At 51.4% G+C, this 287575-nt stretch overlaps 1 protein-coding gene and 1 long non-coding RNA gene across 12 annotated transcripts; both read right to left on the bottom strand.

The window, feature by feature from the left end:
• Positions 1 to 71135: 71135 nt before the first annotated feature.
• ARAP1 (ArfGAP with RhoGAP domain, ankyrin repeat and PH domain 1) lies at positions 71136 to 266150 on the bottom strand. 11 transcript variants are annotated; one of them, XM_030556485.1, is made up of 36 exons: positions 266084 to 266150; positions 265701 to 265843; positions 213237 to 214043; positions 174199 to 174347; positions 169043 to 169113; positions 166903 to 167006; positions 148280 to 148444; positions 141106 to 141175; positions 140046 to 140166; positions 138992 to 139197; positions 133537 to 133643; positions 133218 to 133417; positions 131963 to 132048; positions 127427 to 127609; positions 123467 to 123641; positions 117976 to 118110; positions 117213 to 117348; positions 113745 to 113847; positions 112322 to 112517; positions 111512 to 111551; positions 110705 to 110868; positions 109308 to 109520; positions 107035 to 107140; positions 104773 to 104920; positions 103580 to 103666; positions 102579 to 102647; positions 102169 to 102286; positions 97061 to 97174; positions 92201 to 92343; positions 90514 to 90546; positions 84476 to 84558; positions 80288 to 80338; positions 78656 to 78719; positions 77668 to 77823; positions 73208 to 73246; positions 71136 to 72304 (listed from the first exon to the last, which is right to left on the bottom strand). In XM_030556485.1, the coding sequence occupies exons 3-35, from the start codon at positions 213971 to 213973 to the stop codon at positions 73229 to 73231; spliced, it is 4551 nt and encodes a 1516-aa protein (XP_030412345.1). In that variant the 5' UTR covers positions 213974 to 214043; positions 265701 to 265843; positions 266084 to 266150; the 3' UTR covers positions 71136 to 72304; positions 73208 to 73228. The 11 variants fall into 11 exon arrangements, with proteins under 11 accessions (XP_030412345.1, XP_030412355.1, XP_030412336.1 ...); XM_030556495.1 differs by lacking the exon at positions 265701 to 265843 and having other exon boundaries at positions 266084 to 266103; XM_030556476.1 differs by lacking the exon at positions 266084 to 266150 and having other exon boundaries at positions 265701 to 266030.
• On the bottom strand, positions 183236 to 186182 carry LOC115648645. Its single transcript, XR_003999634.1, has 3 exons — positions 184445 to 186182; positions 183954 to 184194; positions 183236 to 183351 (listed from the first exon to the last, which is right to left on the bottom strand). It is a non-coding gene; the product is annotated as an uncharacterized LOC115648645 (long non-coding RNA).
• Positions 266151 to 287575: the final 21425 nt, after the last annotated feature.

Raw genomic sequence — 287575 nt, 5'->3', positions numbered from 1 at the left:
ATCAGGGTTGTTCAGTCTTTGGATGGAAGACTCTGCTAGAGCAGGTGTGTGCTGTGGGAAGAGAGGCTTTGGCTAGTGGCCCCTTTTCCCTCTCTGTATGGGACTAAACCACTGCCCCAGCAATATAGGGTGTGATATGCTGCTGGACAGGCCATTTCTTTGAAGGCATGCATGGTTGAGGAGAGGTAGCTATAGCTGCACACAAGAGTTTTGAATGCCCTCTAGTGGTAGATCTGAGTAAAGTATTACTTAGTACAGGAAATGCCTCTTGGACAGCATTACCCAGACCCCTCTTCCTGCTGTCCACAGGAAGTGAACCAATACACACATTGACAAAAAGATGTGATTCCCTCTTCTGGGCTCCCAGAACATCATGTCGTTTCTCTCTTTGTCTTTTAAACAGTGAGTATAACCTGTGCCATCAGATTCTGTGTGACATCCTCTTCTGGCCACTGGTCCGCTACAGGATAACAGCCTACTACACCTGCCACTTAGTGGAGGTTATCCTTTAGCTCATGATATCTGCCCTATGAAGGCCCCTGCTTCAAACCTTGCTGATGATTTAGGCTACGATTTAGTCATGGGTATTTTTAGTAAAAGTCATGGACAGGTCACAGGCAATTAACAAAAATTCATGGCCCGTGACCTGTCCATGACATATACTAAAAATACCTGTGCTGTGATTAAATCTTTTGTGGGGGACACTGGAGGTTGCTGCTGTGGGGCAGGTTCCCAGGGTCAGTAGCTCCCGCTGCTGGGGGCCGCAAACTGTGGCTACTCCGACCGGCTGCTTGGGGACCACTGCCTGAGGCCATGGACCTCGGCTGCTCTGGCCACCCTAGGATCGCTGCCGGGGGGCGCTGGAGCAGCGGCTGGTGTGGCTGTCCCGGGGGCCACCTGAGCAGCTGGCCCTGGAGCCAGCTGCTTGGGCAGCTCTGGGGTCAGCCACACTGCCCCGTGCAGAAGTCACAGAGGTTGTGAAAAGTCACAGAATCCTGACTTCCGCAACCTCTGTGACAGACACGGAGCCCTCCTGATGATGCACTCAGAGAATGTGGTGAGATTCGTGGAGCCAGGGCTGTTCACATTTTGGGTTTCATACGTAGTTGGGCTTATTGCTCAATACATAGTAATTATGGCTCCATAGTTTCGACACAGCCAGGGTTAATACTTAACAAGATGCTGGGTGTTCAGAGAATGGAAAGTGATGCACAGTGGATCCATGGAAACCTCAAGGTCTCTGGGGTTTTTTCCTTATTGTCCCCGTCTCCAACGGGCCCCGTCATTGTAAGGCAGAGCAGAAGGTGAATCACTAGGGAGTAGTTTGCAAAGGAAAGTTATAACCCCAAAGAAAGAGAAAGAAGAGCCGTGCTCATCACGACAGGGTTGCAGAACAGAAGGAAGACAAGGAAGGGGTTGGCGCACTGGCTAATTGCTATTGATGTGTGTAACCCTTCTGCTAGGCCGAACTGATAGCAGCAAGGGCCGGGTTCAATACATAGAGGTCCCTTCCCTACAATGTAATGCAAAACCAGCTCGAGCCCCCACCCAGAGACCTGGGAAAATCGTACACGCACCCCTGGGTGCCTCGAAGAGGCAATACTTCCCCTCTCGCAAGCACAGAGTCTCGGTGTAGCAGAAAAGGTTTAATACATGAGATAAACAACAAGCATTAAATTGGGAAAACACCTCAACTAGAGTTCATAGACCAAACCATGAGCAAAGACCCACCCCAGGAAATTAGGCCGTGTCCTTTTCCCTGGGCTCTTGAGTCCAGCAACCCCCAAATCACCCCAAGACTCCAAAGTCCAATACCCCAAATGTCCCTAGAGTCCAGCAACCCAAAGATCACCCACAGTCCCAAAAGTCCCACAATCCAAAAGTCTCTGTGCCAGGTCAGTGCAGCCTCAGAGTTCGAGAGTCTATCTGCAGAGGTCCCCCCCGCCAGCCTGAGTAAAATGGGGCACCTTACGTGGTCCAGGGCCAACTGCCCTGCCTCTCCGTGGGGTTCTGCTTCCACCTTCTCCATGAACCGCTCTGCTCTACCAGCCACTCCACTCTGCTCCTCCAGCCATCCTCACAAACTGCTCCGCTCTGCTCCACCAGCTGCTCTGCTCCACCAGCCATCCCGTGATCCACTCCAGCCATCCCCAGAAACTGCTCAGCTCCACTCAGTCCGTGGGCCACTTCACCCATCCCAGAGCTGCTCCGCTCTGCCATCTGCTCTGCTCCACCAGCTGTCCCATGATCCGCTCCAGCCATCCCCACAAAGTGCTCAGCTCCACTCCACCCAGCTGCTCTGCTCCACAGTATAGCTTCAGGCTCCTCCACTAGCTAGCACAGTACTCTAGTGCTCTCAGCTCAGCAATTCCAGCTCACAGTAGAGGAGCCCCAATGCTAATGCACCATTAGCCCATAGTGAGTTCAGCTCAGTAACCTGTATCTAGAGTCTTAAGGGAATCAAAAATCAACTCTGATATTCCACAGTGGAAAGAGACATGGGCAGAACTTGTGCTTCTGACTCACAACAAGAACACAAACATCCCCTATCTCTCAATTCACTGGGTTTTGGAACCCATGTCCCTTGTCTAGCAAGTGCTATTCAGTTGATAGTGAAACATTTTATCATAAGACAGTTTCATAGTTCCTCATTTACTTAATCAGGATGACAATGCTTTATTCCTCCTTCCCCAATAACAAATAAATTGGGGATCCCACAGCTGTGAAAGTAACCATTTTAGGCTGCCATGGACTATGCTAGGCAGAGTGGGTGTGCCTATGCAAACACGATCAGCCTCTGAAATTCTTTTCCACACTGGTCATAATTTACCACCAGATGTCAGGGTAGAGCTCATCCTGACTCTGCTTACATGTGTTGGTCTCAGCAATGGGACCCCAAGCATGAAGAACTTCATAGCAGCAGCTAAAGCCAAAGAACTATTCAGGGCCAATGCCCTGATGATTGCAGGGTGCTCCAGTCTGGCCGCTGTCCAGGTCAGAAAGATAATGATATCGCTTCTATGTCCTTAAAGTGGCTCTGTGAGTCTGGAACGTGTCTAAAAAAGGTGCCCTGGGACAGATTTCTTCAGAAGCTGCAGAGCAATTCAGGCCAGAAAAAGGGAGCAGAGAAAGGTCTGATTCTCCCAGTTGCATGAGAAATAATGTTAGGTCTCTTCTCTTCTCTGCAGGTGGATTAGTTCTTTATACCACGCCCACCACTGTAGCTCCCGACCCGTGCACAGAAACGACAAACAACAGCTTATCTCCACAAGCACCACTTCCTTTCCGTCTGTCCGTCTTCCAAGGACCTTGGAACGCAGCCTGAGGCACTTGCACAGGTGCTAGTATTGGATAGGCAGCCCGGCATACCGGTCAGACCGTCACGGTGATGAGTTGCTGCCCACCTGTGTTGCTTTGCAAGCACAGTTGGGTGAGTTGAAGATAGCGAGATACGCGGTTGTAAAACTGGGATTCCTTCTCTGAAGTCAATGGAGTTATTCCAGACAGGAACCTGTGAGTCAGCACTCAGCTAGGCACATGGGAGCAGCCAATCACTGAGCGGAGCCTGGATCAGGTGACCCCAGACTCAGGTATTCTCACAGTCCCAGGAGAGCTGCAGATCAGTCTGAGCAAGAGTGCTACCCAGCCAGGAACCCTCCTCCTGCCTCGCAGTGCACCAGGCTCCAGAAACTCCCAGCCTGCTCCTGCATCCGTACCTGCTCCTCAGCCTTGCCTGAGCCCTACCCTTGTCCTGATTCCTACCCTCCTAAAACCCTCGGACTCTGACTGTCTGGTTTTTGACCTTTGGCACATATCTGGACTCTGACTTCAGTATCAGTTTGGCTTGTCTTTGACACACAGCTTCGACCTCTGGCTTGTGCCTGGACTCTGGCTATGGTTCTGATCTTGGTTTGTCTTGACTCTGCTCTCGGCATTGACCCCGGCCTGTCCCCAGATCTCGATCCCAGGTCCACCCTTGGCTCAGGCCCAGTCCTACATATAAGCAGCGCTGAATGAGAGCTCCCCTGACATCAGGTGATGAGTGACGGAAGAGGACTTCAGGAGCCGACCTTGTTTGAATGGACACACCCACCCCGCCTAGGCGAGCAGCATGATGGGGCTGCTTTGCCCAAATGATCACTTTTGGCGGGTGTTGGATTGCAAGTCACTTTGTTATTGGGTGTTGGGGTAATTAAGGGTTGTAATCCTTGTTCTGTTAATCAAGGGCAGCAGAACTGTGCTTGGCACATCCTGACTGAGGGACTCATCCTCAGCTGAACTATTCTTGCTAAGCAGCGGGTAGGGGTTCCAAAGCCTAGTAGAGAAAATGGGAACAGGTGTTTGTTCCTGGGGATGTGGGTTCTGCTTGAGGGTCCTAGATGACATTTGATCCTCTCTACTGTGTCATGATAAAACTAATTAAGATCCCTTTGGGAGTCTTTTATTACAGATCAATAGAGTTGAAATCTCTGATAGATGGACCTAAGCATTAGACCTGCTTTGGGACCATGTCTCTAATGAGAGCTACTGCTCAGCCTACACTAGCAATGAGGGTCCCCCACTGACAGCTGAAGTCACTGAGAGCTGTGTTAAGAGATGGGACCTCAAGTCATCCCAGAGGTTGTGGTGGCGCGAGCAGAGTGAGCGGCCAATGGCAGAGTGGGGCGAGCAGCTGATGCTAGAGCAGGGTGAGAGGTTGACAGCTATATGCCTGAATGTTCCAGGGAATTGCACCCATTTCTTTCAGGAGGAATTCTCTGGGTCCATATCAGAGCCCTGAGGCTCACCCTGTGAGACCCACACACCATGCAGCCACCATCAGTGCGTGGGTCCCAGCTCCCTAGGGGAGAGTCAGCACATTGGGCTGGAGGCATGAGTGCCAGGGGGCAGAGGTCGCACTCACTTTGCAGCAGAGAAGCTCGTGGGTCAGACCTCCTGTACATAATAAAGAGACAGACAGGAGACAGCCTGTGTCAGAGCCTATTCTTCTGAAAGCTGCAGCACAGAGGATGGAAGGCTTCAGAGGCCTTGACGCTGCTGCGTCTCTTTCAGCCTGACTGACCGTCTCAGAAACATGAAGCTCTTTTCTGGCCTGACTCTGTTGTTCTCCTGCGGTGGCATCGGGGGGGGAGGGGGTGACTGCATTAACATCTGCCTGGGCTCCCCCTTCCTCCTCCCTGGATCTGTAGGGGGGCATCCGTGTCTATCAGAAGACATGTTCCTGGAGGTGCATGCAGCAGCTCGGCCTCTGAGGCATACAGCGTTGTCTTCGGCCGCACGTCACAGGCCTAACGTGAAAGCATCTTGGAGCGACTCAAGGAGGATGAGGTACAGATGAATTCACCTCAGGACAGTGTAAGCCCACTACCACCACCATCCTTCTCCAGGCAGACACCCGTCCAGCTCAGTCTTTTCTCTAGCAATGAGATATACAGTGTGTAACTACCATCGACCTGATGTTGTAGTTTCCAGTCAGCTCACCGCGCTTGCAGCCAGAAAAACATCAGGACTTTGAAGAAGGATCCACTCTCTCCAGTGCTGGAGCAAATCACCTCCCTTGCGTTTCTGGGCCTGCAGGGCCAGCTTCTGTTCTCTTCTCCACTGTGGGAGTGACCCGGCCCCAGTCCCCTCGGTCTCCCCCTCCCCAACCCCATTCCACCCCTTCCCCAAGTCCCCACCCCTTTCCGGCTTCCGCCCCCTCGCCTGAGCAATGCCAGGAGCCGGCAGGGTGGGCTGGGGCCGGGTCACTCACTGCTGCCAGCAGTAGGCCCCCCACTAGCCTCCCAGGCTGCCCTGTGCCCCATGTCCCCCTGAAGTGCTGGGCCCCCCAAAGTGTGGGGCCCAGGGCCGTTGCCCCAGTCAGTCCTATGGACAGGACAGCTCTTCCTGGACCCCCACATCCGCCTGAAGCATCCTTCTGAAGCATGGGGCCCCCCAGAGCATGGGGCCCAGTCCGGTTGCCCCGGCCCATCATATGGATGGGACAGCTCTGCTCGGACCTGTTCTGGGCACCACCAAAAATTATACAAACCTGGCACCCCTGCCCATGCCACCTCTTCCCCCGAGTCCCTGCCCTCGTACTGCCTTTTCCCCCCAAAACCATGACCCCCCACTCACTCCGCTCCATCCACTCACGCAATCGCTTGCCTTCACAGCTGGTAAAAAGTGAGGGGGCCATGGCCCCTGGCCCCTCTGTTCCAGTGCCCTTGCTGTGGTCTCTTGGATTGTGACTCAGGAGATCATGGTCCTATCTCAACCGCTGTATGAGCTGGAGTGAGGTCCTTGGACTCCGTTTTCCTGTCTTTGTCTCTTTAGATTGTAAGGGCGTCACAAAAGGACTATCCCTTCCTAGGTGTCTGTGCAGCAGCTACGTTTGGGGCCTTCCCCATGCTCCTGTAATACAGTTGATGAACATTAACTGCGGGGGCCCAACTCCGCCGAGCGTGTTGGCCCTAGATCAGGCGTGATTGTGACAAGCTAGTCACCGAACGCTAGTGCACTTCCAGTGCAGGTGTCCCCGAGAGTCATCACAAGCCGCTCCGTGTCCACCGTGCGAGGAGGAGCCAGGCCTCCCTCCAGTGACCCTGCCTGGCAGGAGTTAGTCGCTATCTCAGCAGGAACCAGATGGCGGGGTGGAGAGCACGTTTCCACCCGCAGAGGGAGTCAGTCCAGGTCAGGGTAAGGCATACCAGCAGCAGGCAAGGCCGTGTACGTGCTATTTCTGCTCCGGGGATAAATAGAGCTGTCACTCTGGCACCTTTCACCAGCACTAAATTCAATTTGCATTTCTTAAAGAATAAAACTGACATGTGGGCGGCTAATGGAGAAGGAGAAAAGAGAATGGCGCGGGGCGGGGGGAGAAGACAGGAATCGTGCCTGTGGGTTCCTAGCAGACGCTGATGCAAGGTGCTTGCTCTTAAAAGCTTCCAAGTGGCTTTTATTCCCCTGTAAACATTCCCATTGTGATCCCCACCCACTTTGCTTTAATGATGCTTGAAATTAACAGTTCTGGAGTCTCGGTTTCCAGCCTGCAGCCATAGGCCCCTGTGCTGGGCTTCCCTGTGGTTCTTGCAAACGAAGCAGCATTCGGCAAGTGGATAAGAGACCTGCTAGGGGCCTGTAGCTGCTCTAGGGAGCTGATGCTTGCAGAACAGAAGTAGATGCTTTCTCTGGGCTTTCCTACAACGTTACCATGGCCCTATCTGCAGGAGCAGCAGTTCGCCATAGTTTCCTGAACAACTTCCAACCAGCCAGCTCCCTACATCCCACATGTGGTTTCAATCGGATCCAATATTCCCCTTCATGTCCTGTCCTAGACTATGCTGTGGCGTTGCTGGGTGCCGTGACCAAGTCCATAGGTTTTCCCTGCCTGCAGGGCTGGAAGGATTTTCCCAGAACGGCGTGTGAAGTGTGTAACTTTAACGCCCTCGTGGCCAAGATGGAGTGTGCTCTGCAGGCAGCTCTGGCCAAGAGGAGGCGTGCGCAGGAATGCAGCAGGAGAGATCCCTTCTACCCCAGGGGTGCCTGTCCCAACCCCCCCAGAGTGAACACACCCACACACAGGAAAAGTACAATGGGTATAACAAAGGGAGGTATTTATTTACAGAGGGATGAGAGGAGAAATACAACAAGGGGAAATATAGGGGGAGCAGTAGAACAGGGCTGCATCCAAACCAAGGCCCCACAGGCCCAGTGGTAGCACAGTCTGGAAGGGCAGACACTGAGTAATGTGTCTGCACACAGAGTTCAGGAGTCCTGAGCAAAGTTCCAGTCCAGTGGTGAGTCTTGGGTGCTCCTGGTTATCTTTGGCGGCAAGGAACTCCCCCCAGCAAACCCCTCCAGTGCCTCTTCTGCCGCTTTCTGCAAAGCCGCACAGAGCGACCACCTCCCCACTTAACTCTCTAGCAGCCTCCCTCCTTGTTCCCAATGCAGAGTCACAAGCCCCAGTACTCCCAGCCCCATGCAGCTCTGGGAAGCCGTGATACTGGGTCTAGCTCCAGCCTGCCCTTCTCGGGCGATTCCCCCTGGCACAGTGCTCCTCCGGGCTCCTGTCCTGGGCTGTCCCCGATCGGGCCTGTCCTCCTCTGGCCTCTGGCAGGTTCTCCCTGCTTCACTCTTCCAGGACCTGCGGGCTGCCCCCTCCCTCCCTGGAGCTCCAGCCCCCGCCCCCAGGAGTTTCCCTCCTTCTTCTTACTCTCCCCCTCACCCCCAGGAAAAAAATTTAAAGGGGCCATGCTCTCTAGACCCCAAAGGGGTTACAAGTGAATGGCGTGAATTCTACCCCTGCTTTCCAGGGCTGTTAGGAGACTGACCTTGGAGAGCCACCGCTGAGGTGCAAAGTGCTTGTTCTTTATTGCTGTTGTGTTTGCGTCTGCACATGTGCCCAAGCACCCTCCGGGAGGTGAGCTCTGGGAAGGAGGTCCACTCGTCGCTTAATTTCATCATGGCACACCCCGAAGGGAAGTGGTCTTCTTGCCAATCAAACACCACCAAGACCCGTCTCTAGCTCGGTCCTTAAAGGGGGCTGGCAGGGTGCTCAGTCTACGTCCGCAACTGGCGACCTAGTCGTGCCACCAATGCTTTTGGTGCCCACATGATCGCCTGCCGTGTCACGGCATCCTTGGTAAATACTCTTTGGAATTCATTGGTCGGCCACCCTGATAATAAGTCCCTACCAAAAAAGGCACTAGCTGAGGCCAAAAACAGTGCTGATGGCAGCAGTTTCTGGCTTTGGCTATGAATAGGGCCCTACTAAATTCACAGCTATTGTCATAAAGAGATAGTTAAGGGTTAATGTCTCTTTTACCTGTAAAGGGTTAAGAAGCTCAGTAAACCTGGCCAACACCTAACCAGAGGACCAAAAGGAGGACAAGATACTTTCAAATCTTGGTGGAGGGAAGTCTTTGTTTGTGCTTTTTGTTTTGTTTGTTGTTCGCTCTCGGGACTGAGAGGGACGGGACATCATTCCAGGCTCTCCAAATCTTTCTGAATCAGTCTCTCATGTTTCAAAATTGTAAGTAATAGCCAGGCAAGGCGGATTAGTCTTATGTTTGTTTTCCCAACTTGTAAATGTTTCTTTTTGCTGGAAGGATTTTTACCTCTGTTTGCTGTAACTCTGAACCTGAGGCTAGAGGGGGTTTCCTCTGGGCTATATAAATCTAAGTACCCTGTAAAGCATTTTTCATCCTGATTTTACAGAGATAATTTATACTTTTTTCTTTCTTTAATGAAAAGCTTTTTTTAAAAAAACCTGATTGATTTTTCCTTGTTTTAAGATCCAAAGGGTTGGATCTGGGTTCCCCAGGGAAGGTTTTGGGGGAACAGCAAGTGTGCCAGACACTAAATTCTGGCTGGTGGCAGCGTACCAGATATAAGCTAGTAATTAAGCTTAGAAGTGTTCGTGCAGGTTCCCACTTTTTGTACTCTAAAGTTCAAAGTGGGAAAAAACCTTGACAGCTATGAAAAACACATCATGGACTGTGCAGTCTGGTCTTTTGTGTATTTTTACTCTGTTGTCATAAACAGATAAGTAAGAGTTAATAGAACAAAAGTACTTCATATCTCTTTTGCCTGTAAAGGGTTAAGTTCAGTGAGTCTGGCTGTCACCTGACCAGAGGACCAATCAGGGGACAGGATACTTTCAAATCTTGAAGGAGGGAAGTTTTTGTGTGTGCTGTTAGATTTTGGTTGTTGTTCACTCTGGGGGCTCAGAGGGACCAGATGTGCAACCAGGTTTCTCTCCAATCTCTCCGATACAGGCTCTTATAAGTCCAGAATAGTGAGTACTAGGTAGATAAGGTGAGTTAGGCTTATGTTTGTTTTCTTTATTTGCAAATGTGTATTTGGCTGGAAGGAGTTCAAATTGGTATTTTGCTGAAAAGATTTTAATTTGTACTTGTATACTTAGGCTGGGAGGGTATTCCCAGTGTCTATAGCTGAAAGACCCTGTAATATATTGCATCTTAAATTTACAAAGATAATTTTTACTGTTTTTTTCTTTATTTAATTAAAAGCTTTTCTTGTTTAAGAACCTGATTGTTTTTTTATTCTGGTGAGACCCCAGGGGACTGGATCTGGATTCACCAGGGAATTGGTGGGGAGAAAGGAGGGAAGGGGGAGAGAAAGGTTATTTTCTCTCTGTGTTAGGATTACTTTCTCTCTCAGGGAGAGTCTGGGAGGGGGAGAGAGAAGGAGGGGGGAAGGTGGATTTTCCTCTCTGTTTTGAGATTCAAGGAGTTTGAATCACACAGTGATCTTCCAGGGTAACCCAGGGAGGGGAAGCCTGGGAGAGGCACCGGTGAGGGAAAGGGTTTACTTTCCTTGTGTTAAGATCCAGAGGGTCTGGGTCTTGGGGGTCCCCAGACAAGGTTTTGGGGGGGACCAGAGTGTACCAGGCACTGGAATTCCTGGTTGGTGGCAGCGATACAGGTTCTAAGCTGGCAATTGAGCTTAGAGGAATTCATGCTGGTACCCCATCTTTTTGGACACTAAGGTTCAGAGTGGGGAATTATACCATGACACCTGTACTATACAGATTTCACGGGGGAGACCAGCGTTTCCCAAACTGGGGTCCCAACCCAAAAGCAGGTCATGAGGGGGTTGCAAGGTTATTGTAGGGGGGATCATGGTATTGCCACCCTTGCTTCTGCACTGCCTTCGGAGCTGGGTCACCAGAGAGCAGCAGCTGCTGGCCAGGAGCCCATCTCTGAAGGCAGCAGCGCAGAAGTAAGGATGGCGGGTATGGTATTGCCACCCTTGCTTCTGCACTGCCTTCAGAGCTGGGTAGCCAGAGAGCCGCGGCTGCTGACCTGATGCCCAGCTCTGAAGGCAGCGCCCTGTCAGCAGCAGCACAGAAGTAAGGGTGGCAATACCATACCCGCCATCCTTACTTTTGCGCTGCTGCCTTCAGAGATGGGCTCCTGGCCAGCAGCTGCTGCTCTCTGGTGACCCAGCTCTGAAGGCAGTGCAGAAGCAAGGGTGGCAATACCATGATCCCCCCTACAATACCCTTGCAACCCCCTCATAGCCTCCTTTTGGATCAGGACCCCAAAAGTTACAACACCGTGAAAGTTCAGATTTAAATATCTGAAATCATGAAATTTACAATTTCTAAAATCCTATGGCCATAAAGTTGACCAAACTGGAGCATGAATTTGGGAGGGTCCTAGCTATGAATAGTCACATTTCTGATCTCGGCCTGCCACTTACTATGAAGCAGCTGACACAGACGCCAGGAATCAAAAAGGCCAGTCCAGCGCTCACTCTGCAGCGTTCCTGAGCACCTGCTGCCGTACAACAGATCTGGTGCAGCTGTGTTTCTGTAAATCCTCTATGTCAGTCAGCTCGGCTGGTCCTGGCTGCAGAGGCATGCGGCAGAACTGAATTTGGCCTGCTGCTCACCCATTGCTGCAGCTGCTCGGCAGAGCTAACAGGGGTGTGTAGGTAACGTCATGAGCAGGTGCCACCCAAGGGCACACCGGGAGCAGCTCTGGAGTGTCGGAAGGAGGCATTTTGAGCCCTGCTTCTCTGGCCATGACTGGGCTACAGACTCACAGAATGAGGCCACGGAGTTGTAGGGAAAAGGAAATCAGCAACGCTGTCTCATGAGTGCAGCTATGGACTGGGATGCAAAAACCCAGTTAGCTAGATGGATGGGGCAGTAAGCCTATGGACATTATATAATGGGATTATAGTGCACGGTTAATGGCATCTACAAACACTCCTAATTCTCAGACAATCCCTGCTTCCATTTCGGATGATGGGAGCTTTTTGAGGTGGCTCTAAGCCACCGTGTTTGTGCAGGTTGTATTTATCTATTTGATAGCAATTATATATTGTGTCCTGTGTATACTGCATCTTTACACGGCTAAGGACGCAGCTGCCTGCAGAGACAAGCAGACATTTTGTGTTCGGGTCCATGCAGACTGTTGGAGGAGATACACCCACTGCACTCTCTCCTGGAGACTTTGCATGTGCTTTTTCTGAGTGTATTGTCCTTTTAATCTAAAAGACATCTAGATTCAAAATATACTATTTGTTTATGGAGAAACCTAATAACAGAGGGAGGGGAAGAGAACCAATCTGCAGCTTGTCAGGCTGGAAGGTTTCAAGTTTAACTGTAGTTGGTAGCACAGATTGGGTTCAAGATGGAAACATTTGGATTTGGAATGACCTGGTTTTGGTGGCACTTGGATCCGGGGCTTTTGTTCAACTCACCATAAAAGATGGATGAAATTATATGTTTAATTGCAGTATACGATTCAGCCACCTGATTTCTCTGTGTGTTGAGTTGGAAGTCTAGATAGAGTGTGGTCCATGGTAAACAAAGGAAGCAAAGTTGGAACTCAAGCTGTGTGGAAACTTGTTTGTATCTATAGCATGTGGCTGTTTTAGATGGACTTTGATTCCATAGAGTATGACTATAGAGACCATATGCAAAATGTGGAGCTGGAACAGGGTTCAGATTTCAAATATTCCCACAGGTAATGGTCTAGGCCTATCTCTAGCCAAAAGGAATCAAGAGTTGCTTTATAAAATCAGACACACTCATGTCAGCAGCTGCATCTCCATCTAGAGGGATGTTTGCGGCCAAGTCATGGCTCACAGAAAGAGCTCGCTGGTTTCTCTGCAGGAAGTTTCTCACATGTGCTCACGATCTTACCAGGGAGAAAAGACGGCAATGAGCTTTGTACAGAGACCAAAGAACACTGGATCCATGCATCACACAGAAGATAACAGACTGAGACCTGGAGGGGAATGTATGAGAGACGGGAGAAACCTCTTGGGCCCTGCTGCACCAGGACTAGAAGTCTCAGGAGAACAGGGGAGATTCTGAGTGTTTCTGGACAGGCCAGAAACACACAAGACCAGTTACCTAGTGTGACTGGGGTCCCAAGGGGCCACGCTAAGATTGCCCAATTGGGACAAACTGCAAAGAACGGGGCAGACTGGTAGCTATTCCAATGCTTTGATTCACCACAGCAGCAACAAAGCAGCTTCTACAATAGCTCACTGCTTACCCAGAAGCCAAAACCACAGCTCCCTTAAAGCAACCCAGCCTTAGACTCCCATCTAGACGGCCAAGTCAAATATGAGGAGGATTAATGAAAATCTTGTTCATCATATAAAAAGTTCTACCAGTCCCAAAGGATCGGACGCATTTACCTCCCAGGTCACTGAATAGCCGAGCTCTTACCCAAATACACGCTACAGCCAATTCTCATTAACTAAACTAAAAGGTATTAAAAAAGCAAAGCGAGAGCGTACTGGTTAAAAGCTCAGAACACACGCAGATGTGAACAGAGTTCTTAGCTCAGTTTCATAGTGGACATGGTGAGCTGTTGAGGTGCAAAAGTTCTTTGCAGCATCAGTTTATCATCCAATGTCCAACTATCCAACATCAGGGCGATCCAGAACGGAACTGGAGACATCAGGCTTGAGACTCAAACGTCCCCTGATAAAGCTTAAGCAGATCGGAGATGAAAGGATCAGGGCCCAAGAGTTCTTTATGGAGGTCACTGGCAGATGATGCTCGCCTCTTGCCAGCAGGTGTTCCTTGGGTGAAGAATGGTAGCTTCAAAATAGAATTACCTATTTCCTATGTATACACAGGTAACTAGTTGCATACATCAGCATAAAGTAATTATCCACTAAGCAGTTCATAGAAAGTTTACTATGAACTTCCAAGAGACATATAGACAATGACATTATTATATTCAAGGTTCATCTAAATGTTAATATTCCCTTTTGATCTCTGAATCAACAGGTATAGTAACAGACAGGAACCATCTGTTTACATGGCTAACATCTAATAAGATATAAGTAAACACATACAATTAGTATTCTCTTTAATTCGCTAACAATACAGGTTTGCCTTTCACAGCTCTAGTCGATTAAATGTGGCTATGTTGCTATTTATAAGGAATAGCCCTACTCCATTTATATACTTCTCTAATATGTCTTTTAAAGGCTGAATTTGGGTCATTTAGCCTGCAAGTTGCTAAACCCTTTCTGGCCCGGTGGCACACCTAGCCCCAGTAAAGAGTCATGAGCTGCATACTACTATATGGATCCCCTGACCCCTCCAGTTCTGTTAGCAGAGAGGCGCAGGAGTGACCGTACTGGGGCAAGGAGGCTCCATGGCATTCTGCCTCCCAAGCGCCTAGCGTCCCCTCCTCCAACACTTTCCCAGGTTTGGACTCAGGACGGAGCACACCTTCATTATGATTATTTATTATTTGCTTATCTGTAGCACCTGGGAGCCCCAGCCTTGTGCCTGGCCCCCCATGTGCTAGGTGCTGTACAAACACTGCTTTGCAGAGAAGCATAAAGTTCTGCTCAGGTCTGGGCAGAGAAGCACCTGACTCCACATTGAGCTGCAGCTCCAGATGGTCTCTGCAAGAACATGATGGGGGCGAGGCAAGGGAGTGAGCGGTGCCTGGGAAGCCACCGCGGCACGCTGCCAAATAGCATCGTAAATGGGGCCAGTGCACAAGGGCACTGCTGCTCTCTACAGGACAGATTTGGAACTGTTTGACAGTGTGTCATATACCCTAGACTGCTAATAATCCAGGGCAACTGCCGCTTCTTTTTCCTTGTCAGGGGCTACTTCGCTACCTCTCTATAGAGCTTTAGGAGTGGCTGGAGTGCTGCCGTAATAGTCCTAAGCTTATTACTGCAGGTAGGTGAGTGTTATCTCCATTTTACAGATGGGGAAACTGAGGCAGGGTGTTTGTGTGTGTGTGTGTGTGTTGGAGGGACTTGACTTCTCCAAGTCCCCATAGGACATCAGCCTGAGGAATCCTGATGTCTGTGCTAACCACTAGGCCATGCTCTGCCAACAGCTTCCCACTGCAAACGATCCAATCAGACAGTAGTTTGGCACATCCAGCCAGAACAGAACCCCAGACGCGGAGTGACATGCTCGCGCCAGTTCTGGGGGCGTGGCGTAGGTGGCATGGTGCTTCATGCCTTCGCTCTGTAGCATCGCTGCCTGTGAGAATAAACTGTGATGGGAAAAACAGCTGCCCAAGCACATGACGGTTTAATGGGGCTGCTGATGAAATAATGACTGTTTTAAAGTCTGCCAGAGTGCAGCTGTGCGTCTATTAAATCGAGGTAGCTAGTAATCTGCTGAGTTTATTACCATGTTGCAGGGGGAGGATAGCAGCTTCACCTAGGGCATGTATATATTTTTTCCCATGGATGAACGTGATTGAAGAGGGCTAAGGTAGCCATTAGCTCGGCTGAGTGCCAAACCTCCAGGCTGCTGGCAATCTGTAACTTTAACATGGCCCTTCTCTGGCAGGTGTTTAAAAGTAGATTCAACATCTGGGTGGAGGAGGGGTGATTTGAGCCTCCTTTTTTAGGTGGTGGGGGGAGGCCATGGGAGCTGGCACAGCCCCTGGGGTGCAGACTTAGAATCACAGAATATCAGGGTTGAAAGGGACCTCAGGAGATATCTAGTCCAACCCCCTGCTCAAAGCAGGACCAATCCCCAGACAGATTTTTGCCCCAGATCCCTAAATGGCTCCCTCAAGGATTGAACTTACAATGCTGGGTTTAGCAGGCCAATGCTCAAACTACTGACTTATCCCTCCCCAAGCACAAGCTTGCCTCGGCCCTATCCCCTCCCTTCTATGCCCCATCCAGCCTCAGAACACTCCTATGTTCCTACAGATGTCCTGCCTTGGGGGAGTTCCCTGGCCTGTCCTACGGCTCCTTGACGCCAGCCTGGCTGACATACAGGGGCTGCAGAGATATTCAAGAGGGCAATGTTAATCTTTGGGCCTGATTCTCCCACTCCCTGGCACCCCATATTGTCATGTGCCAAGGGGAGCAACACCCCATGGGCTGAAGGAGAGTGAACCCCCAGCTTCCTTAGGTGGGAGCAAGGTTTTTAAGAGCAGGTTGGACAAACACCTGTCAGGGATGGACTAGTTAATACTTAGCCCAGTCTCAGCATAGGGGATTGGAGTAGATGACCTATCAAGGTCTCTTTCAGATCTACATTTCTATGATTCTATAATACAGAAAAGGCAGAGTTTTATAAATAAATTAATACATATTATAAATAATAAATATTATTAAATATTTCTGTTCTCTATTTGGGGGGGAAATACAGTTGATACAGTCTCATCATATGATGATGAAAAGACTCTTTCCATTCCACTAGTATCCCTGGAGGATGTTAAACGGAAGCTACAAAAGTTAGACATTTTGAAATCAGCAAGTTCGGATAATTTGCATCCAAGAGTTTGAAATGAATTGGCTGAGGAGTTTGCTGGACCATTAATATTGATTTTTCAATAAGCCTTGGAACACTGGGGAAGTTCCCGAACACTGGAAGACAGCTAATGTTGTGCCAAGTTTTAAAAGTGTAAACAGGATGGTCCAGGTAATTATGGATCTGTCAGCCTACCATTGATCCTGGGCAAAATAATGGTACTCAATTAATAAAGAATTAAAGGAGCACAATGTAATTAATACAAATCAACATGGGGTTTTGGAAAACAGATCCTGCCAAACTAACAAGATATCTTTTTCTGATGAGTTTACAAGTTTAGTTGATAAAGGTAATATAGTGTTGCCATAATATACCTAGGCTTCTGTAAGGCTTTTGACTGGATACAACACAATATTTTGATTAAAAAACTAGATTGCTATAAAATTAAGATGCACATGTTAAATGGCTTAAAAACTGGCTAACTGATAGGTCTCAAAATGTAATTGTAAATAAGGAATCATCATCAAGCAGGTGTGCTTCTAGTGGGGTCCAGCAAGTTCTTGCCCCTATGCTAGTCAACATTTTTATCAATGACTTGGAAGAAAACATAAAATCAGAAGAGGACAAATCGCTGAGTCAGAATGACCAGTATCACTTAGTACACTGGGTGCAAGCAAATGTAACCCTTCTGCCCCTCCGAGTTGGCAGCAACAAGGGCCGGGTTCAGTATCCAGGGGTTCCGTTTCAATAACCCAATGCCAAACCAGCTCGAGCCCCCACCCAGTGACCTGGGAAAATCTTACGCACACCCCTAGGCGCTTCAAAGAGGCAATGCTTCCCCTCTCGCAAGCACAAAGTCTCGGTGTAGCAGAAAAGGTTTAATACATGAGATAAACAACAAACACTAAATTGGGAAAACACCTCAACTAGAGTTCATAGACCAAACCGTGAGCAAAGACCCACCCCAAGAAATTGGGCCGTGTCCTTTTCCCTGGGCTCTTGAGTCCAGCAACCCATGTCCCTTGTCTAGCAAGTACCACCCAACTGAGGTTGAGTCATTTGTCACAAAGCAGTCCCACAGCTCGGCAGCCTGGGATGGGGTAGGCGTGCCTATACAAATACACTCAGGCGTGCCTATGCAAATACACTCTCTGAAATTCTTTCCACCAGATGTCAGGGTAGAGCTTATCCTGACTCTGCTTACATCCTCCCCCCAGCCGAGAATTTGTCATCCTGACAAATCACATTCTCTACTACTACACATTCTCTACTACTATTGGTCCCCTCCAAAGGGCATTAGATAGCCCACTTTAACTTTCACAAACCTGTGTGCTAAATGTATGGGCTCCTCACTAATCACCCCAGGTGCATCGTAAGTTAACCGTTTCACTGGTTTTATTACCCTGTCTCGCCTATTGAGAATCTCTGTTGCTATGGTAGGGGGGGACATTCTCTTGAGTGGCGGATGGGGAGGTTTCCTGTGAGTTCCCCTTGGATACTGGCATAGGCCCCTGCATTTCTAGTTCTAACAGTGGAGGGTCACAGGTGCTCTGGACATCCTCCATCTGTATGTCGCCACTGTCCAATAGCCTGTGTATGTCATTACACGGGGGTCCCACCAGTGGCTCAGGAGTGTCAGGAATGGGCCTAAATACTTCTGCATGGGGTTTAGGGTGGAAGAGGACGTGCCCTCTTTTGATTCAGCGGATTGAGACTGAAATCTTGTTTTCATCCCAGGATACACCATGGTTGTGTCTTCCTCCTCAGACTCACTCTCATATGTGCTGAGTAGGGGTAGGTTAGCTGCAGGGAGCCGGCTGTCCACGTTGGAAGGCGGCTTTGGTACAGCACCTTCGTTCTGCCCAGTTGCCCGGTTGTGGCCCATCTCATAAGGGCTGCCTACCAATTCACCTACAGGGAGCAAAAGGTTTCTGTGCACGGTCTTTGTCTGCCCTGTACCCTCTTCAGGTTTGATCTTATAAACCGGCAGGTCTCCTAGCTTTTCCGTCACCAATTAAGGTATTGCCTTCCATCTGTCAGCTATCTTGTGTTTGCCAGCAATACCCAAATTTCGTAGCAGGACTCTGTCCCCTGGCTGGAGCTCTTGCAGACGTACCCTAGCATCATATCGATGTTTGTTGCGGCCTGCATTCTTCCGAGCTGCAGATGTAGCTAAGTGTTAAGCATCCCACAGCTTTTCTCGTAGTCGGGATAGATATTGCTGGTGAGTTTCATAGCAATCTCCATCCTCGGATACACCAAAGCACAGGTCTATGGGTAATCTTGGTTCTCGCCCAAACATTAAGAGATATGGGGTGACTCCCGTAGCGTCGTTCTTTGTGGCGTTGTAGGCGTGCACTAGAAATGCGACATGTTGGCTCCAGGTTGCCTTCTACTCTGGCCGCAAAGTCCCTAACATATCTAACAGGGTTCAGTTGAACCTCTCTGGCTGAGGATCACCTTGTGGGTGATAAGGTGTTGTCCTTGACTTTTTATTTCCTGCTATCCTCAGCACCTCCTTCAGAAGGTGACTCTCAAAGTCTTGTCCCTGATCCGAGTGTATCCGGGCTGGGAATCCATAAACTGAGAAATATTTTTCCCACAGTACTCGAGCGACAATGGTGGCCTTCTGATCACGTGTGGGGTATGCCTGCGTATATCGCGTATAATGGTCGGTCACTACTAGAATGTTCCCAATATTCCTCTTGTCTACTTCTAAGGACAAGAAATCAATGCAAACCAGCTCCAGAGGTTTGTTGCTGGTGATGTTCTTCAGATACGCGGCCCTTGTGGGCAGAGTTTTCCTTTGAACACATCGAGAGCAAGTGTCACATTTTCTGCGAACATCTTCGGCCATCCGAGGCCAATAGAACCTACTGCAGATAAGTTCCAGGGTCCTCTCCATCCCTAAATGTCCAAAGTCATCATGCAGGGCCCTCATGGCCAGGGCTCTGTACTCTTTTGGCAGCACTAGTTGATTCCGTTGCTTTTGTAAAGGGTCTGTGGTCATGCGGTGTAGCACTCCCTGAATCAGTTTTAGTTTGGTCCATTCTCTCAACAGTAGTTTGCCCTCTGGGGTAGGTGGGACAACCGCAGCTGGGCCTCGCCCCTCTCTTTTGGCAAGTAGTGTATCACGAATGTCAATATCTTGCAGCTGGGCTTCCTGCCAGTCAGCCGCATTGAGCATGGGCAAGGGAGATTGGTCCAAAGCGATATAATTCACTGAAGTAGAAGGCACGCATTCAGGGGGCAGGCCCAAAGCTTCAGCAACACATCCTTGAAGGCTCTCATGGGCCTCCGGCTCTCGGCGACTCACACTGTGAATAGCTCTCACGCCATCCGTGGGTATCACAGCAACGTCAGGTGCCTGCAGACGTCTGGACAAGGCATCTGCATCTACTTTGCTTCTCCCTGATCAGTATTGAATGCTGAACTCATAGCTAGCCAAGGCGGCCACCCATCTCTGCCCTGTAGCATCCAACTTAGCACTTGTTAACACATAGGTCAGTGGGTTGTTGTCTGTCCACACCTGGAACTGAGCACCGTACAAGTAGTCTCGAAATTTCTCAGTGATGGCCCATTTCAAGGCCAAGAACTCCAGCTTGTGGATGGGGTAGCGAATTTCACTGTCGGACAGTCCTCGGCTGGCAAAGGCTACCGGTTTGCGTTTGCCTTCCACTTCCTGATACAGTACTGCTCCCAGACCCTCCAAACTGGCATCAGTATGCAGGATAAATGGTTTGCTTGGGTCAGCAAAGACTAGGATGGGAGCATGAGTTAGGCGAGTAATGATTTCCCGAAAAGCCCTCTCACATCTTTCATCCCACCGCGGCCCAAACGGTTCGAAGGGGCCATAGTGTCTCTGCAAAGGAGGCTTTGGAGGCCTCCGCTTATTCTGGGTCTTAGATTTGTTCTTGTTGGACTGGTATCCCCTGATAAGATCATTCAGAGGTTTTACAATCGTAGCATAGTTCTTCACAAATCTGCGGTAGTAGCCACTAAATCCAAGAAACGTCTTGAGTTCTCTGTAGTTAATGGGACGTGGCCAGGTAGTGAGTGCTTCTATTTTATCGGGATCAGTACTCACACCCTCTTGGGACACGATGTGACCTACATACTTCACTGAGGTTTGGCAGAACTGGCATTTGTCAATTGAAAGCTTCAAACCGTATGCCTCCAACCTATCGAGCACTTTAAGAAGTCTTTCTTCATGTTCCTCCAGGGTTCTTCCAAACACAATCAGGTCATCCAAGTAAACTAACACCTGCAGTAAATTCATGTCTCCCACGACTTTTTCCATAAGTCGTTGAAATGTGGCAGAGGCCCCAGAAATCCCTTGTGGCATGCGTTCGAACTGGTAGACACTCTACTAGTCGCCTTCTCTTTTCAGCCTCAGGCACTGCCCACTCCTGCAGCATCTCCGTGGTGTGCTCCAGCCAGAGTTCAAATGCTTCCTCCCCAGGTATTGGGGTGGGACCCCCAGAAAACAACCTCAGTTTACGATAGGGGCTTGACTTGAGGTGGGGTGGCATGACCTTCCCTAATGCTTGCCCCAAAGCCTTCACCCACTCATCAGGTGAAGGAGCAGTCTCCTGTTGTGGGGCTCTCGGCTTAAGGCCCAACAGACCTGGCATATCAGCCAAAGTTTTTCCCTCTTTCCCCCAACAGTCCGACATTTTCTTTAAAAACTCTACATCAGGGGTAGGGGCTGGTGAGGGCTGACTCCCAGTGGTTATTACCTTCCACTCACTATCATCCACTGCTATCGTGCCTGGAACCTGTAGAGGGTCCACAGCCGAGGGCAGCTCACACAATACAGCAAAAGCCCCCTCTTCCCTCACAAAAATGCGCCCACACATTTGGCACTTACACAGGTACTCAGTGAATGACCTTAAGATAGGCTCTATTGAGCCCTCATTGACTGCCTCCAGCACCCCCGTTACCAGAAGACAGTTCCTGGGGTCAATATTCATCCCCTAGCACCAATCCTCTAACAAGTGTAGGGCCATTATACAAACTCTAATTTTTCCCAATACAACAGATAAAAACAACAAGGTAATTAGGGGTTTTCCCAATTCAATGGATCACTCAAAATGTGCTTGTGAGGGGTACTGACCCAGGATATCCTAGACGAGCCCCCAAAATGTAACCCTTCTGCCCCTCCGAGTTGGCAGCAACAAGGGCCGGGTTCAGTATCCAGGGGTTCCGTTTCAATAACCCAATGCAAAACCAGCTCGAGCCCCCACCCAGTGACCTGGGAAAATCTTACACACACACCTAGGCGCCTCAAAGAGGCAATGCTTCCCCTCTCACAAGCACAGAGTCTCGAGGTAGCAGAAAAGGTTTAATACATGAGATAAACAACAAACACTAAATTGGGAAAACACCTCAACTAGAGTTCATAGACCAAACCGTGAGCAAAGACCCACCCCAGGAAATTGGGCTGTGTCCTCTTTCCTGGGCTCTTGAGTCCAGCAACCCCCCAAATCACCCACAGTCCCAAAAGTCCCACAATCCAAAAGTCTCTGTCCTGGGTCAATGCAGCCCCAAAGTTCGAGAGTCTATCTGCAGAGGTCCCTACCCCCAGCCTGGGTAGAAAGGGGCACCTTACGTGGTCCGGGGCCAACTGCCCTGTCTCTCCGTGGGTTCTGCTCCCGCCTTCTCCACGAACTGCTCCGCTTTACCAGCCGCTCCACTCTGCTCCTCCAGCCGTCCTCACAAACTGCTCCGCTCCACCAGCTGCTCTGCTTCACCAGCTGTCCCGTGAGCTGCTCCAGTTGTCCCTGCAAACTGCGCGGCTCCGCTCACTCTGTGGGCCGCTCCACCCGTCCCACAGCTACTCCGTTCTGCCAGCCGCTCTGCTCCACCAGCTGTCCCGTGATCCACTCCAGCCATCCCCACAAACTGCTCCACTCCGCCAGCTGCTCTGTTCCACAGTATAGCTTCAGGCTCCCCACTAGTTAGCACAGTACTCAGTAATTTCAGCTCTTTATGATTTCAGCTCATAGTAGGGGAGCCCCAGTGCTAGTGCACCATTAGCCAAAAGTGAGTTCAGCTCAGTAACCTGTATCTGGATTCTTAAGGGAATAAAAAATCAACTCTGACATTCCACAGTGGAGAGAGGAGGGGGTGGAACTGGTGCTTCTGGCTCCACAAGGAGACTGCACCACCAGACACAGATACCCATCCCCAGCCTCTCTCTCTCAATTCACTGGGTTTTGGAACCCATGTCCCTTGTCTAGCAAGTACCACCCAACTGAGGTTGAGTCATTTGTCACAAAGCAGTCCCACAACTCGGCAGCCTGGGATGGGGTAGGCGTGCCTATGCAAATACACTCAGGCGTGCCTATACAAATACACTCTCTGAAATTTTTTCCACCAGATGTCAGGGTAGAGCTTATCCTGACTCTGCTTACAGAAACATTATGAGTTTTAATACGACTAAATGTAACTGTCTACATCTAGGAACAAAACATGCCGGCCATACTTACAGACTGGGGGACTCTATCCTGGGAAGCTGTGAGTCTGACCAAGATTTGAGGGTTTGTTGTGGATAATCAGCTGAATATGAGCGAATGCGATCCTGGGATGCATCAACAGGGAATCTCAAGTACGAATAAACAGGTTACTTTACCTCTATATTTGGCAGTGGTGTGACTGCTGCTGGAATCCCGTGTCCAGTTCTGGTGTCCACCATTCAAGAAAGATGTTGATACATTGGAGAGGATTCACAGAAGAGCCGTGAGAATGATTAAAGGATTAGAAAACCTGCCTTCTAGTGATAGTCTCAAATAGCTCAACCTATTTATCTTAACAAAGAGAAGATTAAGGGGTGACTTAACTAGAGTCTGTCAGTATCTACAATTTATCGGACAAAGGTCTAACAGGCTCCAATGGCTGGAAGTTGAAGCTAGAGAAATTCAGGCTGGAAATAAGATGAACATTTCGAGCAGTGAGAGTAATTAACCACCGGAACAATTTACCAAGGATTGTGGTAGCTTCTCTATCACCGACCATTTTTAAATCCAGGCTGGCTGTTTTTCTAAAACCTCTGCTCTAGGGATTATGTTGGGGACATTCTCTGGCCTGTGTTATACAGGAGGTCAGACTAGCTGATCACAATGGTCCCTTCTGGCCTTCGCATCTAGGAATCTATCACTTTTTTTAAAATATCCCTGTTTTGTTTCCCCTGGATATTTATGGCTAACTACACATGGAACACCCAGGGAAGCAAGCAAGCTTTAGGTGTGTCATTGTTTATCCCCGGGAACATGGTGCGGTATTGCCTGAATAAAGAGACCTCGCCATTCGGCCCCATCACTAGCTGCAGAACAAGCCCCCTGAGGGCACTGCACTGACTCCAGCACCATTGCAAGCAGCTGATTGCAATGTTATTGTGCACAGAGAAGTCCTTAGTTCACTGGTGCCGTTTTTACACTCAGGCCAGCACAGTCTATGGTGTTTCATTCAAATGTGTGATCCTTACAGTCCCTCACTTTTTTCACCCATAGATTTCAAAATGCTTTACACAGGTGGCCAGTATCATTATCGCCATTTTACAGATGGGGAAACGGAGGCACAGAGGGGGAACTTGACTTTCCTATGGTCACTCAGCATGCCAGTGGCAGATCCAGGACTAGCACCCAGGTCTTCTGAGTCCTGGCCCAGTGCTCTAGTCACTAGGCTATTACTTAGATCAGGTTGTTTATCCAGGTTCCCTCTCCCAACCTCAGTTTCCCCAGCTATAAAATAGAAGTCATAATGCCTACCTTCAGGCTGGCAAGGTTTAACCACTTTGAAGATCCCCAGATGAAAGACACTGTAGAGGGGACCATATAATGAGGTCAGCCCAATACTCAAAGGCTTGTGGGGAACAAAAGCTCTCTGGCACCTCCTATGGGGGAAAAGGGGGAAATTGAAAATGTGGCTACCCACTGACAGGTTTAATGTGCATAATGATCACTTGCTTCAAAGCAGTTCCAAGAAGTGTTTCAGGCCATGTAATTAGGAGTTTCTTTATGCTTTGTGCATAGCCATGGCTGTTAAATTTTTCTGTAACTCGGCACACGAAGGGGTATACGGACACCCAAGTATAGTAATCAGTGGGCTCAGACTGGGTAGGAACTTTAATGAGAAGCTTGGTTTGGGTTCCTACTCTGATAAGAGAGAGAGACTATCTTATAGTATTGGAGGATATTAGAGACCTAATTTCAACATCTTCTCTGAGCTGAAAGCATCATAGCCAGATAGGTGACTGTTAATTATATTTAATTATGTATCATTATTATTATAAGGGGGAGCAGGTACTGCACAAGCTGGCTTGGTTACTATGGCATTTGTAATCCCTGCTATCATGATCACTGAGGGGCACTTACCAAGTGTTCATATTTGCTTCTTTTTTTCCATCCAGCTCGGTCTCACACCACTTGACTGTCACAGCAAATCCAGGGGGTCTGATTCTATTCTGTTCTAACCTAGTGTAGCCCAGTCCATTGACTTCACTGCAGCTACTGATTTACACCAGAGTACAGGTGGGGCCACAGTGCTGCTCCAGTCTCATCCTGTAACTTAAGCAGCAAACAACATACCAAATCTGGACCATCCAGATCTGGCTCCAGTGATCCTGGAACAACGCTTGCTAGTTCTTCACTTTCCATTCTTCGACTCAATGGCAAGGGGCCGTCAGCTTCCAAGCACTTGGTACCAGTAAAGCACTCACAGCTTGTTGGGGGGCGGGGGGTGTCAATGTCATTCATTTCCAGGAAATGCACTGTTTGGCTGCCAGTAACCAGGGCCGGCGCTTCCATTTAGGCGACCTAGGTGGTCGCCTAAGGCATCAGGATTTGGGAGGGCGGCATTTTGCGGCCCTCGGTGGCAATTCGGCGGCGGGGGGTCCTTCCGCGCTCCGGGTCTTCGGCGGCAATTCTGCAGCAGGTCCTTCACTCGCTCCGGGACCCACGCTGAAGTGCCCCGAAGACCGGGAGCGCGGAAGGACCCCCCCGCCGCAGAATTGCCGCCGACCGGGAGTGTGGAAGGACTCCTGCCTAGGGCGCCAAAAACCCTGGCGTCGCTCCTGCCAGTAACCTTGTAACTTACAACCGCGATGGACAATGTGGCAGAGCCCTTTAGATGAAAGCTGATCCAGAGGCCTGGTCAATTACTTTGCCTCACTGGGACGTTGTAAGGGTTGGTTCATTTAAAGGTACAACTGTTTACAAACCTCTTGATGAAGCCTGGACCACCCCACCTTGCCCAACCCCCGTCCATCTGGGATGTTGATTTCAATAGCCCCCAAACCTCATGGGGCTACTGATAATCTGACAAAAATGGACTGGATCTCCTAGAAGCTGGAGATGCCAGTTTTCCCAGGAAAATCGCTAGATCTCTTTATTTCTCCAGAGATTTACAAGGTAAGAGGCATTGCTCTGAGCTTCCAGATGCCATATAAAACTGAAACTCAACCTCCACATTGTCCTCAGCACCGTCAAAAAACAAAAAAAAAGCCATCAGCAGCCACGCACCATAGCTAATTTATTTTATCCAGGCCCACGTGAGTGACATCAGTGTGTGCCTCCCCACCTGCACAAGGACAACAATGACGATTCCCTACCAGGGAAAGAGAAGGACTGAGGATTAATTCGCTTTGGGGATGGGAAGTTCTAGGGAAATGGGGTTGTAACTCAGCCCAAGAGGAATCCACCAACACAGTGACACCGAACAGGGAAGCCCAGCAATTTGTTTGTGGGCGATGGTGGTTTAATAAAGCCCTCTTGCTTAGACATGAGGAAAAGGCTCAGCTGAACTCCGATTCCCAAATAGCAGCACCTCTCCCTGTGTAATCCACACACCTGGGTGTGGGGTGCTGTCCCATCTAGTGGCACCAAGACCACTTAGAGATAAAATGAGTCTGCTACAGCCAGTTGGCTTTTACCTCATGCAGTAGAGGCTCATGCACTATGCTCTAGAGGTCCACGGTTCAATTCCGACCGACGACCGAGGTCTGTTGGCGTTACACCTGCTTTCAGGCTGTGGGGCAGAATCCCCCGCCCTTTGCTAGAATGAAGATCAGCTTTAAAACATTGGATCAATCCATCCAGACATGGGCATGGAGGGAGCCGGTGGCTAAAACCTGTGCCTCTCTGATTCTGCAGAGCAGGCTATGAGCAGGGTGTGATGGAGTAGGGGCTGTCTGTGTGGGGAATGGGAGAGCAGGGGAGGACTTTAGGGGATGGATAATACCGGAGCCTGTAACCTGAGCTAGGTAAGGGAGGGGAAAGGTCAACACCTTTGCCCGGGAAGAGGGACAAAGGAAGGGAGTGGCAGGAGGGAAGCAGTTTGAGTTTTGGCTTGGGGCTGTGTGGGCGGAATTCAGGGTATCCTAGCTAGGATCCAAGCACCCTGAAAGCCCAGAAGGACTCGGTGGAGGGGTCCTGACTGTGCCTGCAAGCTCTGCTGTGACCGGTGTTCCTGTTGTCCAATAAACCTTCTGTTTTACTGGCTGGCTGAGAGTCTCTGTGGGTCCCAGGAAAAGGGGTGCAGGACCGGACTCCCCCACACTCCATGACACAAGGCAATCACCGCAGATGAGTTATGATTTCAGGACACCGTCATCCCCTCAGTCAGCAGCTTATCATTAAAGCTCTCACGGCTGGAGCCTGCATCCAGCATTAGGAGCTCGATCCCTGACCCAGTGTTCCTTTTGGTTGGTCTAATTGCAGGGAGAAGCGAGCTGCAAGGACGTGGAGGGGGATCGCTGGCTGCTGGCATGATTAAAGGCGAGGGACTGCAGCGCCGAGCAAAGGACCGGCTGTCCTGCTCGCTCTTTGAAGAGGATGAAGTGCAGAACAAGGCAGCATCTGTGCTGATGAGCAAATTAAACTGGCATAATCAGGCTGCGGGGTGGGGAACCCCAGCGCAAACCTTCCGTGGGGAGGCACCGCCAGCACAGCTGCTGCATGTTGTGCGTGCAGGGCTCATTAACGCAACAGCTGCTGGCATAGGCTCACAGTGCTCAGAGAGAGGAAGGAGCTGTTGGGTCATGTGAGGCCATTCCAGGCTCCTTCCCTACAGGTCACAGTCCAGGCTACCATAATACAGCCTGTTCCTCCCCACCTGCCGGGTCTTCAAGCACCCTGGAGACATCAGTGAATTTACCACCCCATGGTGCCCCTAGGAGATGGATAAGGATTGTTATTCCCATGGTCAGGATGGGGAAACTGAAGCACGGGGTGAGGAAAGTGACTCACCCAAGGTCACCCAGCAGGGCAGTGGCAGAGCTAGGAACAGCCTCTAAGTCCCTGGTTAAGAGTTACGTTCAATTACGTTTTGTATCTTAACAGTATTTGTTTCCTTACCATTACAGCTCCGCCCATCTGTGGATCTCAAAGCACTGTGCAAACTCAATTCAGCCTCAGAGCCCCTCAGTGAGGGGAAGGCAGTATGATTAACCCTCCTTTTACCAGTGAGGAAATGGAGGCACAGAGCAGTACAACCACTTACCAATACAGAAAGCCAGCAGCAGAGCCGGCAATGGGTCTGGGAAGACTTAACTTTCTGTTCCTCTGCTCTAACCACTAGACAGCGCTGCCTTCCCTTTTCGCTAACAGCCTGTTCAACGAGAAAAGAATGCCTGGGCCTTGACCCAAAACCCACTGAAGCTTGCGGCAAGATTTCAGTGGATCCCTCTGTCATTTTTAGTGGCTGGTACTAAGTAATACAATTACTTGTGTTTGCTTTACATTACCTTGAAAATTAATGGATATTTCTTGGCATTTACTTAGTACATTTAATCAATGAACAAAAGTATTAATACCAACAAGACAGTAGTTCTCTAGCGCCTGGCATCAAAAGGATCCTCATATTCCCCCGGCCTAGCCACTAATTCCCTGCGGTTCCCCCCATGCATGAGATCAATCTCCCAGCTCCAGCAGGGATTCGAGGGTAACACCGAGCTTTGAAGCCAGCCATGGCATTTTGATACCCTGAAAAGCCAGCACTAGAGCTTGCTAGAGACGTTTCCACTCCAGACTGGGTTTGTTTGGTTTTAAAACTAAAGCTGGTGAGGGGTTAGGAAGGTCAAAAGAAGCCCCAGGGGAAATGGATTGGTGGGAAGGTGATGCGCTCACATGGGTACGTGCTAAAATGCACAGGGATGTGATATGTTTGCTTATTACACGCCTGTGCGACTGATCGCTCATCTGTGCAATGTATCACACGGAGATCACCCCTGTATCTGTATGTACACACACCGAGAGAGAAGTGGGGGGGGGGGGTAAATCCATCTACCCAGGCTTTGCCCATGGCCCCTGACAGCACAGGGCCCAGTCCCAGCAAGGTCATGGCAGCTGAACCGAGCGAAACCAAGCCAAACTCAGCGGCTTTGGGGCATTTCGCCTTGAGGGTGGGTTGAACCCGAATGAAAGAGATTGTGAACAATGGATGTGAACATGAAGAACAGTGCTAATGAAACCCTGGAAACTGCATCTGCTGAGTGATAGGCAGCTCTGAACTGTCGGTTATTCCCCCGCCCACCCCCCATGTATGCATCGAACTTGGCCCTACAGTTTCTGGTGCTCTGGGTGTAGGCAAAATTGGGGGGAGGGTACCCAGGTTTCTGCGCCTCTCCCCCCATACCTCTGCACACTCTCTCTGCACCCTCTACCTCTTAACAGTGATTCCCCCCTGCCAATATCTCTTTATAAGGCTCTATGGTTGACCTCCACCTCCATGGACCCAGGAACCAGAGAGACATATGAGCAAGTCATTCTCAGCTGGAGTCAGACAGGCCTGCAGACCGGCCGTAGCCCGAGTGGGACACACATATCCCGAGGATCTGTTTGAACTGGGCTTAGGATGCTGCTGGCTGGCCAGAGGGGGCGTAGCTCAAGAGCCCTGCAAGGCCAACCCGAGCCTCTCCGACAGGGCCGCCAGTGAAAGGGGAGATTAGTTTCCAGGGCCAAGTTGGCCCCCCTGCGGAGACAGCCAAGCAGAGGGCCAGTCAGGCCCATTTTGATAGCCCCCTTCCAAGGAGGACACCCCCTTCTGCCCTCAATGGGCCCTGATGGTACAAAGCAGAGGTCAAACTGGGACAGGGAGATGGTGCTGCTCTTCCAAGCTCTGCCCATATAATAAGCTCCGCCCATTCAAAATGAAACTCGGTGTAGGTGGTACCAGCATTCAAATCTGACCATGCAGCTCTCTGGATGCCCTGAGCCATGGCTCCCCCGTGGCAGCCCATGTGCATACAGCCTTGAGCTCCGCGGGGGGGGGGGGGAGGTGGGCTTGGCACCTGGATGGAGGGCAAGCTAAGAAGCGGCACAGAGCTGATGCAGCCGGTTGCCCTGCAATAGCGTCCTCCAATGTATAAACATGTAGGCTGGGCTCAGAGGAGCCGATGGTGCCAAGAGTGACAAAGCATTCCCCACAGACATCAGCGCCTTCCTCCTCGCCCATCGACCTGGCTGGGAAGCAGAGAGCAGCTGGCACATTAAACGCACAGCAGCCTATAGAGATGCTAAGCCCATTGGTGCCAGCAGCCCCCAGTGGCTGCCTCTGCAGGCATATTTATTTCCTGGAAGGCTGGGGCAGGGAGACAATGCTGGTGCTGAAGGGGAGAAATCCATGGTACACCCACATCTTGAATACTGCGTACAGATGTGGTCTCTTCATCTCAAAAAAGGTATACTGGCCTTAGAAAAGTTCAGAGAAGGGCAACTAAAATGATTAGGGGTTTGGAGAGGGTCCCATATGAGGAGAGATTAAAGAGGCTAGGACTTTTCAGCTTGAAAAAGAGGAGACTAAGGGGCGATATGATAGAGGTATATAAAATCATGAGTGATGTGGAGAAAGTGAATAAGGAAAAGTTATTTACTTATTCACATAATACAAGAACTAGGGGGATCATCAAATGAAATTAATGGGCAGCAGGTTTAAAACAAATAAAAGGAAGTTCTTCACACAGCACAGTCAACTTGTGGAACTCCTTGCCTGAGGAGGTTGTGAAGGCTGGGACTATAACAGGGTTTAGAAGAGAACTAGATAAATTCATGGAGGCTAGGTCCATTCATGGCTATTAGCCAGGATGGGTAAGGAATGGTGTCCCTAGCCTCTGTTTGTCACGGGGTGGTGATGGATGGCAGGAGAGAGATCACTGTTAGGTTCACTCCCTCTGGGACACCTAGCAGACAGGATACTGGGCTAAATGGACCTTTGGTCTGACCCAGTATGGCCGTTATGTTATGTTCTTATGAGAACCTCTCCCATTGGCGTAGGCATGTCTTCACTGCAGCACTACAGGGATGGGGTCTCAGCGTTGACAAGCCCTTATCAGAGGGTAACAGTTGGTGCATTTATCAAAGCAGAAGCAGAAGGGTTATGCTGGGCATCAGGGGGCTGTCGCCTTGAGCAACTCAACCACGGCTTGAGTCAATCAGCCTGGCTTTGGGGGTGTCCAGGGTAGACACGAAGCCCGAAGCAAGCAACCCCAAACCCGAGGGACGGACTTTCACAACAGTGCCCCAGCTTGGACATCACAGGGCTGGGCGGCAATGTGAGCACACGGGAGATGGCTCACTGGAATGGGCCGGCCCAAAGCCCCAGAGCCAAATCGCCCCGAAAGTTTTGTCTGGGTCGAAAGGCGCAGGGAGACTTCTAATTAGTGAATGAGTGGACCCCGCACAAGGGGGCAGATATGCAGGGCTTGTGGGTGGGGGGACACCCACGCGGGGTTGAGGTAACCCAGAGTAGAGGTTTTGTGTATGTGGGGAGGTTACCCATGCTAGGGGTTGTGTGTGGAGGGTGTGTGCTGTGTGTAAGCCACGCTAGAAGCTGTGTGTGTGCATGGGGTTGTGTGGGTGTGGGCATTTGCTATGTATCTGTGTGTAGCCCACACTAGGGGTGGTATGCATGGAGTATGCTGTGTGTCTGTGCCTAGGGAGTTCCCTAGCTTGTGGTTTTCTGTCATGTTAGATCATGATTCCTACAGAGGGCAGTGCGCTTACTCACCAGATCAGTGGTCATGGGTCACCAGTGTGGTTAGATGTTGAGAGATGTTTGGCTGTGTGTGTGTGTGTTTCTTTTCTGTGCTGCCCCAGCCCTGCACAGAGAGCTGGCATGGCAGACCTTGAGCAAACCGTCCAATGACCACGAGATCTGTTAAGGGATGAAGGCACCCGGCCAGGTTTATTGTCAACAAAGCACGGTACTAGTATCCCGCAGACTTTACTGGCCCACTAATACATGTATGCCCGTAACAATGAACTAGCTCAGTGAACGGCGAGACTTTCCGTTCCTCCCTAGGCCAGACAAAGATACTCCCTCTGCATCTTTATACCCCAAGACAAACTAGTTAGTATTGCCGCTCTGACATAGTTACTGCCTCCAGCCATGACTAGTTATCACTCATCACCTTGTACATGCTGGTTCTATCAAAACATTTCTATTACCTACTGTCATCCTGACCTTATCTTTCAGGAGGGTCAGTGTGTTCCCGTTATCCTTGAGGAATGTTTTTGTACCATCCTTGATATCGGGACATTCTGGTACCACTTGATATCGGGATGTGTTTGCGCGAGTTCTCTATGCCTAGCACGTCTTAGGAATGTGTATTTCTGCAACAGCCGCCCTGTTCTCGCCAGATTCTGTGAGCAGGTCCTGCCTCATACCAGGCCTCTGATACAAGGGCTTATGTCTCAGGATCTCTTCCTATTACATCCTACACCAGCGGCACCAGCGCTGCCTATCCAGCATCTGCCACAGCCATTAACCACGCTGCACCAAGCTGAAATGGGTGAGGCACATGTAAACGAGAAACGCGCTGGACAAAGAGGGAGGGTTAAGAAGAGGGCAGAGATGCTGACCCCAGACCTGCCACTCTGCCCCATGCCTGCCCCCCCAAAGCTGCAGCGTGCTGCCAAGTACTGCCCAGTCCTGAGCACTCGGGCAGGCGGCACCTGCTGGAGACATTTGTGAGGGGGTGGCTGTGACTCTGAATGGCAGGATCTCCTCAGAAAGCCCAGAATGCCAGGACAGGGAGTCACTCAGGCACGTTGCAGGGACCTGAGAGGAAGACGGCGCACGGGGAACATGGCCGCTGATCTGCAGTCAGAGATGGCTCTGGCACGAGAGTGAATCAGCCAGGTGCAAAGACCAGAGAGACCCGAGGGGAAAGGATCTAGAGGAGGGCTGTGGCTGATCAGGATTCAGCTGGGCAACAAAGGCCCAAGGACCAGGGAAGAAGAGGAAGGTAGTTGGACTCTGTTGGGCATTGAGAAGAAGCGATCGAGGAGCTTTCTGGTCCTATCCTGCTCCATGCATCTTTTGCTCATTACACAATGAGGAAACCCCCCAGGGCTCAGCTGGGTCCCAGATCCCACATTTTGTAATGACACCCCAACACCTCAGACCTAGTTCCATACACACTGCATCTCTGGCTGGCTTTTGAAACACAAAACACAGTGAGCACTGCTGGAGGATCACCAAGGTTTTAAAGTGCCCCTACCCTGTTCCTATACAATACCATAGGCTTGAGGCCAGGATCCATCCCATTGCCCTGATGAACTCGCTGTTCTCTAAGCTGGAAAGGGATGGACCAAACTCCCCAGTAAGTGGAAACAGCGAATGAGAGCAGCTGCGTCCCTCAGCTTTGACTTATTTGGGTTCTTAGGGCACGTCATTTTTGACGATCCCCATCCCTTGTACGTTGGCCAGTGAAGGCATCCAGAGGACTCAGACTTCATTATTCTAGCCACACTCACGCCTTACATGCTGGCGGGTGGGCTCCACTAATTGCATAGACATGTCAAGAGAGTGGCAGCGGTTCACGAAGGCACTTTTCCACTTGCTTGCAGTAATTAAATAATAGGGCTGTGTGTGTATTGATTGGCGCTGAATGCTGGGTTTTTTCCCTTTCCTGGAGTGGCCAGCTGACAAGGATGATCAAAGTATTTTATTTTCTGGGCTCAGCCCCCTCCCTTTTTGGCTGCCTGCTTGGAATCGCTTTAGCTTTGATTAACGGCCAGTTAGTGCTTTAACAGCAGTTGTTTGTCCTTGGGGTCCTTGCCTACACATGGCAGCCAGCCCGGCTTGTGGGACAGCCTGAGCCCCAGACTTGGGAGGTGGTGCTTTCATGGGGTCATGGGTCACACACTGTGGGTAGCACCTGTCAGTTTTCTCAGGGGACATAAGCACATAAGAAAGGCCAGATTGGGTCAGATCAATGGTCCAGCTAGCCCAGCGCCCTGTTGTCTGACAGTGGCCAATGCCAGGTGCTTCAGAGGGAATGAACAGAACGGGGAATCATCAAGTGATCAGCTACCTGTCAATCCACTCCCAGCTTTTGGCAAGCAGAGGCTAGGGACACTCAGAGCACGGGGTTGCATCCCAGACCATCTTGGCTAATAGCCATTGATGGACCTATCCTCCATGAATTTATCTAATTCTTTTTTGATCCCCATTATAGTTTTGGCCTTCACAACATCCCCTGGCAATGAGTTCCACAGGTTGACGGTGCGTTGTGTGAAGAAATACTTCCTTTGGTTTGTTCTAAACCTGCTGCCTGTTCATTTCATTTGGCAACCCCTAGTTCATGTGTTATGAGAAGGAGTAAATAACACTTCCCTATTCATGTTCTCCACATCAGTCATGATTTTATAGACCTCTATCATATCCCCTTTTAGTCGTCTCTTTTCCCAGCTGAAAAGCCCCAGTCTTTTTAATCTCTCCTCATACGGAAGCCGTTCCAGACCCCTCATCATTTTTGTTATCCTTCTCTGCACCTTTTCCAGTTCTGATAGATCTGTTTTGAGATGGGGTGACCACATCTGCACGCAGTATTCAAGGTGTGGGCGTACCATGGATTTATATAGAAGCATTATGGTATTTCCTGTCTTATTATCTATCCCTTTCCTAATGGTTCCTAACATTCTGTTTGCTTTTTTAACTGCCGCTGCACATCGAGTGGGTGTTTTCAGAGAAGTGTCCACAATGACTCCAACATCTTTCTTGAGTGGGAACAACTCATTTAGGCCCCATCATTTGATATCATTTTTATTGGGCTCAATGGCCCAGCAGGTCTTTTCCAATCCTGTGACCCTAACTCCCATCACCAAATACACCCCCCCAACCCCCGTCCCGCAAGGAATGCACAGAAAGATTCCTAGTTAGGAAGACCAGAAGAGGACCCCTGATCATCCAGTCGGGCTTCCTGCATAGCCCAGGCCAGATAATTCACCCAGTGATTCTTGGATCGAGAGATCTTTCAGGAAGACATGCTCCTGCAATGGGATGGGAGGGTGCTCAGCCTATTGCAGGGTCTGACCTGGTCTTGGTGTCTTGTATTCTGCACCCCGGGGCACGCTGGTGGTATCCAGTTCTTTCCCATTCTTCAGGCCAGAATCGGAGTGTCTGAAGAGGCATGTCACTGAAAGCCTAGCCAGTTGGGGGCTGGAGAAGCAATGGTGCTGAACATGTCTGGCTTCTGGAATGAGGCAAGTGAATCAATGATGTGGCCGGATGGTTGGTTGGGCAGAGAGGAGAGGTCGTGGCCTCGCAGGGCATGGGCTGGCACTGAAGGACTCTGCCCTGGGGCTGGGAACAGCTGAACTGGTTGGCTGGATTAGCGAGTCCTATGCCCTGCAGCGCAGTGAAATCTGCCGATAAGGCAACATGGGCCAGGGCAGTGTGGCCGCAGTCAGAACCCAGCCAAGGCCCGAGAACAGCTGATATGGATGTTTATAAGCCCACCCACACCTCTAATGCTACAGAACACATCTGAGCAGAGGAAGCAGGACCCCGGGGGAGCACGGGATCTCCCGGGAGACTGTCAGGCAGGTAGGAACCGGTGGGCAGGCACAGGGGGAGCTAGGAAAGCAAGAGGGAGCAGTTTGCCAAGTCTCCATTCATGGGAACCCCAGCTCAATTTACAGCCTTGCTTCAGCCCAGCAAACGGATCTGAAACGCAGCCCTCTCAAAAGCCGGCTGTAGGGATCACGCCTGCCTGGGGTGACCCAGTGTATTACCTCTCCCATCTCGAGCAGCCCTGATTCATCTTCCTTGGCTATGAAATCTTCCCTCGTTGCTAAGCTCTCGCTGATTAAATTTCCAGCGCTTCCTAGGCAAATCCAAGGCCCTTGTCAGGTTTCCCTGGTTATTAGACTGATTGGCAGCACTGCTCCCACTCATGACTCATCCCCAAGCCCTTTTCGAGGAGGGAGCGACTCGTAAGGGATCTGTCCGCAGTCTCTGCAGCGAGAAGGGAGGAGGCAGAGGGGGAAGGTCGGTGGGCTATGGGAAAAGGTAGCCAGAATTTTCTTCTAACAGTGAAATAGATTCATGGATTCCATGACCAGCAGGGACTGCTGGGATCCTCTGATCTGCTTTCCCAGGTTCAACATGCCACAGAACTAATCGAGTGTGGTGTGACCTCCCTGAGAGATGTTTAATATGGAAACACGGCCTGGCACCTCTGGTCCTGTAGTTCACGGCCCCGGCACCTCTGGTCCTGGCAGTTCACGGCCCTGGCACCTCTGGGCCTGGCAGTTCACAGAGCCGGCACCTCTGGGCCTGGCAGTTCACGGCCCTGGCACCTCTGGGCCTGGCAGTTCAGAGCCCTGGCACCTCCGGGCCTGGCAGTTCAAAGCCTCGGCACCTCCAGGCCTGGCAGTTCACGGCCCCGGCACCTCCAGGCCTGGCAGTTCAGAGCCATCACCTCCAGGCCTGGCAGTTCACGGCCCCGGCACCTCCGAGTCTGGCAGTTGAGAGTCTCAGTACCTCCGAGTCTGGCAGTTCATGGCCCCGGCACCTCTGGGCCTGGCAGTTCAGAGCCCCGGCACCTCTGGGCCTGGCAGTTCACAGCCCCGGCACCTCCAGGCCTGGCAGTTCAGAGCCATCACCTCCGGGCCTGGCAGTTCACAGCCTCGGCACCTCTGAGTCTGGCAGTTCAGAGCCCCGGCACCTCTGAGTCTGGCAGTTCAGAGCCCCGGCACCTCCGAGTCTGGCAGTTCATGGCCCCGGCACCTCTGGGCCTGGCAGTTCATGGCCCCGGCACCTCTGGGCCTGGCAGTTCACGGCCCCGGCATCTCTGGGCCTGGCAGTTCAGAGCCCTGGCATCTCGGCCTGGCAGTTCAGAGCCCCGGCACCTCTGGGCCTGGCAGTTCACGGCCCCGGCACCTCTGGGCCTGGCAGTTCACGGCCCCGGCACCTCTGGGCCTGGCAGTTCAGAGCCCCGGCACCTCCGGCCCTGGCAGTTCATAGTCCGGCACTTGGGCCAGTCAGTCCCTAGCCCCGGCACCTCTGGGCCTGGCTTAGCAGCAGAGCTCTCCATAATGCAGAAGTAAGGTCTCCTCCACCCTTGCCCAGTACTCTCTAACATCATGCTCTGTGTTTGTGCTGGACAGGATCAAATCTTTGCAAGGAAAAACCTCTACAGAGAAGGAGAGTGAGAAGCCCCCATCCCAAGCAGGGACCCGCAAATCATAGCTGGGGATAAAGGTGGCTGCTGAAATTGACACATGAAAGCCATTTCTCCCTGGATTGTTATTAATGCCCTTGTTTTCTGTCATCAGCTATAAATTGGTTGGGGCATATCGTGGGAGGGAGGGGAAAGACACAATAAATCAGACACCAGCTCAGCTGCCCTGGTATTCAGTGAAATAAACAGAAAGCACGGAAATCAAATTAAAAACGAAGAGCCCAATCAAGAGAAGAAAATTGGAAATACCGAATTAAACAGGGGCATTGTCATCTGCTTTTCATTCCTGGCCACGTTTGCTAGGTCAGAAGCTGCTCTCGGTTGATTTGCAGGCTGAATCTTGTACCAGGTGGATTTCAGAGCTCACCAACAAGTGTTAGGAACCAAGCGCCCAGGGCAACACCATTGAAAGAAGTTACGCTGGTGTGTGCTGCACGCTGTGAACTCAAACGGAACGCAAGGCTGCCTGAGCTGAATTCCTTGTTTCCCCGGCACAGAGACCTGACCCGTCCCACAGCCCTGAAACATCTTGACATCCACACCAATTTGGGGGGGCGTTATAAAATTCAGACAAATCTTCCTCCAGTAGAACTGGCTGAAAATTAATTTCTAAAAATGACTCTAGCAGAGAAAGGCCCAGCAGGCCCCAGCAGCTGGCATCAGAACGTGGACACATTCGAACATGAAATAAGGCACAAGTTTCCATGGGTGAAGGTGATTGACTGTTGGAACAAATGATCAAGGGCAGCGAGAGCGTCTCCATCTTTAGACTGGCTGCCTTTCTGGAAAACATGCTTAAGCCAAACACAAGTTTTGGGGTCCAGCACAGGGTAACGGGAGGAAACGTAATGGCATGTGATATAGAGGAGATCAGATAGGTGATCGAGGGGTCCTTGCTGGTCTAAAAAATCTATGAATCTGTGACAAATGATTTTATGAACAATTTCAAATTGGTTTCCATTACACAGGGGTTAAAATGGATGAATTTTCTGGTATTTGTGACATTTCAGTGGACTTTTTGGCGAGATCAGCTTTGTGTACCGATAACTGCATTTGTTTCAACTGCCAACCACGGTTTTGATAAAAGGAAAATGTCTGGACCAATTTTTCAATACAATTTTCTGTTAAAAATATCTCAGAACATAATGTGAAAAGCAGAAACCATTGTAAGTGTTGACAAATGAGGGTGCAAAGTTTCATTTTTTAAAAAAGACCATATTTGGGCAAAAAATACACCCTCTTTTTGTGATTGGCAATTTGCCAGTAGCGCTGCCCTTTTCAACTGATCTTGATTCCAAGAGGAAGGTTCTCATCTGCTCACACTGAACCCAAAAGCATTTAGTCATTAGTCCCCATGCCTCCAGACTTCCGACCTTGTGTTGTCAGTTACACATGTGCAAAATGGCTGTGAAACACGAAAAGAGTGTTATTCATATCACTCCAGCAGCCAGAGGCTCCAGCTGAGATCAGCATTCCATTGTGTCAGGCGCTGCACATACACATAGGGCCAGTCCCAGCCCCGAAGAGCTAAGACAAGCAAGGGTGGGAGGGGAAACTGAGGCACAGGCAGATGACGTGACTTAACAGCAGTTGCACAGGCAGTCAGTGGCAGAGCCGGGACTTGCCCCCAGGTTCTTTGGCTCCATGCACTACCCACTAGCTCATGCTGGCTCAGAATGGCAGTGTGCCATGAGCACTTTGCACAGGTGCGAATGATGACAAAGCCACTGTGACGCAAGGACGACAGACCCATAGCAGCTAATGATGGGCCAGTCCTGTCTCTTCAATCAGCCCAGCTCCCTACAAGCACAAGATCATTGATTATATTACAGCAGCAGCCAGCAGACCCAACTGAGATTAAGGATACACCCCCCATACCCTACACACAGAGAGACAGTCCGTGCCCTGAAGAGTTTAAACAGCCAAGACAGGGGGCAGAAACGTATTAATCAATCCATGCCTCCGTTTCCTCCCTATAAAACAGGGGCAATGATCCTGCCTTTCTTCTACCGTTAGTCTTGTCTGGCTAGGGCATGGGTGTCATTTGTAAAGTTGAACTGTCTATGAACGTAAAACGTGGCCAGTAACAGCCTGGGAAACCCAGCGACAATTCAACCTGGAGCTTCGCTGAACAAAAAGAGCTCTCAGCTGTGCCTATAGCCTGTTTCCATCCCTTCACACAGGCTCAACAGATGTTCCAGGCTTTGGCATGAGCCACAGACAGGTGACAAGCCTGGGAGCTTATTACTTAGATTAAACTCACTGCAGCCGCACCGGAGGCTGATGGCGTTAATTTCCGCGCTGCTGGGAGAGGTTCCCAGCTGGCAGAACCGACTACGCCACCGGCATGGCTGAAAAAAGCCTGGAGGAGAGATTGTTCCCCAGCCTCCAGCAGAGAAAGCCGGGGCGCAGCCAGCAGTGTGCTTGATTCCCTGCTCACTCCCCCTGGTGGAACGCTGGAGTGACCCTCATCAGTGCCGTGGGTGGGGTGGGGCCCCACTCAGAACAAGAGGAGAAAGCGGCTCGGTGACTCTGCAGATGCTGGAAGGGGTTTAAGTGACCTGCCTTCCCCTTAATGACAGCGGGAACATTCTCTGGGCTGTCATAGCCCACACGGCTGGGGACAGTCAGCCCTGGAGTTCAGCGAGAAGAAAAGCTCCCCCGGTGCTCCTGAGTCTGATTTTATGAGGATGTCATCCTAGAGCAGCTTGCTCAGGGCTCACTGGTCCAATCCTGCAGGCAGAGAGTCCAGTCAGTTTATGCGTCCATTGCAGTACACGAGCCTGATTTACACCGGCCTTTTTTAGCCCCAGCTGGTGTCAGTCAGCACCAAGCCAGGGCATTCACCGGAGCTACACTGCTGGCCACCCACTAAGGCTTTGTCTCTCGGAGCACTGAATGTCTGTCTTTCACGTGCCAGCGTGAGCAGCATTGAACTGAACTGGCCGCAGACTGGCTTAGCTGTGTGTCCTAGGCCCTCAGCTGCATCATGCTGCTGCCAAGGGATGGAGGCCTGGATTTGCAGCAGGTGCTGGGCTCTCCCCACTGCCAGGCTGATGTTCTGAGTGGCCGCCCCATTCAGCAGCGTGCCAGTGCCCGCGAGCTAAGTGGGCCAGTGTCTGTGTGCTACAAACACGGTGTGTTCCTAACACCTGGGCCGTAGGGGCACGTCCCTTTGACCACTGCCCAAGCGAAGCAGCCGAGCCTGCGAGATCTCTCCGTAGGGCTGAAGCTCACCCCAGCGCAAGGTCTAAACAACATCAAGCTCCCTTAGGTTGTGTAACTTCTGGCGGGACCCAACTGAGAGTGCCAATTCAGGACAAATCGCTTAAAGCAGGGCAGTTACAGCCCAAGGCTGGCGGTTTTCCACCTCTAAGGCAAACCAAACCAGCCAGACTAAGAGGACTTTGGTCTCACCCCACTGGCTAACCACAAGTCACACAAGCAATTCCCTTAGACACTCGAGTTTCCCAGTATCACCACCAGTGCCACTCATCATGGGGACAAATCATTATGAAAACCAATATCCCAGTAAAAGAAAAAAGGTTCTTCTGATTCCAAAGTACCAAGCCCCAGACCCAGGTCAATATACAAATCAGATCTTACCCACAAATCACGCTGTTGCCAATCCTTTAGAATCTAAAATCTAAAGGTTTATTCATAAAAGGAAAAAGGTAGAGATGAGAGCTAGACTTGGTTAAATGGAATCAATTACATACAGTAATGGCAAAGTTCTTAGTTCAGGCTTGTAGCAGTGATAAACTGCAGGTTCAAATCAAGTCTCTGGAACATCCCCAGCTGGGACGGGTCATTCAGTCCTTTGTGCAAAGCTTCTGTTTGTAGCAAAGTCCCTCTAGAGGTAAGAAGCAGGATTGAAGACAGGATGGAGATGAGGCATCAGCCTTTTATAGTCTTTTCCCAGGTATAAGAACCTCTTTGTCCTTACTGTAGAAAATTACAGCAAAATGAAGTCTGGAGTCACATGGGCAAGTCCCTGCATACTTTGCTGAGTTACAAGGCGTATCTGCCTTCTCTCAACAGGTCAATTGTATAGCTGATGGTTCTTAATGGGCCATCAAGCAGGCTAAGCAGAGCTAACACCATCTTGTCTGGGATGTTTCCCAGAAGCACAGCACAAGTTTGAAATACAGACAGTATAGAACCAATATTCATAACTTCAACTGCAAAGTTGATACACACATATATGTAGCGCCCCCCTCTACCTGATTACCTCCTTTAAGGGCAATCCGCTTACAGGTTTTGATGGACAGGTCTGGGTTCTTTTGGATCCCGCCACCCACTCAGCTGGGTGAATCTTTTTTCTTTTTTGCTATGAAATTATTTGGCGGTGCCTCCACCCCCCTCGCTCCTTCCTGGCAGGGTCACCAGGGAAGCTTGGGCGGAAAATTCTAACTACAGAGTAATCCCATTTACCTGCCAGATAGCTGGAGACTTCCAAGAAATAACTCAACACATAAAAATATATTCAACATAATAATTATATTAAACAGGCAACATATACAACATAACAGGGTGAAACACTATTTTTAGGGTCACCTAAAATACCCATGACTTGATGTAACATGTGTACAATTAGTGTCCTGTTGGTACGCGTACTTTGCTGGAGCCCTTGATGACATAAAATTCTCTGCAGTGGTTTAGCAGTGCGGCTGACTGGGTTCAGTACAGCCCAAAGGACTGACAAGTGGGAGGAGGTGGTGAATCCCTCCCCAGGTGTAACAAGCAGCAGGTAATAAAATCCTCAAACCCTTACTCACTGGTTTGAAGACACAGTTCAGGGAGTAGGGGATCCCCAAAAACAAATTCCCTGACTAACTAACTAAAAGCTGGTGCACTCACGAACTCCATGCATGACCTTCAGGTTGGAAGATGACGCTGGACTCCTCAGTCACTGCAGAGGGGCTGCTGTCTGCTGACAGGGATCCTCCTCAGGCAGGATTCAGGCTGCGTTGGTCCCAGGATCTCCCCTCACCACAAAGGGGTGCAGGGCTCAAGGTGTAGGTTATACAACTACCCTAACATCCAAACTGTAGCCTCCTAGCCCAGCCTCCAGTCACACACTCCGCAGGCAGCAGCCCTGGACTAGCGGCGCTGACCATGTGGGGACTGGCTCACCAGGGGAGGTGGAGGTGAACCCAGCCTGGCTGGGGAAATTTCTCAGCAATCGTAACAATTGGGAATCATCCGTGGGGAAGGAAAACCCAGCTGAGGGATCTGCGGTCAGGTCCCTAGAGGCCAGTTCTCAGGGGGAACCCTGCTTGCAGGCCTGGGACTTACCAACTCCTCACACAGGCAGTCTGGCCCTTGCCCTGGCTGGCTCCAGCCTCTCCTCAAAATGGCTTCTTTCCTCTCCTGAACTCCCTGGGAGGGGCATCTCCACTCCCTATTCATTGCCGGGCAGACTCTTGAGTTTGCCTTGGCTCCTCGTCCCTGAGCTGCCAGCAGATAGAGCTCCAGGAATCTATGTAATCTCCTTGGGGGTTACATACAGACAGTATAATCATAACCAGAAAACCATAACCTTGTCTTAAACACCTCATTTCACCCCCTTTGTACAAGATTTGGTGACACTACAGGACCTTGGCTGCAATCATGTTCTATATGATTCCAGTTCAAGTCAATAATGTGACAGGATGATCCTCAACATCGGTGTATAATTCACCCCAGGGAGAGGGCTCCCATTGACTCAGATGGCAGGGCCTGTGTAAAAGAGCTACAAAATAGCCCAAGGTTGGGGGGCCGGTCTGGGGCTCAGGAGCTGAGGCTTCAAGGCCCTGCTCTACAGATTCCCTGGGTGACACTGGGTCAGTCACATAATGCCTCAGTTCCTCATCTGTACAATGGGGCTAAGGAGCTGCTAGAGGGTTGTGATGTTATTGATATAAACTGGGACCATATAGAACATGGTTTGCAACCAAGGTCCTGTAGTGGCACCAAATCTTACGTAAAGGGGGTCATAGAAGGTGTCTAAGACCAGGTTATGGGTTGCTGGTTATGATTATGCTGTCTGTATGTCTGTATCATTTTGTAGTTGAAGTTATAAGTATTGGCTATATACTGTCTGTATTTCAAATTGGTGCTGTAGTTCTGGATGACACCCCAGACAAGCTGGTGTTAGTTCTGCTTAGCCTGCTTGATGACCCATTAAGGACCATCAGCTACACAACTGACCCATTGAGAGGAGGCAGATATGCTTTGTAACTCAGCAGGTTGTGCAGGAACTGGCCCATGTGACTGCAAACTCCATTTTGCTGTAATTTTCCACAGTAAGAACAAAGAAGTATTCTTACACCTGGAAAAGACTATATAAGGCTGATGCCTCATCTACATCTTGTCTTCAATCCTGCTTCCTACCTCTGGAGGGACTTTGCTACAAACTGAAACTCTACACAAGGGACTGATGACCCATCCCAGCAGGGGATGAACTCCAAAGACTTGATTTGAACCTGCAGTTCTTCTTCGAGTGATTGCTCATATCCATTCCAGTTAGGTGTACACGCCGCGCGTGCACATTCGTCGGAAAACTTTTACCCTAGCAACTCAGTGGGCCGGCAGGTCGCCCCCTAGAGTGGCGCCACCATGGCGCTCCATATATACTCCTGCCGGCCCACCCGCTCCTCAGTTCCTTCTTACCGCCCGTGTCGGTCGTTGGAACAGTGGAGCGCGGCTTAGCTGACCTCCACTTCCCTAGCTACTCGTTTTCTCGTATATAATTATGCAGTTATAACACTTTTATATATATATTTGTATGGTTATACGTGTTTTCTTTGCTAACATGGTTAGTTTAGTTAGCGGGGTTCAGGAAGTAGCCCCTTCCATGAGCCCAGTGCCGGAGCCATGCATGGCTCACCGGGTTTTAAAAGGGGCCCGGCTTGCCAGAAGCCGCGGCCGAAGAGAGATCTACATGACTCCTGTTTGAAGTGCCTCAGGGAATCACACTTGACAGATAAGTGCCCCATTTGCAAGGCTTTTAAGCCGAGAACAAAAAGGTGCGGGACTTTCACTTACCCCTCCACCTTGAGCGCCGAGCGATGTTCAAGCGGCGGGCAGAAGCGCCTCCTCGGCACCGGACCCCGCCGGTACCACCAAGGCCTTTCGGCACCGACCGTCGCCGGCACCGATGTCGACTCGGCACCGCTCCCTTCTTCCGAGGTCGAGAGAGTCTACGATTCCTGCTGGTGCCTGGCGGCTCCCCAGCACGCGCCGTGGTTGAGCCCCCTGCTCCCGCTGCTCCCGTGCCACCTGCATCGCAGCCAGAGAGCTCGCCTAACTTGCGTTATCCGGCACCGTCACCTGCAGAGGCACCGATGACTTCGGCTCCGTCGATTCCAGTCCCCCAGGACCATGGAATCCGGTGCCTGGCAGCTCCCCGGCTCGCGCCGTGGTAGAGCTTACTGCTCCTGCTGCTTCTGTGCCAGCTGCACCACAGCTAGACAGCTCGTCTAAGATGGCTCGCCCGGCACCAACGACGTCGGCACCGTTGATCCCGGACCCACGAGGGCCGTAGAATCCGGTGCCTGACGGCTCCCCGGCACGCGCCGTGGTTGAGCGTATTGCTCCTGCTGCTTCCGTGCCAGCGGCACCGCAGCCAGAGAGCTCGTCTAAGTCGGATCGCCCGGCGCCGACACCTGCTACGGCACCGATGACGTCGTCACCGTCGATCCCGGTCCCACAAGGGCCGTAGAATCCGGTGCCTGACGGCTCCCCGGCACGCGCCGTGGTTGAGCGTATTGCTCCTGCTGCTTCTGTGCCAGCGGCACCGCAGCCAGAGGGCTCGTCTACGTCGGATCGCCGGCACCGACACCTGCTGCGGCACCGATGGCGTCGGCACCGTCGATCCCGGTCCCACAAGGGCCGTAGAATCCGGTGCCTGACGGCTCCCCGGCACGCGCCGTGGTTGAGCGTATTGCTCCTGCTGCTCCGTGCCAGCGGCACCGCAGCCAGAGGGCTCGTCTACGTCGGATCACCCGGCACCGACACCTGCTGCGGCACCGATGGCGTCGGCACCGTCGATCCCGGTCCCACAAGGGCCGTAGAATCCGGTGCCTGACGGCTCCCCGGCACGCGCCGTGGTTGAGCGTATTGCTCCTGCTGCTTCCGTGCCAACGGCACCGCAGCCAGAGAGCTCGTCTACGTCAGATCGCCCGGCACCGACACCTGCCGCGGCACCGATGACGTCGGCACCGTCGATCCCGGTCCCGCAAGGGCCGTAGTATCCGGTGCCTGACGGCTCCCCGGCACGCGCCGTGGTCGAGCTAATGCTCCGGCTGCTTCCGTGCCAACGGCACCGCGGCCAGAGGGCTAGTCTAAGTCGGATCGCCCGGCACCGACACCTGCTGCGGCACCGATGACGTCGGCACCGTCGATCCCGGTCCCGCAAGGGCCGTAGAATCCGGTGCCTGACGGCTCCCTGGCACGCGCCGTGGTTGAGCTCCTGCTCCGGCTGCTTCCATGCCAACCGAAGCCTCTGAGGCACCGACAACATCGGCACCGTCGATTCCAGTCCCACAAGGGCTATCGAATCCGGTGCCCGACGGCTCCCCGGCACGCGCCGTGGTTGAGCGTATTACTCCCGCTGCTTCAGTGCTGACGGAACCGCAGCCAGACAGCTTATCTAACTCGGTTCGCCCGGCACCGGCACCTACCGAAGCTCTGATGACCTCGGTACCGTGGATCCCGGCCCCACAAGGGCCGTCGAATCCGGTGCCTGACAGCTCCCCAGTACGCACTGTGGTTGAGCCTGCTGCTCCCTGAACGCCGGAGATGTTACCAACGGCGAGGGCTCTCAGTGCCATGACAGAGTCAGTGCTGCCTGACCCGGGCTCCGCCGGTACGGGTAATACAGTCTCTTCAAGGGACTGTCCCCTGTCAGTACAGCAGAGCGGCACCGTTCATGATCACGGTCCCGCAGGCACTCCAAGTCCTGTCGGCACGCCGGACACCACTGGCAGTCCCGGTGCTGTTTTCCTCGGTACTGGTCACACTCGCTGCACCGGTCGGTATCCCGTTCGCCGACCCGCTATCGGCACCGTTCCGACATCTGGCACCGGGGCAGGTACCTTGACTCCTGTAGCTCTTCTCCGAGCCTCGAGATCTCGGTCGACCTCCCGACACCGTTCTGGTTGCGGGTCTGGATCTCGTTCCAGGTACCGATACGTCTCCCGATGCCGGTCCCCGGTGCCGAGTTGGGCAAGGTCCGAGTGAGTCAGAGACTCGGCCCGTGCCTTCTTTTAGTACCTCCATGGCCGTCCGGACACGCATCCGTGTCATCCCATATGCGCAGATTTTATGCTCAGGACCACGATCCTGACATGATGGCCAGCGGGCGCCAGCCCCGAAGCAGAAAGAGCCTTGGCGAATGCAAGGTGTACTCTGCAGGGGCCCTGCACCTCTGGGTAGCAAAGCAACAAGCCTTGCTTACCTGCGATAATTATAGCACCTGGGTGGAGGAGTTTCTCCCTCGAACCTCCCACCTGGAGTTCGCTGCCGTCTTGGAGGACGGGGGAAAGAATTTACCCTTTGTTGGTAACGGCATCTTCGCGGCAGAGACAGCCCCAGACTGCGAAGCCTGCTGGACAATAGGGTCCTAATGCGTCTCAGCATGTATACGCCAGCGACCAAACGCAGGCCTTTATGGCCCCAGCCGCCATACTCTGTGCCTAGCCAGAGGCAGAACTCTGGAAAACGGCAAGGCCAAGGTGGTCGCAGACAAACGTCAGGCCCCCTAAAAAGCCAAAGTCAAGGTCCCTCGCAATTACCACTGGGACCAAAGACGGACCTTCCAAGGTTCGCCGGAGGGCGGTGTACCAGTCGCAGGACGGGATCCTGATCCCGCTTTCTCCTGGCATGGCCCCAGTTACTTTTAGATCGCTGGGTCCTGCGCACGATGGAGCATAGGTACCACCTTTAAATTGCTCCAGCCCTGTCCCCCTTCAGCGGACGAAAGGGGCTAAGGGTTTTACTCCCGTTATGCCCTAGTCCCCCACTCGAACACAGGTCTCAGACCTCCCTGGTCCTGCATGGACTCAACCGGTTTAGGATAAGGTTGGAGTTCTGCATGGTATCCCTGGGAACCATTATTCCATCCTTGCCTCCTGGGGGCTACTATGCCGCCCTGGATAGGAAGGACGAGTACTTTCGCAATGCCATCTTCCCTCCGCACGGGAGATGCCTCCGCTTTATAGCCAGCGGTGAATACTCCCGGTTTACGGCCATAGTCGCCGCCTACCGTAGCTATGTCGGATATGCGTTTTTCCGTATTGGGACGATTCGCTTATCCGAGGAGACTCTGAGACACAAACCACTCAGCCCGTGGGCATCGTCACGGTCTTATTCACAGATCAAGGCCTGATGATTACTATAGAGCAATCCACTCTGGTTCCCACGCAGAGGTTGGGCTTCCTAGGGGCTATCTTGGTCTCCTACCTAGCCGGAGCCTGCTTATCACAACTGCGGTTTTAGGCGATGGCATCAATCATCTGAGGTCTGAAGGCTTTCCCAACGACCTCAGCTCGTTCTTGTCTCAGTCTCCTGGGTCCATGGTTGCCCGCAAGTTTGTAACCAAACACGCCAAGCTCCGCCTCCGTCCTCTCCAAGTCCGGCCCACCTCGGCGTACCGCTTGGACAGGGAGCCAGTGGTCATGGTAGTCACCGTTCCCTCGAACGCCTTAGGCTCCCTAGAGTGGTGGCTAACTCCCTCCTTGGTGTGGACAGGGATGCGGTTTCATCCGCCCCAGCCCTCACTGCCCCTGACGGCGGACGCATCATCTCTCTGCTCGAGTGCTCATGGTCACCTCCGAGCTTAAGGCCTTCAGTCTTCTAGAGAGCTGGCATTCCTCATTAATGCCCCAAAAATGAGAGTAGTCCGCCTGGCATGCCAGGGGTTCCAGCGGCAGCTGCGAGGCCGTTGTATCTCGGTGTTTACAGCCAACACAATGGCCAGGTGCTTCATAAGTCTTCAGGGGGGACATAGTCCTTCCCCCTTTTTTTGTCAGGAGGCCATCCATTTCCGGGTCTTTTGCATGGCCCACTCAATGGAGCTGGCGACGTCCTTTCTCCCAGGCGCTCGGAACGTCTTAACTCTTTGACTCAGCAGGTTTTTCCTGTCTTACGAGTGATCACTCTGCCCCATGTGAGGCGTCCCGCTTTCCGGAAGTGGAGATGGTTCCTCACACAGACCTGTTTGCTCACCGCGAGAACAGGGAATGCCAGGTGTTCTGCTCCTTCCAAGGTCTCTCCTCGGAATCGATCTTGGACGCATTCCTGATGCCGTGGAACGGCCAACTGCATTATGCCTTCCCACTGTTCCCACTGGTTCGTTACGTCCTGCTCAAACTCCGCAGGGGCAGAGCGTGCATCATCATGATCACTCCAGAGTGGTCCAGGCAGCACTGACATACCACGTTGCTCGGCCTGTCAGCCCAGACCTCATCACTCAGGGCAATGACAGGCTTCGTCACTCGGACCTGCAGCCTCTTCGCCTCATGGTGGCTCCTGCGTACCTGAGTCGGGGTGACAGGCAGCCTTCCACCTGGTCAACGTACCGAGCCAGGTGGAAGTGTTTCCTTACAGCTGCAGTACGCTCGATCTTGCTCCTGCTGAGGTCTCGATCCCCTCTGTTTGGCCTGCCTCTGGCCTTCAGCGGCAGGATCTGGCGGTATCATCGCTGAGGATTCTCTCAGCAGCCATCCCTACCTTCCAGCAGGCTAAGATGGACGTTCAGTGTCCCACGCTCTATGGGTTCGAGGTCCCTCAAGGGCTTGGAGCGCTTGCACCCTCGGGTGCGCCGCCCAGCCCCGCCCTGGGACCTCAACCTAGTCTTGGCCAGACGGGTCTCTGAGATCAGAGCTCTTACGAAGGTTCCACAAAGACAAGGTGCAGTTATGACCGCACCCGGCTTTCCTCCCTAAGGTGTTTTGGCCTTTCATGTTACCCACAGCTCAACGCAATGGGCATAACCGTTGCACTCCTTGGACATCTGTGGAGTGCTCGCATTATATTGTGCTGACAGAATCATTTCCTAAGGTGCCCCAGCTCTGCCCCGGTAGCGGGCCAAAGGGAGGGCTTGCTTGTTTTCCTCTCAGAGGATCTCATCTTGGGTGATGGCGGACATCCCCACTTGTTATGATTTGGCTCATATTTTCCTAAGCCACATCACCGTGCATTCTACCAGGGCTCAGGCTTCATCTGCCGCCTTGCTGGCTCGTGTTTCTACCCACGAGACCTGTCGCGAAGCTCCATTGGTCCTCGGTCCTTACCTTTGCTTCGCAGTATGCCCTGGTTCAGCAGTCAAGAGAGGCTGTAGCCTCTGGCTCAGCAGTTTTATTCTGCCACATTTCACTCCGACCCCACCGCCTTTTTACGGCTTGGGATTCACCTAACTGGAATGGATATGAGCAATCACTCGAAGAAGAAAAGACGGTTACTCACCTTTGTAACTGTTGTTCTTCGAGATGTGTTGCTCATATCCATTCCGCACCCGCCCTCCTTCCCCACTGTCGGAGTAGCCGGCAAGAAGGAACTGAGGAGCGGGTGGGCCGGCAGGAGTATATATGGAGCGCCATGGTGGCGCCACTCTAGGGGGCGACCTGCCGGCCCACTGAGTTGCTAGGGTAAAAGTTTTCCGACGAATGTGCACGCGCGGCGCGTACACCTAACTGGAATGGATATGAGCAACACATCTCGAAGAACAACAGTTACAAAGGTGAGTAACCGTCTTTTTACTCCATCACTGCTACAAGCCTGAACTAAGAACTTTGTCATTACTGTATGTAATTGATTCCATTTAACCAATTCTAGCTCTCATCTCTATATTTTTCCCTTTATGAATAAACCTTTAGATTTTAGATTCTAAGGATTGGCAACAGCGTGATTTGTGGGTAAGATCTGATGTGTATATTGACCTGGGTCTGGGGCTTGGTCCTTTGGGATCGAGAGAACCTTTTTCTTTTATTGGGGTGTTGGTTTTCATAACCATTCATCCCCAGGATGAGTGGCACTGGTGGTGATACTGGGAGACTGGAGTATCTAAGAAAATTGCTTGTGTGACTTGTGGTTAGCCAGTGGGGTGAAACCGAAGTCATTTTTATCTGGCTGGTTTGGTTTGCCTTAGAGGTGGAAAAACCCCAGCCTAGGGCTGTAACTGCCCTGTTTAAGCAATTGGTCCTGAATTGGCACTCTCAGTTGGGTCCCACCAGAACCGCATTGTCACAGTATGCCACTGGGATGGGTCATCAGTCCCTTGTGTAGAGCTTCAGTTTGTAGCAAAGTCCCTCCAGAGGTAGGCATATCTGCCTCCTCTCAATGGGTCAGTTGTGTAGCTGATGGTCCTTAATGGGCCATCAAGCAGGCTAGGCAGAACTAACACCAACTTGTCTGGGGTGTCACCCAGAACCACAGCACCAATTTGAAATACAGACAGTATACAGCCAATACTTATAACTTCAACTACAAAATGATACAGGCATACAGACAGCATAATCATAATCAGCAACCCATAACCTGGTCTTAGACACCTTCTATGACCCCCTTTACATAAGATTTGGTGCCACTGCAGGACCTTGGTTGCAAACCATGTTCTATATGGTCCCAGTTTATATCAATAACGTCACAAGGGTTAAATACACTAAGTATTGTGAGAGGCGACAATACCAGTGCCAGGGGCCACGTAAGTCCCCGGGATAGATGAGAGGCCCAAAGTGAGAGTCACTCCCCTCCTCTGTGCATGTCTCCTTCCAGGCCAGACGGCTGCACTCCTGGTCCGGATTCAGCTCTCCCTCACCGCGGTGGGAACTGGGAGTGGCTCCTTAGAAATCCGTCGCGTTTTGCTGGTGTAAAACCAGCACGAGCGCAGAATCAGGTCAGCTTTGCCCTACAACATGAGGAAAAGGATAATGAGCCTTAAATTTCAAATATCTATTCTCCCAGCTGCCTCCGTATCTGGGAAGATAACCCCTCTGAGACCTTCCACCATGTGCTTCCTTCCCATTTGCTTTTGTGTTTCTTCATAAATGTTTAATAGACCTTTAAAAAAAGAAGCCCTGAGATGCGTTGGCAGAGCTGTGCGTGGGGAGCCCAGGGCTGGGCTAGAGGGGGCTGCGGGTTGGGATTGAGGGGCAATGGCAGAGCTTTGCAGGGAGCCCAGGAGTGGGGTGGCAGGGGACCGCAGGTTGGGATTGAGTGGCACCAGCAGGGCTGTGCAAAGGGAGCCCAGAGGTGGGATAGCAGGGGGCTGCAGATTGGGATTGAGGGGCACCAGCAGGGCTGTGTGAGGGGAGCCCAGAGGTGGGATAGCAGGGGGCTGCAGGTTGGGATTGAGTGGCACCAGCAGGGCTGTGTGAGGGAAACCTAGAGGTGGGATAGCAGGGGGCTGCAGATTGGGATTGAGGGGCACCAGCAGAGTTGTGCGAGGGGAGCCCAGAGGTGAGATAGCAGGGGGCTGCAGGTTGGGATTGAGTGGCACCAGCAGGGCTGTGTGAGGGAAGCCCAGAGGTGGGATAGCAGGGGGCTGCAGATTGGGATTGAGGGGCACCAGCAGGGCTGTGTGAGGGGAGCCCAGAGGTGGGATAGCAGGGGGCTGCAGGTTGGGATTGAGTGGCACCAGCAGGGCTGTGTGAGGGAAGCCCAGAGGTGGGATAGCAGGGGGCTGCAGGTTGGGATTGAGTGGCACCAGCAGGGCTGTGTGAGGGAAGCCCAGAGGTGGGATAGCAGGGGGCTGCAGATTGGGATTGAGGGGCACCAGCAGAGTTGTGCGAGGGGAGCCCAGAGGTGAGATAGCAGGGGGCTGCAGGTTGGGATTGAGGGGCACCAGCAGAGTTGTGCGAGGGGAGCCCAGAGGTGAGATAGTGGGGGGCTGCGGGCACCAGCAGGGCTGTAAGGGGAAGCCCAGGGCCAGGTGCAGAATTTAGCTGGATTGGCAAGGCTGTGGGGGAAGAATGGGGCTAGGTTAGCAATGGGAGGGGCTGCAAGTTCAGCTAGAGAAGCACTGGGCAGGGCTGTGCGAGGATCCAGGAGATTATAACAGGGAGCGAAGGCCATCAGCAGAGCTGTGTGGGGCCCCAGCACTGGCATAGTGGGGCACAGGGGGCTGCAGTGACCGGGGCTGCTGCAGTTCTAAGGAAGGTGCCATGTCTGAGTGGCCTGGGTGTGCCATGGGAAGGAAGCTGCCTCCTATGCTGGGAACATATACAGAGCTCACCGTACATCACCGGGCCCCATGCTGCTCGCAGCGAAAGGCCCCATGGCCCAACATGTGGGGTGACTGATGGGGCCCAGCACAGCCTCTGCTCCAAGCACAGCCCCGGCACGCCACCCAGGAGCGACGTGGCTCTTGCAGCCAGGACTGATTTATGGGGGATGGTTTGGTCACGCTCCATCAGGAGGATCAAGGAGCCCAGGGGTTGTCCCGGTATCTAGGAGACCACTGCTCACGGTGCTCCGATGAAAGGCTTTGGCATTGAAGCCTGTGTCTTTTACAGGTGGGCTTTTGCCCCATCAGAATTTCTCCCTGGGAACTGTGTGCTTGTGTCTCCCCCTGGTGGCTGGCCCCACAGTTACAGTGAGAGCCTGCTGAGCCCTCTCATCTAACAGGATTTCGCAGATGAGTTTTTACTACTGAAGGTCCCAGGTTCCATCCCCGCTGACAGGCCCTGGTGTCTGTATCTTTGTGGCACCAGTTCAATCGCAATCACAGAGCCGCAGCAGCAGTCAGCACTAATGACCTGGCAATGTTCTCAAGGCATTAGCTTTTGTATATAACGAAAACCAGGCATCCTCTCGAAATCTTTCAGTAAACCCACGATCCCGAGCGTGAGGGTCATGTCTCTTTAGTTAAAGTGCCTACTGCTAGGAGCTCTCCTGGAGCTCCCTGGCACTCTCCTGACAGTGCCTTGGTCTAATATTGGGATGCTTGAGGACCATCAACCACGGCTCTGCACCAACGTTTGCAACGGAACCCAAGACACGGCCGATTTCCCGGCAAACTCAGCTCAGGTTTGTCAGGAAGCGTCCAAGTGTACCTGGGCCCAGTTGTGAGCCCAGCCACGGGGCTGTGCCAGAATGGATGGGACACATCAGAACTGGAAGTCACTGTGCAGCAGCGTCTGACACATGAGGCAGAGCTGTGAAAGCAGATGACCCTCAGGGGGAGGGGGGAAGGGATCTCGTTGATCACTGTTACAAAGGGGTAAATCCTGCGCTCCCTGGACTTTGAGAGAAGGTAATTTACATTCCAGATTTAATTCTCCAGCACGGCCCTGCCGGAACAAGCCAATGGCCCATTTACTCTGGCGCCTTGTCTGCTTCAGAGGAAGGATTTCAGTCCATCATAAGTCCCCTGCTTGTGTGCTCCTGTACAGCTGGGGAATGTTTCTTCCTGATCTTTTCTGTTGGTAGCTGGGCCCTGAAGCATGAGGATCAGTTGCCATTGGAGTTGTCCTCACTAGCGTAAGGGCAGCTGTGGTTCAGATGAACCTGAAACGGTTTCCGCAGAGCAGGGGGCCTCAGGGGGTCCAGCTCACCCAACGACTGACAGCAGGGACGCGGATGCACTCGAGTCTCACACACAAGTATGAAATAAAAGGCACCAGCTCTCCAGCCAGCAGTTCGGCTTTCTGCCACTCCCTGTCCTTGCCTCCGAGGCCTGCGCCATGCTCTGGGGACACTCCTGAGATCTCCTGCCCTGCCTCCAAACCTGGCAGCTCCGCGCCTGCCCCAGAGCCCCTCGTGGCGAGCGCTGCCTTCAAAGCTGCTGAGCTGAAGATCTCTCGCCTGGAAATGTCCCTATAAATAGACCAGCCGGAAGGTCAGCAGGGAAGTGGGGCTGCTCGCACCGCACGTTGATGAGGCCAGTTGAGCGAAGGGTGGCCAAGGGAGGAGGAGGAGGAGGAGGAAGGCTGGTTTCCTCCTGCGCCTGGGGACTGTGTGGGGCTGCCTGGTGCAAAGAGCACAGTCAAGCTGAGAGTAACAAACCAGAGCCCCAGCTGGTGTTAATTGACTCCACAGCCTGTGAACACTAGCTGAGGAGCTGGCCTGAGCCTGCACCTTTATATGCTGGGTCCAACTCAAATGAGCCCAGAGCGTACGGCCTGAAGTCTCTGCGATGCAGCCACCTCTGGGGTACAGCACATCAGCTGTAGTGACATTAGTCTAGCCACGCAGCAGCCAGCTGCAGGGGTGCAGGGTAGGTCACGCCTGTGCTACGTTGGCGGAGAAGGAGCAAAGCAGAGATGGCAGCAGGTTGGCAAAGCTGCACTGAGGGGCATTGACATGGGTAGGCCTGGACCAGCAAGGGTCAGGGGTTGCAGGTCAGCACAGAGCAGCGCTGGCAGAGTGGCACACACAGCAGGGCATGTGCAGCAGCAGGATGGCTTGGCAGAGCCATGGAGGCGGCCATGCCTGGACTAGGAAGGTGGCTCCAGGGCCAGACTAGCAGAAGGCGCTGGCAGGAAAGGCTGAGATGCATTAGCCACATGCCCGGGGCCTCTCCTCGTGCTTCCCTAGCAGCCCCATCAACCTCGCCCACCTGCCAATGCCCATCGCCAGACGCATCACCCCCAAGCGGAGACAGGTATTATATGTTATTTATGGGCAGAGGAAAATGCTGCCGCACATCCGTGCCCTTTCCTGGCCACTGCCTGCACGGTGGGGGAATTCCTCGCCATCCTGTGCCCATCACGCAGTGTCAGACAGGCCCACACAGGCTCTCACAGAGCAGTATGGCCCAATTCTGAAGTCGATATATGTCATGCTGCTGCAGCGCCTTTGGCAGAAACCACCAGAGACGTGGCCACAGCTGGTGTTGGCCTCAGGACCTATCAGCCAAACGAACAATGCAGGAGGTGCTGAGTGGGGTTTGTGGTTAAGGACTTGAGTTAGGTAGCAGGAAACCTGGGCCCAAACCCTGGCTTGCCCACAGGCTCTCTTCCCTTAGGTAAATTACTCTCTTTGTGCCTCAGTTTCCCCCACGGCAAAATGGCCGGCCTACCTCACTTATGTAGTGGGAGGAGAAATGTATTCGTGCACTCAGCCACTGTGGTGACTGACACTAGGTTGGAAGGCAGCATGATTCAGTGGTTAGAGCACATGGCTAGAGGCCATGACTCTCGCTGTGTGGGCTTGGCCAAAGCCCTTTGCCTCGCTCTGTGCCTCAGTTTGCCCATGCATAAAATGGGGCTATTATGACAGCTGTAGATGTGCAACCCATTACAGCGTGGCCATCTCTAGAGCTGAGCCTCACCTGGACCCCCATGTCTGAGCACCTCGCAATTTGTAATGTATTTATCCTCACATGCCCGGACAGGCAGCACAGGGCTGTTCACCCCATGGTGCAGCTGGGAAACTGAGGCATGGCGAGGCCAAGTGACCTGTCACTGAACATGGGCCTCAGTCACTCCAGGCTTCGACCCACCCTGCTGCTCCATCCTTTCCCCCAGCAAGGCTGTTAGACCCTGCCCTGCAGCCCAGCTTTCCCTTCCCTCTAGCTACTGAGCAGGGTGCTCCCTGCCCAGACAACAGGGACCGGTCGGCTCCTCTGTAGCACCAGTGGGGAAGGGAACTGAGCAGCGGCACACGCCCGGCTGAGGGGAACCCTTGGCAATGCAATGTGCACTTGGGAAAATCAGTGAGGAAATAAACTCCATTTGTCTGCTCTTCCAGTGCCACCTGCTGGCCAGCTTCAGCAAGGTTGGTTCTGGATCCCCCACAGCGCGCAGTAGCATCTAGCAAAGACATTGTGATGGGCGCAGCAGCCGTCGGCAAGGGTGACAGGGAGAGGTTTCCAGTTGAGAGGATGTGAGATGTCTTGTGCAACCCAATGGCAACAGATTTCTCCAGCAGCAGGTGTCTACCCCTTGAGTGTCACCATCAACTATGGGCGGGAGGGGGCTTTGACGGACATAGCCGAGCAATCCCGAGTCCCTCCAGCAGAGGGCAGTGGTGGATGGGGGCAGCACACAAGGGGAACGTGTGACCGCCCCCTCTGGTGGTCACCGCTGCTCCCTGGAGAAATGGCAGGATGTGCTATGGCCGTGAAAGCAGCCCAATAGCTCAAGCAAGGCATGTCCAGTCACAACAGGGATATATTAGTGCCGTTGGCCAAGGCCCTGCGGAGACCTTTGGGATACTGTGCACAATTCTGGGCCGCCACGTTTACACACAGGATGCTGCACTGCGGTTGCCTGAGATAAGAGGGGCCTGGACTTGTGACCCAGGCGGTCCCGCCCAGGCCTGTGCTCCTTCGAGGACTGAAGCTGTAACTCTGGACTAATATCCACCAGGCAGGCCGCAAAGGGCTGGACCAACCCTTTATCTGCTCTATTTCACCCACCCGGGCAGCTGCTCCAACCCCTCGTTACCCACAAAGCCCTGGAGCAGAGCAGCCACGCTGCTGGCTTTCCTGAGCCCAGGGGAAGCCACCCCCTGGAACTCACAACTGGCAGCGGCTTGGACTGGTGCCTGGCCGAAAATCAGGACAATCCCCCATCTGGCCAGGACTTACATTCGCTTCCAAGCAAAATCCTCATTCCGTGACGTGTACCCACGGGAGGCTGGGCTGTTGTGGGGGTGTTGTACACAGTGACCAAGGACAGGATTCAAATACATGCCCATAGGCAGTGATACTCAGCCGGAGGCTGGCAATTGGCTCTTTAATGCGGCCCCCACGGCTCTTTGCAGCACATGATATTAAAACACGGTGTGATCGCATTATTAACCAAGCGACAGTATCAATCAATTGGGATGCTTTTACTAGGTTATTATTAACAAACTGTGATTGGTAAAATAACAGTACTTGGTGTCATAACTCTAGTCCCAGATTTGGACCTTAGCGTCCAAAATATGGGGGTTAGCATGAAAACCTCCAAGCTTAGTTACCAGCTTGGACCTGGTACTTGCTGCCACCACCCAAAAAATTAGAGTGTTTTGGGGCACTCTGGTCCCCCTGAAAAACCTTCCCTGGGGACCCCAAGACCCAAATCCCTTGAGTCTCACAATAAAGGGAAATAATCCTTTTTCCCTTCCCCCCTCCAGGTGCTCCTGGAGAGATACACAGACACAAGCTCTGTGAATCCAAACAGAGTGACTCCCCCTCTCCGTTCCCAGTCCTGGAAACAAAAGCACTTTCCTCTTCACCCAGAGGGAATGCAAAATCAGGCTAGCAAATCCAACACACACAGATCTCCCTCTGACTCCTTCCTCCCACCAATTCCCTGGTGAGTACAGACTCAACTTCCCTGAAGTTTCCCAGTAAAGAAAACTCCAACAGGTCTTAAAAGAAAGCTTTATATAAAAAAGAAAGAAAATACATAAAAATGTCTCTCTGTATTAAGGTAACAAATACAGGGTCAATTTCTTAAAAGAATATTGAATAAACAGCCTTATTCAAAAAGAATACAAATCAACGCACTCCAGCACTTATATTCATGCAAATACCAAAGAAAAGAAACCATATAACTTACTATCTGATCTCTTTGTCCTTACACTTAGAAACAGAAGATTAGAAAGCAGAAACTACTTCTCCAAAGCTCAGAGAAAGCAGGCAGACAGACAAAAGACTCAGACACAAACTTCCCTCCACCCAGAGTTGAAAAAAATCAGGTTTCCTGATTGGTCCTCTGGTCAGGTGCTTCAGGTGAAAGAGACATTAACCCTTAGCTATCTGTTTATGACACTTGGCCAGTCATTTTTCTGGGAGAATAATATCTAGATTTCTAAATGAAATACTTCCCGTCACGCTGTTTAAATAAGAACCTATAGTACTACAGTAAATGAACAAGGAATACACCTGCCTGGGCCTCTTTTGGGTAATGCTGATTGCTAATTTGTCTCCTGAACCACTGAGGTCTGAGTATCCTGCCCTAAAGAGAGAACACACCAGCGCACTGATCAAAGAGTGGACTCTAGCTACAGTACTTCTCTGGCCATTCCCATTTCTGAGCACCATGTGATCTTTAATGTAGGGATCCTCACACAGCACTCTGAGGCAGGGCTGTTAACCCCATTGGGGAAACTGAGGCATGGGGAAGTGCCCAGCGTCACATAGGAAGTGTGTGGCCGAGCCAGGAATTGAACCTGAGGCACTCAAGTCCTAGACTAGCACCCTAACCACTGGGCAATGCTTTCCCTAAAGTGAGGCTGGCCTTTCTCCTATTGCAAGTAGGCTAAGCTGAGAGGAAGGCTGGGCTAGTGGTTAAGGCACGTGAGTAGCACTCAGGGGATCTGGGTCCATTTTCCAGCTCTGCCAGAGGCAAGTCATTTCCTCAGCTGTGAAATGGGCATACTCCTTCCTTTGGCTCGCTAGAGTGTAATCTCTCTGGGGCAGGGGCTGGCTCTAGCTCAGTGTGTGGGCAGCGTCCAGCACAACCGGGCCCCAAGCTCAGCTGGGCCCTCTAGGTACCACTGCAACGCACACAGTGGTAACTGTAAAAGAATGGGGAACTAGCACACTTGCAGGACACCTGATTGCCCGATATTGAGGGACGGTTCTAGGGGTGAGTGATCACTGGCCACCCCTGTCCAGGCAGTACCATCCCGTCGGGCGCCTTGGGGTTGGGTTTTCCTTTCATTGCTCTGCTGCTCCGGGGCTGGGCTTGGAGGATGGAGCTGAAAATATCTTCCACCCTGGCCGGCAAACCGTACAATCGGAGTAGTCAGAGAATGGAACAGGCCTCTCGCGTGTGCAGTGCCCTCGCTTTGCAGCTTTTGCTCCTCCTCTGGAGTCTCGCTTTGTGGCTCCGAGCCTGACCCCGGCTCTCTCTGCAGCCTGGTTTGTGATGCTGGTGAATGAGGTGTTTTGTGGCTGTGGTTTGTTCTCAGCTCCGTGGCCTTGAGCTGCCAGCGGCTGCCTCTGGTGACAGGTCATGCAGAGCGCCAGCTTCGTTGCAGATGAGCTGCGGGAAGCTTGGGGTCATAAAGCCCCTGTACTGCGTGGGGTTTGTACAGTGACTCGGCCCTGCTGGCCTAAGCACGGAGAGGGGGGCTTATAGCTTCCATTGGCCTATCTTCTGTTGGTGAAAGAGACAAGCTTTCGAGCCCCACAGCGCTCTGCTTCAGGGACAAAGGGACTCCCGGCGGCCCAGCAAAATGGGTGGCACATAACTCCTGACACTGAACCATCTGTTCTACCTTGTATTTCGCTGGGCTGCTGGGAGTCCCTTCCTCAGAGCCGAAGGAGGGCTGGTGTGGCTCGAAAGCTCCTCTCTCTCACCAACGGAAGTTGGTCCAAGAAAAGACACTTCCTCCCCTGCCTATCTCACTAATAGCCTGGGACAGTCACAACCACACAACACACAACGATGGACTTAGCATGGTCGCCCAATAAGGATTAACATTTCAGCACCCAAACCAGTCGCTAACTCGAGGTCATTCCAGCAGTGTCCCCCGGGGGGATTATTGCATCTTCCCCTGAAGCAGCCGTGCACCCTGCTTAGGGCTGCCAGGTTTTTGAGTGGGACACCTGGTCGAAAAGGGACCCTGGTGGCTCTAATCAGCACTGCTGACCGAGCTGCTAAGAGTCCGGTCAGCACCGCAGCAGGGCTAAGGCCGGCTCCCTGCCTGCCCTGGCTCCGCGTGCCTCCTGGAACCGGCCATCTCCTGGGTGCAGGGGTGGCCACAGGGGCTCCACACACTGCCCCCGCCCCGAGCCCCTTGGCCTCTCTGACCGGGAGCCAGCCACGCCAGCCTCTTCCAGGAGCCACGTGAAGCCAGGGCAGGCAGGGAGCCAGCCTTAGCCTTGCTGCCCCACCAACCAGGAACCACCTGATGTAAGTGCCTGCACCCCAAACTCCCTCCCACCCTGCAACTCCCTGCCCCAGGTCAGAACCTCCTCCCACACCCCAACCCCACTCCCAAGCCCCCTCCCCCACCCGAACTCCCTCCTACCCCACAACTCCCTGCCCCAGGTCAGAACCCCCTCCCTCACCCAACTCCCTGCCACCCCCCAACTCCCTGCCCCAGGTCAGAACCCCCTCCCCCACCCAAACTCTCTCCCATCCCCCAGCTCCCTGCCCCAGGTCAGAACCCCCTCCCCCCCGATCTCCCTGCCACCCCCCAACTCCTTGCCCCAGGTCAGAACCCCCTCCCCACCCTACTCCCTGCCACCCCCCAACTCCCTGCCCCAGGTCAGAACCCCCTCCCCCACCCTACTCCCTGCCACCCCCCAACTCCCTGCCCCAGGTCAGAACCCCCTCCCCCCCGACCTCTCTGCCACCCCCCAGCTCCCTGCCCCAGGTCAGAACCCCCACACCTGATCCATCTCCAGCCCAGCCAATTATCTCTGTGCCGAGGCTGCTGTGGGGTTGGGCCTGGCAAGTATCAGCCACGCTGTGTAGCTGAAAGCGAATAATGAGAGACTGGAGCCCACGAGGCGCAGAAGAAACAGGCCCGCTGCAGGGAGTCAGATGCTTGGGGGAAGCCCTTTGCTCCCCTGGCACATCGCCAGCCGGCGCGGGCTCAGGCACTTCCTGGCACCATCCGAGTTAGAGCCAGAGAGCCCCACCCCACACACAGGGGCTCCCCGGGCCTGGTATCCCTGCTGCAAAGCTGCAGGGCCCCTCCCATAGCAGGTGGTCACGGAATCACCGGGCGATGCTCTGGAACGACTCTAGACGAAGCCAGGCAGGACTCTGGGGGAGCCTCCTCCCTCTGAGCAGACTCATCTCCAGGGCAAGAAGCGTCCACAGCTTCGACCTTCTTGGGTCTGAGCTCGGAGCATTCAGCATCCCCTTCTCACACCATGTGCTTCTCCTAGTGACTCCGCGCAGGCGGGGCTCCTGGGGAAGCCCTGCACCCAACTCCGCAGCCAGACGTGACTCTCAGCCAGCCACTAAAACAGAGGGTTTCTTAGACAACAGGAACACGGTCCAAAACAGAGCTTGTAATTATAGGAAACAGGACCCCTCAGGCAGGTCCATCTTGGGGTGGCAGGGAGGCCAGGCCCTGACTCTGGGCCTCCCTCTCTTTCCCCAGCCAGCTCCAAACAGAAACTCTCCAGCCCATCCTCTGGCCTTTGTCTCTTTTCCAGGTCAGGAGGTCACCTGATCTCTTTGTTCTCCAACACCTTCAGCTGGCATTTGCAGGGGAGGAGCCCAGGCCATCAGTTGCCAGGAGACAGGGTGTCGGCCATTCTCTGGGCAGACTCCTGCACACCCCTGCCCTCTGGGACTCTGCAACAGTCACACACCCTTATCCCACCACCTAGATACTTAAGAAATGCATTGGGGAAACTGAGGCACCCACACAGTATTCAGAGAAAACATTATGGACATTCCCACTTCATCACTGCAGGGAAGGCTCATCCCTGGCTTTGGTGGTTCTGGGGAGATGGAGCAGGGATGGCGAATGGGGAAGGGAGAGATGCTGAGTTGCTGTGGCTGGAGAGAGGGAATTGGAGGTGGGATGGATGCTGGGGGAAGCATGAGCCTCGCAGCTCCGGTTGGGGCCAGGGAACTGGAGGGGTGGGCAGATTGAGTAGGTCTAGCTGGGGATGGGGAAAGTGGAAGGGAGGGATTGCTGCTGCTGACCATGCCAGGGGCAACCTAGATGTCCCTTGATCAGGGCCAGCTCCTGGCAGCAGCTAAAGAAGCAGGTGCTTCGGGCAGCCAATACCAAGGGGCAGCCCTCCGGCCGCTATTGGGGAGGCACATCTAGGTCTTCAGCAGCAATTTGGCGGCGGGTCCCTCTCGGAGCAAAGGACGCGCTGCTGAATTGCCACCGAAGAGTGGAGCAGTGTAATTGTGTTGCTGCGATGCTGGGGTTTTTTTGTTTGTTTTGTTTTGTTTTGGAGGGTTTTTTAATTTTGTTTTTGTTTGTTTGTTTGTTTTTGCCACTTGGGGTGGCAGAAAACCTGGAGCTGGCCCTGCCCCTGATGGAACAATAATAGACAATGGCAGCACAGCAGGGGTTCCAGCAGGGGAAGGGTTAAGCTGAGTCACATGGAGGAACAAACTGGAGAGGAGAACATGGCACCAGCACGAAAATTATTCAATTAAAAGTCAGGGGATCCTGAGAATTGTGCACTGTGTGTGTGCTTGCCTATGCACAAGTGCACCAGGCGTGTGTACATGCTGCACGGCCAGTGTGACAAGACCCCCATCTACGCCCCATGGGGTGTGGCAGCAGCTCGTGGCACCCTCCCCCCCCTTATGGATCATGGGCAATTTATTCCATTTCCTTTTTTCTAAGAATCCCATGGTGGGGTTTATTTAATCTGTAGCCAAGACACTGCCATGGTAACCTTGGTGGTGTTACCAGGGGAACCTGCTACCATTCAGCAGGCCCCATTAAAGGAAGGAGCATTTATAGGAATCCCAGCTTTACAGATCTATATTCATCCCTCCATCCTGCGCCCATCAGCTTGTCTGCCAGGATGGATCTGTGATGGCCACGGGCTGATCTGAGTAGGGGGATCTAGCTGCCTACTGCCATGCCCCAGACTCAAACGTTAGATGGTCTCTTACCCAGCTGCACTCTCTCGCATTAGGAAAATCAAAGCGGTTCCATGCACTGGAGTTAAAGCTGCCCCTTGCTGGTTGAAGATACCGTGCTCTGGGTTAGATCCGTCCACAGCCTTGGTGCTGGGCAATGTGATTAGATACCCGAATCGATGTGGTGACAAAGGACAGATGTTTCCACCTGCGTCTGGCCAGGGGATGACGCTGCTCCTGGCAGACACTGACCTGGCCACAGCGAGCCAGGCGTTTGTAAACTCCAGGTGTCACGACCACAGCCTGCTCTGGTTCAACCTCACCGCACTGGGCTGGAGCAGCAGTGATTGGCTGAAATCCTCCAGCTTGTGCTAGGCAGGAGGCCAGACTGTCTGATCCCAGCGGTCCATGCCAGCCTTAACATCTGTGCAGGATACCAGCATCCAGCAGAAGCGGTTGATGAAATCACCACCGACAGCCATGCTGCATGCAGGGCTAAATGTCTGGGCCCCTCAGCATCCGCCCACCCACAATACAGAGCCGTCCCAGCAACAAGAGTCTTTAAGCTTGTTCCTACCAGCAGGACTGGATGAGACAGACGTTTGTGTTCTGCAGGGGGACACTCAGATACCAGTGTGACATGTGACTATAAAACCCTAGGGAGACAGAAAGGTGGGGCCAGCTGTTAAGCCTCAGCAGCCCTGCCCAGTGGGCAAGCTGCTCCTTTGATTGTGGGGTGTCCCAGAGATGTGCAGCACCGAGAACCAACACAGTGAAGGAGGGGGGTGAAGCTGGAAACCCAGGAGATGGACTTGGCTCCTCAGCTGAGAGCAGTCCAGAACTGAAATGCACCAGCTTCCCACCAGCGGTGGCCAAAAGAAGTGGAAAGAGAGAAGGGAGGAAACTGGGTGGCTGGAGAACCAGCTGGAGGAGATCAGGACAAGGGGCGATGGCCCAGCAATGAACAAAGGGCTGATGAGGGCTCAAGAAAGAGGGAGGGGCCTGGTGGGAAGAGTTGGAGAAGGAGCTGGCGTGCGGGTACACGGAAGGCAGAAGGGGTTGGGGAAGAGGCCAGGGATGGGAAAAGGACAGTGGAGAGAAGCTGACAGACACACGGGGAGCAAAGATGGCACTCTCTGATACAACAGGAGAGAAACATAACGTAATACCCATTATATCTGTGCATAAGCCACCCCTCGCTCCCAAACGTTGGCTTGACAGTTAATAGTCATCAAGCTACAGTTTCACTGAAGAGATTGATTCATCAGCTCTCCAGGTCATAGAATCATAGAATATCAGGGTTGGAAGGGACTCAGGAGGTATCTAGTCCCACCCCCTGCTCAAAGCAGGACCAATCCCCAGGTCAGACTCAGTGTTATGTCATGTGGGGACAAGTTTTGGCTTATCACACACAATCTCTGACCCCAGACTCTTCTGCCCAATCCGGTTCATGCTGAAAATGAGTTTCCGCAAACAAATCCCTTCCCCCACAGAGATTTGCCTTGACATTTTTAGCACGGATTTATTTCCAGGCTGGTATGGCTGGTATTTGGAAAGCACAATGATTTGAAAATTCAAGTGAGAGGAACTTTGTGTATTCTTGCTTATGAGAGTCATGTTCATGAAACTCTGGCTACTCAACAGCAAAGACAGCACTGCTCTCAACAGAACAGTCTTGCAATGCCCAGAGGTTGCAGCAATGCAAAGTCTAGAGTGAGAGGGGAAAAGAAGAGACACAATGGCTCTCTATGAGCTGAGTGCCCTCACAGGTAACAGGTCAACAATGGGCTGTGGAGAAGAGCTGAGAGAATCAGAGATGGAGAGAGGGTCAGGAAAGGATCAACCTCCAACAAGGCAGAGAACAGAAGGGGGGATATGGGAGGCACTGAGATAGCAGGCAGAGGAATGTAGATAAATGACTAGATAGAAAGATGACAGCACTGACCCAGCCGCAGCAGAATGGGAGGCCAGAGAGATAGATGGGGACATGGCAATGAAAAATCTTGAAGACAAGGGCACTCGTGTAGCGGCTACAGCAGTGAAGATGAGCAAAATGGTGGTATTTGATGGGGGAGGTCTGTTGCGACTTTCTGGATAGATTACTTTGGGTGGAAGCAAGACAGATGGACTTTCAAAATACATCTAATCTAGTAAAGTTGTCTAGTGTTCACACACAGAAAAGTCAACAGTGCTCAGCTGGGACCACGACATTGCTAATGCACCCATCTCTGCAGTATCCACACACCTGAGAATCTCACCTGGCCCCGAACATGCAGGCAAAGATCAGCTGGTGCTCACTCTGAGAGCACATCCATGAAGCCCAGGAAGAAGCCAAATCAGTCAGGGGTCAAGGGGCTCTTCTTCTCTCCTCCTTGGTGAGGACAGCAGAGCATTGTGTTGGCAGGCAAAGGATATTAGCCCAAAGTTCTCACACCTGCTCTGCTGAGAGATGGCCATTCCCTTCCTAAGTACCCATCTCCACTTGACACATCTGTACATCTGCACAGGAGCAATCTCAGGCCCCTGTGCTGACACGTCTTGGGTTACTTGGCTGTAGAGGGTTCTCTGGGGAAGACATCCACTGGGACTTCCCATGTATCTCACACTACGGGCTCATAGGTCTGGCTCTCTAGTTTCTGGCTTCCCCAGGCTTAGCTCCAAGCAATGAAACATACCAGCCTCCTGGGAAAATTCAGCATTTTTCTAGCAGCTGGCAGGGTTGAAAGGCCTGTGCCAGGATCAGAGGAGTAATTGTTTGAAGGTGGGTCTGAGAGAGGGTAAGAGATCAAGACAGTGTCCCTCACGGGGAAGGAGGGATGTGGCTGGTTTCACCATCCTTGTGGCACGCTCGTTGAAGTCAACGGACACTCCATACACCTGGGGCACTGTTAAGCCCAGCTGTTTGGGATTCCACGTTTCCAGGCTCAGAGAGGAGGATTACCACCAGCTTTGGAGTATTTCTCACAACGCTAAAACCACTGAGTAGAGAGACACTCCAGAATCAACATCCCTTTGCTCTTAGGTATAGATGGGAAATAAACTCTTATCCCTCCTCTTCTACAGCCAGTTTGTGACGTTTCACAAATGGCTGGTGTGACATTCTGTACCCCAAAACAACACCCCGGCATCCCCATATTAACTCTGGCGGTATCATTATATGTTTTGTGCAAAGTCTGCCTCATAAGGTATCATTCTAAAAGTCTTGATCTGTTGAACATCAATATCCTGTTGGATTGTATGTGCTGTCATTGTATTTGAAATTATGAATATTGACTATGTACCAGTATTTCAATTGTATTTGCTGCTGGGGTGACACCCACAAGGTAGTTTACATCCAGTCTAGCCAGCACATTGTGGATGAACCATTCAAGGTCATGGCCCATTAACATAAGCTTATCCCCACCTGATGGACTTTCCTGTGAATGTTCCAGCCAATATATGGTCAATGGCTGCTATGACTCATCGACGCATGTGAGGGCATGTGACTAGCTCATGTGACTCTGGACTCCATTCTGTACCTGTACTTTTCCACTAACTGCTCTGGGGGCTTTGTTTGGGACAATGAAGTTCCCTCCACATGGAAGAAATTATAAAAGTGGGAAGCAACATCGTCACTTGGCCTCACTCTCCCCACAACTCAACACCTGGAGACACCTCAGGAGCAAAGACTGAACCGGGCAGGTGGTCCCAGGCAGGAAATAGAGAATCCCAGCCTGTGTATGACAGATTGGTGGACCGTTTGTATCATCAGGGTGAGACACTGCTCACTTCAAATCCTGTGTAGTGTATAGAACTTAGATTGCAATTTTGTTTAATTTTTTAGGTAGCCAACTTTGATCTGTACGGTATTACTTATAATCACTTAAAATCTATCTTTGTTAATAAATCTGTTTTATATATTTTACCTAATACAGTGTGTGGTTTGAAGTGCAAAGGGAAATCTGCTCAGGAACGGGGGGCTGGTGCATTGTCCTCTCCACATTGAGGACCGGATAATAACTTACACCAGTCCAATAGTACATCTCTGGGGTCCTAGGCTGGGGGGGGAACTGGATGAAACCTATTGTTGGTTCATGAGTGGCTAGCGAAAGCATTTGTGTAACTGCAGCTGGGTGTGTCCCTGGCTGTGTATGGCTGTGGAAGTGCAAGACCTGGAGAGGATTGCAGCTTGTCACAGCCTCACAATGTGAGAGGGAGCCCAGAGTGGTATGCCAGTGGGCTCAGTGATACCCCCATTCCAGGTTGCACCCTAGGGACGTACGTCACAGCTAGGCAGCAGCCTTGTCTAATTCCTTAATGCTACCACCTCCCCACGATACATATTGTGTTGCACTAGCTAACACGAACACTGGCTATCTCTAGATGCTGCCTTGCTTAGGTAAAACCTCCAGGGTACATGCTCCACTGAGGTCGACAGTAGATAAAAGACCTACTACTTCTGTTGACTGTTAAGAGGGATTTTCCTTTAGCTCCACTGGTTCTAGAGCAGATGCGCACGCATTCCATCCCCATGCCAAACGGGGCTTGGAGGGTGGGGGCTAGATAGCAACTGTGTGGAAAGCCATAGAGGAGGAGTAATTCTTCAGACTCCTTCCTAAAGTAAATGTGAAAGCAGCTATCTTGCCTTCCATCTTCTGTGGCACACATAGTGCCCAAGCTGTTCCTGACACATAACCAGTTCCAGCTCTGCCTTCCCACCTGCTAATGGAAGAAGAATGGCTGAGTGACAGTAATGGGGCCTGGTGCCCAGAACACATGCAGGAGAGCTCTTCCATTAGCAGCGGAAGCTACCATCGCCGGCGTCTTCACTTAAAGGATGACGGCTACCTCTTAAAAATAGCTCTGGCTTTTAAAGAACAAAAATAGCTCTTCTCCTCCAAGGTCAGGAATCTCACTGACCTGATTATGCTGTTAACTCTGCGTGTTCCAAGGTGCAGGGCACAACTGGGGGCAATGACATGGTCATCTCCCAAGGACATCTACTTATATAGCTCTCACTTGCCTAATCTCTAAGACCACCCCCGCTGCTCACGTGTTTAGCCTCCCAGCAGGAGGCAGGGCAGCGCTCTACCCAGTGTCCTGGCACCTTTATTCTCTGGTTGTAGCTGCCAGTCACGGTATGCAGGACACACATATGGCCAGCCGGCCTGTCATCTATTCGGTGGCCCCAGGGTCTGCAGTCTCTGCAGCCCTGCACAGGATGGCATGGCCTTAGCTTCATTCTGTGAGCCCCTTCTAGGAAGAGGCTAGTAGTCTTGTGCACAGGGCTATGGGCCGCAAGGCTCCTGAGTGCTAATTCTGACTCTGCCCCTGACTCCTCCTGTACCTCCGTCCCACCCGCCCTGACTGGAATTACTGACCTGCCTTAGCGGCTCCGTCGGCCTGTTGGGAATGGACGTCCCCTTCTAGATTCACAGCTTCCAAGGCCAGAAGGGACCAATGTGATGGTCCAGTCTGACCTCCTGTGTCACACAGGCCAGAGACCTGCCCACAATAATCCCTAGAACAGAGCTTTTAGACAGCCAGCCAGTTTTGATTTAAAAATAGTCAGTGACCCTTGGCAATTTGTTCCAGTGGCTAATTACTCTCACAGCTAAATATTTATGCCTCATTTCCAGTCTGAATGTGTCTAGCTTCAACTTCCAGCCATTGGCTCGTGTCAGACCTTTCTCTGCCAGACCAAGCCTGTTATTAAATATTTGTTCCCCATGTGGCTACTCAAGACTGTGATCATGTCTAGCAGGGGCTAAGCTGATGAAAGATGGGGAGAGTGTCATTCTCTGCCAGCTGGTTCTCCCAGAAGGTGGGGCACATGGGGGCTCTTTACAAAGAGAGGGGGCAGTTGGCGAATGAGACTCATGTTAGGGCTCCTCAGAGTAGTGATGGGTTAAAGACAAGGGGCTGAAAACAACATGACAGGGTCCAGCATCGCCATGCAGGTGCTAGAGACCAGGCATGTGCTTACAGGAGGACAGCCAGATTCATCCCAAGAGTAGAGACAGACCCAACAATAGCCAGGAATTTTCCAACAGGACATTTTTCCATGCTGCTTTGTCAAAAGCAAAACGTTTTGTGGAAACATGTTGATTTCAAAATTTCATTTTAGGAAAACCAAACCAAAACCCAACGGCCAGCTGCTCCGAATCTCCTTTAGAAACCATTTGCCATTTCTTTATTTTATCTTAGATGACATCATAGCAAATTGAAAAAGCTGAAGTTGGAACAAAATGTTTCAAATTGACCTAAAATTATTCCCCTGAAATTTCATATTTCAGGACATGTCAATGTTTTTTGGTTTTGTTCCATTTAGGAACAGAAATTAAAAAAAAAAAGATCTACAGAATGGAAAATCTGGTGCCTGACCATCTCCCTTCAATAGATGGACTTTTCCCATCCACAATGCATACGACACAGAGTGTAAAACCCCAAGCAGCACGTATGGGCCCCAACTTCAGTCCATTTTATGCCCACAAGGCATAAACACGGGTCTCAATCTTTCGCCAAGCAGAGCAGTGAGCTGCTTCCAGCTTCTTGGATCTCCAACCAGAATAGCTTTTGGCTCTGATGCCTGTCTCTCTGCGGCCTGAGTGGGTCTCTTTATCTCTCTCTATCTCTCAGCCCCTGGGGGACTCAGTTACTCCTAGCATTCATTCCATTAATCATCTGCTATTCATGTTGGCTTTGCTGAGCCAGCTGCACACAGTGTCTGCTTCAGAAGCACATTCCAAGGAGCGGTTTGGGGAATGGGAACCAACCTGACAACTGTTTCAAAAAACTCCAGTTAGCCAACAAACGAGATTCATTGATGACTAACTGCTCCAGCCCTGGTATGGTAATTTAGACCTATGCATGGTTGCAGCTGTTTCCTACAATCCTATGGCCAAATCCTGAGAGGTGGCAAGACCCATGGAGCACTGGTGTCCTGTCTTCTTATGGACCTTACACCACGGGTGTAAGTTAGAGCAGCTCCTCAGCTGCACCTCTTAATGCTAGGGCCAAGTGGCACTCTCCATCATCTCTCTCTCTTCGAGAAGGCTGACTGGAGAAGCTCCTGTTTCCCTGGGGGTGGAAGGTGAGGTCTACGATGGTCTTTAGTTCTTGGGGAAGTTCACTCCGCAGTCTGGGACCAGCCCGACAACGTTCCGTCTCCTGCACAGATAATGGTGGCAAGTTCTACTGTACCAGAGTGAAGTGCTCCACACCAGTCCTCCTCCTGGAGCCGCAGACTACTTTAGATACCCTGGGCTGCGGCCATTGACTGCTCTGAAAATAAGGACCTTGCACCTGGATTCAGTGTTCTGTGGGAAGTGGAGAACAGGTCTGATGTGCTTGCGGTAGCCCGTGTTGCTAAGAAGACATGCTGCAATGTTCTGTATTAGCTGAAGTTTCCTAAACCCTGAAGGCTTCATGCCCAGGTGTATCGTATTGCTGTAAACCAGAGGAGAGGTGAGGAAGGCTTGAAAAACTGAGGCCAGGTCACCCTCCACCAGGAGAGAATGGAATTCCCTAGCTAACTGGACATACTGTTTCTGAACAACCTGTTACCTTGGTCTCTCAGCTTCTTTATGTGAGAAACTAGGTTCTAGCACTGGCCACAGCTTGCCTGGTACTTTCCCCAAGAGTAGGGGGTGTTAACACCAGGCTCCTGGGCCTATTTCTACTTGGACCATTCCAATTCGCCTCCTTAAATTCCCCCTGTAGCTTCAGCAGGATATGGCATTCGTCTTCAGTTCCTGGCCTGACGTGGAGTGCGACGCTGATGTTAAACAGCAGCTGTGTCCAGTCCTGATGCTGGCTATGTCTGAGTGTGTGAGGGGGAGTGAAACGTGATCTGAACCCCCCAGATCTAACCCTTACAATGGGGCTCTTCTAGTGCTTAGAGATCCTTGGGCAAAAGAGGCTAAGGAAGTGCAAAACATTTATTATCCCTATGGCCCCCTTCCTTGGCCCAGGTTAACAGGATAAATAAATGGCCATGCTTAATTCTAACTTCAGTTTTCCAGGGCATTGCATCAGAGCTGTTCTTTAGCGTGCAAGCCCTGATAGAAAGAGCAACATTACAAAGGAGGATAAGGATAAAGTGCTCTGCCATCCCCAGCTGAAAGGTGCTATATGTAGACAGAATATTACTACCCTATTCCATACCAAAAAGACGCTTACGTTAAGGTTACGTGGTTACAAATTGCTACCTAACCTTAACTCTTCCCCTTGGGTATGGGTTACAAAACGCTCTTTAATTACAGGATCACACACTGGTTTCCTGCAGCACCTGCCTCATTCAGGGCACAAGCTGCCTGGCATGCAGCAAATGAGACAGCTGTTCACTGTGTGGTCCCAAACAAGGAATGGGACAGAGGGTTTGCAGAGAAAAGGGCATGTGATCACATCATTAAACACTATACTATAATGCACGTGTTCAAGGGGCAGAGTTAAGGTTGCCTGAATAACCTTACTTTTGACATTTCCTGGCTTTTGAGTGCTTGACCATGTAGATGTAATGTTCTTTTAACATAATTTGTTTTGTTTTGTTGTCTAGAATCTCCTAGGCTTTTAAAGAAAAGGGAGGCTTTTAAACAGAGGAATTCTTCCATGTAGCTAGTCAACTGGAGAACACTCTGGCTTGCCTGATACGTGCCTTGGCAATGGATGGCTCAGCTCTCTGAGCACCCACTTTTGAACACTGACGGAGATAGAAACTGGCCTCTTTCTCTCTGTCCCGACTTACAGTCCTGATGAAGAGGGCCACTGCTTCTCCTGCTTGGCCTGGGGCCCTAAAACAATGGGCTCATGCTCCTCCATCTTCACCTCTAGTGGAAGCAACTGCCCCTCCCCCCTGCCCCAGCTCCCCCATCTCGGCCTGCAGCCCCAAGACCACGGTTCTTTGCCCCTTTACCTCAGCTTGCAGCCCGGGGGTAAAGGGCCATCCCCGACATCGGCCTGATGCATTCAAGCTGCCAGCCCCTCTCTTTTCCCTGCAGCCCAGAATCATGGGGACACCATAACACTGACTTCCCCAGGCATTTAATATTAACAATAACCAAAGATGCTGTTGACCAGGGCAGCGCTGGCCCCTCTCCCTGCCCGCAGCCACTGCAGCAGCCAGTTTGCAGTTTCCTATACACCACGAGGCAATAGACACCCAGGACAAATGGTCCCATGCCAAGCTCAACTTCAGGCTGGTCCAGAGTCCCATCCCCCCCACCTCCCCGCCCCAGTCTTTTGCTGCTTCCACCAGGGCCCCTCAAGCCACATGTCCCAGCTGTGGCTCCACTCAGCCATCTGTACATGCCCATGGCTGGGCACTGGACTCTCCCCATCTAACGCCCTGCTCGCGAAGCTTTCGCCCGAAAGGCCCATGTGGCCACGGGATCGGGCAGCCTGGGAGAAGGAGCGAAGCGACATGCGCCTCTGAGGGGCCAGCAGCAGAGATGGGAGCCTTTGATCCGCTCCCCCTGTGGGTCGTCTGCAGCCCTTCTCCAACGTAGTGATACAGAACGGCCGGGGTTAGCCCGCTGTTCTCCCTGGGAAGGATTAATGCTTCCACCAGCAGAAGCACCCTTGCAGGAACGTCTCTGCCTGGACTGGCTGGACGGTCCTTGCCGCCTTTCCGAGGCTTGTGGTTTCAAATAGAGAGAGAGATTTTAAAGAAAGCAAGAGTTCCCCCAGCCCCTAACCCCTCCCGGAGTAGCAGCCGGCACCAGAGAGGGGCCAGCCCAGCCTGCGCCCTTCCAGTTTTCATTCAGGACCCAAGAAGAAGCAAGAAGCAGCTGGTGATGGGGGAGAAAGACACTCCCAGGTGAAGCGATGGGTTCAGAACAGCCCGCCCCAGCACAGCCTCTGCCCTGTCTTTGGGGTTCGGCTGGTCATGGCACTGACAGCTGGCAAGACGACTGATGAGACGGTGTTTGCTTGACTAATTAACCCTTTAGAAGCAGCTCCTGGGTCCCTCGCTCATTGCCAATGGATTCATTTTCCTTAAATCAAAGATGGTTGCTTATTGTTTTGCTGCTGCTGTCGGCGTTGCCATAGAAAGAGATGATTGGGTCAAGGGGCTGGCACGCATTCAGAGAGCCCCCCGGCCTCCGCGCAGACCCCGCTGAGTGAGCAGGGACAATGTGACGGGACTTGTGCGCTCCTGGGCTCTCAGGCTGCCTCCCCCTCTCGCAAACGGACCTGGGGACAAAAAGAGAGAGATGCCAGGTTGACTCCCAGGGAGAAAGATCGCTGGCCAGCCAAACGGCTCCTCTGGGCGCTTTCCCTGCCTCGTTGGCTCCTGCAATCCCTCCCTACTCATGTCTCCCACTCTCTGGGCTGCTTTCTCCACCCTGCATGGCCCAGGGCAGTGCTTTGCGGCCCCCTTCCGCCCCCCCATTGGAGATGGGCTCGCTACGTCGTTAAGGGGAGGCTGGCACAGTTGTGGGGGTTCAGGAGGGGACTGGAGTCTAGGTCAGCTCTTGGGTCCTTCTCCTGGCTCTGACTCTGCTTCCCTTGAGTGGTTTTGAGCAAGCCACGCAGGCCAAAATGTGGGTGCCCATAGTTAGGCCCCAGGACCCTCCCCAAGTTCCCAAATAGACTCGGCCAGGTTTTCAGAAGTGCTGAGGACCAGCCAGGCAGGAGATGTCGTTTCCACCCCTGTGCACTGTGCAGGAGCCGGCTTGCTGGCGTTACCCACTCTAGCACCTCTCTGACCCTTCAGGTTGGCTCACAGATCAGGTAGCACCGGGACATGCCTTTTAGATCCAGACCTCCTGGTCTGAACCCCACGGAGAGCCTGGCCAGGGGCAGCTGGGATCGAGATGGAAACTGGAGACTCCACGATCTGTATTACACAGACCCCAGCTTGTCATGTGACCTCCTGATCTGAGCAGCGGCCACCTGCAGGGAGATGGAGCGGGCCAGGGTGTGGGATCTGCCCAGGCAGTCGATGTGAGCTGTAGCTCTGCTCAGAAGACGAAAGCGGCTCTGGGCTAAGTCTGGCCATCGAGCTGCCACTGGGTCCTGGGAGCTGGGGGAAGATCTCCCCAGCACACACCGTGATGCAGAGCACGGCAGACAAGCAGGAAGGCTTGAAATTACCTGACGTGTTAGGCCTCCGGCTCATACATTTCGAAGAAGCTGGAGAGAGAGAAAATAAGGGGGAAGGGGTTAGTTTTCCTTCTCCGACATGTACCGTTGAGGGCGCTAAGTAGCTGGAAGAGCCTCGGCTTGGAACAATTGTGGGTAATTAGATGAATTATCCCTGAGGAACAAAGGGTTAACTCTGGCTCAGTTTCCCCTCCCGCTGTGTACCTGTATCAATTAGCTGCCTGCCTGGGAGAGGGCGAAGGGGTGACCTTCACTTTGGAGCTACCCTATGAAGCCGAGAGTGGCCACTATCTGGGTCTCTTCGAGCATCTTTCACTCCAGGATGCCTGAGCGCTTCCCAGATACCATTGAGTGCGGGACAGGCACCACCCCACTCTGCAGGGGCAGGGGCTGAGGTTAAATGACTCGCCTGAGATGGGAGCTCAGCGGTGGAACTGAGAGAACTCAGCTGCTGGTCTCAACCCTCTCCACCCCCATGGCCTACTGAGCACCACCACATCAGCCAGCGTGACCAAGGATGATGGCGTCGCACCAGGCCTTGTGCAGTGAAATTTCCAGATCCGGCTGAATCCTGCAAACCCACGAATCTCAGGGGCAGCCCTGCGCGCACCTCTGTCTCTTTTAGAGGCACCCGGCACATCACGTGCTCATAGAAACACAGTGGCAGAAGCCGGCAACATGTCCCTTAGCCAGGCTGCTCCCGCCCCCACACAACTCGCATTATGGACAAAGCACCTCACGCTTTTCACACCCTCTTGGGGATGGTGCAGGCATAAACCTCACCAGGGTGCTCCCTTAGAACCAGAGCCACTGTATCATAGTCCTGTCTGTCTGGGGACATGTCAATTTCTCCAGCATCCACCCTCCCCAGGAGTAGCAAGCTCTGTGCTGCAAACCCCAAGTGCTTGGGGCGATGCCCCATCCTCCTGCAGAAAACAGGGTACACGGGAAACCGATGATAACACCTAATGGCCCCAAGGCCCTGACTCGGAAAAGACACACAGCGAATCGCTACAACCCAGGCCTGAGTCACAGGGAATCGTTATTAGCAGTTGGCTGGCTCACACATTGCGACGGCCCCATACTCAAACCGCTTTTCTTTACTCCACAGTCTGAGCAGGGACACTGGAAACTCAAACTGTGCAGCTTTGGGATTGGTCCAAAAAAATATCATGCGATATTGACTGGAGAAGAACCTAAGTGCATCCCGCACAAAGACTTGCAAGTGTGACTTTTTAAATCCCTTCCTGCGAGCATGGTGTGCCCATCAAACGTTTCAGCCCAGACTGCCACAGTGTCTGAGCACCCCACAACCCTCCTACATGGTAACTTGTTATCCCTGTTTAGCCACATGGGGAGCGTGAGCACGGAGAGATGCAGTGACTTGACCAAGGTCAGTCTGTGGCAGAGCTGGGACTTGAACCCAGATCTTTGTCCAGCACCTTAACCGCACAACCATCCTGCCTCGCTCGCACACCTGAGAGCAGTGACCACAAGATGTGCCGCAAACACATCCATGGGAAAACGGCCTGTGTTATCCACGCAGCTGCACAAGTAACAACCCCAGCAGCGGCAGCTGCCGGAAAATGTGGCAACCTTTGCGTCAGAGGAACAAAGAGGCGCTAAGTTTAATAGCCTGGCAAATGCTTGGAGCCATGGTGCAAACATCAGCCAAGCTGAGCTGTCCCATTGCTGCTGAACCAGACCTGCTGCCAGGGGGCTGGCACAAAAGCACCAGAGGAAGGAGGAAGATGCCGTCTCTAATCCTGACCCCTCAGATCAGCTGGGGGATGAACAGTCTCACCCAACGACAGATTCTAATAGGTCCGAACAGCTTTGGATGGGGAGGCAGGGGCTTGCGGTGAAAGTGCATCATGCACCGAGAGACTGTCCATAGCGTCAAGGGGCCAGGTTAGGATCAACCCAGTGGTGGGAATGCAACACGCCTCATCCACACACTGTCCAGCCTCAGCAGCTGCTCTTTGCTCCCTTTGGGAAGCAAAATCACATTGAGAGGGGCAGGAAGGAGGCAGGGCCGCGACCCAGCTCTGCCTGTACCAGCACACACACTTGTCTGCCCATGTGCTCCTGAGCCCCGGCCCGCAGCCAGAGGGTTGTGCTCGGATACAGCGCCCCGGCACCCTGTGGTTGATCTCAGAAACAGGAGGGGAGAGAACATTGCCGGCATGTCACCAGTTACTCTTCAAAGACTCAGCACTTTTCCTCGGGACTCAGCAGCTTTCCCACCCGCCGCCCCATCAAGCCCCCCTTTCACGATTCCTTTCGGCCCTAGCTTTCAGAGCAAGGGGGTTGGAGACAGAATCGTTTCTCCGTCGGCCAGCTCAAGCCCTTCCTTGCTTAAAGCACCAGGCTCTCAAAGTGAACGCACAACAGACAACAAGTGGACAACAGCTCTAGGCAAATGGACCCTGGTTCAGTGTACTCCGCACCTCAAAGCCTTGCTACACTGCGGAGAGATTTCTTGAGCATGCTGGGGGGGTTATACAAGGGAGTCCCATCCTTTTAGAAATTATACCGCACCCGCAGACAGTTTAGCTTAGTGGTTACAGCACGGGAGTCTGAGTCATGGGTTTTATTCCTGCCACAGATTTGCTGTGCCCCCTTTCCCCCCGGAAAGTCACCTAAACACTCTATGCCTCAGTTTCCCCATCTGTCAAATAGGGCTAATGATGCCGGCCCACGTCCCCTGGGTTTGGTGATGGTGAATTCACTGATGATGTGCACAACGGCAGAGGATTGTTAATTTGGGGAATCTCCTGAGAAGCTGCAGCTCCTAGGGGCTTCCCTGCGATGCTGCATCCTGACGGGGGGGATCTGGGCTGCCTAAGCCCCGCAGGGCCCTTACTCTCCTCACCCTTGAGGCTGGTGGCGGCCTGGCCAGGACTCACATCAAATGCTGCTCCCGTACCCTCTGCCCTTTCCCTGGCGTGCTGCACCCGCTGTATGCAGTTCGGCCTGCGGACACATCCAGAGACGGGAAACGGCCGCCAGCTTCAGGGTTAGCCTCAAACTCTTGTACTGAGCAAGAGCAGAAGAGGGGAAGCAAACACGCAGCAGCGTCCGATCGTGCCCCCGGGTGGGGAGCTGGAGGGCATCTCTCCCTGCCCCCTCTGCCAAGCAAAAAGCCAGATGCACCCATTGCACAGAGCCGCGCTGGGGATCCTGTCCCAGTGCAGCTGTCATTATAAACCTGAGGGAAGGCTGGGCCCAGGGTGCTGGATCTCCTCAGCAAAGGGCGCTTGTACCAACAGACATTTAAACACGGACATCGTGAATTCAGTGCTGGGAAGTCTTGGTCCCTTCCTGACCCACAGCGGAGATACACCCCGGGCACCAGTGGGGCAAGCTTCCCCCCGGATGCCTGGCCGATGTGCCACGACCCTGCCCTGCCCTGGCCCCTCTAGAGAGGCCCGTTCAGTCCCTGGCTTCTCTGCTAGTGGCCCCCTGTGAAGACGCTGTTTGTGTAGGAACGCCTGTTTGCTAGCCGTTGGGCTGAGACCCGCCGGCTCGTGTCACGGCCCCCACCCATTGGAGGGTCATCCATTAGGAACTGGTGTGAGACCCACCAAGCTCATTTAACACCAAGCCACTGAGCAGTACTGAGGTTCAGTCCCTACCAACCCGGGCTGGTAGCTGGAAAGCATCGCCCAGTCCCCAAGCCATGGAGGAGGAGCTGGCCAGGATGAATGCTGCTAGCTTCCCTCTGGCCACCAGCTGCATTCCTCAGACCCAGCTGTCCTGTTTTCTGGGGCCAGGAGAAAAGCTTCTGGTCAGGTTTATAACAGCAATAAGGCCCCCCAGGATCAGTCCGTTGGCGACCAGATAAAGAGCAGCTCTTTGCTAACCCCCTACACTCAGCTCGTCCTTATCTGGGTCACCGACTGCTGGCTTGGGCCTTGTTGCTCAAGCGAATCTGAGAGATTTCCACTTTTGTGGAAGACGCAGTCGACAAATCACAGTCTGCAGTAGCCTCTCCCCTGTGCTGCCATTGCGTGTGGACAGAGTCCAGAGCCAGGACAAGGCAAGGAGAGGGCCGGGAGGAGCTGATTTGTAACTGAGAAGGAATTTCAAAGCAGCGACCCCAGTTACCAGGAGAAATCATCTGCCGAGCTGCATCCCCTGTCGCTGCATCACGCCTGCAGGTACCTCCCCGCCGACCTTTGGATAATGGCTGCCGAGGCCTGCTGGTGACAGTTACCCAGCACTGCCCTCCTGGCTGTGTTTGCTCTGAGTCAATGACTAGGACCCCACCCAGAAAAGGATCGGGAACCAGACTAACAGCGTTTACCAACTCCACCCAGCTCTCGCCTTCTGATCTCATGCGTGGGGATCTTGTCCCCGTCCCACCAGCCCAGCAGGCGTGATGCTATGAGCCAGGGGGATGCCGCTCCCTGCACCGTGAAACCCAGCGCCGACTGGTTGTCACTCACAGTTAGCGGATCAGCAGCAAAAGCAGCCACACTGTTCCTCATCTCATTCTCATTGCCCCGCAGAGGGATGAGCGAGATGTTACCCAACCTGGAGTCCTGCTGCGTCCGCGATGCCCGCACCTTGGAGGATTCAGAGGGCCACACGTTCCCGCCGTTCTGGGGAGGGAGAGCAGACATGTGGCGAGTGAGCAGATAGGGCAGGGACGCGGCCAGCGCTGCTGGCACAAGCCTGGGATCTGAGTGTGCCAGTGAACGGGGCCTCACTGAGTGCTCTCTAGTTCAGACGTAAAGTGGCGCCGGAAGCCCTCCATGCTGTCCGGCCAACATGCCTCAACTCTGACTCCCAAGTTCCACCCAGTCCTTGGCCTCTGCTCAGCCTGGAGAGCAACCAGAGCCCACTGCAATGCTGCGCCAGCTCTTGTCCGTAAGGAGCTGAACTAAGAGAGCCACTGAAGCATCAAAGCATTTCACATCCGGCTCCAAACAGAGATCAGAGACTTCACTACTGAACAGGGCCAGGTCCAGAGTGGGGAATCTAGTAGCCAAAGGCTTTACAGTCAGTTCAAGGGATCAATGACCAACTCTGCCCCTCTCCAACACACCTGCTCAGCTACCTACCTGCCGTACTTATCTGGTCCCCATCACTATATTTATTCCCTTCCATCTCTGTGTCCCCATTGTACAGATGGGGCAACTGAGGCCTGGAAAGGCTGTGAGTTGCCCAGGGTCATCCAGGATGTTGGGGGGAAGTGGGGGGGAAATTGAACCCTGTTCTCCCACACCTCAAGCGAGTCTTGGCCACCAGACCATCCTTCTTGGGCTGGCTGGGGGAGATGGTGAGCTGGCTGTGTGGGCTGTGAAATGTGACTGTCCTGTGAGGCTGGCAGACCCCCCACGCGGCAGGGGGTATAGCCAAGCCGTGCGGAAAGGCCCCTCCCACCCTGAAGGATGGCAAGGCTCGCTGAGGGGCCGCCTGCTGCTCAGGTACCTGTACATAGAGGAAGGATGCGAACCACTCCCGCAGCTCCATCTGGGTATCGCAGCACAGGTACCTGGGGAGGAGATCAAAGCGGAGGTCAGGGTCGGTGCATCTGGCTGGAGGTGACGTGAGCAGCGAGACGAGCCCCCTCCCCTGCCTCCCACCCAGCCTGCCTGCGTCCAGCGTAGGGAATGCAGTTACTTGCAAGCCACCTGTGGCAGAAATCCCACAGCAGATGTGAAACACGACTGGCCCTACAGGCCGGCTCGCTCGCTCACAATCAGAGCTGCCTCAGTGGCTGCTATTCCAGGCAGCAGCCGACGGCTCCTGCCCAGTGCAGGGCACAGACAGCACAGGGGCTGCCGGCTGCCCTGGGTCCAGCCGTGGCACTTGTGACCAGTGGGGTTGGATCTGCTGGTGTAGCCAGAGGCGGGGCCATCTCTTGAGAGAGCCATGACCCTACAGTGCTCCCTGCTTATGTATCAGTGGTATGTTCCCCCGAGAGGCTGCACACAGGTTTCCTTTCAAGCCTGGGTTTGTTTGCTGCAGGGAGATTGATTCTGGCTCGTGAATCTGATTCTGAACCTGATGGATCAGATTGGTTTGAGTCACAAATCTGATCCAGCCTTTGTGCCAGCCTGAAAACCAGGATCTTTAGGCATTTGGGACCAGCCCCAACGTTACTGGGCTCTCAGCATCTCTCAGGATGGGGTCCTGGCTGTCAGGCTGTGGATGTACATGGTATCACTGTGGTTAAGAAATACAGCTGTGCCGAGTGATCTGTTCCTGACGTCATCATTAGTGACCAGAGAACATCGGGAGTGTCGGATGATGAAAGCTGCTTCTGATCTCTAGATAATTAGACAGGGACGGCAGCTAGACAGGCAGAGCCAGAGGGAGTGAATCTAGAACCGGGTTCTCAAAGTGAGGGTTGGGACCCCTCAGGGGGTCGTGAGGTTATTACATGGGGGTGTTGCGAGCTGTCAGCTTCCACCCCAAACCCCGCTCTGCCTCCAGCATTTATAATGGTGTTAAATATATAAAAACGTATTTTTATTTATGGGGGGGAGGTCGCACTCAGAGGGTTGCCGTGTGAAAGGGGTCACAAGTACAAAAGTTTGAGAACTACTGATCTAGAGGGACAGATGGTTGAAGAAATGGATAGTGTCCCCTTTAAATAAAATTACGCTGAACAGGCTCGGGGAGGGGGTGACAGAGAGCCCACTCCTCTGTCCTGGATGGACTCAGAATTGCTGGACTGTATGTCAGAGACCCCTATCAATAGAAAGTCTCATTTAGCTCCAGTGACAAGGACCCACAGATGGGGGTTTTAAGTAGCTACAGTCTGGCACAGCGAGATCTGGGCTGGCGATGAATTTGTTTCAATAATAACCGTACCAGGCCATGCAGCCAGATCCTGGCCAGGGACATTTCTGTGCAGAAAAGACTCTTCCTCCCCAAATCTCCTGCGGCAGGGAAGTCCCAGAATCCCTTTGGTACGTGAGCACAGTTCTGTTTCTGAAAAGAGCTCCGCCTCCAGCTCTGTCTGCCTGAACTCCAGCAGATCAGGGTATGGGCCTGGCTAAGCTTAGCAAACAGCTCTCCTCCAGCAAAGCCCCCCGGCCCGCCACAGCTCCTTACCACTGTTGCTTTTCATGCTTCTCGTTTTCATAGAACACCGTGAATCCCCAGCTGCCAGGGAGAGAAGAAAACAGAGCGCTGAATTCCAATGTTTCCTCTCCCAATCAGCTCCACAAGCTTTAGGTTAATAAGTTTTTCAATAGAGCAAATCTGGTATCCCAGCAACCACGAGCCTCTCTGTGTTACCGTGGCAAACTGTTGTGTCACCATCGCCAGGCACTTTCCTCCATGCGCTTTGCTTTTGGAGAGGCCAGATGGCACTTCAGTCTATTGCTGGCAGCCTCCGGCAATGAGAGGGACTCCCCGCAAAGGGTGGAAGACTGCCACGTGCCATAAAATCATCCTCTCCCACCGTTTTGTGGTGCATTTGATCCCAAGTTTGCTTGTTGATTAAATGCAGCCACATCTGGGGTGGAGGATGTTTAACAGCACAATGCAACATTACACAGCAGGGTAAAGCAAAAGACATTAGCCCTGAGTCATTCCAGTTTTATGCCAGTGTCCAACCCACAAGTTGTCCCCAAGCACAGGTGTCTCAACCAGCCAATGAGACAGTGATGTCCAAATCAACATCATGACCTTCCAGGCATGAGTGGAGCTCTGGCAAAGATGCCAGCTCCACAGCCCTCCACGAGGCACCGGCTGCCCACGGGAGCAGGAGGCAGGGCTGTCTCTAGAGAGAGCCGGGATCCTGCCGTGCTCCCTGCTTATGTATCCGTGGCATGTTCCCCCAAGAGGCAACATTCTGGTTTCTTTTCAAGCCTAGGTTTGTTTGCAGCAAGGAGAGACTGATTCTGGCTCATGAATCTGATGTTTGAATCTGATGGATGGGATTGGTCAGCATCGTAAATCTGATTTGTGCAGCGTGAAAACCAGGATCTTTAGGCATTTGGGATCAGGCCCCAACATTACTGGGTTCTCAGCATCTCTCAGGCTCAGGCTCATTTTTAGTAAGGCCTGGCACCAGGGCCAACCCAAACCCCACCACTCCCAAGGCAAGAGCCTAGCCCTGCCAGAATCTGAACAATGGAGCTAGCTGGAGGTGGCCCCTCAAGTCTCCAGCCCACTCCCTGCCCTCTCTTACCCGACAGAATTGCTCCCAGTTCAGACCCAGCCTTGGGGCTGAGCCCCCTGCAGCAGGCCTGCCTGACCTGTGCTGTCTAACCCCCAGTGTGATGTACTGAATAAATCACTCTGGAATAACACAGTGTCACATTGTCATGCTGTGCTCTGGGCATTCCTCCCCTGGTGCTTTGCGCTCCCCAGCCTTGGCAGACAGCCTGTGTGGTCTATTTCATAGCTCCTGCCTTTTCCCTTACTGCCCTACGGAATAAAAAACTAGAAGAACATCTGCACCTGCAGACCTCCAAAGACACATCTCAAGCTGCAGATGCAGCCTTACCGCCCCCAGCGATGCTGTTGTCACGCCTCCCAAGCTAAGCAGGGGCCAGCCAGATCAATACTTGGAAGGGCGTCTGACAGTGCTGATGCTCCAGTAAGTGGCCCTTTCCTCTGAGGCAGTACTGAACCCACGGGGCAATGCTTCACCAAGAAGCTTGTCTGAGGTCACCCCCAGCTGCTTTGTACAAGAGCTGGGGTGCCTTAGTCAGATTCCAACCTGGAGAGTAATGCTGCTCTCTGCAACTTGTCCCTGGGCCATTGCCCAGCAAGCCTGCCCAACTCCTAAACTTTAACGGTACAAGGGTCATGATCATCTGTTCTGACCTCCTGCACATTGCAGGCCACAGAACCTCACCCACCTGCTCCTGTAATAAATCCTTAGCCTCTGGCTGAGGCACTGATATCCTCTAATCATGGTTTAAACTAGTGTAAATGGATTCTCTGTAACTCAAAGTCTTTAAAGCTGCAAGTGACCCGTGCCCCACGCTGCAGAGGAAGACGAAAACCCACAAGTGTCTCTACCAATATGACTGAGGGAGGGGAATTCCCTCCTAACCCCAAACAGGGGGATCACTTAGACCCTGAGCATGTGGGGGAGACCCACCAGCCAGACCCCTGGGAAAGACTTCTCTGTAGTAACTCAGAGCCCTCCCCAGCTAGTGTCCCATCTCCAACACACTGCTTGAGTAGGCTGACTGGCTCTGTCTCCAAACTGCACCAAGGAAACATCTGTGTCTGCTCGTGCTCCATGCCATCCTCTCCTGCCCACTTTGGCACCAAGCACCAGGGCCTGCTGCCAGCTGCGGAGGGTGAGAAACCTGGGTGGGGGGAGCCTGTTCTCCACTCTGGTTCCACGGTCCAGCAGGGTTATCAGCTGGCAGCTCCTCCGCAGAGCTATCAGCATGTGTGTACACCTGGCGGGGATCACTTACTCCCCTGATACCTGCGCCTCTTGCAGTGAGAGGAAGATCCTGGCGCACCCCTATGTTGAGGGCATCAGGCTGCAGCTGCTTGAGAACCTCTTACTGAGGCTCCAGCTGCACTCTTCCCCACTTTCTGATCCAGGCACACCGCATCCCTGGCCTCCTTGTCAACCTCCTCCTAGCGCTTGCCAAGATGGCCGTGGTCTATCCCAGCAGGACGAAGCTGGATGTGGGAGTGGGGGGGTTGCTCAGAGACTGGGGGTTCCTATTTCCAGTCCTGTCTCTGACCATGCCTCTTGGCAGAGTGCCCCTGGACGGTGCCCACTGACTCCTCTGCGGAGCGGGGGGGGGCTGTCGGGGGGGGGTCTCGGCTCAGTTTCCACCTTTGGATCTCAGATTTTAACTCTTTAACCTTCACTCCCGCCCCTGTTTTTTCATCTGTTGTCCCCAGTATTTACTCGTGGCCTGGGGTCAGCGACTCCTTCCCCTTGGCTGAGGGGGCGAGATTTTAGCTTTGGGCAGGCGTAGACCCGCCACCTCCCAGCGACCCGCCACGCAGAGCGGGGCACAGGGACCGTTAGGCTGGCATGGAATCAGGGCAGAAGGCATGGAAGGGGCCGGCCAGCACGATGTTGTTCCCAGGGCTGCTGAGAGCAGGTTTTCCTCCCAGGACGTGCTAATCCCTTGGCAGGTTGGGGCTCTGGGGGGCCTGGGGATGTCAGAGAAGGGATGGAGAGGAGCCCTGTGTCCCAGACACTGCCTGAGGAGCCAGAGGAAGAGGACTGTGGCTTGCTAGGCTGCTCTGCCATCTGGTGGCAAGAAGCCAGAGAACAGGAGAAGCCCCAGCAACTGGGACGTGCGCGGTTCCTTTGCTGGAGGCAGTCCTGATGCCTGCAGCACTGACAACACACCTGGGCTTCGTTCCCAGCTTTCATGTGCCCGTGGGAACAGCAGAGAAGAGCAGCAAACCTCGGAGCTTACAGCACAACCGCGAGACAGCTGAGTCTTGTGCAGCCTGGGGCAAAGGCACCTCCAAGGGGTTTTACGCACCTCTGGTTCTCTACTGGCCACCTCCTGGCACGCGGCTCTGCTCCACGTGCAAGGTACAGTCGCTAAAACGGTGTTCCAGCCGGGAAACCACAGCACTATTATCCAGGCAGCAGATGGCTCCGAGAGCTGCAGCTTGGCTTTAGCGTGACAGTGCTGTGGGTCAGTAGAGACCAAGTGGACTGCGTGGTGGGGCTGGGAGCTCAGCCCTCCAGGTTCTGTCACTGCACAGCCTGGGGTAATTCCACTTTCCTTCTTTGTGCCTCAGTTTCCCCTTCTGTGAAATGGAGACAGTGCTATTGGCCTAGGATGACCGTCACCTCCATAGAAGTCAACAGCTACTTATAACTGCAGTGAAGCCTGGATCCTGAACGGGGTTCCTAGGCACGACTGCAGCACAGTAGTAAATATGTGGAATGGATCCTGATGGAAGAGATGATAGCAGCACTCCATTCCGGTTGGTTATTACTGTACTGAGGTCGTGCCCAGAGGCTCCGTTCAGGATCCTCATGGCACCAGGCGCAGTGCTCAGAACATTAATGAATGAAACCTCGCAATCTCATAGTCAGCTGTACCCCTCTTCCACAAATAGGGAAACCCAGGCACAGAGTGGAGACGTGACTCACCCAAGGTCACCCAGCTATTCCCTGGCAGATCCAGGAGTTGAACCCAGAGCTCCCAGCTCCCCATCCCTCTGCTCTTATCTACTAGACTTTGCTTATTGTGTTGCCGTGGTGGCCTCATGGCTTCCTGTTGGTAGGGCTGAGCCCAGGACCCACGAGAAGTGCCGCTGTTCAAACTCCGACCCATTGCTCACCAGGACGGAGGGCGAAGTTTCTTCTTAATTCCCAGGTAGACTTTCAGATTCTTGACTGGCCACTCTTTCTCCGGCCTGTGGCTCTGGGGAGACAGAAGGAGAAGAGGGAGTCAGAGAGAGAAACATCCCAACATCGACAGTGAACCCTCTGCCATGGTGCGGACGTATACAATCTGGATCAGCCTTCCAGTTATGATTGCAGGGGACAGTCCATTCTGGTGAGTTCAGCGCCAGTGTGAGCAGAACTCTGAATGATGCCAAAGCAACACACAAAAAGAGGAAGCGTTTTCTTCCTCCAACAATAGAAACACCCTTCTGGGACAGACAGACATGAATATAAGGCCTTCTTAGAGACCAGCCTGCAACAGAGCACCAAGGGCCAGCAGATGGTGCAGTGCTGTTCTCCGGATTCACCCAGCAACCAGAGCAGGTGGGTCCTATTAGCTCCAGCCTCAGGGTATCAAAGGGTTAAGTAAAGAGGCAGTGGGGATGACACAGAAGGTCTTGCTCAGAAAAGAACAGGAGGCAGCTCCTATGTTTTGTTCTGAAGTATAGAGGTGAATGCCAGGAAGGAATGGGAGCATGGGGTGTGTGTCTTGCGCCGACAGTAGGGTTGGAACTCTGCCATTCACTGACTTTGCTGAACCAAATCCTGTCCTCAGATGTGTGTATGCAACCCCAACTGCTGGTTGGGGGTGGGCTGACCCGCATTAGGGTCTTGTTCACACTGCCCCGCACTGTATGTGCACTCCTGGTCTGCCTGGGCCCCAGAAGCCAGCGAATGAAGCTGGGCTTGGGGCTGGGATTCCCCGAGCACAGACACAGACTTGTGTTTAATGCTGGGGCTAGGTGCATACAAACAGAACGGGCCAGCTGCACCTGCTGCCTGCCCCCAACCTGTCTGTAACATCACAACAATCCCTACAGACCGTGAGGTCCAACAGCAGGCGAGGGCCTCAGCGCGGCCCAGGCAGTGGCAGCAGATGGAGCCGTAATCCACAAAGCTCCCGTTTCCATGTAAACATCTCTACGGATGCAGGCTGAAGGAGAGAGGGGTGGAGGACGCAGGTGAGAGCAGCACAATGCAGTGTCAGGGCCCCTTTGAGAGGAAGGAGCAGGGGTGAGAAGTGGGGTGGAACAGAGAGACATGACCCCGGCTGCTGGAGAAGGGCCCCAGCCACGCCCCAGAATCCAAACGCCTCCCTCCACCAGCCGGCCCCACTCGCCTGCTCCTCACTCCATGCTAATGGAGTTAGTGCCTTCACCTCCAGGCCAGTCCTCCTGTACATCCGGCCCTGGTTCAGTCCACAAACACCCACCAACAAGCCTGCATCGAGACCTAGGCATGCTGGCCTGGAATGGCTCAAACCAAAATTGCAGCTCTGCCTATGCGGAAGGCGGGACCGCGTTCCAGGTGTGGAATGGTATGTTACAGACGTGTTACCTATGAAAGAGCCACTTTCAGGTCAGCTCGTGCCGTGGGTCACAGGAGTTCAGCGATACAACACATACTACCTGTGTGGCATGCATATCTACCCCATGTCTGCTTCGTTCCACTCTAGGGAAGGTTGGGTTTGGATCTGAATTTTGTCAAACCCAACTCCCGGACCTGATCTCTGGGCTCTCGAATCGTCCAGCACTTGGCAGCTTGGACTCCTGGTTCCTATTCACTAGGGCTGGTTCTGAGATATGTTGGGGCACAGTCTCCAGGCTGGTCCTGCTTAGGCCCCATATGAACATGGCCGATTATATTCATATGTACAAGACCCAAAGGAAGCAGGTCACACAGTCAAGTCGCAGGCAGGCTGCACACACAGAAAAGGCGAATTTTAATTACAAAACCATCGATCTCACACTAAGCCACTTACAAAAGCGCCCCGGGTCATGGTGTGATTACACGCAGGAAAGATCAGCATTGGCATGTCACCCAGCAGTGCCTGCGAGCGTCTCATCGAGGGAGATATGTGTGTGTGTGTGTGTGTGTGTGTGTGTGTGTGTGTGTGTGTGTGTGTGTGTAACTAGGAGTGATGGGACAGAACCGTCCTCTGAATGCTGCCCCTCGCCCCCACTCATTGGCGAGCTCTGCTCGATGGCAGAATAGCTTCCCCAAGGGAAGGGAGAGAAACCCCATTGCACAGATATTGACACGAGACTGGACAAAGGCCCGAAAGGCACATTGTGGGGAATACTCCTGCACTAGATGGGAAATGCACTGAATGACCTAACAGCAGCCTTGTTTCACCCATAATTTCTATGGTTCTAGTTATCCACTGTCTCTCAGTCCCCGTCCTACCCTAGCCCCGGGACAGGCAAGCGGTGAAAAACTGTCTAACTCCCGTTCATCATCCTTTCACACCCTCCTGCCTGGGAACGTCTGCTACCACAGAACGGCACTGCAGCCAGATGCACCTCCCTCGTTAACCTTGGGAACAATACCTTTTCCCTGATGGCCAAATGAGTGCTGGGGGTGGATTACACAACTGTTTGCAGTCCCGGCAAGCTCACGAATTATTGAGGGGAACAGGCACTTTAATATTTCAGCCACCCCTGCATATATGAGGGGTCCAAAATTGTGCCCACATGGCAGCAGCTGCGCTGGCTGTAGTGCCCCCTTGATCACCGGGTGGTGACAATCTGCCAAAAGCCTCCTCTTTCAACATTCCACATCACCCTAACTTCCTGTGTGACCTTGGACAAGTCATTTAGCCTCTGTGCCTCAGTTTCCCCCCTGCCCTGCCTCCCAGGGGTGTTGTGAGGTGCTCAGATACTGTGGTAACAGAGATACGGGGGACTTTCAGCAACCTTGGGAAAGGGCCATTGGTAACAGGGTTGGGCCAAATCCTGCCCTAGGGTAGATGCCTGGACCAGCATCAGTGCCCTGACTCTGGCTCTGACCCTTGGAAGATTAGGTCTGATTTCATTTTGGCAATAAGTCACTCTGCTTTCACAGGCTCTGTTGCATCAGGGATTTTTATGCAGCCCATTGTCTCTGCCCGTTCCCTAAGGTTATAGACTCATAGACTCATAGACTCATAGGTCAGAAGGGACCAATCTGATCATCTAGTCTGACCTCCTGCACAAGGCAGGCCACAGAACCCCACCCATCCAATTTTATAACACCCCCTATCCCAGGACCGAGTTATTGAAATCCTCAAAATTGGTTTGAAGACCTCAAGCTGCAGAGAAATCACCAGCAAGCGACCCGTGCCCCACGCTGCAGGGGAAGGCGAAAAACCTCCAGGGTCCCTGCCAATCCGCCCTGGAGGAAAATTCCTTCCCGACCCCAAATATGGCGATCAGCTAAACCCTGAGCATGTGGGCAAGAGTCACCAGCCAGCACCCAAGAAGGAATTCTCTGCAGTAACTCAGTTCCCATTCCATCCAACATCTCCCCACAGACCATTGAGCAGACCTATCTGGTGGTAATCCAAGATCAATTGCCCAAATTAACGATCCTATCATAACATCCCCTCCATATACTTATCAAGCTTTGTCTTAAAGCCAGAAAAGTCTTTTGCCCCCACTACTTCCCTCGGAAGGCTGTTCCAGAACTTCACTCCTCTAATGGTTAGAAACCTTCGTCTAATTTCAAGTCTAAACTTCCTAATATCCAGTTTATACCCATTTGTCCTCATGCCTACATTAGTACTAAACTTAAATAATTCCTCTTCCTCCCTAACGTTAACCCCCCTGATATATTTATATAGAGCAAGCATATCCCCCCGCAGCCTTCTTTTGGCCAGGCTAAACAAGCCAAGCTCTTTGAGTCTCCTTTCATAAGGCAGTTTTTCCATTCCTCGGATCATCCTTGTAGCCCGTCTCTGAACCTGTTCCAGTTTGAATTCATCCTTCTTGAACATGGGACACCAGAACTGCACACAGTATTCCAGATGTGGTCTCACCAACGCCTTGTATAACGGTACTAACACCTCCTTATCCTTGCAGGAAATACCCCGCCTGATGCATCCCAAAATCGCATTTGCTTTTTTAACAGCCGTATCACATTGGCGACTCATAGTCATCCTGCTATCAACCAGTACCCCAAGGTCCTTCTCCTCCTCTGTCGCTTCCAACTGATGCGCCCCCAACGTATATCCAAAATTCTTATTATTAATTCCTAAGTGCATAACCTTGCACTTTTCACTATTGTATTTCATCCTATTTCTATTACTCCAGTTTACAAGGTGGTTCAGATCTTCCTGAATAGTATCCCTGTCCTTCTCCGTGTTAGCAATACCCCCCAGCTTCGTGTCATCCGCAAACTTTATTAGCACATTCCCGCTCTTTGTGCCAAGGTCAGTAATAAAAAGGTTAAATAAGATCGGTCCCAAAACCGATCCTTGAGGGACTCCACTAGTGACCTCCTTCCAGCCTGACAATTCACCTTTCAATACGACCCTCTGGAGTCTCCCCTTTAACCAGTTCCTTATCCACCTTACAACTTTCATATTCATTCCCATCTTTTCCAATTTGACTAACAGTTCCCCGTGCGGAACCGTGTTGAACGCCTTACTGAAATCTAGGTAAATTATATCCACCGCATTTCCTTTATCTAAGTAATCCGTCACCTTCTCAAAGAAGGAGATCAGATTGGTTTGACACGATCTACCTTTACTAAATCCGTGTTGCAATTCGTCCCAATTACCATTGACCTCTATGTCCTTAACTACTTTCTCCCTTAAAATTTTTTCCAAGACCTTGCATACTACGGACGTCAAGCTAACAGGCCTATAATTACCCGGATCACTTTTATTCCCTTTTTTAAAAATAGGAACTACATTAGCAATCCTCCAGTCATACGGCACAACCCCCGAGTTTATCGATTGCTTAAAAATTCTCGCTAACGGGCTCGCAATTTCACGCGCCAGTTCCTTTAATATCCTCGGATGGAGATTGTCCAGGCCCTCCGACTTTGTCCCATCGAGCTGTTCAAGTACGGCCTCTACCTCAGTTCCGGTAATATCCACTTCCATATCCACATTCCCGTTTATCATCCCTCCATCATCGCAAGGTTCCTCACTAGTCTTATTAAAAACTGAAGCAAAGTACTTGTTTAGATGTTGGGCCATGCCTAGGTTATCCTTAACCTCCATTCCATCCTCAGTGTATAGCGGCCCCACTTCTTCTTTCTTTGTTTTCTTCTTATTTATGTGGTTGTAGAACCTTTTACTATTGGCTTTGATTCCCTTTGCAAGGTCCAGTTCAATGCGGCTTTTAGCCTTCCTCACTTTATCCCTACATGTTCTGACCTCACCAAGGTAGCTTTCCTTACTGATCCTGCCTTTCTTCCACTCCCTGTAAGCTTTCTGCTTTTGTCTAATCCCCTCTCTGAGTTGCTTGCTCATCCAGTTTGGCCTACAACTCCTGCCCATGGTTTTTTTCCCCTTTCTCGGGATGCAGGCTTCCGACAGTCTCCGCAGCTGCGACTTAAAGTAATTCCAGGCCTCCTCCGCATTTAAATCCACTAATTCCTCCATCCAATCCACTTCCCTAACTAATTTCCTTAACTCTTTAAAGGAAGAGGTTGCTGGTGTAACTTCCCTGGCCATGGCAACTCACACCTGAACTCTCTCGTGACAGCTGCTAGTTACAGTGAATGTCAGGTATCATAGGGAACACAGGTCTGAGGGTGCAGGGGTGTGCGCCGGGGTGAGGAGGTGTCCGCACACAGCAGGCAAGACATTTCCATCGCTTACAAGAGACCACTGAACTCAGCGGGGCTGGATCACACCCTAAAAAACCACTGTGGTACTATACAGGAACAGCCCAAGGCACCAGCAGGAGATCTATCGTTTTGTATCATTGTTACACAATACTGACGTATTTTTTCCCATGATTTCCCTTTGTGATGGTGTGAATCCATTTTTTTTTTCGGATAAGGAAAACCACGTGCTCGTGTGTCTCACGCAAACACACCATTGAGTGTGTTTAGCGACTGGATTTGGGTTTGACCCAGGGCAACCTTGTAAGGCAAGAGAGCAAATCAAAGCCCCCGGATCATCCCGCTCAGCTGTCACACAGCACACTTCTCTACTCACGGTTTCCATGGCAGGCATCCGCTGCTTCACGCTCTGTTTAATAAAGGATCAGGGTTAAACCGGACACAGAGGATCAGCCACAGATCGGGGAGAGGTTTGTGTGTTTTGGGGGGTGAAGTGTCACCCTCTGGGTAATCCCCTATTCTACCCCACTACGGCCACAAAACAGGGGGCTTGTAAAGCCAATGTGGATCTGCGTCTCACTTCCCATGGAGCAAGGAACGGAAGCTGCAAGGATCTGTGCAGTGGGGCACAGGGATTTGGGCACTTGGCCACAAAGGGTGTGATATGTGGGCAGGAAGGCCCAGAGACTGAAAGGGCAGGACCAAACTGGGTTGTAAGCAGCGAGTGGAGTGAGCCTAGAGCTGGGTGTCAGGACACTGGGGTTCTAATCCTGATTCTTCCAGGGACCCACCGTGTGGCTCTGGACAAGTCACGCCATTGCTCTGTGCCTCAGTTTTCCCATCTTTGAAATGGGGATCACAGCGCTTGGACTGCAACATGTGAAAAGCTGGATACCAATGTGAAGTATTATTGTGACCCCGCTATGGTGACATGTCACAGTCCCCAGGCTAACACAGTTTGGCAACATGGCTATAACAGAGTTTGGTGCTGTCTTCACAGAAACTGCACAGTGTAAACAGATGCTTACTCTTCATTTCATCTCTGCTGCTATAAATGGGACTTGAGAATGAGAAGTAAATAAGCCTCCAATGTGTTATAATGAATCCAAAAGCACAGGCCCTTTGCGCTTGAGCCAAAGGAGACTCCCCATTAGCTGCTAGCAGTACGGGACCCATGAGACACAGTGAAGCAGTTCTGATTCCATCCAGTAGAGGGAAGTGGTGCACACACATACTAGGCAGTTTGCTGTATAGGAACATAGGACTGGTATGACCTCCTAGGTCACTGAGTCCTGTCCTGGCTATCACAGGCAACTCTGTCATATAATCCCGGTCATCAACTTAACAAGCTCCATCTTAAAAGTAGCTGAGTTGTTGGCGCCACTGCTTCTACTGGGCAGCTGTTCCAAAACCTCCCTCCTCGGATGGTCAGAAACCTTCTTCTCACTTCCAGACTACATTTACTCATGCCCAGTTCATCCCCATTCGTTCCTGTGCCAACATCCTTTCAATAGCTCTTCTCCCTCCCTGGTGTATTTACAGAGCAATCCAATCCAATCCTCACTCAGCCTGCATTTTGCCAGGCTAAGCCAGGCAAGCCCTTTCTGTCTCCTCCCCTAAGACAGGCCCTCCACTCCCCTGATCATCCTCACAGCTCTTCTCTGCACCTGCTCCCTCTCTCTCCACCATGGGTGACCAGAACTGCACACAGGATTCCAGATGAGGTCTCACCAGTGCCTTGCACACAGGCAGTGATATGTCCGTATCGCAGCTGGAAATACCTCGCCTGCGTATACTGGAAACGAAACCAACTGAAATGCTTGCAGTCAAATGCCACTGACCACAGCGTCGCCCTGAGGAAGAGTCCCCCACCCCCGCCCAGCGAGATCGTACAGCTACCAGTAAGGAGAGGCAAAGAGTGGATGACAGAAGGGAAGTGGAGCCAGAAAAAAGGATGCTTGCGCAGGTCAGCTTTGGTCAGTAGGGGGCACTGCTGGCCAGGAGGCCTGGGAAAGGATGGTGTGCCGGGATGGGAGGTGACTGTGGCAGCCCAGGGAGCTCACCCGCACTTCCTTGTAGAGCCTCAGGCAGCTGTTGTTCAGGATGAAGTATCGGTCGTGGAAGCCCGTGCTCAGCCCGAGCCCCAGCAGGTTCCTCTCCTCCCGGAACTTCATCATGCCGTGCTTGCTGTCGCTCACTCTGCTGGCTGGGGAAAGCACAGAGCTGTCAGAGCCAGACTGCAAGGGGTTAAACACACGGCTGCAGGGGGACACAGGCTGCAGCCCACGCCGCACCAGATGGAGGGTAATTCCCATCTCGCCTTTAGCTGGCAGACAATGCAAAGTGCAGTGGGGTGAGATGAGAGATCCCAGAACCTGCCCTACTGGTCCCATAATTGGCAAATGAGGATTTCCACTGGGAGCGGTGGCCTCAAGGAAAGGCGCGGACACACAGACACACACACACTCTTGTTAGGATATAGATAGTCAAGCCTGCTGCAAAGGCCTATACTTTAAGAATGTAGGTGTATTCTTATCACTTAGCTAGTTACAGAGGTATAAAAGAAAGAATCAAAATCACTGTCTGTCTGTGTAAGGGCCTTCCCTTACTGTGACAGTCTGAGGCCCTGTACTTAAGCTAAGGCCTTCAGCTAAGCAGCAGAGGCAGCCATAAGCTGGGAAGTGAACGGTGACATCCTCACATTCCAAACTAGTCACACTAAAATAAGGTGCTATTGGGCTGTTAGGAATACAATCCTGTCCTGATATTCCATCACCTCCAGAGAAAGGGTAGAGCCTAGAAGATGTAAAAGGAAACTTAGTTTGATAGCATCTTATAGACTCATAGACACTAGGACTGGAAGGGACCTCGAGAGATCATCGAGTCCAGTCCCCTGCTCTCATGGCAGGACCAAATACTGTCTAGACCATCCCTAATAGACATTTATCTAACCTACTCTTAAATATCTCCAGAGATGGAGATTCCACAACTTCCCTAGGCAATCTATTCCAGTGTTTAACTACCCTGACAGTTAGGAACTTTTTCCTAATGTCCAACCTAAATCTCCCTTGCTGCAGTTTAAGCCCATTGCTTCTTGTTCTATCATTGGAGGCTAAGGTGAACAAGTTTTCTCCCTCCTCCTGATGACACCCTTTTAGATACCTGAAAACTGCTATCATGTCCCCTCTCAGTCTTCTCTTTTCCAAACTAAACAAACCCAATTCTTTCAGCCTTCCTTCATAGGTCATGTTCTCAAGACCTTTCATCATTCTCGTTGCTCTTCTCTGGACCCTCTCCAGTTTCTCCACATCTTTCTTGAAATGCGGTGCCCAGAACTGGACACAATACTCCAGTTGAGGCCTAACCAGCGCAGAGTAAAGCGGAAGAATGACTTCTCGTGTCTTGTTTACAACACACCTGTTAATGCATCCCAGAATCACGTTTGCTTTTTTTGCAACAGTATCACACTGTTGACTCATATTAAGCTTGTGGTCCACTATGACTCCTAGATCTCTGTCTGCCATACTCCTTCCTAGACAGTCTCTTCCCATTCTGTATGCGTGAAACGGATTGTTCCTTCCTAAGTGGAGCACTTTGCATTTATCTTTACTGAACTTCATCCTGTTTACCTCAGACCATTTCTCCAATTTGACCAGATCATTTTGAATTTTGACCCTGTCCTCCAAAGCAGTTGCAATCGCTCCCAGTTTGGTATCGTCCGCAAACTTAATAAGCGTACTTTCTATGCCAACATCTAAATTGTTGATGAAGATATTGAACAGAGCCGGTCCCAAAAACAGACCCCTGCGGAACCCCACTTGTTATACCTTTCCAGCAGGATTGGGAGCCATTAATAACTACTCTCCGAGTATGGTTATCCAGCCAGTTATGCACCCACCTTATAGTAGCCCCATCTAAATTGTACTTTCCTAGCTTATCTATAAGAATATCATCTGAGACCATATCAAATGCCTTACTAAAGTCTAGGTATACCACATCCACCGCTTCTCCCTTATCCACAAGGCTCATTATCCTAATGGGTATAAACTGGATATTAGGAAGTTTAGACTTGAAATTAGATGAAGGTTTCTAACCATTAGGGGAGTGAAGTTCTGGAACAGCCTTCCGAGGGAAGTAGTGGGGCCAAAAGACTTTCCTGGCTTTAAGACAAAGCTTGATAAGTATATGGAGGGGATGTTATGATAGGATTGTTAATTTGGGCAATTGATCTTGGATTACCACCAGATAGGTCTGCTCAATGGTCTGCGGGGAGATGTTGGATGGCATGGGAACTGAGTTACTGCAGAGAATTCTTTCTTGGGTGCTGGCTGGTGACTCTTGCCCACATGCTCAGGGTTTAGCTGATCGCCATATTTGGGGTCGGGAAGGAATTTTCCTCCAGGGCGGATTGGCAGGGGCCCTGGAGGTTTTTCGCCTTCCTCTGCAGCGTGGGGCACGGGTCGCTTGCTGGTGGTTTCTCTGCAGCTTGAGGTCTTCAAACCAATTTTGAAGATTTCAATAACTCGATCCTGGGATAGGGGTTGTTATAAAATTGGATGGGTGGGGTTCTGTGGCCTGCCTTGTGCAGGAGGTCAGACTAGATGATCAGATTGGTCCCTTCTGACCTATGAGTCTATGAGTCTATCAAAGAATGCTATCAGATTAGTTTGACATGATTTGTTCTTTACAAATCCATGCTGGCTATTCCGTATCACCTTACCACCTTCCAAGTGTTTGCAGATGATTTCTTTAATTATCTGCTCCATTATCTTCCCTGGCACAGAAGTTAAACTAACTGGTCTGTAGTTTCCTGGGTTGTTTTTATTTCCCTTTTTATAGATGGGCACTATATTTGCCCCCTTCCAGTCTTCTGGAATCTCCCCCGTCTCCCATGATTTCCCAAAGATAATAGCTAGAGGCTCAGATACCTCCTCTATTAACTCCTTGAGTATTCTAGGATGCATTTCATCAGGCCCTGGTGACTTGCAGGCATCTAACTTTTCTAAGTGATTTTTTACTTTCTCTTTTCTTATTTTCTCTTCTAAACCTACCCTCTTCCCGTAAGCATTCACTATACTAGACATTCCTTCAGACTTCTCAGTGAAGACCGAAACAAAGAAGTCATGAAGCATCTCTGCCATTTCCAAGTCTACCGTTACTGTTTCCCCCTCCTCACTGAGCAGTGGGCCTACCCTGTCCTTGGTCTTCCTCTTGCTTCTAATGTATTGATAAAAAGTCTTCTTGTTTCCCTTTATTCCCATAGCTAGTTTGAGTTCATTTTGTGCCTTTGCCTTTCTAATCTTGCCTCTGCATTCCTGCGTTATTTGCCTATATTCGTCCTTCGTAATCTGACCTAGTTTCCATTTTTTATATGACGCCTTTTTATTTTGTAGGTCACGCAAGTTCTCATGGTTAAGCCAAGGTGGTATTTTGCCACATTTTCTATCTTTCCTAACCATCGGAATAGCTTGCTTTTGGGCCCTTAATAGCGTCCCTTTGAAAAACTGCCAACTCTCCTCAGTTGTTTTTCCCCTGGCAAGAACTCAAGAACTCTTGTCTGGCAAGAACTCACTTATCAATAGCTAGGGTGTGATATCCTCATTTCTGTACTGTTCTATCATCTCCACTTCCCTACTGTTTGTCTGTATAATCTCTGTCTGGTTCTGTGACTGTTTCTGTCTGCTGTATAATTAATTTTGTTGGGTGTAAGCCAATTAAGGTGGTGGGATATAATTGGTTAGATAATCATGTTACAATATGTTAGGATTGGTTGGTTAAATTTCAGTAAAATGATTGGTTAAGGTATAGCTAAGCAGAACTCAAGTTTTACTATTAGTCTGCAGTCAATTTGGAAGTAAGGGGGGGAATGGGATCAGGGAATGGGGGCGGGGCAATTGGAATGATGTTTTGCTAAGGGGGGAATGGGAACAGGGAATGGGAACAGGGACACAGGAAGTCTCTGTGGTGTCAGAGCTGGGAAGGGGGACACTGAGGAAGGAAACTGGAATCATTGCTTGCTGGAAGCTCCCCTCAGTAAACACTGAATTGTTTGTACCTTCGGACTTCGGGTATTGTTGCTCTGTTCATGCAAGAAGGACCGGGGAAGTGAGAGGGTGAAGGAATAAGTCCTCTAACAACTCTCTCTGTGGGGCACTGCAGCCCTCCCTTTGAAGGTTTCTAACCCTGTTCCCTTGCGTCCCAGGCTCTCTCTTCAATGGAGTCTCCTCTTTCTTTGAGGAAACACCAACGGAAGCTGCAGGGTCAGGCCATATTTGCCATCCCTGATACAGGGGGCAGGGCTGCGGGAGAGAGTCCCACTGCCCCAGCTGGGCAGAGACATGGCAAATGATCTGTGCAGAAACTGACCAGGGCAGGGCTTGATAATAAACGGGCTTCCTGTCTGAGTGAGTGAGAAGGAGGGCAGGCGCTGGAGAAAGACGCTGATGTCATGTCTCTTTGCCCTCTGTTTGCAGGATCAGCTCCGATTGGGTCTGGATTGAGCCCATCTGTTGGGTTGAAAAGCTCCTCCCTGCCATTGGTTGGCACCGGCTGGCATGCGCACGTTCCTAGGTCTTTCCTTTTTCCCTCCCTCCTGCTCCCCAACCATGGGTTTGCTGCCTGGAGCCCCTTAGCACAACCCAGTACTGACAAAGGAAGAGCACAGAACCCTAGATAGACCCAGGAACATCTGGGTGCAGGATTCTACTCACGCAATTCCAGGGCTCTACGTCTGGAGGATACTGCAGGCTACCCTGAAGAACACTGCACCTCCCGCAGCGCACGTGTCTCTGTGCCGCGCGCATCAGACCAGCCAGCTCACTCTCTCTTTTGGACAATGAAGACTAAGAAGTGCGAGAACCCTAAGCGGCCTGGATCCCATCCACACTGAGGTACATCTCCAACACACCCCTGCAACCACCTACCTAGATAGATAAGCATGTTCTCCATGGACAGCTGCTTCTTCACCACCAGGTAGCTGTCTGTCCCCAGGCCATGCAAGATAGGCAGGACTTTCTCAGAGTAGTGCAAGGGCCGCTCTGCACGGGGAAGGAGGAACAGGTGTATTAATGCCCCCATCTGGCTTCCCCACTCTGCGAGCATGCTGACAGTGACCAAAGCTGCATGTTTTAATTCAACTCTTTGTGAGCCAACTAAATACCCCTTGGGGGAGGATCATCATTTTACATGTATAGAGTCTCTTCAACTGCTTTACCAACTATACTCAAGCATCTCTTCCCCCACCACCAGAATGCAGCCACCTCTGGGGTGGAATGTGGGTGGCTGTTCAACAGCCTATAGCAACACTACCCAACTGTTTAGGAGAGGCAGTGAATGAAATCCTTTCCAGCTGAGGCTGCAAGGTGGAGTTAGGGAAGCAGAATGTGAGGATTCAGGCTGGACTCCAAGGCCTCATGCATCTTCTCTGGCAAAGAGTGCCTGGGGGCTTTTAATGACCACAGAGTTCAGTCCCTCGGCTTTCTGCCTCATCATCAGCATAGCGCCCCCTAGCACAATGTTGGGTAACTGCTTCAGTACAGATTCAGAGGAAAAACATCCGTGCCATGTCATGCAGCGCCGAAATCTTTGCTATAGGTCTTCCATACACGTACTGGCCAGGCCAGATCCTGCTTAGCCTGTGCGATCTGACAGAATCACGTATCAGCCACAGTAAAAAAATACAGCCAGGGAACCAGAAAAACACTAGGGAGCAGGCCACACCATTATACTACTAATGGGAAATCAATAGTAAGCATGGTGCAGCGTGAATTAACTAGTCCAATCAATTAACAAACAGCTTTTGAGTGGGACAGTCACCCTTCTAACAAGTTCTCCTGTCCCACTCCGCTGTGGAGAGCCCAGCTCTCTGACAGAGCTCCTTGGCACTGTGCTCCTGCTTGGAGGGGACGGGGAAGGCAGATGAAGAGAAAAAGAGGTACTTGCAGACCACAGCCAGTGCAGCTTCTGGGTGCTGCTGCCATCAGAGGGCAAACAGGGTTAATGATACCCCAGTTTTTGTCAGGAGCTTAGAGATCAACGGATGAAAGGCCACGGATCAGAGCTGGGTGCCAAAGGGGCTGTCTTTGCTGCAGAGCTCACTCGGGATTAGCACCTGAGTCAGCCTTGCCTGGGGGTGAGAATCTCCCCGCAAAGCCTCACCCACGTTACTCTGTCTTCCCTTGTGTGTCACCAGGGGGAACGATCCCGGGTTCTTCGTGCCGCAGACGCTGAGCCACACTATGGTTCTGTCCCAGGGAATTGTGGGAGGACTTGTCTGTCCTGGGCACATGGGGGGAATTGTGAGAAGGTGCTGGAGGACTATCAGCACTGCAGAGATTTAGCCTGTGTCCTCTGTAAAGTGGGTAGGTTAGCAGGCCGAGTGAAAGACTCACCTGGGTTTTAACCTATACCCGAGGGTGACCTGCGAGCCCGGGCTGAAAGCACCACTAAGCTCAGGTGAGACGGCTGTGTGTGTAGACAGGAGGTGGTCAGGGTCAAACACCGAGTTAGAACCCGAGTTGACTCAAGTGAAGACGTGCCCAAAGAGGGCTAGATGATCATAATGATCCCTTCGGGCCTTCAAATCTGCACAAGCGACTTCCCCATCATGGCTCCGATCCTGCCCCTGCTGGTCTCACTGATCGTATTGCCAGTGACTTCACTGGAAGCAAGACTGAGCTTTTGAAGGAGAAACAACAGCGTATGTCAGCACCGGCCACAACGTGAGGTGAGCTCACCCCACGCCCTGCGGGGAGGCAAAGGGGAGTTGTTACTGCAGACAGATCGGCCTTTAATGACACATGGCCCAGCCGAATGAGTCAGGCGGTTTCACCTTCCTGAAGGCATCTCAGCCATCTGGAGGTCAGGAAACACTGCTCGTGTAAAGCCTTTACTGCCGCTGGGATTTTCACAGCATGGCCGGGCAAAATCCGGAGAGGTCCTGAGTAGCTGCAGAGCACCCACTGCTTCCACTGACTTCCTGGGTGTTCAGCTCTTTGCAGGATTCAGCCCTCTGCTGCTACTTAGTATTAACGTGAGGCCTTTCATCCAAGGATCTCAAAGAACTTTCCAAAGGTGAATAGCTATAACCCTCCTTGTTTAAAGGAAACAGAGGGCACAGTGAGGGAAGGCCTAACTTCAAAGTGGCTATTGATTTTGGGTGCCACACAGCTGGGGAGCCCAGCACACCTAGGGCCAGATATTCAAAGGTTTTGAGGAGCCTCAAAATGCCGAGAGGCACCTAGTGGGTTTTTTTAAAGTCCTTGATGCTTATCTGCATCTGTAGGTGCATAAAAACCTTTAAAGATCTGGCCCCCAGCAGCTGGTTTGCAGCACTTCTGCAAATTCAAGCCCCAAATGTCAGGACGGGCACCTAGAAACCGACCCACGTAAACTCAGTGGCTGCTCTGGAAATCACAGAAATAGAGGGCGGGAAGAGACCTCGAGGTCATTTAGTCCAGCTGCCTGCACTGTGGCAGGACCAAGTCAACATAAACCGGCCCTGACAGGCGTTTGTCCAGCCTGTTCTTAAAACCCACCAGTGAGGGGGATTCCACAACCTCCCTTAAAAGTTCCACAAGCTCCCTATTGTAGAGCTTCACTATCCTGACAGTTAGAAAGGTTTTCCTAATCCCTAACCTAAATCTCCCTGGCTGCAGATCAAGCCCATTACTTCTGTATTACCTTCACGGAGAACAACTGATCATTGTCCTCTTTGTAACAGCCCTTCACGTATTTGAAGACTTATCATAGAGGTGGGCAAACTACGGCCTGCAGGCCACATCCGGCCCGCGGGACCCTCCTGCCCAGCCCCTGAGCTCCTGGCCCGGGAGACTAGCCCCCAGCTCCTCCCCCATTGTTCCCCCTTCCCCGCAGCCTCAGCTTGCCGCCGGTGCAGTGCTCTGGGTGGTGGGGCTGCGAGCTCCTGGGGCAGCCCAGCTGCAAAGCCTGGCCTGACCCGGTGCTCTGTGCTGGCGGTGGCATGGCTGGCTCCTGCTGAACAGCACGGCTGCCTGTCCTGGTGCTCTGGGTGGCACGGCTGTAGCGCTGCCAGTCACCGGTGCTCCAGGCAGCACAGTAAGGGGGCAGGGAGCGGGAGGGGTTGGAAAGAGGGCAGGGGAGTTCAGGGGGATGGTCAGGGGTCGGGGGTGTGGATAGGGGTCAGGTCAGGGTGGTCAGAGGGTGGGGAACAGGGGGATTGAATGGGGGCAGGGGTCCCAGGGGAGCAGTCAGGAAGGAAAGGGGCGGTTGGATGGGGCGGCAGGGGGCAATCAGGGGTGGGGGCCCCAGAGGCCATCAGGGGACAAGGAGGGGTGGATGGGTCAGAGGTCCTGGGGGGGGGGGGGTGCGTAGGGGAACAGGGGAGATTAGAATATAGAATATCCGGGTTGGAAGGGACCTCAGGAGGTATCTAGTCCAACCCCCTGCTCAAAGCAGGACCAACCCCAACTAAATCATCCCAGCCAGGGCTTTGTCAAACCGGGCCTTAAAAATCTCTAAGGAAGGAGATTCCACCACCTCCCTAGGTAACCCATTCCAGTGCTTCACCACCCTCCTAGTGAAATAGTGTTTCCTAATATCCAACCTAAACCTCCCCAACTGCAACTTGAGACCATTGCTCCTTGTTCTGTCACCTGGTACGGCTGAGAACAGTCTAGATCCATCCTCTTTGGAACCCCCTTTCAAGTAGTTGAAAGCAGCTATCAAATCCCCCCTCATTCTTCTCTTCTGCAGACTAAACAATCCCAGTTCCCTCAGCCTCTCCTCATAAGTCATGTGCTCCAGCCCCCTAATCATTTTTGTTGCCCTCTGCTGGACTCTTTCCAATTTTTCCACATCCTTCTTGTAGTGTGGAACCCAAAACTGGACACAATACTCCAGATGAGGCCTCACCAATGTCGAATAGAGGGGAATGATCATGTCCCTCAATTTGCTGGCAATGCCCCAATTATACAGCCCAAAATGCCGTTAGTCTTCTTGGCAACAAGAGCACACTGTTGACTCATATCCAGCTTCTCGCCCACTTTAACCCCTAGGTCCTTCTCTGCAGAACTGCTGCCTAGCCACTCGGTCCCTAGGCTGTAGCAGTGCATGGGATTCTTCCATCCTAAATGCAGGACTCTGCACTTGTCCTTGCTGACTCTCATCAGGTTTTTTTGGCCCAATCCTCCAATTTGTCTAGGTCCCTCTGTATCCTATCCCTACCCTCCAGCGTATCCTCCCAGTTTAGTGTCAGCTGCAAACTTGATGAGAGTAAAGTCCACGCCATCCTCCAGGCTGGATGGGGCAGGAGTCCTGGGGGAGACTGTCGGGGGCGAGAAGCGGTGGAGTTGGATAGGGGGCAGGGGCTGGGCCACACTTTGCTGTTTGGGGAGGCATAGTCTCCCCCAACCGGCCCTCCATACAATTTTGGAAACCCAACATGGGCCTCAGGCCAAAAAGTTTGTCTGCCCTCCCCTCAGTCTTCTTTTCTCAAGGGTAAACACGCCCAGCTCATTAACCTTTCCTCAGCTCGGTTTGATCATTTTTGTTGCTCTCTTCTGGGCTCTTTCCAAATTGTCCACATCCTTCCTAAAGTGTGGCACCCGGAACTGGACACAGTTCTCCAGCTGAGGCCTCACAAGTGCTGAGTAGAGCAGGACATTTACCTCCTATGTCTTACATACAACACTCCTGTTAACACACCCTGAAATATAAGCCTTTTTCACCACTGCATCACATTGTTGACTCACGTTCAATTTGTGATCTACTCTGACCCCCAGATCCCAGTCGGCAGTACGACCGCCTGGCCAGTTATTCCCCACTTTGTAGTTGTGTGTTTGATTTTTCCTTCCTAACTAAGTGCTTTACGCTTGCCTTTATGTTCGATCTAAGTGACTTGCGAGGTCACAATGTCAGAGCCAAGACTCTCCCGATGCCCTCTCTAGTCTGCTCGCCAGAGCTGTTATAGGTTATCCATCCAGCTCTTGGACCCAATGCCCTGCCCGCTCTACACCTGGCAGGTTAGCATTCTCTCTCCCGCCCAGACACCAACCTGCTTCCTCCCTCTCATTCACTTCGAAGCAGCTCCAGTACTCCTTCTCCTTCGTCTCGATTTTCCTCCGGTCCAAGATCTCGAAGGTCAGCTCTTCTGCGGTCATGGTGGCTGGGATCTGAGGCGAGGAAGAAAGAAGCCTCTCTCATGTCTGCATCATGGCAGGTCATGTCTCCAGATTCCCCCACCCCTCAGTGCAAGCCCGACCATCCAGTGGGGTACTAGCCCATGGACCTTTGTGTTCATTCTGTGGCTATCGCGTGCCACCACCTGGCGTATCCCTCCAGCTTCCCCTTCCTCGGGGCGCACAGCACATGACACGGTTTCTGGCAGAGACTCCGCGCAGGCCTGCCTGAAGCACGCCCAGCGACGGCCTCTCTCCTTTCCCACCGCCCCTGCCCTCGCCTCACCTTGATGTGCTGCTCTGCTTCCGTCTTCTTTTCCTCCAGATACACTGTGCAGATGAAGTCCCCGGCTTGCTGGAAGGAAACCAGAAAGGGGCTTTTACCAGCAGGTTCCTGTTTACACTGGTGAGTGTGAATCCCCTCCCGGCCTGGCCTGCCACACCCCAGAGTTAATCTGGGTGCAGAGATCCCCTCAATGCCCTACATTATTAGCCAAATAACCCCCCATCACAGGGTGGCTGGCCCTTTAAGGGGAGAAGGGTCCCAAGCCCTACCTGTGACACACTTAACTCCATAGGTGGGCAAAAGGAAGGTCATGTGATCAGTGGGTCATGTGATTTAATCAGGCCACTGCTCAGCAGGCAGCTGACCCTGTTTCCACCCCCTATTCTCAAGCAATTCAGCACAAGGAGTGTTGCTTTGTCCCCACTAGAATAGATTGCATCTGCCTGAGCGCCCCCGCTGGTCAGCAGTAGCAGTCACTGGAGCCGCGAGAAGCCATCAGCAGGAACACGGAGCATTTCTAGCTGGCTTTGTGGTGGTACAGCAGTGGTCTATTCAGGGATGCTGAGGACAGACCCAGAGGCTGCTGAGTGGGAGGGGGAAATAGCTGAAAATGTTTTCTATTTCAGCTTCCAAAGGGTAACAGGAAGTGGCGTGAGCTAGCTGGGACCTAACAAGCTGCCCCCTTCTACCGCCTAGGATTCTGGGAGCGATAGAAAAAGGGGACTTGCTCTTGGGAGGGCGAATGGACAGACCCAGCACACACAGCGCCATGAAACGATGTGTGTCAGAACTGGAAGCAGCCCCTACAGCCAGACCGCTACAGCGGAGAGCGACCCTCCCAGGTTAGCTGCTGGAGGAGACTAACTGTATCTGCCTGTTCCCTTTGGAGTTCCTGAGAGCTTAGTTTCCCAGTGGCTCTCCGAAGAGAAGTCTCAGAACCGAGCGAGCGTGTGCAGGTGAGACCTGCCCCTCCTCCACCAGTGGGCGGACGGGCCAGCTACCTGGGTTCCACTGGAGGAGCCGGCTATCCGCATCTTGATGATGGCTTGGATCTCGTCCTGCTGTTTCCTCATCTCTTGTTCGTCCACCTGCCGAGAGGACAGCAGGCCAGAGCAATCAAACCCTCTGCAGCCCGGCAGCAGGAAGACCAGATGGACAGCTTCACATGGGGCCCAGCTCTGGGGAGGACACGGGCCTCCCCCATCAGTTCCTGGCCCCCTGCCCGTAACTGAGCTGTGCTGGTCTGGAGTCACCCACCTGCCCAGCTCCACGGGCCAAGGAAAGGCACCTAAGCGCCTCTGCCAAATGGTGTTGAACTCCTAACAGGGCTTCCCGTGCTTCTCCTCACCCGCCCCAATGTCCTCAAAGCTGCCACGGCTTCATGGCCATTGTTACTCATGCTAGCTCAGGTACGTCCATACATGCTGCATTCACACCCCCTGACCGCAGTACAGCTGGACCCTCTGTGTCATAAGTGTCTCTCCTTGATCTGTGAGACGCAATCCCACCCTCCACTTGCCTCCAAGAAAACTGGGCTTCTCTAGCATGGCTCAGACACAGCCACCTTCCCCTCATGGATCCCCCAAATCCAGCCAGTCCTCTCCAAAGTCACCCTTCTCCCAGTGGCTAGGCTTTATCTGCAGAGGGTGCTTTATAGGATCTGGTGGCTAGTGCATTGCTGAGAATCATATGCCCGGAGCCAGGTGCTGAGTGGTGGGTGGAAAGAGAGGCTGGAGATCAGAGAGATGACAAAGGAAAAAACCTCCTCGTGGAGGAAGCTCCCAGGGTAAAACAATGTGCGCAAAGGGCCATAGTAACAGTAATCACACCGAGCGCTTAACATCCGTGGACCTCAAGGCACTTCACAAAGGAGGTTAGTATCATTGGTACGATGGGGAAACTGAGGCACAGGGAGGGGAAGGAGCTCGCCCAAGGTAGCAGAGCTGGCAGTAGAAGCCAGATCTCCTGATTTGCTGTCTAACATTCTGGCCACCAGACCACACTGCTCCACAGAAGAGCTTGAATAGATAGAGACCACGTTACAATGGACAACAGTGCGAACTCTCATTCTGGATGGGCGAAGGAGGCAATCAATGTTTTCTATAGGTGCCTGGTAGCCGAGTGTACGTGGGGAAGGCTCTAGGCCTGGAAGCCTTCACTCTGCTGAGAAGTAGGGCTTCTGAATGCTACATACGCTAAATATGACCACGTAGCGGCTGATGAGATCCTCCACCACGCGCCCTGCCTTGTAGTCCTTCCCGTCCGTCTGGAAGAGCGTCGGCCCGAAGACGATTGCCAGGTTGTGTGTGTTCATCTGGTTCATCTCGGAGAAGTACTGGACCCTGTGGAAAGCCAGCATGTTAAGGACAGCTCCTCCCAAAGCTCCAGCTGCCTCCCCGCCCTGCCCCAACGGCCCTCTCAGATCTCACCAGGACAGTCGGGGTGTGCGTTTCTGGGGGGACCCTCCATGGGTTGCTGTGTGCAGTGCTCTACTGATCTCCGTGGGAGCTAGGCACCTAAACGCCTTATTAGATCTGGGCCCAGGCTCTGCTCCCTAGTGGTGGGGACCCTCTCGGCCAGACATACCCTGCTCCACCTCTGACCTAGGCAAACCCCAGCCGCTGGGTGAATGGCTCAGGGACGCTGCTAGGTCAAAGGAGCCAGCTGCTGCTAACAGGGGATGGAGTTTGAATTCTGCTCTGGCTCCTGGCAGGGCTGGTGGGCAGTTGGGAACAGAACTACCAAGGAGCGGGTAGAAAGGAGTTCCTCTCTCTCCAGCTGGTGGAAGGGAATGAGCTGTGCTTCCTGACAGATCCAGCCAGACGCAGCCAAAGATTTTAGTTTATTATCCACCTATTGTGTGATGTTATGATTAATCAACATCTTATACATATTCATTGTATGTTAATAAGAGATCATTTGCAGGATTACAGAAGTACAAGACTGATCAGTAGTTAGAAGAACCATGTACTAGACATGAGTCAGACAAGCTGAAATGCAAAAATCTGTAGGCTGAGGCCTGTAAGATTTTAGCTCAGCTATTTTAGGCCGTGGAGACAAGAAATGCTGACATGAGTCAATGACCGAGAAATAACCCGAAAGATGATGGAAAAAGAGGTACCAGCTGGTAATACTGTGGAAGTTTAGCCAGAAGATTAAATTTAAATGATAAAATGCTGTAACAGCAAATATTGTCTCCCACAAAATAAAGGAGGTACATAAATGTTAAGAGAATATGCCCAGCCTATAGGGGTCCCTTGTGTTTCTAGGGGACACAGACCAGTAAGAAAGAGAGGGTGGACACTTCCAGGTACACACGCAGAATGTAGGTATAGACAGAATCACAGTATAAAAGAGGGTGCCCAGAGCTGAAAAATTGAGCTTCCCATGGGACACCTCCAGCAGGAACCATGCCCGTATTGATGATCAGCCCCTGAGAGAGCCAACAGACTCGAACCCCATCTAGGAGGATGTGAGCATGTCTGTTGTTACTTATCTCTAGGAAGTGCCAACCGTGTGACATTTAGAACTCTGTCGGTAACTTTAATAAACCGGCTAACAGAGATGTTCTTAAGTATCAGAGGGGTAGCCGTGTTAGTCTGGATCTGTAAAAGCAGCAAAGAGTCCTGTGGCATCTTATAGACTAACAGACGTTTTGGAGCATGAGCTTTCGTGGGTGAATACCCACTTCGTAAGATGCAACATGGGCATTCACCCACGAAAGCTCATGCTCCAAAACATCTGTTAGTCTATAAGGTGCCACAGGATTCTTTGCTGCTTTTAGAGATGTTCTTGTGAGTGTCTGTGTTACCTGCCTGTGGTTTCAAGTGTTCCTGTGGGCTCTAGATCCAGAACAAAGAGAGAGAGCTCTGCTGAACATGAGACTGTAGCTGCCAGAGCTGAACCCACTGTAGTATAATTAATAAAATAAATGGCTACACAGACCTGGCAGGTGGGACCCATTAGCCATAAAAGGTGCATGGCTCTTTGAAGAGGAGGCAGAAGAACCTGTCCCAGGAACTGTGGGAAAGACAAACACTGCTCTGCAGATCCTGAGTCTGGCCTTCATCCTAACCACGCTGTGCATATCTGGAGCCTCCTTTATAGGAGGGTCTCACAACCGCCCTTTGCGGAAGTTCACTTCTAACATGATTGGGGTCACACGGTGAGTTGGTGGCAGAGCAAGGGATTAAGCCCAGGTCTCCTGAATTCCTGGCTTTAGCCCCTTCCCCTCCACAGCCTGTTAGCGAGAGAACGACCCGTATCTCGCTGCATCCCAAACCAGCAGGTAAACCCAGCACCTCTTTCCTTAGCAGGGAGGCCTGGTGAGTGACTCTCTGGCTGGGTGGAACCCAGGCCTTGTGTGCCCAGCGGGCAGAACGGGGCACACAGCTCCAGCACCTACCAGAGAGCACTGGCCTCAGCCAGGCCCAGAGTGGAGCCATGCCCCCCTTACCGGTACAGGTGGTTGATCAGCGCTTTGACTGTGGCTCTGTTCACCACGGGGAGGCTGCTCAGGAGCTGGCGGTACTGGCCAATCTTCTCCTCCTCATTTTCAACCGCTGGCAGGGAAGGAAGCGGAGCACAGGGTGAGCAGGACCGCTCGGTGGCAGAGTGGTTGGGTTTGGGGCAGGAGGCTACCAGCCAAATGCTGCCAGATTGGCTGCCAGGCTTCTCTGCCGGGGGTCATCCATGGTACAAACTGAACTGGACTCTCACCGGACCCTCCTCTGCTTGCCTGATCCCCATCCATCCATTTCCCAGACTGCCCCTCACCTGCCCCATCCCCTACCACCAGCTGCTTCTCCTCACGGCATCCCCTGGCTTCCCACCCCTAGACACAAGCCCTCAGCTGCTGTTCAGCCAGGAGGAGGCAGCAGAGGAAGGGCTGGGGCATGCTGGATGCAGAGAGGAGGTGGTGTGGCACACAGAGGATTGCTGAGGTAGACTTGAGCAGAGGGGGCGGCCCCACTTGGGAAGAAGCACTGGGGGAACAGAAGGGGCCACGTGGTGAAGACACTCGGGGGAGACTCTCTGGGACCCACGCAGCCTTCCTGGGTCCTGGAGGGATTCAGGTCTTGTGCTTTTCTTCTAGCCTCCAGCCAGCCGCACTGTGCAAACCTGACTGCGCTGCTACCACCAATGACCTGTCCATGAGCGTGGATGGAGGACAGCCCGGACAGGCAGGGGCGCGGGTGGAGGACAGCCCAGACAGGCAGGGGCGCGGGTAGAGGACAGCCCGGACAGGCAGGGGCGTGGGAGGGAAGGGACATGGCTGAGCTCCCTGCTCAGATCTCAGCTGGTTGTCAGCCGGATTCACCCATCCCAGGTGCTGGGGCTGCTGGGCAGCTCCAGCTGTAAAGGGTGAATGGTCCGGCGTCCTTTCTGCTGTGCTGGATAAGCCAAAGCATCGCCTCGTTCCTCTGACCTGCCACGAACCCATCAAGAGGAGAAACACCCCCCAGTCCAGCGAGGCTGGAGATCCGGGACCCGTCTGCGTCTCAGTCCAGCCCTGCTCCCCTCGTTTCCCTTCAGCCTTCCCCCATAGGAAGACTCGGATCCTCCCACCGCAGAGGGACCTGGTTCCTGTGCCATGTTCCCCACTCAGTCAGGGCAGGCTCCAGATTTCTCTTGCTGTGATTCATGGCCCTGTCTGCGCCTGGCCACTTCTAACCCCCAGAACCAGAGCTCTCAAGCCGCCCAGAGTTCTCCAAACAAAACATCTGCAGCCTAGATGCTGTTTCCCAGCTGGATGGTGCCACGGAGAAGCCAGCAGGTGGCATTAGTCTGCTGCAGCTCAGCTGTGTGTCTCACCCACCTGCTCAGCAGAGCTCTCCAGGCTAAATAAACCAGCAAAGAATGTCTTGGAGTTGTTCTCAGGCACTCTCAGACTAGAGCCCACTGAGCAGGCTGTAGCATCCTGCTGTGCAGTGCTGGAGTGACACAGACAGAGGGGCTGGCTGAGTCGTCCGCTACTGACTTGAGATAATTAAGCTCCACCCGTAGCAGAAATGCCTAATCCTGCAATAATCAATCACAATATGAATCCCATAGGGAGCTGGTTGGTGTGTGCATGTCACACTGCCCCCTACTGGATGGCATCAGAACTGCTGAACTGTGTGTCGCAGGCCCATACGGCTCACAGCTCATGGAGATTAGCTAAGCTCTAGGAACAAGAGGCTGGGAGTTCTGTCCCTGTGACACTCTAAGAGGACATGCTGTGCAGCCAGAGGAGTGAGAATTTGTGACAGTGATTTGTCCTTCTCTGGTGGCTTCCTTCCATGGCTCTCAAAGTCTTTTACAGACAGCAGTTAAGTTTCATACACTCCAGTGTGAGAGAAGTAAATAGTATAACTCCCATTTCACAGATGGGGAAACTGAGGCACAGGGAGGGCGGTCACTTGCCCAAGGTCACCCAGCAGGCACGTGGCAGAGCTGGGACTGGAACTAGCAACCCTGACTTCCAATCCCTTGATCTAAGCCCATCTCAGATTAGTCTCCCCTTTTGGGATACACGCTCCTCTCTAAAGCAGGGCCTGTTAACAACCTGGACTCCCCATTATCCTCCCACTCCAGAGCACCCAGCTGCCACTGCTCTCCCTGCAATGCAGCCTCCTTGTGTCAGACTCATAGATTTATGGACTGTAAGGCCAAAAGGGAGCCCTGGATCACCCAGCCTCACTCCTGTCATTCAAGGCTCTGCCAAGAGAGGACAGCAGCGCCCCCTACCTGCTGCCTTCAGCCAGTCCTGGCAGAACTCTTTGGTGAAGAGCCCATCCCCGAGGTCTCGGAAGAACCTCTTCAGCGTGTTGGAGACGTCGTCCACGTGGTGCTCCCCTTCCTTGAGCCGGACCCTGCGCGCGTCCTTCCGGAGCATCTCCAGCAGGCTGGTGATCTTGGAGTTCTGGCCGCTCTTCCTGTAAATCCCCTCCGAGGTCAGCCCTGGAGCGGGACAGGTCACTCGAGGTCAGCGATGTGAAGAACAAAGAGCTCTGCCACGGGGAGTCACAGGCCACCCGCCCTCCCACTGCCCTGACACAAGAAGCCACGCGGAGCTCTGCAAGGAAGGGAAGATCAATGCCCCTCTCTCAGCATGTGCCCGGTAACCACCACCAATTTCTGTAGAAGTTGGAGAGCTGGATCCAAAGCCCAGTCTAGTCCCTGGGAGTCTTTCCCCTGCATGCCAGGGGCTCTGGATCCAGCCCTTAGCAAAGGAAACAAACCTGTGTAATAATCAGTCCTTTAAGCCTCAGACCCACACTTGGACTGGGCCCACATCAATCCTGCATCAAAACACTGAGACGTGGCACTGCTGATCTTGACATGTCTAGAAATAGCCCAGGAAGGGGCCCAAGTATGGGCTAGAAGGGAGTTTAAGGAAGGGAATTTGTTGCAGAGGAAGGGACGTGGCAGGAGATGGGGTAGCCAGCTACAAAAGGGGTGTTCAGACCTGGCCACTATGGAGGAGCTCAACACAACACTTCGAATGCCCTGAAGCCACCACTGCAACCAGCCACAGAAGTAGCCTTCCTACCCCCTCACCAGGCCGGGTGGAGTTAGCCTGCTAATGCGATGGATGCATCCTGCAGTAGGTCAAGGAGAGAAGGCAGGTGGTAATATACCTGCCTGCACTTCCCTTGTCCTCTTGGAGCTGGGTGTGCCACAGTCTGCACCTCTGAATTGTCACTACGGTTCCATTATAGACTCGGACTCATAGACATTAAGGCCAGAAAGGACTATCATGATCATCTAGTCTGACCTCCTGCACAGGCCACAGAACCTCACCCACCCGCTCCTGTAATAGACCCAGAACCTTTGGCTGAGTCACTGACATCCTCAAAACATGGTTTAAAGACTTTGAGTTACAGAGAATCCACCATTTATACTAGTTTAAACCTGCAAGTGACCCCTGCCCCATGCTGCAGAGGAAGGCGAAAACCCCAGCCTTTGCCAGCATGGGTTAGGGAGGTGCTGGGTAACGGTGCTGGCCAATGGCTCATCCAGCAACAAACCATCTCTTGGGCCAGGGGATTGCCTCTGGAAGCAGAGGTGCCCCCAGCATGCAGACGAGGGGGAGAGGGCCTGCTGCATGCCCACAGACAGGGAACTCCTGGGTGTGGACGTACCGCACTGCGTGATGTAATCGATGCATCTGTCTACGATGACGGGGATGTCTGACTCCGTGAGCTGCTGCTCGGACAACGTGTCACCGGAGCTCCCCGCAGCCTTCTGGATGGCAGCCACCCAACCCAAGAAATCCAGCTTCCTCTCCCCTTGGATGTACAGCGTCCTGGGGAGAGAAACAAGGCCCCACAGCCCCTTAACTGGGAAACAACAACCGGGACTGCTATGCATGCCGGGAGTAAGCTTTGCTGGAGAGTCCGTCAGCTGATGCATCTAGGCTGCAGCACCCCTAGCCTCAGAGGTTCCTGCCCACTAAAGTGAATTCCACGTGGGTGGAAGGTACTGGGTGAACAGCCCTGGGCAGCCACGTGTTCACACTACTCCCCACAGCCCTGCCCACCGTGATGCGTCTCAGTCTGGCCCTGTCCATCTCCCTGGAGAGACAGCAACCTCTGCACCCTCTGCTGGCAGTGTTAAACAGGGGCAGGTCTTCAGTGTCAGATGTGGTGAACGCCTGCCCCTGCAGAAACGGACTGAGGCCAACCAGATTGTTTCACACGAGCCACTGAGCATATAGTGGGGGGCAGTTTCTTCCTGCCTCTGCTAAGACGGCCTGATTTGCCCAAGGGACGTAGGGAAGTCCCCATCTCATCATCCACCCAGCTCCAGTGCCGCTGGTTATTTTTAGTCCCTTTCGGCTTTCGATTAAAACCCTGCCACTTTTTAAGAACCTGCAGGATCTAACGAACCCGAAGGATCTCTCCCTCGGTTCTGCCCTGCACTACATGAAGCACAAACAGACTTTTTACCTTCTTCTCTCCACCAGAACCAGACTGTCCCCTTGGATGGCTGTGAAATGAAAAGCAGAGATGCCGTAAGATTGCACCAGCATGGGAAGCTCGCCTTCCCCAACCTGCGACTAGGCGGAGGTCGGAGCTCGGTTTTGCTGGTGAAAGACCCACCATCCAAAGCCCCAGCTGCCAACAGAGGTGCTGACACGAGGAGACTCACAGCAGTGCTGCAGGGAGCTAGGGCCCTGAGAGAGGTGGCACTAACAGACTTCTCTCCGGGTGGTACATTGGACAGTGGTGCAGCAGTTGGCACTAGCCTCCTGGAGTTGGCACTGAACCAAGCCCCAAGTTTGGGTTGGGGGACATTGTGCCATGGGAGAGATGCACCTGAAAGATTTTGGGGCACCTTTTGCAGAAGGGGTATTAACCCCTCCGTCCTGGGCGACCACCTTGCCACCTTTAGATTCTATCAGAGGAGTGCTTTCCCTCACTGCTCCGCTTAGGAGTGTAATCGTGGAGCATTGCTAGCAGAGAACAATGGGCAGGTTCCTCCCCAGAGCAGGCTGCATTTCAGCACTAGGGGAGTGATCCTGGCCCATAACGTGCTCCGAGATCCTCCAGGATCACAGGTTCTGTACAAACGCCAGTGGCCTGTCAGACTCCCAGCACTGAGTTTTAACGTGGCGAGGGGAAAGGACGGGGCAAGCCGTGGGGTGGGTGGGGATGACGCCTGTCAGGCCCAGGGACCAGACCCCTCTCTATGGAGAAGCAAGGCAAGGAGCCCAGGAGGAGGGACAGCATGAAAGCAGGAATGGGTGTGGTACATACAGAGCTCCTGCAGCTTCTTCAGGTGCACAGTCTCCTCCTTGTCACTGTCCTCGAAGAAGGCATAGAGGACGGACTGGGAGAGGGCGAACCAGCCCTCCTTGGCCCGCTCCAAGTTCAGGCCGCCCTTGTACTGCAGCCGTCCGATCCGCTCGAAGTCGTGACTCAGCAGCTCGTCCGCTCGGGGGTGGATGAAGGACTGAGGTGTGGGCAGGGAGAAGAGAGGAGAGAAGCCATGAGCCCTTGTGCGTCATTACAGCTACCCAGCCATGAGCGGCACAAGGAGCCAGACGCAGAGCCCACCGAGGAGCTGCACCTCCTGTGGGGGGGTGCATGACAGTGGGAGGGGAAAGCTGGCGGTAGCCACCTTTGTGCCACCTGGATTTTGGGCCGGCTGAGAGCTGAAGAAGCACCTGGCATAAATCAGAGCAGCCTCAGGGGCTGCTCTAACTGAGAGCAACTTCCCCAGGGCGGCCTAGGGGCTGTGGCCCCAGAATCTCTGGAGCAGCGTGTGCTGTGGAGAGGCCTCCCCGGCACAGTCCTAAACTGCAGCCCTACGTGCTGGGGAATTCTCCTCGCTGGGCCCCTCAGGTCCCCACGTCTCAGTGAGAGGCAGCAAATCTCTCCTGCACTGGCAGCGTTACCCTGACTGGGACTCACTCGCCGCCCTTGCTCACAGCCCCTGAATCTGGTTCCCCAGGCCTCCAGGGGAGTAAGCTCTAGATTACTTCCAAATTTGGCCCTAGTCAACAAGCCCCACACTGGGCTATAGAGTGATTTGAGAGGACAGGACCATGCAGCGAGGATAATGTCCCAGTCCCGAGACTCGCTGCTCATGGCCAGTTACCTGCCAGAGCACCCTGTGCAGGGCTCCACTTGGGAACTGTCCTGGAGACAGAGGTGAAAGGAAGCCCATCTGCTCTGGTCCGGCGTACCGGCAAGAGCCAGTACACAGCCGACTGTACCAGCAGAGGGCAGCTTCCCCAGATGGGCAATTTAAAAGGGCCCTGGGCTCCCGGCCACAGCCAGAGCCCTGGACCACCAGAGCCCCGCTGCCAGAGCCCCAGGGTAGCGATGGTATCCAGGAGCCCTGGGCCTCCGATGGTGATTTAAAGGTCCCAGGGCTCCCAGCCGCCGCTACCACAGCCAGAGCCCCGGGCCCTTTCAATTGCCACCAGAGCCCTGGGGTAGTGGCAGCAATTTAATGGGCATGGGGATTTAAAGGCCCGCCCCTTCTGCCTGAGGCCACGCCTCTTCGCCCCCGAGGCCCCCCCTCTGCCTGCTCAAGACCCCGGCTCTGCATACCGGTAAGTCCCTTGAGTTATTTTCACCTCTGCCTGGAGACCAGGCTCCATTCAAATCCAGACCGGGATTCAACCCCTAGCAAATTCCCTCCACCGCTTCTCAGCGCCGGGGTGCCCCTTACCTTGGCTATGGACTTGACCCACTTCCAAATGGCCTCCGGGTTATCCAGCCCAAAGAGGTACAGTCTCTCCGATTCAATGTAGACCTCAAATGTGCTCTCAAACCTGCGTGAGGGAGAGAGTGAGAACAAAGGAAGGAAGGAGACACGTACACTGAGGATTTCATTTAACCCCGAGCCCTTTCTGGTCCCAGCTCCACCTTTACTCCGAACTACCCTGTACTGCTCTGCAGTCCCCAGGCCCAGTTTCCTTCGTCACAACAAGGGCTTCACTGCAAAAGCAGCTCTGAGAGTCCTGGGCACCTGCTGGGAAGCTACAGGAGGAGGAGGCTGGTATAGAAATATCCAAACCACGGGACCTGGTAGCAATGGGGGAGTTTAACCAACCAGACTTTGATTGAGAAAGTGATATGGCAAAACACAAAATCTCCAGTAAGTTCTTGGAATGAATCAGGGACAGCAGAGGAAGTAACCAGGGGGTGGGAGGCAGCCATTTTAGACTTGCTTCTGACCAACAGGGGGGAATGATAGATTTCACGATTCTAAGGAAAGGAAGGAGTGAGTGCATCAGAATAAGGACAATGGACTTCAAACAAGGGAGACTTTAACAAATTTAGAGAACTGGTGAGGTCCCATGGGAAGAAACTCTAAGGGGAAAAGGAGTCCAGGAGAGCTGGCAGTTCCTCAAGGAAACAATATTAAAGGCACAATTGCAAACTATTCCGATGCAAAGGAAAGACAGGGAAGAATAGTGAGAGGCCAATACGGCTGCATCTGGAGCTCTTTAATGACCTGAAAATCAAAAAGGAATCCTACAGGAAGTGGAGACCTGGTCAAATTGCTAAGGAGGCGTGCAAAAGAACAGCACACGTGTGCAGGGCCAAAATCAGAAAAGCTCAGGCACAAAATGAGTTAGACCTGGCAAGGACATAAAACAGCAACAAGAGGTGGTTCTTTAAAAACATTAGGAGCAAGAAGAAGAGGAAGAAAAGTGAAGGTCTTCTACTTAGTGGAGAAGAGGTACTAATAACTAATGACAAAAAGATGGCTGTTGAATGCATATTTTGCTTCAGTCTTCACTAATAAGGTTAACGGTGACCAGATGCTCAACACAATCAATACTGACAACCAAGGGGAAGGAACTCAAGCCAGAAGAGGGAAAGAACAGGTTAAAGAATATTTAGAGAAGTTAGATGTGTTCTAGTCAGGAGCACCTCATGAAATTCATCCTAGGGTACGTAAGGAACTAGCTAAAGCAATCTCGGAATCATTAGCAATTATCTTTGAGAATTCCTGGAGGTTGGGTTAGGTCCCAGACAACTGGGGAGGGGTAAATATAACACCTATTTTTACAAAGGAGAACCAGGAAGACCCAGGGAATAATAAGACCACTCAGCCTAACTTCAATATCTGGAAAGACACTGGAACAAATTATTAAACAATCCATGTGTAAGCATGTGGAGGATATAGGGGTTTAAAGGAATAGACAGCATGGCTTTGCCAAGAACAAATCATGCCAAACCAACTTAATTTCCTTCTTTGATAGGATACTGACCTAGTGGATAAGGAGGAAGCAGTAGACATGATATACTTTGATTTTAGTAAGGCTTTTGGCACAGGTCCGCATGACAGTCTCATAAACAAACTAGGAAATGTAGTCTAGATGAAATTACTATAAGGTGGGTGCACAATTGGCTGAAAGACCGTAGTCAAAGAGTTGTTATCAATGGTTTGCTGTCAAGTTGGGAGGGTCTATCTAGTGGGGTCCCGCAGGGGTCAGCTCCAGGTCCAGTGCAATTCAATACTTTAATTAATGACTTAGATAATGGAGTAGAGAGGATGCTTATGAAATCTGTAGATGACCTCAAGCTGGGAGGGGTTGCCAGCACTTGGGAGGACAGGTTTAAAAATTCAAAAGGACCTTGACAAATAGGAGAATTGGTCTGAAATAACGAGATGGAATTCAATCCAAATGAGTGCAAAGTACTTCACGGAAGAAGGAAAAATCAAAGGCCTAACCACAAAGTGGCAAATAACTGGCTAGGTGGTCGTACCGCTGAAAAGGACTTGGGGGTTAGAGTGGGTCACAAAAGGAACAGGAGTCGTCAGTGTGATGCAGCCACAAAAAAGGCTAATATGATTCTGGGGTGTATCAACAGAAGTGTGTACAAGACATAGGAGGTAACTGTCCCTGTCTACCAGCTGGAGAACTGTGTCCAGTTCTGGGTGCCAGGCTTCAGGAAGGATGGGGACAAACTGGAAAGAGTTCAGAGGAGAGTAACAGAAATGATCAAAGGTAGAAAACCTGAGCTGAGAGGAAACGTTGAAAAAATCTGGGCAAGTTTAGCCTTGAGAAAAGAAGGCTGAGGGGGTCCTAAGAACAGTCTTCAGATACTTTAAGGGCTGTTCTAAAGAAGGACAGTGATCAACTGTTCTCCACGTATATCAAAGGTGGGGCAAGAAGCAGTGGGCTTAATCTGCAGCATGAGAAGTTTAGGATACATATTAGGAAAAACTTTCTAACTCTCTGGGGAGTTCAGCTCTGGAACAGGCTTCCGAGGGAGGTTGTGGGATCCTTATCACCAGAGGTTTGTAAGACCAAGCTGGATAAATCCCTGTCAGGGCTACTCTGGGTTTACTTGGCCCTGCCTCAGTGCAGGAGGCTGCACCTGATGACCTCTCGAGGTCCCTTCCTGCCAACATGCTGATGATCTACAGAGCTGCCTGACCGGCTCCAGGGCTACTGTGAGTGTCTCCCTCCATTCCATGGAGCGACCACAAAGGATCTTGCCAGACTACAGGTCCAAGCTCAAGAACCCCGCTGACTTCAGGGATGCTGCTCCATATTTACACCAGTGTGAGGAGAGAATCAGGCAACTGCCGTGTAAGCCACGCCCAGGAATTGCACGCTGACAGCTGACAGCCTGGAAGACGCTCTCACTGCTACGGGTACGAACAGTTATCAGAAGGCTCTGCTTTCGCCTAGGAGACAGCCTTGCTACTTTCACATTCAGGGACAGGTGGTTTGATTCCCTGGAGGAGACAAATTCCTCAGGGACTGGAAAGACCCTTCTGAGACCCAAGGCAAGGTAGATTTAATGCTGCTGCGAGGAATTCCTATTGCGATGCAGCCAACTCATGCAACAAATGATCCCCGCAAAGGTAGGTAGGTCTGAGTCCCGTACTACTAATGGGGAAACTCAGACAAAGGTTTAAGTAACGGGTCCAAAGCACGTCACCGGCAGAGCCGTGACCAGACACTGGGAGTTCCAAACTCACTTGTTACGCACACAGCTCTAGAAATAGCTGGACGGCGCCCATGGGCCCTCCCAACGTCATTAGCACTCACTGGCCTCGGTACCGTTGCTGCTCCAGCCTTTGCCAGAGAGGGGTCATTATGTTCCCATTCCCTATAGAGTGTTTCTGCAGGCTGGGGCCCCCTAGGGCCATGCGGGGTGGGCAGATCCTTACCCGTGGGTGTCAGGCGGGTTGTTCACCAGGCACACGATCTCTTCCATCTTGATCTCGCCGTTAGGCACAGCATTGCGGTCGTTCTCGTAGTAGCTGAAGATGCTGTCGTTGAGGGTGCACCAGCGGCGGCTGAATTCTACGGGGGACAGGAGTTAAAGGGGGCACGGCGTTAACAGTGGCTTACGGACCCCAGACAAAACCCGCTTAGTTTCCAAGCAAAAAAAATGGATTGTCCAATGGCCAGGCCTGCAGGTTTCCCCGGGGATCCAAGAGCCAGGTTGGGCTCTTCCCTTTCCACACCTCCGCACTGCCAGCAAAGGGTCTGTCAGCCAAATTCTATCCTCTGGGCCACCCTGGTCCTGGCACTGGGTATGCACATTGGAGCTCACAAACAACTCTGTTAATGACGTGCAGGCAGGACTCCAGCTCCCACAGCTGGGCTGGCGCTGCAGCGTTAACCGAAGTCAAGAGCTGCCACTGCTTATGCTAGGCATCTACAGGGACATCTGACACCCTACACGGCCTGGGTCACACCCCATCACCAAAGAAACCCTGAGTGCGTCTGTATCTGCCCTGGGGTTTTCTACTCTCTGCAGCATAGGGCTGGGTCTTTTTTCTGCAAGAGACACTTCCCCTGAGCCACAGAACGAGCTGCTGTAGCCTGACAGAAGGACAGTGCCACCTCAGACAGCACCACGCCACATGATGCTGCCCCAACCCTGCCCGCCTCCTCTCCCCGGCAGGTAACCACCGAAGCCCCTACCTTCCCGGGATTTCCGTTCATGCACCAGCTTGGCCATGGAGGGCGTCTTGTAGAGGAAGCCGTTGTGAGTGACAGATGGCAGGATCACCGAGTAGTGCTTCTCCTCGCTGCTCCCCGCTTCCACCCGCGGGATCTCTGCAGTCACAAATAGCATTAAAGGCCCATTGGGTGCATGCCGCGCCCAGCGGACAAGGGATTTGAACTCTCGCTGGCTAGGAGCCAAGCGTCACTCTGGCATTGGCAGCCCAGGGCAAACAGCAACCCTGAGGTGGTCAGGGCCACCTACCAGCTTCGTATGAAAATAGCCATTTGGCCACAGGCTAGAAGCTGCTTTCTGCCACTTTTCTATAGTACCCCCGGGCAGCCCCAGAGACCACTCTTAGAGCAGGCCCGGTGCTAGCTGTCATGGTGCCTGGCGCTGCCTGCAGGACTCAATCTGGCCCGGAGGGACCCATGCTAAGGATGAGAGAGGGGTTCAGTCTTCAGGGCTCAGTTAACCCTTGGCCTCTCTGCTGAGACCACAAACAGCTGTTACGTGCACCCTCGGAGCTGGGTTGAAACCAACAGCGCAGGTTGCCCAACAGCCAGCAGCTTGTCAGCTTTCAGACCCTACAGCCCTCGGGGGGGGACAGAGCTCAGACACTATATCCAACTCCCAGCCCTCTGAGCGGCCGTCCTGCCTGAGTGAGAAGTGTTAACCCCTCACCTGCCAACAAAGAGACCTCAGTCACACCCACAGCATCCTCTGCCTAGGCTGCCCCAAGCCCCCTCTTATGTCTGATAAGTCAGCACCCCAGAAAGAAGCAGAGGGGCTGAGCAGCCATGGCTTATCTCAGCAGGGCAGCCGGAGGGGAGCTCTGGGCTACAGCCCTAGCTTTGCGATGTCTAGCCAGCTATAGGGGAGACGGCCCTCCTGTCTCCCCTGGGGGCTGATAAGAAGCTGAGATGCGACGTGCTGTGCAGGGTGAAGGGGGTAGGAGACCAGGTGCTCTGTAGGGAGCAGTGTCTGCACGTTATTCCGAGTTTTCGACTGCCCTGCATGCTGCAGCTGGTGCTCTTAGCAACGGCCGACACAGGCCTCTCCTGGGAGCTCTGGGCTTTGTGCCAACTCACGGCTCCTCCAGTTACCCTCTCACCGCCTACTACTCAGTGCCCCGTCCCCTCCTGCTGCCACCTCCCAAGGTGTACACGGGGCGCTTCCTGCGCCCCTCGGCCCGAGCTGAGCTGCCCTCCAGCGTCACCCTGCCCAGCTGCTCTTTACATCCTTATGAGGAGCAATGCCCAGGTACGGGGGACGCCAGCCCTCAGCCAGGTGGGTTAAATCAATGAGTGGAGGCTGACTGAGGCCAGGCACAGACTTGCTGTGGCTGGAGGCCGGGTGATCTCAGCGCAGAGCCGTGGCCATACCACTGTTCCCGCTGATGATCGCGCTTAGCCAGGCTCTTGCTCCTTTCAGAGTGCGCAGCGAGGCTCATCTCTTCCCACCAGCCTGGTGCTAAGAAGAGGGGCTGCGGCGGGGCCAGGCCGAAGGCTCCAGCAGTAGGACTGCTAGACTGAATGTAGGGAACAGTTCATGTCCAGGTACAAGGGGGCAGTAAATTAACCTCCCCAGGCAGCACCACTGCAGTGGTACCTCTCCTACTCTGCTGCTTGGGCCTGGAGAAGAGATCCTGGCATAGAGGTCCCTTCCTTGGGCATCTGAGCCCTGGAGGCAGGCCTGGTGGTCTGCTTGGGAGGCTGGGATGGTGCCAGTATGGCAGGGCACATTCAAGGCAATCGCAGGGGCAGGCGGATTGTGTGAGGATTGCAGCAGGGCATCGGAAATGGCCCACCACCAGGCTGTCACAGAGCCCCACAACAATAGCCCTGGGACTGGCCGGGGAGACGCTGTTGTTACAGTCCCTTGTCGTCGCTCTGTTAACGGAAGGAGCCGGCGCAATCAGCCGGAGCTTGTCTCTCCGAGCTGACAGCTCTGTTGTGCTGCTTCGTGACCAGCAAGTCAGGGAAGGGATTCCTGAGCTACGCAAACCGGACAGAGACAGGGCCTGGTTTATCTAACATAAACCAACAGCCAGGCCGGTGGGGAGACAAAAGCCATATCCTCACACCATGCGACGCCAGCCCGGGGGCACGGCACTAGTGCTGAATTCACTGCTAACCTTGAGGGGGCGAAAAAGGGGAAAAAAAAAAAAAAGACTCTCCTAGTCAGGTGCATGGTCTTGGGGCTAGGGGAGCTGGGCTCTATTCCCGGCTCTGCCACAGACACCTTGCGTTAGTCACATCGCCACTCTGTGCCTCAGTTTCCCCATCTTTAAAACAGAGACGATATTCCTTCCTTTCCTCACAGAGACACCATTCAAGCTGAAATCACCCATGTCAGTGTAGCGCGCTGAGCTCCTCACAGGGAAGGTGCTCAGGAATCAGGGCAGAAGGTCGTTCTCTCTAACAAGTATTTCTTCAATGCCGATGGAGTGCTCAGGGCTTTCCAAACCACAGCGGAAGATAAAGTCCCGGCCCTCAAGGGCAGGGACAAAATCCTGCAGGTGGCCAAAGGACGGGCCTGCTTTAAAAGCTGATCTCAGTTCTATTCCCAGCACTGCCATGGACGCTTCATGGCTCCAGGGCTCAGTTTCCCCCTTGGTGGCAATACTCAGGCCCCTTGGTGCAGTGCTCAGAGATCTGGGGTGGAAAGGTGCAAACTCTGGGGTTACTGCTGTTCCCCAGGGAGCAGGGGCTGGATAGGGTGGTGTAGAAGCGAGGTCTCTGCCCAGGATTGTTTACAGCAGAGATGCTTATCTGAAACCTTTGGCTCTGCCAGCTGGCAATCTGGGCATAGCAGCTTTGTCGAGAGCTCTCTGCTTCTCCCTCTTTCTGGTCTGGCTGAAAATACCCGACGAACAGCCCCTCCTGTGGTACTTCAGCCCTTATGTTTTTGGCCTCATCGGGAACCCAGCTGTACAAATGATCGATGGGGGAGACATCAGCATTCGGGCACTTGCTCTGTGCGAGTTTTGAGCCTGGACTGCACATTCTCCAGCCTGATTTGCCCATCCCTCATAGACAGGGCCCTTATGTCCTTGCCAGAAATGTACTCTGCAAAAACGACTCAGCGCACTGGACTGCAGGCAAACAGCAGGAAGCAAGCCCGGGATGGCCCCAGGAGAGGGACTATTTTATCTAAGAGCTCTCAGATGTCTCTGATTCATCATGCACAGGCTGGAGAGGGCTCCCCACCGGCTGGATTTACTTTTGTGCTGACATTTCTAAACTTGCTGGGCCAGATTTCTCCCCCTCTCCTCCCTCCACCCCTCCCATAAATTTAACAACTTCAAGAGGTTTATAGGTCACCCAGATATTACGGTCATGAGCGAGCTGTCTATAGATTAAACTAGAGATCAACAGCAGAGATCGATTGGCCCGCACTGTGCTCCCAGGCATTGTATTCCGGATGATGGACATTACCTCTCCTTTTTCTCCTCTGCAAAGTCCGGGTCCCTACCCGAATCAATGGGAGTTTTCCAGAGACATACCAGAACCAGGAGGAAGCCTTTAGAATGAGACGCCCTTTGACTGACTTGAGGATTTTGTCCTATGGAACTAGAGCTGCAGATTAGAGATGAGCCAGAAGAGAACCAAATCCTGGGCTTGTTTGCAAATGGGCCGTTGTGCCCTAGCGCTAGCTTGCCGGGATCTAACATCGAGCGCTGCAGGGCCGCGGCCGGTGGGTAAATGTTTGTGGTGATGCAGGGTGAGGAGGGATTCTATTGAACGCACACAGTGGATCTTCCCCTGGAGGCCAGGATCTGCTCGTATGTGGCTTGACGCACTCATGCTGCAAAGCAATGAGCCACGCTGAGCAGGAAGTCAGCTGGGAGCTCAGGTGCTCAGGGCACACAGGTCAGTCCCCAGCAAAGCACTGACGGGGGCGGAAACTCTCACGGGAAATGCAGAGCAGCCCAGGGCAGAGCATCGCTTTGGTGAATACTGGGCAGCTGATGGGTCATGCTTCCCCCAGCCATCTGCCCGAGCACCTGAAAACACCTGGGTCTGTTGCCTTAACGCGTGGTCACCTGAGACAGACAACCCTTTGCCGCTGGCACTCCATCACGCTGCTGCGCTGAATGCACAGGCATCCAAGAACCAGCAGCACGGTGACAGCCCTCTAGCAGAACCGGCTGGGCCCTGAACAGCGCGGCGCGGGACATGGCAGTCGGCGGGAGCTTTGCATCGCCTTTCACGGGAGCAGACGCTAGGCGTGCTGGCATCCGGAGAGGTCCCAGCAATGGGCTGGAAGGCGGAGCTCCACACTGGGTCTCCCGGTGACTGTGTGACTGAGAACAGGCAGAGTGCAACCAGGCAGAATAGGAACCAGCAGCTCCTACCACCACCCAGCTTGCCCTTCCTTCCCACTTCAGCAGAGTCGCTCCTGATTTACGCTGCTGCAGCAAAGAGCCAAATCAAGCCTGACTCCTTCTCATCTCATACGGATGGAGCACAGGGGCCAAGCAGGGGAAAGAACATCACTTTTCAGACCCCCAGGAGAGGGTCTGCAGGCTCCGGCTCAACGGGGCTCCCTCCCATCGGATGCTGCCCTAGATTGCTGAGGCATGCTAGGACAACACGGAAAGATGCTCCAGGCAGATTCCAACCAGCACATGAGAATGGTGGGAGAGAAGCTGTCGCTCCCGGCGCCTTTGCAACTGGGCTGTTCGCTGCATTTTCTCTGGGTAAGAAGGGCCTTTTAAACACAGGTTTAAATGTGTGTTACAGCTGACGCCAACGTACACTCATATCAGCCCCCTCCTCATTCATACCCATTGCCTGTGCTCATACACCCCTCACACTTTCTCCAGAATGGTGGGGGAAACTTTCCTGGAAGCCTGACCAGAACTAGCTTGATTTCAGCTACACGCCAAAGACTGTGTTTGTGCCAAAGTTGGTCCTTTGGGGCTGAACCCTGAGCCACACTGGGGCTAGGAGGTTCAGCTCTGAGTCAGGCCAAGAGGAGGCAGGGGAGAGTTCAGAGCAGGCCCAGGGACGGGGCGAGGGCAGTTCTGGGTTCACATGGGACCCACAGAACCAAAGCCCTGGCTCATGTGAACCGACACCGCCCAGTTTCAAATAGCTCTGCCAGGGACCTAGCACACTCCAAGCTAATGCTTCAAACCCACGAAGGATCTCTTCAGAGTTCTTGCAACTTTGCTATCCACACTTGGCCCCTCCTCCATAGTGCGGAGGATCTCAAAGCACTTGCCACGCGTTGCAAACCAAGCCTCATTAGCGAGGTAGGTGAGTGTACCCAGCCCTATTTCACCGATGAGAGAAATGACACGAAGTGACTCGGTGTGTGACCTTGAACCAGTCAGTAACGGAGCAGAGAACAGAGCCCGCGTCTGATGCTCTAACCACTAGCCCAGCCCACCCGTCTCTCTCAGGCAAGGCAAGCTCAGCGGCAGCATTCCCACTGCCCGGTCCCACCTGCTCCTCTTACCTGAGTTTTTGTTATGAAGCAGGAATTCCATCTGCAGCTTCTGTCCAGCCTGCTCGGCTAAGGCGATGGGGTTCGGGAAGTCGGGGTCCCCGGAGAAGCAGCTCACCTCCGCCCCGCAGAACACCAAGGACTGAGTTTCAGCCAGGTCGCTCGTCGTCACCGTAGCGCACAGGGCCTGCAACAGGTCAAGGAAAGCAACAGATGAGTCCAGTCGCCTCTGGAGACACGGCAGAGCATCAGCAGAGAATGACAAAGCCCCCTCACCAGCTAAAACCCGGGCAGGCTGTGGGGGCTCCGAGCTGAGCTCAGCAAAAGTCTGGAAACCAAAGATGGACAGAGGCAGAAAGCGCCACAGGCAAGGGCTGCTGATTGCTGCAGCGGAGAGCTGGCTTCCAGGCCAGCTGGGGAAGGGAAAGGGGCTTGAACTGGGGGAGAAAGTTTGGAGCAGCTTTGGTTTTAATCCCTCCTTTACGGAGCCCTGGGTGAAGTCATACAGCGAGAGGGTGGGACAGCCTCTGTATAGGGAGAAAACAAGCAAGCCCACATGTGGAATTCCAGAGCGCCTCTCCAACTCCCAGCCAGCCAAGAGAGGCTTAGGGCGGGGACTGGACTTCCTAAGCAAACAAAAATACAAAGCCCAGGAGGGAAAGCGGCTTGCAATCTGATACGGCCAGCCTGGTTTCTGTTGTTCTGCAGCCCAGTCACTGCTCCCACGTAATCCTCACCACGGGTGTGAAGCAAAAGGAAAAAAGAAAGAGTTCAAAAGTGAATTATGCTCCTCCCACCGTCCCCCCAACTTTGCCTGGAGCATGGAAAAAAAATCCGCTTTCCCGTTTGGTGCCATGTCTGTCACCAGCCGTTACCAGTGAGGGCTTCAAGTTGTCTCTTAAAGGGATGCTCAACATAGCTCTCTGAAATTAGCTCATTTAAAATATTTCAGTTCCCTGATAGAGCCCCCGGGAAAGAATTCCTTTAGAACAGTATCACAGGGGTTGGTCTGCTATGCTGCAGTGTTTAGGAAGGTCATTTGGAGGCCCCCAGGGTAACAGTGCATCCCCCTCTGGTGGCTGGTTCTTTAGAGGATAACTTCTTACTACCACTACCAGCCAAAAGTTATTCCTCTTGCTCAAGCAGCAGAGGTCCGGGCTACGGTGCTAATGACCCTTCCGAAGCAGTGATTTTGAGTCCCAGTAGACTTCACTCACTTGGTGTGAGAGGCCAATAACAGCAATTAAGCAACACAAGTAGGCAGCACAGTGTGTGAATCATATTGCCCCTTAGTGACTGAGACACTAGAGGATAACAGTCTACTAGTGCTAGAGGAGCTACTCCTTTAGCTCATGCCGACTTCGGTGCTGAAGCGCCCTGGTTCAAAACTCGCTGTCCACCCACGGCGCGGGGAGGAGAGGAGTGTTACACTTGGGCCAACCACTCCTGCCCCCCGCCCTGCAATGCTTACAAGCTCGGCCAGCTTTGCAAGAGGAACTTGTAATGAGCTGGGGGCTCGAAAGCCATTTGGTGTTCAGGGACTGTCGACACCTGGAACAGACCAGGGTACCCATGCGGTTCCTAGCTGCACATACACAGTGATCATGGCAAAGGTGCCTGCGGGAGACCCAGCCCTCGAGTTGTTGTTCAGTCAAGATCAGTTCTTTTCAGGCTGAACAAAGCCACTAGCCCTCAGGGAGGATGGGATCTAGGCCAGATGCAAGTTTCAGTCTGTCCTGTTCAGACCTTTGTACTGGGCTAAGAGATGAATGAACCTGCCAGGTCCCTGGATGGTCTTGACATTTGGTTCCCAGCCTCTCTCCCTACAGGCTGCAGCCAAGACCAATACGCACTTGGGGCAAATACTGCTAGAGCACCCCTGTCGCAGCAGTGAGACCAGCCTTGCCAGCGGACTGCGTGTGGGGCATGAACGAACAGGGCCCGAGGTACAGGGATAGGGGCTGGTGGGGCACAGGAGTGGATGGCGGGCCTGGAGGAGCCGGGATCCTCAGGCATGGTCTATTCCCAGCATTACGAGGGGAGACACTGGCCCCGTGGATAGGATCACGGGAAGAAAGCAAATGCAGCATTATGCTCAGGGAGAACGGCCTGGGTGACATAAGAACATAAGAGTAGCCAGACTGGGTCAGATCAAGGTCCATCCAGCCCAGTGTCCTGTCTTCCAACAATGGCCACTGACAGGTTCCCCCAGGGGGAATGAACAGAGCAGGTCATCACCAACTGATCCATCCCCTGTCGTCCAGTCCCAGCTCCTGGCAAGCAGAGGCCAGAGACACCATCCCTGCCCAGACTGTGGGCCGGGGATGATGCCAGAGGTCCAGGTGGGAGGGGGTGAGCCAAGACTCCAGACCCCGATGTTCTGATCACTCCATCCACCCAGCTCCTCCTGCGGTATCCCGCTGGATTTGCCGAGTGGATTATTTTAGCTTGTGCCTTCTCCTTTCTTTCTAGCTCCAAGAAAGAGCAAAGCTCCAGCCACCTCCCCACAGCCCGGGGAGGACCTGGGATCTCAGGACTAAGCGGCCCCCCATCTGCAGAGTGGAGATGCAGCCAGGGACCAAATCCCCTGCAGAAAGCCAGGGGGAGAGAGAAGAGACTCTGAGAGCTGTTCAGAGCGGAAGCCTCTGCCTGAACTGGAAGACACAAGCTGCCATCTCTGGGACAGAGAAAAGGAAAGCGTTTGTGCCAGCTCTCCTCCAAAGCCAGCCAGGGTCTGCAAGGAACTATACTTGAATTCGATACTAAGGCTGCTGGACACAGACAGACCCTGTGGTTCTCCAGAGCTCTCTAACTCCTGGCACAGTCCTGCGCGGCCCTCACCTAAGTCCTGGCCTGGATTCCATTGCCGTGCAAGGAGTCTCTGACTGCCCCACAGGGTCACTGCAACGTGAGAACTTAAAGCGTTTGTTTTACCCCCACACACTTGATCAAGAGCTCAGTGGGCACTGTTGGTGCTGAGGAAAAGAACTGGCAATTATACAGACCCCATTTGCCACAAAGCAAGCTACAGACTGTACACTGGAATCACTCTCATTCAGGTCTGAAATGCAGTCACCTCTGGGGTGGCACACAGCAGCTACTGAATAGCACACAAGCAACATTTCATGACACGTTACAACCATACCTGAGACACTGCAGAGGGAATTTCAGGGAGACAGAATGTTATTTCTTAACTGGAATTTGGCCAGAACAATTGGATTCCCCTCCCAGGTCGAGACCTGGGATCTTTAGGCTAAGAGCAGGCCAGGCGTCAGTTTAACATCTATTTATTGAAAACCAACATTTAACCAAGCACCAGGCAAACTACTGACCACTCCCACAGAGCCCGACCCTGAGCCACTCCCTCCCCCCCGTGCATCACAACCTCCCCTGGATACAATACACACATCACAGACAATTACATTGAGCACTTGTTGGTCAGACAGGAGCATGCCCATTTCACAGATGGGGGAAACGAAGCAGGGAGCCAGGCAGCCTCTTCTGGGTGATCAACCTGCAAGACCTTGGAGCTGATTTCATAGATTTTAGGGACAGAGGAGGTCAGACGTGAGGCTCACCACTCGGGCCACTGCCTGGGCTCCCACAGCTTCTCGTGCTATCGACTGGAGCTGTGGGTACCTCCCCCTCTGAAAATCAGTGTCACCATCGGTGGCCCATTTGTGAACATTTGGGCTTTGGCAGCTGGGCAAAGCTCCCAGAGCGAGTCAGACAGAACCACCCTTAGGAGATCCCAGCTCCCAGGCCTGAGCCCCTCCCCACTAGGCCATGCTGCCCTCTGTGGAAGACGATGAGGAAAATCCAGTGTTGAAGGAGGCTTTAGCACGCAGGCCCTGGGTGGAGAAGGCCCCACCCGCTCACCGTCTCCAGGCGATGGAAACCCCTTGCCGGCACAGAGGCCTGCAGAACCAGTCCTTCCCCTGAAATGTGATCTCGAGACCACTAGCCACCAACCTTGTTGAGCTCCTCCTGGTTGCCGAAGAGTGGGTGGTAGCGCCGATACTTGCCCTCCTTGTACTTGGCTATGAGGAAGCGTCTCCGCTCCTGGCTCCCACTCGCCACATGGATGGCCTCGCTGGGGGGCACGTTGGCTGCCCAGAACTGGTTCGCCACGGAGTTCCCAACCTGGCAGAACAGCTGGGGATAAAAAACAGTGATGGCAGAGTGAGCGGCACAGACTGGCACCTCTGTGCCAGTGCCACCGCCTCCCCATTACCCTTCCCGCATCCCCCATGGATCTCCGCTGGACACGAGACAAACCGTGTAGGGCTGGTGCCTAGCACAGCTCTGGGTGTGGTCAAAGGGGGAGAACAGCACCAACCTGCCCGTCATTAACACTCAGTCCAACAGCCCAATGGGCTCACCCAAAGGCACGTGCAAAGCCCGTGTGTTCCCTGAGGCTTTTCCCAAGGGGTGGGCTGAGTGGGGAAGGTTGGGCAAGGGGCCAGGTGCACATGGAACAAAGAGACAGACGGACAGACAAGCAGATGAATCCCAGGAACTCCCACGGCCTGGATTCAACGGGAGATCAGATGACGTGATCTCAGCAGCCCCTTCTGGCTCTGTGGCGTACCAACCTATGAATCGGAGATCAGATACCACGGGGAGGGGCAGCAGTATAAGAACCAGGGGTAGAGGGGAGAGAGCTGGTAACTGAATGCCCCAGCACGGATGTGGGAGTCCCGTTTGCTGTTCATATGTGAAATCCCCCACTGTGTGGTGTCTGCAGACAGACAAGGAGACCAGTTAATCGTCAGGCTGTTCGTTCATCTCCCTGCTCCTTCAGCCAGACTGCAATTGTTCCCTGCCCCGAGGGCCCTGGCTGGCCCAAACACACCTCTCCTATGGATCCCAGTCCAGAGAACACCGCTCAGCCATTGAGCCTATGGTCTGGCAGGGCAGCCAATCCCCCACCCCCTTTCCTGCCGCAGAATAACCTCTGTTGAGCCGCACGGAGGCTTGTCGGCTCCAGCTGCAGGTTACAAAAAGGACACTGACGTTTTAAAGCGATTGCTCCTCATTTTCACCCAGAGCAGCCTCTGCTTGTTGAGTCACACATTTCCTTACTGATGTTCTTCCTCCTGCACTGGTTTGTACATGCTGGTTTGTTATTAAAGGGTTGCTCATGAGTTCCAGGACACACACACTGGTTTGTTATTGTCAGGTTGCAATTAAGTGCTGGGCTGTATCCACTGGTTTGTTATTGTAGGGCTGTTCACAAGCACAGGGCTTCACATACTGGTTTGTTATTGTAGGGTTGCTCCTGAGCACAGGCCAAGGGCACTGCTTTTACTGTTGGTGGTGAACACAAGGAAGAACAAAGATGCAGATTCCAGGAGAGTGCAGCGTGTGTGTGTCTGACTGTCTGCACTGCCCTGGACACAAAATGGCTGCCTGACTCGGCAGTGAACAGAGCCCTTTGTAATTCAACAGGGCAGTGCACAGAAAACGCCATCATCACCACAGCTAAACAGTTCCCAAGAGAGCAAGTATCAGAGCGGGGAGAGGGAAGGGACTAGAAAGTCAGGAGAAGGTCTAAGAAGGAACTGACAGTGGTGGAGGGTCCTGGTCTCTCCCTGGGGGGAGAGGGAGCTGCGGAAGTACGGAGGGGGGTGAGATCTATGGGGGGAACATCCCCATTTTGCTGTCAGCTGATTTCTCTGCACGTCACATGGCGGGGACCATTGGGGGTTAACGTAGCCTTGGAGCAGGAAGAGTAGAAACCTGCCACCCACAGCTAGGGAGAGCAGCTGGAAGCACTTTCAGGATGCAGCCGTGGGAAGCAGGCGCAGGCAGGAGCTGACTCTGGGGCGGGGAGAGGTGTCTGGAACGCAGATGTCGGACACAGCCAGGCTCTGGGTGGACATGGGTCGAGCTGCAAGCAACTTTGGCCACCCTGGTAGCAGATGAATCTCCAGCATGCCACGCTTTGCTTCCAGATCCCATTGTCCTAGAGAAGGGCGGGAAGGCTCAGCCCCTGCCTGGCTGCTCCTTGGCGCGGGCCCTGAGTCTGACTGGACGGCGAGGAGGAGCAGCCTGCCTGGGGCTGGGAGCGCCGGGCTCCTGATGGGGATGACTCAGGCAGGCCGATGACTATCTGGTTTTGCCTCAGAACAGCCAAAGAGGGGACAGTCCCTGTGGTGTGTGATGGAGGCAGAGCCGTGCTGAGGCCTGTGCAGCCAGTGATCTACCTCCCACGAGCAGATGCTAGGTCCAAATGTGAAGAGACGGCAGCTGTCTCAGGCCAAGGTGGGATCCCTGCCAGGTCACAGGTGCAGCGACGGGGAGGATGAGAGGAGACAGACGACCTGCCCCAGAACCTCGATCAGAGGCTGTTGGCGCAGGCATGCTGGCTGACCGTAGGGCGCTCTCGCAGACAGCCAGAGCCCAGGCTATGCAGGGCTTTGCAGAGCCAGGCTCTCCCTTGTGGCTAACACAGCTTCCCAAATGGGCAGCCCTCTGCAACACATTCAGCCGTCACCCCCTCGGCGGGCCAAGGTCACCGTGGTGGGGGGGGCAGATGGGGAAGCGAAATGGCCCCTGCCCCAGATCAGGTGGAGACGCAAGAGGTAGCCAGGGGCGTCTTGGGTGCCAGCACTCTCAGAATGCAGCGCTGGCTCCGTTCGTGTCAGGGAATGTTTATTGAGAGCATCCAGGCGTTAGGTATCGATGGGTGTCTGCGTCCCTCTGCCAGCTCCCTCCACGCTCCTGCCTACTTTGAGTGCACGGTCAGACCCCACCTCCAGATCCATGTGCTGGATGTGTATGGTCTTTTCTGGTGTGCAGAGAGGGTCGGAGGATGTCAGTAACTCACCAGAGGCTTTGGATCTATTGCAAGTGGGATGAGTGAGGTTCTGTGGCCTGCGAAGTGCAGAAGGTCAGACTAGATGATCACTAGGGTCTTTCTCGGCCTAAAGTCTCTGAGTCTAGGGTTTGCAGGGAACACAACGATGGGGCGGCCTGAATCTGATTCAAGAGGGAGGTACAGGAATCCCTTCCTGAACTCACTAAGCACAAGGCTGCCTGCCGAGAGCAAGAGGCAGCCATGTTGTGTCCTGCTCTGTGCAGATTGTCAGAGGAGATGCATATGCACACTGCGCTCTCTCCTGCAGACCTCGGTTTTGTTCTTCCTACTTGCGCTGCACTCTTGATTCACAGTCAGCGCTGATTGAGACAGCAGCCTCCATTCGCTCTTCGCACGTGAAGAATCTCGCTCCCCGCAGTCCCACCCAAGTCTGGCTCTATGGGAGCTGCCTGCCCCCCCCCACCCCCCGTAGTTGGGCAGGGAACTGTAAGTAGAGGCTGATTACGAGAGGTGCACACATCCAGGGAGTGGCTGCAAGGAAGCAGGGAACATCAAGACTCCTTGCCGGGGAGAATCCTGTCCTACTCTGATCACCAGGAGCCCGTCTGAGAGCCAGCAATCTATTCCACACTGGCCACCAAAGAGCTTGGTGATGGGCACAGCATAAAACTTACAGCAGGCCAAGAGCTCAGGCAGCCACACGGGGAAGTGACAGCGCTAAGGGTCTGTCTCCACCGCAGGGAGAGGTGTGACAGCAGCATGCGAACACACCCCTGCGCCAGCAGGTACCAACAGCAGCGAAGCAGCAGCAGCGCAGGGGACCCTGGGCACATGAGGTCCAATGGCTAGCCTGCACTGCCACAGCTTCACTGCTTGTGCCTCAAGCTCCGGCAAAGCGAGCTCGGGAACGTCCACGAAGGCAGCCGTCACACCTCTGATCCAGTGGCGACGTACCCTGAGACGCTGGCCAGCCTCAGCCAGTTCCAGACTGGACCCTAGGAGAGGACGGCCTCTTTCGTCACCTCTGAGCCGGCTCTGCTGCTTGAGAACGTATCCTCGGTATTTCTGCAGGAACAAAACAGCCTCCCACGCCCTCCGGGCTCCGGTTACTCCAGATGCAGTCACCGTGCCTGGATCAGCAGCTTTCCCACTGCTCTCAGTGAAGCTGTTTCTGACTCCTGACAGCTCAGCCTCTCCTCCTTCCAAACAAAGCTGTGCAGGGGCGCTATTAACGCCTTACGTCCCTTTTCCCCACTCCCGAGCTCCTCGGCAATGACTGATCCGCCAGCTCGGCTATCTGCAGCCAGGCACATTCAGGCTCCTGGTCCCGGACACGCTCGCACCCTGAATGGCGGCATCGGGGCAGGTTTATTTCCAGATCCATGGGAGCAATAGGGAATGTTTCCAGAGGGTGGAAGCTACAGAAGCAAAGCTGGTGATTCTACATCACAGCAGCGCCCATCAGGGAATACAGATACCAAGGGGTACGGGAGCTCAGAATCAGCCCGCATGGGTTTGACTGGCAGTTTTGAACTTCCCAGAAGCAGGTACCCAGTCATTCTGGCTCTGTACCGTTTGCCACAAGCCCCGCAAGTGTCTGAATATCAAATAAGGGCTTGATTTCACAGATGGCTACGAAAGTGCCCCCTTTCCAGCAGCCAGCCAATGGGAATCTGCACCGATACCTCAATCAGCTCCTCTGTCCACACCTTTCTGTCCATCTTCAGACTCCGCACTTTGGTGATGCTTGGCCCCAGCCCCCGATGTTCTCCTGTGGGTCAGACAAACAAAAGCAAACATCTCATTAGGGACAGCAGCACAGCCTCATGGACTGAGAGCCAGGAACTCCAGGAGCCAAGCAGTGGCTCTGCTCGGTGGCCTCAGGTTAGTGCTGTAGCCTCTCTGCCTCAGTTTCCCCATCTGCAGAAAGGGATAACGGTATCAGCTAAGGCGAGGTTATCCTGCTAAGTGCCAGGTAAGCATCCCCCCTCCTCATGCCTCCACTTTACCCTGGAGGGTGCCGCTCTAGACAGGAGAACACTTCAGTCTCCCTGGTTTTTCCAACCCATGGCAGTTTTGTAATGCAGACAACTGCCAAAGAATCACAGCTAGTAGAGTTGGAACAAGATCTGCATTGCTGGGTCTTCTCCAGCCCATTGCCTTGGCCGCTGGGAAGTGGACTAATACCGTCCGCTCAGGGCTTGTCTACACTACAGGGTCTCTGCTGGTCAAGCTACTCCTGTACGGCTTTGCCAGCAGAGCCCCCTAGTGGAGAGGCAGCGCATGCAGGAAAAAGGAGTTTGGCTGGCAGAGCTCCGCCAGCTCCTTGACGGACATTAGCGAAGCCAACACAAGCGCTCATCTGCCAGCAGAGCTGTCTCCACCAGGGGAACGGCTGGCACAGCTGTGTTGGTGAAGAGGGTGATTTGTTTCACATTTCTAGCCAACGCAGCTAGGCTGGCAAAACTCAGAAGCCTGGACATGCTTAATGACAAACACTCCTGAAAGGGCCTCTCAGGGCTCTGCTGCAGCTGCCGGGCTGCTCAGTGAAGTCCCGCCCTGGCTTTGGAGCCCCCCGCAGACTGGAACGTGCACTTGGGCAATGAGCAGCCTTGTCTGGACCCGGCTGAAACGGCCCCTGCATGGATCCTGCGTCAGAAGGACTCAGGTCCCTGTTTCTGAGTTAGGAAGAATCTCCCCTTGGAGGAGGCAATTCCACAAGTGTCCACTAGGGGGGTTCCTGCCCCTGCCTCCGAAATGGCTGAGACAGGCACAAGTCTAGGCAATTCCTGAGGAGGGCGAGAAGGATCGGCCCAGTCTGGGGTGACGGAGGAAGAGGCAAAGCCCGGTCCCCTTGCTGAAGCCAGGGGTGCACCATGCTCTACGCTCACTGGTCCATCACCGTCCCCCCAGCTCGCGCCCCCTGGTCTCGGCCCGTACCTGCGCATCTCTTGCAGATGACGACACAAAGGTTGACGGAGGCCCAGTCGGGTTTGGGCGACCCGCAGTCTGCGCAGAACCGGTTTGCCTCCACCGACCAGATCTTCTCCGCGACCTCCGAGTTGGAGAGGGCCTCGGCGATGGACTGCTGCATGGCCTCCACCCACTCATCCTTCTCCTGGTCCGAGTCTGCCGAGAAGCTGAAAGACACCAGAGAGTCGTGTGGGGGAATGGGGTGGCCGGGGGGAGCCCCGTGCTCTACGGCAGGGGAGGGACCAGCACCCATGGGGCACGGCACTTAGACCACCTCCCTCCTCACCTGAAGATCCTGTAAGGCGTCGTCAGATCAAATCCTCTTCTGTCCACGTCCTTCACGTTCCCCACATTCATCTCAATGTAGGTGATTCCGATCCCCTGTCGATAATCCTGACAAGACAAGAACAGCCAGGAAAGGGTTAAAAACCAATAGTATGGGACCCACAAGGTCAGTCCAGAGGCACCTACGGCTGTTCTGCATGTGGGAGTGAAGCCGCCAAGTGAGAAGGGGGCAGCGCACAAACTCCAGCCCTGGGCACCCAGCCTACAGCTGCCAATACCAGCCCTATCGTACCCAGTGCTGGCAGTGCCATGGTCGCTGCTGGGGCCCTCGAGCCCCGGAGGCATGTCGTGGTAACCGGCCTGCACAGGCAGCCTCACTGGGAGCTCAACTGGGGCAAAGTGCATGAAAGTTTCTGAAGGGTCACAGTGACCTGTACCAACAAACGACGATGGGATCAGGTGCAAAAGGGAGCCAGACGGAGCCAATGAGACCACACAATAAAGGCCTCCAGATATAACTCAAGCACTGGGTTAAGATCACACCTGGCAAACCAGAGCAGCGTGGGACTGGAAATCAACGGACCAAAGCAGAACAGCACAGGACCGGAAATCAATGGACCAAGGAAGAGCAGTGCGAGACCGGAAATCAATGGACCAAACCAGAGCAGCGTGGGATGGGATATCAATGAATCAAACCAGAGCAGCGCGGGACCGGAAATCAATGGACCAAAGCAGAGCAGCACGGGACCGGAAATCAATGGACCAAAGCAGAGCAGCGCGGGACCGGAAATCAATGGACCAAAGCAGAGCAGCACGGGACCGGAAATCAATGGACTAGGGAAGAGCAGTGCGGGACGGGAAATCAATGGACCAAAGCAGAGCAGTGCGGGACGGGAAATCAATGGACCAAACCAGAGCAGCGCGGGACCGGAAATCAATGGACCAAACCAGAGCAGCGCAGGACGGGAAATCAATGAATCAAACCAGAGCAGCGCAGGACGGGAAATCAATGAATCAAAACCAGAGCAGCACGGACCGGAAATCAATGGACCAAAGCAGAGCAGCACGGGACCGGAAATCAATGAATCAAACCAGAGCAGCGCGGGACGGGAAATCAATGGACCAAACCAGAGCAGCGCGGGACGGGAAATCAATGAATCAAACCAGAGCAGCGCGGGACGGGAAATCAATGAACCAAACTTGGCGTGTGGGAAACGAGGCCGAATCGGTGTACGATCTAATGAGGGGATGGGCTGTTCCGCCCATCGCTCCCTTCTGGGGTTCTGAAAAGGAAAAGGTGTCGGGGGGCAAATTAGCAGCTGTCTGCCAACGATCACTGGAGTGAGCTTTACCATCATGGCTGCCACTTCCACCATCTCCTGGGACCCCAGGATCCATCACAACACCATGGGGCCGCCTTTGTTGTCCTGATCCCAAGAGATGTCCTGACCACATTGGGCCGAGAGAGGGACCAGCTGAGATCACTACGTCTGCTAGCGCCCCTGAATAGCAAACACGTCCTGGGATATGAGACTTTGTAACGCCCCCCGTCCCTGCCCCCCGGGTGTCCTTTTCCTTCCTCCCCTTATCTCTTCTCTTTCCTATCCCTCTCCTTTTCAGTGCTGTCTGATCAGAGCTGGGCGCAGCCAGCCAAGACTGTATTTTGCAACACAGCTGCAAGCCTGTGACCAGAATGAAGCAGATAAAAGCAGTGCTGTACGCAGCCCAACTCTGGTACGAGTTTGCCAGGTGGGTGATAAGACCAAGACCATGTGCTGGGCCTGCATCCTTCCAGCACTGCGGGTGCAAAAAGTCAGCCCCAGAGACAGACGCTGCATTTTCTCTCTTTGCTGCTCTTTTTCTCTCCCCTTTTGGGTGTGTTTCTCTTGTCTTAGGAGACAGAACTGGACTTTAGCACCAGCACTTTCAGCCCATCTCAGTCGACTTCGGCTCTTTCCCTCCACAAGGACAGATATTACCATCTTTGATACCATCTCAGAAGACTGACAGACAAAGAAGTTTTCCTTCTAGAAACTTTTTGCAGCTCAAGGGCAAGAGAACATGCCGTGGTTAAAAGAAAAGCTCCTTAATATTTTGCATTTCAAATGCTTTAACTGTTTGTTCTTCTTTCCTGTATCTTGAATTAGAGGTTATAAAGGATTTTTAATGGTGTGTTTGCCATAGAACTAAGCATGAAGTCCTTGAGAGATGTCTAATCTCCGGCTTCCGGAGTATGCTCATCAGGTCTCAACTTCGCTGGGTAGGACCCCTGGGCTGCATGGAGGTTTCCCATATACCAAAAGTGGTGTTCTATGGCCAGCTGAGCATGGAAACCTGCTCTAAGGAATGACCCATCCTCAGATATAAAGACACCTTGAAGGCCAACCTGAAAGCATGCAAGATGAATATGAGTGAACACTGCTACAAGAAAGCAAACATCATTCTGGGATGTATTAACAGGAGTGTTGTAAGCAAGACATGAGAAGTAATTCTTCTGCTCTACTCTATGCTGATTAGGCCTCAACTGGAGTATTGTGTCCAGTTCTGGGCGCCACATTTCAGGAAAGATGTGGGCAAACTGGAGAAATTCCAGAGAAAAGCAACAAAAATGATTAAAGGTCTAGAAAACATGACCAATGAGGGACGATTGAAAAAAACTGGGTTTGTTTAGTCTTGAGACGAGACTAGGGGCAGGGGGGGACATGATAATGTAAAAGGTTGTTACAAGAAGAGAGAGGAAAAATTGTTCTCCTTAACCTCTGCGGATAGGACAAGAAGCAATGGGCTTAAATTGCAGCAAGGGAGGTTTAGGTTGGAGATTAGGAAGAACTTCCTAACTGTTAGGGTGGTTAAGCACTGGAATAAATTGCCTAGGGAGGTTGTGGAATCTCCGTCATTGGAGATTTTTAAGAGCAGGTTAGACAAACACCTGTCAGGGGTTGTCTAGATAATACTAACCCTGCCTCAGTGCAGGGGACTGGACTAGACGACCTCTCGAGGTCCCTTCCAGTTCTATGATTCTAAGACAGAGGTTAAAACCTGGGATCTCGTTGCACTGGACAGACCCAGATGGCGAGGTCTGTGCCATGAAGCCGTGTCCACTTTTCAGGAGAGGCATGTGAGGTCTTTGTAGGACAAGAGTCTGTGCCAGGGTTTAAAGAGACCACAGTCTGCAGAGTTCCTTCAAGTTGTGTTGCAGACAACTCTCCACTCCTGGTGAGACAGGGCAGAGGGACGCAAGGCTAGGGCACATCGGGGGGCACCGCTTCGCACTCCCACCTCCAGCACAACTCGCACCGGGGTCCTGTGCCCCTGTTATCTAGCAGCTCTGTGTTCTTGCCCAGCCTGTCAGACTCACAAAAGACCTTTTTCACCCACCAGCCTCTGCTTGAGCCAAAACCGATCAGAAGAAAGACTTACAAAAAGCAATGAAAAGGCAGTGGGAGATACACTTAAACCCCTGGGATAAGGAGGACAGGATTAAGGGAACTCCCCTAGCCTCATTTGCATCAAAGATGGGACAAGGAGGCGTCTCTATTAGCATTCAGAATGGAGAACAGAGATTCCAAGGCAAGAACCGCACAGAACTCTGGGACCAGAAAAGCAGGGAAGCAGTGCATGATGGGGGATCTCTGCTCCAGCTGTTAATGAGCCGACTCCTGCACACACCCAGCTCAGCAGTTACCAGACTAGTTCTAGTAATAAATCCTTTATTGGTATCCAAAATAGGGAAGCTGCCTAATTGCATTGTGAACTCCCTCCAAGGAACACCGCCCAAAGCCAGGAATGATCGGCTCCCATGCTCTAGCCTGAACAAAACTTTGGTATCTCCCTTGTTTACACAGAAACAGATCTACTGTTCTCCCTTGAACGATTGCTGTTTCTCTACAAACCCCCCTACCCATGCTCAGGAAAGTGTTCTGATGCCTGGATCCAAAATCTGCATCAGTTCCACTGGGACTTCATCTTCTCCTGACTGATCATGCTGGGGGCTCTGCTAGTCTCCAGCACTCTGGATCCTCAGCTATCACCACCACCGGGGACCCCCAGTTGATTCTAGCTTCACAGAGTGGTGAGAATCCAGCTCTCACTCTAGGTACAGCCTTCTGACCCTGACTTGTGAGATTAGTTACAGTTTTCTAAACATGACTTTTATAATCAAGTTTAAGTAGATTTAATATTATAACTGTTTTGTTTGCTTGGCTTCCCTATGGTTATTACCTGGCAATAAATAACTTTCATGGTTAAGCTGGTTGCTTCTCTCCCCCCACCCGCGTCCTCCCTGTAGGTGTTTTTTGGTTTCCTCGTTCACTCTGCAGCAACGCTTCTTGTACCTAGGCTAAAAGATCCCTGCAGCGCCCAAAAATCCTGTGGGGTTTGCTCATCAAGTGGGTCACTACCAGACAATTGTAAGATGAAAGTTACTGAACCTGGGACATATGAGGGTGGCAGCTAGGAAGTGCTGCTCGATCCAGCCTGTTCGGGCGTACTGTATTCCAGTGCGGTGCATGTGGCATATGAGGGTTACAGCTTGGAGGTGCTGTTCGACCCAGCCTGCTAAATCCAGGGACATATAAGGGGTCAGCTTGGGCGTGCTGATTAACCTGGTCCTCTCAGACATGCTCTGTTAACGTGTGTGTTCGTCTGATTCTGGGGCTGGAAGAACCCAGCCCTGGGGAATCTAGGTCCTGCAGGGTAGCTCCACGGGGAGGGGACTTGCAGCAGGGGGAAGTAGAGTTCCGTATGAGAACACAAGTGACACAAGCAGAACAGTGATAGAATTTTGGACACCCCGCTCCCCTCCTGAGGAGTAACCCAAGTAAACGAGCGTACCCCAAAGTAACGGGCAAAGCTGGTAACAACTCTCTGCACTGTGGGACTAAACTCCTGGTCTGATCCCCACTTCCCAATACCTCCTTGGAGGGCGGATGGGACTACAGGGGTCAAAGGGCTGGATCGGAGAGCTGGGTTCATTTCCTGCTCTGCCCTGACTCCCTGCGGGACCTCGGGCACAGCCCTTCATCTACCCGCTGCCTCCACTGCCTATGTGTAAAATGAGCCGTCCGCCCCCCCCCCCACGCTTTGCCTGCCTTGTCCAGTTTGAGCGTGTAGTGTTGAAGCCTGTGAATGCGCAGCTCCCAGCACAATGGGGACCCAGTGTTGGCACTAGCTGCTCCCGCTCCTACGACTCATAATAACCTTGCTCACAAACTCTCTTGGCGGCCCCAGGGAAAGGGCCCAGAGGGAGCAGACTCAGGGGAGGAGGGCGGGAGCAGGCAAGGAGTGAAGTGGGGATGGCTTAAAGGAAAGAGGGGGGAAGTGGGAGGGGGAGGAGAAAGACAGGCGTGAGAAGCAATTTGAGTTGGGCCGTGACCCCACCCCCCCGTCCCTTGGTAGGGGTCTGAGCTGTTGCATTTCAATACCCCTGGAAGGAGACAGCCTCCGTGGATACAGACCTCGGCATTCTTGTACAGGAAAACCTTCTCTCCAGCCACCACCACATACAGCTTGTTCTTAAAGCCCCGCAGCTCCAGCAGCCCGCACTTGTCCACTGAGTCCAGGGCGCCAGTTGGAGGCTGGAGCAGGGATATCCTGTTCAAGCCCTTGAACTTCCGCTCGTCCACCATCTGCTGGAGGGTCCTCATCCACTCGTTACGATCCGCTGCAGGGCAGACAGGGCTCGGGGTCAGCTGGGAGCCGGGCCTGCCATCAGGCCCGAGGAAGTGCTCCAAAGCTGGTGCGCACATTGGGCAAAGTGGGCAGAGTCCCGCCCCCGCTCACTGGGGACACATACGGGGGTGCCGGGGCGCAAGAGCATGGATTTCCAGCTTGGCACTTTGTTCTGCAGGGCAGCAAGGGCTGGCCACATAGAGAGGCAGTGGCCTCGACCCGCCAGGCAGGGAGTGCCCCTCCAGCGCTCCTCGCTGCTCAGGTGCTCAGCAGGAAGCTGCCCCCTCCCCCAGCTCTTCTGGGGGGCCAGGCAGAGGGAAAGAGAGGGAAATTCAGTCACTGCCCCCAAAGCTCTTAGCTGCTTTGGATGTTGGTCTGGACTGAGAGTGACTTGCTGGAAGAAGCCGGAGACAAAGCTCAGCTACAGGAGGGCAAAGGAGTGGGGAGGGCATGGTGCCATCCTCGGGGTATGATCATCAGGAGGGAGAGGGATTACTGAGGTGGGGGGCGGAGGGGTCAATGGGCAATAACCAGGAACAATGGGACAGGAGTGAGTAAAGAGAAATGACAGCTGACTCCTGGGAACTCTCTCCTGCCAGCAGGCTGTGGAATGGTCTCCCCACAGGGCTGGGGGGAATCGTCTGTCCCTGGGGACACCAGCCTGAGCAACATACAAGGGAACAGAGGGACTGAGAGCGCCCACATCTCTGACCCATCACCAGCGTAGGGGGTTCAGCTCCCCAAAGCAGGCAGGAGAAACAGGAACAGCTGCTTCCCTATTCTCTGCTTCCTTCTCCCCACCCTGCACGTGCCAGCCCTGGAGAAACCCGTGCCACTCACCATCACTCTCAGCCCGGAAGGCGAAGGTCCTGCTGTTAGTGATCACCTCGAATTTCTGGTCCCCGATGCTGGCCACGCGGACTATTGAGGTCACTGGAATGAAGCGCTTGGAGTATGTGTCCTGCAGCAGAGAGTCACACAGGTCACAACCACACCCCCAGTGACGCAGCAGGCAGGTAACAGACCCAAGGAACCACCCATGTGCTAACACTACCTGAGGCTGAGAGCCCCATCACTGTCAGGACATGCCACCATCAGCTCTACCCATAGTCAGGAGAGACCCCACAGCACCGTCACTCCAGCAGAGGGGTCAGCCCCATTCTTTTAACCTCAGTCCCTCTTGGACATGGTATCCTTACCCACTCCCTGTACTAAAGCAATGCCCAGCATTCCTGGGCGCTGTTAAAAACTTCTACTGCCTTCCACCCCAGAGGTGGCTGCATTCCACACCAACTCTGGCAGTAAGTGGAACCTTCCATGACCACAAGCAGATGAAAATCCCTCGTCTGAAAGGCTGTGCCAATCCTGGGCTGACTCAGAGACAAGCACTACTCTTCACATCACGCTGGACCTGTTGGGGGGAGGGCGGGCGGGCTCCCTTCCCCCTTCCTGACCAGGCTTAGTGCTGTTTAGCTTGGGAGCTCTAGTGCACAGCCCAACTGTGTCATGCAAGTTATTGTCACTCTGTTCTGGTTTCTGGAAAGCAGAGGGGAACCCGAACCTGAAGAGCACGTCCCCATCCCTGGGGGAAGCTCCAAACTACACGGCAATCCCACCCTGGGTGGCAGATTTCAAAGACAAGCCATCTAGATTAGGTACCTACACAGCCTCACAACTGCAGTATCTGAGCACTGCACAACCTTTCATGCATTTCTCCTTCACATGGCAGAGGGGCTGGTATTCCCATTGTACAGACAGGGAACTGAGGCCCAGAAAGGCTAAGTGATTGGTTCATGGTCACACAGAAAGTCTGTGACAGAGCAGGGCATTGAACTCAGAGCTCTCAAGGGCCAGGCTAGCGCCCTCCCTACCCACTGGCCCAACCTGCCTCCCCACTCACCTTTTCGCTGTCAAAATAGCGGAGGTAGTCGGCATCTAGCTTCACCCAGCGCCTCTGGTAGATGTATGAGCTGTAACGGGATGGGAGCGGCTGGTTAGCCTTGGCAAGCTAGCAGTGCCGGCGGGAAATGCAGGGGCTCCTGACTGCTCCCTTAGTGAGCCAAGCTCAAGGAGGTAAGAGCATGTACTCTTGAGAAATGAGCACTGGGGTATTTCTGCTTCGGAGCTAATCTGCCCCACAGGACTTGCACCGCACCCAGCTGGACGGCACAGGAAGGGTGGGCTAGATGGATACAGTCCAACAGAGACACAATGTATAGACACGCACAGACATGCTTTTCCTCTTGATAGCATAGACCCCTTCTCACCTGCCCCCGTCTAGCTGTTTAAACGCAGGCTGGTATCTCACAAGCAGGAGGACACACTCGAGAAGGGGTATGCAGGAGGCCTGAGCAGTAGTGGATCAGTGCAGGGGTTGGGAGGTGCCCCCCTGGGACGAGTAGACACGCAGCCTGGATTGTCTCTATAGGGCAGCAAGACTCAGACTGAGGCTTGGGGGCTGCAAGCAGCTCTTCAATGTGTCGTCCGTGCACTGGGGAACCAGGGGAAGCCAGGGACCCATGCGCCCCCCCCCCCCATTTTTTCCATATGTGCTGTGGGAAAGATCAGAGAGGCGACACGTGGGTGGGGCACGTGGGGTCACGTGCTCCCCAGAACGTGGCCAGCAGCAGCCTTTCGGCACTGGGAGGATGGTGCTAGGCCATCAGAGCTCACCCCTTCTCCCCCCATGATTGGAAGAAGCTCCAATCCCCTCCAGGAGGCTAAAGCCTCCAGGCCGCTGCTGGCCACTAACACAGTCCAGCCGCCTCCTGTCCCTCCGGCTGCAGCGCAGGCAGGAAGGGGTTCAGCCCTAAAGAAGCCTTGTGCGAACCTGACTGCAGGGGTTTCTGCAGCTGGCCAGAGGAGGCTCAGCAGGATAGGACGCCCCCTGCAGGAGGAGCAGCGCCACATGTGGCTGCTGCCTTGGGCACAAAGCCTAAGGGACAAAGCAGTCCCTGGGGCCAGGACCCAGACCAAGCGGAGGGGGACGTGGGGGGTGAAAAGGGTGCTGCTGCAGATCCTGAGAGTTCGGGATGGGAATGGGCTGGAAATCTCCTCCTCCCCCCAGCAATGTTGAGAACTAAAGTTGTCTTTTTTTTTTTTTAATCTGTCTGTACTATAATTACACCTTCTATGCTATAATGTGGCTACACTGTGTATTCTGGCTATTTAGGTGACAGCTGTACTCTGCAGGATAGTTAAGAATTATTTTAATTCCTCCACCACCTTGGTCCTGCCCCCACCCCCGCACCCCGCCCCACTTCTACAAAGGCTCCGGGGCCCTTGCTCCTGCGTCTCTTTGCAGCACATGATAGTAGAACACGGCGTGATTGAATTATTAACCAATCAACGTTATTAACCAATCAGGATGCTTTTACTATGTCATTAGCCCACTGTGCTTGATAAAATACTACTTGGCCAATCAGCTTGCTGGGAGAATAATACAGAGAGATATACACACTACATATTTCCCATCATACTGTTTAAATCCGACTATATAGTACTAGAGTAAATGAAACAATGAATTCACATGACTGTTTTGGGTAATGCTGATCGCTAATTTGGCTCCTGAACCACTGAGCTCTGAGTACAGTAACTCCTCACATAATATTGCCGTTCTGTTCCTGAAAAATGCTGCTTTAAGCAAAACGATGTTAAGTGAATCCAATTTCCCCATAAGAATTAATGTAAATGGGGGGGTTAGGTTCCAGGGAAAAAAATTTGCCAGACAAAAGACTATATTATATATATATACACACACACAGAGTATATGTTTTAAACAAACAATTTATACTGGTACACAGTGATGATGATTGTGAAGCTTGGTTGAGGTGGTGGAGTCAGAGGGTGGGATGATGAAGTTCAATAAAGATAAATGCAAAGTGCTCCACCTAGGAAGGAACAATCCATTTCACACATACAGAATGGGAAGAGACTGTCTAGGAAGGAGTATGGCAGAAAGAGATCTAGGGGTCATAGTAGACCACAAGCTTAATATGAGTCAACAGTGTGACACTGTTGCAAAAAAAGCAAACGTGATTCTGGGATGCATTAACAGGTGTGTTGTAAACAAGACACGAGAAGTCATTCTTCCGCTTTACTCTGCGCTGGTTAGGCCTCAGCTGGAGTATTGTGTCCAGTTCTGGGCACCGCATTTCAAGAAAGATGTGGAGAAATTGGAGAGGGTCCAGAGAAGAGCAACAAGAATGATTAAAGGTCCTGAGAACATGACCTATGAAGGAAGGCTGAAGGAATTGGGTTTGTTTAGTTTGGAAAAGAGAAGACTGAGAGGGGACATGATAGCAGTTTTCAGGTATCTAAAAGGGTGTCATCAGGAGGAGGGAGAAAACTTGTTCACCTTAGCCTCCAATGGTAGAACAAGAAGCAATGGGCTTAAACTGCAGCAAGGGAGATTTAGGTTGGACATTAGGAAAAAGTTCCTAACTGTCAGGGTAGTTAAACACTGGAATAGATTGCCTAGGGAAGTTGTGGAATCTCCATCTCTGGAGATATTTAAGAGTAGGTTAGATAAATGTCTATTAGGGATGGTCTAGACAGTATTTGGTCCTGCCATGAGGGCAGGGGACTGGACTCGATGACCTCTCGAGGTCCCTTCCAGTCCTAGAGTCTATGAGTCTATGTTTCCCAGGGAATGCCTTACTGCTAAATGATCAATTAGCTCTCGGCTGAGCCCTCAGGGGTTAACACGCTGTTGTTAATGTAGCCTCACACGCGACAAGGCAGCATGAATGGAAGGAGGAGACACAGCTTGGCAGAGAGAGAGACAGAGACACACACTGTGTGTGAGAGAGAGCGCTGTGCATTGCCCCTTTAAGTACGCTGACCCCACTCTACGTACATTGCCTTTTTAAGTAGATCAGCAAATTGAGACAGCAGCTGCTGCCAGCAAGCTCCCTCCATCCTGAGCTCTGTCGTGTCCTCCCCTCTCTATAGAGGTGGGGTAAGTGGGGTGCAGGAGCGGGGGGAGGGGGACATCCTGACCTTAGCCCCCCTTGCCCCCAACTCCCTGCACAGCAAGCAAGAGGCTCCAAGGAGCAGCTCCAAGGCAGAGGGCAGGAGCAGCACATGGCAGTGGGGGGAGGGACAGCTGAATTGCCCAGTAATTGCCAGCCTGCTGGGTGGCTGCTGCACAGGGAACTTAGGGAAGCGGGGAGCTGATGGGGGGCTGCCGGCCCACCCTGGTTCCAAGTCTCCCCCAGCTACCTCCAATGGGCTGCTCTTCCTGCAAGCAGTGGACAAAGCAGGCGGCTACCAAATGACATTATAAGGGAGCATTGCGCAGCTTTAAACAAGCGTGGTCCCTAATTGATCAGCAACGTAACAAGGAAACAACATTAACCGGGATGACGTTAAGTGAGGAATTACTGTATCCCTGCTCTAGGGGATGTTTCCACCATCCCTCCCCATTCCCCTCTTACTGCCTTTGCTCAGATAGTGCTCTCCACTGGCCCAGCCCTGCCAAGAGTTATCTGTGCATCCTCAGTGTCACATGAACGAGAACTCCCCTCTCCCATTCCCGAACTGGCCTGGGCACGGAGCAGCCAGCAAGTTCTCCCACAACGTGGTGCCATCACTCTCAGCTGCCGAGGCCAGACCCCATAATCCCACACACGTACATTGTAAAAGCCTGCTCTCCCCGTCGTTAACCTCACCATATACCGTCACCCGGGCTGCTTTGCGAGGCCGTTCGTTCACTCTCTGTATCTCAGGCCATATGGGCAGGGATTCTCGGCTGGTGAGTTTCGCTGTCTCTTTCTGGTCAGTTTCACTAGCCGGCTCTCTGTCAGCTCAGGTCTGGCTCACAGCACTGTGCAATCATAACTAGTTTATCAGGAATAATTTAAAGGAAGATTGATATGTGTATTAGGGTGCATATGCCACTCTTAAAAGACACGAGCCATAAGACAGGGGCCTAGGTTCTGTGGGGTCAGGAAAGACAGGGAGGAAACAGGCTGACACAACAGTTCCACCACCAGCAGGAGACCTTTGAACAAGAAGCTTTATTGGAAGAGGGGAGTGACTAACAAATCAACCAACCCTTGAAAGCCAAACATACAGTGATCTCTCCATGCGTCCGGTACACAGCAGAGCCTGCATCCAGCCCTGCTCTGACTCCATTGAAATCCCTCCCATGACATCATACCTGAACCACCACTGTCCCCCAATCTCTCCAGACTTCAGCGTGTGCAGGCTGCCACGGCCCGAGCCCTGAAACGTACAGCACCCGCACCCGCCATCCTCTGACTGCTCCACCAGCTCCCCATTCGCTTCAGGGTCCAGGCTGAAATCACACTGCCTGGGTGAGATTCTCTACACTCCTTTGCTCCTTTGGGTCTCTCAGATGGTGCAATGGAGCAGGAGAGCGGCCACTTCGGGCCGGCTGAGACTCTCCCCAACACAGGGACATTCTCAATGGACACAGAGCCAGTAGGGACCGGCTAGGGCTACACAACACACCCAGTCTTGCCCCAAGGTGGGGCAGCATGCTGGGGTTAGGAATGGGACAAAAGACTTGGTAGTCTATTCTCAGCTGTAGTCAGTCCCTTGGAGAGCTGGCACAAGTTAGAGCAACCCCAGGGCTCCTCTCACCAGCTCCAGGGCTGGGGCCAGTGCACATGCTCCATGAGAATCAGGGAGACAGGACCCACCGTCCCCTCTGGGCGTTGTCTGTTATGGGCTTTCTTGCACCTTCCTATGAAACAACTGGCACCATCCCAGAAGCAGGAGACTGGCTAGACAGAGCATGCTCTGAATCAACCCTGCAGCTCCTGGCTTCCCACTGCTCTGTCAAGGCAGTAAAATATTTACCTCATGGGGTCTGATCTCACAATAGCTATGGCTAGATTAATCATTAATATGGGAACTCTCTCTCTCTCACACACACACACAAACACGCACCCCTTTCTCCTCCTCAGGAAAAATCCAGAGTCCCAAAACACACACCCCAGGCAAGTTACTAGGGCCTGGTCTACGCTAAAACATTATATTGGCTTAACAACGTTGCTCAAGGCTGTGAAAAATCTCCACCCCTGAGCGGTGTAGCTGACCTAAATCCCTGTATAGACAGCCCTAGGTGATGGAAAAATTCTTCTGTCACCTAGCTACTGCCTCTCGGGGAGGTGGATTACCTACACCTGGTCAGCAGCGCAGCTGTGGCTATGTAGGTGAAGCATTTCAAGTGTAGATAAGCCCTCAGCCGAGCAAACACAACAGAAAGTCTGCCAATGTCCCGTGACTGCAGTCCTATGTTAACAAGCCACTTCACCTTGAATAGGCCCTCAGAACAGGGGCTCTCAACCTTCCCAGAGGACTGCACCCCTTTCAGGAGTCTGATTTGTCCTGCGTACCCGCAAGTTTCACCTCATTTAAAAACCACTTGCTTACGAAATCAGACATCAAAATACAGCGTCACAGCACACCAGTACTGCACAATTGCTTTTTTCCCTCATTTTTGCCATATAATTATAGAATAAATCAACTGGAATAGAAATACTGTACTTACATTTCAGTGTATAATCTACAGAGCAGTATAAACAAGTCATTGTAGTGACTTCACTAGGGCTTTTTCTATAGCCTGTTGTAACATAGGCAAATATCTAGATGAGCTGATGTACCCCCTGGAAGACCTCTGCGTACCCCCAGTGGTATGCGAACCCTAGCTGAGAACCACTACCTTAGCATATGTGTTAACTCCTTATGTTAAGCAACCTGTCTCACCTTGTGCATAGCTGTGACACCCCAAGTTCCTTCAGTTCCCAGACCTGAAGAAGAGCTCTGTGTAGTTCGAAAGCTTGTCCCTTTCACCAAAACAGGTAGGTCCAATAAAAGACATCACCTCACCCACTTTGTCCTGCTAAAATCCCGGGACTGACACAGCTACAACACTGCAAACAACAAAAAACCCTCCCTCTCCCATGGAGAATCTTCTAAGGCCATGTCTACACCGCCACTCATCTCAGCAAAACTTACGTCACTCAGGGGAGTGAAAAAAACCAACATCCCTGAGCGACATCGTTTCGATGGCATAAGTACTAATGTGCCCAACGCTATGCTAGCAGGAGAGCTTCTCCCGCCGACAAAGCAACCACCGCTCGTTGAGCTGGTTTTGTTATGTTGAAGGGAGAGCTCGCTCCCGTCAGCACAGAGCGGCTACACAAACGATCTTCCAGTCACACAGCTGCCTCGGTACAGCTTCTCCACTGGAAGCTCTCTAGTACAGACATGCCCTAATTTAGGAGCATGGGCCCTTTAAGACTAGCCCAGAGCCTGCTCCCCTGCCCGGGGTGACCAGCTGACTTCCAGGAGCAGCTTCCCATTAATAAGCCAACTCAGGCATCACTGTTGGGTAACAGGGAGGAAGTGCAATCCACCAGCCATTGGTGAAAGCTCAGCAGTCTCCAGCGCCTGGCGTTCAACAGGGAAACATCAGCATCTCCACAGCAGAGGTTAAATCAAAGCCCTCAATGGCGCGAGGAGGAAATGGATAAAGCAGAACAACTGTAGCCCAGGGCATAGGCTTTGTTGAAACAAGCCAGGGCTCGAGTGGCAACTTGCCAGGAGTCTCAGGGCTGCACTTAAGTTTGTCTCTGGGCATAGGCTGCAGCTGCCTTCCTCTTTAAGTTGCTCAGACTGCAGACCCCTGCGTCTCGAGGAAGGGCTTGGACATTAAGGTGGGACGTGGCATGCTGGGACCCGTAGTCTCCGGGTGCTGTTGCCCTTCAGAGAGACAGACAAGGGCGGCCGCAGGTTGTGTGTGACCCTGCGGGCTGCTCTTGGCCTGACGGCTCCCCGAGCCTAACGCAATCGATAGGACTAAAGGGAGGTCAGGTAGGGGTGCAGTGATGAAATCAATAGCTGAACAGGAAGATTTCTCTCATTCAGCCCATGTCAGTGACCGATGCCAGAAATGAGAGGAGATGGCTCAGGGGATGGGGGAACTTTCCTCTCTAGGCATTGACAGACCAAGTTCGGGGGGGACCCAGTTCTGCTCGACATCACCAATCCCCTGCTCCAGCGTCAGTCTCCCAGGCTGCGCCCTTCGGAGCGTTACTCACCCTTGGGGAGGGTTCTTGTCCAGCCACCCGGCTTTGATGATGGGTAAGAGCTGGGCGGAGGCGTCCAACCCCTCCGTGCTGCCGCTGTGCATGCTGGAGCTGCAGGACACGGTGCCACTGGACTGCAAGGTGCTCAAGCCATAGTCATTCCAACAGCTGCTGTCGCTGAGGGCAAGGAGCAAAGGGGGAGGTGCGGTTAGGAGCGGCCCATTAACCAGGCAGCTATCAGAGCAGGTCTGCTCCCCGCTGGTCAAAAGAGTCCCCAGCTGTGACTTGTCCACCATCCTCCACTCTCCGGGTTTGCTTAGCTCCTCTCCATACCTGTAGCCCCAGGATCAGTGTCTGAGATATGGAAGAACCCTCTTCCCCGTAATGGGCAGGGCTGGCTAAAGCCAGGTGCAAGCAGAGCACTTCACACTCTTGCCCCAGAGATCACCCCTCATCCAAAATGCAAAAAAGCCTGTTTGTCACGCACAGACTTTGCCCGCATTCCTTGTCCTTGGGATAATGCATTACCCTGAGCCGCGGGTCTGGTTTAAAGCAGCAGTGCTGGCTGGGGGGCAGGGATAGGACTTAGTGTGTGTGCAGGAGTTGTACAATGACCCGCGCAGTGGGGGCCCCGATCCCGAATGAGGTCTCTACACTACTGCGACATAAATCTGAAACAAGAGTCACCAGGCTCCCCCTCCTGGATAAGCCAAACCCAAGGAACAGCAGCCAGCAGGGTAAGTAATGCGAGATGAGACTAGAATTTCACACTTTCCAAGGAGAACTGGGGCTGGTTGGAAACCAAAGGATCTCTCAGTCCAGAAGTCTCTGGGTATGGCCCCTCCTTTCCACTAGTGGGTGCAGCAGACGGGTCAGCTTGAGGCCAGGGGCGAGTGAGCCCAGACACACGTGGGATCAAGCAGGGGTCAAATCCATCCCTGATGTACCTCTGTCACTTCATTAGCTGGAGCTGGTACACAGAGCCAGGCCCGCTCTCTAAAGCGAGGACAGGAGTACAGGGAGGATTTGCAGAGAACATCTGGGAGCCATTTGGAGCCATCACAACAGACCTCACAGAGAGGGAAGGAAGGAGAAAGACAGAGCCCAGCCCTGTAGGTTCGTCTGGCGTCTACAGAGGAGACCACAAACCTCATCTCCCTTCCATCCCGCCACAGCCCATCTCCCTGAGGTCCCTCTCCAGGACTAGAGCAAACAGGCTGCTCACCTCTCCCCGCCCAGGTTGCTCCCCAGAGTGGCTGAGGCAGCTTCTGGTCTTCTGCTGGAATCTAACCATGTGCTCCACTACAGCTATGGCACATCGTCTCCACTTGGGGTCTGTAGCTGGCACTGATTTTGTCCTTTCCAGGGATGGATGGTGCTTGACTCTCACTCTGCCCCAGGCCCTGCCTGCACTCCACCCCTTCCCCCAAGGCCCCACTCTGCTTTTCCCACTCCTGCCCTGCCTCTTCTTTCCCCATTCCACCCCCTCCCGAATGCCTCCTGCCCTCACTCCTCCCCCCCCAGCACCTCCTGCACACTGCTAAACAGCACTGGGACGGAGGGGAAGGTGCTGATCTGTGGGCCCGCCGGCAGGCGCTGGGGGGGAGGGAGAGGAGCTGATAGGGGGGCTGCACCCACCATTTTTTTCCCCTGGGTGCTCCAGCCCCAGAGCACTCACGGAGTCCATGCCTACGGTTGGGGACTGATGATTAATTACCAGGAGAGGGGTCTGCAAATTAAAGTGACAGCAACCTGTTACCTGAGACAAGCATAAAACCAGCCTATTTCTCCCCTCTCTCCGCCCGAGACTTTGACAGAAAAATGGCAATCGAATACAGCTCTATGGGCCTTCCTGGCTCTCCCCACCCCAAGCAGGGTTCCTGACAGCCTAGTAAGGGAACTGAGCCATGACGTCCACTTGCACTGGACCCTGAAACGCTCTGCTTATCCACAGGACACAGGCAGCAGTAGGGGAGAAAATCACTCCCTGCCCACAAAGTGCCCTCACACTGCCCAGAAGGGGCACGTGCTCTCCCGGGACCGTTCAGGTCTTGATCTGTTGCTGAGGCTGCCGCCGAGGGGACAGCCGCTGCGGTGGGTTTGGAAGTTCCTGCCCTAGAGGCAGGGCCGGATGAAGGTCCTGAGGGGCCTAAGGCTAACGGGAGGGAAAGGCCAAAGTACGAATGACGTACTGCAAACAAAATGATGAAGTCATCGAACATTTCTCTCCATACACATTTACATATTATTTAATTAGATAAAATGACCACATTTATTCTATTCTCATGACACTCAGTTCTTCAAACAGATAGTTCTGAGTAAGAGGTAGCAGGAGGGATGCTACGCTGGCCTTCTTGTAGGCTGCCTTCCTCCTAAGTAGTGGGGTGTTCGTCTGTATGAGGGTGAAGTCCCCATCTTGCTCACCTCTTCCCACCTTGTGCTTCTACCTTCATCTCTCCACATGCAAAGCCAAGCCCTGCAGGTGTTTCCCCCAAGCTATGGCCTCTACGTCACATAGCCTGTCTCAGGCCATGGCTACACTAGGGAGTTGCAGCGCTGGTGAGGGGGTTACAGCGCTGCAACTTAGGATGTGTCCACACTTGCAAAGCACGGCCAGCGCTGCAATTCCCTGGTTGCAGCGCTGGCTGTACACCCGGTCGAGCCTCGGGTGTAGGGATTCCAGCGCTGGATCAGCAAGTGTGGACGCCCACCAGCGCTTTTATTGACCTCCGGGGTATAAGGAGGTATCCCAGCATACCTTAGAAGCCTCTTTGGTAACCATGCACACTCCACTGCCCTGGGCTCAGCTGACCCCACCTTTAAATGCCCCGGGAATTTTAAAAATCCCCTTCCTGTTTGCTCAGCCAGGTGTGGAGTGCAATCAATCAATCAATCAATCAATCAATCAATCAGCGACCATGCCTCCACACCCCAGACGAGCCCCAGCATGGAACAGTTCCGAGCTGCAGGACCTCATCAGTGTTTGGGGTGAGGAAGCTGTGCAAGCACAGCTGCGCTCCAGCCGGAGAAATTATGATATCTATGGGCAGATATCACAGTCCTTGCTGAGAAGGGGCCATGAACGGGACGCGTTGCAGTGCAGGGTAAAAATTAAGGAGCTGCGCAGTGCTTATTGCAAAGCCCGTGAGGGAAATCGCCGCTCAGGAGCTGCCCCCACAACCTGCCGTTTTTACAAGGAGCTGGATGCCATACTTGGGTGTGACCCCACTGCCAATCGGAGGAGCACAAGGGAGAGTTCAGAGCAGGGAGAAGTGGGGGAGGGTGTAGAGGAAGCCGAGAGTCAGGCTACTGGGGTGGAGGGAGACACCCCAGAGTCCCAGGAGGCATGCAGCCAGGAGCTCTTCTCAAGCCAGGAGGAGGCTAGCCAGTCGCAGCAGCTGGAAGTTGCTGGTGGGGAAGAAGCAGAGGATCGTGCTCGGGGTAAGCAGATTTTTATGTTTTGGGAGAGGAGGGTTGGGGTTATGGCTGCCTGCATGCATGCCTAAACGTGGAATAGCCCATTGATTTGCTCTATCACGTCTCTGTAATCTGCCTCAGTAATCTCTTCAGAAGTTGCAGTCAGAGCGTGGGCAATGTGCTTTCGCAAGTTTATAGGGAGAGCCACCGTGGTCCTTGTCCCGGTCAGGCTAACTCGTCCGATCCACTGTGCAGCGAGGGGTGGGGGGACCATGGCTGCACCCAGGCAAGCTGCATAGGGGCCAGGGCGGAATCCACATTGCTGTAGAAGACCCTCCCTCTCTTCCCAGGTAACACGCAGCAGTGACATATCTGGCAGTAGGAAACCCTGTTGAGAATTTAGGGATACTTGAGTGCAGGGCGCCAGGTTCGCAGTCCCCCCCAGCCCCGCGGTGCGTTCCGGTCTCCCCACCCCCTGCCAGCACGTAACCAGCCCCGCGGTGCGCTCCAGTCTCCCCCCCCCTCCTTTCCAGCAGGCAGCCAGCCCAGCGGCACGCTCCGGTCTCCACCCCCCCTTTCCAGCAGGCAGCCAGCCCAGCGGTGCGCTCCGGTCTCCACCCCCCTTTCCAGCAGGCCGCCAGCCCCGCGGTGAGCTACGGTTTCCCCCCCCCTTTCCAGCAGGCAGCCAGCCCCGCGGTGCGCTCCGGTCTCCACCCCCCCTTTCCAGCAGGCAGCCAGCCCTGCAGTGAGCTACGGTTTCCCCCCCCCTTTCCAGCAGGCAGCCAGCCCCATGGCGCGCTCCGGTCTCCACCCCACCTTTCCAGCAGGCAGCCAGCCCCGCAGTGAGCTACGGTTTCTCCCCCCTCCTTTCCAGCAGGCAGCCAGCCCCGCAGTGCGTTCCCCCCCCCCCTCACCAGCAGGCCGGCATTTACACGGACCGCCCCCCCCCTCCCCGCCAGCAGCTCACCACTTTTCTGTTCACTACTGTCCCCTGTGCAGGGCACCAGCTACCTCCTGTACCCAGTGCAGATAAACCCCAGTGACCCATCGGTCAATTCCCCCTCCCAGGTGGAGTCGGGGCAGAAACACTCACCCCATTGCTCGCCATGCCTTCGCTTCCCTGGCCTCTCTGTGTTATGTTAGGTATGTGGGAAGGATGCTACAAAAAGTCTACAAACTCCTTCACTGTGTGATAATAAACAATGTAGCCTCTGTGTATTACATGTTTCTATCTATGTTTTTTTTAGTGACCTTGACTAATGCAGCCAGATCACCGGCCTCACGTCGCTTGCAGAACTTGAGAAAAAATCCGCGAAAATCAAAAGAGGAGTTGATCAAAGCAGTTATGAATCACTACAACAGAGAAAGTAGGAAGACGCAGGAATGGAGAGAGAAAATGTATGAGTGGAGGCAAACGGAAAGCAGGAGAAAGGAATTGGCTACCAAAAAAACCTCAAAGCACATGATAAGCCTCCTGGCTCGCCAAACTGACTCTTTCGAGTCTCTCGTAGCCATGCAGGCAGATCTGTACCGTGGTAAACCACACTCCGTCCAAAGCTCTCTTTCTTGTTCCCTAGTATTTGCACAAAACACCTTTCTCCAGCAGCCAGTTTCTTATTACCCCCAGCTGCCCCCAACACCTGTACGATCACCTACCAGCCCTGATAACCACAATTCTTACCCTGTGCACTCCACCCCCATTACTCTGCAGCATAGTAATCCTGAAGTGCAGCAGACATTGAACAGTAATCCAAACAGGACATATTCAAACCTCTGAAGGTACATTCCACAACCCTAACCCCCCTGGCCTTTTATGTACTTTGAATAAAGGATTTTATGGCTTTTACAATATGTTTTATTATTGCAGGAAGTGGTAAATATTGTATCCCAAGGTAGAAAGGAGCACAGCCAAGGCACCAAACATTACTGTTGGCTCTCAGCATCAAATTGCTCCCTTAAGGCATCCCTAATCCTTGAAGCCCTTTCCTGGGCCTCTCTGGTAGCCCTGCTCTCTGGCTGTGCAAATTCATCCTCCAGGCGTCGAACCTCGGAGGTCCATTCCTCACTGAATCTTTCACCCTTCCCTTCACAAATATTATGGAGGGTACAGCACGCGGCTATAACAGCGGAGATGCTGCTTTCCCCCAAATCTAGCTTCCCATAAAGACACCTCCAGCGCCCTTTCAAACGGCCAAAAGCACACCGCACAGTCATTCTGCACTGGCTCAGCCTGTAGTTGAACCGGTCCTTGCTCCTGTCAAGCTTCCCTGTATACGGTTTCATGAGCCATGGCATTAAGGAGTAAGCAGGGTCTCCAAGGATCACAGTGGGCATTTCGACGTCCCCTACTGTGATCTTGTGGTCTGGGAAAAAAGTCCTGGCCCTCAGCTTCCTGAACAGGGCACTGTTCCGAAAGATGCGTGCATCATGCACCTTTCCAGGCCATCCTGAGTAAATGTCAGTGAAATGCCCACGGTGATCCACAAGCGCTTGCAGAACCACGGAGAAATACCCCTTGCGATTAACGTACTCTGATGCCAGGTGGGGTGGGGACAGAATAGGAATATGCATTCCATCTATTGCCCAGCATCAAATTGCTCCCTTAAGGCATCCCTAATCCTTGAAGCCCTTTCCTGGGCCTCTCTGGTAGCCCTGCTCTCTGGCTGTGCAAATTCATCCTCCAGGCGTCGAACCTCGGAGGTCCATTCCTCACTGAATCTTTCACCCTTCCCTTCACAAATATTATGGAGGGTACAGCACGCGGCTATAACAGCGGAGATGCTGCTTTCCCCCAAATCTAGCTTCCCATAAAGACACCTCCAGCGCCCTTTCAAACGGCCAAAAGCACACCGCACAGTCATTCTGCACTGGCTCAGCCTGTAGTTGAACCGGTCCTTGCTCCTGTCAAGCTTCCCTGTATACGGTTTCATGAGCCATGGCATTAAGGAGTAAGCAGGGTCTCCAAGGATCACAGTGGGCATTTCGACGTCCCCTACTGTGATCTTGTGGTCTGGGAAAAAAGTCCTGGCCCTCAGCTTCCTGAACAGGGCACTGTTCCGAAAGATGCGTGCATCATGCACCTTTCCAGGCCATCCTGAGTAAATGTCAGTGAAATGCCCACGGTGATCCACAAGCGCTTGCAGAACCACGGAGAAATACCCCTTGCGATTAACGTACTCTGATGCCAGGTGGGGTGGGGACAGAATAGGAATATGCATTCCATCTATTGCCCCTCCACAGTTAGGGAAACCCATTTCTGCAAAGCCATCCACAATGTCCTGCACGTTCCCCAGAGTCACAGTTCTTCTTAGCAGGGTGCGATTAATGGCTGTGCAAACTTGCATCAGCATCATTCCAACGGTGGACTTTCCCACTCCAAACAGGTTCGCCACCGATCGGTAGCTGTCTGGAGTTGCCAGCTTCCAGACTGCAATAGCCACCTGCTTCTCCACTGGCAGGGCAGCTCTCAATCTCGTGTCCTTGCACCGCAGGGTAGGGGCGAGCTCAGCACACAGTCCCATGAAAGTGGCTTTTCTCATCCGAAAGTTCTGCAGCCACTGCTCGTCATCCCATGCTTGCAGGACGATGTGATCCCACCACTGAGTGCTGGTTTCCCGAGCCCAAAGGCGCCGTTCCATGGTGCTGAGCACGTCTGTTACTGCCACAAGTAATTGAGTGTCTTGAGCGTCAGGCGTTTCAATATCATCGTCTGACTCCTCACTGTCACTTTGCAGCTGAAGGAATAGCTCCACTGCCATGCATGATGTGCTGGCAACATTCATCAGCAAGGTCCTCAGCAGCTCAGGCTCCATTTGTAACAAAAATCGCATAAATCGCGCTGCAGACTCACAATGCCGCCAAACTGCTCGGAATGTGTAGCAAAGCACCACGGGGCGTTGGAACAGGAAGCGGAAAGACCCACACACTTCCTTCCCCTTCCCACAAGCCACAGCGCCAAAATGGGACGAGGTGCTCTGTGGGATAGCTGCCCACAATGCACCACTCCCAACAGCGCTGCAAATGCTGCAAATGTGGCCACACTGCAGCGCTGGTAGCTGTCAGTGTGGCCACACTGCACCGCTGGCCCTACACAGCTGTATGAACACAGCTGTAACTACCAGAGCTGCAAAACTGTAAGTGTAGACATGGCCTCACGCTGACTGCAGTCTGGAAGGCAGCCAGCTCTTATTATGTAAAAGAAAACCACTCAGGTGTAAAATCCACAGAAGCAGAGGAAGTAGGAGTGGGGAAATTACATTGGGTGGCATTGTATTTTAGGCTGTCTTGCTCTGAAAGCTGCCTCCCAGTGTTGCACTGGCTGAGGACAATGACTTACTGTTTTGCCATTGAACCCAAATATAAGTAGGGGGATGATATCCAGTTTGTGCAGTTAATCGCCAGTGATTCACCACATCAGGCCATTCTGTTACCAAGCTCTGCCACAATTCGAATCACAGAATAGAATCGTAGGACTGGAAGGGACCTCGAGAGGTCATCTAGTCCAGTCCCCTGCACCCATGGCAGGACTAAGTATTATCTATTCTAGAATGTGTGATCAGCAGTTCTGACATGAGGTTTTTAAAGCATAAGTTCTGTGTGCACCAGCCCCTACTGTTTGCATTTGTTTGTTTTAAGATTTCTGTAAGAAAAAGGTAACAGCTAGAAGTGACAATGATTTAGTTGCTGTTGGTCCTGCTTTGAGCAGAGGGTTGGACTAGATACCTCCTGAGGTCTCTTCCATCCCTAATCTTCTATGATTCTATGACACAGTTCTTTAGATGGTTGCCCAGTCATAATATTTAGCACTTCTGTACTATCTTAGCTCTTCAGAATCATTGTGCAATCATTAAACAAAAGCAGCAAAGGATCCTGTGACACCTTATAGACTAACAGACGTTTTGGAGCATGAGCTTTCATGGGTGAATACCCACATGCATCTGATGAAGTGGGTATTCACCCACGAAAGCTCAAGCTCCAAACGGTCTGTTAGTCTATAAGGTGCCACAGGACTCTTTGCTGCTTTTACAGATCCAGACTAACACGGTGACCCCTCCGATCATTAAACAAACTTAATCTAAAGCTTTTCAGCTTTTGAATGACTAGGAGCTGACAAAACAGAGCTATTCCCTGTTGTGTTCTCTGCTCCCCTGAACAAATAGACTTCACTGAAAATCAGCATCTTAAAAGAACCATTTAGGATCTTTCAAAAGAACAGTCCAACCAAAACTGCTGCAGTGACACCCTTGTTACCTCAGGGCTGGTGTTTGTTTAAGGCTGATGCAGAATGTAGGGAGCGCTTCCTGGTTTGTTTGCATGTGTAAATCAAGCAGACCGTACTTATTTCTTTTCCCTTCAAGTTTAGAGGAGGAAAGTGAATGAGATTCTGCTTATACCCCATGTGAAAAGGCAGAAGGGACCAAAAGCTATTCTTGAACAAAAATCCGTTCTCCCCAGAGAAGTAAATAAGGCTACACAGTGGTGACAGTCAGCAGGGATTGGCCTGTGTTCTCACTCGCTTCTCGAATCACATTCCAGGCTCACTCACCGTTTTCCACTCGGGGAGGAAGTTAGCTTGAGTTGAGGCAGAAAAATGAGGACGAACTTCAGGTTGATTTAGCTTTAAGTTTTTTGGAATGAAACTCAAAAGAAATCAAATGTGAGGTCCTTTTATGATGGATTGAACTGCTAGAGAACCAGCAAATGGACAGAACCTACCTTTTGCCCATTCAGCTAGTCTATCATCGCCTGCTATGAAGTGGATTGCTCCCCGTCTCGTAAAAGCCCCTCTATTGTGGGTCTAACAACACTGCCCCTTCCCCCTGCCACCCCTTTGCCCTGCCCGCACACAGGCACTCACCAGTTGTCCAGAAACGGGACCCAGCACACACAAGATGACAGTGACAGGCACTAGGACCCAGGAGGCAGCGTCTTGGAGCTGCCTGCCAGCCTCAGTAGAGGAGAGGGACAGAGGGAGCCTCTTCCCTCCCTGACAGCTAAGCAGAGCTCCAGAGAAATCGGGTTGGGGGATGCTGAGGGGGGGCAATGCCTGCCCAAACTACACCCACAGCTGGCACGGGTTCCCGTGGTAACCCGATTTTTAGTGTCCAGTCACCAGTGTTAACTGGCTCCCTGGCAGTGTGATCCTGCAGTGCAGGGAAACCGGCTGGCTGCCAGCTGGCTGCCTGTGCAACTTCCCCCCTCGTCCTGCGCCTGACCAGTAGGGCCTAAAGCTATAGCCTTATTAGGCTAATGGTTCCAGCCAGCTTCCCGCAGGCCTGGACTACCCAACAGCTCTTGAGCACTGTCTGGGCATGGGCCTGAATCAGTGAGCTGGCCACAAACATCTCCTTCACCCATTGCCAATCTGCCACTGGCATGTGGGCTACTGCCCCTCTGCAGTGGCCTTTGTGTTGACAGAACTAGAGAGCAGCTAGTCTCCTGCAGGCTGCAGCCCCCTCCCCCCCCCCCAGTGTGTTTAACCCGACAGCAATGGCACAGGGGAGGCTGGGGGCATTAGCGCATGCAGGCAGAGTGGCAGTGCTTCCTTCACTACTTTAAAGCCGTGTAACCTAGTTTGGGAAGTTTAGCAAAACAAACTGACTGGAGAATACGGATCCTTCCAAGACTCAAGGTCCAGTCAACGACACACTCCAAACATCTAGTGCGGAGGGGGCGGGGGCATTAGTCAGATGCCTCCCACAAACACATCAACTTGCCTCCCTCCTCCTTCCCCCACAGCCTTGAGTGTCACACACCACAGAGTTCCAGAGACACGTACACCCAAAACCTAGCATCACAACTAGATACCAGGGGCCTGATCCAAAGGCCTGGGAAGTCAAGGGACAGATTCTCACTGACTTCAGTGGGGCTTTGCATCACACCCTCTCCCTTTAATGGAGCAGCCCAGCAACCTGAATCCGGATGTCTAAACCCAGATCCAAACCACGCAGCTCAGGCTCATGTCTAGATGGATGTGCGACACATGGACAGACACGCCAATAGGTTTTACTCTGGGGAATTATTTCCTTCTCTGTAGAAGCTTAGCCAAAGTGACACAAAGTATCTATAATTACAGAGGACACCCAGAAATTGTTTCCCAGCTAAATGAATCTGGCAAATAAATGAATTGGTCTTTCATTATGTAAATTGCTCTCAGTTGCTCATTAAGACCACAAATTACTTGGGCGATGGGAAACTATTTTACTCCTCTTAGTGATTCCCCCTGCTCACGGCATATAACTAAGCGATGTTCTCCGTTGGCTGTGGTTTTCAGTGTGCGGATGGGAGAGCGGCAGTGAAGCCTAGCGGACAGGACAATAGATGCAGGAGAGCTGAGTTCTATTCCCGTCACTGGCCAGCGGTGTGGCCTAAGACAAGCCACATTGCTCCTCTGCAAAGCACTTGGGGACAGAACAAGGGATTGAACCTAGGTCTCTGGTGAGCACCCTAACCACGAGCTCCCCCTCCCCCTAAGGAAAGGGATGGGGTTAGACAACAGACACTGATTGTTTACTGGGGTCAATTTGCCTGGCACAATGTGGACACACAGCATAGGATGGCTACCCCCACCCATCTGGCATTAGCATTCAGGCCCATACAGATACATGACGCTTTCCCCCCTGTGCACGCCTCCTGTGAGCCCCATTCACTCGGGAGCAGGTTAGTAGCACAAGAGAGCTTTCCATGGCGGAGACGGCTTTTTTGCAGTATTGACCCAGGTCTAAGCAGACTTCGGGGGCCAACATGAAAGCCAGTGTCCTAGGGCTTGTCTACACAGAGAAACTCAGGCCTGGTCTACACGACAAAGTCAGATTGACACAAGGCAGCTTATGTCGGCCTAGTTGTGTGTGTCCACACTTCAGCTAGTATCCCACTGACATAAGTACCCTGTTACACTGCCATAGTAACACCACCTCGCTAAGCAGCGTACAGTCTCAGTGGATGCACTTAGCTCAATGCAGTGCATGCGCAGATACTGCATTCCTTATGTTGACCCTAACTGTCCTCCAGCAGCTGTCCCACAATGCCTAGCACTGAACACTCTGGTCACAATTGTGAACTCCGCTGCCCAGGGGTCACGGAAACCGGAAGCTCTCCTCCCTTTTAAAGTTCTACACATTTTTGCAATTCCTTTTCCTGGCGGCCTGGTTTGGCGAGCACACCTAGCAGTTCTCCACTGTTGAGTGCCGCTGGCCAGCTGCAGACGCACTCCTGCTGGGAGTGGACAAGAGATACTGGATCTCTTGGGCCTATGTGGAGAAGAGGCTGTGCAGGCACAGCTGCGAACCAGCCATAGAAACGTCGACATCTATGAGCAGATTGCTCTGGGGATGCAGCAGAAGGGGTGGAACAGGGCCCAGCTGCAGTGCCCCGTGAAAGCCAAGGAGCTGCGGCAGGCAGACCAGAAGGCCAATAATCGATCTGGTGCTGAGCTGCAGACCTGCCACACTGACACCTCCAAGAAGCCCAAGCCAGAGGCCTGTGCCATGAACAGCAAGGAGGAGGAAGTGGTGGGCGAGGAAGGGGAAGAGGAGTATGGGGGACAGGCAACTGTGGGATTCAGCCACCAGAGAGCCAGGCCCTGTTTTTGACTCCACCGCACTCCAGCCAGTCCCCACAGTCGAGCACGGGCAAGCCCGACGCAGGGGTACGTGTGTAGATACATTTTCAATTACAGGGAGAGTCCCTCCCCCCAAAGCACCAGAACACATCTTCTGACTTATTAATTTACTCGTGCTGGGAGAGTTAGTGCTACAACCAAGAGAGGCAGAGTTGCTATCTGCTTTTCATTTCCCTCTGGATGTGGGGGGGGCAGGCAGAGCTGTTTCTTTATGTGCACAGGAATCTCCCTTGAATCCTCTTGACGGAGCTCAATGAAACGTCCATGGAGGTACTCTGCAATCCTCTGCTGAAGGTTTCTAGGGAGGGCTGCCTTATTTCTTCCTCCAAGGTAGGAAAATTTCCCACGAGACCCAGCGATAACTTCAGCAGGCACCACTGGTGTGCACAGGCTAGCAGCACACGGGCCTCAGCGGCTCTGGGGCGGCAGCATCATAGAGTCATAGACTCATAGACTTTAAGGTCAGAAGTGACCATTATGATCATCTAGTCTAACCTCCTGCACAACGCAGGCCACAGAATCTCATTCACCCACTCCTGTAACAAACCCCTAACCTATGTCTGAGCTACTGAAGTCCTCAAATCATGGTTTAAAGACTTCAAGATGCAGAGAATCCTCCAGCAAGTGACCCATGCCCCAGAGGAAGGCAAAAACCCCCTAGGGCCTCTGCCAATCTGCCCTGGAGGAAAATTCCTTCCCGACCCCAAATATGGCGATCAGCTAAACCCTGAGAACATGGGCAAGACTCACCAGCCGGACACCCAGGAAAGAATTAGCTGTGCTCTCTCTGCCTTTGTGGTCTTCAGAAGTGAGGTATCAGTTGAAACCACCAATGCCTGAGGGAAACGGTGCCAGTATTCAGTGCTATTTCCCAATATCACTGCAATCATGCAACCGAGCAATTCCCTCATTTCCCCAGTCCCTGGTGGGCCGGACTCACCAGGTCTCGTGCTGTGACTGGAAATCCCAAGCAGAAGTGAGAATGTAGTGCTTAAAACTTTAGGAGAGTGAGTTTGGCATCTTAAATTTCATTTTCTGTAGTGATCACGCTGACAATGATACCTCTGTGTGTTTTATTTTCAGCTGCTGCCATTGCGGCCTTCAGGGTCTGCCCCTCCACACCCGTGGAATGCCCGAGCCAGATGAGGAGGAGAAAGAAGAGGACTCAGGATGACATGTTCAATAAGACCCTACAAGCCAGCACTGCATTGGACCACGAGCACAGGGCCTAGAGGATGAACACGGTGGAGAAGGGGAGAGTGGAGAGGAGAAAGGCCCAGGAGAGCCAGCAGGAAACGGAGTGAGAGGCACCAGGACGTAATGGGGCTTCTCAGGCAGCACACACAGATGCTGCAGACCCTGTGCCTTCCCTCCACATTCACACGGCGTCAGGGGTCGGCGCACTACCCCTGCCTTATGTGGCCATCCAACATCTTGACAGACGAAAGGAAACACGACCAAGCCAGTCCGTCAGTGGCACTTGACAAAGGTGTGGGAGAAGAGCCAAATGCATGAGCAGCAAACCTTCCCACAGCGGCTACAGGTCCACTTGTCAGATGGAGCTTGGAGCACACTCTGCTTCCTGATGGCTCTCCGCGATGACTGCACCAGCCTTGACACGGCTTCTCCAGATGGAGTGGCTGCGGGCAGGGCTCTCCCGGTTGTCAGGGGGATGCTGAATTTCTTGAGACCTTACCTGACCTGGTTGCTGTACCAGAGCTTTGGCCTTCCTCTGCATCGCAGGCAGGTCTTGAGTTGGCCAGACAGCACTGTCTTCAACAGACGATCCTGAGGCTTGTAGGGACTCATTCCGTGCGTCCCAGCCAGTGAAGCCTGCGATCACCTAGTGTAGTCTGCATAGACTGTAGGCTGGTTCTCTCTAGGATCTCATTATTGATGATTCCTTGGTCCCAAGTGACTCCAAGGATTTTTCTGAGACTGGAAGCTGTTCATTCTCCACTCCTGTGACCCAGCTTTCGTAGCCATAAGGGAGGGTACCAAGGCCACAAGCCTGATATTCAGGGCCAGCAGCTTGTTGTTCCAGACACGTGAGGTAAGTTTGCCAAAGGTGACAGAGGCTTTGCAGATTCTGGCATCAAGTTCTCTATCCAGGCTAAAGTTTGCTGATTAGAATAGAGCCAAGTTAGCAGAAGCGATCCATGCTATCCAGAGCTTCATTACTGATGTAGATTTTAGGTAGGATGCTGGTGCCCCGTGACATGACAACTGGTTTCTTGATACTGATTCCCAGGCCGAACTTGATACATGCCTCGGAGAACTTATTCATCATGATCTTCAAGTCATCAGGTGAGTTAGAGATGAATACAGCGTCATCTGCAAAAGCAGATCCCGAATAGCAACCTGGGTGACATACCTTCTGTTCTGGAATCGTCTGATGTTGAACAAGCTGCCATCCATCCTCAATTCAATTAGTATTAGATCATTTCCAAAAGCATACTTAAGAAGAATAGAGAAGATGCCAAAGCCAGTTGGCACTAAGACGCAGCCTTGCTTCATGCCAGTATCAATGCTAAACTCAGATGATGGCTCATTTTCATCCTGGATAGTTGCCTTCATTCCCTCCTGGAACTCTTTACATAGGGAAAGCACTTTTTGTGGACAGCCAATTTTTAACAGCATTAAAAATTGTATAGACAGTATAGACCATTTCTACTAACTGTGTCAAAGGTCTTTTGTAGGTACGAATGCTATGTAGAGAGGTGCCTGTTGTTCATGGCTTTTTTCTTGCAACAAGCACATTACGAAGGACATGTCAGGGAGGACATTAAAGACAATCACAGCTTCAGATACACTGACCTGTGAAGGCCATGGTTTCCCCTTCGTACGTTCTGTTCTCTGATTTTATTAAGTTTTAAATTTATTTGTTTTAAAATTGTCCTTTTTTTGCACTGATTTTGTTACAGAATAAAATTCCATTCTTTGGAAGATAATTCATCTTTATTAGTTCACAACAAATGCTTCCGAGTGCTCTGCACAACTCATAGGATCAGTCACAAACAAAATTAACAGGTGCACTGACAATGTTATATTCCTACGTATACAGCAATCGCTGTAGGATTCCTGTCAGGCAGGGCCAGGCAGAACACACTACTACAACACACACTGCTCTGGCTCACTGTTAAAATGGTCTTTCAAAGCCTCCCTGAGTCACATATCTCCACTCTGTGCTCTTCTAATAGTCCTTGTATCTGGCTGTTCAAAGTCAGCAGACAGCTGCTCCATCTCTGCCCTCTACCCTGATGGAAACTTTTCCCGCTTTGCTTCACAGATATTATGCAGGACACAGCAGGCAGCTAGAACCATTGGGATCTTTTTCTCACTGAGGTCCAATCTTGTGATTAAACAACACCAGTGACCCTTCAAACAACCAAAAGCACATTTGACTGTCTTTCTGCACCTGTTGAGCTGGTAGCTGAATCATTCCTGGGTGCTATCGAGGTGGCCGGTGTACAGCTTCATGAGCCAAAAGAGCAAGGAGTAAGCTGGGTCCCCCAGGATCACCATTGACTTTTCAACATTCTCAGTGGTAATCCACCGGATGGCAAAGAATGGCCCCGCTTGTAGCTTTCTGAACAGGCCTGTGTTCCTAAAAATGCGAGCGTCACCTTCCCTGGTTGTCCAACACAGACATCAGTGAAGCTTCCCTGGTGATCTACCAGCACTTGCATAATCACGGGAAAGTAGCCCTTTGTGTTCATCTAGTCAGTGGCAAGGTGGTCTGGTCCCAAAATAGGAATATGCGTGCCCTCTATCGCTCCACCACAGTTCAGGATCCTTAGGTGCAAGGCCATCCACTATGTCCTGCACATTGTCCAGAGTCAGAGTCCTGTGTGGCAGGAGGCATATAATGGCCCTGCACATTTGCATGACAACGGTCTCCATGGTGGATTTCCCAACTCCAAATTGATTCCTGACTGACTAGTAGCAATCTGGTATTGCAAGTTCCCACAGTGCAATCACCATTCGCTTCTCCGCTGTCAATGCAGCTCTTATTTTGGTGCTCCTGCGCTAGCAGGTGGGGGTGACCTTGGCACAGAGATCTGGGAATGTAACTTTGTGCATCTGAAAGTTCAGCAGGCACTGCTTGTCATCCCAAACCCGCATTACAATGAGATCCCACCAGTCAGGGCCTGCTTCCCAGACGCAGACGCAGCGCTCCACCACCTGCAGCTGCTCCAGGAACACCCCCAACAACCTTGAATTGATTCTCATTATGTGCCACAGCTATCTGTCGTCCAAGAAATCGTCATGTTCCCCACTCGTTTGGTTCTTCTTGCAGCTCTATATACCCTCCAGGATCGTGCGCTCCATGCTTGCAACGCTCATGACAATAGTGCAGAGCTCTGCAGGCTCCTTGCTTTTGTCGAGATGGCAGACAGCAAGAAGGGCTGTGCAGGTTTTTGGGGTTTTGCAGAAAGGTGCAAAAATTATGAGATACAGATGCCATTATGGGTTGGAGACAGTTGCAAACTGGGAAGTTGACCCCATGTGTGACAAAGTGGGAATGTTCTTGCTGTGTTATGTGAATGCTGAGTGGGGAGTATTGACCTGGGAAGGTGTACTGGGACAGTCTGCCTGGGGGAAGGGAGCATAACTGAGCATGTAACCTGAGAACCCAGGAAGGGGGCTGAAGGCCAGGTGACACCTCTGCCCGGGACACTGAACAAAGGACACAAAGGCTGGGGGAGGAGCCGGGGGAGGCTGAGTAAGAGGCTGGGGGGGAGTTTTCAGTTTGAAGCTGGCTGGGAAATGGAGAGGGACGCCCTGATGGGGCTTCGGCTTCCCAATGCGGCTGAGACCTCCCTGGGGGCCCCTAACTAAAGGGGGTTCTGTTGTCTGTACCAGTAAGACATTATGGACCGTGTTTCTGTCATCTAAAGAAATCTGTTTTGCTGGCTGGCTAAGAGTCACGTCTAAGTGTGAAGTGGGGGTGCAGGACCCTCTGGCTTCCCCAGGACCCCATCGGGGCGGGCTCCCTGTGTGAAGCACACGGAGGGGCATATGCTGAATGCTCCAAGGGAGAGGAGGCTCCCCAGAGTCCCGACCGGCTTTGTGGGGAGTAGTTCCAGAGCATCGCCGGGGACTCCGTGACCCCATGCTCCCAGTCACCACTGTGCAACTCATTTCAATCCCATCATGCATTGTCAAAACTTCCCAAAATACAGAGCACTGGATGGTGGCAAGTTGCAAGTGGGATACCTACCCATAGTGCACCACACTCTGCATCGATACAAGCACTCAAAGTACATATTCCAGTAAAACAAGGAGCCAAGTATGCACACACACAAACAATGTACTGACTGCAGTGGCTGTATGCTGATGTATCTTGAGTCAACATATGTTTGTAGTGTAGATGTGGCCTCAGGAAAGTTAATTCAAATTAACCAAAGGTGTGAATTTAAAGCGGATTGGTTAAACAGCATTAAATCCGCCTGCGAGTGCTCTTACTCTGAATTAAAGTGATTTTAAAGAATTAAAGTGACTTTAATTCAGTTTAGCTGAATTCACTTCCAAAGTGAATTAAATGGAATCAAATTAAAGAGAACAGGATTGCTAACAAGTTCGGCAGCAAGGACAAGCAACCTGTTTTGGTCTCTCTTGGCTGGTGCCAGTACTAGCAGAGACACCTCTAGAAAAGATCCCAGCCGTGCAACAGGCTTCCCCTTCCCCCTCCTTCTGGCTCCCATCCGCTCCCAGGGCTCCTACATTCAATCTCCTCCCACCATCACCGGAGACTTGCATACCCCCCCCCTTCTCCTGCAGTGCTCAGCACCCCCACAGGCCGAGCCCAATCCTCGCCCCCACCTCTCTGCTGCAGGCCACACACAGCAGAGACTCCACAAGGAGGCAGCCCGACCATCCAGGCCTCTCCAGTTTGCTAGTGCCCCCAGGGCCTGGCCTGGGCCGGGAGGCAGGACAAGAGAACAGCACACAGCATGCAGCACTTAGCTGTTTGCAGGTTTCAGGGTGCAGGGAGGCTCTCTTCGAACACCAGCCAGGGCTTCTGCTGCCCCTGTGGTCAGATCTGCTGAATGGGCGGCCAGCAGCCTGAGCCTGCCTGGGAGGGAGGGATGTGTGGAGAGGGGAGGGTGACTGGCTCTGAGCTGCTCAGGCTTAGGGGAGTCTGCAGAGACCTGCACAGCAGCGGACACCATGGTGATCCCTGCGGTAGGACAGGCCGAAGCCAGGCTGGGTTCTTTGGGTAAAATCAAATGCAAAGGGCCAGATCCTGCTCTCAGCGATGCCAGGGTAAATTCAGAGTTGCGCCACTCCCTTCAGAGGAGTGGCTCCAGATTTACACCAGCGTCACTCAGAGCAGCGTCTGGCCCAAAGTAATGCGGATAACAAGCTCGCGTGAGAAACAAGATGCTTTTAAGTAGCCAAGGATCTGCCGGCCCAGGCTAGATCTCCTAGGGCCTGATTGTGTAATGCTCGGGACTGCCTCCCTTCCGAGGCGGCTGTCAGCCGCCTGACCGGTCCCTCGCTGGCTCCATAATTCACCACAGCAGGGGAAGCACAGAAGGGGGAAGAACACATGCACACACAGAGGAGCAAGAGCAGGAGGAGGGGTCCCTACTTGGCAGCTGGCTGGTCGTAATAGTCTTCAATGAGCTCGTCCTCGCTGAACAGGCTGTTGATGCGCTCCGAGCGCAGCCGCCCCCTCATGATCTCGGCATCATCCTGCAGAGACAGAGACAGGGAAGTTGACGCGGAGCAGCCCTTTCTGTTTCTAGTTTCCTGCTGTCGGTGGGGCTGGCCAGGATGAAGCAGTCCCGCACCCCTGAATGCTCTGCCCACGTTGCTGCTCATGCAGACAGACCTGTGCTTGCATGAGCATCTCGCTAACTCACGTCCCAACCGCAGCGACGCCGCTGCAGCACCGGCCCGCCGCCTGCATCATTACCCTGGGTTCCTCCAAGCAGGCTTGTGCGCCCATGCTGAAGCCTGTGCTGCCGCGGCTTTACTGCCATTGTAGGTGAGTTGGCTAAAGTGACGCGAGCTCAAGTACGTCTACACACGCTGCGCCCACGCCCAGAATGGCAGTGTAGACACACCACGTGTCAGAGCAGAGCAGCAAAGAGAAACTGATCAGCTCTGGGAAATGCCAGAGGTCTAGCTGATGGGTGAGGCTGAGTCCCCTGGGGGACTACCCAGCCCAAAGGGGGAGGGACAGGGAAGAGATGGGGCCATTGTGAGCACATACCCCACCCCACCCCGGCATATTTGCACAGACACACCCCTCCCAGCCAGCTCCACAGACACACCCCTCAGCATGGCCAGGATACACTCAGAGAGTGAGACAGTGCACGCCATGGGTTCACACGTCGCCTCCAGGAGTGACTCAGGTTTACTTCCTTCATTGGCGTGAATCTGGGGCTCAGAAAAAGCCAGGCCTGCTAGAGGCAGAGGATGTACAAGCTTATCCCACACAGCTTTGCGGATGCCCCTCACTCCTGACCTGCAGCCCCTTTGCTATGCCAGTCCTGGGTCCCCACTCAGCTTTGCCAATACTCACCAATCCCGACTTGCAGCGCCCCCTGCTATTCCGGCCCTGGGCCTCTCTTGGACAGAGGCGGCCAGTCGTGCTAGACTGTGATTACAGGAGGAGATGGATCTAGCTGGAGACCAAACTCACAGCACATCATTCCTGAACCCAAGCTCCCAGAAAGGAAAGGCCAGTGCCTGTAACTGATAGCCCCCCTCCAAGGTCCTAGCTTTTCTGCCCCGCCCCACACCTCTCCCCAGCCTCAGAAGAGCATGCACTGCCCTCACAGTACAGGGAAGTGCAGCTGGAGGTAGGGGTTGGCTGTGGGCACTTCATTTATAGAAATCCAAATTGCTGCGTTGGGCTTTGGTGAAAAGTTCTGCATTTCCTCTGTGGCGGAGAGGAGCATGCATAGACACAGACACACATGCACACAAGCAGCCCAGCTCAGCACAAATGTCCACACACCCCCACTACAAACTGATGGTCACTACACCAGAGGCAGCTCACACTGAATCGAGGGTGCATTTATTCAGGGACTTGGCAAGGATCCTCAGAGGTGTTTAGGCTCCTCTTACTGTCACCAGCTCTGGGAGCCTGGCACCCCTCAGCACTGCCTCTGATTTGCAACTCGAGAGCCCATGGGGCTGGCATTAGAACAGACAGAATTGAAACGTGTCTCTGTGAATCAGCTGTGGCCATCAAAGGTAGAGCTGGGCCTCATGCTCTCTAGGGTCGCCCCTAAAAGCAGCATTTCTGCTCTCCTGTCCCAACAGCAACCTAAGTCCCTTCAAGTCCTAACTCACCCCGTCAATGCAGGAGGGTTAGACAGGCATTATCCCCTGTGCCACAGACAAAATTGGGTAACAAATCTGCCTCCCTCAAATCCCGCTACAGTTTCAATTAGATGCAGCATTCTTCGCTTCCTGCCCCAAAGAATTGTGCAGCGTTGCTGTGTGCTGTTAACAACTGCTGCGTTCCACACCAGAGTTGGTTGCATTTCAGCAGTGAGTGTCCAAGCGCTGGACACTCTCTGATCCTTTAGAATGAATGCCACGGTATAAAGTTAATGGGATCATCTGATTTTTCCACCCCACCTCTCCTTTCCAAACAACATTGGGGCTGTTTTCCCTCTTCTTGTCTTTTAAAATGGAAGACAGGACAGACAGACAGACCAACCCACTGAGAGAGCCGAAAAGCCCAGACACTCTGTGCTGTATTATGAGCCAACCTTGTCACTCATTTCTCCTGAAGCAGCTGCCAATTCCTCCTCCCACGGGGGTTCTTCATAATCAGAGTCGTCTGTGAAGAGACACAAAGGGAGGCTGAGAAACACTGTTCATTCAAAAGGGGGTTCAGGGAGCACGCACCCCAAGATTGCTGTGCTCCTGTCAACCACTTTCCAGTGCCTGTTCCTGCACCCAGCCAGGCAGCAACACAGCTCTCACAGCAAGAGGCAACATTGTCTGGCGGGAGGGCACTTGGGTCAGGTGGTTTGGGCTCTGCTACACACCCCCTGGATGACCCTGCCCATAGCACTTCTCTCTGTGCCTCAATTTCCCCATCTGTAAAATGAGGCTAATTTTGCCAAGCATGCCGAGACCCTTCCATGAACGACACTAGGGTTGGGAAAAGGCTTTCTGTGAACGGCTTCTGAAGGTCACACCGTGCAACAGCTGTCATCCAGCACTCTCTGCTCTTTGCTGTCGAGCAGTGCTGCACTCATTTCCCCTCTGATTCCCACAGCATCCAGGGGCTTTACACATCACAAGGTCACAGAAGTGTCAGGCTGGAGGGACCTCAAGAGGTTACCATTTCCAGCCCCCTGCGCCGAGGCAGGACCATATAAACCCAGAGCAACCCTGACCAGGGGTTTATCCAGCCTGGTCTTACAAACATCCAGTGAGGGGATTCTACAACCTCCCTCGGAAGCCTGTTCTAGATCTTAACTGTCCTGTGAGTTAGAAAGCTTTCCTTAAATCTCCCTTGCTGCAAATTAAGCCCATTGCTTCTTGTCCTACTTTCAGTGGACATGGAGAACAATTGATCCACGTCTCTTTAGAACAGCCCTTAACAGATTTGAAGACTGTTCTCAGGTCCCCCTCAGTTTTCTTTTCTCAAAACTAAACGTGCCCAGTATTTTTAACCTTTCCTCACAGGTCAGGTTTTCTAAACCTTTCATCATTTTTATTGATCTCCTCTCTACTCTCTCCAATTTGTCCTCATCCTCCCTAAGGTGTGGCACCCAGAACTGGACACAGTTCTCGAGCTGGGGCCTCACCAGTGCCGAGTAGATTGACCTCCTGTGTCTTACGTCCAACACTCCCATTAACGCATCATTTGAATCCCTCTCCTAAGAGCCTGAACCGGAAATCAATGGGCATTTTGTCTGAGGACTGCAGGATTGAACTCTAAATTAGACAGAGCACAGAGGAGGAATGACAGACAGTCGTCACGGAGGCAAGGTTATGGAAGGACGAGACCATGAGAAAGGGTAGTGGTACATCCTGTTGGCTCCTTTTTTTCGTTTTTCTCCAGAGGAGTTTATGTTTCTAGAGTAATTTTGAAAGGAGTTTTTTCTTTGCTAATATGCTGAGCTAGTGTTTGATGGAGCGTTGAAGACAGGACTGGCGCTGCAGGGACAAATCGCAAGTGGGTGCAGCCCCTGAGTGCCAGCACTAATTGTCCAAAGCAATGAATCAAAGGCTCTATTCAGAAACAGGAGGGAGGTAAGAGCCAGGAAAGAAAAACAAATGGGCCATTTATTTAACCTTTATAAAGAACGAGAGCTATGGGAACCAGGGTGCTAACTGCCAGCGTTAAACACTGCTATGTGGTCACCCGGATTCTAGAGGCAGGTGTGGCTGCTTTCTGGCAAAGCTAACTACATATGAGGTTATTACAGTATCAAATCTGTCCCTCGGTAAAACAGCCAGGCCTTGTGTCTCCCAGTACCCCAGCCTCTGAAGGAGGAGAATTTCTCCTGGGACCTTGGGATGCTCGAGGCTGGGAGCTAGCCCCCTGAGTTATTTCTTGTTGGAACACCCAAAGCAGGAAGCACTGTTTAGACTCGAGCATTCGAACAAATGAGCTGTAAAAACAAGGCTCTGACCACTTGCCATTCTGAAAGAGCCCGTGGCTGTCTTTGCACAAGCGGGGCACACATGCCAAATTCCACAGCGTGCAGTGGCTCCAACCTCCCTTGCGGTTTCATAGGAGGAACCCCCCCCTTAATTACCCCTCCTCAGTTGAGTCTACAGAGCAATGTGAGGTGTGACTGCAGCTTTGACAGAGATAAATACAGCAGGGTAGCCGCTGGGGCATGGCCGCTGGCACAGGCTAGTCACCCAGGCACAATCTTGCCCGGGGTCCTAGGTACATATGCACATGGCTATCCTACGCTGCTACCCACGCCGCTATCGCAGAGTGGCTGATGCTTCCCAGCCCAGAGGTGGCTGCATTTCAGTGCTTGGTGAGCGATCCCAGTACAGGCAGACTATAAAGCACTCTGGGTGACAGTGATATGGAAATAGAATGTCTCAGTTATATGCCCACAGAGACAGCTGCCTCTTCTCCTAGGGCAGGAGTTTGTTGGGACACCAGGTTTCAGGAGAGAACTACGACCAGTTTCCTCCATTGTTGTTCCTTCGGCAATGCAGAAGAGGCACCGATACCCAGTTACAACGGCTGCCATATTTCCTCTGCAGCATGCAGCATTCTGAGCCATTGCTTCCATGACTGCTAAGTCCAGGCCAGGATGTAGGGAGACGCTGTGCAGCCACACGGGGCAGCATCTCCTCCGTCTGTCAGTCTGGGAGCCAGAGGGAGCCAGAAGACCTGGATGTGTCCAGCAGCCTCAATAAAGAAGCCCCTTTCTAGGCCCCACAGCTGAGACCTGTCTCCTCTGGAGTTGCCAGAGGGTTTCCAAAGCAGTAAAAACTAAACTGCCTCTGGCATACCCGTAACGCTACACAGCTGGTGAGAGGCAGGCCTGTGAGTTTAATGATACTATAGAATGTAACTAATTTGCAGAGAGTTTAACTAATTAGGCCTCATTCAGCTTCATGAACTAAGGGCTGATGTGGCCCTAGAGAGGAAGGGAAGTATCACAACCCCCATTTTACATAGGAGAAAACTGAGGCCCAGAGAAGTTGAGAGAGTTGCCCAAGGTCACATAGTGAGTCAGTGGCACAGCAGGGAATAGAACCCAGAAGTCCTGCGTTCTAGTCCCGTGCTCTAGACATGAGCAGTATTTCTTCCCCTTTACTTTGAGATTTAACCCCTTTGCTGCTGGTTCCCACTCCAGCTTTCCCTCTGCTCAGGTTACCTGTGGGCCTGACCCTGGTCTGTAGGGCAGCCCTGGATGGCAGGTATGCAAGGCAGCAGCAAAGCTGTCAATGCCTCTTGCTGATTGGTCCCCAGGCTTGTCTATCTCATCCAGCTTTGCTCAGCAGCTGCGGATGAAATTGCTCCACTCTCCTAGTCTAAAGTAGCTGTGATGCTCTGCCGGGGTACCCAGGGACGTGAGGCACCTCACCATCACTTGCCCTTAGTGCAAAGGCACCTCGTTATGCCTGCCGTGGGTCAGCTCCCTGAAACCACCAGCCTCTGGCAGCACAAGCCATGCCTGCAGGCACATGCCAACGCCCGTGGCCTCGGAGCGTTCCCTGCAGTACCCAGCCTCTTCTCACTGGACACTCACAGAATTACCAGGTGGGCTGTTCCCAAAGGAACAGGACATGCCAGCTTGTCAGATTCCACCTGGAACCAGCACTTCACTCCACACCACAGCCCTGAGCTAGATGCAGAGGGAAAACCAGAACGCATTTATTCAGAGATTCAAGGGATTGTGAGTAGGGACAGTGGAAACAAATTGTTTCATCCCAAACAAAATCATAACACGTTTTCTAGAAACTAAACTTAACTAACAGGTTACCCTCCTCTCTAAAGAAGCTTATCTCAACCACAGTTTTCTCCAGCATTTTCAGTGAAGTCTGGCTGCGACTTCCTCTTTCATGAAGCCAACTCGCTGGCTGTTCACTTCCTAAGTGAAGAATGACAAGGTGCCTTCTTTGTCCCCCAAATATACTACAGCAAACATCTGATGTGCATTTTAAGATAGAATCCACCCCCACTCCTGTTTACTTTTTCCTATTACTTGTCTCTCTCTGAAGTTTTTACAATCCTTCACTAGCATTTGGTTCAGACCGGCAGCAGCAGGCCCATTGTGAACGACACAATCCTGAAGTTACACATAAACAACTGGATAGATAAACATTTCTTCCCTTACAGAAAACCTGCTTTTCACCTTTCCCCAGGCACAGACCTTAGGAACACAATTTTCAGTATAGATACCTAACCCCTTGCATAACATCCTTACTGGCATTTCTCCATGACACTGATGACCAGGGTGACCTCGGCTTTTATCTGAGACGTCATGACATTCTTTGTTGAACTAGGACAAGGGTCAGCAACCTTTCAGACATGCTGTGCCGAGTCTTCATTTATTCACTCTAATTTAAGGTTTCGCGTGCCAGTCAGACATTTTGACGTTTTTAGAAGGTCTCTTTCTGTAAGTCTATAATATATAACTAAAATATTGTTGTATGTAAAGTAAATAAGGTTTTTAAAATGTTTAAGAAGCTTCATTTAAAATTAAATTAAAATGCAGAGCCCCCCGGACCAGTGGCCAGGACCCGGGCAGTGTGAGTGCCACTGAAAATCAGCTCGCGTGCCGCCTTCGGCACATGTACCATAGGTTGCCTACACCTGAACTAGAACATACAGGCCAGGCCCAGGAGATTCCTGTAACTCTCAGCAGCCCCTCTGTGCCCCTCCAACAGTCGGCACTACCTGGTTCTTGGGTCACAGAAGCCCCTGATGGAAGCTGTGAGGAGCAATGCTTAATTCTCAGACAGACAGCAAAGCTGAATCCAACTGCTGGATGCTCTGGGATAATTCAGCAGATGATAATAAAAATGACTCCCTTTCCTCTCGTCTGCTCTCCTGACAACACGTTGTTTTGCTGGCCCTCTTTTTCGCCTATCTCCTGGGATAAAATCCTCTACGTGATTTTAGGCCAGCTAAACCCTGGCGCTGCACTGAGAGATGCTAGGAGAGGCCTGCTTCAGAACCATCACTACGTGGTGTAAGAGCCATTGTCGAGTCCCGTGACGTTGTCAGGATTCCTGGCACCCAAAACCTGATCTTGCAACCCGCGAAATTCCCCAGGGTCAACCCAGGCAAAACTGGGATGCTGCTGCAATGAATGGGATGGACGGACGGAGGGACAAACAGCACAAGGCCCAAAGGTTATTTAGGGAAGCCCAGTTCACTGCACTAATGCAAAGCTCGAGAAGGGGCAGGTTAACCCTGACACACACTCACCGAACTCCGGCAGGAGGAGATCGACTGGTCTGGAAGGCAGTTCCGGGGGGCTCTCTTGTTGTGGTTTCAGAGGGGGAAGGACAGGAGGCAGAGGGGGTGGGACAATAGGCACCGGCTCAGGGGCTTGGCATTCCTCTCTATCAGGAAAGCTGCAAAGAAAAGAAAGATCCCACGTTAACGCAGACACAAGCCTTCCCCGAATCCCCCTCCTTCCCTTCCCTGCATGGCTGCCTTAAAAATTGAGGGCCAGATCTTGATCTCATTGATGCCAGCAGACACCCGGACTCATTCCACTGAAGTGGAAGGAGCGACACTGGATTTGCACTGGGATCACGGGGATTAGAATCACAGCCTTTGCACTGTGGAAGAGCCAAGCGCTCAGGTGGGTTCAGCAAACCATGGAGGCATCACCACGAGATCACCAAGAGTCACCTCCCAGCACAGACTTCCAATGAACCTCAAGAAAAAAGAATATTTAACAGCCAAATTGTAGACAGCTGGGATTGTCCCTGTTCCCACTGCTAACCACCATCAAAAACCACCCCCACCGATGACGGATGACCACCACGAGCCCTTCAAATACCACATTCAGCACAAAGCCCTCCGACAGCATGAACATTACAGTGTGGGTAAGGAGCTGCCCAGAACAAGGTGCCACTGCTATCCGCACTTCCTGTTCACCTGACCTGCTGTCCTACCGCAGAAATGGAGGGACTTGGAGAGGTCTTCAGGTCTATTCCCCAGCGCTGAGACAGGGCCAAGCAAACCAAGACCAGCCCTGATGGGTTTGTCCAGCCTGGTTTTAAAAACCTCCAGTGAGGGGATTCCACAACCTCCCCTGGAAGCCCGTTCCAGAGCTTAACTATCCTGTGAGTTAGAAGGTTTTTCCTGACTTCTGACTTAAATCTCCCTTGCTGCAGATTAAGCCCATTGCTTCTTATCCTACCTCCACTGGACACAGAGAACAATGGATCACTGTCCTCTTTAGAACAGCCCTTAGCAGATCTGAAGACTGTTACCAGGTCCCCCCTCAGTCTTCTTTTCTCAAGGCTCAATATGCCCAGATTTTTAACCTTTCTTCCTAGATCAAGTTCTCTAAACCTTTGATCATTTTTGTTACTCTCCTCTGAGCTCTCTCCAATCTGTCCACATCTTTCCAGGGCCAAGTACAGCAGGACAATTACCTTCTGTGTCTTACGTACAATAAACCTGTTAATTCACCCCAGAATGATTTTAGCCCTTTTTGTAACTGCATCACATTATCGACTCACATTCAATTTCTGATTCATGATAGCCCCCGGATCCTTTTCAGCAGGCCTACCTCCTATCCAGTTACGCCCAGTTTGTAATTGTGTGTTCAATTTTTCCTTCCTAGATGAGGTATTTTGTGTGTGTCTTTATTGAATTTCATCTTTTTTATTTCAGACCAATTCTCTCATATTCAAGGTCATTTTGAATTCTAACCCTGTCCTCTCAAGTGCTGGCAACCCCTCCCAGCTTGGTATCATATGCAAATTTTACAAGCTTCCTCTCCACTCCATTACCATGTCATTAATGAACATATTGAATTGCACTGGACTCAGGACAGACCCCTGTGTGACCTCCCCCCAAAGATACACCCTCACAAATCATTAACTACTCTGTGAATATGGTCTTTCATCCAGGTGTGCACTCACCTTTAAGTAATTTAACCCAGACCATATTTCTCTAGTTTGACCAAGGCCTTGCTAAAATCCAGGTAAGTCATGTCTACTGCCCCACCCTCATCCACTAAGCCGGTCACCCTGTCATGAGAGGTCCTGCAGCCGCTTCCTACGTTAGCTCTCATATTCAGTCTCATATGCCATCCTGCAATGTTCCAGGGCTCTTCCTGGAGCAAGCGTGTCGTTCGGTACTGACACAAATTCCACCCTGCATGGCCCACTCCCCAGCCGAGCTGGGCACGCACTGCGCGAAGATATACACAACTATTGTGTCAACAAGCACCTGAGATCCCTCTGCTCATCGCCAATGGTGGAGCTGCTGGAGGCGACCACAGCTGGTTAAAAAATGGACTTTTCTCTCTCTCTCGCTCTCTCTCTCTCTCTCGCTCACACAAACACACATGCAAAAATCGAGATTTGGAAAAATTGTTTTGTGAATCAAGACAGAATGCCAAAAATTCCCAACTTTTTTGCAAAATGAAATTCTTGGGGAAAAAAATTGGTTTGGGGTCAATTGAAATGTTTTGCTATGATAAATTCTCAATGTTTTGTTTCAGTTTTGACCCTTCTTTAAATTTTTTTTATATCAGATAAAGTACATTTCAAAACAGTCATTTTGTTTGCTAACAAAAAATCAAAAGTTTTCTTCCAAAAAAGTGGAAACTTTTATTTCCAATTGTTTTCAGAGCAAAATTTGGTATGATTTCACCCAACATTTGGTTTTGGCTAAACAGCATTTCCCAACAGAAAACTGTTTTGATTAAAATTTTCCCACCAGTTCTAAGGGAGACAAAGCCCCTGTTCTAATAGTGTTTAAACCAACAGCAATTAGACAGAAAATGGTTACCAGTGAGACAGCAAACAATGGAAAGCTAGACCCCAGCGCAGTGATTTGGGGAGGCTGGTGGGTATTTTGGACAAGCTGCCATAGCCAGGTTCATATGGAATCCCTACCTGCCTCTCAGTTACCTGGCTTGGTGAGCAAACTAACCCTGGTGTGGTACTGACCCCCTGGCAGGACAGATGTGCCACTGCTTCATCGTTGTGTCAGAGGAAGGACACCACTGGGTTGCAAAATTAAGTGCCGGATCCAGACAGTAAGTTCCTAAAATGGATCCCAAATACGCAACCACCTCTTCCTGCCTTCTATTTAACAGGAGCATGGCCTTCCACGAGGCTACAATTCAGGGGTCAGGAATCTCTTCCTGATTCTGTGGGACTTCAGGCAAGTCACGAATGTGAGCATTTTCATCCTCAAGTGCCTAGTGACAGACATCCAAATCCACAGATTGGTCCCTACATCAGTGGCTGTATTTTCCGAAGTGCTCGGTTCCAACAACTCCCCGCTGGAATCAGCAGGAACGGCAGGCACCAGCACCTCTCAGAAACAGGCCATTTGTATTCAGGTGCCTACAGATGGATTCAGTGGCCTAGTTTTAGGCACCCAATTAAAAAATGTTGGCCACCTTCTCCCCATGACTCAGCTTCCACATAAGAACATCAGAATGGCCAGGCTGGGTCAGACCTATGGTCCATCTAGCCCAGTATCCTGTCTGCTGACAGTGTCTGGCGCCAGATGCTTCAGAGGGAATGAACAGAGCAGGGCAACTTTGAGTGAGCCATTCCCTGCTGTCCAGTCCCAGCTTCTGGAAGTCAGAGGCTTGGGGACACTCAGAGTATGGGGTTTTCATCCCTGACCATCTTACCTAATAGCCATTGATGGATCTGTCCTCCAAGAACTTATCTAGTTCTTTTTTGAACCCAGTTATAGTTTTGGCCTTCACAACATCCCCTGGCAATGAGTTCCACAGGTTGGCTGTGTGTTGTGTGAAGAAATACTTCCTTTGGTTTGTTTTAAACCTGCTGCCCATTCATTTCATCGGGTGACCCCTGGTTCTTGTGTTATGGGAAAAGGTACTTCCTTCTTCACCATCTTCAAAATATGGATAGTGCCATTTACCCACCCCTTGAGGGGAGAATTAACTGACAAATCTTTGTAGATTCTCAGCTGAAAGCTGCTACATGAGGGCAATGATTTATGATTGGTAGTGAGCAATTTAGGCTAATGAACAAAAAATATAGTGGAAAGACAGAGCCATCCGTGGCCTAAATTGCAGAGCTGCAGAGTAAAGCCGAAGTTGTTTGGGGTGACAGGTGCTTGGCATTTCCACAGAGATACTCTTTCCCAGCAACTTTCTCTTCGGTTGCATTGAACACCGAACCTCTTGGGAACTAGAATTAGAATTCAGCCACAGCTGCCTCCCTGTTACTACTTCTCGTATTTCCCGCCTCCCAAACAAGCACCACCAGATGGGCAATGCACAGAATGTTTACAGTAAAGATTTTCTAAGGACAGGAAAGAAGGGAAGTTTCCTCGGGCACAAAAATAGGAGATCTGAGTTTGTTTTCCTTTGTTTTTGTGGAAAGCTTCCCAATCCGGAGACGGAGGCGGTTGTGGAATATCTCCCGGGAGAAGCCCCGGTGTCTGTGAATGCCTCCTTTTCCAAATGTCTGGAAAGTGTCCAGAACCCCAAAGGGCCTCGCCTAAAGGACAAGCCAATAATGACATGTCACAGGAAGGAGGATGGCTTGGTGGTTAAGGCCCTGGCCTGGGAACTAGAACATCCAGATGCAACTCCCAGTACTCATACAGGTTCCTTGGATGGCTTTGGCCAAGCAATTTAACCTCTGTGGGCCTAGTGCCCCATCAGTCAAGTGGGGCTAATGACGCTTCCTTCTCCCACCCTTTGTCGCTGTTGTCTACTTAGACCAGGAGCGGGCAAACTTTTTGGCCTGAGCGCCACATTGGGTTTCTGAAATTGTATGGAGGGCCATTAGACACATTGAATCTATTTCCTCCATGTTAAGTATCTTGTCAAACTGTTTGAAATGGGCCATCTTAATTATCACTACAAAAGTTTTTTTTCTCCTGCTGACAACAGTTCATCTTAATTAGCCTCTTAGAGTTGGTTGGGCAACTCCCACCTTTTCATGCTCTCTGTATGTATATATATCTCCTCACTATGTGTTCCATTCTATGCGTCCGATGAAGTGGGCTGTAGCCCATGAAAGCTTACGCTCAAATAAGTGTGTTAGGGTTTGGCTACACTTGCAGCCGTACAGCGCTGGGTGTTAAAGCTGTCTTCATACAGCTGTGTAGGGAAAGCGCTGCAGTGTGGCCACACTGAAAGCTACCAGCGCACTGTCGTGGCCACATTTGCAGCGGTTTTGGGAGCGGTGCATTATAGGCAGCTATCTCAGCATTCAAGTGGCTGCAATGTGCTTTTCAAAATAGGGGGGGGTGGGGTGGAGCGTGACAGGGAGCGTGGGGGAGACAGAGAGAGTGGATTTTTGGAGCCGACACTGCGTCAGCTCCCTGCCTTGCAAATTCCAACCACTTCTCCCACCCCTCTCTCATTCACTCTTAAATGCAAATAGCCTTCAGACCAGATAAGCACCTGCTCCGACAGACTCCCTCCCCCCAGCCCCCTCTCCCCCAGCCGTGCTGTTTCTCTCTTCAAGCAAACACTAGCTGTGGACATTCCCTGCCTGCCTCTGCTCGAAGCAAACAGGAGCTGTGTTTATTTTTTAGATAAGCAGTTCCCGGAGCCCCACAACAAAACAAAGAGAGTTCTTTAGTTAAAAGCATTATGGGAAAATTCAGGAGGTCAGTTACAGCGTAGTAAGATTAATCACTGTTTACACTGGCACCCCAGCACTGCAGCACCAGGGCTGTTCTCTTTATTCCTCTCGTCCATGTGGAGTACAACCAGCGCTGTAGCCAGGGAAATACAGCGCTGTATGTGCCTTGCCAGTGTGGATGGGGAGTAATAGTTGCAGCGCTGTAAAGCCACTACCAGCGCTGCAACTCTCCAGTATAGCCAAGGCCTTGGTCTCTAAGGTGCCACAAATGCTCCTGATCTTTTTTCAGAGGGGTAGCTGTGTTATTCTGGATCTGTAAAAGCAGCAAAGAATCCTGTTTCTTTCCTGTTCTTTTTGCTCATCTCTCTTAGAATTTTTATGGCACATTCGATGCCCAGAGCTCAGCTCCCGTCGACCTGAATTGCAGCTGTGAGTGCTCAGTGCTTCTGCAAATCTGTTCCCTGGTGTCTTGGGGTTGGGAAGCCAGAAAACGAGGAAGACACAATTAGTGGTCAACTGTGAGGGGGGCTTTAAACTAGGTTCGACGGGGACAGGTGAGCAAAGCCCACAGGTAAGTGGGGAACAAGACCTGGGAGATGGGTTGGAAACAGGAGGGAGCACGGGCTATAATAGCAGAGAGGAAGGAGGGTCAGGGCAAAGCTGGGAGGCGAGATCAAACCAGTATCTTAGATGCCTTTATACAAATGCAAGAAGTATGGGTAATAAGCAGGAAGAACTGGAAGTGCTAATAAATAAATACAACTATGACATTATTGGCATTACTGAAACTTGGTGGGATAATACACACGACTGGAATGTTGGTGTGGATGGGTATAGTTTGCTCAGGAAGGATAGACAGGGGAAAAAGGGAGGAGGTGTTGCCTTATATATTAAAAATGTACACACTTGGACTGTGGTGGAGATGGACATAGGAGACGGAAGGGTGGAGAGTCTCTGGGTTAGGCTAAAAGGGGTAAAAAACACAGGTGATGTCGTGCTGGGAGTCTACTACAGGCCACCTAATCAGGCGGAAGAGGTGGATGAGGCTTTTTTCAAACAACTAACAAAATCATCCAAAGCCCAAGATTTGGTGGTGATGGGGGACTTCAACTATCCAGATATAGGTTGGGAAAATAACACCGCGGGGCACAGACTATCCAATAAGTTCCTGGACTGCATTGCAGACAACTTTTTATTTCAGAAAGTTGAAAAAGCTACTAGGGGGGAAGCTGTTCTAGACTTGATTTTAACCAATAGGGAGGAACTTGTTGAGAATTTAAAAGTAGAAGGAAGCTTGGGTGAAAGTGATCATGAAATCATAGAATTTGCAATTCTAAGGAAGGGTATAAAGGAGTACAGCAGAATAGAGACAATGGATTTCAGGAAGGCGGATTTTGGTAAGCTCAGAGAGCTGATAGGCAAGGTCCCATGGGAATTAAGACTGAGGGGAAAAACAACTGAGGAAAGTTGGCAGTTTTTCAAAGGGACGCTATTAAGGGCCCAAAAGCAAGTTATTCCGATGGTTAGGAAAGATAGAAAATGTGGCAAAAGACCACCTTGGCTTACCCTTGAGATCTTGCGTGACCTACAAAATAAAAAGGCGTCATATAAAAAATGGAAACTAGGTCAGATCACGAAGGATGAATATAGGCAAATAACACAGGAATGCAGACGCAAGTTTAGAAAGGCAAAGGCACAAAATGAACTCAAACTAGCTATGGGAATAAAGGGAAACAAGAAGACTTTTTATCAATACATTAGAAGCAAGAGGAAGACCAAGGACAGGGTAGGCCCACTGCTCAATGAGGAGGGGGTAACAGTAACGGGAGACTTGGAAATGGCAGAGATGCTTAATGACTTCTTTGTTTCGGTCTTCACTGAGAAGTCTGAAGGAATGTCTAGTATAGTGAATGCTTACGGGAAGAGGGTAGGTATAGAAGAGAAAATAAGGAAAGAGCAAGTAAAAAATCACTTAGAAAAGTTAGATGCCTGCAAGTCACCAGGGCCTGATGAAATGCATCCTAGAATACTCAAGGAGTTAATAGAGGAGGTATCTGAGCCTCTAGCTATTATCTTTGGGAAATCATGGGAGACGGGGGAGATTCCAGAAGACTGGAAGGGGGCAAATATAGTGCCCATCTATAAAAAGGGAAATAAAAACAACCCAGGAAACTACAGACCAGTTAGTTTAACTTCTGTGCCAGGGAATTTAATGGAGCAGGTAATTAAAGAAATCATCTGCAAACACTTGGAAGGTGGTAAGGTGATAGGGAATAGCCAGCATGGATTTGTAAAGAACAAATCATGTCAAACTAATCTGATAGCGTTCTTTGATAGGATAATGAGCCTTGTGGATAAGGGAGAAGCGGTGGATGTGATATACCTAGACTTTAGTAAGGCATTTGATACAGTTTCGCATGATATTCTTATAGATAAGCTAGGAAAGTACAATTTAGATGGGGCTACTATAAGGTGGGTGCATAACTGGTTGGATAACCGTACTCAGAGAGTAGTTGTTAATAGCTCCCAATCCTGCTGGAAAGGTATAACAAGTGGGGTTCCGCAGGGGTCTGTTTTGGGACCGGTTCTGTTCAATATCTTCATCAACGATTTAGATGTTGGCATAGAAAGTACGCTTATTAAGTTTGCGGACGATACCAAACTGGGAGGGATTGCAACTGCTCTGGAGGACAGGGTCAAAATTCAAAATGATCTGGACAAATTGGAGAAATGGTCTGAGGTAAACAGGATGAAGTTCAATAAAGATAAATGCAAAGTGCTCCACTTAGGAAGGAACAATCAGTTTCACACATACAGAATGGGAAGAGACTGTCTAGGAAGGAGTATGGCAGAAAGAGATCTAGGGGTCATAGTGGACCATAAGCTTAATATGAGTGAACAGTGTGATACTGTTGCAAAAAAAGCAAACATGATTCTGGGATGCACTAACAGGTGTGTTGTAAACAAGGCACGAGAAGTCATTCTTCCGCTTTACTCTGCGCTGGTTAGGCCTCAACTGGAGTATTGTGTCCAGTTCTGGGCACCGCATTTCAAGAAAGATGTGGAGAAATTGGAGAGGGTCCAGAGAAGAGCAACAAGAATGATTAAAGGTCTTGAGAACATGACCTATGAAGGAAGGCTGAAGGAATTGGGTTTGTTTAGTTTGGAAAAGAGAAGACTGAGAGGGGACCTGATAGCAGTTTTCAGGTATCTAAAAGGGTGTCATCAGGAGGAGGGAGAAAACTTGTTCACCTTGGCCTCCAATGGTAGAACAAGAAGCAATGGACTTAAACTGCAGCAAGGGAGATTTAGGTTGGACATTAGGAAAAAGTTCCTAACTGTCAGGGTAGTTAAACACTGGAATAGATTGCCTAGGGAAGTTGTGGAATCTCCATCGCTGGAGATATTTAAGAGTAGGTTAGATAAATGTCTATCAGGGATGGTCTAGACAGTATTTGGTCCTGCCACGAGGGCAGGGGACTGGACTCGATGACCTCTCGAGGTCCCTTCCAGTCCTAGAGTCCTAGAGTCCTAGAGAGTGAGCACTGTGGTTTAAGTGATTTACTCAGCATCAAGCAGGAGCTCCGACAGAAGCAGGGAAAGAATCCACTTCTCCGGGGCAACATTCAATTTCCTTGGGCACAGGTCCACCCTTTCTCTTTCTGCAGCCCCTGCCTCGTTCACTGGACATCTTCAAACTTCTGCAACGAATGAGGCAGGAATCCTACAGACAACAGCCTCCTTCACTACACAGCCCTGATTCAGCCCCAGTGCAGATGCATCCCATGCACTGAATGAGGCTGGGGTCCTGTGTAATAAATAGGATGTGATCGTGTTATTAACGACTATATCACAATGCATACGTCAATGGTCCCCAAACTTTTCGGGGTCGTGTCCCCCCTTACCCAGTCCGTGTGCCCCCAGAGTCGGGGCCGGGAGTGGGGCCACGGCTCCAGGGAAGAGGGGGATGCTGACAAGGGTAAGGGTGGCCAGGGCTGTGGCTGCAACTTGGGGTGACTCTGGGGCCAGGAGCGGGGCCAGGAATGGAGCCGCAGCCAGGGGCTAAGGCCAGGGCCAGGTGCTGAGCCGCTGCAGGGACCAAGGCTGGGAGCCAGGACCTTGGCAGAGGGTGGGGCCGGAGCAGAGCTGAGAGCAGAGCAGGGCTGGGTGGTACTCCCTCCCTACCCCATGGGGGGTGGCCTGGGCCCTACCAAGCCCCCTCAAATGTTCCTAACACACACACACACCACAGTTTGGGGACCTCTGGCATATGCACAAGGGGGCCAAATTAATTTTACATTGGCAACCTTAATTCTAGCATTTCCTAATTTTTGAGTGCTTGACCCTGCAACCTCAACTTTCTTTTAATGTTGTTTTTTGGGTGCAATTTCCTAATTTTAAAAAACAAACCTGAAAACACAGAAATTCCATCATATGAAGCTGGATTGACTGAGAACTTGGGTCATTCGCAGGGTTTGGGCCTTTAAAGCCCCTCTAAGTGGTAGCAGTAGAAGGCTATTATTTTCTGTGTGGACCACTCACTAGACGTAGGGTGAGACACATTCATTTCACAAGAGGGTTTCATAGCTATTTGCTGACAGACGAGGAAAGTGGAGACTCAGGACAGAACTCCCAGGTTCAAGTCCAGGATCTGGAAGGGAGTGTGATCTAGTGGTTACAGACCACTTCTATCCTTGTATGCCTAGCCTATCTTTGCAACCCTCTGCTCCAAACCCCACACCTCAGCTACTGTCCTCTGCTCCCAACCAGCCCCTTAGCTGATTCCTGTCCCCATCTCCTCTGCTGCCCTCATCAGTTCCTGTCCCGCTCCCCTTCTGCTCCTCGACACCCTCTGGCTCACATAACCCCCATTCCGCCTCATTTCTCACCCCTCTGCATACCATGTGGCTGTTTCCTCCTCCTCCTCCTCGCTGCCTGGGAACAGCAGCAGGGGCATTGAGAACACCAGAGAGATAGGCTCTCAGTTCCCATGCCTGGCACAGCAGCCACTGGCATCCAGGAGCTGCAGCTCCAGGGCAAGTCCTGCTCAGCCTCTGCAACCCCCGGACTGGCACATGCACAGTCATTCTGCCAGATGACACACGCATCATCCAGTCACATGCAGGAGCTGTGAGGACGGTGGAGCATGCTCGGTGCAGATGGAATCTTTGGGGAATTTAACACCACTCTAATAAGTCTCTATCAAACATTTGCAAACTTGGGTGAATTTTCATAGAAACAGCAAAAGGCACATCCTTGACCCCAGGGCAAACTCCCTGCCACATTCCAAGTCCCTGTTCCAAAACACGTAGGCTCTAGAGCTTCTCAACAAAGTGTTTGTAAGAGGGTTTTTTTTCAACAAGGGCAAAACAACATATATATCTGTAACATTCTTCAAAAAGGCTGAATAATTTTAGCTAAAACTTCCCAACTACACTCAGCCTGAGGCAGACACCTAGCACAGAAAATTTCAGCCTAAACAGTTGAAGTTTGGCAGTGTTATAAGCAACTGAAAACAAAGTCTCATATAGGGAAGTTGGGCAACTTTAACTATAGGCAGCACTATCTAGGGAAGACTCTTGGACTAGATGCCTTTCAGTCAGGGCTACACACATGGGCCCGACCCAGTGTGGCTCCAGATCCAAGCTGCCACAGAGTGCTGGCGTGTCCAGTGCAGGGGCCTGGCGCAGGGCCTCTCTCTCCAGTTCACACCCAGGTCAGCACATACAGCAGAGCAGACTCAGTAGCTCTGTTTACTTGATTGGGGGCAGAAGGTCTAGGGGAATAACCAGACCGGACTTCTCTCTTTCTCTGGGTCAGAGTGACCTCATTTCTCAGCAGTGGTTTCTATAAAAACAAGCCCGCACACATCCATAGACTGGCAAGACAGCTGGTGAGCTGGTGCAGGGGGCAGAGCAGAGTCCTGTGGGCACTCTGCCCTGCAGTTCGGGATGAGGGCTGCAAAGAGCCCCTCACCCCCAAAGCAACAGAGCTGTTCTCTGCATCATCAGGACCCCATCGCTGCCATCCTCTGGCAAAGCAGAGCCTCAGTGAATCCGGGGGTGCTGAGCCCAGCAGTGAGTTAAAGGCAGAGCTGACTGCACTGTACAGGCTAGGGTGTATGTACACCCCCATTCTTCTTTGCAGGACTGAACCAGGACTGCCCAAATGTGTGCCATACCCCCATATGGCTAATGGGGATTCTCCTTGAGCTCAAGTGGTTGGGGCCTAGACTTTTGGAGCAGGAACATCTGGGTTCTATCTCTGGCACTGCATCCATGCTATTGCTAAGCAGCATAACGACAACTGGGCAGGCCCTGGGAGGCCATGGGTTTGTTGTATTTTATATATACATATTTTATATCTCATCCGTAAGACTCCATTAGCATTATACCAATTCCTAAGGCATCTGTCAGTGTCTAAACACGATTACATGGGTCTAAAGGGACACCAAGTCTCTCATTAAAGAGAAAACAAGCTCTCAGCCCCAGCCCCCTGACGTATCTTTCCCTTCCCAGCTGCAGCCACTCTCCTGTTTAGGTGTTAGGAGAAACCTTACAGTAAGGGAGGAGTGCAGCAGGGGGCAGTTGCAGAGCGTGGGAGCTCCACGAATCATCTTAGCATCACATCCTCAAAGCACCAGATGAACACTAGCTAATTAACCCTCCCGATACCCCTGCCAATGCCATCATCCCCATTTTAACACTGGGGGAAACTGAGGCCAGGGGGTAATCAAGTGGCTTGCCCAGAGGTGCAGAGAAAGTCCACGCCAATGTCTGATTTGAACTGAGGAATGCCAGGCTCGCAGCCCGGCACTTGGAGCACTGGATGCACTGGATTTAAAGGTTAAAAGGAAATAATCACTCTCCCGTTCCATACCTGCTCAGAACCCAGTCCAGGGCCCAGCGCATCCCTAGGAGACACCTCTGTATAATTTAATCAGTCCCACTCGATGGGACAGGATTGCAGGTGCTGAGCACCCAGCCGCTCCCACCCTGACCCCTTATGGGCAGGATTTCACAAGAGCTCCATACCTCGGGTTCACGCAACATTCTGAGCTCTAAGGAAAATCTGGCCACTTGTTTTTGGGGCGCAAATAGGGGAAAATCTGGCCCTAGGAGTCTGTAACACCCACATCCACTACAGGTGAAACAAAGCCCTTAGCAGTCAAAACTAACTAAGGGTATCCCCCAAGCCCCTGGGTGCTGGGACAGACAACAGCTAACATCAAAATAAACACAGAAATACCACATGCCATCTAATTCCATCCAATAACCAATCAACCCCCACCGCTGCGTCCGCAGTACAGAAGAAGTGACATCTGCAGCTCAGGGATTCCACAGACAGAGATGCCTGGGGGACTGAGGACATGGGGATTTCCTCCTGCCTTGGGATCTAGCCTCCCATACCTCCTCTATTCTCCTTGTCGTGTCCCCTACCAGAGGGACTGAGGTGTAGGAGTGAGACACATGACTGGGTGTTTTGCTGATCTCCTCTGCACTGCGTGGGCTTCCACAGGGCAGTCACGAATTCCTAGACTCCTGAATAACAAGCCCTAGCCAACAAACCTTCCATGGACTTCACTGGGGGCAGGTTGAGGCTCAAATGGCTTCTGCAATCCTTGGCTGGCCTGGAGGCTGCCTCCTTCCCATCGGGTGCGGGGCCTGGTCAGAGGGATCCATATGTTCCTCCCCTCCAGGCTCACTGCCCTGCGCTACATTTGGGGAAAGGAAGGAGAGTCACAAGAGAACGGTGTGGGACTGTGTTGCCAGTTGGCTTGCACGTGTGGGTTCTCTCCCTGTGCTGTCCAGCTCTGTGCAGACAGCTGGTTCAGCAGACCTCAGTGGTACTCCCCCATGCTGTCAAGTGCTGAAGGCTGGAATGTCATTGCCTCAGTCCTTGGGGCCCCAACGTTATTATTATTATTAACAGCAAATAAGGCAGCCTGCTCATGCATCAGACTTTGCTGTGTCTCATAAAGAATGACCACCGGCACAGTTCAGTGACAAAGGCACTCAGCCAGGCTAATTGCCCTAGAATGTCAGCACCCTGGCTCCATGGTTACAAGTGCGCTAAGACATGAGTGCCCCGTGGCAAGAAGGGGCTCAGGCAGCAGCAGGAGTCTCTGCTGTCCCTTCGGCCACACAGAGGGTTACGGCCAGATATTTATAGGCTGAGACAAATAACTAGAACACACAACTTACACACCACCGTGCGTATTTCATTACACCTGTTTGTTACCTTCCCTTGTTCCTGTTATCTTGGACAAAACATCCCTGTTCATTGTTTGTCACACCATCTTATCTTGGACTAGATTGCGGTGTCCTTGCACTAGCCGGAATATATTTCGGTAAATATCTAGTGCCTAGTATGCTAGCAACAACTTTCCCAAGTTCATGTGCCAGGCAGACAGTGAATTTGTGAACATCTGTTTGATACTTGGCCTGACTTTGGTTCGCAGCCTCTGGTTCCGGCCCCAGGTCTCGCACCAGGCCCAGTGCTCTCTCTCTGCTACAGCCTGTATGTCCACACAATATGAGCACATTGGTCCAGTGCTCTTTGCATTACACACAGTCCCACTGCAGCCGCATTATTACATTCGGTTACATGACAGTGGCACTTAGAGACCCCAGCTGAGATCAGGACCCTGTTGTGTGGGGCTCAGTACACACACACACACACACACACACACACACACACACACACAGCAAGAGATCCAAAGAGCTCACAGTCTAAACCAGAGGTGGGCAAACTACAGCCCGTGGGCCCCCTCTCCCGCAGCCTCAGCTCACTGCGCCATCGGCGTAATGCTCTGGGCGGCAAAGCTGCGAGCTCTTGCCAGGCCGCAGCCTGACCCGGTGCTCTGTACTGCGCAGTGGCATGGCTGGCTCCTGCTGGGCGGCGTGGCTGCCTGTCTGGGTGTTCTGGGCAGCGCAGCTGTAGCACCGCCAGCCATCGGTGCTCCAGGCAGCACCGTAAGGGGGCAGGGAGCGGGGGGGTTGGATAGAGGGCAGGGGAGTTCGGGGTGGTGGTCAGGGGGCGGAGGTGTGGATAGAGGTCAGGGTGGTCAGAGGGCGAGAAACAGGGGAGTTGAATGAGGGCAGAGGTCCCGGGAGGCAGTCAGGAAGGAGGAGGGGTTGGATGGAGCAGCGGGGGGCAGTCAGGGGCAGAGGTTCCCAGGGGTGGTCAGGGAGAAGGGGTGGTTGGATGGGGCAGGAGTCCTGGAGGCACAGTCAGGAATAAGAGAAGGGGTTGGATGGGGTGGTGGGGGACGGTCAGGCGACAGGGAGGGGTGGAGGGGGCAGGAGTCTCGGGGGGGGAGCCATCAGGGAGCGAGAAGCAGGTGGGATCAGATAGGTGGTATTTGGGGAGGCACAGCCTCCCCTAACAGGCCCTTCACACAATTTCGGAAACCCAGTGTGGCCCTCTGGCCAAAAAGTTTGCCCGCCCCTCGTCTAAACAGACAAGACAAAGGGTAGGAGAGGAAACTGAGGCACAAGGAAGGGAGATGACTGGCCCAAGGTCACTCAGCAGTCCAATGGCAGAGCTGAGAATAGACCCCAGGTCTCCTGACTCCTAGCCCAGTGTCCCTCCCTTTGCCCCACAGCTCCTAACCTTCATCTGCAGTGCCATGAACTGGCACTGCAGCCAAAATGCTCAGGACTGCTAAGGCTGAAAGACTCCGGTGGGAGGCTCTGGGAACTTTTACTGCAGTAGGACTCCAGCAAGAGCGCTCTCCAGACCTTTGTCCAGTTCAGGTCAGGAGATTGCTGCCACTCCCCTAAGGGAGGCCTTGGTCCAAAGCATTCCTGAGACTCATACAGAATTTCCTTTGCTCCTCCTATTCCTACTTGATCCCTGTCCATGTGCCTCCAAAGCACAGCTCACCACACCGTCTAAGCAATGAAGTGCAGCAGTGCCAGCTGCCACGGAGTCTGTCAAATTCCACTGCCAACGAAAAATGCCTTTACAGAGACATTCTCCCTTAGTCATCATTAGCTGAGATACAGGCTTATCTCCTCACTCCCTCTTTCATCACTTCCTTATCTCCTTGAGGGTGGCTGTTATTTCAACAGAAGGCCTCCATCCCCCCCATCCTGATAACAGCCTACGATCCATGCACTTCCAAAAAAGCCCTGACACGGGGAGAAACAAGATCCCACCAGTGGGGAATTTAAACCACACTTTCCACTTGCTCCACAGCTAGGGAGAAATCATCATTTCTATCTTTGCCTTCCTCTTCCCACGATTAGGTAAGTTCTGCTTTCTGTGTACCAGCGAGGACAGACACTCTGACCTTGGGAGAAGTCAGTAACACTGGCAAATGCCTAAAGTTTTTTTACTCAATTCATATGTGATTCTCACTCAGGAGACAATGCCACTGGCGTACTGCTTGAATGACAACCGAGTAAGGACATTCCCCTCCTAGTAAATTCAAACCAAACGCTATTATTGCCCTACTGGCATTGTTCTTTTTCAACTGGCAACCCCAAGATTTCTTACCAGGACATACAAGTTTTGTTGCTTAATTACAGCAGTTCTTCACTGCTAATTACAGACTGTTCTTAACGAACTCAGCACCCACCAATTAGCAGAAGCGCTCAGCCCATTGAAGGCACAGTGGGTACTGGGTTTTGGAAGCACACTGGAACCTGGGATTTTGGGACAGGCTGCCCATCAGTGTCACTCTAGGTGTTGAGTGCTTGTGAAAATCTGGGGTGAAAGTCTGGGCCCACTGAATCAATGGCAGAACTCACACTGACTTCAGTGGAATCAGGACTTCAGTCCTGGCCACCAGGGCCAGATCCAACATGTCTGTTGACAGACCCCCGTTCGGTTCAAGAAGAGCAAAAGCAAGCGCCACAAGCAGAATGGAGCAGATCACCAGGCTGGGGCTGGGAAGGAGTTTTTACCCCAGGCAAACAATGTATCCTAACGAGTGACTGTTGCTTCGTTACAAGACCACACGTGTAGGATTCACAAAGATCACCCCCCACTAGGGTGACCAGACAGCAAATGTGAAAAATCGGGATGGGAGTGGAGCGTAATAGTAGCCTATAGAAAAAAAACACTCCAAAATCGGGACGGTCCCTATAAAATCAGGACATCTGGTCACCCTACCCCCCACCCTAGACTTCAATGCCACAACTTCAAGGCGCTTGTCTGTACAGGTATTTTTAGAGCTCCACTGCAAGCCCCGGAAACCGGAGTTTGACAGATCGGGCTGGGAGGCTCGCTTCTGCAGGCTGTTTGCAGACATAGCCTTAGTTTGCAAGGGACAAGCATTGTGTTTTAGTTGATGAGTTTTTAAATCTTCACTTGGCAACTTCTTCCTTAAAAGACTAGATCTAGACTTAAGAGTTTCACATAACACCTGGTAAAAACATCATGTCAAAGGCCACACACCCAATTAAAATAATATCCTTCCCACAGGTCATTGTTAATAGAGGTGGAGTTGGCTGATGACAAGGGGTTCCATGGTGTTTTGGCAGGAGATTAATAGGGATGAAATTCCAAACTCTGGTCTTTTAATCCAGAAATTAGTAAACTGCAATGCAGGGAATGTCATTTTTATTCAGCATTATATTCTAAGTGGTTTTAAGGAATTTTCAGACTTTTTTTTAAAATGGCCTGTCCTCTTCATAGCTGCACCTGCAGGCTGGGATTGCAGACCAACGATAAGCATTTAACTGTACTGGCTGCATTTCTAACTAGACACTAACAGTTTTCAGACAGTCGAGATGCTGTGTCTATGCTCTGTGATTGTGTCCCTTTAAACACAGTACAGGCTGACTAGTTCTTCTGGTGCAGCTGCTCTGAAGGCCACCGAGGTCAAAGAGAGAAAAACATCACCAGTTCTGTTGTGAACTCTGCAGCCACTGCCCGGAAGGAAGGTTCAGTGGGGTAAGCCTGGGGGATGGCATAGTTGGTTAAGCATCAGGTTTAAAGTACCCATGCTCCGTGGAAGCCCAGCTGAAGAGGCTGGCTGGCTCATTCCAGCCCTCTGGCTCTGGGAGGTGGCTGCAGTGAATTCCACAAAGCTTTCCACGGGCGGGGACTTTCCAACCCGAGCTTCTGGCTGCGCTGCCTGGACATGCAGGGCACTTTTCGTAAGACTAGGAGGTTGGCCCCAGCATCCTTGCATAACAAGCTGTGGCCACATATGCATACAAACACCATGGTTCTGAGCTTTCCGCACTGAGAGAACCAGCCTGTTCCACCGGAGCTAATGGAGTAACTCTGTGCCACTGGGGTCAACCTCCCGAAGGCAACATAAGCACAGGCACCTGGCTAGTGTCTTGCTCACGGCCAAAACATCCCTTTTCCAGCCACTGCTGAACTGTGCCTGGGCTGGCTAGGGGCTGCCCTCCATCCTGGAGATGGCTGCATTCCCAGGGTGCTGTCTGTACAGGGTTAGTGACGCACTCCCAGATGAAAAGTGCTGTTCTGTGGGCCAGGTTCTTAGAGTGGCTTGGAGAAGAACCCAAACCTTTATCTGAACCAACCCCCCGAGGTTTGCCCATTGCTCATCTTCTCCCTGCTCCATAAACTACATCACTGGATCACAGCTGACTGGAGCCTAGAACCCAGGGGTGGCTCCAGGCCCCAGCACACCAAGCATGTGCTTGGGGTGGCAAGCCGCGGGGGGCATTCTGCCGGTCGCCGCGAGGGCGGCAGGCAGGCAGCCTTCGGCGGCTTGGCTGCAGAGGATCCGCTGGTCCTGTGGCTTCGGTGGACCTCCTGCAGGCGTGCCTGTGGAGGGTCCGCTGGTCCCGCGTCTTCGGGAGACCTCCCGCACCTGCAGGAGGTCCCCCAAAGCCACGGGACCAGCGGACCCTCTGCAGGCAAGCCGCTGAAGGCAGCCTTCCTGCCGTGCTTGGGGCAGCAAAATGCCTAGAGTCGCCCCTGCTAGAACCACCCAACCCTCAAGGTCTCCAAGGGGAAAGGGATACTTCCTTCTCAAACACTTCTCACCTCCCCTACAGACTCTTCCTCTCAACCCAGTGGGCTTTTTCCTAGTCCAGCTTCCCTGGATCCATTATTTCCCTCCTCCAACCCATACTACTCCCTCCAGGTGGAGGCGGCACAGCCAGTCCAGCTTAGGCCAACAAGTCAGCCAGCTGTGTCCTGCACTACCTGTGGGCCCCCTCTGACCAGGTTCTAAGGATCTCGCCTTAGTCCACGTCCAACTACCAGCAGCATTAGCACCAGTCATTAACTCATCTCTCTCAAAAGCCTCCCTGAATCCTTCCGACGTCCAGGCACTGGACCTCAGCCATGCCCTGAATTTTACCGCTAGCCATCATGGGGAGTGTGAAACACTTACAGCTGTTGAAATGCAGTCTCCTTGTTGCTGAACCCCCCAGCCTTCAGCAGCTGATGGGAGCAGATGACCACAAACACGAGATAAAGCATCTTCTCTGTGGGCTGCTCAACGGCAAGCCCGAGGGGAAGGAAGGGGTCAGAACTGGGAGGTAGGTGTCTGCAAACCACAGCAGAAAGGCAAAGGTCAGCCCTGCAGAATCATGCTTTGACATCAGGGCGCCGACATTTCAGCTTCCGAAAGTTGATGTTGAAGTCTGGTTAGGTTCACAGGAGGTGAAGTGTGCTGGGGGGGGGCGGGGGTTGGTATTGCTACCGGCCTCAGCTCAGCGAACTTGGGGATACAGAGGGGAAGTCCTTGCTAATGGGGCATACAAGCACCCTGTCAGGCGCAGAGACACTTGCATACAGGGGGAAGGGGCAGTGCAATGCACCCAGGCACTGCAAAAAGAGAAGCAGACAGACTGGGTACTACAAGGAGATGGAGGGGGCAGATCAGGCTTCTGGGTGGGGCCTGCGCAGGCGACACAGTAAAAAACATCTGGCAGTGGCAACACCATTCCCCAAGGCACCACCACAATGCCTCCTCCTCAAAACCAGCACCCCCAGAGCCAGCTCTTTCTGAGGACTCCCAACATGCTATAAAATCTCCCCGGCCCACCTGTGCCAAAACAGCAGGTTTTCTGCATACAAAAGCCAGGGCTGACATTAGAGCTGGGGTTCCCAAACTGGGGGTTGGGACCCCTCGGTGGGTCACAAGGTTATTATATGGGGGGTTGCGACCTGTCAGCCTCCATCCCAAACCCCGCTTTGTCTCCAGCATTTATAATGGGGTTAAATATATAAGAAGTGTTTTTAGTTTATAAGCGGGATTGCACTCAGAGACTTTCTGCTGTGGTTTGCAGACACCTTAAGACCCACAGAAAAATGTTCCCCCTGTTATTCTTTTAAATTGCATTGAAAACACTGGTTTCACAGCAAGGACAAATTTCCATCAAGTGTTCGCAACTTGAACGTCACAGCACTGAGAACTCGGAAACACCTTAATTGATTTTCATTCTCCAAGATAAGAGCTGCGCAGGCTGTGAGAGAGTCATAAATAGGTACAGAAGTACTTGTTGACAATATCTGGCTTACAGGCTGGCCATGTCCCCAATAATAGAGTTTTGCCTTTACCTCCCTGTGCACATTAATGAAGATTTACCCTTTTAGATTCCTTTCAGCTTGGCTATTAGGCTGAAATATTTGTATAATAGTTAAAACGACAAATCCAGTTAAATCACTGTAGGTCCCCAATAGTAATGCTCTGCACAGCCATGCCGGTAATCCAGTTCTGCCTGCTCTCCAGCCTGGGAGAGGAAAGGAATCTTACCTCTCATCCCCACCCACACCCCCAACCCAGAGCCTTCACCCCCCGCCAGAGCCCTCATCCCCCAATACCTCAACCTGCTGCCCCAGCCCTGAGCCTCCTCCTGCACTGTGAACCCCGCAGCCCGAACCCTTCCCATGCCCCAAACCCCTCAACCCCAACCCACACTCCAACCCTTTCCCCCAGCCCTGAGCTCCCTCCTGCACCATGGACCTCTCAAATCCAGCTCCACCCCAGAGCCCACACCCCCTGCCAGAGCCCACCCCCCCAACCCGCTGCCCCAGCCCTGAGCCCCCTCCTGCACCGTGAGCCCCCCATTCCTGGCCCCACCCCACAGCCTGAGCCCTTCCCACACCCCTCATCTCCAGCCCCACCCCAGAGCCCACACCCCGAGCCAGAGCCCTCAACCCCCACACCCCAACTCGCTGCCCCAGCCCTGAGCCCTCTCCTGATCCATGAACCCGTTATCCCTGGCCCCACCCCACAGCCCGAGCCCTCCCACACCCCAAACCCGTCAACCCCAACCCACACTCCAACCCTTTTCCTCAGCCCTGAGCCCCCTCCTGCACCGTGAACCCCTCATCCCCGGCTCCACCCCACTCAGAGCCCTCACTCCCCACACCCCAACCTGCTACCCCAGCCCTGAGCCCCGTCCTGCACTGTGAACCCCTCATCCCTGGCCCCCACCCTGCAGCCCCAGCCCCTCCCATGCTCCAAGTCCCTCATCTCCAGCCCCACTCCAGAGCCCATACCCCCATCCAGATCCCTCACCCACCACACCCAACCTGCTGCCCCAGCCCTGAGCTCCCTCCTGCACTGTGAACCCCCCATCCCTGGCACCACCCCACAGCCCTCACCCCCACACCCCAAACCCCTCACCCCCAGCCCCATCTCAGAGCCTTCACCCGCAGCCAGAGCCCTCATCCCCCAATACCCCAACCTGCTGCCCCATCCCTGAGCCCCCTCCTGTACCGTGAACCTCTCATACCCAGCTGTTTTTTTTCACCCTCGTGGTGAGGATGGGCCAGTAGATCTTGTGTCCAGGCTTGTAAATGTTCATGATGATTTGGCGAGGCTGCGTACAAGGGCAGCTATGTGGTGATGGTCTCTCTCAGTGCTGCCCCTAGAAATCCACTCTGTTTACACATGAGAAGATGTGTTTTCCGGCTTGTCAGGGTCACAGAATCCTGCCTCCTGGGCTCTCAAGCTGGGTAATTCCTGTCTCATGCCTCACAACCAGGAATAGACATCCCGTGTTTGGGATTTCACTGCTGCCGATCCAGGGAGAACAGAATCTCGTTTGCTTTCTCGTGTCTCTGTCGGCTCTGCAGAGCGAAGGGGACTGGCCACTCAGTTGTGCCTCTGCAGATGTGAGTCAGGGGGCTTAGAGGGAACCGAGGTAGGAAGGGGCAGTTGCTACAGTCACATCTCTGACAATACCCATGCTTTCTAGGCCTGCACTGGTGATTGCAAATACTTTTTCTCTGCTCTGTGGTCCCTTGAGAGGAAGTCCATGTGGCTCACTCCCCAGACTTCATTGCCCCGCAGGCTGCAGCTGATGAGCTGCAGTCCCTGCTCTGTGTTAGCAGGAGCCAGACATCTTCAGTGATTCTTACTGTGATTCTTATAAGTGATTCTTATTGACTTACTGCTTTACCGCTCTGCAAAGCGAACCAATGGAAGGGAGGTGGTGCTAAGAGTGGTCCGGCATGTGGTGTGGGGCCCCAGGCAGTTGCCCTGCTTGCTATCCCCTAACGCTGTGGTTCTCGAACTTTTGTAGTAGTGACTCCTTTCACACATTTTTCTGTGGGTCTTAAGGGTTTGTTTTTATAGAACTATTTTAGATAAAGTGCAGTTTTCATCTTACTAAGGGCTTGTCCACACTGGAGTTTCACACGGAGATAAACTGCGCCAGCACAAGTCATGGTTAACTGGGCATGGATTGTCTACACTAGGGGCCTGCACAAATGCAGCTATGTTGATGTAAAATAACCCAGTGCAGACAAGGCCTGCAAGTCAGACAGTCTAGCACCCACAGCAATGCACCCCTAAGGACCACATATAAAGAACAAAGGAGAGAAATGCCAACTCCTACGCAAAGAATGGGGTCAGGGCTGAGGGGTTCTTGGTGCAGGAAGGGGCTCAGGGCTGAGGTAGAGGGTTGGGGGGTGAGGGCTCTGGTTGAGGGTGCGGGGTCTGGGATGGAGCTGGGCCGGGGATGAGGAGTTCAAACTTTGGGGTGCAGCAGGCAGGCTGCCCCGGGGCTGGGCAGAGAGGAGAACTCCCCACAGCCTTCTCCCCACTGGCAGCAGTGAACTCCATGGGAGGCAAGTATCAGAGGGGTACCCGTGTTAGTCTGGATCTGTAAAAGCAGCAAAGAATCCTGTGGCACCTTATAGACTAACAGACGTTTTGGAGCATGAGCTTTCATGGGTGAATACCCACTTCCTCAGATGCATGTCATGGGAGGGACTCTTGTCTTCTCCCCCTTCCCCTTGGCATGACACTCACCCAAGCCCCAGGCTGCTGCTCAGGAGGTCCCTTGGAGTCACCTGCCATGCCACTGCGCCTCCTCGCCTCCTCCCTCCACAGGCGCAGCAGTCAGCCTGCTGCTGGCGCCGCTCCGAGCCAGCAGCGACCGGCAAGGGAGTGCAGCGTGGAGCAGTGGGGGGCAGCCACCTGCTGCCCAGGGACACTCGTAGGAGGCACGTGGGGGCAGCAGGCAGGGCAGAGGGAGAGACTCGGCCCTAAACACTGGGGGAGCCAGGCCCCCAGGGCCCTGAATATTGCTGGACCCCAGGCACCAGGGGCCCATACAACTCACTGCCCCTGTGTGTAGCCCTAGGAGACCAGAGACACACAATAAGGCAGCGCCTAATGCAACCGCCCTATGGGAACTCAGCCCCTGCCCACAGCCTATTAATAATAAATGCCCCTTTGCATTTCCACAGCAGCTTCCTTCCAAGGCACTTCACAGACATCAGATTTATTAAGTCTCCTACAACCACCTTCTCCCTCCCATTAGAAACATTAGAAAGATACTGTCTGCAGTGGGCTGAGAACCCTATGTCCTGTCTGCAGCACTTCCACAAGCTTGGGCAAGTCCTCTCCTCTCTGCTTCCCCAGCTGTACAAAGTGTGTAACAACCCCCTGCCTCCCGAGATATTAATTCAGTCCTAACCGCAAAGGCGCTACACGGTAACTCCACAGTAACTTCTCACTTAACGTTGTTGTTCTGTTCCTGAAAAATGCTGCTTTAAGCAAAACGATGTTAAGTGAATCCAATTTCCCCATAAGAATTAATGTAAATGGGGGGGTTAGGTTCCAGGGAAAAAAAATTGCCAGACAAAAGACTATATTATATATATATATACACACACACACACACACAGAGTATACGTTTTAAACAAACAATTTATACTGGTACATCGCTTGGTTGAGGTGGTGGAGTCAGAGGGTGGGATGTTTCCCAGGGAATGCCTTACTGCTAAATGATGAACTAGCACTCGGCTGAGCCCTCAAGGGTTAACACGCTGTTGTTAATGTAGCCTCACACGCGACAAGGCAGCACGAATGGAGGGAGGAGACACAGCATAGCAGAGAGACAGGGACACACTCTGTGTGTGTGTGTGTGTGTGTGTGTGTGTGTGAGAGAGAGAGAGAGAGAGAGAGAGAGAGAGAGAGAGAGAGAGGACAGAGACAGATACAGTGTGTGTGATAGCTGGGCATTATCCCTTTAAGTACCCTGACCCCACTCTACGTACATTGCCTTTTTAAGTAGATCAGCTAGTTGAGACAGCAGTTGCCGCCAGCAAGCTCCCTCCGTCCTGAGCCCTGTCGTGTCCCCACACTGCTCTGTGGAGATGGGGTACAGCAGTGGTCCTCAACCTTTTGGTGGCCAGTAGCACATTCATGTTTTCAGAAGAGTGTAGCAGGCGCCAACAATTTTTCAAGGCTTATTTTGTATTTATACATTAAATAATATGAAAAACATCATATTTAATATTCTTCCCACTCGGGGTTGAAATAATACGTATGCTGTCTCTTATTTGAGCCGCTTATTTTGGAGCAAAATGTTAAAAAAATAATAAATTGCAAAGCACAAGAAAACAGCCATATCAGTGCAGGAAGAATACTCACATACAGGGCCGGGTCCAGACACCAATGGAGCAAGCAGGTGCCTGTGTCAGCACATGCTACAGGGCAGCATTCGGTCTATTCTGCAGAGGGGGAGCGTTTTTTTGTTTGTTTTGTTTTTTGGCAGCAGTTCTGGGCAGTGCATCAAGAAGCCTGAGAGAAGCTGCGCAGCCTGCAACCCCGGAGTACTCTGTCCCCAGCAGACGGGGAGCCCTGACATCTTTCCCCTGCTGGGCACTAGGCAGGCCCCGCACCTACCGGGGACAGAGAATACCAGCGGCTACAGCCCTGGAGATCTCTGTGCCCAGCAGGCGCGGGACAGCGGCTTCTCTTCTTGAAGTCGGAGAGAAGCCGCGGCCCCAGAGAGCACCGGCACCCGCAGACCTGGAGTTCTCTGTCCCTGGCAGGCACAGGGCCGCAGCTTCTCTCTGGCTAAGCCACAGCCCTGCACCTGCGGGGGACAGAGAGCACCGGCGCTCAAGTTCTCTGTCCCTGGTAGGCACGGGGCCGGAAGCAGCAGCAGCCCCGCATCTGCTGGGGACAGAGAGCACCAGCGCCCATAGCCCTGGATTTTTCTGTCCCCGGAAACCACAGGGCTGCAGCTTCTTTCCCCTCCTGAGCAATAGGCAGGAGCACATAAATGCCCCAGAGGGCACCATGGTGCCCGCGGGCACCGCATTGGGGACCACTGGATACAGGATCAGGGGGCAGGAGCGGAACACCCTAACATTAGCACTCCTCTTCGTGCCCCCCACCCCCCGCACAGCAAGCAGGATGCTCCCAGATAGGGTGACCAGATAAGAGGAAGGAAATATTGCGACACGGGGGAGGAGTAAGGGGGCTGTTGTTGTCCACCAGCCAAAAAAAAAAAAAAGGCCGAGTGCTGCCAGCATAGCAAAAAACAACTCAGAGCTGCTGGCGGAGTGAACTTTTGGGACAAATTGCATCCCGACCAAAGATTGGTCGAGGCGCAGGACAAACACCTAAATATCGGGACAGTCCCAATTTTATCAGCACGTCTGGTCACCACACTCCCAGGCAGGGCCAGCTCCAGCGTTTTTGCCGTCCCAAGCAGCAGAAAGAAAAAAAGGTTGCAATCGCGATCTGCGGGACTTCGGCGGTCGCTCTACCGCCGCCGTTTCAGTCTTGGGCAGCAATTTGGCGGCGGGCCCTTCGCTCCAAGAGGGAGTGAGGGACCCGCCGCTGAAGAGCCGGACGTGCCGCCCCTCTCCGCTGGTCGCCCCGATCACCTGCTTGCTGGGCTGGTGCCTGGAGCTGGCCCTGCTCCCAGGAGCAGCTCCAAGGCAGAGAGCAGGAGCAGCACGCCACAGTGTGGGGAGGGACAGCTAAACAGTCCGACAATTGCCAGCCTGCTGGGCTACTGCTGCATTGGGAACTTAGGGGAGCGGGGAGCTGATGGGGGGCTGCAGGCCCACCCTGGTTCCAAGCCCACCAGCTACCTCCAACGGGCTGCTCTTCCTGCAAGCAGTGAACAAAGCAGCGGCTGCCAAACAATGTGATAAGGGAGCATTGCACAACTTGAAACGAGCATGTTCTCTAATTGATCAGCAAGGTAACAACAAAACAATGTTAACCAGGACAGTGTTAAGGGAGGAGTTACTATACTAAGGCGAGGTAACAGCAAGCCCATTTTACAGATGGGGGAAAGAGAGCAACAAAAGGTTAAGTGACTGGCCTGAGGTCACAGTCAGTCTGTGATACAGCTGGGAATAGGTCCCAGGAGTTCTTGCTCTAAACACATAATGGGCCTGACTCTGATCTCACCCACTCCCATTTTCCACTGGTGTGAGACCAGAATCCGGCCCAGGGCCCAGACCCACCACTGGACTGGGCTGTTACTCCACAGCTGGGGTACTGCATTTGTAAAAAACATGGGTCTGTCCACTAGGGTGACCAGATGTCCCGATTTTTTAATGACAGTCCCGAATTTTGGGTCTTTTTCTTATATAGGCTCCTATTACCCCCCATACTCATCCCAATTTTTCACATTTGCTGTCTGGTCACCCTACTGTCCACGCTACCATTAAAATTCCTCTATCGATCATCAGACACAAATCCAGGACAAGCTGGCTTCCTGCTGCTCAGTCACACCCTGATAGGGACAAGTCTAGGCAGCCCATCGCTGTCGCCGGGAGGACTGAAAACTTGTCCTCTGCCAAGACCCGGGCTGGTTCTGGCGAGACACACAGGGTCCTGTGCTCAGGATGGGGCTGATAAAGGGAAGTAGCTGCTGGCTGCCTTCTCACATTCAGTTTGACTATGGAATGCACATTTAGCCTGTTGGAGACAGACACAGCCCCTGTGGTGTGGGGGAACTGGGCATGGGGAAGTGTAGAGGAATGCACCCAGTCAGGGAGGCAGAGCACAGCTCCTTGGGGCTCCCTGCAGAGGTGGCAGCGGGGCCCCAAGGTAAGAGCAGACACAGAGCCGCCCAGCGTACTGCCCTCGGCACAGGCTGGAGGTCTGGCCCTTTGACATCGTGCATTTCCAAAGCACCCACGATCGCAGCGCCCAGGCGCGGCCATCGCCACTGGCACATGTTACCAGCCAGTACCGGCAGCTGGAGCCATTGGTAACTGGACGGAGCAAATTCCTGGAGAACAGATGCTTGTCCTCTTCCCCTTTTGCCACCAGATGAAACCACCGAGGATGTTACAGGTCAGCTCACCTCCAGCAGAGGTCACAAGAAGCAGATCGAGCCAAGGACAGGAAAACAGCACACCACGATGGCAACGCAGCAGAGAGAGCACCAGCGCAGAAAGGCCCCAGACATGGCCTGGCTGGCTCTGCAGCCTCGAACAGGGCTCCCTTTGTTCTCGCACATCTGCCTCCCTGCTCAGAGCAAGAATCCTGTTAACCCTCTTCTTACAGCCCCAGGCCTCCCTCGGGGTTAGGAGAGAAGATAATGGCATGAGAAGATTGACCGGGCGGCTTGGAAAGAACCCAGAAACACTGCGGATGTTCTTAAAACAGGTTCTCAAACTTCACTGGACCATGACCCCTTCTGACAACAAAAGTTACTACATGACCCCAGAAGGGCCAAAGCCTGAGCCCCATGCTCTGGACCCAGGGGCCAAAGCTGAAGTGCAAGGGCTTCAGCCCCAGGCAAGGGGCCTGTAACCTGAGCCCTGCCACTAAGGGCTGAGGCCCTCATGCTTTGGCTTTGGTACTTGGGCTTCATCCCCAGACCTCAGTAAGTCTAAGCCACTTTGGGGTCATAGAATCATAGATCATTAGGGTTGGAATGGACCTTAAGAGATCATCTAGTCCAACCCCTGGCTCAAAGCAGGACCAATCCCCAAATGGCCCCCTCTAGGATTGAGCTCATAACCCTGGGTTTAGCAGGCCAATGCTCAAACCACTGAGCTATCCCTCCCCTCCAACCAAACATCTCTGAGGCAAAGGAAGCCCAGAGCAATGGGATGGGTAATGCCGGTCCCCCGCCGAGGTTCTCTTCGGCCAGTGACAGATCTGAATGGCAGCTCAGAACCAGGCCCTGTTGCTATCTAAAGTGATTTGGGCGGCGAGACACATGGAAACCAATGACTTGTGGAATTTAATTAATTCCTTTCCACAGATGGGAACCTTTGAAGTTACCCAATTCCTTTACAGGATGGTAAGTCATACCCAGAAGTGTCCTGCCTAGCAATTCCGCTCTTTCTGTCCCCAGCCATAAGCAAGGACACCACGGACACACAAGGACACACAACGAGCAATGAACGTGCCTGATATCAGAGCAACCTAAAAGCAATCAGTAATCTATCATTTCCCCAGGAGGCAGCAATACCGGAACGCAGCATTACGCGATCAGCCCAGTGGTCCATCTAGCCCAGTCTCCTGTCTCTCATAGTCACCAGTTGCTTCAAAGTGACGTTGTTGGGGGCAAATTCTAACCAGTACATTGTAGTAGATAAGTAGAATGTAGTATCATCACCAAAAGCATAAATGGGTTCAAAATGGAATTAGATAAATTCACAGAGGATTGGTCCATCAATGGCTATTAGCTATGACGGTCAGGGACGCAACCCCAGGCTCTGCGTATCCCTAAACCTCTGGATGCCAGAAGACAGGAGTGGACGACAGGGGATGGATCACTCGAAAATCACCCTGTTCTGTTCATTCCCTCTGAAGCATCTAGCACCGGCCACCGTCACAGACAGGATACTGGGCTAGATGGATCACTGGTCTGACCCAGAGTGGCTGTTAGTAGATTCTTAGATAGATTAATGGTTCCACAGATACTTTTCCATAACTCTTGTGCAATTATTCAGCCACTAAGGATTTAAAATAGCTGTAGATAGGATCAGCAAAACAACCCACTGGCAGAAAGATGAAAAGAAAGTGAGAGAGAGAGAGAGAGAGAAAAACTACTATGTGGATAAGGAAATGGAAAGAAAGCTTGTTGAAATGCAGAATGCACCTCCCCCACCCCCACCAGACAGTCTCTCAGCTGCTAATTTTACAAACCCTGCATTTCATCATCCAAAATTCAAACCCGAGTCCTCACCTGGGAAGGCTGCGGTGAGATTCTCATCCCTGTCTCTGGGTTACAGCCGGGAAAACACAACACAATGCGCTTTTATACTTCCAGCTGGAGAGTCTGCAAGAAACCTGCCCCCACTCACACTCCCTCTGCAAACTTCACACAAGGCACTGGCTGTCCAGAAAGTCCTCCGGCGCGCACACACCCCCCACGGCCTCGCTCTCTTTCTCCGGGCTGATCTTCTCTCTGAGCTGCACAATACTTCCTGAAAGAGCAGGCCCACCAAAGCAAGAAAAAAAAAAAAAACGCCACCCAGAATTCACTAGGTCTAATACTTCCTCCTCTCACCCCCAAAAAGTGACACCTCCCAGACCTTGCACTGTTGCACTGCTGGCTGCTTACCACCAACCACAGTATAAAGGGAGGTTACCATGGCTGCCAAGAAGCACAACAGACCAAGATTTAGATTACTAGCCCCCGCCAGCCTGAATTTAAAGGGCCATCTATCTTATTGGTATTTATTTCTTCAACACTGTACAATGACACACAAACACAGCCAGTCCCAGGTCAAGCTGAAGGGCAAGATACAGGGGGCACTGGGAAATCCAGAGGTTCTGATTAATGGAGTAACCATATCCCACAGATTCGCTTCTTGTGGATAATCAAAGGGCAGGGGTTGTCTTCACGCCCTGCCTGGGAGGCTATAAAACCGGCATGATTCCTGCTACTTTTCACTGCTGAGGGTGATAAGCAGCAGGAGAGGCTGCTTGGTTACATTCAGAGCTTGGGACACCTATGAACAGCAGCTGAGGCAGCGGAGCGGTTTGCCTGCAGGTGCTGAAGGACAAGAGCGCATCTGTTCCCATTCGGATCATTCTTTCGCTGTCCCCACGAGCCTGAGGGGTCGAAACTTCCTTTCTGGTCGTAAACGAAACCTTCAATTCTGCAGAATTCAATCATTTGGGTCCCTCACCCTCCAGAGAACGTGTCCTACGGATGAGGGGCCGGGTGGAATTTTCATACCCTTTATTTAGCACCACGCAGGCCCAATACAAATGGTTCAGGACAGGAAGTGAAGAATACCTTGTCCATCGCAGCCACAGGGGGAACCGATGTAGGCAGAATGTAGCTATCCGATTAGGGATTTTTTCAGGACGCTAGGATGGAGTTCCTTGCTGCCGTTCAGTGTTTCACAGGATCTTTAATAACCACGCGTGGGCCCGCTCTTCGATTCCACCTCTCCTCCAAAAGATGGACCCTCCAGCTGCACACCACCATTCTGGGCCATCACCTGCTGAGTGACCTCAAGGGAACAGCACCACCTACTGGGGGGTGTGACTCTCCACTCCCTTGCTACCCTGGGCCGTCATTTACACCTCTGCAAAAAAAGGGTCAAGCTCGGTCCAACAGCAGAAGAGACTTGAGCCCTCTGTCTCTGTGTGTTTGGGGCACAGGGCTGGGATGATGGTTCGGAGCATGAGATTCACATGAATATCGCTGGCTACAATAGGAAATAAGTATCAGACGGGTAGCCGTATTAGGAGAAAGTAACACCCAGATCACCAGAATGCACTCAGCCCCTGCAGGACGATCAGGGCCCAGAGACTTCTCGACCCTCCCCTTACTTGGAGATGTACCCAGGGGCTCGGTCACTGCTGTATTACATCAGTTTTGGAAGCACGTGTAGTCGCTGGAATGAGGAATGAGCCCCTCGACGTCCCAGCTATGGCCAGTTCTGTCTCAGTGCCCGTGTGCATTCAATATCACACGTACACATGCTATTTGCAAATGCAAAAAAAGGGGGGGAACCAGTCCCCAAAACAGACAGAGAGGGCTTACCTGCCTCCCGGGGCGTGAGGAGGATTAATTGATGTTTGCGAAGCGCCTCAGAGAAAAAGCTCTGCCTCACTGTTAAAGCTGTCCTGGGGCCTCATCTTGAGAGAGGCCGATCACCTCAACGGCCACGGACTTCAGCAGGGCCTCAGCACCTTGCAGGACTGGGCTCTTCATCATCATGTTGCTGCCATTGTGGAGCCAGCCACGCCACCGCACAGCACAGAGACCGGGTCAGGCTGGGCTCTGCAGCTGCACTGCCATAGGAGTTCGCAACCCCCGTCGCCCAGAGCATTGTACTGGTGGTGGAGCAAGCTGAGGCTGCGGAGGAACTGCAGGGGAAGGGCCGGGGCTAGCCTCCCGGGGCAGGAGCTTAGGGGCCGGGCAGGAGGGTCCCATGGGCCGCATGTGGCCCATGGGCCGTAGTTTGCCCACCTCTGTGCTAGAACCACGGGGCTCCAAGTTCCCCCTGCACACGGCTTCACGTTGGCATGGACCAAGTTGCAACAAGCAACAAGCTGGTTCTTGGAATTATTTTGGAAGGTGGATGATTCCTGCAACCCTGCGAGTCGCCCACACATACTGAGCCCTGCACTACGCCAGCCACGTGTGCAGAGTCTCTTTTCAGGAACACATGATACATTGTCCCCTCAACAAGTACCTTGATAAGCTTGTTGGCCCGGGTGGATTCCCTCCCTCGGGTTCCCTCCCTCTTTAGTTATGAGGATAAGAAAGTGTTTTTGTTTCAATTAAGAGAATCCTGATGAATCACAGAGTTTATTGCTGCTAAGAGGGATATTTTTGGAACCCCGATCCTCCCCATTAAAATACTGCTAGGTTACCACTGATCCTTGGCTAAAATTTCTCTCTCCCCAGCCATGGTGCTATGAGCCAATCAGCCGCCACCCTCCTCCCCAGAGCTGGCTGCATTTCAGAAAGCGCCCAGGTCCCTGGTTTGTGAAGTTGTTCAGGATGCAAGGGTCGGTGTAACCCGGAGAATGCGTATCATGGAGTTTGACACTATTTGTACAAACAATGCCGCAGGTGCCAGCTCCTGTGTCTGTTTCTAAAAGCAAAATGCGCTACACTGAGAGGAAGACGTGTGTCGATTGCATGGTGCCCTGGTCCAGCTTCCACTGCCCCAGTGTGAGATGGGTCAGGTTCAAAATGGACCCCCAGAGAGCTCGTTTGTCCTTGGTGCTCAGCGCCCAGAAACAAGAGTTCTACAGCTCTGCCCTACAGCCTGTTCCTCCCCACCGAACCCCCTGGCCTGACTAAACAACCACCAGGCTGACCCCCATGCTCCACTGGCTCCTTGGGCTCGCTCATCAGCCTGTCTGTGGCCAGCTGTGCTCGTGCACATCTTCAAAAGGCCTGTTTCTGGCCCGCAGAAGGCTTCGTCTGGCCAGAAGTGCAGCCTCTTCCTGCCACTCCTGTTCCTCCTCCGGGAACGGTTTTGTCCATTTTGCTGGTAAAACCGCAGAGAAGGTTGCAGCCTGAAATGCCTGCAATGCCTGCCAGGGGTGTGCATACCCAGGGACTTGAGGGCAGCCTTCGAGTCTTTTAAACTGTGCAGTCTTCTGTCCGTCTTTTCAGAAAACAATGCCTGACCTCCACAGGGTAGGTCCTGGATGGTCTGTTGGACTTTGTGAGGCAGTCCAGAGACCTGGAGCCAAGAGGACCTCCTCATGGCCACGCCCGTAGGCATGGTACGGGCGGCCGCATCTGCGCCATCAAGAGCCGCTTGCAAGGCGGCACTAGAGATCAGTTTGCCTTCCTCCGCCAAGGCCTTAAATTCAGAACAGGAGTCTGGCGGCAGCAGCTAGGCAAACTTGGCCATCGCTCCACAGGAGTTAAAGGAGTATCTGCTAATGATGGCCTGTTGGTTTGCCATCCGGAGCTGCAAACCACCAGTGGAGTAGACTTTCCTCATGACTAAGTCAAGCTTTTTGGCCTCCCGGTTTTTAGGAGAGGGTCCCTGGAGCGCCTGGTGCTCCCTTTGGTTCACAGCATCCACCACCAGGGAGTCGGGTGGAGGGTGAACGTACAAGTACTCGTACCTCTTGGAGGGGACAAAACAGTATCTTTCATTCCTCCTTGCTGTGGGGGGCCAGGAGGCCAGGGTCTGCCGCCATGTTTTTGTGATTTCACTTATAGTTTTAATAAGTGGCAGTGCAATACGCGAGAGTTCAGAGGGGGCGAGGATGTCCCCATGGGATCCACATCCTCTACCACCGCCTCTGCCTGGATCCCCAGGTTCTGGGTCGCCCTGCGCCACAACTGTGGCAGGTCCCTACTCTCCTCCAAGGCTGTGGCCATTGACGTGCCCATAACAGCCTCATTCGGGGAGGACGAGGACGAAAATACCGGCCCATGGCCCTGGTCACTGCCCTTGGCGCCCAGGGGGTTGTGGGGCTTGTGGGCCGATAGAGACAAGGCTGCCGGTGCTGGGATCGTTGGCGCCAGAGCTCAAAGCGGCAGGCGGGGGCACAGGAGTCGTTGCCAGTTGCTGCGAAGGGCAACAGATGCCAACGTGATCGACAATGAGCTGAATCTCGACACTTGGTTCAGACTCCGGGCCTGGTGGTAAGCCCAGGACATCCAAAAGGGCCACTAGTTAGTGGTTGCCATTGAGGTGGCCATGGTGCCAGAGGAGGCGCGTGGTGTCACCTACTGCTGGACCTCTCCAAATGACAGGACTCCACCTCGGACTCCAGAAGGAAAACCACAGAGGAGCAGTACTGGGTGGTGCTGAAGAGCAGTGCTGAGCCTCTGGGGACTGATGCGTTTCCCCCTCCGTGGGTGGCCGGAGATGGGGAGCGGTGTGACATCATCGCCGCTTGCCCCTCGATGGAATAGGCAGCTTGGCTAATCTGGTGCCTTGTCCGTCCTTGGAGAAGGCAGATCCGCCAGGCGAATAAGGTCCTATGCTGCCTCAAAAGTCTCCGGAGTGGAGGGGAGTTGAATGTCCCAGCCATGACGGTTCAGAGAACGGTAGTAGGCTGGACTTGACTGGACCCCTTGTGGGGCAGGAGTCAACGAGCCCCTGGGAGCTGCCGGGCCCGAAGTGGGCTGGGTGGGCTGAGGTCTCCCTGCTGCTGTCTCCTTAGGCTTAGGAGGGGAGAGTGCCCCCTCTCCTGCCTCTCTTTCTTCTAAGGCACCGGGGATACAGATCAGCAGCTACCAGAAGTCTTATGTTCGGTGTCGTGTCGGTGCCGGGAGTCTTTAGTCTCCTTTCTAGGAGCCGACTCGCGTGCTATCAGCGCCCGTACGCTGCGCATGGAGGAGGCGGCAGCGCTCGGCACAGGCTCCCCTGACCCGGGGTCGGATTGCGGGCAGATGGCTGCCTCCGTGAGGATAAGCCTGAGTCTCTGCTAGCGATCCTCGGCCAAAGACCTTTAGAAATGCGGCACTTGCCCTTTTGGTGACTCTCGCCAAGGCACTTCAAACAAGAAGTATCACTTTTTGGTATCAACTTTCCGCAGACTTCACAGGGTTTGAACCCCAGCAACCAGGGCATGCCCTGGCGGCGGGGGAGAAACAGGGGGGGAACCCCCAAAACAAAAGCTTAGCCTACTACTACTATTAACTTCAGACAAAAACTGCTAACTATACAGAAAATACAACGGCACATTGCTCAAGGCGCTTGCGGAAGCAAGAGCGAGGGAAGTTCCAGCTAGCCGTCATGGGCAGCAAGAAGGAACCGAGGGGATGGCAGGTCAGCAGGGCCCTATATTGGGTGCCATGAAGATGCAAGTCCAGAGGGGCACCCAGGCCAACTCTACAGATGCTGTTAGGGGAAAAATCTTCTGGCTGCTGTGCACACAGTGCACACACACCTGATTGGAATGGACATGAACAAGCACTCGAAGAAGAACTTAGAGGAACCCGCAAGATAGATATGGAAGAAATTCTGCCTCAGTGTGACCTGCTGCTCCCCCTGGCCCTCATTGCCAGTGCCTGCCTGCGCCAGCTCTGATTTTGATCATAAAGGCCAAATTCCGCGATCAGCTGCATATACCCATCTCCCATAACCTTCTGTGGGGAGCTGCCTGTGAGTAACTGATGGTACAACTTGGCCCTAAGTGTCCTCCTGCCTTCCTTGTCTGTCTGCCATGTACTCCACACACCCACGCAGCGTAGGGAAAAAATCAAACCTGTCACGGAGTCACCGGGCGATGCTCTGGAACTGCTCCCCACCAAGCCAGGCAGGACTTTGGGGAGCCTTCTCTCCCTTGGAGCAGACTTGTTCAGGGCAAGAAGCTCACACGTCTTCACCTCCTGGGTCTCTCCTTGGAGCATTCAGCATCCTCTGCCCCTCCGTGCGCTTCCCACAACGAGCCCGCCCCAGCAGGGTCCTGGGGAAGCCACAGGTCCTGCACCCCCACTTTGCAGTCAGACATGACTTAGCCAGCCAGTAACACAGAGGTTTATTTGATGACAGGAACAGGGTCTAAAACAGAGCTTGTAGATACAGCAAATCAGACCCCTCAGCCGGGTCCATTCTGGGGGCAGTGAGCCAGACCCCCCACGTCTGCACTTCACTCCTCGACCTCAGCCAGCTCCAGACTAACAACCCCTCCCAGCCCCTCCTCTCTGCTCAGCTCCTTTCCCGGGCCAGGAGGTCACCTGATCCCTTTGTCTCCAACACCTTCAGCTGGCACCTTTGCAGAGGAGGGGCCCAGGCCATCAGTTGCTAGGAGACAGAGGGTCAGACATTTAGGTGCACTGGCCCTTGCTCTGCCAGATACCTAAGAACTGCCTAGGGGACACTGAGGCACCAACACAGTATTTAGACAAAACATTAAGAACATTCCTAGTTCGTCACAAAACCAAAAAACCCCAGCCAGAGCCTTGACCCCGAACAGAGAGAAGAGCCAGAGTCCGCCAGGGACATCTCTATTGATGTGGCAGGTGCTCCAATGTTACAGTGACAGACAGGCAAGTGGGTGTGTGTGAGGGTCGCTAGACGGACAGAACCAAACAATGACCACGCACATAAGAACTATTAACATATCTTGTATTAATTCTTTGCTCACTGGCACCATTTCCACGCTCACGACAGGGCTGTCCTGAAGGCTCAGACAGGCTCTCAATCATTTTCTCCTCTCCTTCTCAACCCCCTGGGGTTCCCCCCAAATCTCTGCTCTGTGGGGTTTTAGTTGTCAACATTTTTTTTTTAGTTTCCTAGTAATATATTCACTTTTAAAAACAGTTTCTCTGCATAATACAGGCTGGAGACTAGGGCCGGCTCCAGGGTTTTTGCCACCCCAAGTGGCGGAAAAAAATATTAAAAAAAGGCCGTGATCACGATCGGCAGCAGCTCTACTACGCTGCTTTCTTCTCGGTGGCAATTTGGCGGCAGGTCTTTCCCTCTGAGAGGGACCGAGGGACCTGCAGCCGAATTGCCACTGAAGAGCCCGACGTGCCACCCCTTCCCCTTGGCCGGCCCAAGCACCTGCTTGCTGAGCTGGTGCCCGGAGCCGGCCCTGCTGGAGACCCTCGCTCAGTAAATACACACTGTGACATTTCACAGGGAAGGAGGCAATCTTACACATCCTACATGCTTGTCACTACCGATGCTCTGGGAGCTGCTCTGTGCGTTTGTGTCAGTGGGATCGTGGCCAGTTTCCCCGTTGTTTGTGGCTAATCTCACAAAGGCATTGGGACGCGAGCTGACGGTGAGGAAACATGATCCAGAACAGTGTTTCTCAGCGGTTTCAGGATGATGCCCTCTTATCCATAGTCCAAAATTTTCAGGACTCTCTGACGTTTAAGCTAGAAGTAAGAGTAAAACATGGATCAATGCTACCAAAGAATTGATGCTACGCCTGTCTGTCTGCCTGTGAGAGAGAGAGAGAGACTGACTTCAGGCACGTCACTTAACCCGCCCTGTGCCTCAGTTCCCCACAGGGATAGTACTTTACCAGGGTATTGTGAGGGTACAATCTAGCAATGACTGTTCAGCACTCACATGCTCTGGTGATGTGGACCATACAGATACCTAGATAGATACGGAATGTCTCTCTCAGGCTACCTTACAGGGGAAAGTTGGGCACCTCTCAGGCAGGTTAGAGACTACAGACAGCTCCTCTTGCTGGAAGAATCAGCTTGATTTTGCAGGCAGTTCCCCTCTGCATTTACTTTCCAATTCTCTACAAGATTTAAAACTATCAACCGGAAATGTTTGCAGAACATTTATTAACTGTCCTACTGTGTCGTTTTCATCCCCCAGATCTTAGGCATCAGTTGCACAAATTCAGCACTAGGGAGCAGCATTACATCAAATAAAGCAGACAAGACCTGTACGGCTGTATCATGTCAGACACATACTGCTGAGCTAGGCAGAGACAATCACTCTATCCATGGCCAGCAGCCATGGCTGCAGCATCTCTGCTTCCCCCGTGAGCCACTTCCAGGGAGATTTCCTGGGGTTTTCAGGAAGGAACAAAACTGGGAAAAGTTGCTATAACAAGACGATGTTCAGTGCTGGTTCATGTTCAAAGGACTGCACAATTATCCTCCGCTAGAGAGGGAAGGATCTTTATCCCCCTTGCAGAGAGGAGGAAACTGAGGCACGCAGGTTGCGAGACTAGCTCCAAGCTACAGAGGGAGCCAGTGTCAGAACAGCCTCAGACATTCCTGTCATAGGAGCTGTACATGTTCCTAGAAAGACTGTACCTCCAGAGTCCCTCCTCCCAGGTCCTGTATACAGATCACTAGGCCATGTCTCTGTCTACTAAACCACTACCAATGACCATGCTTTGAGCTTTATCTAGTGCCTCACGTCTGCGTGTGTGGAGACCACAGCCTGTCATGCTGACCAGGACTGTCTCCTGGAGCAGCAACCACCTGTTTGTTCTGTGTTTGTGCAGTGCCGAACACAACGAGCTCCTGGGCCATGACGAGGCTGCGAGTATGAGGATGATACAAATACATAATAATAAGCAAAGACCTGGGCACTCTCTCCGGGTGGTGGGGAAGAATTATTATCCCCAGTGTAGAGGTGAAGAATTTGGACAAAAAAATTATTGCCCAAACTTTCAAGAGTGGCCTCAAATTTGGAGCGCCCACGTTGGGACCTACTAGGACCTGATTTGTGGCAGCGCTGGGCACTCGGACCTCTGAACAACAGGCATGGGGCTAGGTCCCCAAAGCTGAGCACACAAAAATCTGGGGCCGCCTCTGGAAAACGTGGTCCTTGCCCAGGTACCCACAGCTGAGTCAGAGGCAGACCTGGGCACCAAACCCAGAGAAGTCCTAGTCTTCTGCTTTAACCACTAGACCTACAAAGTTTATAACATTTAGAGAGAGAAGAAAATGCCTATTCGTGGGAAGCGAAGTCAACACCACACAGTGCCACCCATCCACACGAGAAACCAGGGCCAGCTCTAGTGGCGGGCAGGCGAGTGGGGCGGTCACCCTGGGCCCAGCTTCCAAGGGGTGCTGCCACACTGCTGTGCCACTCGACTTTTTAATTTTTTTTTCTCCATTCTGATTGGAGCAAAAGTAACTGGCCATTCTGATTGGCGTCCTGCATTTTTTTATTTTTTTTTTGCTTTGCGGATTGGCTGGATGTGGTTGGTTTATTTCTGCTTAGCTGCTAGTGTTCAGCAAAATGAGTAGGGCCACTCCTGAGGGAGATCAATGATTTCTGTGATATTCAACACATACACGCACACACACACAGAAGTCCGCCGTGGATCCAAGTCTCATCTCTGTAGTCGGCAACCCGCTATACAGTGACATTCCCCAGCATCAGCTCAGAGCGCCACAGCTAACCGGTGTGTGATGGGGCAAATACCAGCAGGACTGCACACCCGGCAGTAACTCACGCTGATCTGGTGGCCTCCGTGGGCTCTCCGTAGGGACATCGGTGACCACCACTAGGCAAAGACATCGTGCTGCAGTTATGGAGAGAAAGCCTCACTCCTAGCCCTGTCCCAGGACACCCCCTTTCTATCTACACCCAGTGATTGAGCTCCCTCTCCCCTCCACTGTCTGTTTTGGGGCGCCCAGCATCCTGTCTATCCTTCCAGACAGGCGTCCCTCAGCCAGTGCCACAAGGTGGAAGAGGTCGCTGAGCTGCGCGATGCCCAGTATTAGCACTACGGTCATTTTCAAGGGGACACACAAAGATTTGAGTCGATGGCTCTAAGCACCGTCTCTAGGAAAACGGGTTTGGGAAGTGCAGGCGCATCTACATAGCTCAGGCTCTTCCCTCAGACCCTCCCTGGACTTCACACCCATGGCTGCACTGGTTGACCCAGAGCTGGGATTCACAGCTCCTCCAACAGACTGGCGACAAGCACCCTGAGCTCTGCACGGGGCCAGGAATGGTTCCAGCAGCCCCTGGGCTTCCTCGGAGGACCCTCGCCCAAGCACGGACCCAGCCTAACCTGGCTCAGCTCGGGAGACCTGAGAAGAGCCAAGTGACATGGCTCTCATTGAAGGCACCTATCTCGACCTCCCCAGCCTGCATCCGATTCCACAGTCACCAGCCTTCCAATTCTCCCATTCGCCTTACCTGGTGCCTGTCCTCTGGGACAAAGCCCTTGGTGGCAGTAAGGGCGGTCGGCTTGGCAGAGGGGGCACCTTGAGGGAGAGGGGCTTGGTCTCCAGCTGGTGGCGTTTCAGCGGCAAAGGGGGCAGCGGTGGTTTCCCCTTCCCTTCAGGGACCACTGGCCCCAGAGAGAGCTTGTCTCTGGCTGGCAGAGGAGCGGGCAGCGGAGGGGCAAAGTCAGTGAAGGAGGGCGGTTCGGAGCGACAGGGGACAGCAGGGGACAGTTCAGCAGAGACAGGACATGACGCTGAGGAGAACTTGACGGGAGGGCGACACCCCAGTCTGGGGGGGATGGGTGGGGGCACCTGGCTGAGGCCAGCCGGGTTCTCCAGCTCTGTGGGAAGAGGAGACTTCCTGCTGGCTGGTGTGGCCGAGTCACCTTTGAGCTCCGGCTCTGCCTGGGTAGTCACGGCATCCGTGCTGACCCGGAAAATGTTGCGTTTCATGGGGACTGGCCTCCTCGCTGCTACCACAGGCCCCTCTGTGGCTGGCGGCGTCTCCATGAAGGCCTTCTGGAGTCCAAAGAGGATGCGCTTACGATGGCCCGGCAGCAAGATACCGATCTGGGTCAGCGCCCCATCTGTCAGGTTCCTGCAGTCCGACACCTTCCAGAGATCATTCTTCTCAAAGCTCTCCAGGTACTGGTCCAGGTGAAGGGCTCTGAGCCATTCAGCCACGGGCAGGGACGCCCCTTCCTCCATTATGGGACAAGGGAGCTCCACCTCAGTTCATTTCTTCGCCACGTGGTGAGCTTCAAAATGGCATCCGTGCCTAGAGGGAAACAATCAAAGAGCTAGTAAGAGTGTACTGGGCAAAGTGTTAGCTGGTCACAGCCGCTGCAGAAGGGGAACCAAGCCTCCAACCCACCTCCCGTGTACTAATGCAACGTCGCACTGCAAGTGAACAGGCATCAGAGCATCAAACAGGAAGGGGACAGAGGCCCAGCCCTGTCACTCTTCCTTGGGCTGTTTCACAAAGCGTCCCACTGAAATCCCATGAGATTCTTACCGTATTTTACAGAGGGGAAAACTGAGCCCCGGAGACACTAAAACCAATATTTTCATGATATTGTCTAGATCAAAGTGGGCTGATTTTCAGACCAGGCCGTTCTATTCTATCCAGGGTCTTATACCACCTTCATCAGCACAGCATCAAAGTGCCAGTACCTCTGAGAAAATCAAGCCACATCTAACACCGATTAGTTTACCCAGAAGACCCAAGCCAACATGAACGTTGCCTAAGAATCCACACAGCAGATTGGAAAATGAGGAAGCTCCCACCTTGGACTAAGTATCAGCAAAAAGCACCCCTGAGAGCCAAGTGTGTTCGACTGAAATAGTCTCCCCAAAGGGAAGTGGTGGGAGATATAAGGATATTAAAAGCTAGGCTGCTGACACAGTGGGAGACAGACTGGAAGGAACACTCCTACGCTGGCTGGGCCATGTGCCCCAGACTTGCTCTTCCATCTCTAACTCCTAATGTTCCTATCAGGAGCATACACCAAATTGGCAGGAGAGGGTGAATATGGCACATTGGGGACCGGCACAAGCACAACAGACATCAACCACCCTGCGTACATAGGGACAAGGGGACATCCCATTCAGCAGCAGCAGAGTAGGGGCTGGATGGAAACCAACAGAGCAGGGACTGTTGCAAGTGCAACTGATGCCCAGAGAGTCAAGGAAGTGTCCTCACGAGGCCCAACGCTTCTCTGACAGAGAGACACTCCTTTAACTCCGGCTCCTTGCTCACGATGCCAAAGCCTCGGCTGACAACAGAGCTGTTACAGGGTCAGAAGCAACACTGTGGTGAAAACCCTCTGTGACGTTCCCCTGGTGTTATCTGGACCGGTGATCTGCTAGATCACTCCAATCCTCGACTCTGGGAGCCAGCCTTACCCTGCTCCGCTGTGAGAACCCCCACTTCTGGGCTGTTCACGCACAGCCTCTGGCATGTGAGCTGCTCCTAGCACACGAGTGAGCACTTTTGGCCAGACGCTGCTTGGATTGTGCAACCGAATGACTAGCCAATATCTCCGGTCCCAGACACAACCCCAGGAACCTCCATCTTGCAGTGTCTGGTTACGCGTGCTGGGGCTGCAAGCTTATATAAGTTCATCAATTTAACAAAGAAATTGATATGTACCGGGCTTGTTATCCTAAGGGGAGTCCCTGACACACCTCAAACCAAACACACTGCTTCAGGTAGAATAAACAAACAGATTTATTAACTACGAAAGACAGATTTTAAGTGATTATAACTCAAAGCACAACAAGTCATATTTGGTAAAAATGAAATAAAAGCAAAATGCATTCTAAGCTGAGCTTAACACTTTCAGTGCCCTTACAAATTTAGAGGCTTCTCACCACAGGCTGGCTGGTTGCTCTTCAACCAGGCTCTCCCCTTTGATCAGTGCTTCAGTCACTTGGTGGTGGTGTCTGTCGATGGAAGTGGAAGAGAGAGGAAGAGCCTGGCAAACGTCTCTCTCTTTTATCATGTTCTTTCTTCCCTCTTGGCTTTGCCCCCACCACCCCAAGTCAGGTGAGCATTACCTCATCGCAGTCCCAAACTGACCAAGGGGAGGGGGGTGACTCACTCGAGAGTCCAATAGATCCTTTGTTGCTGCCTAGGCCAGTGCTCTTCGTTCCTGTGAGGCTGGGCTGGGTTTGTCCCATACACGCCCTGATGAGGTGTGAACTGCCTCTCTGCTCTTGGAGAGTTTTGCCTGGGCTTGTTATAAGCCATGAGGACACATTTTCAGACTCATAACTACACACATGAAATCACAACCTACAACATCACTATAACAACCATGCCCAGTGCATCATGAGCCTTCCGAAGACAACCAACATGACAAACTCTGCATTGGATACCACACAACCATGTTATAAAGGTGAACATGGGGGTGCAGGGTGTTCTTCCGAGCTACAGAGTGTCACACCCTCATCATGCTGTCTGCTGAGGGATAGCCCATCCAGAGAAAGATCTTCCATCCTTCAAGGTGCTACCCTGCTATGATGGTTCTTGGACACACACACAGTTCAGAGAAATCTCCCCAAATCTCTTAATAATTATTGGTATTGTTATTTTTTATTTGTATTCTCACAGCACTTTGGAGCCCCAGTCACAGACCATGGTGCTAGAGACTGTACCAGAACTAAGAGATGATCCCTGCCCACAAGAGCTTATAATCTAAATGACAACAGATGGATATAGCCAGACAGAGCAGCAAGTACTGGGAAAAAAGGAGACACTAGTCTGGAGGATGGCCAGGGGGTCTCAGCACACCAGATGCGTGACCACCAGGGATCTCCTTGTTTTCCATGATTAATAAAAAAAATTGTCCAGTAAAAAAACCCATAAAATTCAGTGTTTTTCCACCATTAAAATGAAATGCTGAATCTTATTTTCCCTAGCCACAATCTACACAGGTATCAGTTGAACACAACGTTTCATTGATATATTTACAATGTTTAAGCAAGTTTGAAGCCTATCACTGCCATCACTATCTGAGTCCCATCTCTTCCTCGCCCGCAGCCGCAGTTACCTGCTCTGGCCCGTGCCCGCAGTGGGGAGCTGATGGGAGAAGTAAATGGGGAAGGAGCTGTGAGGGGGAACGCAGGGAAGGTGGAGCCGGCTTGCAGTAGGTGTGGAAGGCACCGGAGGAGTGGAAAAGGGGCCAGAGACGACGCATCAGGCGGTCACATCCCGCTCCCAAACCTTTATATTGTGCTCCCCAGCATCCAAAGTTATGGGTTGTCTCTGTGTGAGGGGCAGCAGGGGAGAAGGCAGAAAGGGGCTTATTTGAAATTTTAACAATGGGCAGAGGAGGCTGAGAGGAAGCACCGCCCAACAGCTCGACCGCGAAAGGGACTTGATAGGTAGGGTAGGCCTTGCTCCAGTAGAGATGGGGGGAGCCAGTGGGGAGCCAGGGGAGGAGTGCAAAGAGAGGGGTGATATGGTCAAAGCAGCAGGCTAGGAAGACAATCCATGCAGCAGCATTTGGAATGGATCCAAGCAGAGCACAGTTCTATTTGTCAAGGCCAGAGAGAAGGAAGTGACAGTAACCACGAGAGGCTAGTTAAGCGTTCTAGCTGGGAAAGGCCATATCTTAGAAATGTTTACAGAAAGAAGCTGCAAGATTTAGACATTGCCAGGAGGTGAGGACCTAGAGAAAGGTGCAAGGCCCAGGTGGTGGTGTCCACAGCACTTGAGAAAGGAGGTAGCTGGAAGGTTTTTTTGTGGAGGTTAAGGATCGGGGGGAGGAGATTCAGAGCTCTGTCTGAGCCATGTTTAGCTTGAGCTGATTGGCTACACAGCGAGGAGACATCAGAGAGACAGGCCAGGATTTTAGTTTGGACAGAAGGAGGCAGGCGTGGAGCAGAGAGGTGGATCTGTGAGCTGACAGCAGAGGAATGGGTTTTGAATTTGTGTTTGCTGATGAGATTGCCCAGAAATAAGGTGTAGAAGGAGAAGAGAAGTTATGTTTTCTGATCATATACAAAGAAGGGCCATCAGCTAATGATGTCAGAGTGGTGGGAGACTCATTAGTGTCTGGAGCACAGAAGCTAGCTAACGAGGCGACTGAGGATGAATGGGATTCATTAGCCAGGAGCATGTTGCTGCTGTGCAAGACGAGAAGAATCCTGCTTTGTATTTTAGCCACTGCTGATGCCTCATGAAAAACAATCAATGTTGGAAAGGTTTAAACTGAACCAGTTAACCCATACACCATTCTTTAATCTGCTGGGAGGTGGTCTGTTCTAACTGGTTCTCAGCACCTCTGAAATGCAGCCAACTCTGGGGTGGCTGCCACATGGTGCATTACAACACTGCTAAACAGTGAGGGGAAAATTCCAGCCAAGGACACCAGGACAAAACCTCTGCTCTTAAGAGTAACAAGGCATCCTTAACGGCCCCACTTAGCAGACAGGCGTGAGGTTCTTAAGGTTGCCTCCTGCTCCAACACACAGATTAACCATCCCTGAAGGAAGATGGTCTGAGCTGACCCTGCTAAGATTTTAACCTGCAGTTGCAGGGAGTTAAGATACTTCAAACCAAAGCTTGAGTGTCCAAACCACACCTCCGACACACTGTAAGAAAGAGCATGTGTAAGGGAACAAGGAAGGAAGTGTAGGTAACTTTCTTATCCCTCCCTTTGCTCCGAGATAGGGGAACTAACGGGGGAGTTTCTCAGGGACTGAAATGCCACTATCAGGATGAGCTGCCTGAGGTTGATGGTTAACAGAATATCCACCCCAACCCTCGGCGCCTCTGCAGAGAGAAATAGTTCCCTTAGACAGCTCGCTCCGGGATCTGACGAAGAGGTTAGAGTGGTGGAGGCTGATCTTCCTCTCGTACCAGCGTCACTCAGTCAGTGGAGGTCAATCAATGTAACACTCAGCAAGAAGAGAATTGAGACACCGCATTCTCTCAGCTGCTGCGCCTGCTGGCGGGACGTGAGCAAGTTGTTACATGGGATTTGCCATCCTGGCTTAGATTATTGCCCCATCAAGGCTGTAATCCACCCAGAGTTCTGAGAGAGGCAAGAAAACTGACAGGTTTCAGAGTAGCAGCCGTGTTAGTCTGTATCTGCAAAAAGAACAGGAGTACTTGGGGCACCTTAGAGACTAACAAATTTGTTTGAGCATAAGTTTTCATGGGCTACTTCCCACTTCATCAGATGCTGAAACCTGAAACCTCCTAACCTTCCTGCCTCAGGAGAGGACATGACTCCCCCATAGGCCAATATCTCACTCCTCGAAGCATGAGAATCGATCACACCGACTACCTTAGCTTGCACAGCTACACAAGTTCGGTAGTGAAGGCAAGCAATCGGGACCAGAGACCACTCTCAGTTACACCGCGGAGTGGAGTGGCTCCGTGTTTAGACCAGCACCCTGAAGACTCCAGATTGTATCAAAGAAGAACCAGCTGAATGCAGGAAAGCACAAGATGATTTCAACATCACTCCCCTACTCAGCCTCCCGAAGGGCATAACACTCCCAGCTAGAGACCCTACCACTCCTTGGGAGATGGAAGAGGGCAGAGTACACAGCAGGGCTGCATCTAATTAAACCAAAAAGAGCAGAATTCATGCTCTTCAGTGGGCACAGAGCAAGGCCACTGCCGAGTATGTCTGTTATTTCTATCTTCACAGAGCCGCAGCAGGGAGGGCTCTAAAGTCCCTCCTCACCTGGGTTAGAGAAGTCTGGGATGAGCCCTGGAACAGCCTGAGAACTGGGAAAGACTTGGACAAACAGGAGAGACACCAAAGGGAAATTCCTTATACTGAAGGTACAGGATCAATGTGAACTGGCTAATGTTGCAACTGGCTACAGTCAGAGACGTCAGCAAAACATAGCCTGGTGTTCATCAGTCTAGCAGAGCCAGGAGTCCTTTCACACACACAGGAAAACGGTAAGAGGGGGTGTCTGAGAGAAACACTGCGGTGGAGATACTTAAGACTACATGGAGCAGGGTTCAAATCGCTTAATTAAATAGGATGATTCCCAGAAATCAATCTCAAAGGGGGGACTGTTTCAAGCAGGACAGTCTTTGACTCCCCAGGTACTTTCCACTCTCCCAGGAGCCTTCGTTGCAGCATTCTGACAGATTTGCAAGACATCTCTCCTTGTTTTGTTTGGGTGCCTCTAACATCAGGTTTCAGAGTGGTGGCCATGCTAGTCTGTATCAGCAAAAAGAACAAGGAGTCCTTATGGCACCTTAGAGACTAACAAATTTATTTGGGCATTAGCTTTCATGAGCTAAAACCCACTTCATCGGAGGCAGCCCACAAGGGAGAGGGATAGCTCAGTGGTTTGAGCATTGGCCTGTTAAGCCAGGGTTGCGAGCTCAATCCTTGAGGGGCCACTTAGGGATCTGGGGCAAAATCAGTACTTGGCCCTGCTATGAAGGCAAGGGGCTGGACTCAATGACCTTTCAGGATCCCTTCCAGCTCTATGAGATAGGTATATCTCCATATATTAAGTTCTCTTCATTCTTTTTACTAACTTCAGGGTCCTAACAGGCACCAATTTGAAATGTCACAGCAGGCTACACAGTAAGGAAAAGCCCCAACACAGAGTCATTGCTGGGCCTGGGTGGAGAATTCAAAATACCAAACCATTGTCGTTTGGCTTGTTCGTCATAATAATTTTATTTTTCCAAGGCCAAAGGAGGACTGGATTTCCCCCAAGGGATTCCATTTAGGACGGATTGAAATTTTTCCAGCACATTCCCACTCCCTGTTTATTCTAGGAGCTCAACTCTCTTACACCACTGACTCCCAACTGTTGATGGGTCATGTCCACACTACAGCGGCACAGTTACGGCACTGATCGCACCACAGTGGACACACACGGCTTCCTCTAGTTTTTCCATCACTGCCAATACTCCAGCTCTCCGAGCGACAATAGCTAGGTCGATGGAAGAACTCTTCTGTGAAGCTACCTATGTCTACACCGGGGGTTAGGTCACCATAGCTACATCATTGAGGTGTACCGTAACTATATCGATCAAACTTTTATGGGTACATCAGGGTTTCCTATTAGACCAGGAAAGCTTTGCCACAACTGCTGGCCTAAGGGGAATCCACCCTTCATCACACAATGGCACTAAACAACCAGGAACCATTTCGCCTTGTAATTAATGCAGCTAGACTAGAAAGGTCTGGAAGACGAAAGTGGAAAATCAGTGCACTTCACTATGGACCATCGTTACACATCTGGTATACATCTCGCGGCCTCTGCTGGAAGGGGAGGTATTGAGGAGATTTGACCCACCAGCACGTTTTTCTCCATTAGGCCATCTGGAGATCACAACAGCAGGATCAGGGAAAGGGAATCATCTCCATCTGCTTGTGGGAAAGGAATGGAGGGCCATGCAGGGGTAAGCATTGCCATGAGAAGACCAAGTACAGTGAATGCAGGGTGTGGATTACTTTTCTAGTGGAAAAATTAAGTCCCATGCCAAGCTCAATAACCAAGGCAAGCGTATAAACACAGCACTGGTGGACAGCTCCACTGGCATCTCAAACTCAGACCCCCTATCCTAAGGCAATTGTCTGCTTGGGCAACAAATCACATGTATACAGACAAATATATCCGTCAGTGAGGTTTGAACCTAGGAGTTTAAACACCAAAACCCCTAATAATCAAGCTAAAGATGTGGAGAAATTGGATAGGGTCCAGAGAAGAGCAACAAGAATGATTAAAGGTCTTGAGAACATGAACTATGAAGGAAGGCTGAAACAATTGGGTTTGTTTAGTTTGGAAAAGAGAAGACTGAGAGGGGACATGATAGCAGTTTTCAGGTATCTAAAAGGGTGTCATCAGGAGGAGGGAGAAAACTTGTTCACCTTAGCCTCCAATGATAGAACAAGAAGCAATGGGCTTAAACTGCAGCAAGGGAGATTTAGGTTGGACATTAGGAAAAAGTTCCTAACTGTCAGGGTAGTTAAACACTGGAATAGATTGCCTAGGGAAGTTGTGGAATCTCCATCGCTGGAGATATTTAAGAGTAGGTTAGATAAATGTCTATCAGGGATGGTCTAGACAGTATTTGGTCCTGCCATGAGGGCAGGGGACTGGACTCGATGACCTCTCGAGGTCCCTTCCAGTCCTAGAGTCTATGAGTCTATAAAAGAGTGACTCCATCAGCTGTGAGAAGTAGCAGGTTCTTATCCTCCATGTGGCCAGCTATTAGAGATATATGTGAACGCATGCACTAAACTAGCCAACAGATTTTGATTTGCAGACAAAAGGCTTTTCAAATAAATACACCTATTTTTTTTCCAACTTGACAGGCCAAAGGAGGAAGCAAGATGAATCTACTGTTGGATGGCTGAGATTCATTCTGCAAAGGGTCCAGTTTAATCCCAGTGAGGACTCAAAGCTACTCCTGTGAACTTTTAAAAAAGAAAGAGGCCTCAATCAGTGAGAAAAAGATCCATTGACTGCTGTGATATTATTTATACTGATTAGCAATTGATGGATTATTCTCCTGCTCCTGCCATGCACCAGATCTATATATCAGAGGGGTAGCTGTGTTAATCTGGATCTATATAGATCACTATCCAGCTTCTAGCGAGACCAGCAAACAACCCATTCAAGAGTCACAGAGATTTCTGCAGTCCAGAAAAAGGAGACAATAAAGTTACCCAGTGGCTGATGCTTTCACAATCTTGCAGCCCAAAGTGAGACGCCGGGATCTTGCACCCACTTTGCCCCGAAGTGACTTTGCTGCCGGACTTGGCAAGAGGGTGTTCTACCACCAGAGGGAGCAAGGAGGGATTGGCTTAGCAAGCTTATCAAGTTATCAAGGGATAAACTCCAGGGGCTGTTTGTGGAGGAGATGAAATCTTAACTCCATTGAAGCCTTACAAGTCCCAATCCAAGCCCCTTCCATCCTCAGAGCTTGACTGTCAGCTACTTTTCAAAGATTACTGGGGAGATTGACAGATTCAGAGTGTTTCAGGCCCAAAAGGCCCATTAGATCATCTCGACCAGTAGTTCTCAGCCTTTGTGGGCTCAGGACCCCTTTGTAAACATTTACGGCCTGTTGTGACCCAGTAAACAGTCTGGGGGTGGAGGCTCTGGGGCAGAGCCTGAACTAGGCACTTTAGCGCCTAAGGCGTGCGAGCGTATTTACCAGTCCTGGATATGGTGCTGCCCTGGGGCGGTTTCAGTCGGATCCTGCGCCTTGCAGGGGTTGGGTCCTGCCCAGCACTCACCCCACAGTGGCGGCTCCTGCAGCTCCTGTGCCGAGGGGCTGGCTGGGCTTGGCTCTCTGCTCCAAGTGTTCCAACCTCCAGGGTTGCAGCACGGCTCAGGTTTGGCCCCACCCCCCTGACTGGACCAAACCTGTGTGAGTGGAGCTGTGACCTGGCTCCTGGGATTGCAGGGCCACTCACTCAAATCGGCCTACCCAGACTCCCGTCATCATGTCGGCTGGGCCAAACCTCAGTGGTGCTGGGATCCCAGAGGTCACAGTGCCTGGAGCAGGGAGGTGAGCCCAGCCAGTTCTGTGGGACAGGAGCCGCAGGAGCTGCCACTTGACCCTTTAAAACATTTTGGTGACCCAGTTTTGGGTCCCGACCCGTAGGTTGAGAAATCCTAATCTAGTTTGACACAGGCTGGAGAATTTCACCTTGTTACCTCTGCACTGAGGCCAGTAATTTGTGTTTGACTAAAGCAAACCTGAGTTTGGCTAAAGCCTATCTTCCACAAAGGCAACTAGTCTTAATCAGAAGATCACCAGCGATGGAGAATCCACCCTGCCCCTTGGCAGTTTGTTCCAATGGTTAATCACCCTCCCTGTAAAAGATCTGTGCCATTGGTGGAACATTGGCTGTTGGAAATGAGCTCCAGAGCCTATTGCATCTAGGTCACCGGCAGCGATGGAACGTTGTTATCTTCCTGCAGAGGTGGGAGTTGTGTTTGGCGACCTCAGTCCTCATGGCACAATAGAAATCATCATCGCTAACAGACGCACTTGATGTCTAAAAAGTACATATGGCCTGGAGAGTGCACACGCCTCTCACACCTATGCCTGATGGGCTCCAGGTGAGAACGGAGGTGATCCGGGAGGGAGCATCTTGCCCTGCCTGGTATCGTTCAGTTTTTACACCAACGCACTGGTGTAGGGGACGTACCACTGACACACTCCTGTGATTATCATTATCTTGACTATACCAATTTACACCAGCTAAGAATCTGGCCCAAAGCCCTGACATATTCCATAGCTTATTTTCGGTGTCCATGGGTGTGTGTCTGTTAATGCAGGTAGCAAGGCACTGGGCGAATGGTGGCTGTGAGCCTTTCTCCCTGAATTTGCACCACTACACACTGATGCCAGCTCCTGCAGTTCTGTCTCAAGTCTCACAAAGTCGAGTGTTTTTCCAATAGCCCCAGCTCCAGGCGTCACATAATTCCTGGGAAAACTCAGATTGCTTCTTTTTTTTAAAAAAAAAAATTTCCAGTCCTCATGGTCGGTAGAGTAAAGCCTGAACATGCGACCCCGAAGGCTCTGAAAAGAACCCACATTTCATTCTTTGGTTCAAATCCCAGGATTTTCAAGTCAAATTTCATGATTTTCAGGGCCTGACTCCTGATTTTTTTCAATATAAAATTTAATTTTAGCATCAGAAATACCCTGAAATGTAATAACTGACCATGCCCATTCTCTGGGGGTGCTGCACAGAACCCCGCAGAGGCCATGGGCAGTGGGATAGCAGCCCCTCTCATGTCTCACTCCACCTGCCTCCTCCTTGGCTCCTTCCAGAACCTTCCTCTCAGTTGACCACTGCACCAAATCTTCCTCAGGAGGCTGTCTCGGACAGCTCTGCTGTGTCTTTTTAAGAGTCTCTCATTCCAAGCAAGCTATTCCTCCTCTGGCTCCAAGCCTCTGGTCTCAGTTATCGGTAGTTCTGTCTCTCTCTATGGGTGACATGCTCGCCTTTGTCTGGAAACGACAATGGGTATCGAGCAGGCAAAGACCCAGCAGTGGCAAATGTACCAAGGAAAAGGGGATATGGTATTCACAAGATAAAGGGAGAGTGATCTAGTGCTCAGTCCGCAGAACTGGGAGTCAGGACTTCTGAGTTCTATTCCTGGCTCTGACGGTGAACAGGCCGCTCTGTGCCTCAGTTTCCCCATCTGTAAAATAGGGATAGTCAAACAGACCTGCCTCACAGGAGTGAGGATCAGTGTTTATAAAATGCTCTGAGATCTTCCGACTACAGGGTTTGTATAAATATACAGATTTATTACTGACCAAAATAAGTAACTGCACCGATAACAGAGTACTGGACAGCTCCAATACAATATCCCAGCCCCAGGACAGTCAGAGTTGACGGGGTAGTGGTTAGATAGTGCCTCGTCTAGGGGAAACAGCCCACATGTCCCTGTAGCCAGATAGGATAGTATGGCAATATACTAGCTCCACTAGCAGGGACAAGTCAGTGATAGTACAGAGGCTTCCAGCCCAGCATGAGCCCATGTTTGGATGGTGACAGAGAATCATAGGGTTAGAAGGGACCTCAGGAGATCATCTAGTCCAACCCCCTGCTCAAGGCAGGACCAATCCCCAGACAGATTTTTGCTCCAGTTCCCTAAATGGCCCCCTCAGGTATTGAACTCACAACCCTGGGTTTAGCAGGCCAATGCTCAAACCACTGAGCTCCTCCCCCCCACCATGTATGCAATGACAGTGGAGGGATAGCTCAGTGGTTTGAACATTGGCCTGCTAAACCCAGGGTTGTGAGTTCAATCCCTGAGGGGGCCATTTAGGGAACTGGGGCAAAAATCTCTCTGGGCATTGGTCCTGCTTTGAGCAGCAGGTTGGACAAGATACCTCCTGAGGTCCCTTCTAGCCCTGATATTCTATGACTTAGCGTATGCCAACTGTTACCATATGGCGGCGTCTGAGATAACGACAGTTATTCCTCCTCTGCTTAGAGTACATGTTTAGAGAGGAGATGGATAAAAGGGGACATGAAAGATGGACACAGAAATGACAACTGCCAGTTAAATGCTCTTGCTCACCTTTCTTCACAACACGAGAGCAAAGCTACATCCAGTGAAATTAAAAGGTAAAGTTAAAACTGACCAAAGGAAATACACTTTTAAACACAATGTATAACTAATCTGTGGAACTCCTCGCAACAAGATATTCTGAGGCCAAGAAGTTAGCAGGATTCAAAACAAGGATTAGACATTTACATGAACAAGCACCACAGTTTTGCCTGCTCAGATAACATTTTATAAGGATTATAAAACCTCATGCTCTGAGGTGTAAAGCAACTGCTCACTGACAGGTGTTGGGAGGGAACTGGCCACCATACTGGACCAGTGTAATTAGTGTCTTTAGTGTAATCCAGTGTAACAATGCCAAGGCTCTGAGGAATTACCTTTTTTCTCTTGGACACCAAAGATTTACCCTGTTGGTAAATATTTACAGTTCAATGGCAGTTTTTAACTCTTGGTATTGCTTATAAGAACAGGCTTTTGAGAAAAACATAGATCTGAATCATGTTTAAAAATTCCCTCCTAGTCATTCAAGCCATGATACACTTTCTCACTAGGTACTGCTGCTTCCCCAGCCCTTGAGACATCAGACACACCCATCACCAGACCAAAGGGCTCATCCTTGCTCTACTGTCATGTCTTGTGTCCTTTTCTCTGCAGTGAGTCACAGACGGCCCTGCCCCTCCTGCAGCCACAGCGCCCACCACAGGCTGTTTTCACCACAGGCTGTTTTCCCCACAGGGTCTCTGGATGGCGTGAGACTTCCTCATTCAGACAGTGGTAGCATGTTGCACCACAGCAGCAATATGTATTGACATCAGATCTCCGCGGCGGTCAGGGTGGAGTGACAAAGCCAGCTGTGATATCAGGGGGGAAATGTTTCTCTTTTCCCCTTTTCGTGCTTTAGCCTCCCTATGCAAAGCAGAAGCCTCTTGAGTCGAGCTGTGTCAGCCAGAGAACATCTTTGCAAGCCAGCTGCTCTGCAACTGGTAGGATTGCTGCAAGCCCAGGGCAGCTTTTCCAGGCTCCTTTCGCCAACAGATCCCAGGAGCTAGCTGGCACTGGAGGTGCATGCTGGGAGACTGCAGCAGGCCTGAGCACCACCCTGATGGCCCTCACCTAGTACCTCTCCCGGGGGACCCACTTGCCAGAGCTCAAAGGCAGGCAGTTTCCTGGGGGAAGGGCTGCGTTTCTGAGAGTGCAAAGCTAAGGAACAAACAGCAGCTGGAGCTTCCACAAGGAGCAGTGCCGAGTACGGGGGGAATACAAACCTCGCAGCGCAGGCATTCACTTCCGTCTGCCCCAGCCAAGTTCAGACCCGTGTCCCCTCTCCTTTGCAAGTATGTTCCTCTCCCAACTTGGGCAGCGGCTGAGCTCTCTACCCAGGAGAGGGCAACCCCCCTCCCACACTCCTCTGTGGGTTTCCTGCCCTGTTCCTCTCCCCTACCGAACTGAAGCTTGGCTCAGATCCCCGCTGCGGTTCACAGCAAAGTGAAAGTTCTCGGAGGCTCTGCTCGGTGTGGGCATGCATCTGTCTCTCCTCTGCATAGGCTGGAATTTGCAGATACCCACCCACAGAACCACAGCACACAGGGCAAGGGAAGGGGAGGCACCACCAGACCCTGCCTCTATGGGTGAAAGGTGATCCACTGATTTTGGAGGCAGAATCTCTGATCCTGTGAACCCTGGATGGAACAATGCATGGGGGGAGCCTCACTGTTTCCAGTCCCTTACAGCAGCGGCTTTCAACCTTTCCAGACAACTGTACCCCTTTCAGGAGTCTGATCTGTCTTGCATACCCCTCAGGTTTCACCTCACTTAAAATCTACTTGCTTACAAAATCAGACCTCAAAATACAAAAGTGTCACATCTCACTATTCCTGAACAATTGCTGACGTTCTCATTTTTACCATATAATTATAAAATAAATCAATTGGAATGTAAATATTGTACTTCCATGTCCGTGTACAGTCCACAGAGCCACATCAACAAGTCATTGTCTGTAGGAAATCTGCATTTGTACTGACTTTGCTAGTGCTTTTTATGTAGTCTGTTGTAAAACTAGGCAAATATCTAGATGAGATGATGTACCCCCAGGAAAACCCCTGCATACCCCCCGGGGTACCCATATTCCTGGTTGAAAACCACTGCCTTAGAGGGAGGAGTACCTGTGGCACCCTAGGGTATCATCTAGACGCAATATATCGATCCCCGAACGTGCTCCCCATCGACTCCGGAACTCCATCGGAACGAGCGGTGGTAGCAGAGTCGACGGTGGAACCACGGACATCAATCTCATGCCGTGAGGACAGGAGGTAAATCGATCTAAGACACTTTGACTTCAGCTACGCTATTCTCGTAGCTTAAGTTGCGTATCTTACATCGACCCCCCCCCCCCAGTGTAGACCAGGCCTTAGAGAATAACACATTTATTTGGGCATAAGCTTTTGTGCGCTAAAACGCTAAAACGCACAGAAGCTTATGCCCAAATAAATGTGTTATTCCCTAACGTGCCACAAGGACTCCTCGTTCTTTTTGCTGATACAGACAAACATGGCTACCCCTGAAACCTGCCGTAGAGGAGTAATTCCAGGGTGGGGACATTCTGGCCCTCAGGATAAAAGAGCAAATAGCAAGGCTGAGCCATCACAATTTCAGGCACTAGCCATCAGCTAAACAAGTCCTTATTTCCCTTACCTGGATCTGTTACAGCCAGTGAACCCATCCCCACAGCCAGGGTCCACGGACAGCACCACTTTGTCCAATATCTGACAAGCAAAATACGTTAAAATCGCAACCTACTGCCTCAGGGGCCGGTGGGGAAGCAAATTCCAGAGAGCAAAGCCATTACAGGGATTGACACTATGCAGTCAGTGTCCTGATTCACAGAGGCAAAATCCTCCTGCCAGTCTGCAGCAATTTGGGAATGTGTCTGTCCAATTCATAATCTCACACAGCATTCATAAACTCTGCATGCAGGCCAGGCTGCAAGCCCCATTCTGAATGCGCAGCCATTTGCTCTTGTTCTCTGCGGCCTGTCTGCCTTCATGCTGGGTTGAAGTTACATGTTCTTTCATTGAAATGTAATCACTCTAGCCCAGTGGTTCCCAAACTGGGGTTCGTGAACCCTTGGGGGTTCGCAAAATGTATCAGGGGATTCTCAGAAAAAAATTCTGTAATGGCGGACGGGGCCATCCCTAGGGACCCTGGGTTCCGGGGTCTGGGAGCACGAGCCCCATGACCATGACTTCCTGGCAGAACAAGTTTAAGCTTTGTTGTAGTCATGCGTTGTTTTCCTGGACTGCTCAAGCCTCCAAATGCTTGTGAGAGAAACTCTTTATTTGAGTTGGCTTCTTAAATGCCTTTGTGCTGTTTCACGTCTGGTACTCCTTGATGAAACATGTAGGAGGCTTAATCAAAGTGATATGAGCTACAAAAATGAAATCTTGGAAGAGTGTTGCTGTTTTCATAATGCAATAAAATTAATAATGTAATGATAAATAATGTAATAATAAATCGTGTGTAATAAGCGTGTCATAAAATAACCAAATTATTTCCAAGATCACTGCTTCTATACTTTACGCTCAGGTAAAGGAGAAAATCCCTGGAAATATTCATTTTTAGGAGGGGGTTTGCGAGATTTGATATTTTCGTGAAACGGGTTAGCGGGTTGTTAAAGTTTGGGAACCACTGCTCATAGACTCTAGGACTGAAAGGGACCTCGAGAGGTCATCGAGTCCAGTCCCCTGCCCTCATGGCAGGACCAAATACTGTCTAGACCATCCCTAATAGACATTTATCTAACCTACTCTTAAATATCTCCAGAGATGGAGATTCCACAACTTCCCTAGGCAATCTATTCCAGTGTTTAACTACCCTGACAGTTAGGAACTTTTTCCTAATGTCCAACCTAAATCTCCCTTGCTGCAGTTTAAGCCCATTGCTTCTTGTTCTATCATTGGAGGCTAAGGTGAACAAGTTTTCTCCCTCCTCCTAATGACACCCTTTTATATACCTGAAAACTGCTATCATGTCCCCTCTCAGTCTTCTCTTTTCCAAACTAAACAAACCCAATTCCTTCAGCCTTCCTTCATAGGTCATGTTCTCAAGACCTTTCATCATTCTTGTTGCTCTTCTCTGGACCCTCTCCAATTTCTCCACATCTTTCTTGAAATGCGGTGCCCAGAACTGGACACAATACTCCAGTTGAGGCCTAACCAGCGCAGAGTAAAGCGGAAGAATGACTTCTCGTGTCTTGTTTACAACACACCTGTTAATGCATCCCAGAATCATGTTTGCTTTTTTTGCAACAGTATCACACTGTTGACTCATAGTAAGCTTGTGGTCTGCTATGACCCCTAGATCTCTTTCTGCCATACTCCTTCCTAGACAGTCTCTTCCCATTCTGTATGTGTGAAACTGATTGTTCCTTCCTAAGTGGAGCACTTTGCATTTGTCTTTATTGAACTTCATCCGGTTTACCTCAGACCATTTCTCCAATTTGTCCAGATCATTTTGAATTTTGACCCTGTCCTCCAAAGCAGTTGCAATCCCTCCCAGTTTGGTATCGTCTGCAAACTTAATAAGCGTACTCTCTATGCCAACATCTAAATCGTTGATGAAGATATTGAACAGAGCCGGTCCCAAAACAGACTCCTGCGGAACCCCACTTGTTATACCTTTCCAGCAGGATTGGGAGCCATTAATAACTACTCTCCGAGTACGGTTATCCAGCCAGTTATGCACCCACCTTATAGTAGCCCCATCTAAATTGTATTTGCCTAGTTTATCGATAAGGATATCATGCGAGACCGTATCAAATGCCTTACTAAAGTCTAGGTATATCACATCCACTGCTTCTCCCTTATCACAAGGCTCGTTATCCTATCAAAGAATGCTATCAGATTAGTTTGACACGATTTGTTCTTTACAAATCCATGCTGGCTATTCCCTATCACCTTACCACCTTCCAAGTGTTTGCAGATGATTTCTTTAATTACCTGCTCCATTATCTTCCCTGGCACAGAAGTTAAACTAACTGGTCTGTAGTTTCCTGGGTTGTTTTTATTCCCCTTTTTATAGATGGGCACTATATTTGCCCCCTTCCAGTCTTCTGGAATCTCCCACGTCTCCCATGATTTCCCAAAGATAATAGCTAGAGGCTCAGAAACCTCCTCTATTAACTCCTTGAGTATTCTAGGATGCATTTCATCAGGCCCTGGTGACTTGCAGGCATCTAACTTTTCTAAGTGATTTTTTACTTGCTCTTTTTTTATCTTATCTTCTAAACCTACCCTCTTCCCATAAGCATTCACTATACTAGACATTCCTTCAGACTTCTCAGTGAAGACCGAAACAAAGAAGTCATTAAGCATCTCTGCCATTTCCAAGTCTCCCGTTACTGTTACCCCCTCCTCATTGAGCAGTGGGCCTACCCTGTCCTTGGTCTTCCTCTTGCTTCTAATGTATTGATAAAATGTCTTCTTGTTTCCCTTTATTCCCATAGCTAGTTTGAGCTCATTTTGTGCCTTTGCTTTTCTAATCTTGCCTCTGCATTCCTGTGTTATTTGCCTATATTCGTCCTTTGTGATCTGACCTAGTTTCCATTTTTTATATGACGCCTTTTTATTTTGTAGGTCACGCAAGATCTCGTGGTTAAGCCAAGGTGGTCTTTTGCCACATTTTCTATCTTTCCTAACCATCGGAATAACTTGCTTTTGGGCCCTTAATAGCGGCTCTTTGAAAAACTGCCAACTCTCCTCAGTTGTTTTTCCCCTCAGTCTTGATTCCCATGGGACCTTACCTATCAGCTCTCTGAGCTTACCAAAACCCGCCTTCCTGAAATCCATTGTCTCTATTTTGCTGTACTCCCTTCTACCCTTCCTTAGAATTGCAAACTCTATGATTTCATGATCACTTTCACCCAAGCTTCCTTCTACTTTCAAATTCTCAACAAGTTCCTCCCTATTTGTTAAAATCAAGTCTAGAACAGCTTCCCCCCTAGTAGCTTTTTCAACTTTCTGAAATAAAAAGTTGTCTGCAATGCAGTCCAGGAACTTATTGGATAGTCTGTGCCCCGCGGTGTTATTTTCCCAACATATATCTGGATAGTTGAAGTCCCCCATCACCACCAAATCTTGGGCTTTGGATGATTTTGTTAGTTGTTTGAAAAAAGCCTCATCCACCTCTTCCATCTGATTAGGTGGCCTGTAGTAGACTCCCAGCACGACATCACCTGTGTTTTTTACCCCTTTTAGCCTAACCCAGAGACTCTCCACCCTTCCGTCTCCTATGTCCATCTCCACCTCAGTCCAAGTGTGTACATTTTTAATATATAAGGCAACACCTCCTCCCTTTTTCCCCTGTCTATCCTTCCTGAGCAAACTATACCCATCCACACCAACATTCCAGTCGTGTGTATTATCCCACCAAGTTTCAGTAATGCCAACAATGTCATAGTTGTATTTATTTATTAGCACTTCCAGTTCTTCCTGCTTATTACCCATACTTCTTGCATTTTTATATAGGCATCTAAGATACTGGTTTGATCTTGCCTCCCAGCTTTGCCCTGACCCTCCTTTCTCTCTGCCATTATAGCCCATGCTCCCTCCTGTTTCCAACCCATCTCCCAGGTCTTGTTCCCCACTTATCTGTGGGGTTTGCTCACCTGTCCCTGTCGAACCTAATTTAAAGCTCTAGCCAATAGACCAGGTTCTACCCAGGGGAACTGGCTGCTCAGGGGAGAAGTGGCAGGAGTTTGTGCGCATGTGGGGAAGATGGCAAGGGTGTCACCTGACATGGGGCTGAAAGGTTTTTAACACTCTGAAAAGAGGATAGCAGATTGAAGATCTGCACTACATGAGTGCACCTGGGGGCCCCAGGATTGGGGCAGTGGCTGGACTCTGTTCAGCCCAGGGGCTTACAATACCTGGGGGATCCAGTGAAACAGGCTTGGATTCCCCTGACAGCAGGCCTAGTGAAAAGCCACAAGGGGGACTTGCTAGGATCTGTGACACAGACATGTCCACCTGCAGTAACTATCATTTTCAGATTGAATTAGCACCCAGTGTGTGCTAGGCATGTCCCTGAGGGAGACACAAACTCTGTCCCAGAGAGCTCCCTACTGAAGGGAGGGGAGAAGGCATGTTACATACGAGCAGCATGGCTCAGCGGAGGACAGGCTCACAGTTATTAGTGACCTAGTGGTTAGTGGATGGCTTTTTAAAATATTAAACACATGACTTACTTTACCCATACACAGCCCTTACAGCTTGGGATAGACACAACACGCAAATATATCACTGACAGCTCCCGTCCCCAACACGCAAATACATCCCTGATAGCTCTCCTCCCCGACACGCAAATACATTCCCGATGGCTCCCGTCCCCAACACACAAATACATCCCCGAGAGCTCCAGTCCCCGACACGCAAATACATCCCCGAGAGCTCCCGTCCCCAACACACAAATACATCCCCGAGAGCTCCTGTCCCTGACACACAAATACATCCCCGACGGCTCCCATCCCCGACACGCAAATACATCCCCGACGGTTCCCGTCCCCGACACGCAAATACATCCCTGATAGCTCTCCTCCCCGACACGCAAATACATCCCTGATAGCTCTCCTCTCCAACACACAAATACATCCCCGAGAGCTCCAGCCCCCGACACGCAAATACATCCCCAACGGCTCCCATCCCCGACAAGCAAATACATCCCCGACAGCCCCAATCCCTGACAAGCAAATACATCCCCGACACGCAAATACATCCCCGATGGCTCCCATTCCGTTCCAAAGGATTCCCCCTGGCTTTACAAACAAACTGTCATGCAAACCACAAAGAAGGATCACATCACCCACCACTGAAATACAGCCACCTCTGGGGTGGAAGACGGCATCTGCTTAACAATACCTCTACACAACTGTTCAATTAAGGCAGTGAGCAAGATGAATCTGGCCACTGAATCTGCCAGGGTCACTTATCCTCAACACCAAATTCAAGCACTGTCTCTGTGCCGACGACTCAGATCTACCTCCCAACTCCAGAGCCATCTGCTTCTGTCCAAACTACAATCTCGACCCATTTCTCTAATATCTCCTTGTGGAGGCTAGCCACCAGCTCGCACTCAACCTGGCTAAAACAGAGCTCTGAATCTTCCTTTCTTCCCAAGCCCTCTCTGCCACCTCCTTTGTCTAGAACCGCGGACATCACCCCATCCTTATCACTCAGACCCATAACCTGGGCGTCATCTGCAACTTACACCCTGGTCCTCACCTCCTGGCTAAGTCTAAATCTTGCAGATTCTTTCTAAGATTCGGCCTTTCCTATCCATCCGTGCAGCTAAACCGCTCATCCCAGCTCTCATCATCATGCATCTTGATCACTTCAGCATCCTTCTCTCTAGCTTTGACAAATGCATGCTTGCCCAGCTCCTAGCCAGTCAGAAGGCTGCTGCAAAGTTCATTTTCCTAGCCTGTCACTTTGCATCCCTCCACAGGCTGCCCCGTCTCTATTGTATCAAACGTAATTCGCTTGTCTTCTCTGTCAATGTCCTTTTACAGTTTATTCCCACCCTGCTTCTCTCATTCAGCATGGAAAGATCCACTCCAGATGTCAGCCTCCACTGCCCACGGGTTTTCAAATACACACCTTACCACCCTCACTCTTGCTGTCCCCTCATGTGTGGCAGGGACTCCCCAACTAACTCATTACATTCCTTCAGATCTCTCCTTACAACTCTCCTTTTCCTGGACATTGACAGAAAATGTGACAAGAGTTAAGTTGCTGGTCTGCAGAGACCACAGCCGACCGTGGTGACCAATACTGGCTATTGTTCCCTTGTATTCATCATATCTCTGTATCCATCTGTGTATTATACCCTGATTGTAAGTGCTTTAGGACTGTCTTTTTACTCTGGGTTTGCACAGCACCTAGTGCCATGGGGTCTTGGTCAGGGCAGCGGCTCCCAGGCGTTACAGTAATATAAACAGATAATAATAATTGGAATAAGGCAGTGAGACGGACAGAACTGGAACTTGGCCAGGACACAGGGGGTTAACGTGCCACCTGCTTGCAAAAGTAGATCTTTCGTGGCCACATGTGCTCCGGGCTTTTATTTCAAAGGGTCCGAGTTTGCATGCTTCAGATCCTTAGCCAGGGGGTAATCTATAGGCGGCCCGCGATCCAAATCTGGACTGCAAGAGCCTTTTCAGCAGCCCACAGTGCTCATGGGGGCTCAGGGCTTCAGCCCTGCAGGTGGTTGCTTCAGTCCCAAAGCGCTTCCTGCTTTCTGCCCCACTGGAGATGTGCTGGGACTCCAAGCCTCAGCCCCACCAGGACTCAGGGCTTCAGCCCAGCCTGAGGGACAGTGATTCAGGGCAGCCCCACTGGAAGCGCATTGGACTCCTGGCTTCATCCTGCCTGAGGCCCGCTAGGACACCAGGTCTGAGCCGCGCTGTGACTGAGGAGGCTCTCAAGAATTAGCGCTTCAGCGTGGCAGGAGAGCCGGGGGGGGTCTCAAACATTTATCGAGCTCCAATCTGGTGCACCTGAATGTAATCCGTGACAGTAGGAGCCCGGCTGCCTGGGGCTGACAGCCAAGTAGCCCCTGGAATACTACCCATCACCCCAATCAAAATCTAAAATGGCACCCCTGGGTCACAGACCCTGCAATTAAAATGTCCACAATCCCACCCCAACGGCCGAGGCTGCATATTTCCTGTCTGTCTTGGAGAAACCTCTTCTGACTGGCTGTTTTCTCCCTTGCTGCCAATCTGGGCGGCCGCAGGAAGCAGGCAGGTGCTCTCTGCCCAGAGTCATCCCTTGGGTAGGGCAAATCGGGGCGACCACCCCAGGCCCCACGCTTTGGGAGGCCCCACGCTTTGCTAAAATCGGGACTGTCCCGATATTTAGCCCTTTGTCCCGTGTCCCGGCCCATGTACGATTGGGATGCCATTTCTCCCGATATTCCGGTGAGGAGGTGGGTGAACAGGTGGGGTGAGGAGGCGAGCAGGGAGGCGAGCGGCAGGCAGGTGGGCAGGCGAGCGGACGGGCGGGGTGAGGAGGCGAGCGGCAGGCAGGAGTGGGGTGAAGAGGCAGGTGGGCGGGCGAGCAGACAAGGGTGGGGGTGACGAGGCGAGCGGCAGGCAGGCGCACCGTGCGGACAGCAAGGAGACTAGTGGGGAAGCTGATTTGTCCCCAGCCCCGGACCTTCCTAGGTACGGCCCCATCTCTGCCCCTCAGCAGGCCCCATTATCGCAGGAGAGAGGAAAGAGTTTAGTGGCTTGTGGCAGCCCTGCTCTTCCTTTCCCTCTATGCTTGGGACAAGAAGAGGGCTCTTGTGCCTCTCCCTCTTCTCCTCTTCCTCCCTGCACCCCTTCAGCCTCGCTGGCAGCCGCTGGCTAAGCAGAGGGCACATACTAAGAAAGCTGTGGGAAATTGAAGTTCACGTGGAAGAAAATCCACATAATATTCCAGGGGAAAAGGCAGAGGAGCTACATGCATTTTTGAGGGATGCCACAAGCATGAGCATCCTTGTTGATTTAACAGGCCACTTAAATGATTTCAACTTAAAGTTGCAGGGGCAAAATCGCACTGTAGTGGATCTCCACAGCAGTGTCACTGCATTTGAAAACAAACTGAGACTCTTCAAAAGTGATTTGGAAACTAGGGGGGATGCTGCATTTCCCAACGCTGCTAAGCTGTCAGGACACTGCAAATGTGAGTCAGATGGCATCATCTCTCCTTCAAAATTTCCAGCACAGGTTCCAAGATGTTGCAAGTGTAAAGACATCTTCATGTTTGCAAGGAATCCAGTCGTGGTACAAGAATGGCCCTTCGTGATCAAGCAAAAGCATCCTTTCCAGATGTTGAATAAGCAAAACGACAGCTGGAGCTTATTGATTTACAAGCGGATGAAGTGCTTAAGGTGCAGCACATTGAATCATAGAATCATAGAAATGGAAAGGACCTCGAGAGGTTATCTAGTCCAGTCCCCTGCACTCATGGCAGGACCAAGTATTATCTAGACCAGGGGTAGGCAACCTATGGAACACGTGCCAAAGGCGGCACACGAGCTGATTTTCAGTGACACTCACACTGCCCAGGTCCTGGACACCGGTCTGGAGGGCTCTGCATCTTAAACATTTTAAAAACTTATTTACTTTACATACAACAATAGTTTAGTTACATATTACAGACTATAGAAAGGGACCTTCTAAAAACGTTAAAATGTATGACTGGCATGCGAAACCTTAAATCAGAGTGAATAAATGAAGACTCAGCACAGCACTTCTGAAAGGTTGCTGACCCCTGATCTAGACCATCCCTGACAGGTGTTTGTCTAACCTTAAAAATCCCCAATATCATATTCCACAACCTCCCTAGGCAATTTATTTCAGTGATTAACCACCCTGACAGTAAGGAAGTTTTTCCTAATCATAGACTTTAAGGTCAGAAGGGACCATTATGATCATCTAGTCTGACCTCCTGCACAATGCAGGCCACAGAATCTCACCCACCCACTCCTGTATCAAACCTGTGTTTTAGCCATTGATGTCCTCAAATCATAGTTTAAAGCAGTGGTCCCCAACCTTTTTCATCTGGCAAGCACCAGATGAAGGATCATGGCGGCAGTCGAGCATCTGCCAAAATGCTGCCAAAATTTTGCGGCATTTTGGCAGCAACGCCTCTGAATGATGCTGCTTGTCGGCAGCAAGCAGCGTCATCAAGAGGCATTGCCGCCGAAATGTCGCCGAATTTTGGCGGCATTTCGGCAGATGCTCGACCGCCAGCCAGTATACGGGAGCATTTAGATGCCAGCACCGCGTTGGGGACCCCTGGTTTAAAGACTTCAAGGTGCAGAGAACCTTCCAGCAAGTGACCCATGCCCCACGCTGCAGAGGAAGGCAAAAAAAACTCAGGGCTCCTGCCAATCTGCACTGGAGGAAAATTCCTTCCCAATCCCAAAGCAATCAGCTAAACCCTGAGCATGTGGGCAAGACTCACCAGCCAGACACCCAGGAAAGAATTCTCTGTAGTAATTCAGATCCCACCCCATCACAAGTCATTGGGCATATTTACCACTAGTAGTCAAAGACGAATTAATTGCCAAAATTAGCTATCCCATTATACCATCCCTTCCATAAACTTATCAAGTTTAGTCCAACCTAAACCTCCCTTGCTGCAATTTAAGCCCATTGCTTCTTGTCCTATCCTCAGTGGTTAAGTAGAACAATTTTTCTCTCATCCTTGTAACAACCTTTTATGTACTTGAAAACTGTTATAATGTCCCATCTCAGTCTTCTCTTTTCCAGACTAAAAAAACCCAATTTCTTCAATCTTCCCTCACAGATCATGTTTTCTAGACCTTTAATCATTTTTGATGCTCTTCTCTGGACTTTCTCCAATTTGTCAACATCTTTCCTGAAATGTGGTGCCCAGAACTGGACACAATACTCCAGTTGAGGCCTAATCAGTGCGGAGTAGAGCGGAAGAATTACTTCTCATATCTTGCTTACAACACTCCTGCTAATACATCCCAGAATGACAACTGCTTTTTTTGCAACAGTTACACTGTTGACTCATACTTAGCTTGTGGCCCACTATGACCCCCAGATCCCTTTCTGCGGTTCTCCTTCCTAGGCAGTCATTTCCCATGTTGTATGTGTGCAACTGATTGTTCCTTCCTAAGTGGAGTACTTTGCATTTGTCCTTATTGAATTTCATCCTAGTTACTTCAGACCATTTCTCCAGTTTGTCCAGATCATTTTGAATTTTAATCCTATCCTTCAAAGCACTTGCAACCCCTCCCAGCTTAGTATCATCCACAAACTTTATAAGTGTATTCTGTATGCTATTATCTAAATCACTGATGAAGATATTGAACAGAACCGGACTCAAAACTGATCTCTGCAGGACCCCGCTCGTTATGCCCTTCCAGCATGACTGTAAACCACTAATAACTACTCTCTGGGAACAGTTTTCCAACCAGTTATGCACCCGCCTTATAGTAGCTCCATCTAGGTTATATTTTGTTACCTAGCAGCTCTGTGTTCTTGGGGAACCAGGGTGCAGTAACCAGCCTGTCTGACTCATGAAAGACTTCCCCCCCATCCCCCAAATCTGCATCAGAAGAAAGACTTACAAAAAGCAATGAAAAGGCAGTGGGAGACACACCTAAACCCCTGAGATAAGGAGGACAGGATTAAGGGAACTCCCTAGCCTCATTTGCATCAAAGATGGGACTGGGAGGCCTCTCCATTAGCATCCAGAATGGAGAACAGAGATTCCAAGGCAAGAACCACACGGAACTCTGGGACCAGAAAAGCAGGGAAGCAGTGCATGATGGGGGATCTCTGCTCCAGCTGTTAATGAGCCCACTCCTGCACACACCCAGCTCAGCAGTTACCAGACCAGTTCTAGTAATAAATCCTTTAATGGTATCCAAAATCAGGAAGCTGCCTAACTGCATTGTGAACTCCCTCCAAGGAACACCGCCCAAAGCCAGGAATGATCAGCTCTCATGCTCTAGCCTGAACAAAACTTTGCTATCTCTCTTGTTTAATCATAAACAAATCTACTGCTCTCCCTTGAACGATTGTTGTTTCTCTACAAAAACCCCTACCCATGCTCAGGAAAGTGTTCTGATGCCTGGATCCAAAATCTACATCAGTTCCACTGGGACTTCATCTTCTGACTGATCATGCTGGGGGCTCTGCCTGTCTCCAGCACTCCAGACCCTCAGCTACCACCAACACCGGGGATCCCCAATTGATTCGGGCTTCACGGAATGGTGAGAACCCAGCTCTCTCTCTAGGTACAGCCTTCTGACCCTGACTTGTGAGATCAGTTGCAGTTTTCTAAACCTGACTTTTATAATCAAATATAAGTTAGATTTAATATCATAACTGTTTTGTTTGCCTGGCTCCCCTGTGGTTATTACCTGGCAATAAATAACTTTCATGGTTAAGCTGGTTGCTTCTTTCTCTCTCACTATCTCTCTCTCTCACTTCCCCTCCCTCCCCCTCTCCGACGGCCCCTCCGTGGGTGTTTTTTGGTTTCCTCATTCGCTCTGCAGCAACGTTCCTCGTACTGAGGCTAAAAGATCCCTGCAGAGCCCAAAAATCCTGTGGGGTTTGCTCATCAAGTGGGTCACTACCAGACAAGTGTAATGTCAAAGTGGGGATAGGGACGTGCTGAACCTTGGGCATATGAAAGTGACAGCTTGGAGGTGCTGTTCGACCCAGCCTGCTGAGTCCAGGGACGTATAAGGAGTCAGCTTAGGAGTACTGATTAACCCGGTCCTCTCAGACGCGCTCTGTTAATATGTGTGTGTGTGCGCCGCGTGCATTCGTCCGATTCTGGGGCTGGAAGAACCCAGCCCTGGGAACCGAGATCCTGTGGGGTAGCTCCCTTGGGAGGGACTTGCGGCAGGGGGAAGTAGAGTTCCCTATGAGAACATAAGTGACACAAGCTGTACAGTGACAGAAGTACAGATCCCCCCCTCCAGAGGAGTAACCCTAATAAATAAGCGTACCCCAAAGCAATGGGCAAAGCTGGTAACAATTTCCCTAATCTGTTTATGAGAAGATCATGCAAGACAGTATCAAAAGCTTTACTAAAGTCAAGATATACCACATCTACCACTTCCCCCTATCCACAAGGCTTGTTATCCTGTCAAAGAAAGCTGTCAGGTTGGTTTGACATGATTTGTTCTTGACCAATCCATGTTGACTGTTACTTATCAACATCTTATCTTCTAGGTGTTTGCAAATTGAAACTACATCTGAAACTTTCTGGACAACCCTTAGGCTGGACTCCAGGAAGATGGAATTTAACATTTTGACTATGTCCGGCTTTTCATACATGTGTGAGTCAGCATTCTCAACCGTGAACAACATTAAATCACATAATCACTCTGTTCTGATAATCATCTCTGCAATTGCTTCCGTCTTGCCTTGACTGAACTCACTCCAAACTTCAAGGCCCTTGTCCAGTAGAGGTCATGTCACTTTCCCCACTGATAGCAAGCACTATGGTTATACATTATTCATGCATATTTTATTTTAAATGTATAGAATCACAGATTAGGGTTGGAAGAGAATGTAGAGAATCATAGAAGATTAGTCCAATCATCTGCTCAACGCAGGACCAACTCCAACTAAATCATCCCAGCCAGGGTTTGTCAACTCAGGCCTTAAAAACCTCTAAGGAAGGAGATTCCACCACCTCCCTAGGTAACCCATTCCAGTGCTTCACCACCCTCCTAGTGAAATAGTGTTTCCGAATATCCAACCTAAACCTCCCCACTGCAGCTTGAGACCATTGCTCCTTGTTCTGTCATCTGCCACCACTGAGAACAGCCGAGTTCCATCCTCTTTGGAACCCCCTTCAGGTAGTTGAAGTAGTAGTAATGTGTATTGCTGTATAAAATTACTTTTTCAGTAGTGATACTACGGTTTTAATAGGTATTTCACAGTAATTATTCATGATTCTTTTGCTTAATACATGTGTCGGTGGGTGTGTATTTGTTATTGGAAAGATCTGAATCATAACAGATAAAGAGTTCGTGTGTACTAAGTGCTATTTTCTGTCAAACTCCGACACTTACGTTAAATAAACCACAAAAGGCTGAAAAATTTTGAATATGTTTATCTATCTATATGCAAATATGCCTAGATTACAATAATTAAATGTGACAAAACTCATTCAAAACTTGAAACAATTGTCTGAATGTGTTTTTAATGCTAATATTTGCATCTGTTTGACATTTTATCTAAGTACTTTCCCAAAGTCTCAGATAAATTACATCTTTCTTGGAGGTTATTTTTAAGTTGTGCAGTGGTTTGGTTTTATTTTTCATTTAATATGCTAACAATATAAGCAATAGGCTCTTGGTACATTACACAGCATTGTATGTGTTTGTTGAACAGAGGCACTTGTGGTGTGAGAAGCATTTCTCTGGAGTCCAGACCTTGACTCTATCTTAACCAAGAAATCTGGACCTTGACAAAAAACAATTGACTAACCCTGCCTTAGCCAATTCCATCTGGGGCAGGGGGCAAGCCATCTCTCCATCCCCCTCCAGAGCTGACTTTCAGAAAGTATCCAAACAGTCAAGATACAGTGGCTACATTTTGGTGGGGGGATGGCGGAAGGGCGAGGGGGTAAATCTATCATTGATACCCCAGAAGGTCCCTCAAAGCTCATCTATTTCCTTGAGGGTGCCTGGCAATCCACCACACAGGACAGAACCCAGCAGTTCACTCAGCAGCTGGCATGGGGGAAGTTTACACCACGGGTAGGCACAGGCCTTCAGTCTCCAGAGCTCTGGGTCCTTCCACCAGCACCTCAGTGCTCGTTAACTCGCTGGCCCAAAATGGTTTTTGTGAGCAACAAGAGCCAAGATTACTGGGGAAAAAACATCCTTCCCCATGGCAAAGGGCACTGCCGCACCATCCGGGCCCCTCCCAACAGTGCGTGATTTATCCCTTGTGACAGCCACATCCTCCAGCCCAGCTGGAGCCGGGTTATTGCTTCACATCAGCCTGATGTTCACTATTCCCAGCACTGTGACCCTGGTACACTTTGCAGTACCGGCCTTCCAGAGAGAGGACTTTCCTGTTGCTATAAATAGGCAGATCACAAAGCCTGCCAATCACTGTCACATTTCACTGACTTATGCCGCTGTTAACCCTCTGAGGACCCTACCACTCATTTGCAGCATTTGCTGAAATACCAGTAATGCTGCCGCTTCTTTTGTGTAATGTGTGCAAAGCGGTTTACACACAGGGGGCCAAGTCAACCCCTGGTGTAACTTCACTGATGTCAACAGAGTTACACCAGGGATGAGTTTGATCTCTGAATTTAACTCTCCCATCTCATGAGGCACCTTAGTATTATCCCCATTTTACAGATAGGGAAACTGAGGTTTATAGATGAAAATCCACTCCTTGAACTGCACCCAGAATAACAGAAGCCAATTCATAAATGAATCCGGATGAATATGGCCCCATTGTTTTGCAGAGCCATGTTCAGCTGTTTAAAAGTTCTGCTGAGGTCACGGAGACCTCAGCACTCCCCTCTCTGAAGATCAGTGCCCCCTAGGCCCAATTCAGAGAACATCACTATTGTACTGATACCCCTAAGTTGTCTTCACTCATAGCCCCAATAGGCCACAAAGGCATGGAGAGCTGCTGAAGGTCGACTTCTGAGGGAGAGGGTACCATCTCCAAGCCGGGCAAAAATGGCAGGGGAATAAAGATCACCCCTACACCTGAGAATCCAGGACCAGCTGATGATGTGCTAATAAAGTTTGCAGATGATACAAAGCTGGGAGGTATTGCTAACACAGAGAAGGACCGGGATATCATACAGGAAGATCTGGATGACCTTGTAAACTGGAGTAATAGTAATAGGGTGAAATTTAATAGTGAAAAGTGCAAGGTCGTGCATTTAGGGATTAATAATAAGAATTTAATTATAAATTGGGGACACATCAGTTGGAAGAAACAGAGGAGGAGAAGGACCTGGGGGTATTGGTTGACTATGAGTACAGGATGACTATGAGCCGCCAATGTGATATGGCCATTTAAAAAAGCTAATGCAGTTTTAGGATGCATCAGGTGAGGTATTTCCAGCAAAGATAAGGCGGTGTTAGTACCGTTGTATAAGGCACTGGTGAGACCTCATCTGGAATACGGTGTGCAGTTCTGGTCTCTCATGTTTAAGAAGGATGAATTCAAACTGGAACAGGTTCAGAGACGGGCTACTAAGATGATCCGAGGAATGGAATGGAAAACCTGTCTTATGAAAGGAGACTCAAAGAGCTTGGCTTGTTTAGCCTAACCAAAAGAAGGTTGAGGGGGGATATGCTTGCTCTTTATAAATATATCAGAGGGATTAATATTAGGGAGGGAGAGGAATTATTTAAGCTTAGTTCCAATGTAGACAAGAGCAAATGGGTATAAACTGGACACTAGGAAGTTTAGACTTGAAATTAGACAAAGGTTTCTAACCATTAGAGGAGTGAAGTTCTGGAACAGCCTTCCAAGAGGAGTAGTGGGGGGAAAAAGACATATCTGGCTTTAAGACTAAGCTTGATAAGTTTATGGAAGGGATGGTATGATGGGATAGCTTAATTTTGGCAATTGATCTTTGATTATCAGCAGCTAAGTATGCTCAGTGGTCTGTGATGGGATGGGATCTGAGTTACTGCAGAGAATTCTTTCCTGAGTGCTGGCTGGTGAGTCTTGCCCACATGCTCAGGGTTTAGCTGATCACCATATTTGGGGTCGGGAAGGAATTTTCCTCTGGGGCAGATTGGCAGAGGCCCTGGAGGTTTTTCGCCTTCCTCTGCAACGTGAGGCATGGGTCGCTTGCTGGTGGATTCTCTGCAGCTTGAGGTCTTCAAACCACAATTTGAAGACTTCAGTAACTCAGACATAGGTTAGGGGTTTGTTATAGAAGTGGATGGATAGGATTCTGTGGCCTGCTTTGTGCAGGAGGTCAGACTAGATGATCATATTGGTCCCTTCTGACCCTAAAGCCTATGAATCTATAAGTCTATGATCCAAAAGGCCCCCTAGCCTGCAAACCTCATCATAAAACAGATGGCACAGTTTCCGTGCGCAAGTTTATAAGACCCGGCTGGCCCAGTTACTTCACTGGGGACCAACTTTCAGTTTGTGACTTCTCGGCAATGAGGCAACACCCAACCATAGCAAAAAGACAACCCTGCTGAGAAAAGTCATTCCTTTACCAAGGAAGAGCCGACACCTCAGGGATTTGATCATCTAAGTGTGTCAACTAGGCACAGCCAGAAGAATAGCCTAAGAACAACTAGGGCTAAATGGGTCAGGAATAGATGGCGGCTGGGAATGAGAGGATGGATTCTACCCCTCAAAGGATGGAGATTCTGGAGCAGCCTCTGCATAGCAGCAGTAGAGCCAACAACCCAACTAGCTTTAAAACAGAGCTGGATAAAGTTATGAAGAGGTTAATATGTAGGGCCGTACCAAATTCACAGTTCATTTTGGTCAATTTCACAACTAGAGGATTTTAAAAATCGTAAATTTCATGATTTCAGCTATTTAAATCTGAAATTTCATGGTGGTGTAATTGTAGGTGTCCAGACCCATAAAGGAGTTGTGGGGGGGTCGTAAGGTTATTATAGGGGAGGTTATGGCACTGCTATCCTTACTTCCGTGCTGCTGCTGGTGGCGGCGCTGCCTTCAGAACTGGGCAGCTGGAAAGCAACAGCTGCTGGCCGGGAGCCCAGCTCCGAAGGCAGCACCACCGCCAGCAGCAGCGCAGAAGTAAGGAGGGCACGGCATGGGATTACCACTCTTACCTCTGCGCTGCTGCCTTCAGAGTTGGGCCCCTGGCCAGCAGTCGTCACTCTCCGGCTACCCAGCTCTGAAGACAGCGCAGAAGTAAGGACGACAATATCCCAACCTTTCTAAAATAACCTTGTGCCCCCCCCCCACAACTCCCTTTTGTGTCAGGACCCCCAATTTGAAAAATGCTGGTCTCCCCCATGAAATCTGTATAGTATAGGGTAAAAGTACACCAAACCCTAGATTTCACGGGGGAAGACCAGATTTCATGGGTCACAAGGCATTTTTCATGGCTGTGAATTTGGTAGAGCCCTTTCATATGACAGGGCAGCCTATGATAGTGGAGGACTGGACTCCACGAACCCAGAAGGTCCCTTCCAGATCTATGATTCTCGGATCACGGCTGGACAAGCGGTGAAACATTGGACTCATCTGGATCTATTGTCTGTTGTGAAACAGCCTCATTAAAGATTGTTCATATGGGGATAAAAGGGGGCAGGGGGAGGAGAAGACATATCCAAGTTTCTTTAAATCTGTATCAGGAAGACAGGCACCTGGGGATCTAGAGAAGGCTCTAGGAAGAAGCTCTAAGTAAAGCAGAGAGAGAGTCTCTTATGGGAGGATAAAGTTTTCCTTATCCACTAGAGTTCCTTGTTCAGCATCAGAAGAAAGTAACACATTCTGTGATTCTTTGGCGTTGTCACATGACTGGTGCAACCCTCAGTTTCTGAGCTCCGAGACCTTTCCCCCTCACTGTGTTTCAGAGCCGGGGCCCAAAGGTCTATGCTGCTGTTTTTAGTCTTGCAATCCCTGCCCCACAAGATCCAGGCTCTGAGACTCAGTGCCACAGATTTTTCTTTGCAATGTAGACGTACCTTGTGCGTGTGCATGTGCCAGAGAGTGTGACTCGTGTGTGTGTGTGCATGTGTGTGTGTGAATGTGACAGCGTGAGTACGAGTGCTAAGAAAAGATTACTTGGTTAGCTCACACAGCTCCATGACGGGTCTGAATTAGAAACAAAAAAAAATATGCTAACCTACACTAGGGTTTTTGGTTTCCTTGGTCTGTTGCTGCAGCTGCATAAAAATAGCTACACTCAGCTAATTTAAGTCTGGAAAAAAAAAACAGCATGTGCATGAACACACACACTCACACATACAGACACTTTCGTGACTAAAAAAATCTTTCCTGATCATAACAGAGCCCGGGACAGCACCATCCTAATTTATCTATTTTCGCAGGGTAGCCAATTTAGCTTAAAAAACCAGCGATCACTTCCTTCGAGAAACTTATAGCATAAACAACGGGTCTTAAGCAAGCAGATTTCACCAGGAGGAGCAGGAAGCACAAAATCCAACTTTGCATGCAAGCACCCAAGCATGTTTCCCTGTCTGTCACTCATTCAGAAGTGGACATTACAGAGCTCGGAACCAACAGTCCCTCAGATTGCCCCCTCTTTGGAGACACCTGCCTTCACACACACTATTTGCAGTGACACAAGTTGCACACTGGGCCACTCTATCAATGGCCCCACTATGTTTTTCAGGAACTATGTATAAAACTTTCCAGAGATCTGCATTTGGCCAAGTTGTGGTGTATTGATTTTTACAGGAAAAAAGAGGTTCTGTAACTTGACCAAGGTCAGACAGCCTGTTACTAACAGAGCCAGGAAGAGAACCCAGGAGTCTTGACTCCTAATACCCTCTGCCCACTAGAAACATGACCAGCCAGAGTGAAGAACAGAAGCCAGTTCTTCTGGCTCTACCCACTAATCCACCCTGGCACATACTCAACACTCACAAAAGGAGCCATAATTCACTTTTCCTTATAATACAAACTCGATCAAAATGCCCAACACAGGCACTTGCTATGGACAAGTTCTCAAATGGCAACTTCCCCCTTAAAACACCATGGGACATCTCTTTTCTTTTCCCAGTTCAGCTCACCCTTCCTGAAAACCCACAGGGGGAGGAATAGTCCTTGCCTACCGACCGAATGGGTTAATTTAGATTCCTTTTATAACCACGTTTATGGTGCTCCTCACCACAGGATCTAAGAGCCTCTTCCAAGCAGCTTTTTAGCCACCTAGATTTGAGAAGAGAAGGTATGACATCCACTCCTAGCATGCTTCACACCCCAAAGGGTCCTGACAGCGATCTCAAACTACTGGACATGGTGGAAGCTCCATCACCTGAGTCATTTAAAAGGTGACTGGACAACACTCTAGAAGATCTTCTGTAGGGAACAAGCTTACACCACCCCAAGATGTAGAAACTAGATGATACAACCGGCCTTTTGGAATCCTAGCTTCTGGGGTTGTATGCTCCCAAAGTGCTTCAAACCTGTCCAAAGGCACTAGCTCACCTGCATTGGGAGTGGCACATAGAAGCTATTTAAGATTATTTACTCTTTGTAGTACGGTAGTGCCCTGAAGCCTCAAGCAATCTAGAGGCCCTATAGATATACAGATGGACAGACTGCCATAAAGGGAAACTATGCACAAGAGCATAGGACAGGAGGTGAAGAAGAATTCCATTCACAGCAGAAACTGCTAAGGGGAATTTTAGGCCAGAAGGAAGTGGTTACCAGAATGGAATTCGGACAAACCCCCCGGTTAAGATCCCTAACTCTCATGCCAGGAAATCTTTAATGGGCACAGTAGTCGGGACTTCTGTTTATGCCACATCAAAAAGACAATACCTCCACCAACATGCTGCCCGCTATTTCCGGGATGTTGTACTGGTTCAGCATAAACTCTCACAAATTTGTGCACCGCATGTGTATCCATCTTGGTTAGAGATACTGTGAGAATGCTCTCTGGCGCTGTCGTCTGGAACTTCTGCTTTGGCTCCTCATGGAACCGAGCAGAGTCACAGGACAGGGAAAAAATAGAAATTAAACAAACTTTTTCATACCTCAGCAAAAAGTCAGCTGGAGATTTAGCTGAAGGTTCCGGTAATCATTGATTTTACCCAAAGCAGTTTGCCCATCCCAGTCACAGTAAGATGTCATGACACAACATCACTGTGACGCAGTAGTGTGTCCTGGAGGACAAACAGAAAATTGTGGCAGCTCTTACACAGAATCTGCTGGGACAGAGATCCTGCTATTCCCAAAATTAGTTATGTAGCCCATTACACTAGCTGTGTGTGCTCATTATAATAATCTCGCTCCCTCTCATGCACCAGCAGAGGAAACCCATGGCACTCCAGCAACCCAGTAGAGCTGTGTTTCAGCCAGTGAATGAATCATAGGTCTTTCCATGATATCTCTACTCCCTTCTCTTTTACACACAAATACACTCAGATCTCCTGGCACCAAAGACACACCCCAGTTTACAGCTACCTCTTTTGTCAAAAGACTCCCACTGAATTCCTTCCAGTTTGCAAAGAATCATCAATGTACAATCCAAGCAACTGACTTCAAGGCTCTTTCACTTACATCCTAACCCAACGTTCTGCAGCTATATCCCATAAGGTCTATTTATTTTAACCAACAATGCAAATCTAAAACAACACAGTTTTATGCAACATAGAATTAACCCGTGAAACTTGCTGTCGCAGGATATGAATGAAGCCAACAGCTTGGTTAGATTTTTAAAGAGCATGAGCTGTTCATATAATAAGAGTATACATCTGCCAGCTAGAATAAAAATGAGCCACTGTGTAATTGCGAACTCCATAGATCCTCATGCGTAGAGCAATCGCCACATGGAATGGGAAGAAATTTTCCTCCATGGCACAGTATTGATTAGTCAGGGAATTATGGAGACTGGACTACTTCCTCAGAAGCATCTGACGTTGGCCTCTGTCTATTGCAACATGAAAGTGCCCGTGTTCCAGGAGTCAATTAAGCTGGATGAACTTGGTAGGAAGAGCTCCCGTGACTGTGTTTGGAGAAAGGAGCAGATACCTGATTCCCTGGAGGAAGGGCGGGTGTTTTCTCACCTCAGTGGTCCATATACTGGTCACTTCTGGAGTGAGCAGATTCAGAACAGAACAATTAAATTAGGGACTGGGACAAAAATCTTCTCATTATGGTGATGAGTTTCGCACCCCTCTCTGTTTGCAATGTGCTCTGTAACCACAATGAAGAGACTTAAGAAGCAAAGTGTTAGGGGAAGGAATGCCATCTGTAAATGGATTCTGGCTGGAGTATACAACTGCAAGGGTCATGCTCATATTGGGACCAGTTCTGCCCCCACTGAAGTCAGAGAGTTTGGGATTGGTCCCTCTGAGTCAACAGGGCACCAAGTCTGAGGAACATCTAAACCAACATGCCTACTCGAAAAATGAAGCCACTTCTCTCATTTTGCTAATAACTTGGACAAACTTTCACTCCCATGTTACCATTTTCATTTTGGGGAAAACTTTATAGAAACCACTATAGAAATAACCCTGCATCAACCAAGAATGAACAGACCCGGAAGGAGAACTGGAAAAGCTTCAAGATCCGTGTAAGTTATCCAGACCAAACGCTTGTGCTTTACACGAAGCCAATCACAGACCGTGTACGCTGAGTTCTTGTGCACCGATAGCTGGTTCAATTACAGCACAGCTGGTGAAGCAATGACATCACATATGTAAGAAACTTCAGAACATTCCCACAGCCTCACTTCAAATGGAGTTAAGTGATAAGCAGAAATCAACAGCTCGTATTGCATCTTCCCATTCACTAATCTCTCAAGTCATGCTAAGGGGTCCCGGGGCTCATTACCAAATGAAAGCAGGGATGTTTTTAAGATTTGGGACACTCGAAATTCTTATTTTGTTACTCTGTCATTGCTGGAGGGCTCTGCAGCGCAATAGGACCCAGCAGCACCCTGGTGTTAATATCGTGCATTCAGAGAGCACCTTTCATCTCAAAGCAGTTTGCACACTTTCCTAACCTGATAAACAGATTACAAAGGGCTCATTATCCACCACCTAAACCTGTGACTGCCAGAAGCTGGGACTGGCCAACAGGGGATGGATCACTTGAAACTGTGTGTTCTGTTCATTCCCTCTTAAGCACCTGGCACCAGCCATGGTCAGGAGACAGGGTACTGGGCTAGCTGGACCATTGGTCTGATTCAGTATGGCTCTTTTTACGTTCACTGAAATGCAGCCACTTCTGGGGTGAGAAAGATTAACTGTCCTTCACTATCCTTCCAACTAAAAAACCTGAGAACATCTTTTGTTAACAGCATCTTCTAGTCACCAACGTCCGGGTTATATTGTCTGATTAGAGCCAGCTCTGAAGCCCACCGTCATCAACAGAAGTATGCCTACTGAAGTCAACGGGCTTTGGCTCAGGCATGTTGACTGTACGCTCCTAGGACAAGGAGCGTTTATTTCTCTGTGGTGCCAAGCTAACTGTTGGCATTCAGCAGATAATACCACCACTCATTTCTACGCGCTTCCCACCGCAAGAAATCAGCCCCAGAACTGACCAGCCCCCTAATGGGAAAGGCAGGAGCTGTTGTACAAATTCCCACTACCTCCCCAAAGCACCCCAACTGCTGATCAGAGGGGCAGGGCATCAGGTTTGGCCGCCTCTCTCGCTTGCAAATCCCACACACTATGGGTGAGCAAACTCAGGGAGGCACTGATAGCCCCCAGAAACACACCTTGTTCCCTGCGGAGCCTCACCTTCTTGAAAGAGATGGGGGAGGAGAGAAGCAGGTCCCCTCTCATGCTCCAGACACATCCAGGGCCTAATTTGTGCCAGGGCTTGCCAGGGCTGAGCCCTGGCACCTCCAGGCCTGGCAGTTCACAGCCTCGTCACCTCCGGGCCTGGCAGCTCATAGCCCCGGCACCTCCGGGCCTGGCAGTTCAGGGCCCCGGCACCTCCGGGCCTGGCTGTTCAGGGCCCTGCACCTCCGGGCCTGGCCGTTCCAAGCCCCGGCATCTCCGGGCCTGGCAGCTCATAGCCCTGGCACCTCCAGGCCTGGCCGACCAGGACCCCGGCACTTCCGAGCCTGGCCGTTCTGAGCCCCGGCACCTCCAGGCCTGGCAGTTCATAGCCCTGTCACCTCTGGGCCTGGCCGTTCAGGGCCCCACCACCTCTGGGCCTGGCTGTTCAGGGCCCCGCCACCTCTGAGCTTCCCATGTCAGTTATGAAAGTAAAAACATTGCTTGAGCACCGACACCTCTTTCATTACAAATTAAGCACTGAACAGATCCCTTCATTTGGGACCACAGAGTTCTTATTGGAGCTTCTGCTGGTCCATCCATGGCTTCTTTGCTGAGGATGCCAGCTACTGCACGCTCACAGTAATTTTACAATCATCCAAAACACAGCAGTAGGCAGCAGAGAGGGAAATCATTCACCAGAGCCCAGCTGTTTTCACTCTTCAGATGTTAACAATTTAGCCCAAAAGAAGAAGTCAAAGAAAATTCCAAAAAGAAAATCTGCATCGAGAGACGGTTGGCACTGCAGCGAAAAAACAAACCGGGGTTGTTCCTGTCATAAACAGATTGTTAAGGGTTAATGTCTCTTGTACCTGTAAAGGGTTACAAGCAGGGAACTGGACACCTGACCAGAAGACAAGATACTTTTAAATTTGGGTGGAGGGAGAGACCAGACATTACTACAGGCTCTCTAAGTTTCCTTTCAAAGAGTAAGTAAAAACAGGCAGTTTAGGCTTTTTGATTGTTTTACTCTATTTGCAATTGTGGATCTGGCTGGTTAACTTTTATATGTGTAGTTGCTGGGAATATTTTGATTTGTATTGGTACTGGGGGGAAAGTCTCTTTCTGGTGTCTGTAAGCTATAGGACCCTGTAATATTTACATCTTGAAGTTACAGAGATAATTCTTTACTTTTTCCTTTCTTTTATTAAAGATTTCTTTTTAGAGAACCTGATTGATTTTTTTTTCTTGTTTCCCTTGTTTTATTCCAGGGGATTGGGATAACTCACCAGGACGGGTGGGGGAGACGGGAGGGAGGAGAGATAGAATCTCTCTCTGTTTTCCTTGAATCTGCTTGCCTCTTTGTGGAAGGGAAGGGAGATGCTTCTCTGAATGGTGAATTAAGAGGTTGGAAATGGTTTATTTCTTCTTGTTTTAAGAACCCAAGGGATCTGGGTTCTTGGGGTCCCCAGGGAAGGTTGGGGGGGTCAGAGTGCCCCAAACACTATATTTTTGGGTGGTGGCAGTGCTATCCGATCTAAGCTGGTAATTAAGCTTAGAGGATTCAGGTGCTAGTATCTCATTTTCTGAACTCTAAGGTTCAGATCTGAGAGGGAATGCTATGACAGTTCCAACATCCAAGGAGGACTGGGCATCTCCTTAACCACTTCCTCAGGGGCAGAGTGGACTTGCAGTTTTTATTAGCCTGTGTCATGGTCTTCATGGTTTTTTAAAAGCCTCCACTGGGCTGTGAGCTGCGTGGCACAAAGAAGCAGATCCCTTGAGTTCCAGAGCCACCCACTAATCTCCATTTCCCTCCAGAGACCAGGGCCCCTGACCAGCCCCCAATAAAGGAACAGGTTCCCCCAAACCTCCACAATGTCAGCAGGCAAAGATTTGTCCACTGGGAGCTCTACAAGTAGCTGAAAAACAAAGAGAGCAGAGCCATACCCCCCACTCCTCCCAAACAAGACAGCTGCAGCTGATGGCCCTAGGGTGGCCCTGCTGGAGAGGGTGGCTGCTGACACAGGAGATATCGAGCCCACAATACAGCTGACTGTCGCCTCCTCTCTGCCAGCACAGACAGGACAGGTGAATCAAACAGAAAGGAGAATCTCATCGGTGGAAGATAGGTCCGAGGGCTCTCCGCCCAGGCACAGAGGAGCCCCAAAGCCCGGCAGCTTGACATCCCATGTTCCAGCAAGGTGAGAAGCAGCTCTGCTCCCGGCAAGCTGCACAGGAGCTGAGCAACTGAGCTGTACCCCCCGTGGACCGACGGAGCAGAGGAGAAGTCCAGTGTAGGTTGCTGAGTTAGGTGAACAGTGATTTCTGCCCTCCCTGACACCTCCTACTTCCTTCCTCTCAGTCTGCCCTTGCTGGTCCCTTTCCCCCACATCCCCTGCCTTTCTCTTCCCCACCCCCGCACTCCGCAATCTCTTTTTCCTTGCTGTGCTATCCCCACATCACTGTAAATCCCCCTTCAACTTCTTCAGCCTCTTCCCTCACCCGAACACCTTCTATGAGTCCAAACCCCAAGGATGTGAAGTCTGAAGTCAATGAGGAAGAAGACAATTGTTCAATTGGATTGGTTGGGGGTGTTCTTTGGTGCAGTCATGTACCATATGCGGCAGCAGTGAGATTCCCTCCCATGCGCTAAATGTTTATTTAATATGGGGAAGGGAAACAATGTTCGATTAGAAATTGAAACGGGAGGGGGATAAGTGGCCCTGGGAAAGTAAAACCCAGCACATACAATGTCTCACTCAATGCACCAAGCCGTATTACCACAACTCTGGCCCAGAGCTGGTTTGGCACACTGAAAAGATTGCAAATTAGGGAGTAATACACAGGAATATCCTTGACATATCCAGTTAGGAAATAGTACATTTGCAGAATGTGTGCTCCCTTTCCATCTCCTTAGAATGTAGTTACCGTATATACGCGTTCATAAGCCAAATATTTTTGGTAAAAAAGTGACATATCAAAGAGCGGGGGTCCACTTACAAATGGGTCTACACCAAAATTTGATGATTTTAAATTCTATGGAATCATTGAATTGAATATCTAATACATTGTCATTTTGTTTACTTGGCGCGCCTGCAGGTACAGAGCCCCTAAGTTCCCAGTGTCCACGGTTTGCTGTTCCCAACCAATGGGAGCGAATTGGCTGGGAACAGCAAACCGCGGACACTGGGAGCTGAGGGGCTCCATGTCTGCAGATGCTCCAAGTAAACAAAACATCCCGACCTGTCAGCAGCTTATCCTAATGGGTCGGGAGCCAAAGTTTGCCAACCCCTGAAATACAGGGTCGGCTTATGAAAGGGTCATACAGTTTTTGCTATTTTTACCTAACCATCTTGGAGGGTCGGCTTATAAACTAACCGGCTAACGAACGAGTATATACGGCACTACTTTACTGTATGGGAAACATAGGATGCCTGATAACCAATAAATGTTGGCTTCATTTTGTTTCTAGTGTTAAGTCTTTGATGATTGTTGCCATTTCATGGTGATCTTCTATGCCTGGTACGAAGTTTGCTTGTTATATAGTAGAACAGGGGTCAGCAACCTTTCAGCAGTCGTGCGCCGAGTCTTCATGTATACACTCTAATTTAAGGCTTTGTGTGCCGGTAATACATTTTAATGTTTTTCAGAAGGTCTCTCTATAAGTCTATAATATATAACCAAACTACTGTTATATATTAATATATAATATATAACCAAGTAAACAAGGTTTTCAAAATGTTTCAGAAGCTTTATTTAAAATTAAATTAAAATGCAGATCTTATTAGTTTAGCGTGATCCTTGCCCTTGCTTTTCCTTGCTGTGTTTTCCAGTGTCTGGTGGCACATATTTGGATACTTTAAGCTGCACACAGGCTTCTGAGTAATCAGTTGATAACCGTCTGACAGGAGGTCAGCAGCTGGAACCCTAGATCGGCAGCTGAGGTGAGTGGAGCTGGTGGCTGGTAGGGCTGAGTAGGGCCAGAAGCCTGGACCCTGTCTGGTAGGGGGCCTGCGCTGAAACTCCAATTGGAAGCAAGGTGAGTGGGGCTGTGGCGGGGACCCCGGCTGGTAAGGGGCCAACAGCCGGAACCCCAGAGCGGCAGTGGGCTGAGCGGGTCAGCCTGCCCAGCTCTGGGGTTTCAGGGGTGGGCTGAGCATCTCCACCAGTCCACCTCTGGGGTTTCAGCCACTGGCTCCTGCCAGCTGGGGTCTCAGCCCACTGCCAGCCTGGGGTTCATTCACCCAGGCCAGCAGCGGGTGCTTAGTGGGACCGGCAGTGTGACCCCAGCTGGCAATAGGCCAGCAGCTGGAACCCCAGAGCAGCAGCGGGCTGAGCGGGTCTGTATGTATATATATCTCCTCATTATATGTTCCATTCTATGCATCCGATGAAGTGGGCTGTAGCCCACGAAAGCTTATGCTCAAATAAATTTGTTAGTCTCTAAGGTGCCACAAGTACTCCTGTTCTTTTAAATGGTAATGAAGCAATTTAACAGGCATTCACCAACCTAGTATATACTGTCCATTTCTGAATTTACTGACAAAGCCAGCTGTGCATGACTGTAATATTTACTCAAACATATTAGTTTACAGGACCTTAGTTTAAAATTTGCCTTAAAAATATTTCATTAGTGTGTTGTTGAAGATTATAAAATCAGATCTCTAAAAAATCCTTGCATAGCTTTTTAGATGCACAATCTGAGTATTCATCTCTAGCCTTAAATGCCTGGATCTCCAGACATACAGTTTTTTAAATAAATCCTTCAAAAGACCTCCCTTCTCTAAAATACACATGCAAGCCCGGGCTCCCATCAGTCATACGGGAACCAGTTTAATAATACTGCATAAGGCCCCATAAATCCTAAAGAAGGCCCTGTTCTACTGTATGTACGTTCTGTGATTTTAGGTTTTGTTTTAATTTGTCTTTTGTGCTCTTCCTTCCCCCTCTCCGCAGCCCTCTCCTCCCCATTCCCGGGAAGCCGGGCAAGTGGCAAGCATCTGGCAAAGCAATCCAAAATCTGTGGAAGAAGTGTCTGAGACATTTCAGCCATAGGCTGCGCCTGCTTGTGGGTTTCTGTGCAGAGAGGAGGGATGGGATGTAACAGCAGTGGTTCCTAAGGTGCGGTCTGCCGTGAACTATGCAGGGAATCACCCTAGAGGAGTACTGCAGTGGGGCCGGAACGCAATATTCCAGCACTTTTGCCGCCTGGAGGACACCATTTTGGGAGCATTGTGGTAGTACCAGTACTTGCCCATTCAGGACTATATCTTTTAGTTAAAGTGAAAATAAGGGCGACAAGATAACTTGTAACCATTGCAGACTGTTTACTTTTGGTTCCTTTGTGAGACTTATTTTAATAAAACAATACTTTTTTTTTTCAATAATAAGCCAACCTAACTAATAGAACTTAGGTATAAAAAATGGAAGGGGTCCAGGAAATTCAGTCAGATGCCAAAGGGGTTCTTGGAAGAAAACAGTTTGGGAACCGCAGCAACAGAGCAAAGGAGCCAAACATTCCATCACCTTCGTTTGTAAGGCTACATACACAAAAATAATTCTTAACTCGGCCAACTGGCCCTGAATCTTCAGTTTCTCTCCTGGAACGTAAAGAGCCTCAACATTCCAGTTAAAAGAAAAAAGGTGTCGCCATCATTAAAGAAAGCAAAGGCAGCTGTAGTGCTTTTATTGGAGACACTGAAACCTTTTGTGGGTTTTTTACTAAGGGTATGTCCACACTACCTGCTCTGCAGGATCGGCGGGTAGCGATCGATCTATTGGGGATCGATTTATCGTGTCTCGTCTAGACATGTTAAATCAATCCTCGAACGTGCTCCCCGTTGAGAGGTGGAAGCGGAGTCAACGGGGGAGCTGCGGCCGTTGATCCCGCACCGTGAGGACGGGAGGTAGTCGAAATAAGATACGCAACTTCAGCTATGAGAATAGTGTAGCTGAAGTCGCCGTATCTTACATCGACACCCTCCCTCCCCCCACCCCCTAGTCTAGACCAGCCTAAGTTATCTCTCTCCTGTGACTGCTGAGGATTTAAGTGAGGTGCTTGATCCTTTTGTGAACAGATCTAGCTCAGCCTCAGGATCATAAGCCAGCCAAACTGGAATGGCTCTGGAGTTGCACTTTAAAGATCTGGGATTATGTGATAGCTGCATTTATACCTCCAGTGGGGAGGGATTATTCCTACTTTTGTCTGGTACATGGGGCCTATTCCCATGTCGATTTCTTTTTGCCGTTCGGGGACTTGGTTAATTCTGCAAATGACTCCTCCATTAATGCAATTGCTATCTCTGATCATGCCCCTCATACTCTTCAAAGAGCACCAGATCCAGGTGAGAAACAGCCATGTAGATAGAGATTTAAATCTTCGCTTTAGAGCTGAATTCACCCCACTCAGGCAGGACTTCTAGGAAAAAGCTGGCAAGCTGCTGGCATACTCAGAGCCGGGGCTAGACCTAAGGGTCTAGCACTGCCACTGGGCAACTGCTCATGTACAAGAGACCTCTCTGTGTAGAATCATGGCCATCTATGACAATCATAGTCAATTATGCCCTTCAGCTAAAGATAACAATAGAGTCCTTTAATTTCCATAAAGATCTGTACAAATTAGATACAAACCCCTCGGCAGATGCTTTAGATTAATTCTTTCGCAATACTACATGACTGCAAATTTCTGTAGCCCACTATGGAAACCTTGACGCATGCCATGGAGGATGATTTAATCGAGGTGACTAAGAATATGAAAGTGGGGACAGCCCCTAGGTCAGATGGCTTCCCTGCTAAATTCTATAGGCACCTCCTTATCTGACAAAATGCTTAAACTGTTTAATGAGTCACTCCTAGAAGGCACCTTTTCCCTTATGCTGAGGGAAGCCCGAACATCAATTATTCCTCAACCAGGAAGAGATGCCACACTGTGTTCCAGTTAGATGCCAGTTTCATTTATTAATAGGGACATCTAAACGTTGGCAAAAGTTCTCATGACGAGACTGGAAAAGGTTCTGTCATACACCCAAATCAAGTTGAGTTTGTCAGAGGCCAACATGGCTCTTATAACCTTCGACAGCTCATTGATATGATAGCAGTGAAATATGATGACCACAAACCACAAGTCATATTAGCCTGACATGCAGAAAAGGCTTTTGATAGAGTGGACTAAAGTATGTGTTTTAGACCCTACAAAAATGTGGATTTGGACCCACATTTAGTTCCTGGATCCAACTGTTATATTCTCACCCACCCTCTCAGACAACAACCAACAACCTGACCTTGGAGACCTTCAGCCTTTGAGCTCCTGGCAACAGCTGTATGAGCTCATCCAGATATATGAGGCGTACAGCTTGGTTCCATGGAGTATATATTGATGTTATATGCAGACAATACCCTTTTGTATATATCCAAATGAGGAACCTCTATTCCAGCCCTCCTATCACTAATTCAAAAACGTGGAGCAATAACGGGTTACAAAATCAATTGGGAAAAATCGTAACTATGGGAAATCTCCTGGGTGTCATGTAGTGGGGCTTTCTCCTCAATGGAATTCCCACAGCCAAAATGATGCAATTAAAAGTACCTAGCTATAAAGACACATTTAAGGGTTAAGACAATGCAAATGAATATTCTACCTAGGCGCCTATATATTCTAAAGCAGCCTACTGGTATGTATCCCTCCATTTTATTTTAGAAAATGTATCAACATTATTAGAGCCTTTCTTTGGGGCCCTGGTCAACGTCCATAACTCTCATTTAAAAAAACCCAGCTCCCCATAGCCAAGGGCAGGCGGGGTTGGGCTCCCAGTCTACAAAACTACTACTGTATTAAGTTTTTATCATGTCACGGATGTCAAATTGGTCCTGGCATGCTAACACCCTCATGCCCACCTGGGAGGAAATTAATGAGTATTAAGGACCTGGGGATTACAGTGGACAAGAAGCTGGATATGAGTCAGCAGTGTGCCCTTGTTGCCAAGAAGGCTAACGGCATATTGGGCTGCATTAGTAGGAGCAATCTCCTCTATTCAACACTGCTGTGGCTACATCTGGAGTACTGCGTCCAGTTTTGGGCCCACCCACTACAGGAAGAATGTGGACAAATTGGAGAGAGTCCAGCGGAGGGCAACAAAAGTGATTAACGGGCTGGGGCACATGACTTACGAGGAGAGGCTGAGGAAACTGGACTTATTTAGTTTGCAGAAGAGAAGAGTGGGGGGAGGGGGGATTTGATAGCAGCCTTCAACTACCTGAAAGGGGGTTCCAAAGAGGATGTCGCTTGGCTATTCTCAGTGGTGGCAGATGACAGAACAAGGAGCAATGGTCTCAAGCTGCAGTGGGGGAGGTCTACGTTGGATATTAGGAAAAACTATTTCAGTAGGAGGGTGGTGAAGCACTGGAATGGGTTACCTAGGGAGGTGGTAGAATCTCCATCCATACTTGTGCTTAAAGCCTGGCTTGACAAAGCCATGATTTAGTTGGGGTTGGTCCTGCTTTGAGCAGGGGTTGGACTAGATGACGCTTCCAACCCTAATCTTCTATGATTCTAATGCATCCAGTTCTCCCCGTGGATTTGGTTCCTCTTTTTGTCCCATAGAAAAAAAATAAAGTGCTGTCAGCAGTGGCTGACCAAAAGGTCTGGGCTATCCTAAGTAAGAGATTCAATTTTATCCTCACGGTCATGCAAAAGCAGCTATCTGGGGTCATCCAGATTTGAAAACTGGAAAAAACCTATAATTTGGAAGAACTGGCTAAGCAAGGGCATCATACAGGTTTTCCAATTAGTCGGGGATGAGGGCTGTGTCTCTTTTCTAACACAAAAGCAACAATACGACCTGCCACCCTCTGTGGAGCAGCAATACCTACAATTAAAATACTTGCTAACATATCGGTTTGGTCCAGCAGCTCTAGGACACTCTACTAGCAAAGAGGAACTCTATTAGTCTGGTAGCCATGACCTCACACTTGGTAAGGCAACTCACATCTTTTCATGTATTTATACCTGCTCCTGTATTTTCCACTCCATGCATCGGATGAAGTGGGTTCTAGCCCATGAAAGCTTATGCCCAAATAAATTTGTTAGTCTCTAAGGGTATGGCTACATTTGGAATTTCAAAGCGCTGCCCCGGCAGTGCTGCGGGAGTGCTGCCGCGGCAGCGCTTTGAAGTGTGAGTGTAGTCAGAGCGGCAGCACTGGGAGAGAGCTCTCCCAGCGCTGCATGTAAACCACATCCCTTACGGGTGTAGCGTGCAGCGCTGGGAGCCGCGCTCCCAGCGCTGCTGCCCTGATTACACTGACGCTTTACAGCGCTGTATCTTGCAGCGCTCGGGGGGGGAGGGTTTTCACACCCCAGTTGCAGCGCTGTAAAGTGTGAGTGTAGCCAAGGCCTAAGGTGCCACTAGGACTCCTCATTGTTTCTATTACTCTGGAGTTCTATGGGAAAGCGAGTCATCTCAGTCCTTAACGGCAATGGCAATGCACAATCTCGGCTATGCCTGCAACAGTGCTGTGCAAGATGGAGGCCTTGTCCTCTGGTGTTTGCTGGTACTGTAATACAGAAGAAGGAACCCTGACGCACGTGCTATGCGACTGTCCAACAGGCCGGCAACCGTGGAAAGTGGTAGGCTGACACAAGTGAAAATAGTGCTTGTCTTCAGCAAGTAACGCTCAGTGGAAAAGTATATCCTAACTTACGTACCTACTATGCTGGGTTTTACTCCAGTGCCAAGACTCTGGTGCCTGAGGGCTGCGCTGATTACCAAGCGCACAATTTGACAAAAAGGGAGGAGTAGGCTAATGCCCAGACCTGAGCAGAGGTAGTCAGACTGGTTTGAGTTAGCAGCAAAGGAAGGAATAGCTCATTGAGGTAGAGAGCAAGGATATGAATCTGAAAAAATGTGGACTCTGTTTCTTGATACATTTGGCGAAAGAATGCTGAGACGAGTCAAATTATGCCAGACGCCCATTCCACCTGACCTCTCTGTGATTTCACATCCTCTTCCTGGCCCTCTCCACCAGTCCTCTCCTTCCCTTTTTGCCTCTATGTGTATGTCTTTATTTTTGTATTGTTATCCCCACCCTAAGGTGTTAAGTCTGTGCAACAGTCTGATTTTGCATTGTCTGGGCATGCAGCTTTTACAAGACATCAAATTGCATAATTGCATAATTGTATTGGCTATCCTGTGACATGTGGTCTTTGGTCCCATATACAAGCTGTAGGTCATTTAACTTTTTGTATATTCTAATGTTTGTTTCTTGATGAAAATTAATAAAAAATTAAATCACAAAAAAAAAAAGCACCCATTGAAAAATCAGACCAAACCGTTGGGCTCAGAAAAGGGCAACTAAAATGATTAGGGGTTTGGAGAGGGTCCCATATGAGGAAAGATTAAAGAGGCTAGGCCTCTTCAGCTTGGAAAAGAGGAGACTAAGGGGGGATATGATAGAGGTAAATAAGGGGGGATCTGATAGAGGTATATAAAATCATGAGTGATGTTGAGAAAGTGGATAAGAAAAAGTTATTTACTTATTCCCATAATACAAGAACTAGGGGTCACCAAATGAAATTAATAGGCAGCAGGTTTAAAACAAATAAAAGGAAGTTCTTCTTCACACAGCGCAGTCAACTTGTGGAACTCCTTACCTGAGGAGGTTGTGAAGGCTGGGACTATAACAATGTTTAAAAGAGAACTGGATACATTCATGGTGGCTAAGTCCATAAATGGCTATTAGCCTGGAAGGGTAAAGAATGGTGTCCCTAGCCTCTGTTCATCAGAGGATGGAGATGGATGGCAGGAGAGAGATCACTTGATCATTGCCTGTTAGCTTCACTCCTTCTGGGGCACCTGGCATTGGCCACTGTCGGTAGACAGATACTGGGCTAGATGGACCTTTGGTCTGACCTGGTACGGCCGTTCTTATGTTCTTATGTTCAGCAGCCACCTCCCAGGGGCGGGAGAATAGTTACCCACATACTGGGCAGGCCCTGCCTCAAGGTTTAAAAAGGTTAATGTGAACTGCTCAGTGCCTCAGTTTCCCCACCTATAAAATCAGGACTACACAGCTCAGAAGGGGGACCCTCTGAGGATTAACTCTTTAGTGTCTGTAAACCACTAGGCAGGCAAAGTGTTTTTGTCCTTTTACCCCTGTAAGGCTATTACACAGTAGAGTATGTCATAGTGTATCTCACCCAGTACACAGGAGAGGGGCTTGGCACGTATAGGGAGATCATTGTGCTGCCACAAATCCCACCACGGCTTACAAAATGCATTCCTCCCCAGATTAGGCAACCCAGACTGAAGAGATTGGCAAGAGACTATCATGAAAATCTCACAGCCTCTAAGTAACACAGGAAAAGGAGTCTGCAGCAGAAGGAGAGGCATGAAAGTGACCCACAGGGACCAGTTAAAATTACTGTCACACAGACACCCTCCCTTTTGATCAGGAGACAATGCACCAGCTAAATGAGTGATCTGGGTCACTGAGAAATAATACCTCACGTTTCCCTAAGCAAAAGGCACTGCAGGCCCAGCGTGGTCAGAGTAGAACCATAGGCCTGGCCCTGGTCCCACTTCTGCCCCTAGCTGACGCTAGGACCTTGGACGGACTCACTCGGGTTTACAGTTTCCTCATTGGGATACAGATCATCCACCTTGCAGGGGGCTTGGAGGTTTATTAACCGTTTAGTTCCTGATCCCTGAGTGAGGCAGGCTCAGGACTGTCTATTATTCGGATCATTTGTTTATCCACAACTGCGTGACTTTGTTTGCTGTGACACAATGGCTTTGAGTGTGTCTGCACGAACCGTTAGTTGGGGTGTGAATCTACCCTGCACTAGCCTGCCATGGACTAACTGTTCATGTGGCTTTTGCTGGTGCACATTAGCAGTTCATTACGTGCTCTGATTAGCCCTGTTTCCGAGAGGACTCGCTGAAAGTGCACTAACCGCTCGCTGCAAACTAGATGTTTGTGCAAACAAGCCCTTCCTGGGGTCCCACGGCTGCCGCTTCTCCACTAGTCCAGATTAGATTTGATCAGTTTACGTGCATCAAGAAGGGGTTTTTTCTGACTGCCAGCTATGCAAATTACAATCGAGATCCGAAAGCCAAGCTGAGTTCCTTGTGGTTCACACATCACCAACAAGAATTCTGGGATAGAGTCTCTCCCAGGCCCCGTGCCGTTTACCTCTCTGACAGAGAAGAGGAGCCAGAACTGGGCCCAAAAGTTCAGAGGGGAATTTCCCCGGCACAGTTACAGTGCGGGGCTGCCATCAAAGGCCCTGCCATGTCCCCTTTACACAAGGCCTATCAGGGTGGGAGGGGAAATGTCAGAGAAGCTCCATAGCACACACCCCTACAGAGATTCCGGGTTGCTCTTGACCGCGGAGCAGCCTACAGACAGCCCTATCTGAGACGGCTATAGATTAGCGCACCCCTGGGCCTGCTCTAATTTATGCCAGGGACTGTACAAAGCTGGTTTACAGCCACTTTAGCCCTGGAGGCACAGCACGGCATCGTAGCTGCCCCCCTCAGTGACACCTGTGAAACCCCACTGCCCCTAGCATTCACTAGCCCTGCAGAGCTGAAAGAGCTTGTGGACAGCAGGCTGGATTCCCCACACCATGAGGAATTGGGCCCTCTCTAAGTTGGTGTAACATGCCCCTTAGCACAGTTTTCACCAGCTCACACTCCTCTTTGCATCTGGCCCGTGGATCACAGTTCTACTCCACCTCTATTAGGAGACCAGCGCCAGACTCTGGAGAGGTTCCTGAAGGCAGGTTTCACTGCTGCTGCAGCATATTTTCCCATGGGACTTTGAAGAGAGTAGGATTCAAGCTATGCTGCACGACAGATTGCACTGCAAGGGTCACAGCTTTTAACCCCACGCTCTGGGGCAAATTCAGAGGCAAGTTTCAGAAGCTCTAGACTGAGTTCAAAGTAGCTCAACAGACACCTTTATTCAACCCCGTCATCACAGGTGTAGCACAGGCTTAACCTCCTCTATACTGAATGGGACCTACCTAGGACCACGAAGGTCCATTTACACTGCAACTGGGAGCTAGCACATTAAAAGGAGCAGGGTAGGCAGGGATAGCATGGGTGGTGACTGAGGCTAGCCACCGGAATACATACCCACAGGCTCCCAGCGGGTTTGTACTTGGGCAGTGAGTCTGAGCTGCCAGCCACAGCTACTCCCAGCTACGCTGCTGTTTTTAGCACATAAGCCCAAGTTGAGCTAGCACATGTCTGTCTACCCAACGGGCTGCAGCATACAAGTACCCGACGACTGATACTCACATACCACTGCATAACTTACACAACCCTCCTGATACGCCGCTACTGAGCCAGGCCTGCGTCTGTAATTATTTAATCAACAAGCACTCCAAGGTAGGAAGGCGCCAGGAGCTGACAGTCGAATTGGAGGATACTGTGAGGAACACACGGGCACTTTAACAGCTCCTTTCACCTTGCCCCGGTGCATCTGATTAGCACCCACATGGCCGAAGTTTGCTCATGCAAATCAGAGTGATATGGGAACTACCAACAATGCAAAGGGTAGTTCTGCCCTGGAGTACAAGGCAGTACAGCACGTTACAATGACAAATAGCTGAATGCATGGTGATGGGAGAGGCCTTGAAGTCTTATTGTCAGGGGGACCGGCATGTGCACTGTGGGTAGAAGCAGGTTGAGATGCCTCTGCAGAGCTACATATGGGGGAATTAGGACTATGGCAGGGCAGGAGAGCTGTGCATTGGCAAAGGAGGAGCAGAGAAGGACTGGAGTAGCAGGGGTATGGAAGGTCACAACTGAGGTGCATTTGCAGAGCTGGTTTGGTGTTCAGATGGCATTGCAAAGAAAGGGGATGGACAGACATGAACGGGAGGCTGAGATGGAAGGTGGCTATGCAACCTGACACAGAGATTTCAACTCTAGTGCCACTGATTTCACGGCCAATCTAGCTCAAGTCACCATGGACCCCTCCGAACCGCCCGGAATTATCCAGCCACAGATTAAATGGGAAGGAGCATCCATTACGTGCAAGCCTATGGGTCTGAGCACAGGCCTGGCAGCCCACCTCAGGGAAAAGTATGAACCTGATCAAGCGATGCAGCAACTCCCCACCACAAACACGAGATAAAAGAAACAGGAACTGAAAAGTGCTTTAAGACAGCTCCTGGATAAACCACCAAAATGAAAAGAGAACACAGCATGACAGCCCACTTGCAACTTCCAGCTCTGAATCGGGCAAAGAAAGGCCAAGCAGAAAACAACCAGAGTCACCTGAAACAGGGTGAATTCTGCTCCGCACATTCCATCCATAGATCTTAAAACGTTTTGTGATGGTAGGGGAGCGGCATGATCCTCACTCTTTAGCCTCACAGCACCCCTGTGGGGTACACCAGCATTATCTCCATTTTACTGATGGGAAGACCGAGGCACAGAAGAGGGGATCTATTTCACCAAGATCACTCTAAAAGAGAACCCCGGTGTCCTATCTTCCAGCCCCACGCTTTAGCCATTGCCCCATGCGGCTTCCCTTTACAGGCGTGTTCTCCGTCTCTCTATTGTGTATTGAATCCTACTCAGTAACAAACATTTCCTACCCGCCTCATGATTCCTCTGCCTCTCTGCTGCTATTTCTCTCGGTGGCCGAATTAGCTGAATCTACAGGAAGCTATGGGATCAGTTGATAGAACAGAGGCTAAGCGGCAAATAAAAGTGTTATCATCCATCCATGCATGCTGTTTTATTAAGATTCCCTATCAAAGGCCTGTCTTATCAAGTTTCCGTCTCACAAATAAGGCAGCCCCTTCACTCCAGCCCCTACACTCTGCCAGGCAATCAAGATGAAGAAACTGCTCCGACACTCAATTCTTTCCCTTCTTCACCCCAACAGGCTTTTTATCCAAGCAAAAAAACCCCATAAGTAAATAATGCAGTACCTTTTTTTTTTTTAGCTGTGATATCTGAATTCTGAAGCCTGGCACTCCATTCCTCCTTCTCTAGCTTCCTCCACTGTCACAGTTAGCTACGGGTGTTCTGCTTGCTGAGGGACTTCCTCAAATGCTGCTACAGCAACCGGGAACTTACAGAAAAAAAAACAACCACCCATACAGGACACTAACAATTGTACTCTTACGAGAGTATGTTGCAATGACTTCCATTTAAACGCAGGCTGACTGCTGCCAGCGCCTTCAGCCACTAGTTTAAAATAATTAAGATGATCTTAAAGGAGGGGGAGGGAGGGAACCTGGCCACCTCTGCTATCGCAGCCCCACGAGTGTGAGAACCCAGATCAGAGATCACAGCCACTCCCACACGCTACCTGAGGCATCTGGGCTAGCAGCCGGCCATGAAACATCACCAGAGCACATACTGCTGTTGACACCCTTAGCGGCAGCCACAACCCTCTCCTGAGTCACAAGGGTCATTCCTGCTCCATGTGACCACAGAGGCAGTGACTCTGTCTGACCCGGGGACTCTCCTTCCTCGTTAGCCATGATGGGTCTGTTTGTCATTTCTTCACAAACATGCTTCACGTCTTAACCAACCAACCAAAAAAGGATTGAGAGAAACTCAGATTCGTATCACTGGACGTGTGTCTTTTTGCATACCCCTTACCAACATGGTGGGCCAACTAAGCTTTGTAATGTAGATTTGGTGCTGTTCCAGTATGTTGTCTGTGACCTTAGACACTTCAGAGAAAGGAATAAGAACCCTGCAATAGAAGATTGGGATAATGCGCATCCCAAGTAGGTCGCACCTTGGTCTCTAATGGTTAGAGATTGGCTTAGATCCTGAAGCATGGAGTTTAATAACCCTGCCAAAATATTTGGCTGTCATTAATTATGATAACTGGGTATTCTTGATATAAAGCTCTTAAATGTCCAGCCCCTTTCTGAATCTCATTACATACTCAGCCTCAGTGGCTTTCTACAGCGGACACAGATGTGTGAAAAGGCACTTCCTTTTGTCTTTGTCACTTTTAATGTCAGCGAATGTCTCCTGGCTCTTAGCAGTGCTTCTGAATACTGCTTGTAACTACTGGCTGGGGTGAGTCCGTTCCTCAGGATTTCTGGTGTCCTCCAAGGGGGAAATAATTCAAGAAACACCTTGGCCTTTTGCAATGAACTTTAATTGCCACTCCCAAAAAGATTTGAAATTCTGCGTTACATTTGTGTTGGGATTGGAAACTGACATCAGCTGTTAGCTTTTTGCCCACACAATTATGCTTCTTTTAGAAACAAGTAAGATTTTACACACAAGCAGAGAATGCTGGATACATTACAGGACAGACAGAACATTTGTCTTGCCCTAGATTGTTACCACCATAGTACAAATATGTCTGAACACAGCGACAGTGGAGAAATTCACTAGCAGTGCTCGGTGCTGTGGACAGATCTCCATGAATCAAGTGCAAACCGATTGATATTTAAATGCTGATAATTTAGATTTATAATAAAAGCTCCCTATGTCAGATCAAAAGCAGCTGACTCCAAATTAATTTAATGAGGCACCACATATTTAGTGAATGTGCAGTCAGGAGATTATAAGTAATTTGTATCACATCTCCAGATTTCTGGACCTTCAACCTGCACAGGTGGGAGAACGCCGCCCCATCAGAGCAAGAGACAGTATGTGGAATCTGCTGAGCCCAGACTGTACCCCACTTAATGGGACTACTCTCTGTCCACCTCTCTGCTGGCCAAGAGGAAGACAGGGGAAAATCCTTTCAAAGGGGCCCTCCCAGGCCAGCAAAGCAGTTAGCTTTTTGGGATCCCATTCTCAGAGCAACCAGAGGGCTGGGAGCAGACAGCCCAGCAGAGAAGCAGGCTGCAGCAGCAGCACCAGGGGGCCCTTCATCCAGACAGTAGAAGAAAGACAGCTCGAAAAGAACTCAGGAACACAGAGGCAGCAGTGCTGTGCCTAGACCACTTAAAGAGACAGTAACGTGAATTCGTGTGCGGCAGCCAGAGACAGGGCATTATCTGGGGGAAGAGGACAATGTTATCCAAGCTGGTGTTAGACTCAAAGGGAATCTCATCAGGGGCAGGTGTAGGGGCATCCATAATGGAGACTGCTACACAGGGAGGTAGCAATGGCCAGACTGCATTAGATCCATGGCCCAACTAGCCCAGAGTCCTGCCTCTGACAGTGGCCAACACCAGGTACTTCAAAGGCAGAGTTAAAAACCGCACCGCAGCAGTTGTGGGATAATCTGCTCCCCCTTCCCACCCCATTATTACAGATCAGGAGGACAACTAATTAGAGACTGATTTAAACCCTGAAGCATAAGGTTCATCTCTCTGCCAACAGCTTTATTGTCACTAATTACGATAACCCTGGATATTCTTTATATCCATGTCAGTGTCCCATTAGTCTTTGAACCTTGCTGAGTTCTTGACCTCAAAGACATCCAGTGGCAGTGAGTTCCACGGTCTGATTGTATGTCTCGTGAAAAAAAAAGCATTTTGTTTGATCAGGTTTTGAATGTGCCACCTTTTAAAATTGTATTGAACATACCTGTAACAGCATGGCTGGCCCCAGTAAATGAAGTAGATCCAGCGCCCCTGTGCCAGAGCAGGCGCTCCCAAGTTGGCAGCACTGGAGGCTATAACAGACCCAGTGGGAAAGCCCTGGTGAGGATGAATCAGGTGAAGTCAGGAGTCTGGAGGTCGCCTCCAGGGAGAGCTGCAGACAGCTCTCTGCAGGCCCTTCCTGGAAAGAGGGAGGAATTAGCAGGAAAGTCAGTAGAGGGGCTAGCAAACTGCCCTTCCTGAGCCAGAGAGAGCCGAGGCCAGAGAAGGCTGCAGAGGGTAGAAGGTGAAAAGCAGCAGAGGGAGATGCCTGCAGGCTCTCAGAGCTGAAACCAGGTGGCCATAGACTATGGGGAAGCATCTGGGGGCTACAAAGGAGCCCTAGAACAGCAGTTCTCAACCAGGTGTCTGGGCCCCTCTAGGGGGCTGCGAGCAGGTTTCAGGGGGTCTGCCAAAATAAACCAGAGAGCAGGGCCAGCGTTAGACTCACTGGGGCTCAGGGCAGAAAGGCAAATCCCGAGCCCTGCTGCTCAGAGCTGAAGCCGAAGCCTGAGCAACTTAGCTTCGCAGGGAGCCCTGCGGCGTGGGGCAATTGCTCTGCTTGCTACTGTGACAAACTGGGAATGTTCTTAATGTTTGCTCTGAATACTGTGTTGGTGCCTCAGTGTCCCCTATGCAGCTCTTAAGTATCGAGATGGTGGAATAAGGGTGTGTGATTGCTGCAGAGCAAGGGGCCAGTGCACCTAAATGCCTGGCACTCTGTCTCCTAGCAACTGATGGCCTGAGCCCCTCCCCTGCAAAGGTGCCAGCTGAAGGTGTTGGAGACAAAGGTAACCTCCTAGCCCGGGAAAGGAGCTGAGCAGAGAGGAGGGGCTGGAGGGGGTTGTTAGTCTGGAGCTGGCTAGGGTTGAGGAGTGAAGTGCAGACATGGGGGGGTCTGGCTCACTGCCCCCCAGAATGGACCCGGTCGAGGGGTCTGGTTCGCTGTATCTACAAGCTCTGTTTTAGACCCTGTTCCTGTCATCGAATAAACCTCTGTTTTACTGGCTGGCTGAGAGTCACGTCTGACTGTGAAGTGGGGGTGCAGGACCCTGTGGCTTCCCCAGGATCCCGCCTGGGTGGGCTCACTGTGGGAAGCGCCCAGAGGGGCAGAGGATGCTGAATGCTCCAAGGAAAGACCCAGGAGGTGAAGACATGTGAGCGTCTCGCCCTGAACAAGTCTGCTCCAAGGGAGAGGAGGCTCCCCAGAGTCCTGCCTGGCTTGGTGGGGAGCAGTTCCAGAGCATCGCCCGGGGACTCCATGACAGCTACCCCCTAGCACCGGCCCTGGTTCTTAATCTACTGGAAAAAGCCGTTGTGGCAGGGTGGCCCATGGAGTTTATATAGCATGTTGGAGGGGAGCGGGGAGCTCAGAAGGAAAACGGTTGAGAACCTCTGCCCTAGAGAGCTAGAAAGCAGGAGCAGCAGGACTGACAGAGACCCCCAGGCAGGAAGGCAGTGAGAGGAAGGGTGAGCTGAGGAACAGCTTTTGGTTGGTTGGTTAAGTTTGGACAATAAACTTAAGGAGACTGTGGGCCTGGCAACGAGCCCTTCGCAGGCTGGGGAGAAGCCCTGCCTCGTTACAGTTCCCGTGTTCGTGTGCTCTGCGTGGAAACCAGACGCTCCTGATCCACCTTCGCTCGACCAGCCAGGGTTTTACATCCTTCCATCATCCCCCCTTGATCTGTCTCCTTTCCCAGTAACAATCTCAGTCTCTTCAATCTCTCAGTCACCGGGAGGAGGACGTGGCCCGGATTCTCTAGCTGGGATGATTGAACAAGGCCAGTTCTTTACCTGAGCAGTTTCGGCCTCAGACCCACCACTGCTGCCCATCTGAGCCCCCGTGGGGGCTGCCAGCCCCAGAGTCCAGCGAGGAAACCAAGAGTGATGGTGCCAGGTCGGGGGGCATCTCAGGGCAGTTGATGCTGCCAGAGAGGGAAGTCCAGGGATCAGAACAACCCAGTTCCCACCGAGCGCTAGTCCACGCTTCGCCTTCTCAGGTTTTACTTCCATTTCCATAACGATGCCGTCCCGTCAGCCCGGGAGCAAAGAGGATGCGGTTGCAGTGGAGGGCCAGCTGAGAACTTCTTATAAACAAGTCCAGGAATCTTCCCTTTCTGCCTGGGCCACTGCCTGCACAGATCGGCCGGCTCCCTCCTCTCTGTACACGGCTGAGCCCCTCTGGGTATCTGTGCACAGAGGCCCAGGGAAGCAACACAAGAACATAAGAATGGCCGTACCGGGTCAGACCAAAGGTCCATCTAGCCCACTATCCTGTCTACCAACAGTGGCAGTGCCAGGTGCCCCAGAGGGAGTGAACCTAACAGGCAATGATCAAGTGATCTCCCTCCTGCCATCCATCTCCATCCTCTGACAAACAGAGGCCAGGGACACCATTCCTTATCCATCCTGGCTAATAGCCATTTATGGACCTAACTACCATGAATTTATCCAGTTCTCATCCCGCCAGCAGTATGCTGAGCTGCCTTCTGTGACACCTAGCCTTTCCCTCCTTGTCATCTTCCAGTAGACCCCTGACTCCCCTCGCTCTGGGCAAGCTTCCTGGCTTCTCTCTGCTTCCTTTTCCCTGCTCATCCACAGTCCCTGTTTCCTTTCTCTGCCCACCCATGGACTGACCCCATTCAATATATTGCCCGCCCCGGACTGGCTGAGACCAGAATCCAGCATCCGCCATGGCATCCATTGGTGCGATGGGCTCTCCAAGGAAAAGGCAGAGCTGGCGGGAATCGTGTGGAGCGAGATCCCAGAAATGGCCATTTCAAAGGTGAGAATCAGAGAAACAAGGTCGGTCCTTGACGAGCTCAGCCCAATCTGTGAGGCTCAATGCATGGGGACGGGACAGTGTCGATCTCATGCAAGAGCCTTGCTGAAGGGTGAAAACGCTCTGTTGACAGCGGTGAAAAGAAGGCTGGAGATGCAACACTGCTCTCCATCTTCACTGGGTGGTTTAAAGGGGCCTGGTCCGTGGCCCAGTTCAGAGAAGAGAGTGCTCCGGTCGCATCTGTTACCATCAGACAAAGGCAGGAGACCAAACCTCAGAAAAAGACACTGAGCAGTGCCGTAGCCTGGCCGGGAGGAAATCTGGACTTCTGAGTGGTACTTTTGGCTTGATTGAAGAGAGCGGGCTATGCAAACGCTCTGTTCACCCCCCACCAGAGGAGCAAGTCTCAATTAGCACATTCTCCCTCCAGCTCCTCTTGATCACCCAGCCGGCCACAGGCACGTCTGCTATGGTGGAAAGCCCTAGCATGCAGCAGCTGGAGTTTTCAGGCCAACTTTGATGGTTTTCTCTTCCTCTTTCCTGGAGAGGGAGGGGGTTGGAGGATGTTGCACAGGGCTGGGACTCAGAAGACCTGGGTTGAATTCCCAGCTCTGCCACCGACCAGACATGTGACCCTGGGCAAGTTGTTGCCCTGCCTTGTGCCTCAGTTTCCCCATTGTATAATTAGTGTAATAATCCTGACAACTCATTGGGTACTGAGAGTCTTTAATTAGTTCATGTCTGCGAAGTGCTTAGAGACCTGCAGACGGAAGGGGCTCTAGAAGGGCAAAGTGATTTGGTTTTTGGTTTCTTGGAGGATCTGCTGCCAGGCTGTTTCAGCATATTCCCTCTCCTCTAAGCAGCAACTCTGGTGCTTTCCCTCCTCTCGCAGGGCCAGGACACGCTTGCCCTCATCTGAATACTGGTGAAAGCAAGAGGGAGCGCACGCCCCACCCCACCAGGGGGGGCGGGGGGAGACCAGTGAGTCTGCCAAATCAGGCAGAGGAGAGGTTTGAACCTGGGTTTCCCACATCCCCAGTGAGGGCCCTGCCCCCTGGGCTATGAACTATTCTGGGCTGGGGATGGGGTCTCGCTCCCTCTCTCCAGAAGATTTTCAAGGGGCTTTAACATCAGAATGGAAACAAATGTCAAAATGCCAAATTTTTCATGAAACTCAGCTCTTGTTTTCAGGCCAGCCCCACTCCTCCTTGAAGAGCAGCTCCTCTCTACCCCGGAGCTAGAGGCCACAGACTCTCACTGGCAGAGCTTCCAGGCTTCCCACGCCCAGCCCCTACATTTGGGAACCTTGGGCTCAGCACATCAGCAAGTTCCTGCTAGGTCACCATATACTGCCCTCCTGATCCAGTCCTTCTGCAGGGCCCTTCTCTCACCGATGGCTCATGTCTTCTCCTTCCCTTACTGTTTACTATATTTTCCACTCCATGCATCTGATGAAGTGGGTTTTAGCTCATGAAAGCTTATGCCCAAATACATTTCCAAATAAATCTCTAAGGTGCCACAAGGACTCCTTGTTTTTGCTGATACAAACTAATATGGCTACTCCTCTGAAACCTTCCCTTTCTGTAACTCTGGTGTCTTCATCTCCCAAATTCCTCTTTCCTCTGGTGAGTTATCAGATGGTAATTATTTGCTCCAACCTACATTGCCTGTCTGATCATTTCCTTCCCGTTAAGCATCTTGGTTCTCCTTTCACTGACTCGATGCTTCAAAACTTTGACGACAGTTTCTCTCTCTCCCTTAGGTGTTTATAAACACCTCGGTCAAGAAGGTAACTAGGGCACAAAGCATTTTATAAACTTAAGTTATGGTGACCAGTACCACAGAAATCCCTATAACTTATATATATGAGAATACTTTCCCCTTCCTCCACCCCCGCCCCGCTGAAGTGCAGCCATCACTGGGGTGGAACTAGCACTTGTTTAACCACACACAGCTAACCCACCCAACAGTTTAAGAGAGGAGGTGGAGAAAAATAAGGGGGAAATTCAAGGAGGCAGAAGGCAATTATCCCATTTGAATTGGACTCGATCATGGTCTATTTCATCTACTCAGGGACATGACAGCTGATGCTAGGTGGCTCTTTTATCTAGCGTACAAAGGCAAAGCAAGATCCAACGGCTGGACACTGAAGTCAGCAAAGTTCAAACTAGAAAGAAGACAGTTTTTTTTAACAGCGAAGGCAATTAACTACTGGCCCAGCTTCCTAAAGGGTGTGGCGGATTCTCAATCACTTGACATCTTAAAGTCCAGCTCAAGCTTAAAATCAGGCTCTTTCTAGAAGATATGGTCTAGTACAATCACAAATTATTGGGCTTGACAAAGGAATCGCTCAATGAAATTCTCTACCCTTTGCCCTGCAGGAGGTCAGACTAGGTGATCATTGCAATCTATTCTGGCCTTAAAAATCTATCCCCCTAGACTGAACACTGCAGCTAAGATGTTTGCTCTTGTGAAAAATACAATACACTTATTAATGACCAGTCGTGGTCTAGGCCTCCCTCAGTTATATCTTTCCTTTAGAGTCTCTCTAAGGCTTGAAATAGCACCACTCACAGCGGGATCTAAGCACCGCAAAGCACTTACTAACAGCAACAAGTGTCCACACAACATGGAAACCCATCCAGGGACGTGAACAACACTGAAGGGGTTAGGAATACGGAAATGGACTTTACATACACCTCTATCCTGATATAACGTGGTCCTCGGGAGACAAAAAATCTCACCACATTATAGGTGAGACCGTGTTATATCAAATTTGCTTTGGCCCCACCGGCTCCTTGTTCCCTGACCCCCCCCTCCAGAGACCCCCATCCCTAATCACCCCCAGAACCCCACCCAACCCCCTACTCCCTGTCCCCTGACTGCTCTGACCCCTATCCACATACCCCCAGGCACTCACTGGCAGCGGCGGGAAGCTGAGCAGCCTGGCCCCAGCCCGCTCCACTCTGCCACCTCCCAGCCCCAGCGCTCCGCTTCCTGCCACCGGTGAGTGCAGGGAGGTTGGGGAAAGGACGCCCCCCATACTCACCCAAGCCCCCTCCCCTGAGCGACACTGCTGGGGCCAGGGCGAGGGAAGCAGAGCAGGCTGCTCCTGGCCCCCTGCTAATCCCCCGGGCCACTCTGGGACTGTGGAGTCCCCAAAAGTGCCCCCTCACAGCAACCGCACCCTAGACCCTGGAGGGGGAGACCCTGACCACCCCCAAGACCCTCTGTCCCTTATCCAACCCCTCGGCACCAGCCTGGCACAGCACCCTTAACACGCTGCTCAGAGCAGCATGTCAGAGCCTTACCACCTTGTATGCAATCCCGCGTTATATCGGATCGCGCTATATCGGGGTAGCAGCGTACCTACAAATGGGGACATAGATTCAAAATCCCTCCTCCTGCGCAGAAAGATGACTCCACCAAGTCATCCCCACCTCTGGTTTCCCCAGTCATCCTCTCTTCTACCATTGCTATTGATGACCTTCCTCTCAAGAACTGTCAATCCGACACCTTTCACTGGCACTTAAGAACAAAAGAACACACACACTGGGTCTGACCAAAGGTCCGTCTAGCCCAGTGTCCTGTCTTCGGACCATGGTCAATGCCAGGTGCCCCAGAGGGACTGAAGAGAACAGGTAATCAGCAAGTGATCCATCCCCTGTTGCCCATTCCCAGCTTCTGGCAAACAGAGGCTGGGGACACCATCCCTGCCCATACTGGCTAATAGCCATTGATGGTCCTATCCTCCATGAACTTATCTAGTTCTGTTTGAACCCTGTTATAGGTTTGGTCTTCATGTCATCCTCTGACAGAAGTTCCACAAGATGACTGTGCACTGTCTGAAGAAATACTTCCTTTTTTTGTTTTAAACCTGCTGCCTATTAATTTCATTTGGTGACCCCTAGTTCTTGTGTTATGAGGGGTAAACAACACGTCCTTATTTACTTTCTCCTCATCAGTCACGATTTTATAGACCTCTATCATATCCCACCTTAGTCTCCTCTTTTCCAAGCTGAAAAATCCCAGTCTTGATAAACTCTCTTCATGCAGAAGCTGTTCATCATTTTTGTGCCCTTTTCTGATCCTTTTCCAATTCCAATATATCTTCTTTGAGATGGGGCGGCCACATCTGCACGCAGTATTTAAGATGTGGACATACTATGGATTTATATAGAGGCAACATGATATTTTCTGTCTTATTATCTATGCCTTTCTTAATGATTCCCAACACCCTGTTTGCGTTTTTGACTACGGCTGCACATTGAGTGAATACACTTAATACACTAAGAAGGATGTCAAATCATAGACTCATAGACTCTAGGACTGGAAGGGACCTCGAGAGGTCATCGAGTCCAGTCCCCTGCCCTCATGGCAGGACCAAATACTGTCTAAACCATCCCTAATAGACATTTATCTAACCTACTCTTAAATATCTCCAGCGATGGAGATTCTACAACTTCCCTAGGCAATCTATTCCAGTGTTTAACTACCCTGACAGTTAGGAACTTTTTCCTAATGTCCAACCTAAATCTCCCTTGCTGCAGTTTAAGCCCATTGCTTCTTGTTCTATCATTGGAGGCTAAGGTGAACAAGTTTTCTCCCTCCTCCTGATGACACCCTTTTAGATACCTGAAAACTGATATCAGGTCCCCTCTCAGTCTTCTCTTTTCCAAACTAAATAAACCCAATTCCTTCAGCCTTCCTTCATAGGTCATGTTCTCAAGACCTTTAATCATTCTTGTTGCTCTTCTCTGGACCCTCTCCAATTTCTCCACATCTTTCTTGAAATGCGGTGCCCAGAACTGGACACAATACTCCAGTTGAGGCCTAACCAGCGCAGAGTAAAGCGGAAGAATGACTTCTCATGTCTTGTTTACAACACACCTGTTAATGCATCCCAGAATCATGTTTGCTTTTTTTGCAACAGTATCACACTGTTCACTCATATTAAGCTTGTGGTCCACTATGACCCCTAGATCTCTTTCTGCCATACTCCTTCCTAGACAGTCTCTTCCCATTCTGTATGTGTGAAACTGATTGTTCCTTCCTAAGTGGAGCACTTTGCATTTATCTTTATTGAACTTCATCCTGTTTACCTCAGACCATTTCTCCAATTTGTCCAGATCATTTTGAATTTTGACCCTGTCCTCCAGAGCAGTTGCAATCCCTCCCAGTTTGGTATCGTCCGCAAACTTAATAAGCGTACTTTCTATGCCAACATCTAAATCGTTGATGAAGATATTGAACAGAACCGGTCCCAAAACAGACCCCTGCGGAACCCCACTTGTTATACCTTTCCAGCAGGATTGGGAGCCATTAACAACTACTCTCTGAGTACGGTTATCCAGCCAGTTATGCACCCACCTTATAGTAGCCCCATCTAAATTGTACTTTCCTAGCTTATCTATAAGAATATCATGCGAAACTGTATCAAATGCCTTACTAAAGTCTAGGTATATCACATCCACCGCTTCTCCCTTATCCACAAGGCTCGTTATCCTATCAAAGAACGTTATCAGATTAGTTTGACACAATTTGTTCTTTACAAATCCATGCTGGCTATTCCCTATCACCTTACCACCTTCCAAGTGTTTGCAGATGATTTCTTTGATTACCTGCTCCATTATCTTCCCTGGCACAGAAGTTAAACTAACTGGTCTGTAGTTTCCTGGGTTGTTTTTATTTCCCTTTTTATAGATGGGCACTATATTTGCCCCCTTCCAGTCTTCTGGAATCTCCCCCGTCTCCCATGATTTCCCAAAGATAATAGCTAGAGGCTCAGATACCTCCTCTATTAACTCCTTGAGTATTCTAGGATGCATTTCATCAGGCCCTGGTGACTTGCAGGCATCTAACTTTTCTAAGTGCTTTTTTACTTGCTCTTTCCTTATTTTCTCTTCTAAACCTACCCTCTTCCCGTAAGCATTCACTATATTAGACATTCCTTCAGACTTCTCAGTGAAGACCGAAACAAAGAAGTCATTAAGCATCTCTGCCATTTCCGAGTCTCCCGTTACTGTTACCCCCTCCTCATTGAGCAGTGGGCCTACCCTGTCCTTAGTCTTCCTCTTGCTTCTAATGTATTGATAAAAAGTCTTCTTGTTTCCCTTTATTCCCATAGCTAGTTTGAGTTCATTTTGTGCCTTTGCTTTTCTAATCTTGCCTCTGCATTCCTGTGTTATTTGCCTATATTCATCCTTCGTGATCCGACCTAGTTTCCATTTTCTATATGCCGCCTTTTTATTTTGTAGGTCACGCAAGATCTCAAGGGTAAGCCAAGGTGGTCTTTTGCCACATTTTCTATCTTTCCTAACCATCGGAATAACTTGCTTCTGGGCCCTTAATAGCGTCCCTTTGAAAAACTGCCAACTTTCCTCAGTTGTTTTTCCCCTCAGTTTTAATTCCCATGGGACCTTGCCCATCAGCTCTCTGAGCTTACCAAAATCCGCCTTCCTGAAATCCATTGTCTCTATTCTGCTGTACTCCTTTCTACCCTTCCTTAGAATTGCAAATTCTATGATTTCATGATCACTTTCACCCAAGCTTCCTTCTACTTTTAAATTCTCAACAAGTTCCTCCCTGTTGGTTAAAATCAAGTCTAGAACAGCTTCCCCCCTAGTAGCTTTATCAATTTTCTGAAATAAAAAGTTGTCTGCAATGCAGTCCAGGAACTTATTGGATAGTCTGTGCCCCGCGGTGTTATTTTCCCAACATATATCTGGATAGTTGAAGTCCCCCATCACCACCAAATCTTGGGCTTTGGATGATTTTGTTAGTTGTTTGAAAAAAGCCTCATCCACCTCTTCCGCCTGATTAGGTGGCCTGTAGTAGACTCCCAGCACGACATCACCTGTGTTTCTTACCCCTTTTAGCCTAACCCAGAGACTCTCCACACTTCCGTCTCCTATGTCCATCTCCACCTCAGTCCAAGTGTGTACATTTTTAATATATAAGGCAACACCTCCTCCCTTTTTCCCCTGTCTATCCTTCCTGAGCAAACTATACCCATCCACACCAACATTCCAGTCGTGTGTATTATCCCACCAAGTTTCAGTAATGCCAATAATGTCATAGTTGTATTTATTTATTAGCACTTCCAGTTCTTCCTGCTTATTACCCATACTTCTTGCATTTGTATAAAGGCATCTAAGATACTGGTTTGATCTTGCCTCCCAGCTTCGCCCTGACCCTCCTTCCTCTCTGCCATTATAGCCCGTGCTCCCTCCTGTTTCCAACCCATCTCCCAGGTCTTGTTCCCCACTTACCTGTGGGCTTTGCTCACCTGTCCCCGTCAAACCTAGTTTAAAGCCCTCCTTACTAGGTTAGCCAGTCTGTGCGCAAATAAGGCCTTTCCCCGCTTCGAAAGGTGAACGCCATCTGTTCCTAGCAGTCCTTCCTCAAATAGCATCCCGTGGTCGAGGAAGCCAAAGCCCTCCTGGCGACACCATCTTCGCAGCCAGGCATTCACCTCCACGATGCATCTGATTCTGCCCGGACCCCTACCTTCAACAGGAAGAATCGAAGAGAATACCACCTGCGCTCCAAACTCCTTAACCCGTACTCCCAGAGCCCTGTAGTCACTCTTGATCTGCTCAGCGTCACACCTCGCAGTATCATTTGTGCCCACATGGATGAGTAGCATGGGATAGTAGTCAGAAGGCCGGATAATCCTCGACAAAGCCTCTGTAACATCTCGGATACGGGCCCCTGGCAGGCAGCATACCTCCCGGGATGAACGGTCAGGGCGACAGATGGGTGTCTCCGTCCCCCTCAGCAGAGAGTCTCCAACCACCACTACCCTACGTTTCTTATTATCAGTGGTGGCAGCAGACCTCCCAGCCTTAGGGGTACGAGGCTTCACCTCTTAACTGTTGGGGGTGATTTCTTCTCTCCTGTATCAAGAAGAGCATAACAGTTATCTTTTACCACAACAGGAGGGTTCGCAGCAGCGGTGGAGCACTGCCTGCTGCTAGAAGTAACCAGCTGGCTGTGTCCACCCTGAGCCTCCTCCTCCACTGGTGTGTCAGATACACCCTGAGGCATCTCCTCCTCCACTGGTGTGTCGGTAGTCCTGTCAACTGGGACAGTACCATCAGCTGTCTCCACATGAATACTGTCCAGGAATTGCTCATGGACATAGATGTTCCTCAGCCTGGCCACCTCCTCCTGTAGCTCTCCCACCTGCTGCCTGAGAGATTCCACCAGCAGGCACCTTTCACATTGGATGCCACCCCCAGCCTGGATATCAGTAAGTGGAAATTGCAAATTACAGTCTTTGCAAGCCCACACCAGAATCTGGGTAAAAGCATCCATGCTTTGGTGCTCTGTCTGGCTACAGGCGCAGGTGGAGGAGACGGAAGCAGTGCTGGCACAGGTGTTGCGGGTCCTCCTCACCATTGTAAGCTTCCCTCTGTCAAACTCTCGCAAATTCCCGTCTACAGTTCCCTGTCCGCTCCTCTCTGCTGTAAACAGAAAGATTTTTGATGTGGCTCAGGTTATGGGTAATAAATAGAAATCATGGCCTTTTAATTTATTTTTAGATGAGTTGAAAATACAACATTTGAGGAGATCTCGTTTCAATTCCTGGCTCCCATGTGCTCTTGGGCAAGTCATGTACAGCTCCGTGCCTCAGTTTCCCCATCTGAAAAATGGAGGCACCTCCCTGCAGTGCTGCATAGATTCATTCTTTAATGTTTGTGAGGCTCTCGGGCGCTAGGACTTTGTGATTAGGTAGGCCAGAGAAGGACAAAGGCCATTAGAAACATAGGCCAAGGTTTTAAAAAGAGTTGCATAAAGTCAGGCTCCTAAATCCACACTGAGCACTTACTAGACTGGTTTTCAGAAGCGCCGAGTATCTAGCATCTATGAACGGGAACTGCCGGCTGCTCAGCACTTAACGAAAATCAGGCTACCGTTTAGGTGCCTAAAGGTAGATTTTGGAGCCTCGTTTAGGTGCCTAAATGTGCTGCTATTAATTCTTCAAAAGCCAAAGACTGAAATCTGTTAGGCAATTCGTCTCCTTTTCCCTGCTTATGCCACTAGCTGGTTTACTTTAAGCTAAAAAATGCATGTGGTAAAAGAAAATCCTGAGTAGGGTGACCAGACAGCAAGCGTGAAAAATCAGGACAGGGGTGGGGGGTAATAGGAGCCTATATAAGAAAAAGACCCAAAAATCAGGACTGTCCCCATAAAATCAGGACATCTGGTCACCCTAATCCTGAGTATTACAAAGGTAGCTCGTGTTTCTTTAGCAAACCAGATGTTCTAGTGCGGTGTCTTGAGTTTCCCTAATAGGCAATTACAAAGCCTGTAGTGCTAAAGGCAGAGGGAGAATTTGTCCATGAGTTTAATATGAGGGGTGTCTTGTGAAAATAGGTTTTATTCATTACCCCCAGGAAAAAACAACTTACTAAGACAACACACACATCGGATGCCATCACGTAGCTGAGACATCATCAGAACCACTGGTATGCGCACAAACAGAAAACACAGTTTTCTGTGCGTCCTCAGGAGATGGAGAACGTATCAGACACACACAATCTGACCTTCAAAATCTCTTTTCAGTCTTATTTTGTATGCAGAAATGTCCATCCCACCCAGGGGGGTTTGCAGGGCCCACTGCGCTTGACACACTTTCTACACTGGGCGTAAACCTTTATAAAATAGGTCAGGAAATTGTATTGCTGCTGTCTCTTGCCACTGTCTCACCACATCATGATCTGTCAGCACTTGCAGCACTGGTACTTTGAGGTGGTTTAAAGCACAGTGGCTGGATGGGGAAAGTATAGTGGCTGTAGGGCCAGCTTTAGGCCAATTCCCCCGAATCAGACCCCGTGCCGAAGAGGGCCCCGCGCCCTAAAGAAGAGCGCCTAACTTTTTAATTTTTATTCACCCGGTGGCAGTCCAGGTCTTCGGTGGCAGGTCCTTCACTTGCTCCAGGTCTTCGGCGGTGAGTCCTTCAGTGTTGCGGAAGACCCAGAGCGAGTGAAGGACCCACGTGGGACGTGCAGAGATCATAGCAGGCGAAGGGACAGAGGACTGTCAAATCCTGTGAAATATGGCAGGACTGGTGTTACCCAGGGAAAGCTAAGAACTGACACGCTAGAAGAAACAAAGCAATTAAATAGTTTTGATTATAGGAATCTACTGACCACAGCAGTGAGTGGGATGCAGAGTAGCACTAAAGAGACCAAAGTTCTCTGTTTATCTGCACGGTTGGCAGAGCCTGGTAGCAGCACTGCAGTTATTATGATGACGATTTGTACTGCAGTAGTACCCAGAGGTGCCAACTGAACCAAGGACCCTAGTGTACGTACTATAGGTGCTTATCTGACCCCCCTCTCCTCCACCACCCTAGCAGCTGAGCGCCTCACATTCTAATGCATTTCTCTTCATACCACTGCTGGGAGGCAGGGCTGTTATCCCCATTGTACAGATGGGGAAACTGAGGCACAGAGCGACTAAGTGACTGGCCCAAGGCCACGCAGCAGGCCTGCAGCAGAGCCAGAAATAGAACCCAGCTCTCCTGGGTCCAAGGTTAGGACCCAAACCGTGGGATAATCCTTCCCCTCTGGTTGTTGGGTGCTGTACAGACACAGAGAGAGACAGTCCCTGTCCCAAAGAAAGTACAATCTAAAATAGAATAGAGGGGAAACTGAGGCACAGACAAGGAAAATGACTTGCCTATGGTCACCCAGCAGGCCAGTGGCAGATCTGGGAATAGAACCCAGGAGTCCTGTCCCAGTGGCCCACCCACTACACCATGCTGCCTGTCTAGTGCCAGCTTCCCCTCCCAAGCATGCCTCACCACTACAGAATACAGGTTGCCAGTTCCAGGTATTTCTTTTCTGAGGCATTAGTGAGAGATGGCCAGGGCTGGAGCTGAATCCACGGGACACGGATCCAGTGAGCCAGTGATAACTCAGGGGTTACGTTTCAAGCTGCAGAGTGATGAGACTCTGGCACTTCCCCGTGCTCGGCAGAATCGCGCCCCTCACCCCATGGCACCAGCTGCAACAGCCTGAACCGAGTCAGGACCACGCAGCATAGAGAGTATTTCACTTTCCTCTCAGCGGGAACTGAAAGTGCTTTGGTAAGTGGCTCAGCAGAGGGTGAGCTCTCACTGCAGCCTGGCGCAGGCAGATACGCTGCCTGATACCATCTCCCAGGAAGGCTCGGTCGTGACTGACGGCAGCAGATAACAGCTATAACAGCACACCGAGGGTGGGGAGGGGCTGCGTTCCTGGTGTCTCCCACACTGGGCCACCTCCACTATTGCAACGTATTAGACTTCCCATCCCCACAGTTGCGTCCCATTCAGCCCAGAGCAGGATCACACCAACGGGCTCCAATAATCTTCCTTCTCAAGCTGCCATACACACATCCCAGGCGACCATCAGCTTTGTGCACGTATGCATAGGCACCGACATTGTGGGTGCTGCAGGGCTGCAGCACCCACAGGGAAAAGTTAGCGGGTGCTCTGCACCCACTGACAGCCAAGCTCTCCCTGCCCCCACCAACTCCTCACCTCCTCCTCCCCTGAGTGTGCCGCATCCCCACTCCTCCCCTCCCTCCCAGTGCTTCCCGCCAGCCGCCTAACAGCTGTTTGGCGGCTCGCAGGACCTTCCGGGAGGGAGGGGGAGGAGTGGGGACATGGCACACTTAGGGGTGGAGGCAGTAAAGAGACGGTGCAGGGGCGGGGACTTCGGTGAAGGGGGTGTAATTGGGGCCCCACGAGGGCGGTGCAGGGCCAGGGCCAGGACCAGGGCGGGTCAAGCACCCTGGGGCAGAGGGGAAGTCAGCGCCTATGCGTGTACGTCGTCCAACCATGAAGGTAGGCACGGGTCTGAGCCACCGTGGTCAGCTCCAAACCTTCCCAACACTTAAGGGGCTGTTTAGATCCAAAACCAGTCACTTGGCCCATTGCAGATGAAGGGACCAACTGTCTGCTTGGATCTGGAGCTAAAGTGCGGGAACCCAAAGACAAAACCCTCATTGATTACCATGGGGGCAGGCCAGAGATCAGAATTAAGTGCATAGCATCCAGCCGCTCAGTCTCATGACAGCTTCCTCAGCCCAGGTGCTTTGAACATGGCTGTGAGAGCTCGGGTCATGCGCCAGCCTAGGATGTCTGCCCCTCTCTGGTGAGGGGGACCCCATGGGAGCTGGCTATGGCTGTGAGAACCTGGGGCTCTGATGAACGTACCATGGAACACTCAGACTGCACCACGCGGCTTGATCAGTTTCACTCAGAACGAGCCCGCCACAGATGCTGCCAAGGGTGGGGCAGGGGGAAGAAGGTGGGAGGAGAAAAGCTGTGATTAGAGGAACTAGGCATTGCTGGGAGGAGGTGGCTGCACGGGGAGCCTTTCTCTTCCGTCCCATCTGGGCGGGAAGCCCCGGGTTATTTTTAGATAGTCTTTTGCCTTTCCTCAAGCATGACATTTACGAAGCGATGTGACGATCCACTGACTGCATGTGATGAACGCACACGTGTCTAAGGCTCTGACAAAACAAGAACAAGTGGTGCTCCTCCAGACCACCGAGGAAAGGTGCTTTAAAAAAATGGACTTTGCAACTGGGAAACGCCTCCCACCCCAGCACCCCCTGTAGACACAGTGTAATGCCTTGATAATTTAACTGTCCGCAAAAATCTCTGAATTTGCGACACTGAACTGGAAAAAAAAAAAAAAGGACCTTTTTGTCATCCAGTCAGAGCCCTAGACGATCGGCCCTCTAAGGGAACATCTACACAGCCCCCTACTCTGAGAATGGGCGACAGACTCAGGCTTATGGGGCTCATGCTACCATGTGAAAAATAGCTGTGTAGACATGGCAGCTCGGGCTGTGAAGCCAAGTGAGAGGGTGGGCTTCAGAGCCCAAGCTGCAACTTCAAAGCGCTGTCTACACAGCTATTTTCAGCACGGTAGCATGAGGCCCCCGCACCGGTCCCCCAACCCCAAGTCTGCCGACCCAGGCTGGGAGGCTCACTGCCTCGGGCTGCCGTGAGCTGTGAAGATCTGCCCCAAAAGGCAGTGCTGGACCAAGAAGTGACCATGCACAGATGTCCCCTTATTCCCCACACCGGATCCCTGGCAGTGAATGAGGGACAGCAGCTCTGAGGGCATGGCTACGCTTGCGAGTTACAGCACAATAAAGTGCTCTGGGCACCCTAGCTCACTCCCCACCCACGCTGGCAAGACACGTAGAGCGCTCTGACTCTGCAGCTACAGCGCTGCTGGTACTCCACCTCAGTGAGTGGAATAATGTTTTCTGCGCCCCCCCCCCGGAGCGCCGCGGCGCCAGTGTGAATGAGGTGTTGCATTACTGTGCTCTGATCGGCCTCCAGAAACATCCCATAATCCCCTTAAGTCAAGTGGCCACTCTTGTCATTGCTTTGAACCAGTGTAGGAATGCGGATATGCCATTTGAAAGCTCCGTTTCTGACAGCCAGGAATGCTGTGTGTAGGGGCCACACTCCTCATCCCTTCCTCTAACCCATGCTGACGCAACGTTTTGTCTAATCCTTCATGTAGGCCTTGGTTCGGCAAAGTACTAGCACATTTTTAACTCCGCCCGTGCACTTTACTACATGCTCCACTTCGGGCACACGCGTACATGCTTTGCTGAATAGGAATACACTGACTCGGGTCCTCAGCTAATTAATTGTGTGATCCTTGGAGGCTGCCAGACAGCCACAAAGAAATCTGATTTGATTACTAGAGGCCGAATGATGCTGAAAGATGACTCTGATATGCTATGAACTAAGGATTCTGATACAATATGAACTCACAGGGCAAATTCGATATTGAAAAAAAATCTGCTGGATTCAACAGCTCGCTAACAGGCACTGTTCCAAAGTAGCCACTGGACTGAGAAGACCTCACCCAGAGAGACATGCTCCCTGTATTCCTGTAGGGGGAATCCAGAAACAGACAATTCTCACTGTCAGGGTAATTGGCCTGGAGATTCAGCTTCTCCTGCTGAGGATGCTTTGTGCAGAAATCCAATGAACCCTTGATCCATTCTGGATTAGGTGTGATTTCCTGCTCATCTCTCCGCACAAGCCTGGCAGAGACCATTCGAGCCACCTGCATGCTCTCCAGTTAAATCCCCAGGAGGGAGCTGTATCCCCACTGGGACCGAAGCCAACTAGAGAGTCATGTTCCAGCCTCTCTCTCATGCCCTATCACAGGCTGTCGTTATCTTTCCATTTTATCCTCTGCTAGCTCAGTAAAAATCATTTGTTTCCACCCTGCGTCACAGAACTCTGATCCCCCTGACCGGAGCCTTAGAATGCAGGGCAAAGCTGAGAAGCCAGACAGGTTGATGCACACAGCAAGTGTCCTGTTTAGCGGGATGGGCAGCAGGCAGAGGTATCCTTTGAGTGACAACTTCCTCCTCCAGTGATGCCAGTCTCAACACCCTTTAGGTTCACTTCCCCCCGAAACCTCTCTACACTTTCTTCCACGCCATCCGATCGCTGGCACTCCCTTCCAACCTTCTCTTCACTCATCTCTCTCCTGCAAAACCACCTCTCCTGTGACGCCTACCAGAAACAAAACAGCTGATTACGGCCCAGCCGTGCAGCGCCTGCAGAGAAATACAGTGTATTTATAGGATTTTCTCTCTGAAATGTTTTTTTCAGGACATGGCCAATCAGCCCTTTGCTGTATGCTGGACCCATTTTCCCTACCCTTCCTGCTTGCCTCGACACACAGGAGATAGAACCGGAGACCTCCAAGCAAAAAGCATGAGCTGTCACAGTTTGAGCTGAGTCAAGGTGCTAGAGTGGGGGGTTGTAACAACTCATATGTCCTCTGTGGATGGGGCCCTGTAAAACACATTCACCAGTGGGTTGCCCTGCCACAGCGCCTTCTATTACGGTGCACCAGTCAAGACTTTAATCAAATCTAAAGGGAGCAAAGAAGAGAAGAGATTATTTGCTGCCACGAGGACTAAAGGAAGAGAAGGACCCAATGTAGTAAAACACACCTCCCTTCTTTCATGACACAGCAGAGACACCCAGCGTAGCCGTTGCGGAATTTCACACACTCACCCACATAACAGAGAAGCTGCAGTTTGCCAGAGGCTGTGAACAAATGGACACAGTTCGTTCACGGAGGAGAAACCCTTCTCCGCGCCGCAACGCGGGGGAGATAAGAACCTCGCAGAGGCAGAGAGAGGTGAAGAAGAGACAGAGAATAGGAAGAGAGTTCTGTCCATCACAGATATCTGTAGAACCCCAGACAGTGGAGTACCTATGCGCTGATACTTCAGGGGATCAAACCATCTAATCGGCAGCAGGAATTGTGATAAAAAAGAATAACCTTGAATATCTACAAGCTAGGATCTCTAAGCTTCAGTAATAACAGTTACAAGAAGGACTTATTACTGACTAAGAAAACCTTATATTTATGTAGGGATTAAAGGATCTTTTAAAATTACCTAGAGGAATCACTCATCTGTCACTGAAATACAGCCACCTCTGGGGTGGCACACAGCATCAGTTTAACAGCACACAGCAACCCCATACAACAAGTTAGCACAGAAGGGAAGAAGACGACCAGATCCAATTGAAATTACAGGTGGGGAGATTGATTATCATTAGTTATTATTCGTATACCTCAGGGAATACGGCACTTTATAGACATAAAAATAAGACAATGTTGCAGCCCAGAAGTGCCTGCAGTCTAGCGTTGGGGTGGAAATCTAATTGCACAAGTTCAGATATGACCAGGGCACCAGAAAAAATGCTGCCATTCTTTAAAAAAAGGGGGACCGTGTGATATTTTAACAGCGAGGGACAAGATCAGGGGCCCACCACCATACTCATTCTGCTACACTACTGACTCATAGGGCACAGCACCAGCCAGTGAATCATCAGCACCACTTCCTGCAGCTCGTGGGTTCTCCTGGGAGGTCTCCTGCCCAAGCAAACGCTGACCCATCTTGGCTTGTGATACACGACCAGCTCACGGCGCCACGGCCTGTGACCAGGAGAAGCGGTACTGCAGATTTCAGCTAGTACAGTCATTGTAATGCAGGGTACAGTCTGTACACCCCACTGCCCAACCCAGGGAAGGAAAACACATCATCCTTTTCAGCCCTCAAGGTTGGCCACGTTGCCATAACACGGGACACCACCGTACGGAACAAGCTGGGCCCTGCTCAGAACCAAACAAACTGGGTAAAGGTCTCCCTGCCTTTGTCATAGAGAAGTGCCCTGCATGGACAGAGCTGGAAGTGTGCAGCTGAATGGCTGGACAAGGCTTCCCAGCCAAGTCTCACCCAGATGGGCCTGTCTCCGCTGCCCTGATTGGAGATTTGGCATGGATTCTTGGGGAAGAAAGATAAGCCCAGACACACCCAGTGCATTTAGTTTCTGTGGTGCAGTGGGTGCCAATACCCACCAGCTCAGATTCAAGCTATTGTTGAAAGTATAAGATCTGGG

Source organism: Gopherus evgoodei, chromosome 1 (assembly GCF_007399415.2).
Source record: "Gopherus evgoodei ecotype Sinaloan lineage chromosome 1, rGopEvg1_v1.p, whole genome shotgun sequence".
In the NCBI taxonomy this organism is placed as follows: Eukaryota; Metazoa; Chordata; order Testudines; family Testudinidae; genus Gopherus; species Gopherus evgoodei.
This window is presented reverse-complemented; position numbering and strand designations above follow the sequence as displayed.

Bases quoted from the DNA above. Each gene is read 5' to 3' on its own strand.
- ARAP1 (XM_030556485.1), bottom strand. From the start codon at position 213,973: ATGGAGGAAGGGGCGTCCCTGCCCGTGGCTGAATGGCTCAGAGCCCTT. The intron at 123,642-127,426 runs GTTGGTGGCTAG...GACCTGTTGCAG, and splicing joins ACCAGGAGGAGCTCAACAAG to GCCCTGTGCGCTACGGTGAC. The intron at 77,824-78,655 runs GTACCTGAGCAG...CTCCCTCCCCAG, and splicing joins CATCCTTCCTCTATGTACAG to AACGGCGGGAACGTGTGGCC.